At 43.5% G+C, this 288358-nt stretch overlaps 1 protein-coding gene across 1 annotated transcript; it reads left to right on the top strand.

Annotated features, from left to right (window-relative positions):
* Positions 1-98590: 98590 nt before the first annotated feature.
* Positions 98591-249294, top strand: AR (androgen receptor). Its single transcript, XM_063313731.1, has 8 exons — positions 98591-100555; positions 157215-157366; positions 193865-193981; positions 224450-224737; positions 237410-237554; positions 241361-241491; positions 241785-241942; positions 244024-249294. The coding sequence occupies exons 1-8, from the start codon at positions 99336-99338 to the stop codon at positions 244177-244179; spliced, it is 2367 nt and encodes a 788-aa protein (XP_063169801.1). The 5' UTR covers positions 98591-99335; the 3' UTR covers positions 244180-249294.
* The last annotated feature ends 39064 nt before the right edge of the window (positions 249295-288358 follow it).

The following is a 288358-nucleotide window of genomic DNA, read 5'->3' as shown; positions in this document are numbered from 1 at the left end:
AGCAAGACTTTCCCCAGCACAATCTGAAGGCAGCTCCTTGTGAAATAAAATAAACTATCAAATATCAAACATGGGCATATGTTAACTGGCAAGTCAGATATGTATGGGCAAACTCTTCTGCAAGAAGGGTCTTTGATCCAATGATGGAGAGAGATTTGGGGACATACTGGATTACATGATGCTGAGAACATAATCTTCTTTGGATGATGCTATTAGGCACCTAGAGGCAGGCTTTTCTTTCTAAATTATGAAGACTCATCCTAGAAAACTCTGGACACCAACAGCTTTGCAAGATATCTTCTTGGAGGAAACCTGCCCACTTCATGGTTCTGTCTTAATTTCTGTGACAGTTCTACCTGTCTAGCAACCCAAAAGCAGCCTTAGGTTCATTTAATACAGAGGCCCTTTTTAATATATCTCATGAGCCCAAAAGAAATAAATTACCTAATTCTCTGCTGAAATCAGTCTTCCAACTTCCCAAGTTCACTTCTTCTGCAGCAGCTGTTCTTCTGCTCTGTTGTCATGCTTTTGTCTGCCTCTCCCCCATTTTTTGTTATGTCTTATTATTTTGTTACAGAACACTGAAGGAATATGACATACAGGTAGAGCTCAGGTTATGACAGCAATTGGAACTGGAATTTCCATCGCTAAGCAATGCAGTCATAAAGGGTGACATCACATGACTGCATCACTTAGTGATGGCAATCCTGGCAGTCCCTGTTGCCATCATTAAGCAAGGATCACCGGTTGTTAAGCAAGAACCTCACATGACTGTGACTTGTGACTTCCTACCAGTTTCTCACAAGCAAAGTCAGTGGGGAAGCTGGCAGGAAGTCACAAGTCCCAGGTGACTTGCAAGCAGGCCAACAGGTGGAAAAGGGCTATAAAGTGTGGGCAGGCAGGGGAAGAGGTGCTGTGGTATCACATGAACATGGCTGTGTATGTGTGTGTGTGTGCGTGCTACAGAGTGCAGATGGGGGGAGTGCTGTGGCTGGGCATGCACTACAGAGTACTACAGATCCTTGGACTCTTATACTCCTTGGGAGAAAAAGCAGCGGGAATGACTTACAAGACCAACTCTCAACCTTTCCTGCCAGCTTCCCCACTGAATTTGCTTGTGGGAAGCTGGCAGGGAAGGTCACAAATGGTGATTATGTGACAGCAGCACGCTGCAGCTATCATAGGTACAAGCCAGTTGCCAAGCACCAGATTCCAATCACAGGACTGTGGGGACACCACTACAGCCAGAACTTCAAGGACTGATCATAAGCCCCCCTCATTCAGCACCATTGCAACTTTGGTCACTGAACAAGAGGACTAGCTGTATTTTATTTCAACTTTTTCTGTTGCACGTTATTCTACCATTCTGCAACCTCTCTACCTCTTGATCTAAGAAAAAATGCCAAGGGAGGATTTTTACATGGGAGTTGCCCTTTTCCCTTAGGATTTAATGAAAGAACATTAAGATGGGAAGGTGAAATTATTACATTAAAATTAAATCATTGCATCAAGGTCAAGATAGAAAGTGAAATCAAGAAACCGATCAGCCCTACTGTCCTTGTTTAGAAAAGAATGAAAGCAATTTCTTTTTCATCAAATGAAATGAGGAGGAGGAGGAGGAGGTTCATCATAGTAGGGGAAAAGATAGACACAGATTAGTTTAGCTGTCAGAATTGGTTCAGTTTTTAAGCCTTTGAATGACTGATCTGGCTACCGATAACTGTTCTGTGTAAGTTCTTTTTTTATTATAGTTTTATTAAAGTGTACATATACAGAGATAAAGAACTAATACAAACTAAGAAAATATTAAAAGTAAAGAAAAAAAGAAATACAAAGAAATACAGAAAAAAAGAAAAAATACAGAAAAAAGAAGATATATAAAAGATGACCTCCCTCTGCTCCAGACAAGTATAAACAATTTCAGTAAGTTTATAAACAATTTTCTTACCTTCTCTAGTAAGAAAAAAAAGAAAAAATATCAATCTCTTCTTCCCATATCACGTCCCTTCTTGATAATCAAAATATAAGAAATCATTTAATCCTAATTAGCAAAGATAGATTAAAAACCACCAGAGTTAACAATCTGTCCTGTTTAGTCAATAGACTCTGAATTAATTTACAACAATTCTTTATTAAGCTAATTTTACATCAGTGGAAGGTGTAATAATAATTAACAGAATTTTATTATTTAATTTTTGAAACTGAATTCAGTATGGAATTCTGAATAGGAAAAGAGTGGATTCTATGTACAAGGTATTTAACTCTGAGGAAAACTGATTCTTAAAATTAAGGTATAAACAAAGTCATAGGCAACAGATAGAATACAAATGAGGAGTAAATGGATTGTTTGCACTATGCTATTTTACCAATTGGTTGAAGATTGTAGAAGCCATTGACTCTGAGGTGTTAAACAGGGTGGTTCCGAGGGAGTAGAATTGACACAGAAGCTGAGGTCGAGGAATCTGGTGATCTGAGTATTTAACAAGATGAATTGATGGTTGTTGTTGTTTATTCATTTAGTCGCTTCTGACTCTTCGTGACTTCATGGACCAGCCCACGACAGAGCTTCCTGTCGATCGTCAACACCCCCAGCTCCCCCAGGGATGAGTCCGTCACCTCTAGAATATCATCCATCCATCTTGCCCTTGGTCGGCCCCTCTTCCTTTTGCCCTCCACTCTCCCTAGCATCAGCATCTTCTCCAGGATGTCCTGTCTTCTCATTATGTGGCCAAAGTATTTCAGTTTTGCCTTTAATATCATTCCCTCAAGTGAGCAGTCTGGCTTTATTTCCTGGAGGATGGACTGGTTTGATCTTCTTGCAGTCCAAGGCACTCTCAGAATTTTCCTCCAACACCACAGTTCAAAAGCATCGATCTTCCTTCTTTCAGCCTTCCTTATGGTCCAGCTCTCGCAACCATATGTTACTACGGGGAACACCATTGCTTTAACTATGTGGGCCTTTATTGTCAGTGTGATGTCTCTGCTCTTAACTATTTTATCAAGATTTGTCATTGCTCTTCTCCCAAGGATTAAGCGTCTTCTGATTTCCTGACTGCAGTCAGCATCTGCAGTAATCTTTGCACCTAGGAATACAAAGTCTTTCACTGCCTCTACGTTTTCTCCCTCTATTTGCCAGTTATCAATCAAGCTGGTTGCCATAATCTTGGTTTTTTTGAGGTTTAGCTGCAAGCCAGCTTTTGCACTTTCTTCTTTCACTTTCATCATAAGGCTCCTCAGTTCCTCTTCACTTTCAGCCATCAAAGTTGTATCATCTGCATATGGTAGGACTGGAGAACTGGGACAGACTAATGTGAGGTGGTGACAGTGGCTTTTTGAAGGAATCAAAGGTAAGTAAACCACCCAGAATCCCCTGACAGGAGGAGATGGGTGGGGATAAATTAGATAAATAAATAAAGTATACAATCCTGGGGCAAAAGGTGTAGATATAATTACAAGAGAGCTGAATTCAGGAGTTGATAGATGATGTCAGAGGCGGGCAGTTGCAGCTCCACTGTATGAAGTGGTCTGAGGCAGAGAAATGGCAATGACTGCTGAGGCAATTAAGTCCTTAAGGAAATGCAGAATTAGGAGCCGAGACAATGGGAGAAGCAGGCAGGAGAATGACAGGCTGTATAGGAAGATCAGGGTTATCAAGATCAAGGGCGCTTCCCAAATTCAAAGATGGCTCTGGACACACTGAGGAGAATTCGTGAGGCTGTATAGAGGAATGGTTGTCTCCAGCACCCTTCTGTGTCTTCTTATGCCTTTTATAGGCTGCGCCATTGCACCATTGCTGATCAGGAGCCAATCAGGCTTCTTGTTGCTCAGCCCTCCTCACCACATGCTGCTCTCAAGTGCTGATTGGTGGAGGTGAACCTGATTCACTTCCTGGTTCCTTCAGCTGTTCTTCTTCTTCCCACTTGAGGCTTTTCTTTAATTGTAAGTCTTCAGTTTTTTCCTTGGCTTGGCTTAGTGGTTTTTCCTGGCTGTCCCCTTCATCATCCAACTCAGTCTCTATACTAACACTATCTCCCCCTCAGGACCCCCGTTCCTCCTTAGTAGAGGTCCAGGTTTGAGTGGGTAGCATAGGTGAAACTGTCAGATTTTTATGGGTGCATGTACATAAGATGAATCTTCCCACGAGTTTTCCTCCAGTCCATAACCTTTCCAAGCAATTAGATACTGTAGTTTTCTGCAATGAAAATATGAATCAAGGATACTCGCAACTTCGTATTCCTTTTCGCCTTGCACTATGACCGAAGGTAGTGGTGATTTAATAGGCCTCAGTGGACTGTCAGGAGCCACAGGGATCAGCAGGGAATGGTGAAAAACTGGGTGTATTTGCATATTGTTTGGAAGAGTTAGATGAAATGCTACTGGGTTAATAATAGCCTCAATCGGAAAAGGTCCTATGTAACGATGATCTAATTTTTTTTATGGATGTGATGATACCATATGTTTAGTGGATAGTCAAACCAAATCCCCAACTGATAACTGTGAACCTTCCTTTCAATGAAGGTCAGCATAATGCTTATAATCTTCTTTGGCCTTATCTAATTGCTCACAAAGAACATGGTGACAGGCTTGGAGGTCTTGTATAAAGTGATCTGAGGCAGGAACCATGGAGTTGGGTGCATCCATTGGAAATGCTCTGGGATTGAATCTGTAATTGGCCATAAATGGTGTCATTTTGATCAAGGCATGCTGTGAGTTGTCGTAAGCAAACTCTGCTACCGCGAGCTGATGCGCCCAACTGTCCTGTTGAAAATTGACATAACACAAATATTGCTCTAAGATTGCGTTAACTCTTTCTGTCTTGCCATCTGACTGTGGATGATGCGATGATGATAATTGACCTTGAATCGTTAAATTCTTCAGTATCACCCTCCAGAACCTGGTGGTGAATTGAGAACCCCAATCCAAAATCACTCTTGGCTAATCCATGTATCCAAAAAATGTTCTTGATATATAGTCTCGCTGTTTCTTGTGAGGTAGGTAATCCAGAGCAAGCAATAAAATGTGCCATTTTAGTGAATGTGTCTACAACCACTAATATAGTTGTGGCTCCATTGGATCTAGGAAGTTCTGTGATGAAGTCCATCAATATGGCTTCCCAAGGACATTCTGGAGTCGGTAATGGCAATAATAGTCCTGCATGTTTCTCAGTTTGACTTTTTGCTCTGTGACACTGCACAAGAGGCCACATATTGTTTGGTGTCATTAAAGATGTGTGGCCACCAGAATTCTCAGGATATCAGGTTAAGGGTTTTAAAAAATCCAAAATGCCCTGCTGCTGGATTGTCATGACACAACTTCAAAGTTCTTTCTCTCAATTCACCTTGTGGTACTTAATAACAGTCTCTAAAACATATGTCATGATTACAACTCCATTGTTTTGCTTGATTTGCAGGCATATGAGCCATTTCGTCTTTTTGATTGCAAAAGGATCTAATTGTTGTTCATTTTGCAATTGTTGCATTATATTTCCTGTCTGTTGTATGGCCACAAAATGTTCCAAGGGAATTACAGATTTAAACATGGAAGTAGTTGCCAATTTATCATACTCTGGTTTCCTTGAGAGGGTGTCCACCTGTTGATTTTGGCCCCTTGGAATATGTGTTACTCAAAAATCTAAATGAGAGAAGAACAAGGACCATTGGATTTGTCCTTGATTTAGATTTCACACTGTTTTCAGATGTTCTAAATTGTGATGGTCCATTCTAACTTCAATGATATGTTGGGCTCCTTCTAGATGGTGTCTCCATACTTAAAAGGCTACTTTAATAGCCAACAGCTCCTTACCCCATATGGTATATGCTTGTTCTGCTACCGTCAATTTCCTAGAATAATATGCACATGGACACAATTGATTAGTATAAAGTTCTTTTTGAAGCAGCACTGCACCAACAGCTACATCTGAAGCATCTGTCTCAACTACAAATGGTTGCATGAGGTTCGGATGTTTCAAGATGGATTTGGACATGAAGGCTTCTTTTAGTGTCTCGAATGCATGACTTTCTACTTTTCCCCAATGGAAAGTTGACCGTTTCTTTAATAAATTGGTCAATGGGTTTATAATTTCTGCAAATCGTGGTATGAAATTTCTATAATAGTTCACAAATCCCAGTAGATGTTAAATATCCTTTGTTCTGTGTGGTGGTTGCTAAGACTGGATTGTTTGTACTTTGTCTGGTCCCATCTCTATACTGCTGGCAGAAATTCAGTGTCCTAAAAATTGTATAATCATTTGACCAAATTGGCATTCTTCCAATTTGGCATAAAGTTGATTTTCACGAAGCTGTTGTAATACTATACACACATGCTGAATATGTTCTTTCAAAGAGGTAGAATAAATCAGAATATTGTCTAGGTAAACGATCAAATATTGATCTAAAAGGTCTTGGAATATCTCATGCATGAATTGCATGAATACTGCAGGGGCATTAGTCAGACCGAATGGCATCACACTGAACTTGTAATGACCATAACATGTGCGAAATGCTGTCTTCCACTCATCTCCTCGTCTAATTTGAATCAGATTATAAGCTCCTCTCAGGTCCAGTTTAGTAAATATCTGAGCACCCTAAACTTTTTCCAGCAACTCCGAAATTAATGGTAGGGGATACCGGTCCTTGATGGTAATATCGTTATGTTTACAATAGTCACAACAGAGTCATCATTCTCCTGTTTTCTTTTTTATGAAGAGCACAGGGGCTGCAACAGGCAAAGTGGAAGATCTGATCAATCCTTTCTCTCAATTAGTGTCCAGGAACATCTGAAGCGCCAAGCTTTCAGGTTCAGAGAGTGTATAGATCCATCCCACAGGAAGTTTAGTGCCAGGTATTAGCTCAATGGGACAATCATATCTTCGATGGGGAGGAAGCCATTCTGCTTCTTTCTTGTTGAAGACATCCATGTATTCCTGGTAGTGTATAGGAATGTTGGACTCCATCGTAGTTACCTCACTGGCAGACAAACTTCCAGTTACATGCTGACAACACTGTGGGCCAGGAAATTCTATTTCTCCACTGGACCACACTATGCAAAGTTCATGAATTCTCATCCAATCTAATCCCAGGACCAACAGGAAGCGAGGCGTATCCACCACAAATAATTCAATCCACTTGAAATGATCTCCAATTCTCATAGCTAAGTGTTCAGTGACCATGGACACCAGTCCAGAGCATAGTGGTCTCCTGTCAATTGTCTCCACCATCATAGGAGGCTCAACTGTATTTTGGGGGATTTTCCACCTACTAGCAAATTTTGAATCCATGAAGCTCATGGAAGCCCCCAAGTCTTCCATCGCCTGGACTGTAATCGAAGAAGACTGTTTAATTTGAAGGGTCACTGGTACTGCAAAATGCTCAGGAGATACTAGATGAGGCATCGAATTTGGGCTTGTCACCAGTTTTACCCAACCTAAATGGGTAGGTTGGGCAAATCCCATTTCCCAATGCTTTCTTTGATCAAGATTTAACAGGACAATTGAAGGCCATGTGTCCCAGACCAGCACAATATAAACATAAGCCTTCCCGCCGTCCATGTTCTTTCTCTTCCAGTGTAAGGTGGGACCAAGTGCCCTCTAATTGCATGGGTTGTTCTGATGACTTCCAATTGCCTGGTGTGGTGCTGAGCCCTGAATTAACAGGACATCTGGTATGTCCTTGTTGCAGGCGCCCATCTATTTTCAAACAGAGGTGCATCAGTGCTTGCAACGTCTGGGGGCATTCTGTCAACTTGTCTAGTATTTCATCTGACAAACCTTCTTGGAATTGGTCAACTAAAGCCTCTTCTCCCCAGTTTAGGACTTGGGCATATACACGAAAAGTGCTAATGTAATCAGCCAATGGTCATTGTCCTTGCCACAAGGCATGAAGCTGTCCACTGGCAGATTGAGTCTTCACTGGATCCTCATTCATAAATTTTAACTGACTACACAACCTATCAAAATCATCCAGCAGGGGACTCTGCGGGGTGATTAGTGGAGAGGCCCATCAGGCTACAGTACCAGAAAGGAGGCTAATAATAAAACCCACCTTGTGGTGATCAGAGGGAAAATCTCCCACTCTAAGGTTCATATACAGCTGGCATTGTGACATGAAGGCTGGAAATTGTGCCAATGTTCCATCAAATTTTTCAGGTACAGATACCAGACATTTGGGCCAGGGTGCAGTAATTACTACTGTTGCTTGTAATTGGGCTAATTGCACACTTAATACTGTGACCTGTTGGGAAAGTTGGACATTCTCTAATGCAAGTTGTTCCATTGTCACGTTTACTTCTCTTGATGAAGCAGTGTTTACTGCCCAGAGACAGGGTAGAGACAACTGGGAAAACATAATGCTGCTAGGTATCTTCCCCTTTAAATGCTCTCTGGTTCCCTTTAGTTAAGCTTCAAATCCCACTCTATTCATGTTCATTTTTCATCAGCAAGACTTTCCCAGGACAGAGTTCTCACAGTTAATTTCAACATCTTAAAATATGTTTTGTATAAAATTGTAAACAATCCATAAAAAGTTGCTATAAATCCTTCCAGCACTATATTGTAGCTATTCAAAGCCAATTCTAAACTTCCTTTGCTTTTTCAAAAATCAAAGTTATTAAAAATGTTTAAACTTACAAAAATCTTCTTACATCAAGGATCGAAGGAAATTCTCCCAGTGTTCTGAAACTTGCCCTTCAGAAGGTTCCTAATTTCCAAGGCAACTTTAATAGATAGTATCCAATGGTGATTAAGAGAAGAAGTGAAAGTGGATCTAGTGTCCTTTTAAAGGCTCTGAGCCACGGCATTGGCAAGATGTTTCTTCCCTCAACTTCCAGAGCACTCAACCTGCTGGAGATTGCAATTCAGTGGTTTCTACACAGGGATCCTCTGTGTGAAGTATGTGTGGGTGATCCAGTCCTCTACTTGATCTGGAGAGGGTTCCGAAGACTTCTTACTTACACAGCTTGGGATGTTGACACTCAAATCTTGCCTTCTTCTGTATCAACCTTTCCATTCCTTCATCATCCCCAAAGGCCATTTTTCCAAGTATTTCACACTGCAGAAATCAGAAAGATATCCAAGAGGAAGCAGATTATTATGTATTTTCTATCCCACCTTTATTATTTTTTTAATAAATAACTCAAGGCAGTGAACATACCTAACACTCCTTCCTCCTACTATTTTCCCCACAACAACAACCCTGTGAGGTGAGTTGGGATGAGAGAGAGGGACTGGCTCAAGGTCACCCAGCCAGCTTTCATGCCTAAGGCAGGACTAGAACTCCTGGTTTCTAGCCCAGCACCTTAACCACTATATTCCCAGCCTGGGAATATAGTGAGTTCGTATAATGAAGGTGGGGGTTCTCTGAATTATTGGAAATGCTTTTTCCTGGGTTTCTTGACACCTGGGTTCAGTTACCATTTAGGAGATGATCTATCAATGGACTCTTCTTCTGCCTCTTGATTGTTTAGGTCTACTTTCCTTTCCTTTAATTTGAAAATTCCTGTGGGTAATTTCCAGTTTTGTTTGCACCCAGCACACTCCCAGATAATCCCTAGATCCAGATCAGAACAAGCACATCTGCCACTTAATTTAGCTAGGGGGAAAAAAACCCAGAAACCCACACAGCCTTGTTTTATTCATTAAACATCAGCAAACACTAAAACATTTAATTGGCAATAATGCTTTGGCAGACCAAAGCAGAGAATAACAGATAAGAATTTACAGTAGCCATATCTCTATATCTCCCTAAAGACCTTTTCAGAGCCAATCCCAAAAGGAGAAGCCTGTGGTTATTCCAGCTTTAATCCTTTAATGTACTGTACATAACAGCAGCAGAATAGAGATGGAAAGTAGGATAACAGGAGATCCTTCTTCTATTCTGGACCATGAAGGAAACAATTTGGTGGGTGACATATTCAACATTCCCCTCCTCATCAGCTCCAGGCATGGACAAAGTCTCAGTGCTTCTCTCCCTAGGCAGTGGCTTGGTAAGTGCATCTGCTACCATATCATCAGTGGGGCAATACTGGGTGTTACTTGTACCTTTTCTTGTCTGTCTTTCACCAAAGTGTAGTCTGTGTCTCATTTTGGGTCCCAACTGCTTTGTGTCTGCAGTTCTTATACATCCTTTGTTGTCCTCAAATAACTTGATTGGGACTAGTTCTTCATTCTGAAGTCTGGTAGTAATTTTTGCAGCCATGCAAGGTCCCTGCAAGGTCCCTGCATGTTTGTTCTGCAGCGCAGGATTCAGCCTCTGTAGATGACAGAGCTACAATGCTGTGCTTCTTGCTGCACCAGGTAAATAGGTGTTCTGTAAACTTGATTTCCTGTCCAGTCCAGTCTGAAACTATGTATCCAACCATTGGTTATAGTTTAAAGCCCATACAGGTAGTCCTCAGTTAACAACCACAATTGGGACTGGAATTTCAGTTGCTAAGTGAAGCAGTCATTAAGCAAATCTGACCCAATTTTACGACCTTTTTGCAGTGGTCATTAAGTGAATCACATGATTTCCCCATTGATTTTGCTTGCCAGAAGCCAGCCAGGAAGGTTGAAAATGGCTATCTCATGACCATGGGATGCTACGACTGTCAAAAATGCGAACCAGTTGGCAAGCACCCAAATCATGGTCCCATGACCTCAGGGATGCTACAACAGTCGTAAGTGTGAGGACTGGTCATAAGTCATTTTTTTCAGCGCCATTGTAAATCTGAACCATCACTAAATGAATGGTCATTAAGTGAGGACTACCTGTAGTTCCTTTTAAATATCAGCTTAATTTTTTTATTGCTGTTTAGTCCTCTTGTGTTAGCTCAGTGGCCTTGCTACTTAGTAGTCCAACCACATTGGCTATGTCAGATTCACAGCTGTAGTGAATATTAGCTTTCTCACAGCTGCCCTACACTGCCAGCCTGTTTTGGTTTCTATTCTCTTTTGTTTTTCCTTGAACAAGTACCCTTCATTTTTCCTTTTTAATTTCAGTTCCAAGATAGTGGCTAATATCCCCAAGATGTTTTACTTCCTCTTCTTTATTTAAATTGTTCACTATCCTCAAGATTTTGTCTCCTGTACATGGAATTAAATAATCAAAATAAGAGGGAGTGTAGTGGTTGGGGGACCATGTGAATAGCTGGGGCACTGTCTGTCCCAGGAATTGGGGAGGGTGGTTGGGGGAGGTTTGAGGGTGAGTCAATACATTACTATAACAATGAGTGGTGGGAGATATGACAGGAGATGGGGATGGGCCACTCATGGGGAATGCACCCAAGGTATGTTGTTCCTGTTATGCATTTCAGCCCCCTGAACTCAACTTGGGATCCCGGTCAATAGACTTCCAAGATGGCTTTCATCTGCTGCTACTGAATGCCAGTTTGGTCTGTAATAAGGTCTGTAATGATTTGATCATGGATGAGGTTGATCTGGCATGTATTACTGAGACCTGGCTGAGCTTGGACGGTGTGTGCTCCTCTAAGAGATCTGTCCAGCCAGGCTTCAGGTGTGGCATCAGCCAAGATCCCAGGGTAGGGGTGGAAGCATAGTGGCTGGGAAATTCTGGGAGTTGAAGTTCCCACATCTTAAAGTTCAAAGGTTGAGAAACACTATCTAAAGTATGCAAAACAAAAATGTAGTATTTTTCTTTGGGCAGTTTTCATTCAGTTTGATAAAAAGAGAAATTGTTCTTCAAATTTCTTTCAGAGAAGATAATTTGGTTGAAATTCCCAAGAGACATCTTTTCACTAAATAAGTGTAAAAACATCCTACTTCATCAGTAAGAATTTTACCAAAATTCTCTTTTCCTTTGAAAGATGTTTGAAAGGCAAAATCTCTTTAAGCAAATTGAATGAACACCTGTAGAAAAATGGAGGATAATTTCCTTGCCCAGCACCAGCTGGTATAGTTCCTGTTGATGTAACTTGGATTCTGCCCCCTCTAGTTTTAATTTTTACAACCTAAGGTTGCAGGTAGGATTCCTGGAGAGTGCTTAACATTCTACCTTTCTTATTCACAGTACTGGCTGTGGGCTCATCATTATATCTAGTAATCACAGCCCGATGACACTCCTTTAATTGTTTTAGGAAATATGTTCTCATGACGTAGTCTTTGTCTTATCCTGAGATCATTGTAGAGTGGCCTAAATTCATCCTTAGATGTTCCAGTTTTAAAATAGTGTTTTCTGCTGTCTTCTCCCAACACAGGTCCTGATAGAATAAAGATCTATGATGCCTCATTCACAGTCTTGGTGATAATACAGCCACAGGCAGGCATCTGAAAAGCTCTGATTTACCAGCTTCTCTCCTACAATAACTGGACACTGACCAATTTGCTTTGGGCCGCAGGGGAAGCTGGACATCTGGTTTCCATGGAGGCCTCTACCTATGTAATACCTGATGCACATGCATTTGATGGAACAGAGAGAGAAAGAAAGAGTTTTATTATGGCCATAGAGAAGCAGAGAAACAATATAAAACAAAATTGACAACCAATCCAATAATGACAATCTTAGATGTTAAAAAGGGCTAAACAAAACATTTGTAATGGTATGTGGGAATGACTTTGGGAGACAGGGAAAAGAGACACAGCCAAGGGAGTGGTCAGATAAAAAGCAACTAAGCTCACAGCAGGGATGTGTTGGGGCAAGCGGCTCAGATGGGACAATCCCTACTTTCTTGGGTTGTAAAGGGGACTAGGGTGGGGGTGGGGATATACTTTCAGATTTGCAAGATTCTGTTAATGTAACTTTACGATAAAGTATAATTAGCTCATCTGGCCATTCTCCTCTGGACTACCTTGCAAGGCTTGACAACATTATATAACTAACATCATCCCGACAACCAGTAAAAACATAAAGGTAAAGTCTTAAAAAAGCTTTAAAACCTAAGGTACATAAGTTATCAAAAGTATAGAATATAAAAAAGCAAGGAATTTAGAAAACCACAAAATTAATCAAATAGAGATAAGAAAAAAGAAAAACAATTAAAAAACAATAACATCAATTAGCTGATAATAGTAATGCTTATCAATCTGCCCTTTTCAGGTTCTGCAGGCAACATAACAAGACTTAAAAACCTTTAAAGAAAATAGATTACTCTGATATGGGCTGTCAGGTCCCCCTGATCAAACGTTTCACAGAAACCCTTATCACAGCATCTCCCATCATTTCCTTCTCCTAGGTTGCCAGATGGGAGGGGGTGTGAAGTTAGAGTGTGAAGTGGTTTATTATGGCTATGGAGCACATCAAGGACATGGGGTTGAGATATGCTAGGAATACCATCTGGATGGGAGTGTAAGGAATGCCTAAGACTAAATAAAAGACTCAGACTCTAAAGCAAGTTTAAGTTCTGGCTTTTATTTAGAATAGAATGCACACCAGTAGAAAGCTGAGAGTGAGGGAAGTGCGCCAAAAGTTGAATTAAATAGTCTCGCGCCAAACAGCGCTCCACCCCCACACTCCCCGGGTGTGCCCCACGAGTTCCACGGAGTGACAGGCCATCAATAGGTGAGAGGTCGTCCAGCCCCATTCGCCTCGGGCATTTCCCCGTTTATCCTTTTGTGGAGTAATGTTCCATTACTGGGCGATTAGGCTTCGGTATTCCTCGAAAGTGCCTGGATGCACCCTTCCGAACCTCACCCTGATCATTTCCTTGATAATGGTGTCAATGGTCAATTACCGGGTGATGAGAGCTTGTAGATCTCCCAAACTCATTATCTTCTTTGTCCTGTTTATCACCAGTCCCTCTCCAGTCCTTGACAAGCCTCTGCACTTTGTCATGCGAGCCGTTGCGATGTCGCAAACATCGCAACGGCGATCATGACAGGGAGGGGGAGTGACATGGTTTCATGGGAAAGGGGACTAAGGGAATGTAGTTTTAAGTTAGGTTTGAGCAGGAAATCTTTATTCACAGCTTGCCTTCTGTACCATTTAATGCTTCATTAAAACAGTTAAAGGAATCCCAGCCTCCTGACCGTGATTGTGTGAATGCTCGAATGATCAGATGCTGACATTAAGCTGTGAATCCATATTTTCGAAAACTCTTCCTGAGCAAGTAATCAGCTGAGAGTTGACAAACCATGCCTAAACATGGAAAAGCCTGGGCTAAGCAGCCATCGCCTCTACGGTCATCAGAGAGGACCGTGCTGTATGCCAAAGTGGAAAAAGAAAAAATTGAGATGGAGGAGAACTCAGGGAGTGGAGATAGCAAGTGCGAGGTGGAACCCTGGCTCAACACTATGGAGTTGGAAAGTGCCCTCCACTCCCTCAATTTTGTAAGAGAGCCTCAGATGCCAAGCATTATTATCAAAGAACCACAGATAGGTCCTTCCCAGATTGGTGCCAGAGAAGAAGAGGGAAGGGCCCCTCCACCCGTGGAGGCACAAGTAAGGGTGCAGAGTCCGGGGTTGCATGAGACCATTCCAGACCCCAATGGAACTCCACAAGTAATGTGGAATTTGGAGGCGAGGATGTCTGCCATGGAAGTGGTGTTGCAGCAGGTATCGAGAACCCTGGAGACCATGGTGTACCCCTTGGCAGAGATCTCAGCTATCCAGAGTGGCATCATCGGACTCACAAGGAAGACAGCGTACGCTAACCCCAACCCAGGATTTCATATTCCCAGTGAGGCACTGGCAGAGTGGAGGCCACCAAGAGAGCCAAGGCGACTGGGGGAAAGCTATGCCCAGTGGGGCGACACAGGTTGCAACTCCAAAGGACATACAAGTTAAGTTCAATGGAGACCCATGACAGTTGGCGTTCTTCTTGACAAAAGTGTCCATATACATGAAGGAATATAGCTCTTGCTTCCCCACTGAGTACAAGAAAGTGAACCAGGTGGGCACCAGACTCTGGGGACCTGCAGCTGAGTGGTTTGTGCAACTGCACGATGCCATGGCCCCAGAACTGAGCAGCCTGCATGAATTCATGAGGGCACTGAGAGACCAGTTTGAGGACCCACTTGACAAGATGAGAGCAAAGACAGGTATCCAGCAACTTAGGCAAGGGGGAAGAACCATGGCAGAATATGCCATGGAGTTCAAGGCTCTTGCTGGAAAAGTTATGGACTGGTCAGAAACCACTAAGATTGATTACTTCAAAGGGGGCTTGCAGCCAGAAATCCTGAGATGGGCGCTCTGCCGCGGAGACCCCCCCACTTTGAAGGACTGGATCTGCCTAGCAGGAGAGGTAGAGAATACCCAATACCAATTCTGTCAGCAACTCCAAGTGCAAATGATGTGAAGAAATACCATAGCCCCAGGTCAATTTCCCTTCACCCAGCAAAAACTCTTCTGTGACAAGGATGATCAGAAAGAACGGCCAGGGAAGAGAGGTAGCTGTTTTAAAAGCGGGAATGACACCCACAGAGGAGCAGAATGCCCAGATGTACTGAAAGGAGCAACCAAATTGACTAAACCCCCACCGACCCAACACAAGGCAGCAGCTGCATTGGCATTGGCTGCATCCAGACGTGAAGTCTCTGATTGATTCAGGCAAAGACTCCAAACAAGAGGAACTGAAGCTGGTGGGAAACGAATTTCACCTGTTCTAAATTGTGCCCGCCAGCAGGTGGAAATTCCAGGGTGCAGTATGCCTACTTCAGAGATAGACGACAAAGAAGACCCTTTGGTGAGTGATGATTGCCCCACCTTGCTAGTGAAAGTAGAACTAAAAAACTTAAGAACCCGGCACAAAGCCAATTTGACAGCTTTGTTAGACTCGGGGTGCACAAAATGCTTGATACACCCTGCTCTAATTGACACACTGAGCCTTAAAACCAAGAGACTTAAAAATCCCATTATTTTCATTCAGATGGATGGTTCAGTCCCATGGAATTCTGGACTGAGATTTTGGCCATGAGGTTGGTGGGGCATAAAGAAACCTTGCAATTTGTTGTAGCCCCTATTGCCAACTATTCTATTATCCTGGGACTCCCATGGCTAAAGAGTAGAAGGCCACAAATCAACTGGGACTCAGGTGCTTTATTGTTTAAAAATGGGGCTGGCAGCCTCTTCACTATACCACAACCGGGGCAAAATGTAGCCGGCACCCTCCTCAACCACAACCCTGCAGTGGAACCTACGGCACAGCCTGACATTCCACCCGAGTATATATACTTCCTTGATGTGTTCGATGAGAAGGAGTGTGACCAATTGCCTCTTCACAGAAAAACTGACTGTGCCATTGAAATTGACCCAAAGGCTAAACTACCTAAGCCGAAGATGTATGCTATGTCAGAAACTGAGAAACAAGTTCTCAGGGAATTTATTGACAAACACTTAGAGAGGGGGTTCATTGAACCTGCCAATTCACCTTTGGCAGCCCCGGTGCTCTTCCAGGTGAAGAAAGATGGTTGTGAGGATTGCCTACCCTAATAGACTCAGACTTACAAGCAGGAACTTAATGATATCTGATTTATTAAAGAATAGTATGCAAATACAGAGAAAGCTGAGAATGAGCAAAAGCGCACCAAATACAAACTAAAAACCCTCGGCACAAATGTAATCCCTCCCCTCACCCGGCCATTTCAAACTCCCCCCCCCCCCCCAGGTGCTGGTAACCGTTTCTGCTGATGTCCTGGGAAAGAAACCTTGAACACACGAGATAACACAAACACATTCCAATCCAGCTGCAAACAGATAACAATCCCATGAGACAGAATCCTCCTCCCCTCCCAAATGAAACACGCATCAGCCAAATGACATGCAAAACGTTACGATGCAGCGGTAACACTGGAACGATGAACATGACAATGGTTCTCTGAGACTCTGCATGGATTACCATGGAATAAATGCCATCTCAATAAACTATCAGTACCTTCTCCCTTTAATGAAAGACATGCTATCACACCTATCAAAGGGAAAAGTATTTACCAAACTTGACCTCAGAGAAGCCTAATTTAGAATTCAAATTCAGGAGGGGGATGAATGGAAAACAGCGTTTAACTGCCCTCTCGGTTCCTATCAGTACAAAGTCCTCCCATTTGGGTTAGCGGGGGCCCCTGGAGTGTTTATGCAATATATCAATGAGGTCCTCCATGAGCATTTGTACAAAGGGGTCCTGGTTTACTTAGATGACATTTTAATTTATTCTGACAACTTTAAAGACCATGTTCAGCTTGTCAAGAAAGTCTTGTGCAAACTGAGAGATGCTAAGCTATATGCCAAGCTCTCTAAATGTGAATTCCACAAGTCTCAGCTGGACTAGTTGGGCTATCATAATTCTTCTAAGGGGGTCAAAATGGATCCTGCCAAAGTACAAGACATCATGGGGTGGGAACCCCCTCGCACCAGGTGCCAACTTCAAAGTTTTCTTGGCTTTGCGAATTTCTACAGAAATTTTATACCCCAATATGCTCAAATTGCTTTGCCTCTAACTGACTTGTTGAAAACTAGAGGGAGGGGGGAAACCCAGAAAGTTACCTCCCCAGGGGCTAGACTTGTCTGGACTTCTAAATGTCAAGCAGCTTTTGACTGTTTTTTTTTTATTAGGGAACCCATTCCAGCCCACCCAGACCCAACTTGCCCCTTTATTGTGCAAGCAGATGCTTCTGACTCAGCTATTGGGGCAGTTTTGGTTCAAAAAGATGAAACAGGTTTCCCCCACCCCTGCACTTACCTCTCACACAAATTTTCTGACTCTGAGCACAACTGGCCCATTTGGGGAAAAGAAGCTTTTGCTGTAAAAACTGTTCTCACACACTGGATGCATTTACTAGAGGGTGCTCTTTATCCCTTTGAGGTTTGGACTGATCACAAAAACCTCCAAGCTTTACAAACCCCCAGGAAATTGAATGGCAAACAAATTTGTTGGGCTCAATTTTTTAGCCATTTTAATTTTACCCTCAATTTCCTTCCGGGCAAGAGGAACTTTCTTGCTGATGCACTTTCTCGCCTCCCGCAGTATCACACTGCCCAAACTCAAATTGTTGACACAGTTTTCTCTTGGAATGGCTTGCGTAATGTGCAAACAAGCAGTAGCTGGGAAAGTGAAAGTGCAGGCTGATCTAAAAGAGGAACTGCTTCAGACGCTCCCTAACGATCCCTGGCTACAATGTAACAAAGCTCAATTAACTGAAATTGACAACATCTGGTATTGTAACGGCAAACACTACGTGCCTGAGTCTCTTCACCAGACAATTTTGCACCATTCCCATGATATTAAATCTGCAGGTCATTTTGCCTTTACAAAAACTCTCCACTTGGTGAGGCACCAATTTTGGTGGCCCTCCCTTCATGCTGATGTACAGTCCTACGTCACATCATGCCACATCTGAGAGAAAGGGGGGGAAACTGCAAGGATTTTACAACCCGTAGCCTCCCCCAAGGCTCCATGGAAGGAAATAGCCATGGATTTCATTGTGGCTTTATCTGAGAGTAAAAACAAGACTGTGATTTGGACTGTCATTGATTTGTTTTCAAAGCAAGCTCATTTTATACCTTGTACTAAAATCCCAACTGCTCAGCAATTAGCCAAACTGTTTCTCATGCATATCTATAACATTCACGGGTGTCCCACACATGTAATTTCTGACGGAGGCGTCCAATTTTCTTCCAAATTTTGGTGTGCATTTTTGAAATTACTTGGTGTCCAGCAATCCCTCAGCTTGTCAAGCCATCCGGCAATGGATAGAGCGACTGAATGAGCTCAGTCTACTCTAGAACAATTCTTATGCTGCTACATTAGCTTCCAACAGGATAACTGGGTGGACCTCCTGCCTTTTGCTGAGGTTGCTTATAATAATGCAGTTCACCAAAGCACTGGGTTTTCCCCTTTTCATATTGTTTATGGCCAAGACTTCGTTCCAATACCTGAACTTCAATTGCAATCCTTGCCTGACTTCTCCATGGCTGACTGGGTTGCACAAATTGCCACTAATTGGCCAGTCATCTGCCAAGCGTTAGATCACACCCATGAAACTCAGAAAAAATTTGCTGACTGTCACAGGGATATAGCATTCTTGAATATCATTATACAGTGCATAGTACAGAATAATGAGAGAAGGTCTCAATATGACCCATTTCTCAGTCTTCATAGGGACTTTTTGAATACTTTCTTTCTAATACAACTGTTGGTAATGCATTAAAATGTATTGATGTCAATGCTCTTCTATATTTTGAGGTTTCTATAGGTGCACCAGAGCTAGCAGAGTAATTGCCTACAAATATTCTTCCAAGCAAGCAGCTCTTCTTTAGTAGAAAGCCTGTAGAACTGGTGTTGATCTCTGTGCATTTTGCCTCTTCTAAATGAGCACAGTGTCTGCCAGAGGAAAAAGACTGCATTGAAAGGTTTTCCCTATTCCAGTTCATACCCATTCAATTGCTTTTGGGGTAACTGTTTTACTCGTATTGTAATTTATATCTAGGCCTTTCTCTTTGTGAGTTGCTGTGAGAGCAGATAAGGTTCACTTAAGACCAACCAGAATCAGTGACAATAAAACTGCATAAAGGAGTAGAACTTATGTTTGTGTGCCAACTTGGGGGGTAGTAACTAAGATGTTTATATAAAAGTTAAACAATAAAGGTGCCAGTATAAACCCTAAATAGCTCTCTGAGTCAGTATTTCCTTAATGCTATGACTCTAAGCTGTGCTATGGACTTTTACGCATGAATTCTTCCATCGTTTGTACAGAAATAGGAGCAGAGAACTGTCAGTGGATGATTTCTTCAACTTACATCACAACTTTGTTCTTAAGATGGAATCCAAGGCACTGTGAAAAGCTGCTCCAGGATTGTTTGTATATTTTTCAACCGAATGTTGTCAGATCAAGGCTTGGTCTATAGGAGACTGCCCAGCTCTACAGCCAGTTAGCACTTCTGCCAGAATGTGTTCTGACTCAAGCCAGTCCATGAGTTTATCATACAGTTACAGTATTTTGTGTACAGCTTAGGAATTATATTCAGCAGGCTGATAAGCCAATGATGAGCAAGGGTATTACTTTTACCTTTTTTATAAGTGGGTGTTGTTATGGCCAGACTTCCTTCCCATGGGGTTTTGTAGCTTGATCAATGAACACATAAAGATGATTGATAGATAGATAAATATTGATTAGATATAGATGAAATAGTTATAGCTATAGATAGATTTATACATATATATAGTACATACCATTTGTATGGCCATACACAAAATATGACTTTAGTCATGTAACATAGGATTAAAAGTAAAACAAGATAATAAACATAAAACCACAACAAGGCAATATAAAAACAGCACAAACCAAGGCCCAAACTACAACACATTCAAAATCCCAAGCCATTTTCCAGATGGATTAAACAAACATCTTAATCCAATGCTCAGGGGAAAAGTCAAGTTTCTACAATCCTGCAGAAGGCCAACAAGTTGGGGCATGGAGCTGCTGTTCTAATAGGCAAGCTCACTTCCTGGGTCCCATTAATTTTGGAGTCTACCAATCCAAATTACATAACTTCCAATTCCAGGTAACTTCCATAGTCAAAAAGTTATAGTCCAGAGCATGACTAGCTTTAAGCTGTCTCAGTAAGGAGGCAATCTTAGCACAAGACGTTGGATGCCATTCTGAATTGAATCACTTCAGGCACAGAATCAATCAGAGCCATGGCTTCTTGCTCAGAAAAAGCCCACAAGGACTCTATAAGGATCGCTGTACTCAGATCCCAAATATTGTAGTCTGTAGTCTTTCTATTGTAGAAAAGGGAAGCTCTTTATTTGAAGATTGAAGTAAGCATTCCAAGAGAAAGCTGCAACTGTCAAAATTGGTGCCCAAATCCTAATTTTTTAAAAAAATCCAAGATGGTGGCCGGGAGGAGACACTGATGCTGATGCTCCTTCCCTCCCAGCACTGCAGAATTTTGGGGGCTTTTGGCTCTTTTGGCCCATTTGGCCAACCCCCCACCTTGCTACTGATGGGGCTGAGGCGGATGAGAATTGCCTGGGCTTAAATTAAATAACCTGGGCTTAAATTCTTCAGTCTCCCAGCCTGGACTTTAATACATGGACTGATGGTGAGTGGGGAGCTGCGGCGGGTGGCGGGAGGTCCCGGTGGGTCTGACAGGTTTGGCAGTGGACTCTGCAGCCTGTGGGCTGGATCTGGGTGGTGCAGCGAGCTGAATGGGCTGGAACTGGGTGACACGATGGCCTCGACGGCGTGGAGATGTGGCCTGAGCATCTCAGTGGTCCCGGACGAGGCTTGGTGGCTTGGCAACTGTGCCTGGAAAGGAGGCTTAGGGGGTCATGATGACTTGTGTCTTGCGGCGAGGAGCAGTGGGCCTGATGTTTTTTCTGGCCCCTGGCCCCTGGGCCCCAGCAGCAAGGCTGGCCCGGCAGTGGCTGGTGGAGTGGTGGTCTGGCAGAGTGACGAGCCCTGGATGGGATAGCCAGGCCTTGGTGGTCATGGTGACTCTGCGGGTTGTGGTGAGGAGCAGCGGGCCTGGGACTTTTTTGGGCCCTGGTCCCAGGCAGCAAGGCTGGGCCCCAGCAGTGGCTGGTGGAGTGGCGGGCTGGCAGAGCGATAAGCCCTGGATGGGACAGCCAGGCCTTGGTGGAGCAGCAGTCTCCAGGACAGTGGATTCTGCACCAGAGCCTCCTGGTGGAAGACTTTGGGGGGATGCTAGGGTGTGGGTGCGAGTCATCCCCTAACCTGCCCAGAGATGGCAGGCAGTTAAGAGGGTCCTTCCTGTGTGGGTGTGGCACTCCCCTCCGAGGGTGATTTGGGAGGGGGGTCCAGAGTGTGTGCTTGTGTATGAGAGTGTGAGAGAGTGTCTACCCCCTGTGTGAGAGACAGGGGGGACAGGAATGGGTGGGTGCTCCCCATCAACCAGTGAGAGAGGCTGAGGGGGGCACAGGGTAGGTGTGCAGAGCTCTGGCTAGACTCCCGCAGTGCCGAGACCATGAGCTGGTGCACTGTGGGGCTGGCCATTGCCTGGTTGTTGATTGATTGTGGAGGATGTGTGAGTGGAGGAGGAGACCCTTATTTCCACCCAGGGTTTCTGGAGGTCTGGGAGTGGAGGCAACTGGGCCTGGAAATCCTGGGGGCTATAGAGCGGGGTGTACCATTGAGGTGGTGATGGGTCAGGGATGTTATGATGGGAACCGGAGGCCGGGCCATCTTTGGGGAAGACACCCCCGGTGTTTGTTACCGGTGGAATGTTCTGGCCTTCTGAGTTCAGACCCAGGCCCTAAACAGCAGATCCTTGAGGGCCCTGATCTCCGGCTGCTGCTGCTTAACACCAGGTCAGTTAACAACAAAGCCCCCATATGCAATTTGATCACAGAGGAGGGGGCAGACCTGGTGTGTATCACTGAAACCTGGCTGGGCTCAGAAGGGGAGGTAGCCCTCTCAGAAATGTGCCCAGCTGGGTTTTGGGTGTGGCACCAGCCGAGATACCAGGGTAGGGGAGAGGGGTGGCTGTTGTCATCCGAGAGACTCTGGTGGCCTTCAGGGGCCCTGCCCCACAAGTTGCTGGGTGTGAGACCCTGTTCTTTAAGTTGGGTTCCTGAGAACAGTTGGGAGTATTGCTACTGTACCAGCCCCCCTGCAACCTCCCTGCCTGAGCTGCTGGAGTCTGTCTCAGGTTTGGCGGTGGAGTTCTGCAAACTTATGGTTCTGAGGGACTTCAATCTGCCTTCCCTGGGGTGTGCCTTGGAGGCAGCTTGGGAGTTCATGGCTACCATGGCAGCCATGGGCCTGTCCCAGATCATCTGGGACCCGACTCGAGACAGTGGTCTCACTCCGGACTTGGTCTTCTTGTCGGAGCAGTGGCAACGTAATCTGAGGGGAGAGCCGCATCTATCCCCATTGTCATGGTCAGATCATGCCCTGATGGCCCTGAGATTCTCCTATGCTGCTCCCCTCCGCAGGGAGGCAGGACCCATTTGGTTGGTCCGCCCCCGGTGACTGATGGACCCAGTGAGGTTTCAAAGGGAGCTGAGGGTGGTGCCCAGGGATCTGCTGCACAGTCCAGCGGAGGCCCTGGCTGCTGCCTGAAATAGGGAAGTGGCCGGGGCCTTGGACAGGATCGTCCCTGTGCGGCCTCTCTTGCCTCATCCAACCTGACACTCCCCATGGTTCACAGAGGAGCGGAGGGTTTTGAAGAGGCGTAAGAGATGCCTAGAGTGCTGCTGGAGGAAGATGAAGTCCGAATCTGACTGAACACAAGCTAGAGCCGCTATGAAGGCCTACCTTGTGGCAGTAAGAGTGGCGAAATGGCAGTATTTCTCCGCTCTTATTACATCCACAGATTGCCATCCGACAGCCCTGTTTAAGATCACATGTACCCTTTTGGGGAAGGTGGGCCCAGTGACCCACCTACAGGGCCATGCAGAAGAGTTTTCTGAGCATCTGAAGGATAAAATCACTCAGATCTGGTCTAAGTTGGACTCCATGCGTGAAGCAGGGTCTGTGGAGATACCGAGGGAACGTTTTAGCCTTTTTATCTGGGAGCAGTTTGATCCGGTTGGACCCGAGGAAGTGGACAGGATCCTCCAGATTGTGAATGCCACCACCTGTCATTTAGATCCATTCCCCTCCTGGCTGGTGAAGGCAGCTCAGGAGGTGACGTGTGGTTGGGTCCAATCGATGGTAAATACATCCTTGAGTGAGGGGGTGTTCCTGGTTGCCTTTAAGGAGGCACTGGTGCACCCCCTCCTCAAGAAGCCATCACTGGACTCAACTGTGCTAGACAATTTTCGTCCAGTCTCCCACCTCCCCTTTTTAGGGAAGGTGGTTGAGAAGGTGGTGGCATTGCAACTCCAGAGGGTCCTGGATGAAATGGATTATCTGGACCCCTTTCAGTCAGGTTTCAGGCCAGGATATGGGACAGAAACTGCATTGGTCGCACTTATGGATGATCTCTGGCAGGAGCGGGATGGAGGCAGTGCATCCATCCTTGCTCTCCTTGACCTCTCAGTGGCTTTCGATACCATGGTATCCTTTTGGGATGGCTCAGGGAGTTGGGGGTGGGCGGCATAGTTCTGTGCTGGTTCACCTCCTTCCTCCAGGGCCAGTCCCAGTTGGTGGTGATAGGAGAGGAGAGATCTGACCCTTGACTCCTCCATTGTGGGGTGCTGCAGGGTTTGGTTCTCTCTCCTCTCTTGTTTAACATCTACATGAAACCACTGGGTGAGATCATCCGTCACCACGGGTTGAGGTATCATTAGTATGCTGATGATACCCAATTATACATCTCTATCCCGGGTGAGGTAAGTGATGCAGTGACTGCCCTTTCTCAGTGCCTGGGGGCTGTGGGGGTCTGGATGGGGAACAACAGGCTTCAACTAAACCCTGGTAAGATGGAGTGGTGGTGGATTGATGTGCTTCATTTTCTGGGATATTGCCATCCTTAGTTCTGGATGGGGTTGCACTGCCCCAGACAGACTCAGTGTGTAATCTGGGGGTTCTCCTGGACTCACGACTCCTGCTTGAAGAGCAGGTGGCAGTCGTGGCCAGGAGGGCCTTTGCGCAACTTTGGGTTGAGTGCCAGTTATGCCCGTTCCTGGATCGAGAAGCCCTCTGAACAGTCACTCACGCCCTGGTTATCTCCCATATAGACTGCTGCAATGAGCTCTACATGGGGCTACCCGTGAAGAATATCCAGAAGCTTCAGCTGGTCCAGAATGCAGCCGCACAGGCTATTTTTGGTGCCCCTAAGTCTGCACATATAACATTGTTGCTGCGCAAGCTGCACTGGATGCCACTTTGCTTCTGGGTCCAATTCAAGGTGTTGGTTATTACCTTTAAAGCCCTACATGGCATGGGGCCAGGTTACCTGAGGGACCGTCTCATCCCCATTACATGGGCCAGCCCCACCAGATCATCCAGAGAGGGCATGTTGAGGACCCCGTCCATAACATAAGTGTTATGCAAGTGATGTAAAGCAACGAGTGTACAAGACAGAAAATGAAGTGCCTATTGCAATTTGTTAGGGTAATCCTGGCGGAACGTCTTCATGAGATCAGGTACGAGGATTTGACAACTTGCGACCCATTCATTTGATGACTTGGGGAAGTGTTTCCACTGGATTAGATATTGCAGGGTTCTGTGGACCCATCTTAAGTCTAAAATTTCTTGGACTTTGAAATGCTTAATCATCATTGGATTAGGAGAGGCTTTTCAGGGCACCATTGGTCATATGGTTTTAATGGCTTGAGTGGACTGCAATGGAATATGGGATGGATACTGGACAGTAATTGTACTGTCACTGGGTTTATTACTTACTGATGGGGAATGGCCCAACAAATTTGGGGCCCAACTTTTTAGATGGTTGCACTGCTTTTAAAAATCTGGTAGACAGGTATACCTTTTCACCCACTTTCAGTGACCATTCTGGGGATCTTTTGCGATCCATGTATTTTTGTAAGTCTCCTTTGCCTCCTCCAAGGCTTTTTGTATTACTGGCCACATTTTGTTCATGTGTTTAACCCATTCATCAAGTAAGCTCACATTGTTGGGCTCTTGAGGCAATTCTGGGATTGGTACAAACTCCTAGCCAGTAGCTACATGGAATGGTGAATACCTGGTATTTTGGTGAACAGCATTATTATACACAACTTTGGCATAAGGTAAGAGGTCTACCCATTCATCTTGTTGGTAATTTACATAACATCTAATATACTGTTCAAGTACAGAGTTCAAATGTTCAGTGGCTCCATCCGTTTCCAGATGATGACTCGAACTCAGAGCCTGCCCTGCTCCAATGAGTTTTAAAAATGCTTTCCAGAAGGTTGAGATGAACTGCATGTCTCGATCGCTGATTACACATTCAGGGATATCTTGTAACCTATACACATATTGAATAAAAAGCTTGGTGAGCTTTCCAGCTGTCGCAACACTGGCTATTGGCACAAAGTGGGCTTGCTTCAAGAATAGGTCTGTTACCACCCAAATTACTGTCGTCTTCTTACTCTCTCGCAGTTCTACAATAAAATCCATGGCAATCTGTTTCCATGGCTGTGTAGGGCTCACCAAATTTTGCAGACCATGAGGCTTTCCTCCTCCCCTCTTGGCCGTGGTGCAGATAGGACAGCCTTGTCAGGGCCAGCCTCGTTCCGAATAAGACACGGACTCACTTAATAGGGATTAAGGATTTCCGGTTTATTGAAATGGTACTGACAGAGAGAAAAACGGGAATGGGGCTGTGGTGGTGAGGTGTCCTGTTTATACCCCTCTTGCGGGGTCCCGTGCTTCTCCACCCTCCATTGTCCCCATTCCCCTTAATGGGTTTCTTGATGGCTGTGTGGGTGTTTTCCCGGTTGCTGTCCTTGTCCTCTTGGTTCAGGTGTGTCCTCCAGGGCACCAGGTGCGGGTTATCGCTGCTTATCTGAAGTCCTTCTATTCATCTGCATATGAGTCCATGGGTGTGGGTGCTTGGTTTAAGCATTGATTTATCTGCTTCCTCTCTTTCTTAATGATCATGATCCACATTGTGAGGCTCTTTGTGCCTTGCAACGGGGTCATGACAAGCCTGCTATGTAGTCCTCTATGTCTTTCCAGAGTGACAACCACCAGAACTGCCTCCTTACTAAATGTAAAGCTTTAACAAAGCCAAAATGTCCCACCAGTTTAACGTTGTGGCTTCCTTCTAGAATTCTTTTCCATAAAGTTTCTGGAACATACAGCTCAGTTCCATTACACCATAGCCCTCCCTTTTCCACTAAAGAATCCTTGTCAGAATGGAACCATTCATCTGCTTTTAAGGCTTTCTGAAATTCCTGCAACAAATCAGCTTCTAACCCTGACACTAAGGCAGTTTTTTGGCTTTTAGTCACAGCTCCCAAACCCAGCTGATGTGCTGGAATCACGGTGTTTATGACTTCTTCCCTCTCGCTATTGTGCTGAGGAAGTCTGGCGAAGCATCTGCTAGGAAGTTTTCCCTCCCAGCAGATACTTAAGGGAGAAATTGAATCTGCTGAAGAATTGCACCCATCTGATTTGCTTTGGGCTTAGCTTGTGGGGTGTTTTTAGGGCCTCCAGGTTTTTGTGGTCAGTCCACACTTCAAACAGATGAGTTGCCCCTTCCAGCAGATGCCTCCATGTTTGGAGAGCCCAGCAAATTGCAAAATCTTCCTTCTCCCACACCAGCCATCTGCGCTCTGCTTCAGTGAACTTTTGAGATAAATAGGCACATGCATGTAGAACCTCTTTTTCATCTTTCTGTAGCAAAACAGCCCCCAAAGCAACATCTGAGGCATCAACCTGGACCACCAGGGGTCTTTCGGGGTCTGGGTGTTTCAAGATGGGTTCAGCTATAAACAGCTCTTTTAACTGCTCAAATGCCTCCTGGCATTCAGCAGTCCACTTGAGCACCACCCTGGGATTTTTCACCTTCTTTGTGTCTCCCTGTCCTTTGGTTTTTTAGCAAATCCATCAAAGGCAAAGCCGGGCAAAGTTTGGGATGAACTGGTGATAGAAATTGGTGAACCTCAAGAAGCTTTGTAGTTGCGTTTGGGTTCTTGGGGGTTCCCAGGCTAACACATCCTGTACCTTTGCGGGATCCATCTCAATTCCTTTGCTGGAAACCCTATATCCCGAATAATCCAATTGCTCCTTATGGAATTCACACTTTGAAAGCTTGACAAACTGTGCATCCAAGAGCCTTTTTAACACCCTGTGCACCAGTTTGATATGCTCTTCCAGCTTTTCTGAGTAAATTAAAATGTCATCCAAATACACAAGCACTCCTTTGTACAGAAACTCATGGAGAACCTCATTTATGAGATGCATAAACACTCCCACCACCCCTTTCAATCTAAGTGGAATAACAAGAAATTCAAAACAGCCCAAGTGACAATTAAAAGCTGTCTCCTACTCATCTCCTTCCTGAATTCTCACTCAGTAGTATACTTCTCTCAAATCCAATTTGGTAAAAATCTTTCCCTTTGATAGATGGGCTAGCATATCCTTCATCAGGGGAAGGGGGTACTTATTGTCAGTGCAGATTGCATTCAAGCCCCAGTAATCAGTTCACAATCTCAGCGAACCATCTTTCTTTGGCCAGAAAAGCACAGGGGCTGCCATCGGTGAAATGGCTGGTCTTATGAAACCACGTTTCAGATTATATGATCCTGACAGACATTTCCACTTGCCTAGAATGTGGCATGTCAACCAAGAAGAAATCTTGCCCAAACTTCGATCCAAGACCAGATTATTATCAAATGGCCTTAACTGCAATCACTATTCAAATGAGTAGCAATTAAAAATATATCCAAACTTGGAATTAAATTAAATTTCTAGAAACAACAATATATTCAATCAATGAAGGTCTCTCCTCAGCCCATTCTGCAACCTCCTGGTAATCATCAGTCATTTAAGAGCAAAAAATCTAATTAATCCTAAATTTGCATCAGAGGCAGTCTCTGGGAATTACAAACTAGATCTTCTGACTAATAGATAAAAAAGGGGAAGAGAAATTTCTTCCTTATCAAAGGGATAAAAATTAAAATTTGTACAGAGCATATAGTTGTTTGCACCAATTCTTGTGTTAGCATCCCTTGCCATGAGTATACATAGTCTGAAACACAAATGCATATAATTCCCTAATTTTTGCTGGATGTTATTTACCTGGGCATAGGCAAAGCTATGGATATCTAATCATTAATTTGTATCAAGGTGATACCACTGAATTTAAATAATACCGCTACTGTATATTACTCAAGCGATTTCACATACAGTACTTCAGCCTGTAATGATACAGAGATAAGAAGACTGAGACTTCCACACAATCTGCCACCCCCAGAACCTAAAGGTGCTTGATATGGACTTCAAGCAGGCTGAGAAAGGTCTTCAGCAAGCCTTGTTTCATGTAAGAGCACAATATATTTAGCAATATAATTTTAAAAGTCACACTCTGCTACAGTATCTTGGAATTCCAATCTGTAACATTCCAGACAGTGAGCCAGTGAGTGAGGAAAATCAGAGGGCCAGTCCAGACATAGAATGGAAGGTGGACCCCTTTGAGGCTCCTGCTGGTCAGTGGTTTTTCACAAACCCAGTACACTCTCTGTCAGACAAAGGTAGCCTTTCAGTTTGAACTAGGAAAGAGATGTATTGCTAACTTTGCATGATGGCGGTTTCTGTTGGTCTATTACTTTGGAAGAGAGCAAGGCCATCTTGTATATTCAAGGGATAATTCTGGGTGCTTTGGCCTGGCAGCACTTTCTAATCTTAAATATTCCAGACCTGGCAGGAAATTGAAAGGAGTTATGCCAGTTTTTCCTTCTACCCCGAGTGATAGAAAGACTGGTGAAATAGCCAAGTGGACAGGTCAGTGGAGCAGAGGACAAGCCCAGGATAAAGCAGCAGGGCACTCTTGCAATGTGCTGTGTGATCTTCTTCTGGGGTTATGGTGCTCAGAAATAGCCTGGGACAAGAGCACCTCTACCTTAACAACCTGCCACTTGTGCACATGGCTAAAACATCTGTCCCTGGCACCTGCCCACGTTCAATCAATCCTGCCCCACACAGAAAGCAACTGGTGGTGGTTTTCATGGCACTAATTGGGAGGAGATGGGCAGGGACAAATTAGATAGATAGATAAATAAATAAATAAATAAATTGATATTGGTGGGAAGAACGAAGCCAGGGGAATTGACCAATCGAATGGCAGGGAGACTCACAACCCTCCCTAGAGAGGCAGAATAAAGCTTGGCTGTTAGGCCAACATAAATTCTGCTGGCATACCTTTCTGCCCACTCCTGAATGCAGATTCACATTCAGAGCACATGGCAGAGTGCTCTGAAATTGGGGGAGATCTCGGTTACTCCCCTGTCATGATCAGATCACTGCCTGGTGAGCCTCCAGTTCTCTGGTGCCACCCCCCTCCACAGGGAGGCTGGGCCTATTAGATCAGCCCACCCCAGGTGACTGATGGACCCAATTGGGTTTCAGAGGGAGCTTGGAAGTTCCAGAAAGTCTGCTGCATGGTCCGACTGAGGCCTTGGTGGCCACATGGAATGAGGGAGTGGCCAGGGCCTTGGATCTGATTGTGCCTGAGCAGCCTCTCTGTGCCCATGGCTCCTGCAGTTTCCTGTGGTTCACGGAGGAGGTGAGGAGGCATAAGAGGGCTAAGAGACGCCTGGAATGCTGCCAGCAGAAGACGGGGAGTGAAGATGACCGAACACAAGCTAGAGCCTCTATTAGAGCCTACCTTGTGGCAGTAAGGGTAGCAAAACATGGTTATTTCTCTGCCCTTATTGCATCTGCAGATAGCCGTCCAGTGGCCCTATTTTGGGTGACTTGGTCCCTCCTCAGAGGGAGTAATACTGAGCTCCACCTGCAGGGTCACTGTGAGGAATATGCTGTGCATCTGGCGGATAAATTCACTCGCATTTGCTCTACGTTGGACTCCAGCTTTAAGGCAGAGCCAGTGAAGGATACAGGGCAAAGTCTGGCATGGTTATCTGGGAGAGTTTGATCCAGTTGCTGTCATGTTCACTGATTCAATGTAGTTTATACATCGTAACGTTTCACATGCTATGGCACTGATGTGTGTTTCTGTTTGGGAGGGAGCTGCTGTGAGACCTTGTACCAAGCTCTGTATGTGAAATCAGTACAATGGAATGTGTTTGGGTTATGTTCTCTGTTCAAGGACTTTTCCCCTCAGACCATCAGAAACCGTTAGGAGCACCTGGGATTGTGAACTTGAAAAGATTCTATGGGGGGAGGGATTTCATTTGCACCAAGGGTTTTTAGTTTGAATTTGGCGCGCTTTCAACATTCTCAGCTTTCTCTGTGATCCTGCATACTATTCTTTAATAAATCAGATATCTTTGAATTCATACTCATGAGTCTGATGGTGTTTTAGAATAGGCAACCATTACATAAAGCTGAGAATCCCCAAAGTTGTACCGTTAGCTCCTACCAAGATCAGTCTCTTGTGAGGGAAAATAGTTAACGATGGCTGAGTCAAAATCAATGACCAGGGGACTCGAGGAGATGGCTAGCTTGATGCCTGAGTCAGCAGTCAAGAGTGGAGAACTGAATCTCACCACAGAACCTTCAGAATCCCGAGACCTGTCAAGGGATGAACTGCATTCCAATTCTGATGCAGAGGGAAGACAACAGGGAAGAGCCAAAGCAACCGGCACCCAGCAAATTGCTCACAGAGTTGATCAACTTGGATGAAGTGGGGGAACCCCAACCAGGGACATCGGGGACGTCCTGGAAGTATCGGTTCCCGCTAACCCCAGACAAAGAATCTACTATGGTGTCAACTGAGAGGAAACGGGGCATGCGAAGGAGAGGGGACTCTCGAACCCCTGAGAGACTAAGAGTGGTGGAAGCCAAAATAGAATCAATGGAGTACATGTTGAAAAACCAGTCTTTGTCACTGGAGGGGCAGGGGAGGCGCAGAGGAGATCCCAGCTTCCCGCAACCAGACCGCTGGTGGAGCGGGGCTGGAGATGGCTCTGGGATGAATCTCCACCCCGCAGAGCCCAGCCATCAATATCCCCACCCCAAAAAGGGAAAGCTACTGTAACCTGGGCCCAACCACTCAAGCGCCAGCTGGTTCCACTCCAACCAGAGGTGGAGTGAGAGACTTTTCTGTCAAATTTGATGGGGATCCAACAAAGTTATCTTTCTTTTTAACTAATGCTAAAAGTTATATGAGGCAGTTTGGGGCATGCTTCCCTTCCAAAGAGGCTAAAATAACTGCCATTGCCACCAAGTTGAAGGGCCGAGCAGCTGACTGGTATGTTCAATTAAGTGATGCTGACTCCCCTGCACTTGATTATTTCGATGATTTCATGTGGGCGTTAAAGCTGCATTTTGAAGATCCTCTGGCCAAGGCAAGAGCTAAGAAGGTGCTGAAGGATCTTACCCAGGGCCAAATGTCAGTAGCTGATTACGCCCTGGAGTTTAAAGCTCTGGCTGGGAAAATCACTGACTGGTCTGAGTCAACTCTAATAGAGCGTTTTAAAGAGGGGCTCAACCGGGAGGTCCTGCGTTGGGCGTTGTGTAGAGACGACCCCAAGTCATGGTATGACTGGATCTGTCTGGCAGGAAAGGCTGAGCATGCTGAGCATACCTTCATGCAAACTAGAAAACCTGACAAACCACCCGCCACCATGAGAGGACCCTGAAGTGCTGCAACTGCTGCCCAGCCAAGTTATAGAGCCTGGGATGAGGAGAGAGATCGGCGCTACATGAGGGGTCAGTGTCTCTGATGCAGAAAGGAGGGCCATTGAGCAGCAGTCCTCAATGCTCAATTGCCCAAGCCAAAAATCTATCCGATGACTCAGAAGGAGCTTGAGGCATTATGGGACTTCATTGACAAAAATCTGTCAAGGGGGTTTATTGAACTTCCTAATTCCCCAGTTGGGGCTCCTGTGTTATTCCGGGAAAAGAAAGATGGCACGCTTCGACTCTGTACGGACTATTGAGGGTTAAATTCCATCTCTATTGTCAACAAGTACCCTCTGCCCCTCATGAAGGACATGTTAGCTCATTTGTCAAAGGGCAAGATTTTCTCCAAGCTCGATCTTCGCGAAGCCTATTTCTGCATTCTCATAAAAGCTGGGGATGAGTGGAAAACTGCTTTTAATTGCCCACTAGGATTGTTTCAGTACAAAGTCCTCCCTTTTGGGTTGGCAGGGGCACCTGGAGTCTTCATGCAATTGATTAATGAAGTATTACATGATCATTTGTTTAAAGGGGTCCTGGTTTATTTAGATGATGTTCTCATTTACACTGAAACTGAGGAGGAACACAAATGCCTCCTCAGACAGGTGTTATGCAAACTTAGAGATGCCAAACTCTATGCCAAACTTTCCAAATGTGAGTTTCACAAAACCCAACTTGACTATATGGGCTATCAAGTGTCTGACCGGGCTATAGAAATGGACCCTGCAAAAATTCAGGTGATTCTAAGTTGGGAACATCCCCACACCCAGAGGCAATTACAAAGTTTCCTAGGGTTCAGTAATTACTATCAGCAATTTATCCAGGGGTTTGCTGAGATTGGTCTGCCCCTCACTGATTTGCTCCATACCAAGGGCTTGGGGAGACATGCAAAGTAAAAAACCCTGGGGCAGTGCCGAATTGGACGCCTGAATGCCAGGCAGCATTTGAGAAATTAAAAACCCTTTTCACTGCTGAGCCTATTCTACAGCACCCTGATCCTGAACGCCCCTTTGTGGTCCAAGTTAATGCTTCTGACTCCTCTATTGGGGCTATTTTGTTACAAAGGGATTCAGAAAATCACTTAAAACCCTGCACTTATCTATCCAGGAAATTTTCTGAAACAGAACGCCATTGGCATGTTTGGGAAAAGGAGGCGTTTGCTGTAAAAGCAGCTTTAGAAACCTGGCGCCATCTCCTTGAAAGCGCTAAATGCCCTTTCAAGGTTTGGACCAATCACAGGAATTTGGAAGCCCTCTGCACCCCATGATGTCTCAGCCCTAAACAGATTCGCTGGGCTCAGTTTTTCAGTCGCTTTAACTTCTAGTTAAAATTTATTCCGGGAAAGAAAAACTTTCTGGCCCATGCTTTGTCACGGTTACTTCAAGACCTTGACCAGGTGGCAAATGTGGTTGGGACTGTTCTCACTGAACCACAACTGGGCTTGGTTGCTGTCACTCGGAGCCAGACCCGTGCGCAGGCAACCCCACCCCCAGCCCAGTCTGGGAAGCGGAAAGTGCAAGTTCCTTGCCAGTTACAGAAAGACTTTCTCCAGGCGCTGAAATCTGACACTTGGTTGCTAGCTAATAAACACACTGTTTCTTTTGAAAACGGTCTGGCATGGGTGCAACCACTGCCTTTATGTACCTGAAACTTTAAGACCTGACATTTTACAGCATTCCCATGATGATAAACTTGCTGGGCATTTTGGTTTTGTTAAAACATTGCATTTGGTTCAATTCTGGTGGCCTTCCTTGAGACGCGATGTAAAAGACTATGTGGCTTCCTGTCCTGTTTGTGCAATGTCAAAACGTAAGGGGGGAAAACCACAGGGGCTTCTGCAGCCTGTGGCCAGCCCATCCCATCCCTGGGATGAGATTTCTATGGATTTTATTGTGGATCTTCCTCCCAGTCAGAAGAAAACTGTCATTTGGGTTGTAAAATATTTTTTTTCCAAACAGGCCCATTTCATTCCATGTGCACCCATCCCGTCAGCCCCGCAACTGGAGCACCTATTTCTCACCCACATCTACCATCTCCACGGTAACCCCTCCCATTTGTTCAGCAACCGTGGGACACAGTTTACTTCCCAGTTTTGGAAATCATTTTTAAAATTGATTGGCACCAAACAGGCGCTGTCCACCTCGTCCCATCCTGAGACTGACGGATCTACTGAGATTTTAAACTCCACCCTTGAACAATTTCATAGAGCATACATTAACTACCATCAGGACGATTGGGTGGAGTTACTGCCTTTTGCTGAAGTGGCTTACAACAATGCTGTCCATCAAAGTACTGGGCAAACCCCTGTCAAGCTCTGCCTGCTACCCAGTAAAAACACAGACGCTAGTGTAGGCTTAGGTTCTGGTTTTATTTGAGTAACGGTATGCGTGCCCTTTAAGAAAGCTGAGAGTGAGTGGAGCGCACCAGAACAGGATTTAAATAGCCCACGCCGGTCAGCGCTCCACCCCTTCTTACTCTGGGTGTGCCCCCGAGCCCCGTCGGTTCCATCTTCGGTAGGTGAGGGGTCGTGGAGCCCCTCCTGTGCTCCGGGCGTTTCCTTGATTGCTTCCCTGGCCGGTGATGGTTCATTGCCGGGCGATCAGGTTCGTAATCTCTTTGACAGCTCGGGCGTGCCTTGTGGTCTGGTCTTGTCAATTGCTTTCTTTGCAACATTGTATCTTTCTCTTCCGTGCCTCCAGCTAGAGTTGATACTTTGTTGCCAGCACCTGTTGCTCTCTTTTGTTACCTTTTTGTTGCCTTTTCCCTTAATCCACCCGGGACCCATTTCCCTGCATTGTCATGCGAGCCGTTGTGATGTCACCAGCATCGCAACGGTGATCATGACAACCCCTTTTCATGTGGTTTCTGGTCACAACTTTGTTCCCATCCCTGAACTGCCACAACCCCCTTCCCAAACATGTTCTGCCTCTGACTGGGCTGTTAAGCTGGCTGATTCCTGGCCGGTGATTCAACAGGCTTTGGCTGATGCCCAGGCTGCTTACAAGTTTCAAGCCGATAAGCATCGTTCCTTGCAACACGACTTCAAGATTGGGGATCAGGTGTATCTATCTACCAAATTTATCAAGTCACCACAACCCTCTAAAAAGCTTGCTCCCAAGTTCATTGGTCCTTTCCTTATTGTTGGTCTTATCAATCCAGTTACTGTTAAATTGGACCTGCCTCACAATTTGAAACGCTTGCACCCTGTTTTCCATTGCAGCTTGCTCAAGCCTGTCCACCACTCCTCCTGCTGGCACCCCCAACCTCCTCCTCCTGCTCCAATCATGATTGATGGCCAACAGCACTTTGAAGTCAAGGAGGTCGTTGATTCGAGGCACACTTCAGTATCTGGTCCGATGGAAACACTTTCCTCATCCTAAATGGGTGTCTGCTCGCCACATTAATGCTCCTGATTTATTTTGCTGTTTCCACTTGGCTTACCCTTTGAAGCCTGCTGCTTAGTGTTTTCTTTCTTTTGGGGGGCAGTATGTCATGTTCACTGTTTCGATGTGCACTGTACATCGTAACGTTTCACATGCCATGGTGCTGACGCACGTTTCTGTTTGGGAGGGAGCTGCTGTGAAACCTTGTACCAAGCTCTGTATCTATGTTCATTACAATGGAATGTGTTTGGGTTATGTGCTCTGTTCAAGGACTTTTCCCGCAGACTATCAGAAACCGTTAGGAACACCTGGGATTGTGAATTTGGGAAGATTCTACGGGGGGAGGGATCTCATTTGCACCGAGAGTTTTTAGTTTGCGTTTGGTGCACTTTTATCATTCTCAGCTTTCTTTGTGACCCTGCATACTATTCTTTAATAAATCAGATATCTTTGAATTCTTGCTCATGAGTCTGAGAGTGTTTTAGAATAGGCAATCATTACATATAGACAGGCATATTGATTGTGACAGATGATCACTAACTGAAATTTGTATAAAGTTAATAACAATGATGCACCCTGCAGTCTGAAACTCAACAGATATTAAACATTTTTTGGGGAGTGGGGAAAGAAATTAAATCTTTTTTTTTTTTGGAAAGATGGGAGGAGGGAAATGAATTAAATGTGCTTTTGGGTTGGATTATGCAAATACAGTGCTGTAGGGGACTTTCATAAAGTCCAGAATGCTGTCCTGATACTGCCAACTTTATCCAAAATGCCACCCAGAACCATTACCAAATGAGGGAGGGTGTCCTAACAGTCAGAAATCACGCTGAGACGAGGAGTAGGTCTCTAGTGTTTATTACTGCTACATTAAACAGAATCCTAACAAACTGAAGAAGTGTGGGAAAAACCCAGACAGATAAACCCTGAAAGTTAAGGCGGGTCTGATCGGTGTCTCTTTGAATGGCTGCTTAATTCAAACTACGCATGCGTTTTCCCCCCTGGATAGAGGCCTCCTCCTGCTCACCATCAGTACTCATGACATCGGGAAGTGAAAGATATGCTGAAATAAACCTTTTATTTTTTCAGAGGAATTTATCTGAAAATTTTTTCAGAAAAATAGTAAAGGCAGTGATGGGTATGTCTTGTATGCTCTTGTAACACCTCTGCTTTGCAAGCTGCACTGGTTGCTGGTTTGCTTCTGGGTGTGATTCAAGATGCTGGTTGCTACCTATAAAGCCCTACATGGCATAGGGATGGCTGGTTGAGGGACCACCCATCTCCCATAGGTTGGCATGCTCTGGGTTCCTTCAATTCAACAGTGCCATCTATCGGGACCCCAGAATCACATCTTCTCTGTAGCAATGCCTGCCCTCTGGAATGAGGTACCCCCAAGATCTGGATAGCCCCCACCCTGCTTGTGTTTTGAAGGGCCCTGAAAACATAGCTCTTTGCCTAGGCCATTGGTGAGGGTGAATGAAGCCCCCTTAGATTCTTTTTTCAGTCTGGTTTCTGTCATCTTGCTATTTTTTATTCCTCATTTTTGTTTCTGATTGTATCTTTTTAAACAATGTTTAAGAATCTTTATTTTTTATTTATTTATTCATCATATTTATATAGCCACCCATCTCACAAGACATGACTCTGGGCAGCATACAATAAAAAACAAAAACTGTAAAATAAGCAATATTAAAAAAAATCTACAATTAAAAACATCCATCAGGTTTTTTTTAACCCGTTCAATCATGTCTGACTCTCAGAAACTGCCTGGGCAAGTCCCTGCAGTTTTCTTGGCAATGTTTTTTGGAAGTGGCTTGCCATTGCCTCCTTCCCAGGGCTGAGAGAGAGGGACTGGCCCAAGGTCACCCAGCTGGCTTTGTGCCTTAGGCAGGACTAGAACTCACAATCTCCCAGTTTCTACCCTGATGCCTTAACCACTACACCAAACTGGCTCTCCCATCAGTATTTACTATTAACAGATTAGCAGAGGATTTCATGTTATAGTCAAAGCAGGCACCTCACCAATTCACCATTACCTTGAGATCCCCAAGCGTGTTGACACAAACGTGTTTTAAGGGACTTCCAGACGAATGACAAGGTTGGGGCCAGTCTCACCTCAGGAAGAATGATGTTCCACAGGGTGGGTGCCATGGCAGAAAAGGCCCATCTCCTGGGTCTGCCAGATGTAGCTCCTTAGCAGACCCACAACATGCGTCTCCTGCTGGACCTGATGAGATGGGCACATGTAATCAGGCAGAGGTGGTCCCTCAAGTAACCCAGCCCCATGCCATGAAGGGCTTTAAAGGTCAAAAACAGCACCTTGAATTGCACCCAGAAGCAGACTGGCAACCAATGCAGCTCACAGAGCAGAGGTGCAATGTGTGCCATTCTAGTGCCCATGTCACTGCATTTTGTACCAGCTGAAGCTTCCAGAAACATAGAGTCACTTTTATGTGAGATGGGTAGCTATATAAATACAATAAATACATAAACAAATAATACTTCAAAGTCAGCTCCATATAGAGTGCATTACAGTAGTCCACCCAGCAAGTGATCAGGGCATGAGTGACTATGAGGAGAGCCTCCCAATTCAGGAATGGGTGCAGCTGGTGAACAGCACGAAGTTGTGCAAAGGCCCTCCTAGCCACAAGTGCCACCTGCTCTTTGAGTGGGAGTCACAAGTCCAGGACGACCCACGGGTTGTTCACCCAGTCTGTTTGGGGCAGTACAACCCCACCCAGGACCAAAGATGGCATGGTCCCTGAACTGGAGGGCCCCAAAACCCAGAGCCACTCAGTCTTGTCAATATTCAGCTGAAGTCTGTTGTTCCCCATCCAGGCCCCCACGGCCTCCAGGCACTGGGGTAGTACACCAACAGCATCACTTAGTTCACCAGGAGCAGAGAGGTATAATTGGGTATTATCAGCATACTGATGATACCTCACCCCATGGTGATGGATGATCTCACCCTGTGGCTTCAGGAAAACGTTAAATAGGAGTGGAAAGAGCACCAAACCCTGCAGCACCCCACGTAGGAGGGGCTGTGGGCAGGACCTCTCCCCCACAATCACCACTGACCGGTATCCACCCAGAAGAAAGTGGGAGAACCAGCAAAACAGACTGCCACCCACCCCAATCCTTGGAGCTGGTCCAGAAGGATACTGTGGTTGATGGTGTCAAAGGCCACTGAGAAGCCAAGCAGAGCAAGGATGCTCTTTGATCTTTTCCAGCAGAAGGTTCTAATTAAGGTTGTCCCTTGGTCCCTGGAAGCTTTATTTCAACAGACTGATAAATGAAATTGGGAAAATTTCTCTAAATAGGAAGTTTACATCTGAGAACATTATTATTCATGTTTATAAAAGCAAGTCCTCATTTTTACTTGCCTCCAATAAAGACTTCAAGACAATGCTTGCTAAAATCTCAGAAGCCAGAAGGAGGCCGAGCAGGGTATCAACTACCCCATGTATATGGTTCCTTCCATCTCCTACAGCTGACTAACATGGAAATTACTCAATAAAAGTATGCATAGTCATATTGCCATACTTTACATAATTGTAGCAAATTGGGGGCTCCAGCTAACCTAGTGGGGCTTTTTATTGTTTTACCCAGAACAGCTGCAGCCTTGTGCATGAGAAAAAATCATCCAGATGAATCAGGTCACCAGGAACATCTGAAAGTGGCCACCTATAGAGAGTAAGGGGCTGAAGCATTTTTAAAGTCTAGAACAACAAGGTAATATTCAGAAATGGCTCCGACAGGTGCTAATCCACTGGACGGAGGAGGAGGAGGAGGCACAACACGGTCAGACTTACAAGAATCTGTTATAATAGCCTATCTCAATCAAAGTAGTTTTAGCCCTCCTGTGGAGTTGATTTCCTGGTCTAGCCTACTTGGTGGGGCTGACATCACCTGAGCAAGGTGTGTGCTCAGCACCTCTGAGACAGGAGTGCTCTTGCCTGAAGACAAATGGCAATGTATCTTTATTTCATAGTTTTCATAAAATTGGAGGACAGAAATGCCATGGTTCACCAGCAGATACCTATTTGAGTATTTGGTCTCTAGAATGTTTCTAGAGAGTTCCAGCCACATATCTGCTCAGAGATAAGAGGGGGAGACAAAGAAGGCCCACCATGGTGCCTCTCTAGTGTTTCCCCAGTATTACCAACTGTTGAGTCTCCAGAGGTTGTCAGATACTTATTGCCCGAAGTGTTCCTTTCTCACTTGCTTGCTGTTTTCACTCTACTTTCAACTACTACAAGCACAGTCCAAGTTATGTGAAAAGGAAGGAAGCGGTTTGCTTTATACCTCACCAAAGATCCTGCAACTACTGTCAGCTAGCTTAATTTTCCAAATGCATGATCTTCATATATGGCCTCAAGATCAATTCTGTGTTGCTGGAGAAACTGTCTGACACCTCAAGGAACACCCCCATCCCGCACATCATTTTTGTTGTTCTAAGTGAACAAATCATTTTAAATTACATTTTAATTTTTTACATTTTTAATCATTTTAAATTTCCTGGAAAAGGGTTTCTATTTTCATACTGTACAATGGGTTTGCAGCTCCACCACTGGCATCTCCCATGTGACAGCTGAGAACAGCAGATATAGCCATCAATGGCCAGCCCCCAGGAGCAGTCAGAAATTAGAGGGTCTCTGAGAATATGCAGAGGGCTTTTCCTTTACCACTGAATAGATGCAGACTCTTAGCGCACCCAATTAAGAAACAGAGCTTATCAGGCAATGTGAAATCTTCCACGGATTAAAGTCATAGTGGAACTCCTTTGAGAATGTAACCCTTGACCCCCACTTACTCCATCAGCAGCTAGGACAATGAGAGAGGTAAAGCCTGTTCCATTTCATACAATGATCCATTCCTAGGGCCTTACATCCTCCAGTAGTGGTTTATCAGAATGGTCTCCCTTTCCTGCCCATCCTTCTCCATTGCCCAGACCATCGCCCAAAGAGTTTGCTTTAAGTACTAGATCTGAGTTATGAAAACTGAGGCAAACATTACTCTGAGCAACTTTTCTCTTACTGCCAAACAACTGCAGTTACATGATCTTTCCTGACCCTCCATCCCTCTGCTACAGATGATATTTCAGCATATGAAAAAGCAACATGCTTTTCTATCCCTTTCTGTTTATTCTTCTGTCACGTGTATCTATGCATGTTTAAATGTCTTGGTACTTTTAGATTTCCTTATACTTTTCTTTGAATCTCTACTGCTTTTAATTTTATATTAAGACTATCCTGGTCCTTGGTTGCTGTGATGGAGAGAATAGAAAGTAAAAGCTAGGTCCAGCTAATGGGACCTAGATGGGTGATTCAAGGTGAGATTTGGAAAAGGATATCAGAAATGGAAGACAGGAGGCTTGGTCTGTACAACATAACAACTGACCAACTAGCTTAACTTTTGGCCTAGTGTGAGTGCAAGCGGTATAGCTATCATAGTTTATTGCACAAATCAGAAAATTGGGTTAACTGAGCAAACCATGGCTAAGTTGCATGTTGCTTGAATTCAGCCCATATGCTGCTACGTTTACTCATCACCTCTTTTATGATTTGATATTTCTACTGGGTGGGATCTCAGCTTAGGTCTTAGTGACATCAAAGGGAAAAGTTAGTCATACCTTAAGTGCCATTAGTTTCACTGGGAACTAAATACCACCAACTTAGGATCCAACTCACAGTTTTAACTTTGAATATCTTACTTGTACTTTAAATCTACTTTTATGGGTCAAACTGAACACTCAAGCAACAGTTTTTAATTAAAAACAGTGTAACCCGCTGCATGGTTCCATGCTGTTCCTTTCTGAGCCAGAAACAGCAGGTGGGACTGAAAAACACATGGAGCCAGTCCTGCAGAAGAATCCAGGGAGAGCTGCACCCTAGGGATCCCTGTGTGGGGTAAGAGATAGAGGGAGTATTTCTTTCATGTGCCAGAAGAAAAAAAATAAAATATCATCACACTATATCTGGAAGTCTTGTCAGGGCAACTTCCTTTAGCCTCTTATCTTCCACTTCTCCCCTTCTGCTACACCACCAATACCACCTTCCTGGTTCTTCTAGTAAAATACCATCCCCATTTGCTTTTGGGGAAGATCTGGAATACCTTTTTGCAATTCTGGTTTGTTAGTCAACACCTTTGTATTGAGAAGATAAATCTCTGAGCATGTGGAGGATGTCTCTTCACCGTTGTTTCCATCCTGACTTTCCTCCAGGAGTTCAAAGGATTATTCAAAGTACTCCCTCCACTTTTTCCCCATACAATATTAATTCTGTGAAGTCATCCCAACTCACCCAGTGAGCTTCTGTGGCTGAGGGTGGACTTGAACCAGGATTTCCCCAGTTCTAGTCTGACACAGTCACCACACACTGTCCTGCCTTTAACCCTTTGAACCTGCCTGTCCAAACAGTTAATATCACTAAGTTTTGGTTTCACCTCTTCTGTACTATAGTCAGAACACATTGTGGTCTCCCAAGTCATGCTTACTTGGAAGGCTCCGTCTGTTTAATAAAGTTTGCTTGCAGGTAAGCACATAAACGTAGCCTTAGAATGTCATGGTCAACTTGCTCAACCACAAGTGGCTGAAAAATAATGTAAAAGATGTATAGAAGAAGGCAACAGCAAACCACTTCTTTATTGTTGCCAAACTCCTTCCATACAAGGCAAACTAAGTTATGGGAGTATGCTCAGTGTCAAATTTAACTTCATATTTGAAAACAAATCTAGTACAATGTAGAAACCATTCTGGATTATAATTTTAAGGAAGGGTATTTATCATATGCAAAGTCTGGGTTTTCCCTGATTATAATACTCAATTTTTAAATTGTTAAATTGGCCAAATTTCCTAGATTTCCCAGAATTTCTTCTCCCAATTTATAATTGATATTTTGAGTTATTCTGGTTATATTAATTAATAATTGCATAATAGCCTGATTTTAATATTTTAATATTTTATTTTAATACTGAATAAAATTTCAAATTATATAAGATCTTCTAATATGAGGGTTTATATTAATGTCAGTTTGAAACTTTTAAAGCTAATTTTATAATGTTTGTAAATCTCTTGTTCTTGGGGAAGACATTTTATCTCCTTTTTGTTCTTTATTCTTTCCTTGTTTTTTTAAAATTGTACTTGTAGATTTAATAAACTAAGAAATTGGTTGGGTAACACATACAGAGAGATACAGATACAGATACATTTGCTAGAAAACAATATAAAATCGCCAGTAGTTGAGTTCAACTTGAATGAGACTTTAGCTTTAGAGTGAGGCAGAGACACTCTGCTAAGATGTAGTGTAAGTTTGTTTACTTTTGGTTTAGCATGTTATGTGAAACCATTCAATTGTGGCTTATTCAAAAACAGCTTAGTGCCCAATGTTAATCAAGGCAATATCTGATTTTACATGTAACATTAAAAATAAGGTTTATTTATTTAATCAATTTGCATGGCTGCCTATCTCCCAAATGTGACTCAGGGTGGCTGACAACATGTTAGAACAATAAGAATAACAACAACAACAACATTAGCAAAGGGGGGAAATCTACAATGGTCACCAAGGATAAACCCAAACAAAAAATCAACAAAGACCTCTTAATGGGCCATCTAGCCTCCCAACCCACCAGCCCCCAGAGCTAGAGGAGGTACAGTATCCTACCCTCATCCTTTATTTAGAACACTACATCACCAGAGGTTTTGTAGGACATTCCATAGACCATGGGGTTATTTCAAGAAAGAATACCAAAATCTGGTGAGGCAACAGCCATATACTTATTCAACATTACTTAGTTAAACATCAATATAAAGGTGCTCGATCTCATCCTTACACTTGTACCTGCAGAACAGAGGGCATGTGTGTAAACCCAAGACTTGTGCTCTGCTTAGGGCCATGCTCTTTGGAGTATGGGGTTTAGTGTGAGAAATGTCACATTGTCATTATTTCTAAAATGCTGTCAGTATGGCCTTTTACAGGGTACTGACAGTGTAGCCAGCATGCCTCCAAAGGCACAAGCAAAATCTAGGATGCACAAAAAAGTGACTAATGGCCAATCCTGTGACAAATAAATTGGGAGACCAACTACAAGAGGCAAGGAACAAGATTGGTTTGCAAGCTGAACAGCTCTACCATTTGACCTTTCTCCAGGGATTCTTGAAAGAGCTGGGTGAGGTGTCAGTACTACTCTCTGGAAATGTTGCCTCAGGTTGGGGTTTTTGGGAAGGTGGAGTGAGGTCTGGTAACTACAAGCATTTTCATTTTGTAGAATTCTAAGCACTATTTTTTAAATAGTAAATTTATGATTTTATACAGATGCAGCTCAAAATAGTCTTCCCTGATCTGTCATTCAGGATTGTAACTCCTTGAGTTCCCAGGTTTTGTTGGCTGAGAATTTGGTCTGTTGCAGCCTAAACTTATTTCAAAGGTGTCCATTTGGGAAGCTAACTCAAAGATTCCTCATAGGCATCCTGTAGACACTGGAAAATTGAAGGGTTACAACGACCCTTAATCCCTAGTAGAGAATATGTGACTCTCAAATCCAGCTGAGGGAAAGGAAAACTGGTCCTATGATACAGTAATCTTTACTTATAACAATAGTTACAATATAACAATATAATAGTAACAATATAACAATAACAATATTCCAAAATGGGCCAAGACTTTTTAAAAATCAGAAATGGATACTTTCAACAGATAGTCTTGTTGACTGAGTGAACTGGAAGTAACACAATGCTAAATATGTTTCAATGCAAATTAGATACTTTGTTGTAATTTGTTTGTACTTTGCTTTACTGATAACACTGCTTTTATATATTTACAGGTAGCCCTTGAGTTATGACAGCAGTTGGGACCAGGATTGCCATCACTAAGTGATGCGGTCATAAAGTGCAATATCACATGATCACATTGCTTAGCTATGGCAGTCCTGGTTGTCATCCTGACCCCAAGACACAGAGGTTGTTAAGCAGGAAGTGGAGGGAGTCCCAAGTAAGGAGCACAGGGGTGCCACAGGTGGGTGGGGGAAGCCCTGCCCAGGCCGCGCGTGAGTTGGGTGGGGCTGCAGTGTGGCATGAACAGCACAACCTTGGGAAGGCTGGGGAAAGAGGGCATGGTGTGTGTGGGAATGCAGGGAGGCCGAGGAAGGAGGGTACTGGTGGTTGCATGTGTGTGTACAAGTGCAGGGAGGCTGGGGGAAGAGGGCACTTTGGGTGCCTGCCTGTGTGTGAGTGAAGGGAGACCCAGGGAAGGGGAGTGCTGGTGGGTGCATGCTGCAAGTGAAAGGGGGAAGGAGGGCACAGTGCATGCATACAGGTGAAGAAAAGCTGGGGGTGGGATGGGGGAGGATTACTTGAGCAACTTGCAATCTTCTCTGACAGCTTTCCCATTGACTTTGCTTGTAGGAAGTTGGCGGAGAAGGTCACAAATGGTGATCACATGACCGTGGGATGCTACAACTGGTCATAAGTGTGAACTAGTTGCCAAGTGCCTGAATTTTGTTCATGTGACTGCAAGGGTGCTGCAATGGCCAGAACCTGAAGGACCGGTCATAAGTCCCTTTGTTCAGCACCACTATAACTTTGAACAGCCACTGAATGAATGGTCGTAACTCAAGGACTTCCTCTATTTGCTTTTACTTGTAAATCTTTCCCTCATAAGACTTGAAACATCAAACAAGAAACATCAAAGCCTAATGCTAATCGTAACCCTAAAACCTGTCATGACCTCGTTGCAAGGCACAAAGAGCCTCACAACGTTGATCATGATCATTAAGGAAAAGGGGAAGAAGATAATCAAACCAGGGATTAACACAAGCACCCAAAGGCACCCACACCCATGGACCCATAAACAACTGAAAGGAGAGACGTCAGAGGAGTGAAGATAAGAAGCACATGGTGCCCCGGAGGACACAACCGTCACAGGGAGACAAAGAGGACACCGGGGAAAACGCCCAAGCAGCCATCAAGGGTCCCATCAAGAGGGATCGGGGCATTGAGGGGTGGGGAAGCCCGGGGCAATACAGGAGGGTATAAAAGGGGCGCCCCCACACTACCTACCCCGTTCCCGTTTTTCATTCTGTCAGCTATCATTCCAATAAACCAGAAATCCTTAATACCCATTAAGTGAGTCTGTGTCTTATTGCGAAGCGAGGCTGGCCTTGACAAAACCCCATAATAACAATGATGGCTAGCCCTAATCATCTAAGGTACTGCATATTTGAATGTGATGGTCTCCAAGGCCTTGCAAATATATCCTCTGGGGGAGAATATTCCAAAGTATCGGGGTTACAACTGAAAAGGTATGCTTTCTGGCCTGGACCTTACAGATTTTGAGGTGGCAGGACCTTCAGCAGGCCTTCTTTTGATGTTCAGACCAGATGAGCGAAATAACATTTGGCAAGGCAATTCCTCACTGAGTCAGGTGGACATTCAATTGTTATAGTTAGATAATATTAACTTGCTGAAAGCACTTCTGCTGTTCCAGGAATTATTAGATTCTATTCAATTATTGCAAGTTGGAAAAGCTCCTGGCTCAGATGTCTTTTCAGTGGAATGTTATGAGGCATTTACAGGTCTGCTGGCTCCTATAATTTAGGAGGTGTATAGTGAGTCTTCTAAGGATGGTAAACTGCCATCACCATTCTGAGACATATATGATTTTAAAACCAGGTAAGCATCCTAAAATTTGTGCCAGTTATAGACCTATTTTATTAGTTAATGTGGATACCAAGATTTTAACTACCATACTGGCTAGATGTTTGCAGAAGTTCTTACCAGATACAATTCATCCCTCCCAGACTAGGTTTATCAAAAATTGTTTGGCATCAGATAATTTATGGCTATTAATTGATATAATAGATTTAGCCAAGGATAGAATAGACTCTGCAGTATTAGTATCTTTAGATGCAGAAAAGGCCTTTGATTTGATTTGGATTAAATTTTTAAAGCAAGTAATGATTAGATATGGTTTACCACTGGAGTTTGTCCAGTAGATTAAGATTTATTACCTGCAACCTTGTGCCAGAGTTATAACAAATCAAATTATTTCAGATTCTTTCCAGTTACAATGTGGTACATGGCAAGACTGCCCACTTTCTCCCTTGCTATTAAATGTGTTTCTTGAACCTTGGCTACCATGGTAAGGCAATCTTTAAATATTAAGGGTATTACGTTGGCAGGGTGTCAGTATAAATTATTTCTGTATGCTGATGAAATGTTGGCAATCTTGGATCAGAATTCTATTTCTTTGCCTAAAAAAGTTGTGCAGTATTTTGGAAAGTATTATGGTTGTAAGATAAATTGGGATAAAACTTGTTTACTTCCCTTGGGCTGTAATTAATATATCAATACAGCTATGTAAAGAGATTTTGTGATTAAATATTTGGGGCTTTATATACCCAAAATATTTCTAAATATGTGAAAATAAATATGCTGAAACTTTTAGAAATGTTTGAACTGGATGTTGTTAGATAGCTTAAAATTTCTTTAAGCTTGTGGGGCAAAATTAAATTATCTCTTATGGGCTAAGCTGGAAAGTTATTATCTATTTCCTTTGTGATCATGGCAAGTCCTTGGAACAACATATAGCAGAAAATATGTTTTATTTCCTGCAGTACAAGCGGTGAGAAATTTTTGGGTTATATTGGGATGTAAATTGAGTTTTGATAATGAGACTAATGAATATTTAACTCTTTGGAAAAAATCTATTTTGAAAATTGGTGGTAAATCATTTTATTGGAAAGCTTGGGTGGAAGCTGAGATCATGACTTTAAATCAACTACCATTAATTTTAAGGATTTTTCCCAACTTCAAATTGAATTTGGTCTTCCCAATTCACAACAGTGGAAGTATTTTCAGCTTAGGCATGTTCTAACAGATCAATATGGACCAGATGCTTTGGCTCCCTCAAAGGTACCTGAGTTGCTTTTTTACTTGATGGAATCCATGGCAGAATTAAAACCTATAAAATATCTTGGACAATTTATTCAGCAGAACAATAAATTGAACAAAAAAAAGAAAAAATATGCAAGAGATTCTTAATGATATAAAGATAAAAGAGGATGAACTAATAAGATCTTTTGGGGGAGATGGGTGGTGGCTAAATTTGAATAATAAATAAAATAAAATAAAATCTCTGGGGAGAGAAAATATCTCACAGCAGATTAAACTCCTACAGCATCAACTTTCTATGTTAATGGTGAGAGAGATGGAAATAAAATTGAATTTTGTTAAACAGAGGAACTTTGATCAGGAAATAAACCAGGGAAATGGCTGGCTTATAGACTGGGAAAGGAGAGGAAAAAGAAAATAATATTAAAATTACAAAATGAGAAAACTATGGTGACTGATAATGTAAATATTCAAAGAAAATTTTATCAGTAGTACACAAGAGAGAAGAAATTTCATCAGCAAAGGGAGATGAATATTTAAAGAAACAAACTTACCAAAGTTAACTGATGCCCAAAAATGAACGATGAATGGACCAATAACAATAATGATATGTGATTTTATAAAGATGAATAAAGGTAGAGCCCCTGGTCCAGATGGATTATTGGCTTCTTATTATAAATATTTTGAAGATGAGCTTTGATTATCTTTGCAAAAAACAATGAACTCCATTTTAGAAAATAGAAGGATACTGGATAGTTGGACAGGGGCATATATAGCACTGATTCCTAAAGAAGGGTAGGATTTGACTTTGCCAAAAAATTATAGGCCAATATCATTACTGAATAATGATGATAAGATATCCATGATGATGTTAGCTGAAAGGCTTAAAAATGTTTTACAAGATCTTATCCACGAAGACCAATGTGGTTCTTTACCTAAGAGACAATTAAGGGATAATATTAGAAATATTCTTAATGTATTAGAGTACTTGGAGCAATACTTAAAAACAAACTGCCTTAATATTTCTTGATGCAGAGAAAGCTTTTGACAATTTAAACTGGACTTTTCTGTTTAAAATTTTGTAAGATAAGGATTTGGGAGAGAACTTTAATACATGGGTGAAATCAATATATACTTCACAAAAAAGTATATATCGATTTCACAATAATTGAAATAGATAAATACTTTTCAATCACAAATAATTGTGAAAGGGGAAATAATCAAGCTCTCTAAAATACAGAAAGGAATGAGGCAGTGATGCCTACTTTTCCTTTGTTATTCATTCTGGTTCTTGAAGTTTTGAATAGAGACATAAGAAAAAAATGAGAGAATCACTGGATTGAAAGTTTAAAAAGAAGTATATAAATTAACAGCATTCACCAATGATTTGGTTCTAATTTTGGAGAACCCTTTAGGAGGGATAGATGTATTAATGGAAAAACTAAGAGGATTTGGTGCTTTGGCTGGATTTAAAATTAATAAGGAAAAAACAAAGATACTGACAATGAAGATGGAAGATCAAAAAGAATTTTCTGTGAAAACTGGTTTTCAGATTGAGAAAAAAGTGAAATATTTTGGTATCATTTTAACTAACATGAATTGTGTATTCCAAAATAATTATGTTAAAGTATGAAATAAAATTAAGAAGGATTTATTAAGATGGGGAAAATTACAATTATCATTGTTGGGAAAAATTTCTGTGGTAAAAATGAATGTGTTACCTAGAATGTTAATTCTTATTTCAGACAATACCTGTTTTGAGAACTGATGCACCATTTAAACAGTGGCCAAAAAGACACATCCAGATTTATATGGCAGGGGAAAAATCCAAGTATTAAATATAAGATCCTCCAAGATGCAAAGGAAAAAGGAGGACTGGGATTACCTGGTTTAAATTGTATTTTGTTGCCTGCTGTTTGGTTTGGATGAAGGAGTGGCTGTTGTTAAGAAATAAGAGAATTTTAGATTTAGAAGATCATGGCCTGAAGTCTGGGTGGCATGATTACTAATGGTATGATAAAGTCAAAGTAAATGTAGATTTTAAAAATCATTATATTAGGAATGCCACACTACAAATATGGAATGGAAACAAACCCAGGCTATGCCCGAAAATACCTTTGTTGGCCTCAGCTCAAGAAACATTTTATAGAAAAGAAACAGTAGGCAAATATAAAGACTTGGTGTTGTTGTTTATTCGTTTAGTCGCTTCCGACTCTTCGTGACTTCATGGACCAGCCCACGCCAGAGCTTCCTGTCGGTCGTCAACACCCCCAGCTCCCCCAGGGACGAGTCCGTCACCTCTAGAATATCATCCATCCATCTTGCCCTTGGTCGGCCCCTCTTCCTTTTGCCTTCCACTCTCCCTAGCATCAGCATCTTCTCCAGGGTGTCCTGTCTTCTCATTATGTGGCCAAAGTATTTCAGTTTTGCCTTTAATATCATTCCCTCAAGTGAGCAGTCTGGCTTGATTTCCTGGAGGATGGACTGGTTGGATCTTCTTGCAGTCCAAGGCACTCTCAGAATTTTCCTCCAACACCACAGTTCAAAAGCATCGATCTTCCTTCGCTCAGCCTTCCTCATGGTCCAGCTCTTGCAGCCATATGTTACTACAGGGAACACCATTGCTTTAACTATGCGGGCCTTTGTTGTCAGTGTGATGTCTCTGCTCTTAACTATTTTATCGAGATTTGTCATTGCTCTTCTTCCAAGGATTAAGCGTCTTCTGATTTCCTGACTGCAGTCAGCATCTGCAGTAATCTTTGCACCTAGGAATACAAAGTCTTTCACTGCTTCTACATTTTCTCCCTCTATTTGCCAGTTATCAATCAAGCTGGTTGCCATAATCTTGGTTTTTTTGAGGTTTAGCTGCAAACCAGCTTTTGCACTTTCTTCTTTCACCTTCATCATAAGGCTCCTCAGTTCCTCTTCACTTTCAGCCATCAAAGTGGTATCATCTGCATATCTGAGATTGTTAATGTTTCTTCCAGAGATTTTAACTCCAGCCTTGGATTCCTCAAGCCCAGCTTGTCGCATGATGTGTTCTGCGTACAAGTTGAATAGGTAGGGTGAGAGTATACAGCCCTGCCGTACTCCTTTCCCAATCTTAAACCAGTCTGTTGTTCCGTGGTCTGTTCTTACTGTTGCTACTTGGTCGTTATACAGATTCTTCAGGAAGCATACAAGATGACTTGGTATCCCCATACCACTAAGAACTTGCCACAATTTGTTGTGGTCCACACAGTCAAAGGCTTTAGAATAGTCGATAAAACAGAAATAGATGTTTTCCTGAAACTCCCTGGCTTTTTCCATTATCCAGCGGATATTGGCAATTTGGTCCCTAGTTCCTCTGCCTTTTCTAAACCCAGCTTGTACATCTGGCAATTCTCGCTCCATGAACTGCTGAAGTCTCCCTTGCAGGATCTTGAGCATTACCTTACTGGCATGTGAAATGAGTGCCACTGTTCGATAGTTTGAACATTCTTTAGTGTTTCCCTTTTTTGGTATGGGGATATAAGTTGATTTTTTCCAGTCTGATGGCCATTCTTGTGTTTTCAAAATTTGCTGGCATATAGCATGCATTACCTTGACAGCATCATCTTGCAAGATTTTGAACAGTTCAGCTGGGATGCCGTCGTCTCCTGTTGCCTTGTTATTAGCAATGCTTCTTAAGGCCCACTCAACCTCACTCTTCAGGATGTCTGGCTCTAGCTCACCAACCACACCGTCAAAGCTATCCCCGATATTGTTATCCTTCCTATACAGGTCTTCTGTATATTCTTGCCACCTTTTCTTGATCTCTTCTTCTTCTGTTAGGTCCTTGCCATCTTTGTTTTTGATCATACCCATTTTTGCCTGGAATTTACCTCCAATATTTCTAATTTTCTGGAAGAGGTCTCTTGTCCTTCCTATTCTATTGTCTTCTTCCACTTCCGCGCATTGCTTGTTTAAAAATAATTCCTTATCTCTTCTGGCTAACCTCTGGAATTTTGCATTTAATTGGGCATATCTCCCCCTATCACTGTTGCCTTTTGCTTTCCTTCTTTCTTGGGCTACTTCTAGTGTCTCAGCAGACAGCCATTTTGCCTTCTTGGTTTTGTCTTTCTTTCGGATGTATTTTGTTGCCGCCTCCTGAACAATGCTGCCAACTTCTGTCCAGAGTTCTTCCGGGACCCTATCTACTAAGTCCAGTCCCTTAAATCTATTCTTCACCTCCACTGCATATTCCTTAGGAATATTAGTGAGCTCATATCTAGCTGATCTGTGGGTCTTCCCTAATCTCTTTAGTCTGATCCTAAATTGTGCAAGAAGAAGTTCGTGATCTGAACTACAGTCAGCTCCAGGTCTTGTTTTTACCGACTGTATAGATGTCCGCCACCTTTGGCTGCAAAGGATGTAATCAATCTGATTTCGGTGTTGTCCATCTGGTGAAGTCCATGTATAAAGTCGTCTCTTAGGTTGTTGGAAGAGAGTGTTTGTTATGCAGAGTGAATTGTCTTGGCAAAATTCTATCAGCCTGTGTCCTGCTTCGTTTTGTTCTCCCAGGCCATACTTACCTGTAATTCGAGGTGTCATTTGACTGCCCACCTTAGCATTCCAGTCTCCTGTGATGAAAATAACATCTCTTTTAGGCGTGTTGTCCAGTAGGTGCTGCAGATCCTCATAGAACTGCTCTACTTCAGCTTCTTCAGCATTTGTGGTTGGGGCGTATATTTGGATCACTGTGATGTTAGATGGCTTGCCCTGAATTCGAATTGAGATCATTCTGTCGTTTTTTGGGTTGTATCCAAGCACTGCTTTAGCCACTTTACTATTAATTATGAAGGCTACTCCATTTCTTCTGTGGTCCTCTTGTCCACAGTAGTAGATCTGGTGGTCATTTGATGTGAAGTGGCCCATTCCAGTCCATTTCAGTTCACTGACGCCCAGAATGTCTATCTTTAATCTTGACATCTCACCAATAACCACATCCAATTTGCCCTGGCTCATAGATCTTACATTCCAGGTTCCGATGGTGTGTTGATCCTTAGAACATCGGATTCGCCGTTCACCACCAGCACCGTCGGCCGCTAGCCGTCCTTTCGGCTTTGAGCTAGCTGCGTCATCACGTCTGGGGCTAGTTGAGCTCATCCTCTGTTCCTCCCCAGTAGCATTTTGACCATCTTCCGACCTGGGGGTCTCATCTTCCGATGGTATACCGACATATCTCTGGTTGTACTGATCCATTTAGTTTTCACGGCAAGAATACTGAGGTGGGTTGCCATTACCTTCCCCAGGGATCGCATTTAGTCTGACCTCTCTGTCATGACCTTCCCGTCTTGGGTGGCCCTTCACGGTTTAGCTCATGGCATCACTGAGGTGCTCAAGCTCCAGCACCACGACAAGGTAACGATCCTTTGCTGAAGAAAGACTTGGTAGAACAGGAAAATGGGGAGCTTAAGATGAAATCAGGAGAACAATTGACTGCAGAGGGATTTAGTTTTCAATGGTTTTCATATGCACAGTTAAGAGAAAGATTTATTAGAGATAAAAAAAAGTACCAGGAATAAAATGTGATAACATGGAATTTGAAAACAAATGATGTACAAATGATGAACATGTGACTGCTAAAATGTATAAACTTTTGCTGAGAATTGAAATGAAGACCAAGTTAAAGAATGTATGTTAAAATGGGCCAAGAATTTTGGTTAAAATATTCAAATGGATCAGTGGGAGACAACATGGTTAAAAGGTCTGAAATTCACATTGCCTTACAATTTAAAAGAAAACATTTTTAAAATGATGTACTGTTGGTATATAACACCAGTGAAATTGTCTAGGATGTATAAAGGTATCTCTAATCACATCTGGAAATGTGAAAAACATGAAGGGACATTTTATCATGCATGGTGGACTTGTGAAAAAGCAAAAAGATACTGGATACGAATACATATGGTGATGCAGAGAGTTTTAAAATTATCATTAAGATGAAACTGGAACTTTTCTCATTAGAATGTATGGACACTCAACTAGAAAAGTCTCATGGACGACTGGTTTTATATATGGTGACTGCAGCAAGGCTATTATATGCACAAAGATTGAAGACTACAGAAACACCAATAATGGAGAAATGGATTGTGAAGATGGCTGAATTTGCAGAAATGGCTAAACTGATTTATTTGATCAAGGAGAGAACTACAACTACTTTTATAAAAGACTGGAAACCCTTTATGGACTTTTTGCTGAAAATGATCATCCACTCCAGCATCTTCCTATATCTCTGGTGCCCAATGTAAATGCCTGCTGGGCAGCTGGGATGATCTTTGCACCTTGGGTGACCCTGCTGGGAATATACAGTATACTCCAGTCATTCTTTGCTCATCCCTTCCTGGGACACCCCACCTCCACAAGGAAGCAGTACAGCAGGACTTGGGGTGGGGGAGGGGTGAGCATCAGATTGTAGCAGCAATTTCCTAGGGAGAACGAACTGTCCAGAGGTATTGTCCCAGGTCAGTTTCTGAACCCTCAGCCACTTTCTCTTGCCAGAGTTGAGTCTCAAAATGTTTCTCCCCATTTAGACCCTTACAGATCAAAGGTACTGAGGAGAGATTTCCACCACATCATTGGGACACCCTGCAGTAAATATGTATACCTGAGTATCATCAGCATAAATATGATACCAGACCACAAACTACTGCATGGCCTTCCCCAGTGGCTTCATGGAAATGTTGAATAAAATGAGACAGAGGGTCAAGAGCCAAGGAACCATACAGGAGTGTCTGAGAGCTCAACCTCTCCTCCCACGTGCATATCAATTGGAACCACTTACTCAGGGAGAAAGTCACTCACTGATGAACACTGCCCCCAGTTTGCAACTTTCACAGGCAGTCCAGAAGAATACCATGGTATTGAAGGGCAGGGAATGAAACCTGAAACAGAAATGTCAGTGGAGATAAAATACATGAAATTCCTGAATTATTGAAAAGTATTAATGCAGTACCGGTCAATCAGGACATCTCAGATTTGAGGATTATTAGAAAAGGCATAATTTCTGCAGAATTCTGGCTGCTCCATCAGAGGATTTTCAGATTGGGAAAGGAGATATAAGAGTGAGTCTAAAATTATTTGTGGTTTATGGCCAGAAAGAGAAAATGTGTCTGCTTTCCTAATGTAGCCAAACATTGAGAAAGACTGGATCACTGGAATGCCAGATCTCCAGTAAAATTGTTCCCAGTTATTTAAAAATTGTCAAAGGAATTCACTGATGCTGGAGGCAGTGAGAGGCAGTAGCACTGAAAGCTTTTGAAAAGAGTTAGACACTGTGATGGAGAAAGAGGAATGTTGAATGGCAGTGAGCCAGGACAGCTTCCGATGTCCAAAGTATCACACCCAATTCAGGGTGGGAGATATTTGGCTGACCACTGTTGGAAACAGAATAGTGGGCAAAACAGCCCCTCTGTTCTAATACAACAGTCTGCTTTCTTTAATGTCCTGAAACCTCAAGTTACCTAACATTTTTTTGCACCTGCTGCAGTTGCAATCAACAACTGGTATGACTAAAGACCAAAATCTGTAAGTGAAAGAAATTAGTTAGGAGAACTAGAGACTCTTTTCTTGTCTCTATGGTCACACCTGTTCCCTTAAATGGAGCCCTTCCAGCAAAGCTCTTAGGCACATGCTTAAGTTTCAGCCTGTGAGGAGACCCACTGGCTTTAAAATGGGAAAGAGATTTTTCTGGGAAGTCCTGAGGTTTTGTGATGTCTCAGAAGAATGAAATGTCTGTCTCTGACTTACAAGCCTGACTGGACACCTCTCCTGAAGGGTACAATGGATGACCACTGTGGGCTTGATGGAGAAACATCCCACCTGAAGGACCCTGAGCAGCATCCTAGTTGCAACAGTGAGTGATTTTCAGAATGTGACACTTTTTAAAAAAAAAAATATTATTCAAATTTCTATTACCGCCCATCTCCCCCCAAAGAGGGGGATTTTTGATTTTGATTGTGCCTTATCTTCATGATAACACCAAAACTGGTGACAGGTGCTGGATAAAAGACTCTAATAAATGAAATACATAAAAACAGCAGAGAATGGCATAGATAGTGATTGGCAGTGGCATATTTAGGGACATGAGTGTCAGTATTTCTTTTGCATTATGTGTTGTGCATCCAAGATCTTTAATTTTGGGTGGGGGGGGGAAATCAATAGAAGAGAATATATGTAGCTCAGGTTGAACTGTGGAGTCCTTGGTGCTCTCTGAGCTTGGTTGTTTGCTTGCAGACATTTCATTACCCAGCTAGGTAACATAATCAGTGTGAGGGAGAGTGGGGTTTGCTCCCTGTAGTGGGGTTTGCTCCCTTCCAAGCTATATACTTGCTTGCCCTGCCAGTGTTGGTGGGGGTGTTGTTCTCTCCTTGGTAGTTCCTTGATTAGGGTACTGTTTTCTGCTTGAGTCTGGTGTTAATTCCTGCCTGTCTGGTTAAGATGCTGGGCTAGAAACCAGGAGTCTGTGAGTTCTAGTCCCACCTTAGGCATGAAAGCTGGCTGGGTGACCTTGGGCCTGTCACTTTGTCTCAGCCCAACTCAGTGCAATGTAGACCAGCCTCCTCGTGGGGCACCCCGGGCAACATGACTTGTCACAGCTAAATAGTCTACACATCTGGCTGCTGGACCTCACAAGGATTTCCCAGCAAGGAAAAGCAGCATAAACACAGAACTGCTATGCCATATGATTAAAAAAAAAAAAAATCTCTGCCTATCTGAGTGTTGGCAGCTGGAGAGGATGCATTCTGGTCTTTTTGTTTCCTTCTTAGCTTTTTTATTGTCTGTTTTGAATTTGTAAGTATGGTTTATTTCTATGTGTCTATTGATGGCTGATATCAATATGATATCAGCCATCAATAGATCAGTATGATCTCAATGTCTCAGAAGGGACCCTCTCTTGTTTTGAAGAGAGTAAAAGTAAGGAATGGGAGGGGTACTTTCAGAAAGATGCTGTTAATGAAAGCTTACAATAAAGATAGTGCTAGTACTCCTGGTTGTGATTGTTGTCTGGACTACCTTACAAGGCTAACAGTAGCAGAGATGCATACACATACTGCAACACACTCATCACTGCCCATGCTGTTGCATTCTGGACCAACCATAGCTTCCAACTGGTCTTCAAGGCAGCCCCATGTAGAGCATATTACAGTAATCAAACCAAGAGGTAACCAGAATGTGAGTGACTGACTGAAGCCCCCCCTGGTTCTGGAATGAGTGCAACTGGTATATAAGGTGAAGGTACAAAAAGGCCCTTATAGGGTCTTCACCCAGCAGCTTCATGTAGGTGTTAAATAGCAGTGGAGAGAATACCAAACCCTGTGGAACCCACATAATAAGGGTCAAAGGTGGGACCTCTCACTCCCAATTAACACCAACTGGTACTGACCCTGCAGAAAGGAGATGAACCAGAACAATACTGTGCTGCCCACTTCCAGCCCATGGAGCCAATTCAGAAATATACCATGGTCAATGGTACTGAAGGCCAACAAGAGTCAATGTCAGGCCCAGCCCAAGTACAACCGAGAACCAATCTAGTCAAACTTCGGTTCTTTATTTGCTCACACTGTATAGACAGAATCTTGCCAGACTCAAGCTACTCTACCTAACCTATGGGGAAATAACCTGGGTGACTCAAGGGTGGGGCTATCCTGAGCGTCTTCATTTTCTGACCATTGCCTCCCAGACTGTGCCTCCGCTTATCTCCTCCACCTCCTTGGAATGTGCTCCCTCCTTCCTGAGAACCAGCAGCACTGCTGAAATCTAACACATCACCTCTCCCTTCAGAGACACATTCCATAACAGTCAAGAAGAGCAAGGACTACCCCTGTCCTACTCCTGTCAGAGATCAACTAAAAGTGTGACCAATGCCATCTCCATTCCATGTCCGGGCCTGAATCCTGACTGAAAGGGGTCCAGTCCAATCCACTTCATCCAGGGCCCACTGAAGCTGCTGAGCAACCACCTTCTTCACAACCTGGGGAGGTTTGATACTGGATAAAATTGTCCAGAATGGCAGGATCCAGCAATGGCTTCTTGAGGAGGGGGTGAACTAATACATCCTTAAGAGGGGGTAGAACAACCCCCTCTCTCAAAGAATTAACTACTGCTAGGATCCAACCGCACAACACCCCCTGGGTGGTCTTAACTAGCCAGGAGGGGAATGGATCTAAGGAGCAGGTGCTGAGCTGTCATAAGGACCCTGTCCAATTCCTCAGGCCCAACAGTATCAAACTGTTCCCAGATAACTAGGCAAGTCTGTACCCATCATCTCCCCTGGACCTGTACCAAAGCTGGCATCCAACTTGGAACAAATGAGAGCAATTTTGTCTGACAGATGCTCTGCAAATTCCTCTGCCCTGCCTTGTAGGTAGACCTCTGAGTCCCCCTGCCCCAGGAGGACTCATGTCACTTTAAGGCCACTGGTGGTTGGCTTCAGCTCCAGAGGACCTTGGAGGAAGTGACCCATATCAGTCGGGTTTCAGGCCAGGGTTCAGTAAAGAGATAATATTGGTCACACTAGTTATTGACTTGTGGTGAAGCCAGGATGGGTGTGGTGCATCCATCCTGGTGCTCTGTGATCTCTAAGCAGCTTTCAGTACCATTGACCACAATATCCTACTAGGCCAGCTTCAAGGATTAGAAGTGGGAGGCACTGTTTTGCAGTGGTTGTCCTCCTTTCTCTGTGGCTAGTTACAATTGGTGATGATGGGGGCAGTGGTCATAGCCATGACCCCTCATGTGGAGTGCTACAGGGCTCAACACTCATTTTCTCCTTTTGTTTAACATCTACATAAAATCACTGGGTGAGGTCGTCCATTATTTTGGGGTCATGTATCATCAATATGCTGATGATACCCAATTATGTATCTCAACCCTAGGCTGACCAAGTGATGCTATTGAAGTCCTAACCCAGTACCTGAAGGCTTTGCAGATCTGAATGGTGAGGAACAGACTCAGGTTCAATTCTGACAAGACTGAGTGGCTTTGTTTGTTTGAGCCCTCTGGTTCCAGTAACCCTCCATCTTTAGTCTTCAATGGGGTTGCACTTCCCCATGTGAGACTGGTGTACAATCTGGGGGTCTCTTGGATTCAGCTCCTGCTTGAGGAGCAGGTGGCAGTCGTGGCTAGGAGGGCCTTTGCACAGCTTCATGTTGTGCACCAGTTGTGCCCCCTTCTGGACCAGGAAGTTCTACTCACAGTTACCCACAGCTGGTCACCTCCAGAATGGATTACTGCAACATGCTCTACATGGGGCTGCCCTTGAAAAGCATCCAGAAGCTTCAGCTGGTGCAGAATGCAGCTGCATGGACAGTTATGTGTGCCCCCAGGAGGGCACATGTTATACCTCTGTTCTGTGAGTTGCCAGTTTGCTTCTGGGTGCAATTCAAGGTGCTGATTTTTACCTTTAAAGCCCTACATGGCATGGGAACAGGTTATCTGAGGGACCACCTCTTCCTGATTACATCTACCCATCCCACCAGGTCAGGCAGGAGAGGTATGCTGTGGGTCCTGTCTCCAAAGGAGCTCCATCTGGCAGGACCCAGGCAGTGTGCCTTTTCTGCTATTGTCCTCGCCCTCTGGAACATGATTCCCCCTGAGGTGAGGTCAGCCCCATCTCTGTTAGCTTTCTGGAAGGCTCTTAAAACAGGCTTTTTTTCCCATCAGCCTTGGTGATTTCAGGGACAGCCTGCAAGGTTGCTATATGAGATGAAGTGATGTTTGTTCTCCTGCTTTCTTGGGTTTTATCTGTTTATTTTATTTGTTTACTCTATATGTTTATTTTATTTATTTTTGATTGTTTTTAGATTGTTATGGAGTTTTTAACTGTTGTGTTGTATGCTGCCAGAGTCACATGTTTGTGAGATAGGCACCTATATAAATATGCTAAATTAAATAAATCTACATTCCAGCACCAGAAAAAGGAGACTTAAGAGAGTGTGCCTTCAGCAAAGGATCGTTACCTTGTCATGGTGCTGGAGCTTGAGCACCTCAATGATGCCATGAGCTAAACCGTGAAGGGCCACCCAAGACGGGAAGGTCATGACAGAGAGGTCAGACTAAATGCGATCCCTGGGGAAGGTAATGGCAACCCACCTCAGTATTCTTGCCGTGAAAACTAAATGGATCAGTACAACCAGAGATATGTTGGTATACCATCAGAAGATGAGACCCCCAGGTCGGAAGATGGTCAAAATGCTACTGGGGAGGAACAGAGGATGAGTTCAACTAGCCCCAGATGTGATGACGCAGCTAGCTCAAAGCCGAAAGGACGGCTAGCGGCCGACGGTGCTGGTGGTGAACGGCGAATCTGATGTTCTAAGGATCAACACACCATTGGAACCTGGAATGTAAGATCTATGAGCCAGTGGTTATTGGTGAGATGTCAAGATTAAAGATAGACATTTTGGGCATCAGTGAACTGAAATGGACTGGAATGGGCCACTTCACATCAAATGACCACCAGATCTATTACTGTGGACAAGAGGACCACAAAAGAAATGGAGTAGCCTTCATAATTAATAGTAAAGTGGCTAAGCAGTGCTTGGATACAATCCAAAAAATGATAGAATGATCTCAATTCAAATTCAGGGTAAGCCATCTAGCATCACAGTGATCCAAGTATATGCCCCAACCACAGATGCTGAAGAAGGTGAAGTAGAGCAGTTCTATGAGGATCTGCAGCACCTACTGGACAACACACCTAAAAGAGATGTTATTTTCATCACAGGAGACTGGAATGCTAAGGTGGACAGTCAAATGACACCTGGAATTACAGGTAAGCATGGCCTGGGAGAACAAAACGAAGCAGGACATAGGCTGATAGAATTTTGCCAAGACAACTCACTCTGCATAATAAACACTCTCTTCCAACAACCTAAGAGACAGCTTTATACATGGACTTCACCAGATGGACAACACCAAAATCAGATTGATTACATCCTTTGCAGCCAAAGGTGGTGGACATCTATACGGTCAGTAAAAACAAGACCTGGAGCTGACTGTAGTTCAGATCACAAACTTCTTAGTGCACAATTTAGGATCAGACTAGAGAGATTAGGGAAGACCCACAGATCAGCTAGATATGAGCTCACTAATATTCCTAAGGAATATGCAGTGGAGGTGAAGAATAGATTTAAGGGACTGGACTTAGTAGATAGGGTCCCGGAAGAACTCTGGACAGAAGTTGGCAGCATTGTTCAGGAGGCAGCAACAAAATACATCCCAAAGAAAGAGAAAACCAAGAAGGCAAAATGGCTGTCTGCTGAGACACTAGAAGTAGCCCAAGAAAGAAGGAAAGCAAAAGGCAACAGCGATAGGGGGAGATATGCCCAATTAAATGCAAAATTCCAGAGGTTAGCCAGAAGAGATAAGGAATTATTTTTAAACAAGCAATGCGCGGAAGTGAAAGAAGACAATAGAATAGGAAGGACAAGAGACCTCTTCCAGAAAATTAGAAACATTGGAGGTAAATTCCAGGCAAAAATGGGTATGATCAAAAACAAAGATGGCAAGGACCTAACAGAAGAAGAAGAGATCAAGAAAAGGTGGCAAGAATATACAGAAGACCTGTATAGGAAGGATAACAATATCGGGGATAGCTTTGACGGTGTGGTCAGTGAGCTAGAGCCAGACATCCTGAAGAGTGAGGTTGAGTGGGCCTTAAGAAGCATTGCTAATAACAAGGCAGCAGGAGAAGACGGCATCCCAGCTGAACTGTTCAAAATCTTGCAAGATGATGCTGTCAAGGTAATGCATGCTATATGCCAGCAAATTTGGAAAACACAAGAATGGCCATCAGATTGGAAAAAATCAACTTATATCCCCATACCAAAAAAGGGAAACACTAAAGAATGTTCAAACTATCGAACAGTGGCACTCATTTCACATGCCAGTAAGGTAATGCTCAAGATCCTGCAAGGTAGACTTCAGCAGTTCATGGAGCGAGAATTGCCAGATGTACAGGCTGGGTTTAGAAAAGGCAGAGGAACTAGAGACCAAATTGCCAATATCCGCTGGATAATGGAAAAAGCCAGGGAGTTTCAGAAAAACATCTATTTCTGTTTTATTGACTATTCTAAAGCCTTTGACTGTGTGGACCATAACAAATTGTGGCAAGTTCTTAGTGGTATGGGGATACCAAGTCATCTTGTCTGCCTCCTGAAGAATCTGTATAACGACCAAGTAGCAACAGTAAGAACAGACCACGGAACAACGGACTGGTTTAAGATTGGGAAAGGAGTACGGCAGGGCTGTATACTCTCACCCTACCTATTCAACTTGTATGCAGAACACATCATGCGACAAGCTGGGCTTGAGGAATCCAAGGCTGGAGTTAAAATCTCTGGAAGAAACATTAACAATCTCAGATATGCAGATGATACCACTTTGATGGCTGAAAGTGAAGAGGAACTGAGGAGCCTTATGATGAAGGTGAAAGAAGAAAGTGCAAAAGCTGGCTTGCAGCTAAACCTCAAAAAAACCAAGATTATGGCAACCAGCTTGATTGATAACTGGCAAATAGAGGGAGAAAATGTAGAAGCAGTGAAAGACTTTGTATTCCTAGGTGCAAAGATTACTGCAGATGCTGACTGCAGTCAGGAAATCAGAAGACGCTTAATCCTTGGGAGAAGAGCAATGACAAATCTCGATAAAATAGTTAAGAGCAGAGACATCACACTGACAACAAAGGCCCGCATAGTTAAAGCAATGGTGTTCCCTGTAGTAACATATGGCTGCGAGAGCTGGACCATAAGGAAGGCTGAGCGAAGGAAGATCGATGCTTTTGAACTGTGGTGTTGGAGGAAAATTCTGAGAGTGCCTTGGACTGCAAGAAGATCAAACCAGTCCATCCTCCAGGAAATCAAGCCAGACTGCTCACTTGAGGGAATGATATTAACGGCAAAACTGAAATACTTTGGCCACATAATGAGAAGACAGGACACCCTGGAGAAGATGCTGATGCTAGGGAGAGTGGAAGGCAAAAGGAAGAGGGGCCGACCAGGGCAAGATGGATAGATGATATTCTAGAGGTGACGGACTCGTCCCTGGGGGAGCTGGGGGTGTTGACGACTGACAGGAAGCTCTGGCGTGGGCTGGTCCATGAAGTCACGAAGAGTCCGAAGCGACTAAATGAATAAACAACAAGAGAGTGTGCAAACTATCATACAATATCCTTAATTTCACATTCTAGGAAAATAATGCTTAGATCATGCAATGTAGTTTAGAGATGCCAGATGTTCAAGCTGGCTTTAGAAAAGGCTGAGGAACATGAGCTGTTACTGCTGATGCATGCTGGATAATTGAGAAAACCAAACAATACCAAAAAGAAGTTAATATATTCTTCACTGATTATAGAAAACCCTTCAATTGTGTCACACTGTGTAATGTGCTCAGAAAAATGGAAATCCCAGAACATCTCATTGTCCTGTGAGAAACTTATACAAAGGTCAGGAAGCCACAATACAGACAGAACATGTTTTAAGAAAGTGGCTCCAGGTTGGTGAAGGAGTGAGACAAGACTGTACAGTTTTCCCCTACTTATTCAACCTTTATGTTGAATATAGTATATATTAAGGGAAGCTGGACTGTGTCTTTGGTGACAGCTTCATCAGTGAGGCTGGTTTTCAGCAAAATCTGGGCTCACTGTTGCATAGTCCATTGCAGGTTGCTCTTCGTTCTCTTCAAATGTCATGTTCCCTGAGCAAAAAATAGATGGAAACCCAACTTCCCCATCCTGCTGCCTTCCAAATGCATTGGGATTGCAGCTCCCAGATTTCAGAAGCCTCTGCCAGATGGGGAGAATTCTAGGAGTTGCCATCCCCATTCCACTGGTAGGCACCAGGGAGGGGAAGACTGGTGGTCTAAACTTTGCAGAAAGATCTGTTGGGTCCTTCTCAGAATGATGCCCAAGGGAGTTCCCAGAAGGTTTCAGTGGGAAAGGCAGACAGAAATGAACAGTTTCAGAAGCTTTCCATGTGGGGAAAATGTCATATTAGAATGACTCTGCAATTCCACCTTGCATGATTATGTGCAGTAAAGTTTACTGTCTGTGGTAAAACTGTAAAAAGGCAAAGGAAATATTCTAATTTTCTATGTCATTTGCATTCAGGAGGGGAAAAATAATCTTGAATTTATTGTGAAATACATTTACAGCCAGACAAAACTTTTTTTCTGTCTGCCTTTAGTTCTTATAGGGGATGCGGTGGCGCTGCGGGTTAAACCGCTGAGCTGTCGATCGGAAGGTCGGCGGTTCGAAACCGCGCGGCGGGGTGAGCTCCCGTTGCTCGTCCCAGCTCCTGCACACTAAGCAGTTCGAAAACATGCAAATGTGAGTAGATTAATTGGTACCGCTTCGGCGGGAAGGTAACGGCGTTCCGTGAGTCATGCTGGCCACATGACCCGGAAGTGTCCTATGGACGCCGGCTCCAAGGCTTTGAAACGGAGATGAGCACCGCCCCCTAGAGTCGGACACGACTGGACTTTACGTCAAGGGAAACCTTTACCTTTACCTTAGTTCTTATATAGAACTTATTAGAATCCACTCTTGCAAGACAGAAATCCCTAGAGGTATAAACTGGAAAGTCTAGTATAAATTTTCAGCTCAGGGAAATGACATGTTTTGGATTCTCTACATTTTGATCATCAAAATCTGGTTGTTTTGTTGATAATTTATTTAAGTAATTAAATTTCTATAGGCCTTTTGCAATGTTTTTAAAAGCCATGCTAAAAGGAACTTATTGAGTGGAAAACAAGAACAAGGAAATTTAAATCAAAGAGATATATAGCATAGTTTTCCATTGTGTTTCCTGTGAACATCGTAACCAGTTCCCATGCCATGTCGGTGCTGATACGTGTTACTGTTCGGGAGGGCACTGCTCTTGTTCTTTTGTACACCAGGCACTGATGTAGAGGCTTTGGAATGTCTATTTGGGTTCTCTCGCCTGTTCAAGGACACTTTCCCGAAGACCGGCAGGAACCATTAGGAACCCCTGCAGGCTGCAGGGAGTGGAATCTTACTGACTCTGCGGGGAGGGATTGGAGCTGTCTAAGCTTTTATTGTTTGGAAGACCCGCACTTTTGCTATTCTTAGCTTTGCTTTTGAACTTGCATACTATCCAGTAATAAATCAGATATCCATAAGCTTCTTATGTGAGTCTGGTTGGAAACATGGGTAGGCATTCATCACATAAAGCTGAGAATCTCTAATTTTGTTAACTCCTACCAAGAGAATATTCTTGCGAGGAATTTTAGTTGATGATGGTTATGGCAACCCGAACCATGGAAGTGCCAGAGGAGCCCTCCAGCTCTGCCCCTGAAACTGAGGAGCAAGGCAAAGGGCAAGAAGTCCCGGTCGAACCATCCCAGCCACCAGCCATTCAGTGCACCTCCCCAGATGAAGGAATGGAATCGGACTCGGGGGAAGCAGAGAACACTGGGGTGCTAGTGGGGGGACCGGGCCCATTGGAGTCCCTCAGCAAGATGATCATCCTAGACGACAATGAGGCACAGCCAGGAACATCTTGGAAATACCGGGTGCCACTGACGCCGGAAGGAGAATCCACCAAACTGGCCAGACCCCTGGGACGTCAGGTGAGAGGGGACTCACCAACTCCCAAGAGACTGCAGGTGCTAGAAGCAAAAATGGAATTTATAGAGAACTTGTTAAAAAACCTCTCCATGTTGATGGATAGCTTAGTGAAGTGGGGGGAAGACAGCTACCAACAACCCTCACCTGTACCAGCTAGCAGACCAACGGGGCAGGGACAGGCTGTGATGGGGGGGGGGGATCCCCACCACATAGAACTCGACCCTCCATGACCCGGAGTGATAGGGCGTCCACTGCTGCAGCTCCAGCTCCTGCAGCCCATTTCCATGGCACCTGGCCCCAGCAGGGGTTTTAGAGAGCTGTCAGTTAAATTCGATGTGGACCCAATGAAACTCATTTTTCCTCACCAACACCAAGAACTATATGAGGGATTTCAGGATGTATTTTCCGCACAAAAGATCCAAGGTCGATGCAATTGCAGCCCGGTTCGAGGGGCGGGCGGCAGACTGGTACATCCTGCTGTGCAATGCTGATGCGCCTGCTCTGGACACCATTGATGATTTTATGATTTTGGGGCATTGAAGATGCATTTTGAAGATCCCCTGGCAAAAGAACAGGCTAAGAAAGCCCTGAAAGAGCTCTCCCAGGGCCAGATGTCAGTAGCTGACTAGACCTTAGAGTTTAAAGCTCTAGCCAATAAAATTACCGATTGGTCAGAGTCCACCCTAGTTGAGTATTTTAAAGAAGGTCTTTCCAGTGACATATTTCATTGGGCTTTAGGCTGAGATGATCCCACTTCTCTTTATGATTGGATCTGCCTGGCCGGAAAAGCTGAAACTGCCAAATTTACCTATTTACAAGCCCGAAAGGCTGAGCAGTCCTGAGTACCCGAACTCTCAGAGGAGACCAGCTCGCTGCCAAGGGAGCCTCAAAGCTTTGGGAGGAAGAGAGGGGTTGCCGCTATGCAAAGGGGCAGTGCCTACATTGTGGGAAGGAGGGACACTGGGTGGCCGATTGTCTGAAGCCTAAACCTGATCCCAAACATGGAAGGGTGCCTACAAAATCACTACTGGCAGTACGCAGGGCCACAGTGGCCAGAGGTGATGTCAACAATGAGGATTTTGTGTATTTCACTGGGGAGTCTGAGCCCAAACCCAAGTTGCTGGCAGGAAACTCCAGCCGCCTGCTGTGAAAGGCGCCAGCAAGCAGGTGGCAGAGGATGGGCGCAAAGACTCCATGGTGAGTGATGACTGTCCCACTTTGATGTTAAAAGTCAGACTGAAGTCCCAAATGAAAAATGCTGAAGTTTGGGCACTAGTGGATTCTGGCTGCTCATGTTGTTTGATCCACCCTAAATTGGTGGCAGCCTTGGACCTACCAACATTTCCCCTTAAGAGCCCTCTGATTTTTACGAAACTTGATGGTTCAGAGGCTAGAAGGGGCCCAGCCACCCACTTTACTGGGACCATAACAATGCAAGTGGGGAGCCATATAGAGACATTAAAGTTTGTGGTGGCTCCTGCAGGCAGTCCTTGCGTCATCTTGGGCATGCCTTGGCTAAAATACCAGAACCCTTATATCAACTGGGAGTACAGAACTGTGACATTTAGAGATGGATTTTATAACAGCCCCGTTGAGGCAGTGTCTATTACAACTTGAGTCTGCAAGATGGGGGTTGGTCAAGCAATGCCTGTGCCAGCACAGCTTGAGGGATTGCCTCCCCAGTATGCGGATTTTGCAGAAAGACTTGGAGAAGTGGAGGCAGACCAGCTTCCTCCCCACCGCAAACTGATTGTGCCATTGAACTAGACTCAGAGGCAAAGCTACCCAAGCCCAGAATCTATCCCATGACCCAAAAGGAGCTGGCAGTTTTGTGTGAGTTTATTGACAAGAATTTGGCACGTGGCTTCATTGAGCCTGCCAATTCCCCTGTGGGAGCTCCGGTTTTATTCCATGAGAAAAAGGATGGGACTCTTAGACTGCACTGACTACCGAGGCTTGAATGCCATTACCACCGTTTCCAAGTACCCGCTACCATGAATGAAGGACATGCTAGCTCATTTGGCTAAGGGGAAATTTTTTTCCAAACTGGACTTAAGGGAGGCATATTTCCATGTTCACAACAAGGAGGGAGATGAATGGAAGACTGCTTTCAATTGTCCTTTGGGATCCTTCCAATATAAGGTTCTCCCGTTCGGACTCTCAGGGGCTCCTGGAGTCTTTATGCAACTCATTAATGAGGTTCTCCATGACCATCTATTTAAAGGAGTATTGGTCTATTTAGATGATGTATTAATATACACAGAGACAGAAAAGGAACATGAAGCCTTGCTCAAGCAAGTGCTTGCTAAGCTTAGAGCAGCAAAACTGTATGCCAAGCTCTCTAAGTGTGAATTCCACAAATCCCAGTTTATTTGGGATACCAGGTCAGTGCTGGGCATTGAAATGGACCCAGCCAAAGTGCAAGCCGTGGTGAATTGGGGTCAACCTCGCACCCACAAGCAGCTCCAAAGTTTTCTGGGGTTCACCAATTTCTATAGGCAGTTTATCGAGAGGTTTGGGGAGATTGCCCTACCACTCACTGACTTGTTGAAAACCAAAGGCCAAGGGGAAACTTGCAATGTTAAAGCCCCTGGTGCCTTGTTTAATTGGATCCCAGACTGCCAGGCTGCATTTGACAAGCTCAAAGCTTTGTTTATTGCAGAGCCTGTATTGCAACATCCAGACCCCGATAGTCCCTTGGTTGTGCAAGTAGATGCCTCAGATACTTCTATTGGGGCTATTCTTCTTTGAAAGGACCCCTCAGGCAAACTGAGACCTTGTGCCTATTTATCCCAAAAGTTTTCTGACACTGCCATTGGCATGTCTGGGAGAAAGAAGCGTTTGCTGTTAAAGCTGCATTAGAGAACTGGCGCCATCTACTGGAAGGTACCAAATTTCCTTTTGACGTTTGGACTGACCATAGAAATTTGGAAGCTCTTCGCACCCCACGGCGGCTTAGCCCCAAGCAAGTTTGCTGGGCTCAGTTTTTTAGTCGTTTTAGTTTTCAACTTAAATATTTTCCTGGAAAACATAACTTTTTAGCTGATGCGTTTTCTCGTTTGCCTCAAAATAATAGTCAGCAACCTGACATTGTTGACACTGTACTAACAAAATCACAACTGGGTTTGGCAGCTGTCAGTAGAAGCCAAATGTGGCACCAGCAACCCAAGCCCTGCAGGCAAAAAGCGAAAGTACCTGCTCAATTGCAGGCTGACTTTCTTCGCACTTTGAAATCTGATACTTGGTTGCAAGCTAACAGAGACAAAGTGTCAACTTCTGATAGTTTCTGCTGGACAGACTCTAAGCTGTATGTCTCTGAGACTTTACGTTCTGAAATCTTACAGTGTTTGCATGACCATAAGACGGCAGGTCACTTCAGCTTTGTAAAAACCTTACACCTTGTATGAAGGCAATTTTGGTGGCCCACTTTGCGAACTGATGTAAAAGAATATGTGGCCACCTGCCCAGTTTGTGCTATGTCCAAGTGCAAAGGGGGAAAACCACAGGGTCTCCTCCAACCCATAGCAAACCCTACCAAACCCTGAGAGCAAATTTCAATGGACTTTATTGTGGATTTACCTCCCAGCCAGAAAAAGACAGTTATTTGGGTGATAAAGGATTTCTTTTCAAAGCAAGCCCACTTTGTTCCTTGTGCTTCTTTACCTACCGCTCAACAGTTAGCCAAACTGTTTTTACACATTTACTGTTTACATGGCTGTCCTACACATGTGATCACAGATCGTGGAATCCAGTTTACTTCTCACTTTTGGAAATCTTTTATTGGGCACCAAACAGGGCTCATCTACAGCCTCGCACCCTGGGACTGATGGGTATGCTGAGATTCTTAACTCTGTTTTAGAACAATTCCTTAGAGCTTACATTAACTACCACCAGGATGATTGGGTTGATCTCCTTCCCTTTGCTGAAGTTGTTTATAATAATGCTGTTCATCAAAGCACTGGCAAAACTCCTTTTCAGGTTGTCAGTGGACTGGACTTTGTTCCCATTCCCGAGTTGCCACAACCCCCTTCTCAGGTGGGTTCCACTGCTGACTGGGCAGCCTGCATTTCTGCCTCCTGGCCAGTTATTCAACAAGCTCTTGCTGATGCTCAAACCACCTATAAAAAATACGCAGACCAAAACTGTTCTCCACAGCTAGACTTTCAAATTGGTGACAAAGTCTACCTCTCCACAAAGTACATCAGATCTTCCCAACCTTCTAAGAAACTAGCACCTAAATTCATTGGTCCTTTTCCCATTATTGACATTATCAATCCTGTGACTGTTAAACGTCAATTGCCTCACAATTTGAAATGCCTTCACCCTGTTTTTCATTGCAGTTTGTTGAAGCCGTTTCGCGCTCCTGACCGCTGGCACCCTTCTCCACCCCCACCACCTCCAATCATGATTGATGGACACCAACACTTTGAATTGAAAGAGATCCTTGACTGCTGATTTCAGTGCTCCCTGCAATATCTTGTTCGCTGGAAGCATTTCCCCCATCCTGAATGGGTGCTTGCTCAACATGTTAGCGCTCCTGATTTACTTCACCAATTTCATCTTGCTTATCCTGCTAAACCCCATCCCTGATTTCCTTTGTGATTCACTGCTTTGTAGTTTATTTTTTTTTCTAGAGGGGCAGAATGTCATGGTTCCTGTTCCAATGTTCCTGTGAACATCGTAACTAATTCCCATGCCATGCTGGTGCTGACACATGTTACTGTTCGGGAGGGTGCTGCTCTTGTTCTTTTGTACCAGGCACTGATGTAGATGCTTTGTAGTGTCTATTTGGGTTATCTCGCCTGTTCAAGAACACTTTCCTGAAGACCAGCAGGAACCGTTAGGAACACCTACAGGCTGCGGGGAGTGGACTCTTACTGACTCCAGGGGGAGGGATTGGAACTGTCTAAGCTTTTATTGTTTGAAAGACCTGCGTTTCTGCCATTCAAATTCTTATTGTAATTTTTATTCTATGTGTATGTGTTCTTGAGGAGCCCTCAAACAAGGCCTTTGTCTGAAATATGATGGACTTATGAAATACATAGAGTGTATGAAAAAACCCAACTACTCCTATTTTTCAGTGCTTTTGAAGAACTTTCAAAGCAGAGCTAGTCAGGCTGTGCCACAGCAGGATCTCTTGAACTTTCTAGCTGCTGTGTCTTCTTTTGCAGGGTAGATTGAATATAGGTTTCTCACCCTGGTGCAAGGATGCCCCAGCAACTCTTTTCAGAGGATGTGGCTGTAACCCTCACCTGTACCTTGAGAAAGACCAGAACCTGAGGAAGCCCAAGGATGGATTTAGGAGCTTGCCATTCAGTTGTTTTCCATCTTATTGCATCCTACTGCCAATCAATGCCATCTCAGTCCCATATCCCGGCCTGAATCCTGACTGAACGGGGTCCAGATAATCTGCTTCATCCAGAGCCTTTTGAAGCTGCTGTGCAACCACTTCTCAACAACCTTCCCTAGAAAGGGGAGGTTGGAGACTGGACAAAAACTATCCAGATTGGTTAGGTCAAGTGATGGCCCCTTCAGGAGGGGTTGCACCACCACCTCCTTAAGAGCTGGCAGGACCACCCCCTCCCTCAAAGAGGAATAAACCACTGCCCAGACCCAATCATGTGCCCTCTCCCGGGCAGCCACGATCTAACACAGATCTAACACAGAGGTGGCCAAACTAACAGCTACAAGAACCCTGTCCACTTCCTCAGGTTCAACAGGCTCAAACTCCTCCCAGATAACCATGCAAGACTCAGCCTTCCTCAGGTTCAACAGGCTCCCCACTCCTCTCCTAGCCAGGTCTTCGTAATACAAGCCAGGTCAGCTTTCTCATCCACAATCAAATCATGGTTGAGGGTGGCCTTATTACAAACTGACCTGGCATTCAGTAGCAGCAGCCGACAGCCCAAGGCCTTGAAAGTCTGCCAACTGGGGCCCAGGAGTGAACTCAAGGAGCTGGAACATGCCACAGGAACAATACACCTCTGGCCCCTTCCCCGCGTGTGGCCCGCTCCTCGTCTCCCGTATCTTCCCATGCCTATCACTACTGGGATGTTACAGCCTGCCCCCACTCCTCCAAAACCTCCATCTTCCCCATGGCTAAATCGATCCATGTCCAAGCCTGTAGCCCACCCACCCCCCACCATGCTCACACTTCCAGTCACAGCCTCCTTCTGGGCCATCAGCCCAGGGTGCTTCTGCTTCTTTTAGTACTCAGCACCTCCAAGAGATGGCCTGCTCCACCCTATACTCTCATCCCCCCCACCAATCCACTCTCACTTGATTGGCAGGGGCTCGCACAACCAGCACCAAACAACTCTGAGGGTGATCAATCAGTCCCCCTCCCCCCCGGCTCTCACCCAGAGGCAGGGAACAGACTCTATTCAGGGAAAGAAACACCCTCTCCTACCCCCAACCCCAGTCCATCTGTCCATGGATTTGCCAATCCCTCCTCTCAGTACTTTGACCTGCGGAGAAGGCAAAATGGCTGCACAGGCAGGCAGGGGGAGCAGAGCCACAGCTGCAAGGGTAGAGCTGAAAACATCTCAGCCCAACCTCGTGTCCGCTGCAGCCCATTTCCTACCCCCCAAAATCCCTTGATCTTAGTTCCAAATTGCCTTGTTGTCTCTCTTGTCACTGTGCTGGAGGTCCACTTCCACACCAGCCAGCTGAGAGTCTCCTCTGTCACAGACAGTGCTGTTTCCTCCCTCGCCACACCATCGGGTGATGCTCAGTGCACCATAGCTGCTCCTGATGCTGCAGCTGCTCCACACACCCCGCAGTCCACTTTTCCAACTGCCTGTCCAGGGGGAAGTAGCACCCCAGCCAACAGTCCAGCCAGCAGCCGCCCAACCAAGGAGGTGAGCCCTCAGCACTGCATGCAGTTCTATCCCAAATGGCAGCCCAGCTAATGGGGGAAACAAATCGCATGGGCTTGAAAAAAGTAGCATCCGCCAGGTCCAATGGGTTAAAAGCCCAATTCCACAGACTCCACCACCTCTTCATCCAACTTTCCTAGCTTTTTAAATAATAGACAGTTTATAATTTTTAATCATATTACTGCACTGAAATAATAAAATGTATCAAGATTTATAACATTACAATAAAAGGAAAAAGAGAAGAAGAATGCACTCACTGTGAATGCACAGTATGGGGTGCACTGCAGGCAAGTTGGGTTTCTGCTGGCTTTGACCCAGGACCACGGCAGACTCAGTGGCTGAGTGGACTCAATGACAGTTGCAGGTGCCTCTTCAGAGGTGAAAGAGGACATGAACCCACAGCCTCCCTGCAGTGAAATTCAACCCCCTCCCTCTTTAAATCACCTGTGTGTGTCATACAGCCACCCTTTCTGCCTTGGGAATTGAAAGGCTTATACTAGCTGTTTCTAACCCGCTTTCCTCCAGAAAAGTTTTAACAGACCTAGAGTGGGTTATGATCACATACCAGCAATTAGACTTTCAGGCTGATTAACCTGGTCATGAAAAAGATGGAAACTGGTCCAGGCAGCATCCTGCAAATTAGGACTATTTCACGCTTAGTTTATTTCCATGTATTCAATATGTTAGTACCATTTAGATTGCAGCACATACCATAAAACATACTGTCATGGCCCTGATCCCTTGCCAATAATCAGCACTTCTGACCCAGACTGGTTAGGAATAGATAGAAGGATTTTATTGAGCAGTGATCCCAAGCAAACTAAAGATCCGAATGATCACAGTTTCTAATTGCCAGCATAAATACATTCGTTTCCCCCCTCCTCCCAAAGGTTCCTTTCATCCGGTGGTGCCTCTCGTCTCGCACCTCTCCTGTTTGGCTTCACTCGCCAGTGTGCCGTTGGTCCAAGGTGCTGAATCACCATCAGCTCCTCTCCATCTGCACATCCACTGGCTATTGCTGTTTATGGGTTGTTTAACAATCATTCTCCACTGGTGCCATGTCAGAATAGCACCTGGCCAGGGGCTATTCATGAGATTCTGCCGCCCTGAAGAGCAGCCCCCCCTCTATTTTGGTTTTGATGGAAACTTTATGTGGAATTCTTTTACCAACTGAGGCGCTCAAATGTCTCAGCTGTACACCCACTCATTATATGTGATTTGGGGAAATGGCTCCATTGCACTAGGTATTGCAGTTTCCCCCCATGGTGTCTGGAGTCTAATATTTCCTGTGCTTCAAAGTAACTTTCTCCATCTATAATGATTGGTACCGGCACCTTCCGCTCTGGGTACCAGCAGTCTGATTCCTTGAGTGGCTTTAAGAGGCTGCAATGAAAAATGGGGTGGATTTTCTCAAGGTTTTTTGGTAATTGTAGCTGCACAGCCACATTGTTGATTACTTTGGTGATTTGGAAGGGCCCTATGAATTTTGGTCCTAGCTTTTTGGAGGGTTGTGAGGATTTAAAAAAAATTGTGGATAAGTGTATTTATCCAGTTTCCATTCAGAAGCTCTCTTACGGTCAGCGTGTTTTTTGTATGTCTCTTTTGCATGTTCTAGCGCCCTCTGTATTATCGGCCACCCTTCAGCTATGTGATTTACCCATTCTTTCAGTGGAACTACTGCATGATCAGGTATAGGCAATTCTGGGAATGCTAAGAAATCCTGGCCATTTACTACCTTAAACGGGGTAGATCCTGTACTTTGATGTACCGAATTATTAAAAGCTACTTCAGCAAAAGACAGCAGGTCCACCCAGTTGTCCTGCTGGTGGTTTATGTAGCACTTAAAGTACTGTTCTAGTACTTGGTTAGATCATTCACAGCCACCATTTGTGGCTGCGTGGAAACTCAAACTCAGACCCTGTTCTACCCCAATCATTGTCAAGAATGCCCTCCAAAATTTGGAGGTGAACTGGACCCATCAGTTTGTGATCATACACTCAGGAGTGCCGTGGAGCCTATAGACATGTTGTATGAATAATCTGGCTAGCTGCCCTGCTGTTGGGATGCTGGCGCAGGGTACAAAGTGAGCCCGCTTAGAAAATAGATCAGTTACCACCCAGATCACTGTCTTTTTGTGGTTCTCTGGTAAATCTACAATAAAATGCATGGAGATCTGCTTCCAGAGTTGCAAGGGGTTAGCCACCTCTTGTAGTAGCCCCCTCGGTTTTCCCCCTACCCTCTTGGCCACATGGCATGTTGGGCCGCTGGCCATGTAGCTTTCAATGTCCTTGTGGAGCACTGGCCACCAGAACTGCCTGCTCAATAGGTGCATGGTTTTTCAGAATCCAAAATGGCCAGCCAATTTTGCATCGTGGCACCTTCCTAAAGTTTTCTTCTTTGTGGAGTCTGGGATGTACAGCCACCAAAGTCCTTGCTTTTCCACTAAATTGTCTTTGTTGGCTTGTAGCCACGTATCGGCTTTCTGCGCCTCACTGAGTTCCCCCTGCAAGCCCTCTGCTGCATCTAAGTTAGGCTTGTTCTTCTGCCTCTGGGTTAACACCCCCCCCCCTGCTTGTTGGGGACACCTCCTCCCTCTGGCTATTGTGTTGCGGGACACACAACAATGCATCTGCCAGGAAGTTTTCCCCCCGGTAAGTATTTTAGTGTGAAATTGAAACGGCTGAAAAATTGAGCCCACCTGACCTGTTTAGGGTTTGGTTTTCTCAGGGTTTGCAATGCTTCTAGATTTTTGTGATCAGTCCACACCTCAAATGGCTGTTGTGCCCCTTCCAAGAGGTGCCTCCAATTTTCTAATGCCCATTGAACGGCATATGCCTCCTTTTCCCAAATGTGCCATCTGCGCTCTGTTTCACTAAATTTCTGAGAAAAATAGGCGCAGGGTCTAAGTTTCCCCTCTGGGTCGCACTGCAATAATATCCCCCCCCCCCCCGATTGCTACTTCTGATGTATCCACCTGTATGATCAGGGGATTGGCAGGAACTGGGTGCTTTAACACTGGCTCTGAAGCGAATAGAGCCTTAAGCTGTTTGAAAGCCTCTTGGCACTCTGCTGACCATTTTATGGGAGCGCTTGGTTTCCTTGCTTTCCCCGTCTCCCCCTTTCCTTTCGTCTTGAGTAAGTCAGTGAGAGGCAGAACTACTTAGGCAAAGTGGGAGATGAACTGGCGGTAAAAATTAGCGAACCCCAAAAAGCTTTGGAGCTGACTCCTGTTCTTGGGTGGCTCCCATGCTCCACATCCTGTACCTTCCCCGGGTCTATTTCAATCCCTCTGGCTGAGATTCAGTATCCTAAATAGTCTAACTGTTCCCTGTGAAACTCACATTTTGATAACTTAGCATACAATTGGTTTTGTGACAGCCTTTTCAGTACCTCCCTTACCAAACCCACATGTTCCTCCATTGTCTCTGTGAATATTAAAATATCATTGAGGTACATGAGTACTCTCTTGTATAATAAATCATGTAAAATCTCATTAATTAATTGCATGAACACTCCAGGCCCACCCCTTAATCCAAAAGGCATTACCAAAAATTTAAAACAGCCTAGTTGACAGTTAAATGCTGTTTTCCATTCATCCCCCTCCCGGATGTGCACTCTGAAGTATGCTTCCCTTAAATCCACCTTGGTAAATATCCTTCCTTTCGATAGGTGTGCCAACATGTCTTTTACTAATGGCAATGGGTATTTATTCGCCATGCATTTAACCCTCTATAGTCAGTGCACATTCTCAGGGAGACTTCTTGGCTCTGAAGAGTACTGGTGCTGCCATTGGGGAGGTGGATGGGCAAATAAATCTGTGTGCTAGGTTTTTGTCAATGAATTCATGTAGCGCCTGCAGCTCTTTTTGTGTGGTTCCAGTTCAATGGCACAGTCCATTTTTCGATGTTGGGGAAGCTGGTTTGATTCTCCCTCCCCGAATACTTCCTTCAGGTCTCTGTATTGTTCAGGGATTTTGTCACTCTCTGATTCCCCCCACGTTTTGTCCTTTATATCTGAGCTGCACCTGCTAGTCCTTGCCTAGCTGGTTGCTCTGTGGCCTGTGCTCCCTCGCACTTCCCATCCCCAAACCTCAAGTTGCTGTGTATCCAGTCCACTTGGGGGTTCCAGGCTTGCAGCCACAACCCCAAGACTACCAGTGGATCCAACACAGGGGCCACTATAAACTATAGCACTTCCTCATGCCCCCCTATTTTCATTCGGACTAATTCAGGACAGTACTTAGCTGGTCCACCCTTCATCTCAGTCCCAACAAGTTGAACAAAGTCAATGGGATCTTTTAGTTTTTCCAGTTTTAATCCCAATTTGTTTACAAAAGTAGGGTGCATGAGGCACCGAGTGCACCCTGAGTCCAGGAGCCCCATGAGGCTTTCTCTGCTCCTGCCTCCAATTGCTTCTATCTGCATTTTTACCAGCATTGCTGGGCAGTCCCCATTTATCATCCAGTTTGCACACCCATTGTGCTCAGCTTGTTCACAAGCACTCAGAACAGACTTTTGTCATTTCCCACCTTTTGGTACTCCTCTTCAGTGGAGTCCCCCTCATCCGACAGGGTGCCATGGGGTCTCCCCCCTTTTGCCACAGCTGTGGGTCCCTTGGGCTTTGCTGCTGGGGTCTTGACACCACCTCTCCCCACCTTGCTCCCTGCAAGGGCTGCATTCTGAGGCAGTCTGTGATGTGGTGTCCCTCCCCTCCACACTTAAAGCAAAGTCTCTTCCTTACCCGGTGCTCTTTCTCCTCCCTCATTTTACAAAATCTGTGGTTCTCAGATTGGGGGTTGGGTGCCACCAAACACTTGCCTCTCACCTCATTTTGCTGTTGCTCTTTGGTGCGTGCTTGCAGAATTTCTATTTCTCCAGCCAAGCAAATCCACTCTCTTACAGCCTTTGGGTCGCCCCACATCAGTGCCCATTGTAGTATTTCTGACTGTAGCCCCCTTGAAAACACTGTACTTTCAGTGATTCAGGCCAGTCTGTCAGCCTCCCCGCTAGTTTCCTGAAGTCCAGCGAGTATTCAGAGACTGATTTGCTCCCCTGCTTAAGGCGCTGCAGGTTCACTTGAGCCTTCACTTTGATCAGAGGGTACTCAAACCTCTTACAGAGCTCATGAATTCATCAAAGTTCCTCAGTTCTAGGGCTCCTGCATTGTGGAGCCCCACCAACCATTCAGCTGCCTCCCCCTCCAAGCAAGTCGACATACAGTTTATCTTTGACTCCTTGGAGAAAAAGGACCCCCCATACTCCCTCATAAAACCACTGTGGGTCAGGAAGCAGGCTAGCATTTTTGGGTCCCCAGCGAATTTTGCCTTCAGTTCCTTAGGACTGAGGGGCCTGTTGGTCCCTTGTGCAGGGTTCCTTGTCCCTGCCAAGCCCCCCAGGGCAGGAGGGTTAGTGGATGCACCCTTGTCAGCCTCATGGGGTAAACCAGATAGGAATCACAACCAGATGAGCTAATTGTAAAGCTACATTGACAAAATCTTACGAGTCTTGCTGAGCTCCCCCTCCTTCCACTCAAAGTCAGACTGAATTCTGACAGGTTCACAGGAACTTTCAAATTTTTAAGGTTTTAAGGTTTAAGGTTTTTAAGAAAACGGGACAAAATGGACATTTATATTAAAATGACAGGACGGTCTGGAAATGTTAAAAAAACGGGACTGTCCCGTTCAAAACGGGACATACGGTCAGCCTAATTTGGCTAAAAGGAACAAATACATGGGTGGGGAAAACTCAATGTACAACTATGTGCCCCCCCCCAAAATTAACTCCACTGACAGGTTGTTATAGCAGTTCAAATATGTGATTGTAGAATGAAAAATGAAAAAGTGCCTACACCAGGGAACAGTTTCTCTATCATACTATCTTAACTGCTTTAGCTAGGCAGGAACAATAACAATTCTGATATTCATATAATTCTTGAGTTGGAAGGAGTCACTGAGGTCATTCAGTCCCACCCCTGCTCAGTGCAGGAATTCAGACTTAAGCATCTGTGATGGGTAATTGTCTAGTCTCTTCTTGAACATACCCAGTGAAGGGAGACCTACCATTTCTCTGGATGACTGGCTGCACTGTCCAACTGCTTTTACTGTCAGGAAGTTTTTTTCTAACATTCAGTTGTCCTATGTTTTCTTGTTAACTTAAATCAGTTTTTCCATATTCTGCCTTCTAGAATGAAAGAGAACAGCTTTTGACTTTCTTTATTTGATATTCTTTCAAGTATTTGATGAGTGCTATCCTGTGTCTTTTTGACATTTATCTAAAGGCTACAGATGCCCAACTCCTTCAGTCTGTCATCAGTACTGATGGTGAGCAGGAGGGGGCCTCTATCCAGGGGGGAAAACGCATGCGTAGTACTGAGGAGTTAAGCAGCCATTCAAAGAGACACAGATCAGACCCCTTAACCTTTGGGGTTTATCTGTCTGGGTTTTTCCCACGCTTCTTCAGTTTGTTAGGATTTTCTGTCTAATGTAGCAGTAATAAAGCACTAGAGACCTATTCCTTGTCTCAGCATGGTTCCTGGCTGTTAGGACACAGTCTTTCTTCAAAGGACTTAGCCTAATCCCTTGATCACCCTTATTGCCCTTCTTTGAACCTGTTCCAATTGGTCTGAATTCTTTTGAAGATGTGGTGCCCAAAACTGGACACAGTGTTGGGGTGGGGCTGATCAAAAGAGAATGTGATAGAACAATTACTTCCCAATTGGAAATTATACTTTTGTTGATGCAGCCTAAAACTGTATTTGCTTTTTTGCAGCCAATCACACTCATACTCAGTTTGTAGTCAATTACTATTCCAAGATTTCTTTTCATAAACACCATTACCAAGGCAGGTATGTTCCAGCCTAAACCTGTATTTGATTTTTGTTTCCTAAGTGCAGGACATCTTACTTGCCTTTGTTAAATCTCATTCTGATATTTTCAACCTATTTCTCTAACCTGTGAAAATCATTTCAAATATTTCTATCTTCTAGGTTATTAGCTATTCCACCCAAATCTAGGTCATCCACAGATTCAATAAGCATTCCCTTTACTTCTACATCCAAGTCATTAATACAAATACTGAAGAGTAGAGGACTCAATACTGATAGTTTCACACCCCATTCATTACTTCTCTTCAATTTGATGAGGAATTTTTATGAGTATCTTGAAAATGTTTTGCTGAGGTTAAGAAGTAACATGTCTTCAGTATTTGTACAGTCTACTAAGGAAGTTATCTTATCAAAAATGAAATCAGCTAAGTCAAATTCTAAATCTAACTCTCCATCTCAAGCTTCTATCTTGCCTTTTTTTATCCTGCTCTTCAAAGGTGCCTGGTGGAACACAAGTTCTCTTCTGCAAGAAGCTGAGCCAAAAGTTGAGTAGCTCTGCCTTTCTGTTGTTACCTGATAGCATTCTGGACATATTTAAATAAGCTGTTTTTGTGGTTCTTAGCATATTTTCTTTTTTGTCATGTAGGCTCTACAGTTCCAGAGTACTTGTCCCTACTCTCCCTGGGTGACCAGGCCTCAGGGCACATACTGGAGCTTGGGGAAATGATCAGGAAAAGGAAGGAAGGCAATAACTGGCATTACAGTTCTGCTAGATCCTAAACAAATGCTTTATGCCACAACAAAGAGAAATTGAAATATTAACGTATTTGTTGAGAGCAAGGTTTTTTTGTTAGAAGTGTAGTATTTAAAGACATACAGATAGTAAAAACATACATATTTCAGCAATAGCTCTAATTTAAATAACCTTATCAAAATACCAGAAATTGCAGTTTAACATTATGTAATGGTATCAATTCAATAAAACTAGATACTATATAACTGGTACTGAAAAGGTAATTTCCCTGTGTACTTCATATTCAGAAAATATTACAAAAATGTTTCCATTAAAAAAAATTACCAAACAGTTCCACACTATGGTAAGAGCACAGCAGAGCGGCTCTGTCCCTCTCTCTTCTCCACTGCCTGTTGTATAGACCAGGATGAAAAAAGGGGCTACCTGTATCCTTCCTGTAGCTGCCACAGCATCCCTAGAATTTTAGCTCCCTCTTTTATTGCACTTTTTTAAGTATTTTGGGGCTGATAAATTGCAAACTGGATGCCCAAAGGAGGATAAGACCCTTACTTTACCCATTAAAATGCTGCAATTTTCCCCCAAAAGGTGTCCTGGCTATACTGACTTCTGGAGTGCAGTGCAACATGTCTTGCAAGGCCTGTTGTGTCTCTTAAGCTGATAGAAGGTTTAGATTGTCAGGATAGAAGTATATAGGACCCCTTGGGAGAAAACTGTCCCAGAGGCAGGATGATAAAAGAGGGGGACAATGGGGAAGGGGAATCCCAGTTCTTATCTTGCCATCTTTATTGTCTGCTTCCCTCACCACTGGAAGAGTGGAAAAAGAGTTGGGAAAGTCTTTGCCTTGTCAAGGCAGGTAAGAACTTCCAGGCTAGTAGAGCCTATCTGGATGAATGGATAGATGGATGGATGGATGGATGGATAGATAGATAGATAGATAAATAAATAAATAAATAAATAGTCCCCCAAACTCCTGAGAGCTTGGCTGTGGAGCTCTTCCTGGCATTTCCTTGTCACCGGGTTCAGTGCTCATGCTGCTTACCTCTGAATAGCAACCTGGAGGAGCAAATGGAGAGAACAGCTCCTGAAGGGATTGCCTTACCACAGGGCCGGAGGTATTCATCACTTTGTCATTCAAAGTGATGAATACCTGCACTCTAGTGCAAGTTCCTCAGAGGTCTTCTACAGAACTGATTTCTTTAAAAATGTCTCTCCATGGACCAGATCAGTTATTTCCTGAGAACATTAAGAAGTTTCTTCTCCAATATCTTGAGAATTAAAGGCTGGTCCGAATGTAAAAGTCTTACATTTGTTTGTTTCATAAATAACCATAAACCATGACTTTCTAAAGTTCTCTAACATTTAGAAAAGAATTATTACTCTAACAACACAAATAATATAAATACATTTTAAAAACGTATTGACATGGAAATGTCATCAAAATTAGTTTTAACATGTATACATTGATCAATGAAGACAGAAATGAAAAGTTGACCTGATGTGTTCTCACTGAGACAGAAACTACAATGGTGAGACCAGCTGTCCCTTTGGCTTGGTGCTGGGTCTACTAGAACAACCCATCCCAACTCCCAATGTAGCCCAACGAGGTATGTTGTCAGGGAAGTTGTGTTTCTTTTGCTAGAGTTTCGGCTGATGCTTTGGCCATTTGATGTGGAATGCAGTAGTTATTTTTTTCAATATACATTTTATTAAAAGTTTTAAAGAGAAGATAAAAACTAAAATACAGAATAAAGAAAACAGAAAGAAAAAGGTGAAGAAAAAGACAAAAATGCAGAGAGAAAAGATAAAAATAGAAAGAAGCTTCCAATTTTCTCTGCAGCAAATATGATTATAAAGTTATCTCTTGTGCTATGATAACAAAAAAAAACACCTCACATTTTTCTATTATTATTTTTTTCTAACCATCAAAACCACAAGTCATAAGTGCATTTTTTCTGTTTCATGGAAAAAGTCTATTTCCATTCAGCCATAAATGTAAATTTGATGTGGGATGCAGTAGGGACAAGAATGTAGAGGTGACCAAAGCAGTAGGTCCAATGGCATTTAAGCATCCTCTCTTATGCTGTACAGGTTGTCCTTGATTTACAACCACAATTGGGACTGGAATTTTGGTTGCTAAGTGATGCGGTAGTAAAGCAAGATACCATGTGACCGCATTGCTTAGTGATGGCAATCCCAGCACTCCCCGTTGCCATCGTTAACTGCACCCCATCAGTCGTTAGTCAAGGACCCACCCCAATCCAAGCCATTCTGGGGCATGGTCCCTCTCAGTAAGGCATGGAGGCAGTCCTTTCCCTCTCAGTAAAGTAAGGGGCTGCCTCCAACTCCTCCCCCCGCCTATCTCCCCCCAGGTCTGCCCTTTTGGCCGCCCTGCACCCTGCCTTGTGGGGCAGCAAGCAGCCCCAGAACTGAGCGGCTCCGGGGCTGCTTGCCACACCCCAGGAAGTCGCAGCCACCCCAGCCCAGTCCCGCCTGCCACTGCCCGCCCCACCCTGCACTCTGAGACTCCTGCCGCCCCAGCTAATCTCTGCTGTCTTCTTGCCCCTGAAGCCAATTCAGTGGCCTGCTAGAACCACTGAAATGGAGCAGAGCTTATAACACAGCTGAGAAGCTGGCACAGAAAAAGAAAAGTATCTTAGATAGCTTCAATGAGCATGCCAGAGAAACACAGGTTATGGATCTTACACACTCAGCCCTCCCAAGCATAAAGAATCACACACTTAGACAGATTAGGTTAAGAAGTAAAAGGAATTTCTTACTGACTTTAATGTTGCTTCTGCTACATCCATCTTGGTGGAAAAGATGAAGTTCCTTTGTTCTTCTTTTCTTTCTGAATTCTTAGTTTTGCCCTAAACTCTCAGCCCTACAGCTGCCAAGAGCTACGTGGAAGAAAGGGGAATTCCAGGCCCACCATATGGTGCCCAGAATGGAGGAGAGCAGCACACATCCTGTGCTTGCTTCTGGTAGAGAAGAAGGAAGAGGGAAAGAGGAAGTGAGTGTGGCAACAAACAGTTGCATTGTGAGACAACTCAATTTACACGTTAATGAGGCATGCTGGATTTGCCAGGACTTCTAACACTCCTTCTCAAGTCCTGCATGAATCACACCTACATAAGATTTAACTCACTTCCTCTGCCTTGATAGACACCCTTCGCAAGTGGCTTTGTCAGGATGTCAGCAATCATGTTCTCCGAGGGACAATACTCCAAATTTATTAGTCCTGTCTCCTGTGCCTCTCTACTCACGTGGTAATGAACATCCATGTGCTTGGTCTGCCCTCCCACCTTCTTTGATAGAGAGAGTCTTATACAACTTTGGCTGTCCTCAAAGACTCTGATTGGAGCAGGAACACTAACCCTGAGATCCTCAAGTAAATACTTGAGATATTGTACTTCTGCACGTCTCAGCCACTGAGACATACTCCACTTCAGTAGTTGAGTGTGCCTATATAGTCTGTTTGCAACTAGCCCAGCTCACAGCCTCTCCCACAAACAAAAACACATCCCCACTAGTGGATTTGTGATCAGTTCCATCTTCTGCCCAATCTGCGTGTACCTCACTAGTTCAGGAGAATCAGTTGCTGGCAGCTTAAGCTTCAGGCCTGCAGTCCCCTTCAGGTATCTTGCCACCCGCTTAACGTCTGTCCAGTCCCTCTGAGTGGGTGCGCTCGTTTTTCTGCAGAGGATCCCCACTGTAGCTGAAATAGCCTTGTGTTTGACAGATACAACAGCTTCCCAATGGTCTCTCTGTAGCCATTGTTCTGAGGCAACAGTTCACTAGTGTCCTTGACTTTGTGAAAGTCTGGTTCCATTGGAGTTGGCACTGTGTTTGCATCTTCCAGCCCCAAGCTCTCCAATAACTCTAGAATCTTTTGCCTCTGACTAAGGAGAAAACTTCCATCCTCCTCTCTGTCAATTTGTATCCCCAAGTAGTAGCTTGCCTTCCCAAGGCGTTTCACCTCTACTTCTTTGTTCAGATTGGATACAATTTCATCAATGTCCCTTTGATCCTAACAGAGAATCAAATCATCCACAAATGTCAGAATGAACACGTCTCTGCCATTCTTGTGTCATGTGTAAAGGCAGGGATCAGCTTTGCCTTAAGTGAAACCTTGCTTTATTAGCATCTGGTTTAATTTCACATTCCAGGCCCTTGCTGCTTGTTTCAGCCCATAGATCCCCTTCTGAATCTTACACACTAAATGCCTTTTCTTTGGATCAGTGAATCCTTCAGGCTGTTGCATATACAACTCCTCCTGAATTTCCCCATGCAAGAATGCTGTTTTTATATCTATATGTTCCACTTGCATGTTTCTGCTTGCTGCTAGACTTAAAAGAAGTTGAATTGTCATGTGGGTCACAACAGGAGCAGAAGTTTGGTCATAATCTTCCCCATACTTTTGTGAATAGCCCTTGGCTACCAGTCTAGCTTTCTATCTTTGGACTTTTCCCTTCTCATTCTGTTTGGCCTATTTGCAACCAACTGCCTTTTTGCCAACAGGTAACTTTGTGAGTGTCCAAATGTTGTTGTGTTGCACAGCCTCAAACTCTTCTTGAGCTGCTTTCCTCCACTTACTAGCTTCAGCTGGCAGGAGCTGTTGCACTTCCTTCCACGATGCAGGATCTTTCAGCAATGCCACCCCTGTGAGGTAGGACAGTCACTTGGCTGGAACTTCCTTGTTGGGTCATGATGAGCACCTCAGGTCCAGAACAGGACTCACATGGCACTTGATGGCTTTGTCTTTGAAGCACTTTTCTGCTTCTGACCACCATCTTTGCCCTGTGGCTTTGAAAAATAGCTTGCCTCTTGATGGGTCTGTTTTGTGTTTGAATAGAAATCCTGCGTACAATGCTCAGATTTCAATTCTTGAATTAAATTCAACAAAGGTTGCCTTGAGGCTCTGTAACTTGCAGCAAAGCTTGAATAGCTCTCAGGGAGAGTTCCTAACAAAAATCCAACTTGAATTCTATTATCCAAAATCACATCATTACAAGCAAGCTTGTGCAATAATGACTGTACTCTGGAAATATGCTTATCAGTATCTCCATCTGGTTGCAGCTTTATGTTGAATAACTCTCTCACCAAATTAACAACTTAGGAGTCTCCTCCTTCCCCAAAGAGTTTAAACAATTACTCCATCATTCCTTTTGCAGTTTCTCTGTGCTGGATCTGCACCAACATTGATCCATCCAAGGAACTCATAATTAGTCCTTGCAGTTTCAGGTCACTGGCCACCCAGTTTGCAGAGTTTTCTGAATCTAGACTAGGAGGATCTTCCTTTAAAATATTATACAGATTCAGAATCTTTGCCTGCCTCTCCACCCGAATTCTCCAAGGATAAAACTCTCCTGGTTTGAGTTTAAAAATCACTGGATTGTAAGGCCATCTTGTCTAAGCAAAAGGATTTAAAAATCACTTCAAAAAATAAAAAAAAATCTTCACTTTATGCTTAAGGTTTTTTCTTTTTGTAGCTAGACTAAGTAGCTAGACTGAGTATTCTCTCAAAAACAACAATGCTCATGCAAAAATAAAACAAGCCCCAAAAGAAAGTTTCTCTTTCTGAAAAAAGCCTGGGCCCATAACCTGATGAAGCCAATTCAGTGGCCTGCTAGAACCACTGAAATGGAGCAGAGCTTATAACACAGCTGAGAAGCTGGCACAGAAAAAGAAAAGTATCTTAGATAGCTTCAATGAGCATGCCAGAGAAACACAGGTTATGGATCTTACACACTCAGCCCTCCCAAGCATAAAGAATCACACACTTAGACAGATTAGGTTAAGAAGTAAAAGGAATTTCTTACTGACTTTAATGTTGCTTCTGCTACATCCATCTTGGTAGAAAAGATGAAGTTCCTTTGTTCTTCTCTTTCTTTCTGAATTCTTAGTTTTGCCCTAAACTCTCAGCCCTACAGCTGCCAAGAGCTGCGTGGAAGAAAGGGGAATTCCAGGCCCATCACATGGTGCCCAGAATGGAGGAGAGCAGCACACATCCTGTGCTTGCTTCTTGTGGAGAAGAAGGAAGAGGGAAAGAGGAAGTGGGAGTGGCAACAAATAGCTTCCTCCGAGTTGCATTGTGAGACAACTCAATTTACATGTTAATGAGGTATGCTGGATTTGCCACGACTTCCAACAGTTCCCACTCTGACGAGGTGTGCCTGGTCAGGCTTCACACTGCACTGTGGCTCTGGGGCTGATTTTTGCTTTTTTTCCCAGTGCAAATGGCAAGCCCCAGCCCAGCCCAGCAGCCAGGCCAGGCACGCCTCATCAGCCACAGGGAAAAGAAGATGGCAGAGGTCAGCTGGGGTGGCAGCGCACAAGGCCACAGAGGCCCTAAAGGTCAGTGGTGGGAGTAGACAGGGGGGCGTTGAATGCCCCTGTGGTCATCAGTGTGGGCAGGCTGCCAAGTGCCCAAGTTTTGATCACGTGATCGCGGGGCTGCTGCGACGGCCATAACTTCGGACAGTCACTGAATGAATGGTTGAAGTCGAGGACTGTAGGTTGGCTCCTTAGTTTACTGGAAAATGAAGGACAATGCAACAATCCGGGAGCTGACTAAAGTATAAACGATGTGAAGAACTCAAAACCAAATTTTCAATATATAACATAAAGACACCAACAAAAAAGTGCCCATCTCTATTAATATGTAGCTTCCACAATCAGCACGCTTACTGAACTGCCTGTGGGAGGATGTCAAATCATTTTAGGAAGAACAACTGGTAGAGGAAACTGCCTAGAGAGCAACTATGCACATTATGAGGGTTGAATAAGGTAAAAGAACTTCCCAAATACTTCCTTTGAACTATAAATAGGATGTGAAATTGCAGATATCTAGAAGGAAGGTGCTCTTGTAGAAAGTTTCCTTGTATTATAATATTTATTGGGCTGTTATAAATATCCTTTGCTTGGGGTGTAGTGAATGTTTTCTGGCCAAATCCAAGCAGCACTGTAATGATTGCCTAAACCCAAATACTCAGTCTCACAAGCTCGGGCTTAAAGATAACTGATTTATTAAAGGAATAGTATGCAAATACAGAGAAAGCTGAGAATGAGCAAAAGCGCGCCAAATACAAACTTAAAAGCCTTGCTTGTGGGCAGGTCCCGCCCGGTCGCCCGTCAGGACGCTCCCCCTCCCAGGTGCTGAATGCCGTTAGATGCGCCTGGGAAAGTAACCTTGAACAGGAGCGCAAACCCAAACATGCATTCCAAGCCCTCAAAACAAGGGAGGGCAACAGAATGGAAAAACCCCGGGTGAAGAGATACGGAACAGAGAATGACATGTGAAATGTTACAATGTTAACCAGACATTAGAATGTGAACATGACATATTGCCCCTCCAAAAGAAATTAGGGAGCCGGTTTGTCAGGATAGGCAGAGTGAAATTGGGCGACGAGACGAGGAGAATGCACGTCTGGAGCAGCAACCCATTCAGGATGAGGGAAATGTTTCCAGCGGACGAGGTATTGTAGAGTAGAGCGCTGGCGTCTGGAATCGAGAATAGATGCCACCTCGAAGTGTTGCTGGTTGTCGATCATAAGGGGAGGTGGAGGAGTGGGTTGCGGGTGCCAACGGTCCGATGACAGGCAGGGTTTGAGTAAGCTGCAATGGAAAACAGGATGTAAACGTTTAAGGTTGTGAGGTAAATCGAGTTTAAATGTAACAGGGTTGAGCTGAGCAATAATTGAAAAAGGACCGACAAATTTAGGACCAAGTTTCTTAGAGGGTTGTGGGGACTTGATAAACTTAGTTGATAAGTAGACTTTATCCCCGACTGCAAAGGATGGTTCTGGGGAACGCTTTGCATCAGCATGGCGTTTATAGGCAGCTTGGGCATGTTGGAGGGCAAGTAGAATATTAGACCATGAGTCTTTGAGAGAGTCCGCCCAGCCAGCGAGGGTGGCGGGGAGCGGTTGAGGATGAGGAAGTTCAGGAATGGGAACAAAGTCGCGTCCAAAAACTGTTTTAAAAGGAACTTGACCAGTGGTTTGATGAATGGAATTGTTGTAAGCGACCTCAGCAAATGGGAGTAGATCGACCCAGTTGTCTTGCTGGTAGTTAACAAAAGCTCTGAGGTATTGCTCTAAGGTAGAATTAACAGCCTCTGTAGATCCGTCCGTTTCTGGATGCCAAGCAGTAGAAAGTGATTGTTTCGTACCCAGAAGTTTCAAAAATGTGCGCCAAAATTGTGACGTAAATTGTGTGCCTCTGTCACTCACCAAACGGGCGGGGATACCGTGGAGACGGTACACGTGGATGAGGAAGAGGCGTGCCAGCTGTTGCGCGGTAGGGATAGAAGCGCAGGGGATAAAGTGGGCTTGTTTGGAGAAAAAGTCTTTGACGACCCAAATGACAGTTTTGCGTTGACTAGGGGGTAGATCAACGATAAAATCCATGGAGATATCTTGCCAAGGAACCGACGGAGTGGCTACGGGTTGAAGGAGACCCTGGGGTTTGCCCGGTTTGCGCTTTATCGCTGCACATACAGGGCACGCAGTGACATATTCTTTTAAGTCTTTGAGTAAAGTTGGCCACCAGAATTGCCGACGAACGAGGTGCAAAGTTTTCACGTAGCCGAAATGCCCAGCTAGCTTGTCATCGTGGCAGCGCTGGAGTATGGTTTTTCGCATAGCTGCGGGTACATAGAGACGATCGTTGCGCCAGGCAAGACCATCGGTGAAAGTTAACATGTGTTTGTTGGCTTGCAACCAAGTATCCGTTTTTAGGTGGGAGAGCAACTGTTGTTGCAATTCGGAGGGAATTGACAAGGGAGGTGAGCTGCTAGAAGGCGGAGCGGCCGGAGGCGGAGTCGAGTGTGCTCGAGTCTGGCTGCGAGTCACTGCTGCCAGACTTAATTGTTTGTCGGTCCAGACGGTGCCTTGGACCGTTGGCCCTGGGCCATCATCCTGGGGTCTGCGCGAGAGTGCATCAGCCAAAAAGTTTTTCTTGCCTGGTATAAATTTAAGCGTGAAGTCAAAGCGGCTGAAGAACTCAGCCCAGCGCAGCTGTTTTGGACTGAGCTTTCGGCTGGTGCTTAGAGCTTCCAGGTTTTTATGGTCAGTCCAGACTTCAAAAGGGTTGGAAGTACCTTCCAATAGGTGTCGCCACGTCTCTAAAGCTGTTTTTACAGCAAAAGCCTCCTTTTCCCAAACGTGCCAACGTCTCTCTGTTTCAGTGAATTTGCGAGAGAGGTAGGCACAGGGTTTTAAAGCGCCAGATTGGTCAGATTGTAACAAAATTGCGCCTATGGAAAAATCAGAAGCATCGACTTGTACCACGAAGGGTTGAGAGGGGTTTGGATGCTGTAAAATTGGTTCTGTGGTAAAAAGTTGTTTGAGCGTTTGAAACGCTTGCTGACAGGCTGGAGTCCATTTTAGGAGCGCGCCTGGGTTCTTTGAACGTCGCGTATCCCCCTGTCCTTTGGTTTTTAATAGTTCAGTAAGGGGGAGGGCGATTTCTGCAAAATTTTGGGCGAACGCCCGATAGAAATTAGAGAATCCAAGGAAACTTTGTAATTGTCTCCTGGTACGCGGAGGCTCCCATGCTACAATAGCTTCTACTTTTGCAGGGTCGATTTCAATGCCCTGAGCTGAAATTCGGTAGCCTAGGTAATCAATTTGTGACTGATGAAACGCACATTTTGACAGTTTTGCGTACAACTCTGCTTTTTCCAATTTAGCCAGTACCTGACGCACCAAGTGGATATGTTCTGACATGGTTTCTGTATAAATCAATACATCATCCAAATAGACTAGTACCCCCTTAAATAGGTGGTCATGCAAGACCTCATTGATTAACTGCATAAAAACCCCGGGTGCCCCAGATAAACCGAATGGTAAAACTTTATATTGGAAAGCCCCAAGAGGACAGTTGAACGCTGTTTTCCACTCATCCCCCTCTCTTATGCGAATGCGAAAGTAAGCTTCTCTCAAATCCAGTTTTGAGAAGATTTTACCTCTGGCCAGATGTGATAACATATCTTTGATCAGGGGCAAAGGATATTTATTTAATATTGAGACCGCATTGAGCCCGCGGAAATCGGTACAAAGCCTTAATGACCCATCCTTTTTTGGCCTGAATAGGACAGGCGCTCCTACCGGGGAATTAGCAGGCTCAATGAAACCCCTAGCCAGATTTTTGTCAATGAACTCCCTTAGCGTGGTAAGCTCTTTGGGAGACATGGGGTATATTTTTGGGTGAGGCAATTTTACATTTGGTAAAAACTCAATGGCACAGTCCGTTTTTCGGTGGGGTGGCAAGCGATCTGCTTCCTTTTCCCCAAATACTTCAGCAAAATCTTGGTACTGATTGGGTAGCCCCTCAAGAGGTTGAAGCGTTTGTACAGTGGTATACGCTACCCCTCCACCCTCCATGTCCTCCAATAGGTCCTTTTCGGGTACTTTGTAAAATCCATCCGCAAACGTCACAGTTCTATGCAGCCAGTTGATGAAAGGGTTTTGTTGCACAAACCAAGGCATCCCCAAAATCACCAGAGGACCCCCCACTGGAGCTACCACAAATGGCAGCTTTTCCTGATGGGAGCCCATCTGCAAGGCGACCAGTCCCGTGGAAAGATTAACTGCTTTCCCTCCCGCCATAGTTCCATCCAACTGGGTGAAAATCATGGGTCTTGGCAAAGGGAACGTGGGCAGTTCTAGAGCCGCTACGACATCAGGGTGCATTAGAGAACGGGAGCAACCCGAGTCTAGCATGGCCCACACTTCCACGGTTTTGGTTTGTGAGCCCAGCTTAAGTTTAACAGTCAGTGTGGGAAAGTTTCCACTCACCGAATCATGGTTACGCCCGGTTTCTTCCACCTGCCCTAGGGCGCCCTTCAGGGCAGGTGGTAGGCTTTTCCCGCCGGCTGCTCGAATTGCAACTCTTCCTCCTCTTCTCCGAAGGGTAGGTCGGGGGGGTCCAGTTCCGCGAGGGCTGCCTTCAGTTTTCGCGGTGGAGCAGGAGCAGGCGTCTTTATCGCGGGTTTCGTCTGTCGTTCCTCTGGACGGCGTCTCGGGCACGACGTGGCTCGATGCCCTTCTTTCCCACATCGGAGGCACTGACCCTTGGAGAACCGTTGCTCCCTCTCTTCTTCCCAGGTTTTCGGTTTGGGGCGGCTGGCAAGTCCAGATGCGCGCGCTCCTCTAGCGAGACGTGTTTGTCTAAGCTCTTTGGTATGGGCATAGGTTCGTAGGGCATTTTCTGCGCTTCCCGCCAACTGGATCCACCCATATAGCGTTTTGGGATCATCTCTGCCCAGAGCCCATCGAAGGATTTCGGGTTCAAGCCCCTGCTTGAACAATTCGATGATTGTTGGCTCAGACCAGTCTTCCACTTTTCCTGCCAAAGCTTTAAACTCCAACGCATATTTGGCAACTGAGAGGGACCCTTGGTAAAGTTTCCGCAGGTCATTTTTAGCCGTTTCTTGAGCTAGGGGGTCTTCGAAATGCTCTTTAAGTGCCCACAAAAATTCATCGAAGTCCTCTAACTCGGTTGCCTCAGCTTGGCATAGTTGCACATACCAATCCGCTGCCCTTCCTCTCAGCTTGTTGGCAATGAAATTGACCTTGCCGTGTTCAGACCGAAAGTTCCGACCCCAATCTTCCATATAATGCTTGGCATTCGTAATAAAGAAGGAGAGCGTTGCGGGATCCCCATCAAACTTCACTCCAAATGGTGGGAAGGTTCTTGCCGGCTCAGCTGGCTGTGGCGGTGCCGCGAATGACAGCGTGCGCCGAGCCCCCACAAGTGGTCGATCCCTAGGAGGTCTTGCCTCTCGCTCTCCCCTTTGAGGGGCTGATCGAGTCTTACTTCTCCCCCGGGTGGACAGGGTGCTGTGCCTGGGGTACTGTGACGGCTCTTCCTCCCAATCCTCCGGGGTGGGCTCTGCCTCTCTGGGCTGATCCTCTCTGGGTAGATCCTTGAGGATCGTCACTATTAAATCCATTTTATCTTCCAATGCCCTCATACGGGCCGGAGTGACCGGCTCCTCCGGGGGTTGGTTGGTTATCACCACCTTCGGTGACAGAGGGACTTCGTGCTCCCAGGCCAATTGGGGAGACCCCCTCCCCGTGGTTCTTTCCATAACAGATCTCTGTTCACTCCTGAGACTCTCCTGTATGGATGTCAACAGCTCGTCCAATTGGGTATCTCGCAACTCCCGACGTGCTGCTCTTTGCGCTCTCGAGGTTAGCGCTGGCCGGCTTTTGACCACCTCCCGCTCTTCTTCGCCTCCCTCACTTACGCGAAGTTGAGGTTCTGTCATCGCTAGCGTTCCCTCTTATCCAAGGATTGGATGGGGCCAGCGGAAAATGGAAAAAATGATTCTCAGCTTTATGTAATGATTGCCTAAACCCAAATACTCAGTCTCACAAGCTCGGGCTTAAAGATAACTGATTTATTAAAGGAATAGTATGCAAATACAGAGAAAGCTGAGAATGAGCAAAAGCGCGCCAAATACAAACTTAAAAGCCTTGCTTGTGGGCAGGTCCCGCCCGGTCGCCCGTCAGGACGCTCCCCCTCCCAGGTGCTGAATGCCGTTAGATGCGCCTGGGAAAGTAACCTTGAACAGGAGCGCAAACCCAAACATGCATTCCAAGCCCTCAAAACAAGGGAGGGCAACAGAATGGAAAAACCCCGGGTGAAGAGATACGGAACAGAGAATGACATGTGAAATGTTACAATGTTAACCAGACATTAGAATGTGAACATGACAAGCACTGGCTGAAACACTGCCTGGTTCTGTTTCAGTTTGGATTCTGGCCTGGTTTAGAACCGAAAAGCCTTCACAGAACATTTCTAGCAAAAGATCCAATTTTATTGGATCTCTCAGTGGTATTAAGATCTCCATCACATATGCAGTTTTGGAATTTCATTAGATCCTCCTTTTATCATTTGACTGTTAAGCACCTTGGTGACATCGAACACTGTGTAAGCCAATGGCAGCCCCTTCTTGACAGAAACAATTGGCCAGAGTCATCTATGTCCTGGTAAATTCTAGACTGTGTTACTGAATTTTTTTTCATTTGTGATTACCTCAAAAGGCTGCATGGAAACCAAGGCACCCAAAACTCTGTTCCTTGATTATCAAAGAGCATGAAAGACATCACTGACTTGCAGTAAGCCCCAAGACCAAGAAGAACTGGTCTGGATCCATAAGGCTTAGAGGTAAAATACCTATGTGGCCTTTTCCCACATTCCCTGAGATGGTTGATATTTTTTTCTGGGTCTGTTTATTGCCATTCTGAAGTGTATCACGTGGCAAAGACTTGAGAGGCAAATCCGCACAACTGCCTTGCCCAAGGATAAGCATGACATTGTTTCTAGTGGAGTTTTCCCTCTTATCCTGCCTCCAGGTGCTGCATGTGGACAACGTAGGGTGCCTTGATGCACATGGGGGAGATGGTCTCAAATGGTATGTTTCATATCTGCAAACCTCTAGCTCAGATTTTTTTGCCTGTTTCCTTTTATAGTAATTTTGTTAAAGATTATAATTACAACAGTAAAAACTAATACAAACTGAAAAAATAGAAGAGTAAAAAGAGTAGAAGGTGCAGAAAAGAAAGAAAAAATAATATAGTAAGGAAAAAGAAAGGAAATATATAGAGGTGACTTCCCACCTTCATCACATTCTTTCTGTTCAAGCTGCTACTCTTTGACCTGTCCTTAAAGCCCAGACCTCCCTTTTGTCCATCTGTCTTTGCCACGTTGCTGCTGTATTTGGACACCCCCTTTCTTCCGAGTGGTGCTTGCTCTTCGGACCTGTTTGACTAACTGCCTTAAGAGCTGTTTTCCTTTGATGCAGTGGTGGTTACAGATCCAGTAATAAAGAGTATTATTCTTGAACAACAGAGAGGAACATGCATGTCGGAAGGATTCCCATGGAAATAAATGAAGACGGGACTTCCATGGGTGCCCTAAGTAACATGTCAGGGAGAATGCTTGATAGATAGCCTAGGCACAGTCTAGCTCTTTATAGGAGGAGCCATAAAAGCAGGTAATATTACCCGCAGGCTAAAATGATACAGCCCAGGAAAGCTGTACTGCTTGATTTCAAGTGGGAAAAGAAAGATTGCTACAAGCCGGATAAGAATCTTGAGCTTGGAAATCAACTCTGGCACTTACGCTTTGATGAGATTCCATCACATCTCCTCTCTCCTTTGTAGGCTTTCCAAAGACATTGTGTGGGCAAGATGTTTATTTAGGAGTTTCACCCCAGCAGTCCAGATTTCTTTTTTTTTATAGTAATCTTATTAGAAACTACAATTAAAAAGATAAAAACTAATACAAACTAAAAGAAAAAAAAGAATAAAAAGAAAAAATAGAAAGTGCAGAAAAGAAAAAATAAGAAAATAGTAAAGAGATAGAGATAGAGATACTGTATACGACTTCCCCCTTCATCACAAGTATAAACAATTTTAGTAACTTATCACCTTCTCTTAAAATACAACAAATGATCCCTTCTTCCCATATCCCATCTCTTATCTATAAACAAATCCTAAAAGCCTCGTTGCTCAGCCCTGATGTCAGCAAAAGTCCATTAAGGGTTACCAGAGATAACAATGTATCTATTTTAACCTTGATCAGATAAACCAATTTTATATTCTAACAATCTTGATCTTTTGTCCCTTCAAATAAAGTCTTAGAACTTGATTTCTTTTCATTTTTTCTTCTCACAGAATTCTTCAAAGCTTTAACAAGCCTGTTTTGCAAATCCGGTATAGGAAAATTATCCAGGTGACTCTCTTGGTTTGTTATTTGTATATCCCTTTTAATTATTAAGATATCAGCTGGCTTCTTTTGTATGTCCACTGTAGCATCTTTTTCCATATCATTTTTGAAACCTGTCATTTTTAAATCCACTTTCAGATTGTCAGATATAACCTGTTCCTGTTTCATAACATATTTTTAAGTTTATCTATAGAGGGAGACCCTCTACTTTTGAGTCCATTATTCAAAAATATCCTTCAATATGTCCAATGTTAAAAAATTCTGCCTCATTCTGTAATTGAAAATTGAGTTTAAATGTTCTTCTCCTTTAAGTGTAATCTAGGGTCCAATTTTTAAAATCTTATGATTTTTTTAAAAATTCAAAACAAAAGCATTTTCCCATGGAAAAGATTCTTTATCATTAACTCCAAAATCGTATTTCAAATTTATCTGGACCCTTAGTCTGTTTGTAACTTTCTAAAATCAAAGTTTTAATCACTCTTTTGCTGTTTATTCCCAAATTCTTAAACTTGTAGTTAAATCTTTCAGTAGGGATTGAAGGAAACTCATCTGGTGCTGTCAAACTTGTCTATCCAAAGGTTCCTAATAGCTGAAAAGTAGTGAACAAGCAATTTCTGAAAGTGATTAGAAAAGGAAGTATGTGAACCCGGGGTCCTTTCGAAGGAGCCGACCGTAGTTTGTGCAAGATGGCTAATCCCTCTTCTCCCAGAGCTGTAAACCCACCAGGTATGGCTGTCTGGAGCACTTGTGGGCAATCTAAAGTCCTTTCCTTGTCCGGAGAGGAAATATAAAGATCCGGTCCACTCACCGGCTCTTCATTCTGCCACAGTTGTCAGCCATTCCTTCCCTGGAAGTCTGGTTCTGCCTGCTTCCTGTGGATGCCCCCAGTCCTTGACTTCTCCCACACCTCAATCATTTTTGGGCTTTGAGGGAGACCAGACCACAGCCACTTTACCTGCCAGAGCCATTTTTTTTTTAATGAGCTGACTGACTAGCAGACAACCCTGAAATTGACTAGCCTATTCCTGGCTTAAGGCCTGTTACTGAAAGTGTAATTGAAAGGATTTGTCCTTTCTATTTCTGTAAGCCGCCTGGGGGCAAGTTCCCTTCCCAATGGCCACAGCTTTCAGGAGTGATTTCTCATTTCCTCTCTTCATATAATGCTCTTAGCATGGTTTATAGTTCCCACAATGATGCACCCCCTCTTTGAAACTCCAGCTCTTCAACAGCAGTCAAGCAGTAGCTGCACAAATGGGGATAATCAGTAGGTGGCAGCCAAGAGACACAAAAACTCTTTGCTCTACTGGTTGTTAAGTCAAACAGTCAACTAGCTGAGTACAGTTTCAGGAAATAGAAAAAAAAGTTCAGTTTGACAGGAAAACAACTACCTAATTGCTGTTCATGGAGTAACCAGTGCATTATGCAGACCAACTGGAGGAGACTTTTCACACAGTGGAGTACACTGCTTGGAGCTTAAATTTCAGCCAAGGGAGCCATCAATCCCTTAGCATGTTGTATGTTGTATGGACAGCAGAGCAGCTTATTCCGGGTGCAGGGTAAGGGCACCCTGTGAAGCCATTGTTTGGGACAGCATGCGGTGCTTTGGAGCAGAGCAAAACGGCCAAGTGGATCTGCTCACCATCTTTTCAGTGGCGCGGCCTCCCTTGGAATGCCTCTGGGTCTGTGTGCCTGAGACCCTCATTTAGGGAGCAAGGTCAGTTTTCCCACTCTTTAAAAAACTGCATTTTGAACTTAGATCAGTTTTCATTTTACTGCCTATTGCAACAGACTGCAGTACAGTTAGCTTGGTTTGGTCATCAGCAGCTTTTATTTTATCATATTTTTTTTTAGCTATAAATTTATCAACCTCTCCTTTCGCAGGTTGGAAATGGGAATGTATCTTTATGTAGGAAGAGTGCAATAAAAATGATGGGGATATCCAGCCCACTTAATAGGTTCTTTAGGAACCAGCAATGGTGAAATCTCTCCAGTCGCCTTGGCGCTCTGCTATTTGGCACAGGTCTGAATCTACTCTCCTTCTCTTGTCCCTACCCTTTTCTATACCATCCTTCACCATCTGTAAAATGCCTTCTCAACATCCATTTGGGTAAAAGGTGACTCAAGACTTTTTACCTGACTCTTGGGGCTGACCAGTTTCTAATCCAGCCTTCATGGAACTGCTGCCCACAAATAAGTTGGGACTACAACTTCTATAATTATTAGCTGATTACATTTATATAAACAGGAAAAAGAAAGTTTCTTTTCACATTGATCATGAACTGTGGTTTCATAACTGAGCTTGCATTGTTTGTTTTGAACATAAACTTTTAGAGAAAAAAAATGGCAAAACATATCCAGAACATCTATTTTACACTCTATTACAGTATTAGAGTGAGAATGCAGTTTAGTAAACATGGATGGCCACTCCTTGATAGAAAGAAATCCTATTAATGCTTTTCATTTTACATGCTCAAACCAAAGCGCTATCAAAAACCATTTTCATATGAACTTAGCTTCTGTGACTAAAATTGAATCCCACAGGTTAACCAGCTATTGTTCGATTAGTTCAATGATTCAAACCAGTTCAAGGTTGCAGACCTCAGTTTGCTTGGGACTGATGTAGAGGACAAAAGGCAGCACCACAAAATGGATACAAATACAGCAAGTACAGACAATATTTATTAAGCCCAAATTACAAACATCTTGATATTCCAAACCCTAACCCTAACTCTCAAGCCTTCACCAGGAGACTGGGAAAACTAGATAGCCACGCTTCTTTACAGAGGAAGAGCTACTTTTTCCAGAAAAATGAAGCCGCAAAAGAGCCCAGCCACCTGGTTGTTTCTCTTGGGAGTAGGACTACCTTCCACATCCTATGACCTGGCTGCCTCAGCTGGCACCTTGGGTGTGTGTGTGTGTGTGTGTGTGTGTGTGTGTGTGTGAGAGAGAGAGAGAGAGAGAGAGGCTGAGAAAAACAAGGAAGGGTTGTCTGCATGGTACAGAAGTACATAAATCAGCTCAGAACAAAACAGTCCCACTCAAAATATTCTTCTGGCACATTTCTGAAAGTTGTGTTTCAAGGGAGCCCAACTCAATAGTTCTCTGTTTCTGAACAAATGTTTCACTGGTCCTCTTGGACTTCCTCCCCACAACTAGCCAGTGCAATCCAAGTTTCATGGCTTGGAGGAATTACAGGGGAAAAAAGAAGGCAGCAGGAACTCGAAACACTCAACTTATGGAATGAAATGCCTCAAACTGTCCTGAGTACAGGACACAATTTCAGATCCCGGAGGCATTCTGTACATGGACCCGAATGGCTATTTTGAGTTGCAACATTTTGCGCTTTAGATAATATGCACTGTTACCCAAGGGGCTGTATTAAAAGCCGACCCCAAACAAGAACAGCACCATATAGGCTCTGCCTCTGAGATGGTTATTGCACTAGCTATGCACACTCACCCTTCTGAGACATCTGGCAATCCAGCAGTCTGCCTAGGTAAATTCTGGGCAGCCCCTGGGGACTTCCAGCCTGGCTGCCCCACCCACCTGCTCTCCAGTCACAGCAGGCCCTCCTGGCCAGGGGCCCCCAGGCACTGATGGTTTCTGTTTGGGAAAAACCCAAGTTAAGAAGAGAGCAACCAGCTCAGGTTCTGCTTAGGTGGCTCTCCAGCTGCAGCAGGTGTGCTGTAGCCAGACTAGGAATGCCACCTGCGGGCATCCAGGGACCCAGAGCAGTAGCCTCGCCCCCTAGGAAGGCAGGCATTGCCCATCTTTCCAAAAAGACCCCCAGGGTCTCGGTCTCCAGTCTCGAATGCTGCCCTGAGAAAGGGAGGGAAGGCCCAGCTTTCACGGTTGGCGGAGGCAGGAGCGACGCGCGGGACTTGCCAAGCGGCTGGAGCGGGATGGCGAAGCCTCCTGCTCCCTGCGAGGACTTCGCGACACCCTCCGAGGCCGGGAGGACAGTCCTCGGGCTCAGCCTCCCTGTGCCAGCCGCCCTTTGGGCTCGGCCACCGGTGGCTCGGCGTCGCGACCGGGCCGGCGTTTGTAGAGCCCGCGCTGCCTCGTGGGCACACTTCAGCAGGACCTGCCTTCGGGCACGTGGAGTTGGGCGTGCGTATGCAGAGTAGCGGCGCTGGGCCGCCAGAGCGCGGCTACATAAAGCCGAGGCGCTTCCCAACGCCGCGAGCCTTCCAGCAAGGCCGGCGGGAGTTGTGCGTGCACGCCCCAGCCAAGCTTCCCCGAACAGCAGTGTCGGAAGAGGGAAGCCGCGCCGGCGGAGCGGAGCGAGCGGCTTCGGACGAGGGGCGCCTCCGACTGTCGGGGGCGGAGGGCGCGGCCAACGGGCAGGGGCGCGCAGGAGGAGGAGCGGGGCGCCTCCTCCCCAGCCGAACGGCCGCGGCGGGCTTGCCCGCGCGGCGGCTTCGCTTCGCCCACTTGTTGCTCGGCTCTGCTCGGCCCAGCTGATAGGGCTGCCCGGCGCCCCGCTCGGCTCTGCTCCTCCCGGCCGGCCGGAGCGCGACCTCTCGCTCCCCAGCGCCAGGCGGGGGCAAAAGGAGCGGTCGGCCCAGCCGCCTCCGAAGCGGCCCGTTCGTGCGCCGGAGAAGCTTCGCTTCGCTTCTGTCCGGGTGAGCGGAGCCGAGAAAACGGCCAGCGCTCGCCCTCTTCGCGCGCCCGCCCGCTCAGCTTTAACCTCGGCTCGCCCGGCGCCGGGCCCCTAAAGGAGCGTCGCGTTGCAGCTGGAGCGGCGACGAAGCCGGCCTGCCCGCCTGCTGCCTGTGCGCCTTTACCGCCGAGAAAGTTAATCGTTGCAACAGGCCCGGCGGAGGCAGCGTGGCACCCGCCGCTTCTCGGCCCCCGCCGCTCCGCCTAGGCAGGCGCTCGCTCTTCTAGGCCGCGCTCTTCGGCACTTCCGGATCGGTGCCGCGAAACCCGCAAGCCGCCTCTCCGGCCCGCTTGCGCGGCACCTGCTGGACCTCGGCGCCTCGCGTGCGCTCCTACGGCTCTTCGCCCTGGAAGGGATGGTCCCCCGCTGCGGTCGCCGCCCCTGTCGCCGCCACTTTTGGTAAAAGTGCCCGTCGCCCGCGGCGTCCCCACCGCCGAGAACTCTTCCCCCGCGTGCCGAAGCCGCCCTTTCCAGCGAGGACGCACCGCGCCGGCTGATCCCGCGCCTCTCCAGCAGCGGGGCATGGAAGTCCACGTCGGGCTGGGCAGGGTCTACGCCCGGCCGCCGGGAAAAACTTTCCGCGGAGCTTTCCAGAGCCTCTTTCAGAGCGTCCGCGAGGCTTTCCAGAGTCCCGGGCCCAGCGGAGCGCGAGAGGAGGCCGGCCCCAGCGGCCAAGCCGCGGGCTCCCCTTCCTCCGTCCAGTGTCCGCCTGGCGCCCGCCTGCAGCAACCGAGCTCGCGACAGCAGCTGCCGCAGCCGCCCGACTCGCCTTCTTACCTGCCCCTGGAGGAGCCTTCCCCGGGCAGCAAAGGGCTCCAGCCGGCCGACCGCGAGCCCCATCCGCCGGGCGCCACCTCCTCCTCGGCCGCCGCCTCGTCCTTGGCCTTGCTGGCTCCCTCGTTCCAAAACTGTCCCGGGGACCTGAAAGACCTCTTGGCCGAGAGCAGCCTCTTGCCGCCGCCGGAAGGGGAGCCGCGCGGTGCCGGCGGGGCTGCAAGCGGCGGCGGGGGCGAAGCCGCGGCGGCCAAGGAAGACTACTTGGGCGAGAGCGCCAAGGAGCTGTGCAAAGCCGTCTCTGCCTCCATGGGCCTGGCGGTGGAAGCGCTCGAAGGGCCCGGCGGTGGCGAGGCGGCGGCGAGCCGCGGCGACTGCATGTTCGCCCTGCCGGGCGCGAAAGCTCGGCCCGTGGCGATGGGCGGCTGCAAAATCGTCGAGGCCGGGCAGGAGGGCGGCGGCGAGGGCGCGCTGGCCATGGACGTGCCCGGCCACCTGAACCTCTACAAGGGCTCGCCGGAGCTGGACGAGCCGCCGGCGGGCACCTTCCAGAGCCGCGACTATTACAACTTCCAGCTGGCGCTCGCCTCGCACGGCCGCATCAAGCTGGAGAGCCCGCTGGAGTACGCGGCGGGCAGCATCTGGGGCGCGCAGTACCGACGCGCCGGGGAAATGCCCGCCTTGGCGCCCCACTACGGCGCCCCTCCGGGCCCGGGCTGGCATCCCTTCTTCGCGGAGGAAGCGCAGGTCTACGGCCCGTGCGCGTCGGCCGAGGGCGCCGCCTCGACTCCCTTCGGTTACGGCAGGGGCCAAGGGCCGGCCGGCCAGGAAGGAGGCGACCTGCCCTCCGAGGTGTGGTACCCCGGAGGCGTGATGAGCAGGATGCCCTTCGCTTCGGCCACTGGCTGCATCAAGACGGAGCTCGGACCTTGGATGGAGGGCTACGCGAGCGCCTACGGAGACGTGAGGTAAAGAGTCGGGGCGAGTCGCGGTGGGCATCGCGGCCGGGGATGAGAAGGGATGGCCCTTGAGACCCCATCCTTCCACCTGCCCCTGTCCCCCCCCCCCCCCGAGCATCTCAGCGCCACCTGAAGCCCCGTCCCCAGCCTGCGCGCTCTGAAGGAAGGAAAGCTTCGATCCAACCGGGCTGCCCTCCCGATTGCACGCGGTTGGGGCTTTGTTTCCTCTGGGTGAGAAGAAAGCCAACACGCCTGGGTGGGTGCCTTGCCCCAGCCCTGACTTTTTCTCAAATGGATCGCAAAACTGGACGATTGGGCCTATGGGGCCTATTTTGCTGGGGTGGACAGTAATGGTGGTTGGGGTCCAAGGTGCACCTCTGCTAAAACAGACCAGTCATTTATTTTCCTGAGTTTTATTGAAGGGTCTGGCTAACTGTGTGGAGTGGCTTCTCATAACTTATCAAGGAAAGAGATTTCATCAGAAGTTTTTAACTGAAATTTCAGATTCAGAAAGGAGGTCAAGCAGCCCATTAGTGAAATGAAGCTGCAGAGATTCATAATCCAGATGGATCAGCCTCTTTTTGTATATGAAAGAGCAGATCACAGTCCCTTGAGGATGATCTAGAGTGTTTCACAATTAAAATATTTTTTTATTTGGTGCTTATAGAAGTTACTGCAATAGCCAACAGGTAGTAGTTAAATACTGTAAATTTGTGTGCATAATATACATTTCATAGATCGAATTAAGGAAGCATAAACTGTATATATGTACACTTTTTAAAGCATGCTCTGTAAAACAAATAAAAACAACCTGTCCCTGACAAAATTAATTATTAATATATTTTTTCTTTTAAAAGGAGAATAATTAACTATGCAGTATTACCATGATCATGACAGTCTGGGTGCAATTTTGGGGAGTAACTAAATTCTACTGGATTAAAATAAGACTTATTTTACACGGATACACTACATAGGTTTATGTAATTAAAGTGATGTGCTGTGTCTGTGTGTGGGAATGTGTAACTGTGAAAAAAGCTGCCTTCCTTGAGATCAAAGGATGCAGTTGCTCTGATCTGTGGACTTATCTACAGCTTCCTTGCTAGTGTATCTTAATCTTAAGGGGCTTGTAGACATCAACTCTTCTCTTCCCTCAACATTTTGGATGTTTATTTTCTTCACAAATTACTCTTCCTGCTGGCAGTACAGACTGCAGTAGGTTATATTTTCCATAGGTACCTTTTAAAATGCTGTAGCCGGCTGTTAACTCAGCCTGCAACATGATTTTGGTTATTCTCCGCAAACAGTTTAGTCAGCCAGCCTTTCTGGCGCCTGCAGTAACATTCTGCTTGGCAAGGCCGTATGTTAAAATGGAGGCCAGGATAGGCCCTGTCCTAGAATCCAGGCTTAAGGAAGTTGATTGCTCTCCAAGAGCCGGACTCTCCCATGTTGTTTTGTTCAGGCAATGCAGCTTTTCACAAGGGGTTAATTTTGCTACTGCTACTACTTATTATTATTACTAACATGAAAAGAATGAAACTTTCTTACCTAACCTTTGAGTTGTCCATTTGCGAAATGCAGAATGTATTTAGATGTCATCTCAATTTTTGTTTCAGTGACCCAGGAGTATAAGACTCATTTGGTTTACTTTTGTTTTGAATAAACTTGGTTGGACTTATATTCTGGCCCATAAGGCCAGGACTTGAGGTTCTAGGAGCCAAGTCAGCAAATACAACTGGTAGAATGATCCTCAAAGAGATTATATGGGAGAAAATCCCATCAACTTTATTTATTCCTGGTAAATATGAATGTTTTAGATTGTGGTCTAAAATTACTTAAAATTCTAGCCTGTGAGCATAACTGAGATGTGGTGTTAGAGTCAGCATATAATTGTCCTTATTCTTCATTTAATTTGAACATTTCTCAGATCCAGAAGCTGCGGGTGAGCAGACCACAAATAAATACATAAATGAAAGAAAGGAAAAAGAATAAAAAGAAATAAAAATACAAATTGATCTCAGCCCTGAAGAAAAACTAGAGGTGTCTTCAATTTGCACAGTGATATAGCTGTGGTAATGCATAATATTTATTCAGTAATCTAACCAAAATCCTGTGGGATAATCTGGCCAAGCTGGTGATCCTACTGTAAAGAGTGGACATCCCAGTTCCCTGTGACTGACTTTGCAATCCATGCTTGGTATCAGGCAGAATGCCTTTGAGGAAGACAATTTCCATCATAGCAAGGCAGTTAAATGTACAGGTTACTGGACAGGCAAAATTAGCAGTCCATTGGTGTGCATTTACACGTACGTGGGCAAGGCTTGCTACAGATTCTTCTCAGTTTGAACACTTAGAGTGTCCACCATTTTCTTCTGGCTCCTTTAAGTGCTTCTCGGACAGGAGGAGGAGAAGGCAGCCTCACCCACTTCTTGTGGTTCGGGCTTTAGTTCTAGGCCCTTTGATCTAATCCTCCTTTGCCTAGTTGGGGCTGCTATCCACAGCCTCGTTAAACTATTGCTAAGAATTGCAAATCGTAGTTGTTCAGTGTAAGCAAAGTTCTACGGAAAGTATCTTTAGCCATGTGTTGTGTCTGGAAGTTAGCCACTAGCATCTGCCGAATCGTAACGTAACCTAAGTTTCTGGTTAATGCATACATTAATGTATATTAAGGCTTTTGTCAGTCAGTTAACGTGTACATCTGTTGCAGGAGTCAGACCTGCCCAGACTCTGTAGGAAAGATTATACAGCATGAAAATTATTGCACTGTTGTATCTGAACAAAAATGGCTATTAGTTGCTTCTTTTGTGCAAGAAGTAGTTTTGAATACCCAAAGTACTAAAATTGCCCATGTAACATAATGTTTGAATATTTCCCAGTTAAACTCATAATGCTCATATATAAAGTATTCTACAGCACTGGGAACCAGACTGTCAGAAATCTGATAGGCTAGTACTGAAAATAATATTTCAGGCTGCCCATTTGTGATAATAATAAAAAAGGTATGTTGTAAGCGCTTTGAGTATCCTTTCCCTTCTTAGCATTTATCTTGAGCCTAATCCAGTTCTCTATGGAATTTAATGGAAAGTTCCCCATTGACGTCAATGGACCTGGATCGACTCTTTACGTTTTATGACTGTAGGTCCTGTTGAAATGCTAAGAGTATGGTGATCCAAACTTATTTATGATGTGGTTCTTGCAAGAGGCCCCTTTGCCTCTTGTTGGAATGGAGCAGCCGATCCGGCTGGTGTGTTCGGTTGCCTTTGGTGCAATATATCCACAACTGTGATTTATAGCAAAACTCCTTTGCTTTCACTGGAATTGGACCTCAGCTCTGTGTTAGCAGATGGCATACAACTTCTCCCTCCGTTGCCTTTCTGTCCCAGCTATGATGGATCCAGTATGAGTTCTCCAGCAGCAGGTTGGTAGTGGTGCTTATGGTGTGAAATACCTGTATAAAATGCAAGTAGCATATTAGGTTGAAGGAAATCTATCTGATTTGTGTCTGGATCATGCCTTGTGCCTGTGTATTTTGCCACAGTACAGGAAATTGTGAACATGGTTATATCCCTGCAGGCTTTTCCTTCTGAGGAGTTTGTTGCAAACCAGCAGCTTAGGTAGTCACGTTCCGGCCAAAGCATAGCGCTGCTGCACCCCTTCCTTTCACTGGGAATGTTAAGCCAATGGTTAAACATTTCGCATTAAATTTTGCACCTTAAAAGTGATCAACTCTGGCTGAGTTGTTCTTATAATTAGCCCTGTATTATACAATCAAAAGCTGCGGAGTTCAAGCGAAGGCGTTTTACATGCTTAATTTGTGTATTATACTTGCAGAAGCTTGCTTGCTTGCTTATTTATTTACTTTACTTCTTAGAGGCACCATGTGAGATTGGTGAGGCTCTTACGTGAGCCCACAGGGTAAATTGTACACCTTCAAAGCTGGAGGTCTCTGTGGCTGCCCTCTCCCCACAACTCCTGTTGGCTGAATCAGTTTAGGCTGCAGCCCTAAGCCCGCTGACTGGGAAGTCGATGGAGCCTGTAAGATTGCTGCAGAGGAACACAGTGTAACACCGGGGTGCCTATTTTACAGCGTCCTCTGAGTCAGGCTTATAGCTTTTACTGGTATTCTCCCCTACATTTACTCTAATGTTTTCTTACTTCCGAGACAAAGGTAATGAGAACACCTGCTGCAGACATTATAGGGTTCAAGGAGCTTTGATCTTGTAATGTATAAATTTGAGAGCAAGTGCCTGTAAGGGCAGATTCATTTTTAGATTATTCACCACTCTCATCTCCTTTCTTCCTACAGTTAAGAGATAATTCCTGCAGGTTATGTGAGGCTCTTTGCTTGTAGCTGCTATCAGATTCATTTGGCTGTGAGCAGCTTTCAGTTTACTCCTTATAGAAAGAAATAGTGCTGAATGAATTGTGGGTGCCGAGAGTTACGATTTGTTCATGCGGTGGCCTCTCTTCTAACAAAATATTGAGACTGTGGATCCTTGCATTGGTTCTCCTCTGCCCAGATTCTCAGTCAAATGATGCAGTTCAACAGCAGTATTCCCTGACTGAAACACAGTTCCGTAGAAAACAGCGTGCCAAATACATGGCCTGTTTTATGCATAGAACAGTAGGACAGGTTTTGCAGGGAGGACACTGCTGGAGTTCCCTGAATATTCGCAATCTAAGCTTGTGCTTCCTAGCCGATGAGGTTTCTTCGCCTCCAGTTCTTGGCGTTCATTTGATTCTTCTCTTGAATGTCTTCAGCTTCAGTTGATCCAGTTAGGCTGGATTAAGCTAGGTTCGGGCACTGCTTTCATCCCCTTTTCCGTATTGCTTACCAGTGGTGGAGCTTGGTTGCAGGTGTGGCCCTCACCCTCCGACCCATGAAGTAAGGCTGGTGTTGAAAGCTCTGCTGGGATTTTCTTGCCCCTTTTTTTCTGTATTATATTTAATGGATGTAGAGTCCCAGTAATGATAAATGAGTAATCTCAGTGCTGATGAACGGGTAATATTTGAATCCAGTCTGCCTAATTTGGAGGATGCTGCTGGCCAGGGTAGCAGCAGCTTCGTTCCCTGTCTTCTGATTCATGTGGTCTCTTCCTGGTAGAGCTATTTCCCAGCACCTATCCTTTTGAAAAAAGAGCCAGGCTGTGGCGGTTTTTTCTTACCCTTTCACCCCTTCGGGTCTTCTGTTCCTTCTTTTAATTTACCAAATGAAAACTGGATCTCCAATTCCACTTTTACAAATGGCTGTGCTTGCATTCTCCAGGCTGCTTAAACCTGAAACCAGTTCCTCACTCGACTTCCTCACTTCCATTTCAACTCCTGCTGAGCTCCATAGGAGCAGTTGCTTTACTGCACCGATCCAAAGGGAAGGCCGTTAGTGCAGTTTCAGTGTTACGGTGGAGGGTGGGACTGGTTGGCTGTCTCCTGACTAGTTCTCTGTGTTTCCACCTGAAGGTCCTTGGCCCGGGTGGGGAGGGCATTTGCTGCAAAGTGCCCTTGGTGAGTCTCTGCCTGCAGTGTTTCAGAAGACGCTTGCATCATTGGCTGGAGAAGGAATGGAAGAGTCCTCCGCTCTCTTGTGAAAGAGTGCCTCACAGTCCAATGCAATTCCAGAGCTTTTAAATTTTTTATTGTTATTTTAAAGACAAGAAGGGTTAGTGATCAAAAGGCAAGAAAGAAGCCAGTCCTGCGAGTGGGATCCCCTTAAATTTTTGGTTTGCATAGAAGTTGGCTTGCACAGTTTTGCACCCTGAGCTTTAGAGGAATTTGCTTTGCAAGACTAAAGTCCTGCTCATTTCACTCAGTTGAATAAAGGAATAGTAAAGGGAAGGTAAAAGCGAAATGTTTCTGAATTGCTTCAGATCTTCTGAGATAATGCATTATTCTTTCAGAAATACTTTAACTTAATATTGTTGCTTTTTGGGGTGGGGGTATTATTATTCACAATTATATTACTATATGTTTGTAGGACTATGATAAACTGCGTTTTGATATATTCATTATTAAAAATATTTAAAATCCACAAATGAGACGATTCCCAAGAAACAATATGCATTTATAAAAAAAAAATCCAGGGCATTTGTTCATACTGGTTTCAAGTGTATGTTGCCTTAATAGAATAAGCCACCTACTCAATTAAGTACACTTCAGAAGATCTCTTTGTAAACATCTTTGCAGGCAACGCAGCTGATCTTACATATTGCTAATTCTATTATTTTACCCTACTTCTCTTTTTTCATTTAATAGCTAATTATCCTTCATTATTTAATAAAATTGTTCATAATCTTTTCAGAGTGGGTGTACTTCTCAGTGTACTTTGATCAACACAGAGGTTTTGGAGTTCGATCATGCAACTGAAGTACTTTAGATATCTGAATACTTAAGACAAATAAATAATAAATACGATAGATAGATAGATAGATAGATAGATAGATAGATAGATAGATAGATAGATAAAGCAGCTAAGTGAAGCAAGGTCATTGCCCAGGGCACTGGGCTGAGCAAAACCTACCCCCACTCTACCCTTCACAAATGTTTGACCACAGTGTGTGATCAGCCTGTCTGGTTCAAGGGCTGATGGAGGTTATAGTCCTGGAGGTCATTAGATTGCAGCAGGCAGCCCAGTTGTCTCGTTCTACCCAACTGCTTAACATTGGTTGTGTCAAAGGCCTTGAACCCCAGTTCTATTCCATTAAATATAAGTGCTCACTATTAGCCAAACTTAAGAAATGTAATAGTTCTACTGCAATGGGGTTAAGGAGGTCTGATTTTCTTGCTGGGTTGGGGCCTTCAGATGTTCCATAATAATATGGTTTTAGTGTTCTTTTTTACCTTGTAAATTCAAAGGTTATCTGATCAAAAGAGTGATCTGAACACAAAGTGCAGGACTTAAATTTGAGGATGACCTATTTGGATTAATTACCCTTGCTTCATCGTTTTTTCACATCTGCTAGCTGGAACAAAGTTCTCCCTACAACTAATTTATATATTAAAACCATGTTTTCTGGGGATTTGGTAATGTTTTATTCCTCTATAACTGCTGTGAATAAGGTAAATTAAAACTCAAGTTTTGGATTCCTGTTTTTTTTTTCCCCAGAGATTTAATGTAGGCTTCTGTGCAGCAGAACAAAAGGTATGTGTAAAATCAGATCATTTGGTGTTCTGGAGAGTGGGAATTGAAATGACCCTTTTAAACATGGCTTTTTGGCTTCTGCAAAAGCAGGGTTGGGCCACTGTTGGCTAGTAGGTGCCTCTGACCTTTCTACTTCCATTTAATGGTGGTAGTGTGTAGATACTTCCTTTGAAGGCAACTGTGCATGGAAGAATGCTGTTTCTGAAACCTGCCCTTCCTGCTGGCTTTCTTGTACCTTCTCAAAAGTCCAGAATCTCTAGAACTGATTTTATGTGCTGTGAAAGTCAAGTAATTTATCACTGATGCCCGATGTTGAAAACATTAAAGAGGTCATTTTTCCCTGCTTCTCCTTCCCGGTTTTTCCCCTTCAACATTGCCGCCTTGTTTAGGCCAAGTGTAGAAGCACTGACTCTGGGTCACGCTGGCTCCCTGACTCCAATTAACTCATCCCTCTTTTTGCACCAGCAGGTCTTGGCATCTTGAATTTTGCTGTCTGAGGCAGAGAACAGCTGCAAATATACAAATGAGCTGGGAAGGAGACTCTCTGCATAAATCTCTCTGCTCCCCCCACAACATTACTTCCTGTGCGGTGCTGGAGGGCAGTTTGGAAGTTTTGCCATTTACAATGTGCTGCAGCTGTTTGGGGTGGGACATCCACAGGATCTTGCCACAGTGCTGCTTCAGGATTCAGTGGAAGGAACTGGGAATGCCCATTCAAGCCCAATATAAGTCTCCATCCGTCACAGCAGACTATGGTCTCGGTGCCAGATCAGGTCTGCAGGAGAAGCGTTTTTGGGTCTGCCCTCCAGTCTGGGATTTTTTTGTACTGGGGAGTCATCAGTCCTTGGCCCATGATCCTCCCCAAATAACTGGAGGACATTCCTGTTCACACTGGCTTGGGTACTCTGTAGGGAGGAGGTGCAAAAAACTTGGGAAACCAAGCCATGAAATAAACACTCCTCATTTTACAGCAATTTTCACAGGCACGTTAACACTCTGTGTTAAGGACTGCTCTATAAGCAGGAAAGATAAATTCGTTATTGTCAAGAATAAATGCACAAGGATATTCACTTGTGCATTCTTTGCTCAGAGAAGCAAAGAATATAATTCTCTTTTTGAAAAGGCACTGTTTATGAAATACAAGAACAAACATCATTAATGAAGTGTAGTCATTTCATCTAACCAGGGAGAATAAAATTAATGTTCCAGAATATAAAATGAAGTGCAGTTTAACCACTGGTGGGCCAAATGCTCTTTTCCTTTTTAAACCCAAGTTGTTCAAAAGTCCAGTATTAGGGGAAAAACTTCACTTGGTGCTGAACAGGTCTTCTAGAAGGCATCTGGAGAGGCTGTTTCAAACCATGGTCTCACTGAGATGACCCTCCTGCTGTTCGCAAACAGTATCCCAAACAAACTCACACTGCCTTTGGCTCTTGGGTCCACAGGAGTTCCCTTTTTCCATTTCAAAATTGCTGCTTGAGATTTCTGAATGGGATGAAAACCCTCTGCATTTAGGGTCTGTCTCTCCCCAGTATTTCAGTGTGGTTTTGGGGGGTGTACTGTTCATTTTATATGCATGCAGCTGTTCGAAAAGACTGCAGGGCAAAAGGAATGTATCAGTTCCAAATGTGTATGTTTACGGCCTTGCAGATAGGGAACTGAATGTCAAGGAGAATGTCTTTTGCTACTTTGCTCCCCCACATTGTTCATGTGAAAAGTTTTCATATGAGTTGAACTCCAAGAATTTTATTGCATGTTCTTGCAAATCTGTTTGCTGCACAGATGTGAAATGTAAAAAGCAGACAAGCTTCATCAGAGGGGAAAAATGCAACATTGGCTCCGATGAAAAGGATCACATTCATCCTTGATATTTTCATGTGCTGCGGAGTGTGTTGCTTACAATTGCCTGTCAGCAATGTCTTGTACATCCCTGTGTTCCAGGTGTAGGTCCGAGCTTCTATTTTAAAAAAACTGCTATTTTATTCTGCTTATCGCTTTTCAAGAGGGGGGTTGATTTCGAGCAGAAAAGTGGCCCAGGGAAAGGGGTTAGGAAACTCACCTTCTCCTCTCTGGTTCCCCAGCGAAATCCAGCCTCGTGGCTGATGGTATATAAAAGGAAATCTGCCCCTGAGAAGGAGTCAGAAGGCTTTACGGAACACACAAGGCCTCCCTTGGCGAGTCCGTGGCTGGGGCAGACGAGGGTCTCTCCCCTCCCCGCTTCACGGTCCTTCCTTCCAGAGCTGGCAAACTTTGTCCATCTGTTGCCAGCTGAACACTTTGTTCATCCTTCTAATATTGCAGCCATAAAGGCTGAACTTGTAGAGATGTTGATCTGCTCAGAATCCCTGATCAGCTTTCCATGCACACCGGGAAGCTTAAAAGAAGAAAAAGAAGGGCCTGGGTGAGAAATCCCAGCACATTTCAGATGAAGGGGCTGGGCTGCAGGGACCTTTCCTCCTCTGGGTCATGCCATCCCAAGACCCTTAGTGGCAAACAGGCTAGATGTATTCCCTGCAGAATTCTTTAAGCCCAGCGAGGGACATTGTCCATCTTCTTAAAAAAATGCATACAAATAACCTCTTGGGTTGCCTTGGAATTTTAGGTTACAGCATGGAAATCTTATTTTGGAAAGGCGGTGCACTATTTGGGAAGGAATGTTGTTTATAAGTGCTGTTTCTTAAAAAAAAATTCTCTCTCTACCACTTTGCCTTCTTTTGGGGTGATATCTGAGCAATCCCTGCCCCCCCCCTCTGCTGCAGTTCTTCCATCTGGCAACTGATGCCTTTCTATGTTTTGAACTACACTTCTCGTAGTTCCTTACTGTGAACCACGATGGCATGATCAGAGCTGAAGTCCAAAGCACCATGGAGGCGCTAGGTCGCTGTCGTCGTAAGTGATCGTGAGTGGAGTTTAGGGAATTGTTACAAATAAATGTATCTTTGCTTTTGTTCTCCTAAATGCTTTTCAGTGGATGCTTCCTAGTAATCATTTTCCATCTTCTGAGTAATCTGCAGTGTTAGTTTCTCATGATCTTCTTGATTTTTGTTTATTTAGTTAAATTTTAAGGGCTGCTCAACTCCAGACAAATCTGAGCAGGTTACAGTTAAAAATAAGAAAGGAACATAAAAACCAAGTTTAAAAAGCCCATGTATGTCTGGAAAAGTTGCAATATAATGGACAAAAACAATTGACAGGGGTTTAACACTCACCCCAGCTCCAGGTCTAGGAGAACAGTCAGGTCTTCAAGGACTTTTGGGACATCCTTGGGGCAGAGCTGTATGGAACTCTGGGGGATGCTACTCCAACAGAGTGATGGAGTTTTTAAACGGTTAATAAAAGAACTTCAAGCAGCTTACAGCAATCTTGCAGAGCAGAAGCGTGAACCAAAAAAGAGAACTTGCACATTAAGCTTAATTATGTTCAGAAATAAATCCAGTCTTCACACAGTAGTTAGTTGAAGAAGAATAGAGATAGCTTACTTTTATTCAGTAGATCTGGATACAGGTAGGTTCATAGTAGAAAGCGTTCAATCATCACTGGTTCTTTTTAGACACTTTCTATGTGGAATAGAAAGGGCGAGGAGCTGTATTCTGCAGCCCCCCTGCTTGCATGTCTGCCCACGAGGTAATGGAGACTGTTAATCCCCAAGAAGGAGGAGGAAGAGGAAGTCAGGTGACCCATGTGACATCCCACAAGCACAATAGAGATGCGACTTGCTAGAGCAACCCCCTTATGCTCATGAGACAATGCTGAGTTGATCCCTGATAATTCCAAGACAGAGAAGGCCTGCTTCCGATAGGGGACACTTCCTATGGGTGACCCTGTATAATTGAAGGGACCTGGGGGGCACCCGCTCTGCCCAGCGTCACTGGATGGGCCTGTTCCTATTCTCCCTCCAGGACCAAACGGCCTCCAGGCATTGGGGCAGAACATTGACAGCTATGGCCTGGAGCTGAGTGGTATAATGAAACTCCAGACCAATGGATGACCTCATTCGGTTTCATGTAGATATGGAAGGGGTGTGGGTGAGTTGAGACCTGAGGCACCCTGCAAATGAGGTGCCACGGCTGTGAGCTCCTCCCCCTGCCCCCAGCACTGACTGGCACTAACCACAAAGCATAGAGAGAAGCAGTGCTTCCCACATCCAACCCCTGGAACCTGTCCAGCGAGATACCATGGTTGACGGTATCAAACACCGCTGAGAGATCAAGGAGCACTGTCCTGTCAGCCCTTCGAGGTAGTCCATACAAAAAAACCAAGACCATGAGCACTGATGTTACCTTTATTGTAACGTTCTGTACTGTGACAGCATCTTGCAAGTCTGAAAGCCCTTCTCCCTTCCCTTGCTTTTACTTCCCAGGGAACTAGGGAGGGTCCCTTCAGAGACATTTTCTCCATCCCTGTTCCTTCCATGGGCTGAGATGTCCCTTGGCTGACTGGTCTTGGCTGTGGCTCCTCCTGTCCCCCAAGGTCATTCTCACAGCCCATTACGCATCCCCAGCCTGGCTTGTCCAAAGATCTTCAGCAAGCGTGACCGACGCAGTCTTTGCACTGCACTGCGCTCAGACTGCAGCATCTCCTTCCCATCCAGTGGGGTGTTTAATGTTTCACTGTTTTGTATTTTATTTCATTGACATTTCAGTTGATCATTTAAGTGTTTAGACGGATACTTGAATGTACTTAGATAAGATCTGGCTAACGCAGATGTGTAAATGGTTGAGAAGTCTTCAGCATGTGTGTATGAATTTCAAAAGTAGAGGCAACTAAAACTGCAATCCAAGGAACAAGTGTGGTTGGCCCAGAAGGGTTAGCATCCTGGGAAGAAAGGGCTTCACCGCCCAGAGGAACCAGATCTCTGGATCCCCTTAGAAAGAGTGCCAAAAGAAAAGTGCCAAATTCATACCCTGAAGAGATGAATGCTCTAGGTGGTTTAAAAAAAAATACTGATTTAGGCTAAGGAGTATGTGAACTAAAGAAAAGTGTCCCACTGTGTTTTCATAGTACTTTGTTCTATGAAAGCACTTTGGCCTGGCATAAGAGAAATATCTGCTTTAGATGTTTACAGTGGCCCAGATTTCTATACTTGTATTTCATCTGTTCCCACAGGCTGATGTAGCACAATGTGTTTCTATTATAGTGCATGTTTAATAAGCCAAGGAGTTCCATGGGGCTGCCCCAGGTCAAGGGCCCGTCCAGGCCTGACTTCTGTATCACACAGCAGCCAACCAGAGGCATTTGGAAAGCTCCCAGGCATATCCTGGTGGGTTACAGCCTTCTCCCAGAGCTGTTCCCCAACAGCTGGTATTTAAGATACGCTGCCTGTGATTTAGGAGGCAGCAATCACTCTCCACTAAAAAGCCCCGGATTCTGTAGTCTTCCTCATGGGGATCTAGGCTAGCCCTCCTTGTTCAGTCTTTGCACCATTTCCAGCCCTTCAGCAGTTTCCCAAGGCAGTCTTAGCATGAAGTTATCTACTGCAGTGACAATCTTGTTTTAACTTGTCTGTCTGTCTGTCTGTCTGTCTATCATATTTATATAGCTGCCCATCTCACATAAAAGTGACCCTGGATGGCGTATAACAACTTACCTTCCCAATGATCCCAAAGAGGGAGTTTGCACTTTTGCAAACAGCCACACTCTGGGCTGATATTTTTATTGAACTGTCCAGGACCCTTTTCCTATTCTGCCCCTGTCGTTGCAGTTAATGTTTCTAAGTTTGCTAGTAAAGAAAACGGCATTTTAAATTCAGTCATTCAGTTCCCTTGGCCATGCTAACTTCTGGTTGCAGCACTTTCAGAGGGCAACAGGTTGAGAAAGACTGTGATCTGTTCATTGGGGCTCTCATATTCTTCTTCAGTGTTCCCTTCTTAAGACTGAGCATCCAATTCCATAGCTTCTAGTCCCCTGACAGCAGTATCAGGGGACAAGAAACCCCACTCCTTGATACGAATGTGTGATGTTGACACATATACAAAAGTGGCAAGACATCAGTTTGTCTGCTTTGACACCCCTCCCCTCCCTGGAGACTGCTGCCCCTTGATCATCCTTGTTGCTCTGCTCTTTCCCAAAACTCTTCCACTTTTCTCCATCAAGAATCAGTTGATCAGAGGTTCAGTGCACTTCTTCCAAGTTATGGAAGCATGGACAGACATCGCTTGTAGTACCCTGCAATGCTTCCTCTTTGTGCTCTCACCTTCCATGTGAGAGATTGTGGGTAGGCTGGGAAAGGAAGGGGAGGAACAGCTGGGAGATAAGAGGAGGAGCTTATCTTACAGGCAGCAGCTCAGTCCAGGCTGCAAAAAGCCCAGGAAGGATAGAGTCAAATTGTTCAGAGACTCCACCTTAATGAACTTGCTAATAAATGAGGGCTTACAGAAGTCTATGTAATTCTTGCTTCCCTGTTTGTTCCTCTCTGTAAGGTGCTTGACATTCCCCAGTGGTCAGGTGTTGTGGTGATGGACGACTAGAGAAGTTCATGCATTTGTTACCATTCCAAAAAGTTTATGCATTAACATAGCATAGAAGACGATCTTCAGTCTACCCCTGTGGCATGTTCTTGGTGCCAGATGTGCCCATCAGAAAGGTCCCATGGATTTCCTTCCAGGTTAACGTTGATTTTCTGTGCATATGAAGATGTTCTATAGTGTTGGCTCTGTACCTTTATTTTATCCTCTTTTCAATACATCTTGGTAAAGAAGCCAGAAGAATCTTGCATTCTATGGAGCTGAGACAGCCAAGAACTTGTCACCACACCAGGCCAAGCTGAAGTTGCTGTAGAAGTCCTGAAGCAGCATTTGGAGTCTATTGGGGAGTGGATGGGGAGAAACCAGCTTAGACAAAATCCACCCAAGATGGAACTGATGATATTGCCTGTCAGGGTGATTTGATAACGTCAGACCAAGGAGTTTCCCTAGACGGGGTGGTTGGTGACTTGGGGCCACTCTGGACAGAACAGCAGGTAGTAGTTGTGTCTAAGCAATTACAGCCCTACCCCCTATCCAGACAAGTATGCCTTGGCAACACCCTGCTCACTACTCAACTGGATTACTGCAGTGCACTCTACATGGAGCTGCCTTATGTAGAGGAAGGCAGAGATAACATTGTCAAAGGAATGCAAAACTATTATCAGGTAAAAGCAAATATCTTCTGAGCCCTGGGAAATGTGGGAGTGTGAGAAAGAGGCTAATCTTCTCACACTCTGCCTTGATTCTGTATGGCATAAGAGGGGCAGAAGGAAACTCTAGTAGGCTTTCAGGAGTTCCAGAAATTCTTTGGGGTCTGTTTCCTCACCTGTCCTATTTCAAACAGCTGACACATTATCTTGTCTAAACATCCAGAGAGGACTTGCTGAAGGTCCCACACCCTTCAGAGGTCTGAGGGTATGAGACCCAGGTAAGGCCTTTTCAGTGGTAGACCCCACACTTTGGAATCCATTCCTCCCAGGTTACTTGAGGGACTGTCTAGCTCCTGTGGTATCAGCCTGGCCAATTCAATCCAAGAGAGTTGGTGCATTCCGGGTCTCCTTAATTAAAATATGTCAAGCGTACTTTCTCTGTTGTACTGCCTGCCCTCTGGAAGGAGATTCCCTGTGATATCCATGTGGCTCCCACCCTGCCACCATTCTGGAAAGCCATCCTGCCTTGCTGTTCTCCCAGGCCTTGGGTTAGGGTGATTGGATTGTGTGTGGATGTGGTTGACCAGATCTACCATTGGTTCTTGTTGTTTATTCTTTTATAATTATTGTATTCTGTTTTTATGCTGTCACTTTTTTGTACACTGCCCAGAGACAGTTGAGGTTGGGCATTGCCTAAATTAACTAAATTAAATTAAATTAAATTTGGCTCCAACCCTCCTTGCATTTCCCAAGCCTTGAAGACTGAACTATTTAACATGCCTTTGACCTTGAATTCTTTAGTCTGTTCTGTTATTATTTGATGTTACTTATATTGTTTCTTGTACTGTTTATATTTTTTCTTTATTGTACCCTACCAAGAGTTAGTGTGATTGAGGCAGTTTATAAATACTATCAATAACAATAAGATAAATAGTACCCCAGAACAAAAACAACCTTTGATTGGCTCCAAGCCACCCAGTTTCTGTGGCTGAAGGTAGATTTGAACCTGAGTGTCTTAACTATTTATAGTTACCAATTAAAATATCTATACAATAACTAGTAACTATGCAGGATTCCACATTAGGAAAGTTCTAAGCAAAAAATTTCTTTTTCAAAATTTTAGTAGCTGAAAATATCTTTGTTTGCAGATGAGACTATGCAAGCAACACAATGTGTTTCCTCAAAATAGAAATACAGAAGTCTGGTTTGGGGGAAGTATGAAACCAACATATCCCATTCTTATCTATTTATCTTAAAATATTTAGTTTTGTATTGCTTTTCTGAATCTTTGCTTAGTGCTTTTACCTCTTTTTTTCTACCTAGAAAAGCTCAGCTGCCTGTCTGAAGAGGCAGTTCAGTGGAAAGCCAAGAGCTTCAGGGCTGCTGGATGTTCAGCTTTGTGTTATGGCCTGTTCTTCCCAGGTGTCTGCAGGAGAGAAAATCTGCAGAAACTGTGCCTCCTATTTGGCTGTATAGCCGCCAAATAGGAGGCACAGTACAATGAGACCACTTGAAGTGGAAGGAACCAGGACATGGACTTAGAGGTTGCCTCTGCCAGGGACTTCTAATGATTCTTGGAAGAGGCCTCTCTTTTTAGCTTTATGTTTTGTATAATACTGATCTACCCAACAAGGTTGTTGTAAAACTCGTGCTAGGTCAGGAATGGAAAATGGGCTGTGAATCGACTAAGTGTAGGTCAGGAATAATGGGCTGCTATAATTGTCAGTTACGTTGGACATTATCCAGCCTGCTGATGGAGGTTTCGTGGGGCTGCATTTGCCGTGAGGAGAGGTGAGTGGCTACCAGCGAGTGCAGCCTTGAAGAACAAGTCTCCTTTCATCTAAAGGTGACCTTGGAGCAATAAGGGTTGCATCAGAACAGAAGGGGCTGTGTTTGCCACCTTTTTTTCCTCCAAGGTGGTAGGTCCTTTTACAGTTTTATAAGCAACTGTTTGGATTTTTATGAGAGTCTTAAAGGAGGATAAAAGGAAGAAGGGCCTGCTCCACAAACCTTTCTAGATATTGCCATTTTGCTCTGCTCTCTTCTGGCGTCATGCCACGAATATATTCTTAACAGACATCCAAAGAAAGGTAGCCCACTCTCCTGTCACTATGGGACTTGCTCTGTTGGCTGAAACTAATTTCTTCCTGGGAATTAAATATTCAGTGTAGCTTAGTTTAACCTTTTCAATTCAGCCTTAGTCAGGCCACTGATGTTATCGCCAGGGTCAGTAAGACATGTACTTGATAAGAGTTATGTTCTAATAGAGCAACTTGATTTGGGGCTTTTTTAAACAGGAGACTGTAGCTACTTACACATGAAGCTTACAGCATTATGCCTTTCCTTTCCTATCTGTAAAATGGAATTGATTATTTCTTTCCTTTGCTGCAAAGGTTATAAGGAGATCTGGATTATAATTGTGTTGATATAAAGTTGATGAAATCCATTATAAAACATTGACATAATGAACAAATTCAGTGCAACATTTAGGAGCTGCTGGAAAGACTGAAGGTTTGCATCACAGCTGTAAGCAAATATTTGATTTTGTACAAAGTGTAACTCTGGGCCAAACTTTGTATATTAGTAATGGGATACAAAGTTGTTTTATTTAGAACACACAAGCAACATAGAAGGAAACATTCATGGCTTGTCATCTTGGGATACAACAAAAGGCAGTACTTGGCTCTTAATAATTTAATGAAAGCAGTCATTGTGTTGGAGACAAACCAGTGCTCTCAGTTGCCTTTTGTCAAATTGCAGGTTTGCCTATAGCCAGGCTCAGATTAGACAACCGTTGTTAAACTTGCTTCAGGGAATATTCCTTGTACATTTGAAGTGCAAGGAAGAAGGTTCAGTTTAGTTTGGTTGAGGTAATTCTGGTCTGTGATCGTAATAAAACATTGATTGATGAGTGAGTTTGGTTAAGGATTCAGTTGGACAACGGGTGCTGATTACCTGATTTTTTTTTTTAAGGTAGCAGTTTTTCTTGCATTTCAGAAACAATCTTACGTGGATGAGGATGCAACCCCTGAGTGGGATAGAGCACCTCTGAAAGTTCAGAATGCTGGTTGCAATCAGAGCAGTAACTCTGTAATCAGTATTATCATCCCCCATCCTGCAGGCTTGGAGTGGCCTGAAGCCATGCGATGAATTTGTGGCACTAAGAGTTCTGTCAGTTGGCCCCTCAATGGAAATGGAGGCTGGTTAATTGAGGCTCACTATCACTTAGACTCTCAGTTAGAACGAGCATAAAACTGAAGGAGAAAGTGCTTTTCTGTCTCACTTCAACCTTCTGGTGGAAATGCACAGTATAAATCTTATAACAGGAAGAGATAATTTCTTTATTGGTGCCTTGAGATCTCCCAACTGGAGCTGAGTGCAAAATCATATAGTTAGAATTAAAAGATTCTCAGCCTAGGATTTCATTTTAAATGTCTAGGTTAAATGGAGGCTACTATTCCTGTACACAGAGATCCAATCCTATTTACTCTTGAAAAACTAGGAGTCAGAAATCTTCCCTGATTGAGTGGCAATCCCCAGTGGTGACCTTCTGACCATCTGGGCATGGATGGCCCAAGTTTTGCATTTAGTAACCCACAGCATTTGTTCCCCTTCAGTTGTTGGGAGTTGGGCGGCATGTAAGTTTAATACAACAACAACAATAATTCATTGTACCATCCTCTAATTTGCCTCCTTTCCTCTTTAGCCTCCCCTAACTGCTAGCATTTGGGATAAAAGGGGGTGAGGGGATCCTTTGGAGAATCTTCCACCTACACCTGTGTCAACAGTTACACTAACAAATATCACCAGGGATTGGGAAGTGTCTAAGGGGAAAAAGTAGTCAAAGTCCTTAGATTAACACATGTGCATTTCTGTATAATAATAGCAGCCACAGCAGCAAAGTGAACACTGTAGAATTGGCAGGGAAAGTATAGACAGAAATATCAGAAATATTCATTTCTTTTCAGTGCTGCTCCATTTATGTAGCAGTTCTCTGTTATGTACGTTTTCAGACCACCATTTCTTTGTTTGTTAAACTGATTAATAATTTTTATATATAGATCTAGGCCTAGAAATTGATATTATTCTTACTGTGTTCTATGTATTTAAAAAAGTGTTTAGTAAAATAGCAATCCATTGTTCATTATTAGTCCGGCATGGGGTTAGTCCTTGCAGCTCACCTCCCAGACCCACTTGGTCTGGTCACCCTGGTTAAAGTGGGAAGCAGCAACCAGTTTCTGATTTCCTCAGGGGAAGGGGGATCTCTCCCCATCAAGATTTCAGGGGAAAATGGGAAAAGGGCCATTTCTCTTCCAAGGAGTAGGTGGTAGCAATTTAACTCTCTGGCCTACGTGGAGATGGAGACGTTTTATGTGAGATCTTCATGTGAGGAAGCAGCTGTACTCAGACACCCTGGGAGAAAGGACCTGGCAGGCTTTTATTATGTGTTTGTGACAGACCTTTGCTAAAGTGACACTCATAGTCAAGACACATTGTCAGGCAGTGGGAAATGGCCCATCTTTTTCCATAAGTTCGTACTTGTCAGAAGGCAGCAGGTTTTATCTGACCTGGTAGCAAGTGACAGTTCTTATGGCCTTTCCGGGGATCTTCCTATTCCCAGATGCCCAACTTCTCTTTAGACTTTAGTCTAACCTTCTTGCGCTTTGGTGTGGGCATAGGAGTGGTAGGCTGTGTCTTGGAAACCAACTAACTCTAAAAAGAGAGGCAGATGTTGAAAATGGCAAAGGTACAGGAAGCAGGTGCCTAATGGAATAGCTGACAGAAATTTAACATCTTTGAATTTCAGTTCATCCGGGAATTTATGACTTATTCATTAAGGATCAGCTGTCATCCTTATTTATGCCCTCCATAAACATTCTGCACTTCATGATCTTTCTTCCAATGTATATGGTTTGGCAGAGTTTACAGCCTGAGGTAGTAAAATAAGTAATGGAACTGTTAGATGTAAAAGGTGAAGAATGTCTTTTTCTTTTTACATCAATTTGTTTGCTTTGTTGTATAAATCTGTGAGACTTTGCCCACCTAATGCATGATTTAGAAAGTAGAATCTTTACAAGACTTTACAAAAGCTTTCAAACTTCGTCAAAATTGTTACGTTCCTCTTGTGTTCATTCACTCAGGCAGGTATCTTTTTTTGGAAACTTTGGAGGAATTAGCTTGATATTAATGAGATTATTTGAGATTCATGTGGGAGTCTAGGCAGTGGCTGAGCTAATATTCAGGAAGCCCCGAGTTCAAATCTTAGACCCCCACCCATTTCTTCAGTGCAAAGAATGATCATACAAGCATTCACCTATCTAAAGTTCTTTAGTTTAATTTTTGAGAGGATTAGGAAAAGCAGGAAGTGTTTTTTAGGGATATGCAGGTTGCCCAACTAACTGACCTATAATAAACAAGGATATTTCTCAAAAGCTGTAGTAAAATTAAAGCAGTCTTTGCCTGACAGCAAAAGAACAGCAGTGCCAAAGATTGTGGGCAAGGAATTGTACCACCCTTGAGAAGGTGTGCTCTTTCTCACTCACTCTTAGAGTGAGGGATGGACAGGAGATGCAGGTAGCCTTCCAAGATCTTCCGTGAAGCCCATGGCAGGTAGCCACAACCCCTTTCTCTTCTCTACTGCTCTGTCCTAACCCATAAAGGTTATAAATTACGTTCAGAAATGGACCACAAGATCAATTCTTCCCAGTCAGAGACCCTGGGAGCTTTGGGGAAATTTCCAAATAATCTTCAGCGGCAGCCTCAAATGTAACCCGTTGCGGTAGTCCATCTCTGATGCGTCTAGATGTGGATGAATGCAGCGAGACAGACTCCCTGCTGAGGCACTGTCGCCAGTGCATAATACAAGCCTGAGTCACGGCTCTGGCCTCCCATGATGAACCTGGATGTAGGAGCACCGTCAAATTACAGCGTTATTCCCTAACTGGGAGGGCATTTCATGGCCGTCTCTGAAGAGGCAACCAACCTTTCCATAGAGCTTTCCTTCTGAGACTCTATCCCTGAATTTCAGCTTACTGGGTATCATCCACCCTGTTCCTGATTCTAAGCACAGAACAGCAGCCAGTTGCTGATGCCCAGGAGAGCATTTTTATTTATTTATATTTCAAATTTCCATCACCGCCCGTCTCCCCCGAAAAGGGGATTCTGGGTGGTTTACAATCAAAATTAAAAACACATAAATTACAATATAAATACTCTGTAAAAATAAAATAAATATAGAGTAAAAAATATAAAATCCAGCAGCGTAGATCTTGTTTGTTGGGATCTATAATCGCCACCCCCAAGATGAACTGGTGCCCCGCCCTTGCTTCAATTTCAGTGACTTCTCACTGGTACTGCATGGCACACAGGGATCTCCAGTAAGGACAAGGTGTGCTGCTTCCATGCACCCTGTCTTTGCTGCTCACACCTCTATTTTGCTTTTTTCTCCCTAGCTTAAAACTCATAGGTCATCCTATTTTGTCAGAAACCCCATGGGAGCACCGAGCATACATTGGGATTCTCCTTTGTGGGTGATGAATCCTTGTGCTAAGCTTTGTGTTTCGGTTACAAATCCCAGTTCCTCCTCCTCCCCACCAGTCCCATTCAGTCTTGTCTACCTGATTAAAGAATTAGCAGTCTCGGTTGAAAATAGAAAGTGTTTTATTTTGTTCGCTTCCTTCCTTCCCACTTTTATTCAAAGACACGTCATCGCAAACTTAAAAGTCAAGTATGTAGTTTATTTTGGCATGATTCTTTACTAGCTCACTAAGCAATTTAATTGCTGCTTACTAGTTCTTGCTGTGACACGAGTAAGGCCATTGGAGTAGAAGGAATCTTTTGAAGTTGTCATGGCAAAATGAGAGCAGTTTCTAGAAATGAGGAATACCCCGCCCACCAGTTCACCACCTGTAAGCTCTGATCTCACCTCAGATATAAATTCACCGGCAGCTCACAGCCCACTTTTTAACACTGTGTCACTTCCTCAGAGAAATCCACCATGAATGTGGTTTCCAAATAAATGATTCGATGCATTGAGTGAAAGCCACTGCAGTGTGCAGGGGGTACTTCACCAAATCCATAGCCCCAAAATATTTCAGAAATAAGATTAAGATTTTGCATATATTTCACAGAATCAAAGAGTTGGAAGAGACCTTAGAGTCATCTGGTTTATCCCTCTGTGCAGGACAGGATCCACTAGGGCACCTCTGACAGATCACCTTCAAGCCTCTGTTTGAAGACTTTGAGAGAATGAGAATTATCACTTCATTTGGCAGGTCATAGAGTCCGGAAGTTCCTTCTGGTGGCCATACTGAACCTCCTCCTTTGCAAATTTAACCCACTGATTCTAGTCCTTCCCACTGTGCAATAGAGAACAAGTCTACTCCTCCTTGTGTGATAATCCTTCAGATATTTGAAGACTACTATCATACTTCACCTCAGTCATTTCTTCTGTAGTTAAACATACCCAGGTCCTTTAACTGGGAAACTGTGAGCATGCTAGTCCAAACTAAATCCAAAAAATGCTAGGGAACTCCTGGAAGGTTGGCATTCAGACAAATCAGCCAACAATAGACACATAAGAGATAAACCACATTTTCACAGCATTCAAAAGAGACAATAAAAAAGCTAGTAAGGAAAAAAAAGACCAGAAAGACCTCTCGATCTGCCAACACCCAGATAGGCAGGGATTGATACCAGACAATCAGTCAAGCAGAAAACAGAACCCTAATCAAGGAACTGCCAAGGAGGAAACTACACCCCACCAACACTGCAGGGCAAGCAACTGTATCCAACAGGGAGCGGGCCCCACCCTCCCTCGCACTGATGATGTTACCTAGTCGGGCAATGAAACGTCTGCAAGCAAACCGCCAAGCTCAGGGAGCACCAGGGACTCCACAATATCAGCAGCTTCCTAGCAGATAATTATTTACTCCTGGCAAATTCCCACTAGTGTTTATCCATTTTTTTGATTCTATTCTTTCTCAACTTTAAGCTAATCACAAATTCCTGACATTCTGAGAACAGCTCTGGTGCTTAAACAAGTTTGAAAATGGTTCCAGTTGTGTTACAGTTCACAACTTTATCTGGAAGTCTTCTAGTGTCAGTAAGATTGTTGCACTTCATTGGATAAGGAGTCTGAGAAGTGTGAGGAAGAGTAAGGAAGAGAGATGGTAGTGAGCTTGGGGATGGAGCATCAACCTTTATACATCTTCAAAAAAGGGCTTGGCAGAGTAGTGCTATTCAGAGGTGTTGTACTACAACTCCTACCATTCTTGCCCATTGGGCATGCTGACCAATGCTGATGGGAATTCTCATCCAACTTACGTGGAGCTCCAGTTAAGTGCTATTGTAGACTTTGGTATATAAGCCAGTTCCAACATGCTGGGTTGGCTTGACAACCATCATATATGTGAATCAATGTGTTTCCTCAGCTGTTCAAAATGTGTAACAGCTGCCAATGCTACTTTAATGCAGTGCTGTTGAGAAGTGGAAAGTAAGTTTGCAAAGAAATGGTTCTTAGAGGAGTTATTTCATGGTACATCCCCCACTCCATTTCCCACCCCACTTCCCACATATGAAATGATAGCCAAAAAAATGTGTACTATCCTGGTTTGTCAGTGTGAGAAGTTACACCAGAACCCACTGCTGAGCTGCTTCCAGACTCTGATGCACTTTCCTTGCCAGGTTCCACAATAGCCTCTGGGCTCCCATTGGGCCACCGGTCAGGGACTTCTCTGTGTACTGATAGAATATTTCTGGTTGCAAATTCAGCTTTTAATTTATTTTTGTCTGGGGATCCTCTGTCTAACGTTAGTTCCAGTTTGGTGCAGCCACAATTTGAGATGAAATGCATTTTGCAGCATTATCATGTGGAGTTCATTGCCACTAAGCATAAAGTACCATAAAGATCCCTAAAAAAAAAAGGAGAAATATTGACATAGAATAAATTTCTTTTTTTATAATAACTTTATTAAATTTTAAAACAAAGAGATAAAATCTAACAGAAACTAATAAAGAAAGAGAAAGAGAACAGAAGAGCAGAAAAAAGGAAAAGAGAACAGAAATAAAGGAATAACTCCCAACTTCTTTTACAAACAGATATAAGTAAAACTTACATTAAACTCTTTACTCTGTTACAACATCTATTTTTTCCATTGTCAATTAGTATTATTAATCATCAAATCCATATATCATAATTTCATTCTTTTCTGTTTCACACAAAAGGTCCCAAAGGGGCTTCCAATTCCTCATAAAATTAGTCAATGTCCTTTTCTCTAATCAAAGCTGTCAATTTCGCCATCTCAGCCAACTCCATCAACTTTACCATCCATTCTTCCACTGTAGGTGAGATCGAGTCTTTCTACCTTTGAGCATATAAAAGTCTTGCTGCAGTTATCATATATGAAAACAGAGTTCCATATGATTTTTCCAATTGTTTATCTGTCCCAGAAGAAATGTCTCTGGTTTTAACTATATATTAATCTTTAAAATCTTCTGGATTAATATTGAGTCCAAATTTTTTTAGCTTTTTTGATATGTCCACCAAAGATGATAAAAAGTCCCTTCTTGTTCACATTTCCAGCAAATATTTGAAGTCCCATTATGCATTTTTGACAATCTTTCCAGTGATGTTTACCATTGATACATCATTTTATAAAAATTCTGTTTAAGGTTATAACATAATGTAAAGTTCAACCATTGCATCCACATGTTTTCCCATTGTTCCATTTGTATATTGCACCCAACATTTTTAGCCCACTTTATCATACAATCTTTAACTTGTTCGTCCGCAGTTTCACGTCTCAATAAAAGCTTATACGTTTTAGCAATAAGATGTTCATCGGTTTTATTGCATTCAAACCAAAACCCCTTTTATCAACTTGAAACCTAACCACCCAGAGTCCCCCTCTCTTGGGGGAGATGGGCGGTAATAGAAATTTGATAAATAAATATTTCTGTTAATTGCACATGTGAAAACCATTGGCAGATATATCCTTACACAGAATACTTTTCTTAATGTCTGTTATCAAGGGCAAGGAATGAAACCTCCCTGTGTATTCCCACTAGCAAAAGATGGTTTACAATTTCTGTCTTAGAGTCTCCCCCCTTTCCCCCATGAAAGCAATTACTGGAAGATAGTAGCCAAGCCAGGCTTGCTAGTTCACAGGGAAAATTGAAGTAAATTCTGATTTTGGTTCTTCTCCTAATTGCCTTATTTGGTGAGAAAAGGGCACAGGTAGAAACTAGGCATAAAAAGGTCATTGCCAGCTGTTTTCTCTCATCCAAGAGAGGCATCACTCCAGGCTGTCCTGGCCTTACCATGCCAGGTTCCTGCAAATTGGTGTCAAGAGAAACATTGCACATAGCCATCGGCTTTTATCAAAGGTGACTCTAACAACAGACATAAGTAGCGGGCAGGTGATTTTGTTGTCCTTGAAGCCTGCAGCATTATCTGGAACCATAGGCTCTCTAGTTTTCTTGGGCTCTGGGAGCCAAGTTATCGTGGGCTTTGCAGTAGCACCTTAATCAACTGAAACAAGATGCACTCTTGAGAGTATATGATAACAGCCTTTGCTTTGAAGGCAACAGTTTCACTGGCCTAGAAAAGTTGATGTTGATTGGTTCACCATTGGCTTGATACTATGGTTTATTTAACAGTGATTAGTTGAATAAGGACCCCAGAAGCGCACCTTCTGTAAGTGGCTGGCCACTCCTGTAGAATGAGGTTCCCCTGAGACCCAGGTGGCTCCTTCCCTATTGGTGTTTTGGAGGGCTGCAAAGGCCTGGCCTTTCACCTAGGCCTTTGGCTAGAAGGGGTGCAGCCCCTGCTGAGGAGTGGGTGAGTGTTTTGTTGCTGCCAGGTTGTGCCATCTTTGCTTCCTGCGGTATCTTCTTTTATTGCTGCACTGTTTTATCATTTCTTAGTTCTCCTGTTTCCTTGTAAACTGCCCAGAGTCATTGGGAGATGGATGGTGTAGAAATTAAAAAAAGAACAACCCCCTTGATCTGATCTGGGGCACGTTAATCATACACACACACACACACACTTACACACACACGAAATTTATAGGCCGCCTGACTCCCAACAATTTGGGGCAGCATACAACAAAGTTTAAAAAGGCAAAACACAAAAAAGAATCATGAACACCCTCCAGAACAAAAGATAACCAAAGAAAAGCCATCCATCAGGGCTCAACCTTCCCTCTTCAGTAAGTCTAATAGCTTCCTGAAGGTCATCTCTGGGGGAGATCTCATCTCATTCTAGAGGGCAGGTGGTTAGTTGGTGGGATCCAGCACACACCCATTCTGCCCAGTCACGCTCTCTTCCTCTCTGCTTCTTTGCACCTACTTGGTGGCCTAGTGCTAGTGTGGTGAGACTGGAAGTGCCAGCTCAAACTTTGGGACTCTGTGCCAGCTGTCCTCTACATTGTCAAGGAGGCATAACCATCAAAGAGAAAGCAGCCCACTAGCTATGCATGGGGGGTACTGGATTTCTCTCCTTTAGTTTTTACAATTCTCTCTCTATTAAAATAATGAACATGCCTATGAAATTTGAAAAGGAAATCTGACAATAAGTTCAGAGACCCTTTCCCCAGAACACTCTATTCCCTTTCATGTCAAAATGTCCAGACTAGAAGATTCGTTTATCTTTTTGCCTCCTCTTTCTCTTTTATACAAAAGCCAAAACTTCGAAACCAAGAAAAGAAAATGGACTGCTGTTTACTCTCTTGCCATAAAATTGGCTGGAGCAGGCTTTGCTCATTTCTTACACAGAGAAAAGTGTAAGAGATTATCGTGATTAAGCAGCTGGCTTGACTGCTTGTGTTTGATGTTACTGTGGAATGCCCCCATGAGGCAGGCAGAAAAAATTTGATCTTCAAAGTGACTGCTTTGCTAGCTTGAGGCAAGATTAAAAATACCCAAGGACCAGGCCTCGTGAAGCCAAAACAGTTGATGCCGGAGCAGTATGGAGAGGGGTCCCCTCCCTTACCCCTCCAGGACTAAAACTTTGGCTTCCTCAGAGCTGCTTGGCTACACTGAGGGGGGCAGTGTGCAGAAGCAGAGACGGGCTTGGCCTCTGAGGTTCTGGCCCCTTCCCAGGGCCAGCAGGTTTTGGGGAAGGCTGGTGTCGGCATCCCAGCATAAGCTCCCCATCCCTGCAGTTATGGCAGCTGAAACAGGGGGAATCAGTGTCCAGCCTCTCTGACTCTGGTGCCTGGAAACTCTTTTCAAACTGATCCATCCAAAACCTGTATCCATGATATGCCTCTCTCAGTGATCCATAATTGCAGTCCAATTTTATTGAAATGTAGAAGTGATTTAAAGGAGTGATGAATTTGTTCCTCCAGTATTGTGAAATTGGTGAAAATCATTGTTGCAGTTGTTAAAGGTGCAGAAAGATAAGCCTTACTGAGGAAGAATGCATCTTCTCCCAGTATTCCTATACAGGTAGTCCTCGCTTAGTAACTACAATTGGGACCAACAACTCCGTCACTAAGTGCCACCGTCATTAAGCAAAACACCACATGACCGCGACTTAGGATTTCACTTCCTCCTCCTCTCTTAACTCTGCTTGTTGCAAGCCGGTTGGGAACACACAAATGGTGACCATGTGACTGCAGGACACTGTGACAGTCGTAAGTGCGAGGATTGGTCACAAAGCTTTTTTTTACACTGTTGTAACTTCAGATGGTTGCTCAACAAGGCAGTTGGTAAGCAAGGACTACCTGTAATCAGAAGAGTCAACATAATTGATCTTAAGGATCTTGCTTGGCCAGCTTTCTTAAATCATCAGCAGGGTGGAGTGGCTGGTGGATATTCTGGGATTCTTTCAGGGTAGGATGCCTTTTGAAAGGCTGCAGCTGAGCACCTCATCTCACCTGATGGTTTTCCAGTTCAGCCTGTAACAGTCCTTTATCATTTTCACTGAACAAAATGAGGCCTCTGAGAAAAGGATTCATTGCTCTGAAAATAGCAGAGTGTTAACACCAAGCAGTCACATTGGAAGGGGCCCTCGAGGCCATCCAGTCCCTTCCATGCTCACTGCAGGAACTCACATTAAAGCATCCCCAGCAGGTGGCTGTGTAGCCTCTGCCTGAACACCCCCAGCGAAGGTGAGGCCACCACCTCCCTGGGATGTTGAATTGCTCTGGGGATGTTTTTTCTGATGTTCAGTTGGCATCTGCCTTCCTGTCACGTAGATCCATCTTCCATGTCCTGCATTTGGAGTGAAAGAGAACAGGTCTTGACCTTCCTCTGCCAGGTATCCTCTTGGCTATTTGATGAATGCCACCATACCTCTTCCGCCTTCTCATTTCAAGGATAAGGATACCCAGTCTCCCCTCAGAGAACTTGGCTTCCAGTTCCCTGATCCTCCTTTTTGCTCTTCTCTGAACCTGTCCCAATTTCCTGAATACTTTTTAATGTTTTAATGATTTTTGTATTCCTGCTGCCAAGAGTCTGGTGGAATGGCAGCAGTGTATAAGTGCAATAAATGGATGGACGGAGTGGTGCCTGGAACTGGACATGGCGCTCGAGGTGGAGTCTGATCAAAACAGAACAAATGGAAAATTAACCCTGTGATTTGGGAATGATGCTTCAGTAGGCTAAAAATGTATTTGCCTTTTTTGCAGCCCAGACCTGGTTGCCCTAGCCTACACCCACATAATGCTTTTGCCCTGGGCATGGCTGCCAGGGATTGCATGGTACTGTGTTTATCCATAAGAAGAAGAGTTTTTCTCCCAGGAGCCTGGAATATGTATTTGCTGATCAGATAGAAGAAGTTGTTAAGGCAAAGGACTGAGAAAGAGGTGCAAATTGCTGTGCAACTGGTGGCTAAAAAGAGGAGGATGTGGTCAAAGCTGATGTTTGGGAGCAGCTGTTTGCCCAGTGCATTTAACATTTTGTGTTATCTTCCTTGATCTGTTCCCTTTGCCTTGTTTCTGTCCTAGGTTGTTTTTTTTCCTGCTTTTTTTGCTATTTCTGCTGAGAAGGAAGGGAGTATATGTGTCTGTAATGGTTTTGTGCATATCTGTATATTTCGGGGCGGGGGGGGTGAGAGAGAGAATGGTTGGCATATGCAAATGGGGAAGTCTAATCATTTTATAAATAGGGCATTTTAATTTACAGAAAATTAATATAAATTAGTAATAATAATTTATTGTAGCTCTGTTGTTTTTGGGAATGTGACTTCTGACAGACAGACACACATACACACACACATACACAAACACACACACACACACACACCCCTATATGCAGATATATGATACATGCTGATAGTTATTGGGGATGGGAGAAATTTCCAGAATTGGTTGGAGCTGGGGCTGATAACCTGGGATTGAAAAGACAGGATAGCATAGGATTTTTGTTTGTCTTTAATATTTTTTCCCTATTTACTCTTCCTCTGGAGCATGGGTTGTTAGGGCTCACTTCCTTTTGACTAACTAACAGTCCTGAGCAAAACTTCGAAAACACAAATTCATATAATGAATGAAATTGTGGCTGATACAGTTCTACCAGGCGCTACCAGATCTGAGCTGCACAACTCCAGGTGATCAGTAGATGTTTATCTAGTGGCCGTTCTGAGGTTTGCGGCCCAGATCTGCTATCCCAGTTCTGACTGAAACTTTTTGGACGCAGTGGCAGCAAATAATCTGCTTCCAGCTGGGATAGACAATCTACTGCCTCACAAAGCAGCCTTTTTCAATTCTTCAAAAATTGTCACTGAATGTAATTTTATAAAGTGATCAAGTGTTATATTAAATTAAACAAAATTTAGCATTTGTCCTAGCCTTTTCTGTTTATTTGCCTTGGCCTGTACCTTTGGGTTGTGCAGTTCCCAGAACTCATTTAAACTGCTTGTCCTAAAAAAGATTGGAAATGCGGACATATAAAATACTAATAATACTACACGCTGGTATATATTCAGGTTAAGCATTTGTAATTCATTTTATTTGGTCCAGATGCTCTTGCTGCTTTTGAAGTTTCACAGCAGTTGGAGGTTTTGGAGAAATTAACTGTGATTTGTAAGCCTTTATTTATAAGAAGATGTAAAAGTTGCTGAAATTGGTGCTAGTTATTTACATGCTTTTCAAAATAACAAGTGCGCATGTCCTATTCTTAGAAACTAAAAGGGAGTCACTTTAAAGTATATGAAATGTGTTTCCTGTGATCTTAAAATAAGGTTGATATAACAAAAAAATGTTCTACGTATGCTGGAGATCTCAGACAATGTATCATAAAAGTTGGTTCCAAACACCCACTGTTGAGGATGTAGCTCAGGAGTTAAAATGGAACAGAAACTCATATGATCTACTACGGTCACATTTTGAGCTGACATCAGTAGGATTGTTAATACAATTCAGCACCAATCAAAGATGCATATTGTCTTAACTGAAATATCCTTAGTATTTGTAACTGATCAAGACATCAAGGACTATGGATTTTGCAGGAATCAGGAACTAGCTAGGAGAAGCTAACTAGAAGGAAAAATCTTTGCCAGATTTGAAACAATGGATGGTGATATTTGTGGTTTGAAAATTTGTTTTGTTTTACAAAGGGACAATGAAGACAACGTGTGAGCAATGTGATACGTTTTTGAGGACTGCTCTAACAGAATTTTCCCAGCTTCTTTCTCCCTGTGTTTAATCTTATCATTATTACTAACTTTGAAAAACTGTTAACACTGTTTTATGTCTCTATACTTTCTTCTTTTGTAATCCATTTAGCATAGCAGAATTAATTTTTTGAAAAAGGTACTAAAGAGCAGGAAGTGGGATGTCCTCTCTTCCTCTTGCATGTTTTAAGAAGGTCTGTAACATTTCGTCTAATAGGTTTCTAGGAAATAAAAAGGTAAAAAACTTAAAGCCTTTGTTCAGGAAAAGTGAGAAATGGACTTAAGAGTTGCTGGTTAAAATGTTCTTTGAATTTATTACTTCCCTGCTCCAGTTCCGGAATTTTGCCATCGTATTCAGAAACCAAGAAGTAATGGTTCTTTAATAGTATTTTCCTGAGTGATGCTGCAGATGTGGGAGAACTAGAATTGCATCTCTACTAAAAAAAAAACCCTCAAAATGGAGCATGCTGTTGGTATCATGTTATTAATGCTGTGGAGTGTGTGTTAAGTGCTGTTTTTCTTTGATTTCTTGAAAACACTAAGGTAAGTATTTTTCCCATGTAGTGGAAAGTGGGGAAATTGTAGATGCGACAACCAGCTTGTGGAAAATACTTGTACTTACTAAAATTTGTGTCGGGGGAGAGGGGAGAGAGAAGCATCAGAAAGCTTTGTGGCTTCAGAGAAAAACTGTGGGGTGTTGAACAGTGTCAGCTGATTGGAGGTGTCTATTAAGTCTTGTAAATACATTCATGCATACGTACATACCCTCATTATGGTAGCCTATAGTGAGTGATCCTGGGCAAATCTAGCTGTAATGTTATCCTAATGACAGGCTGTTCTTCTCAGATTAAATACAGACGATTGCTATACAAAAATTTATTTATACATTTCGGGGAATTGCAACATTCAGAATATATGCCAACCTTTTTTATGGATTTAAATTTTTCTTAATACCAGCAACTGAAAGTAGGAATCTGGGTGGGAATAATTTTCTTACACAGGTAAAACAACAATCTTATGATCCATGTTTCTTTTATTAACTTTTGCCAGATAAAAATGTGTAGAAACTCTCAGCTCTTTCATTTAAATAGCCCTTTCTCCTTTGTCTGTCATGCTTGCACACCCATCCCTCTGACTCACACCTTTTCACTAACTAACTACCAGCCAGCATCAGTGAAAGAGTTCCAAAGTGCCACATCCCCTGTGTCACCCCAGGCCCATCTGTTCCGGCATCAATGGGCCCTTAAGGCACATGTGCTTACAGATGCCACAGAAAGGACCAAGGACGCATAATAATATGCTGTCAGTCCTAACCCTGGTTCTGCAACTGTTTTTTATGAGTAAGGCCTGAATAGTTTTTTAACCTCTTTGTACTTTCTCCTCTTGTTCCTTTGGAGAACAGCCATTTGCCTGAGGACGTCCAGTTCCCACTCAGAGGTAATTACGGAGTTAAGAGCATTTAATTGTAACTAAAGACTTTCTCCAACAAAAACACCATGTATAGCCTTCCCTTTTCTCTCTTTTTCGCCTCTGATCCGACATGCGTATGTGCCTGAGAGTTCAGTTATGCATTGTCGGGACCTCTGTTTCTCTCTTCATTGCAGGCCCTTCGGCCAACCAGGAGGAACCTCTAAATTTGCCCCTTAATTCCTCTGGGGCAGAGGGGTCATTCTCCGTCCTCCTGAGCTGGAGTTGTCCATCTGGAGGGTTTCCACAAATGTTTCTCTGTGTGATTCTGCTTCCAGATAGGCAGTTTTGGAAAAAAGGGGAAAAGGAAACATTAATCCTATGGCAATTATACAAATCCACCCTCATTTCCTGCCTAGTTTAACCATTCGATTCTCTACAAATGTTGCCATTGCTTATGTGGCCTCCTTCTTTCTTCTAATAGCGCCATCTTTTTAACATTTTGGCACTAATTGAAAAAGGGCAAATATGAAAAATAGCCTCCTGCCCGTTCCCTCCTCCCCTTTCCTGTTTGCGTCAATTCTCCCATGAAAAGGTGCCAGCACTCCTGATCTAGCAGGCAAGCCAAAGGCAAGCCATTGTACAAGCCAAGGCTGTATACAGGCAATTATTTCAATTAACGTAAATAAGTCGTCAAATGAATGAAATCAGGCGGCTGGGGGTGTTGTGCTCCCATGGAACATCGACAGTAAGAGGGACGCAGGAAACGACCCTTTCAGCCTGCAGTGTCCTGCTGTTCCCTTGGAGGAAGGCCTCAGGGCTTCCAAAGCCAAGTCAGGCTAGGCAACCCCTGATCCATGCAGAACATCCCAGAACCCTTCTCAATGGGCAGGGTGGAAACCTTCAGACCCGTTTTTTAAAATGTTTGGATATGGGGGGGGGGGGGTTAGGGAGTGAAATGGGTGCCATTGGTCCCATGAAGATACTCCAACTCCTCACTTGGGCTGATTTTCTGCAGGACAGGTGGTCATGGTGCATCCTCCGGGCTCAAAAAGGTTTCTCATCCCTGCTGTAAGGTAGAGGGGCCCACAGAGTAGCCAAGCACAGCAGCCGTGACTGTGTGCCGGGTGCCAGAGCCAGGTGGGCCGGTCTGTTGCAGCAGCAGGGCTGGGACTGTGAAGTGACCTCTCCCAGAGGACTCACTTTGGCCCCTGGGCAAGTAGCCTGAACAGTTCACTTTTTCATGCTGCTGCTGCTGCTGACAGCTTTTAAGGTCGCTTTAGTTGGTATCATTTATGGTTCTTGTTTATACTGATGTTTAATCTAAGTTGCCTGCTGCTTTGGAGGTTGTTGTAAATAAAGGGTGGGAGGTGTCTGTCTGTCTGTCTCTCTAGGAAGGCGCACAATTGTGCAAAATCAGCTTAAGTACGTAGCTTGGTGTGAGATTTGTTATTGGGTTCAGGCTAGGGTGGTTTAGATGCTTTTTTTATTTCAAGCTAAAAGGCATAGAAATTAGTTATGTGAATAAACTTACATAAAGGATGACTGAGCCTGTTTGTTTCACCAGTTTTACTTGATTTGTAGTAAATGAGGTCAGTTTTTTCTCTCCCACTTTTGAATATACCAGTTGTGGGTTGATATAAAATGTTTCAAATTGGTTGCAAAAAGTGTGAAGATTATTGATTTAGTGGTGAAGTATTGACAAGTAAAGTGAATTCTTTTTTAAAAAATGGCGATTATAAGAACCACAAAGAAGATGGGTTTGAGACTGTGCTAAGTCTAAAATACTAAACCAGACTTTGGTGAGACAGCTGTTGGGAGACAGAGATGTTAATTCAAATAATCCATTGCATTTTCAACCCTTCATTCCATCTTTGTTCCCTGTGACACCCATGGAATTTGGTCAGGTGTCAACTCCCTCCTGAGGTGTGCTACACTGAAAGATGTGGTAGGCACAATGCTGTCTGAGGAATTTATAGAGGATTTGAAGTTGCTTTCCTTGTGCCAGCCCTAAACAGTGTCCTCCCCCAGTCCACAAGAGAAGTTTTTCTTCCTCCCTCCTGCTGCTGCTGGGTTTGCTCCCTGACCTCTACAGGAGAGAAAGCAACCTGTCCTCACTCCTCCCTTTGCAAACAAAAAATGACCCAAGCAGAAATTTGGCAAGGCAAGCTCCCCTCAGAATAACGATGTTACTGGAATATTCAGACATATCTGATCACAGTCACCTAAGACGCGATGACTAAGAACTTATTGATCACGTAGCGGTAGTTAGGATTGCCAGCTCTTACATAAACAGTCTTGCCAAGGGATCAATAATGTCTCTGATCCAAATGTTGGCTGCCTGTCACCCAAGCACTAGAATTCTTTCCAGAGTTATCACTTAATGAGGCAAGCATCCATTTCACCCAAGTTGTGTTTTCAGAGACAATAATTTGTCTTACTCTGTGTTGGTTAAGGTTACTGTAAACCACCACATTATGAAAACCTTTTCCCACATAATGCCATCCTAGAATGGTAATTCAGTATGGTGTGGTGTAGTGAGCTTTGTGGCAAGCTAGTTCAGGATCCAAGCCACTTATTGTGGTGTAACTAACTGATGCCACAGTTGATAACACAGTTAAAATAAATTAGTTTTGCCTATTAATGTTGTGGATACCACTTGTAAAAGGCAGATAGGCCAATGACCTCTTGGCGGTTCTTAGAGTTTGGTCTTGAAGGTTGAAGGCTGCCAAGCATCTGAGGCTTAGGGGGATTTCCAAATGGTGAGTCAAGATCCTGCCACTGGCCTTGGGAGATGGGCAGGATACTGGGCATGAGGGGCAAGGATTACTAAGCTGAAATATGGTAGGATAGCAGGATAGTTGCAAAGAAAACATTGCAGCAGGAGAGTTTCAGGTGCTAAGGAAGAATAACTAAAGGAATGGAAGGCGTCTGATGCCCATTCATAAGGAAAGTATAAGTGGAGTGGAATTCACTCTATTCTACCCTGGTCAGTCCCCATTTGGAGACCTGTGTCCAGTTCTGGGACCTCAGTTCAAAAGGAACAGTGACAAATTAGAGCAAATTCAGAGGACAGCTACCAAGATGGGGGCTGTGAAGAACAGTTAAAGGACCTGAGTATGTTTAGCCTATAGGAAAAATAACTGAGGGGAAAGATGAAAGCAGTTTTTCCTCACCTAGAAGAGTGAATGGGCTTATTTTTTACTGCAGCAGAGGGCAGGACCTCAAGCAGTAGGTGGCAAGGAAGCAGCGGATTGTCCTGACTGTACAAATGGTTAGTCAGGGATGAGCTCTGCTTCTTTGGAGGCCTTTGAACAGAGGCTGAATCATCATCTGTCAAAGATGCTCCAGCAATGCCCTGAGCAGTGGGTTTGACTGCATGACCTCTAAGGTACCTTCCAGCACTGTGAGTCTATGATCCTGGGGCCCTCATTCACACTTCCAGTTCTCCCTGAACCACAGCAGAAGGCCTGGCATGGATGGTACTTTGCTGATCCCAGGCTCAGCTGGGCAGAATCCACAGGCCACTCCACATGTCGGCTGAATTTTCCAGGCAGGCCACTGAGCTGGGAGCTGCGGCTTCATTCGACCTTCTGAGAAGAGGGCGACACACAAAGGAGCAGCTGCCAGATTTGTTTTTGCTCTTACATATGCACAAAGCATAGCTGAGTCGGTCAGATGGAAGCAGCCCCAGTCCGTGCACTTCCCTGTGTGTGGACCGCTCCTGCGTGAGTTCCAATGGTCTGCTGGATGTTCCCTTCCTTCCCAGTGGTGTTTGTTTGGACGTCTTTGACAGGTCAGCGTTTCATGTTGCCGGCAGCTCAGGTGAAGCCCAGGCAGTCACAAGGGTTCTCATAGAAGTTGTGCTGCTTGTCTTCCCTCCTGATCTTTCAGTGCACAAGGGCCTTCTCTTCCCAGTGAGGGTGCTTTTATAGTGGTTTGGATTTTTCTGCTCATGCAGAAGGCAGCTGTGTCTGCCAGGATTGTTGGGGTTTTGTTTGCATGGTTCTGTTTACTTGAGTAAATCACAGAAACAGCAGCAACCCTTCCCCACTGGCTTTACTGGAACAGTTGACTTCCTGTCTCTAAAGTAGCCCCAGCTACCTGCCGCAGGCCCAGACAACCTCAGTGTAGGCAACCGTTTATTTGGCACACACACACACACCATTTTTTGTTTGTTTGTTGCTTAAAGGACACAGAATAATGTCTGGTTCTTTCCTTGAGCTCTGCTGAGCCACCAGCAGTTCACAGCACAGAAATACAACTCTTTCTGTTCAAGCTGCTACTCTTTGACCTGTCCTTAAAGCCCAGACCTCCCTTTTGTCCATCTGTCTTTGCCACGTTGCTGCTGTATTTGGACACCCCCTTTCTTCCGAGTGGTGCTTGCTCTTCGGACCTGTTTGACTAACTGCCTTAAGAGCTGTTTTCCTTTGATGGAGTGGTGGTTACAGATCCAGTAACAAAGAGTATTATTCTTGAACAACAGAGAGGAACATGCATGTCGGAAGGATTCCCATGGAAATAAATGAAGACGGGACTTCCATGGGTGCCCTAAGTAACATGTCAGGGAGAATGCTTGATAGATAGCCTAGGCACAGTCTAGCTCTTTATAGGAGGAGCCATAAAAGCAGGTAATATTACCCGCAGGCTAAAATGATACAGCCCAGGAAAGCTGTACTGCTTGATTTCAAGTGGGAAAAAAGATTGCTACAAGCCGGATAAGAATCTTGAGCTTGGAAATCAACTCTGGCACTTACGCTTTGATGAGATTCCATCACATCTCCTCTCTCCTTTGTAGGCTTTCCAAAGACATTGTGTGGGCAAGATGTTTATTTAGGAGTTTCACCCCAGCAGTCCAGATTTCTTTTTTTTTTATAGTAATCTTATTAGAAACTACAATTAAAAAGATAAAAACTAATACAAACTAAAAGAATAAAAAGAAAAAATAGAAAGTGCAGAAAAGAAAAAATAAGAAAATAGTAAAGAGATAGAGATAGAGATACTGTATATGACTTCCCCCTTCATCACAAGTATAAACAATTTTAGTAACTTATCACCTTCTCTTAAAATACAACAAATGATCCCTTCTTCCCATATCCCATCTCTTATCTATAAACAAATCCTAAAAGCCTCGTTGCTCAGCCCTGATGTCAGCAAAAGTCCATTAAGGGTTACCAGAGATAACAATGTATCTATTTTTTTAAAAAAAATCCATTCAGTTGTGTCCCATTCTTGGAGACTGCCTGGACAAGTCCTTGCAGTTTTCTTGGCAATGTTTTTTGGAAGTGGCTTGCCATTGCCTTCTTCCTGGTGCTGAGAAAGATGAGTGGCCCAAGGTCACCCAGCTGGCTTTGTGCCTAAGGTGGGACTAGAACTCACAGTCTCCCAGTTTCTAGCCTGATGCCTTGACCACTACACCAAACTGGCTCTCGATATCTGTTTTAACCTTGATCAAATAAACTATATTCATTCCTTTTACTTTTAACAACCTTGATCTTTAGTCCCTTCAAATAATGTCCTAGAACTTGATTTCTTTTCATTTTTTTCTTTGTCCCTCTCACAAAATTCTTCAACACTTTAACAAGTCTCTTTTGTAAATCCAATATAGGAAAGTTACCTAAGTCATTCTTTTGGCTTATTATTTGTATACTTATTTATTTTATTTATTTATCATATTTTTATCACCGCCCATCTCCCCCACACAGGGGACCCTGGTCAGTTCACAATAAAAACAATTTAAAATTCAATAAAATTATAAATAATACCAATAATCAATAAATATAAAATACAATAAAATCCAAGTAAGGGCAGATCAAATTCAGCCCATAAAGGGGTAAGCAGGGCTAGGGAACCAACCAGCCCCAAGAATGGTTCTTCCTCTCCCCACTCCAAGCCAGGTTACACAACCAGATCTTCAACTGTTTTCTGAAGTCCAGGAGAGAGGAGGCTAACCTCACTTCCGGGGGAAGGATATTCCATAGGGCGGGAGCTGCTGCAGAGAAGGCCCGCTTCCTGGACCCCGCCAGATGGAATTCTCTTACAGACAGGGATTGTAGCATGCCCTCTCTGCATGACCGGGTGGGATGGGTTGATGCAATGGGGATGAGATGGTCCCTCAGGTACTCTGGACCCATGCCATGAAGGTAAGCTTTAAAGGTAATAACCAACTGCTTGAACTGCACCTGGAAGCAGACTGCTACCCAATGTAGCTTGCGAAGCAGTGGTGTAACATGTGCCAATATAGGGGCACCAAGAACTGCCTGCGTGGCCGCATTTTGGACTAGCTGTAGCTTCCGGATACTCTTCAAGGGTAGCCCCATGTAGAGCGCATTGCAGTAGTCTATATGGGAGATGACCAGGGCATGAATGACTGTGCAAAGGGCCTCCTGATCCAGAAAAGGGCATAACTGGCACACAACATGAAATTGTGCAAAGGCCCTCCTGGTCATGACTGCCACCTGCTCTTCGAGCAGGACTTGTGAGTCCAGAAGGACCCCCAGATTCTGCACCAGCTCTGTCTGGGGCAGTGCAACCCCATCCAGCACTAAAGATGTTAAATTCCCAGATACCGAGGAGCCCACCACCAACGGCCATTCTGTCTTACCAGGGTTCAGCTGAAGCCTGTTGTTCCCCATCCAGACCCCCACAGCCCCCAGGCAGCAAGAGAGGGCAGTCACAGCATCACTTACTTCACCCGGGACGGAGATGTATAATTGAGTATCATCGGCATATTGATGATACCTCATCCTGTGATGATGGATGATCTCGCCCAGCGGTTTCATGTAGATGTTAAAAGGAAGCAGAGAAAGTACCGAGCCCTGCGGCACCCCACAAAGGAGGGGCCGCGGGCTGGATCTCTCGCTCCCTATCAACACCTATTGGGACTGGCCCTGGAGGAAGGAAGTGAACCAGCGCAGAACCACGCTGCCCACCCCCAGCTCCCTGAGCCGACCCAAAAGGATACCATGGTCGATGGTATCGAAAGCCGCTGAGAGGTCAAGAAGAGCAAGGATGGATGCACTGCCTCCATCCTGCTCCCGCCAGAGATCATCCATAAGTGCGACCAATGCAGTTTCTGTCCCATAACCGGGCCTGAAAACTGACTGAAAGGAGTCTAGATAATCTGTTTCATCCAGAAGCCTCTGGAGCTGCAGCGCCACCACTTCCTCAACCACCTTCCCCAAAAAGGGGAGGTGGGAGACTGGGTGAAAATTGTCCAGAATAGTAGGGTCCAGCAATGGTTTTTTGAGGAGGGGGCGCACCAGCGCTTCCTTAAAGGCCGCTGGAAACACCCCCTCTCTCAAGGATGCATTTACCATTGCTTGGACCCAACTGCATGTCATCTCCTGAGCTGCTTTCACCAGCCAGGAGAGGCAAGGGTGTAGTTGACAGGTGGTGGTATTTACAGTCCAGGGGATCCTGTCCAGGGCTGCAACTGGGGGGGGGGGGCAAGTGGGTCATGTGCCCCGGGTGCCACGCTGGGGGGGGGGCGCCAAAATGAGCGCAGAATCTATGTTTGCTCCAGGTGACACAGACCCTAGTTGTGGGCGTGATCCTGTCCACTTCCTCGGGCCCAACAGGATCAAACTGCTCCCAGATAACAGGGCAAGTCCATCCCCTCAGCATCTCCACAGACCCTGCCTCACGCTTGGAGTCCAACTTGGAACAAATCTGAGCGATTTTATCCTGCTGATGCTCAGAAAACCCCTCAGCACGGTCCTGAAGATAGGTCACCGGGCCCCCCTTTTCCAGAAGGGATCGAGTGACCTTAAACAGGGCCGCTGGGCGACGTTCTGCGGATGCAATAAGAGCTGAGAAATATTGATGTTTTGCTGCTCTTACCACCACAAGGCAGGCCTTAATAGCGGCTGTAGCTTGTGTTCGGTCGGGTTCGGTCTGTCTTCCTCCAGCAGCACAAAGATGTAGCCTGTTGCTGAAGTTAATAGCAGAAAGTTAATCGTGGTGCAATTAATTAAGCTTTTTTAAATTAAAGCTTTATTTTTTTTTCAACGAATACATACAAACAAGAAATGAAACAAACTACAAGAAAAAAATCTAAAAAGTGTGAGAATATAAAAAAGAACTATTACATACTACATACATACTGACTTCCAGCTTTCTACAGCAACTGATAATATCAATCTCTCATTCTAATTTAAACTGGAATAAACATTACTTCTATGAAGCATTTCCATTTCAATATAACATTTCCTCTAAAACGAACTATTTTTCCCTTGGGATGAATATATAAAAGAAACATTTTTATAACATGATTTTATTTTTCCTCCAACAGGCAGATAATCAAATACTATCCTCCTTCATTGCGGTTCTCCTCCTAACCAAAGCATTTATGTAGTTGAACATTATATCTCCACCACTACATATTTAAACAATAATCTTACAATTATATCCTTTTACTCAAAACAAATTCATTGTTCCAAAAACAAAAAACATCTGTCTAAACCTTTAAAGGCTGACCTAATAAACACAATGAAACAGTTAACCTGCTTCAGAATAAACTAAGGCATTTACATATCTCAATGCTACACGCAGGGCTTTCTCCTTGCAAACCTCGACCTGCCTTGTAAAGTCCAACCCGTCTTCAGGGACCTTCCATCCCTTGAGGCTTAAATCTTGTCTTCAGTCTCGATATTCCAAAAGTGCAGCCATATCTGTCCCCTTTAACCCAAAGCTTTTCCTTCTTCAAAATTGATATTCCAGAGGCGAATCTTCTTCCCTTCACTTTTTGGCTTTGGGACATTACTTCTCATTTTCTTCTTTGAAACAGGAAGATTATTCTTGAAATAACTTTCACTCTTGTCGTTCTCATCCTTTAATTAAGCTTTGATTATTCAGGATATGCTAAGAATATTGTGAATGTCCAGCAGGGATATGTGCATTGTTTATATTTTCTAGTTTTAAAAATGCATATTCCTTTCATATCTGCAATCAATTTGTATTTTCTTTGCAATTACCCTATTTGAGAGCTAGATTGAACAGTATTTTCTTTAGCAAAGCAACATGGTATAATCTGTCAGAGAATTTTCCCCATTTTGGAATCTGGGATAACAGAAAGGGTCTGCAGAGACAAAATAAATGGAGAAGGTCCTTTTGGTGAGAAAGGTCCTGAAATATTAATTGCACATGTTTTAGATTTTCTATTTGTAGGGACCTTTTAAAACAGGCAGATGTCTTCTGTCTCTTGGTGGGGGGAATTAGAGAACAGCTTTTCTCCTCTCCCAATCCCATTTCCAGAATTCAATAACACTTCTGCTCTCCTGCCCAGTTCCCTTCACCTAAACATTCCTGAAAGCCTCTGTCCTGTCTGATTCCTAAAACACTGAAACGGCAGTGCCTTGGGAATTACGGATGCAGGGAGGTGTAGCTTATCCTGATGCCTCCTTGGGGATTTTCAAGCACCTAAGGAAGAAAAACCAACACAGGAACATCTGAGCCACAGCAGAGGAGCCTTTGGGCAAGTTTGAGAAGCTATAAGATTCGCATTGGATTATATGTACTGGATCTTGCAAAAGTTAATAGCCAAGTTCTGCAAAATCTCAAGCAATTGGGTGATCTTATGTTTTAGGCATATTTTGGGGGTAGAAAATATTGACAACCCTGCACTAATTAATGAAGAAGTTATTCCAAGCTCCCGTAATTCCCAGCCATCTGGAGGACATCTGCTTGAGAAGTCTGCTCAAAGAAGTTTGAAATGGGGCAAACACTACAGGTAAATGTCACCAAAGTTCACTATTTTGACATCCCAAAGGACTACTGACAGAGAGAGAGAGAGAGAACATATTTTTGTGAAAAATCAGGGAAGGTGCCAAGCATGTCTCCAGAAGCAAAGGAATTTTCAACCCTGTGGTGTGGGTTTTTGTCATATCCTTGCTACTTTTCTCAACTTAGTGGAAAAAGAAAAGCTTTAAAGGTTCAGTTGGTTGAGATGTAAGAAAAGTCACTGTTCAAGGCTACCTTTCAGTTGTGGAACCCTGCTTCTTTGTTTCTAAGCTTACCCATTTTCAGGGTTCACACAATACATTAAACCATTAACTAACCACAGGGGTTCAATTTGCACAACATTGAGTCATAAAATTCCTGATCAAAACTAACTCTAACAAAGTTAGCATGTTGTGTGAATGCAGCTGCTAAGGGCATAACTAACTTGCAATGTGGATTAATCTTCTTCCCCTCTGACAGGTCTTAATGTATGGGTAGATTTGTACAAGAGGAGGCAGTCCTGTAGGTAACCTGCTCGTAAGCTACCTGTAACACTGAACTTCAACAAGTTGAAATTTCAAACTTCAACTTTGAATTGGTTCAAGAAATTAATGGGAAGCTAGCAGACCTGCTGCAGAGACTTGACTGTGGATTCATCTTTATTTTCCTCAAACTGCAGCATGAAGGTGCCTCAGGAACCATTTTTAGAGGACATGTCCCCGTTGTACACACTTGGTCTCATTGCCTAGATTTGTGCTTAACTAGTTCCAGTTTTAAAGTAGTTTTCTGTTTTCTCCAACGCAAGTCTTGGTATATGAAAGATCTGTGAGTCCTCATTTATGATCTTGGTGATGATGTGGTATTTTCCCAAGTCCTGTTGGCATTCCCCTCCCCTCCAATCACTAGGTACTGCCCTTCATGGCTATTTTGGATTAGACTGCTGGAAAAATCAAGCCCCTGGTTTCCACAGAGGCATTTGCTTGTCTAATGACTGACAATTCACATATTCAGTGGGCTGCTTATTTATGCTGGAATACTGGTCCTCTGAACACCACTAGCCTGCTGTTAAACATGTGTTCAGTGGTCTTTCAAGAAAAAAAAGTAGACCTTTTTTTTTAAGTGTGAGAGCTCTCCACAGTTAAAAATAAACAGCTTGATTTCAGATCTGTCTGTTACCAAAATAAGAGACAGATGGAAACCAGACCTTCCACCCAAAAGAAAGGAGTATCTAGCTCATTGTATTACTTGGATGGAAGAAAGAAGCAAAAGAATGTTGAACCTTCATTTTAGTATTTATTTATTTATTTATTTGTCAAATTTATCACCGCCCATCTCCCCGAGAGACTCTGGGCAGTTTACAGTAAAAAAACAATTAACCACAATGTAATAAATACTATACAATAATATAATATAAATAAACAATAAAATATAAATATACTAAAATGTAATTCTACTATAAATAAGGTGGGCTCACATTTGATACAGCAATCACTGGGAGTCTTTTGTCTTTGCTTCTAACTTTTTAAAATAAACCTACTGATTTGGGCTTTTGAATCCTTGGAAATCTGGTCTCGAAATTCTTTTGCATTGCCAGCTGAGGAGAACTTGATAAAAGGGGATGCTGGTCAATTTAGACTGGGAAAGGGAAGCATTGCTAGTTCTGTCCCAAATGAATACATTTAAGTGTTTATGCTGCTGATAAGGTGTTTTGCATAGCTGTGCTTTCTACTACTTTTAGTACTTTGTAGGGTGGCAGCGCCATTTTGCTATTCCAAGGGATACCTCTGGGGCTGTCAGCTGTGTTATTTGCCACCAGCATTGCCATTTCTTTGCAGCACTTACTGATTTGAGATTTTGGGGAGCTGGGATGAAATTGACAAGAGGTCAACCTGTTCCCTCTTGTAGCTCAAGTAATTGGAAGGCCAATAAAACTGCCTATGATCTTTTGGAAGACCGATAAACTTCTGTCCAAAAGTAGTCCCTCTGACAGTCAGTGGAGTGAAGGTCAGGCCAGGATGAAGTGGGAGGGAGCTACCTCAATTTCTCCCCTCACCCCTCCTTTGCCCTACCATTCTATCCACTGGGCTATTTTTGGATGCAGGTTTGCTGGTCTTTTGGAAGACCTGTAGATCTGTTTCCAAAAGTAAAAGTCTACCAGTCTTCCAGAAGGCCAGTAGACCTGTGTTGTAACCCTGCTCCCCAGGCAATGTATGATTTTTGTTGCTCATAAATTGTCTTGCAGAAAAGCTATGCAGTATGAATAAGGGCATGGACAAACCTGAGGCAGATTGGGTCTTGGCTGTCTGGGCAGCCCAAATTATTCAAGCATATTTTTCTGTTGACTCAAAGTCTGGAAGACTGCATATAAACATGGCTGTAAGAAGAGCCCAAATGACAATATTTTGGGCTCTCCTACAAAAAATTTGTCACACCTTATTCCGTCTTTGGCCACCTTAAGACAAGAATCTCACACAGGCATGTGGCACATCTCATCTCCCAGGATCTCATTCACATCCTTGAGCATCACAAATTGAAAGATATCCAGGATGCAGAAGGATTGCAAACGCTTTGTTTATGTCTGTGTTACCTGTGGAATCCAAGTAAGCAGAGAAGCAAGTGACCCTCCTTGTTGACAATTTAAAAAAGGATAATGTAGAGATAGAAAAAAAGGGGGGGCAGCATAAATGATACAGGATTGCAGGGTTGACTTGCACATCCTGCCATTAACAATTTAAGCTCTCCATAGTTCAGAATGGCAACCAGCTTGATTGATAACTGGCAAATAGAGGGAGAAAATGTAGAAGCAGTGAAAGACTTTGTATTTCTAGGTGCGAAGATTACTGCAGATGCTGACTGCAGTCAGGAAATCGGAAGACGTTTAATCCTTGGAAGAAGAGCAATGACAATTCTCGATAAAATAGTTAAGAGCAGAGACATCACACTGACAACAAAGGTCTGCATAGTTAAAGCAATAGTATTCCCAGTAGTAACATATGGCTGCGAGAGCTGGACCATAAGGAAGGCTGGGCGAAGGAAGATCGATGCTTTTGAACTGTGGTGTTGGAGGAAAATTCTGAGAGTGCCTTGGACTGCAAGAAGATCAAACCAGTCCATCCTCCAGGAAATAAAGCCAGACGGCTCACTTGAGGGAATGATATTAAAGGCAAAACTGAAATACTCTGGCCACATAATGAGAAGACAGGACACCCTGGAGAAGATGCTGATGCTAGGGAGAGTGGAAGGCAAAAGGAAGAGGGGCCGACCAAGGGCAAGATGGATGGATGATATTCTAGAGGTGACGGACTCATCCCTGGGGGAGCTGGGGGTGTTGACGACCGACAGGAAGCTCTGGCATGGGCTGGCCCATGAAGTCACAAAGAGTTGGAAGCGACTGAACGAATAAACAACAACATAGTTCAGAAGTGACCGTTATAAACGGAGTGCGTACACCCTTCAAAATTCTGGCATAATTCATCCTGGACTTGATTTCTTGCCCAACCTTCCTCTGACCAAGCTGGAACTGGGAGTTAATTTCTCATTCAAAGTGCCCTAGTATCTTTAACCTTCAGAGTATTACTGATGGAAGTTGTAGTTTGTATAAATTTTGGCAACTGCTAAACTGAGTCTTCCCCAGCCTGTGGTCCAAAAATTATGTCAGTCTTTGCCCTGCTGATTGGGGATGGTAGGAATTAAAATCTTTTACATCTGGCAAACACTAGTCTGGGACAGTTTTGGACAAGCAGATATTCTATAGTAATAGTAATAAAAATCAACAAATATATGTTATATCTTTATCTCTCAGCCATGTTCTTTACAGTCCATGACTGGTCCACACATTGAACAATCAACACACTGTGGTGTGTTGATTAAAACTTCATGACCAGGTTCACAGATATCCTGTGGCTAAATTTTCATATATAGCATTAAGCTGTAAGCAGATAAATTATATTGTGGCTTTAAGTGCAGGATTTGGCCATTGATAGTTTAGTTGATTAACCTAATGCTGAAATCTTGCAGCTCTGCCATGGTGCAATCCAACTGAAAAAAGCCTTTTCATGCATTAGGCTGACTAAACCTGTAATTATCCCATCTGGAGTTACAAATTCTGTACATCAGAGGTAAATCCTTTATGTCAAGCACCTTTATCACATTTGTATTGTTATGGCTGGCCATAATAGAGAAGGTGTGATGACAGTATTGTGGTCATTTATGGATGAAGCTTTCACACACACACACGCTTGACATATAGGCAATAATATTGGCAAGAAACAAGCAAGCTCTGAGTGCATCTTTCATGCAAGGTGTAGTTGACTGGAGCACATAATTCCATCCTTCAAAGGGGTCACTAAGGAGTATGTTCCCACACTTTCCAAAATGAACAGGTAGGAAATAATTGCAAAGCATTTATGTGGAAAGATGATTTCTTATGTAAATTGTAGATGCCTAACATTTGGGAATCTAGTGTGTGATATCTTCCCTTCTCCATTTCTAGTGCAGTCACCTCCATAAAGGAAACTTCTGGATGTTTCCTCTATTCAGAGGGAGTTTGGTCAACAGCTTGTGTTACTACCTCCATTGCTTTGCACTGTAGGCATTCCAGCAGAGACGTCAACACTGGAAAAGGATTCCTGAGAAAGAAGGTCTTGAGGGCTTCTGCTAAGATAGTTGAGGGAAATCTCTGTTCACTGCAATTTATTGGTTTTTCAATTTATGTGTCGTGGCAGCTAAGCAAACAGTGTCAACAGCAGGAGGCGACACCCAGCTGACCTTGGCTGATCTGATTACACGTAGTACACAGTTGAGAGATTTACAGGAAATACCAAGCCTAGATTGGGAATTTTAAAAAGATCCTGGAAGAAGGCAATAGTAAACCATTTTGGAATTGTTGCCATGCAAACACAATGGACTTGCCCATGAAGTCATCAGGAGTCAAACTTGATTCATAGCAAAGTCAGGTGGACAGAATCTTCCTGGAGCAGCTTTTCCACAAAAAGTCTGTGTCAGGGACAGAATTCTCCAAACCCCTAGGACAGCAGCTCCATGCTCTGCTGAGAATAAGATTCTTTGGCAGTATGGACACATCTGCTGAATTGTTCCTTGGGTGACTCCCATAAAGCAAATCTCTTTCTGTTGCTACTCTCAGGCTGCTCTTTGTCAGCTTCTAATCATTCACTAAATGTTAGCAGGCCTGGTGATTTAATAGGAGGAGAGCAACTCTATTCTCTCCTGTAAGAATAGCATGCTATTAGCTAATAATGTAACTCTGTTTTGCAGCGTGTGGAAAAACATGCTAATGGTTTTGTCTGAGCTCTCGCAACTGCTCTTTCTGACTTCCGCAGGGCCTAGGATACTGGGATTAAAACGGTCTTGTTGCTAGTCAGCTCGCATTCGGTCACACATCCTTTTCATTGCCGGCAGGGAAGATTGCAAACAGAGTTAAATAAAAGTTTCAAAAAATGCATTGAATGGCTTGTTTCCTTGGGAAAAGCTTTGGGCTCTGGGTGGCAGTTCCAAGGCCTTCACCTTGCAGAGTCCAGGTGACTCTTAGGTCGCTAGACAACAGTCGCCTTGGTGAAGGCTGCTTTTCTGCTCATCCTCCCCTTTCTGACTTGCTTTGCTCTCATGCAGCTTATGGTGCTGTTTTGTTTTTCAAGTCAGAATCAGGGTCAGATATTTATGGACAATTTGATAAGGGAAATGTTGAATTGTGGCTTTTAAACTCTGAGATGTACAGGTTATTTAGCCTCCCTTAAGCTCTTAAAAGGTGCTTTGGGAAGCCATGATGTGTTAGAAAAGTCCTAGATGTGTTGTACACAAAGTGAAACCTTTCCAGAATAACCCTAAATATTCACAAGAAAAGTTCAGTGAGATTTATTCCCAGGCTGGTCTGCATAGGATTGCAGGGGTTTTTTTAAATCTCTTGGGAGACAAATTCTATTTATCAGTCTGAAAGGGATGAAGTAGTATATTTTATTTGTTCAGATTCTGTGGGACTGAAGATTAGCCATAGATCTGGTTCAAACATTGTGCATTGGATATACTTAGATTATTTTAAAATGAGTAATGCTTAACTTTCAAGAAATAAAGACTTTATTTCAGAGATTTCCACACAGAAATCTATACATTTTACAAGAAAATTCAAGCTGTAGCTTTATGGCAATAACCCTAACCAGCAGTCTTGGCAGCCCTGCATAACAACTGAAGACTCTGCATCAAAGGTTTCCCTGGGAGGAGATAGGGGTTCTCGCAAGCCTGTTTATTTAGCCAGAGGAGTTGCTTTAGAGATCAGGAGTGTTCTGCCATTTTGAGTGTCCTATTCAGTGTCATTCTCAGGAAGGTCTACTTTGCTGTGGAGTATGATATTTTTTTTCCAGCCCTGCATTGTTTGTATGTTCAAAAATTCAAGAGAAATAAAATTAACTGGGCAGCTTCTTCCTTTTTTTAAGTTCTTTTGATAGTGTAAATCAGGTGGAAACTGAATTCTACAGTACCTTGACTGCAGCCTCAGAGCCTACCCAAAATGTGTATGGCCAACATTGGGAAATGTTTTAAAAGCTAAAATGAGGGGTTTAGTCTTGCAGAAGGAGAGAGCCAGTTTGGTGTAGTGGTTAAGGCATCAGGGTAGAACCACTGGTAGACTGTGAGTTCTAGTCTTGCTCAGGCATGAAGCCAGCAGGGTGATCTTCGGCCAGTCATACCCTCTCAGCCCCAGGAAGAAGGCAAGGGTAAACCACTTCTGAAAACTACAGGGACTAGTCCAGACCAGGAGTCAACACTGACTTAAAATGTGTGCACACACACATACACACAGTCTTGCAGAAACTAGAAACATCCCTTAAAAATCATGAAAACTGCTAAACTGTCAGGCTCATTTCTCTTATTTTAAGAGAGAAATGTTGGGCTCAGAGAATGAATTCTGGCTGTTTAAGTTTCCCAATGCTTTACACCAACCACAAAGATTCAGAGAGCAAAGAAACACTAATTTCAGGGTAAACAAAAGTGAAAAGAAGCTTTAAAAACCACAGTGATATTCTCTGAAACTGCCTCTGCTCCTTTGGTAACATAGAATTATAATTATTCAAAATCTGCTGAAACACTCTTCTTGTGCCAAGCCCCATACCCAGCAACCTTTTCGATATCTATAAGGCTCATAATGAGAGTTTCTGTCAATGAGTTGATCAGTCTTCATCAATTTCTCTCACCTTGGGATTCATCTTCTGCCTCTGCAGTTCCTCCCTGCGAGCTAGAGATGGTCAGCTTGGAAATTTGCTCAAGGCTGTTTCAGGAAAGAAACAAAATTCAGCAAACCATCTGGAAGAATAGAAATGACTTTTCTGTCTAAAGCGAGTACAGTTGATTGGAGCTGACATGTACTCCCCAACACCTCAGACTTGCAACCATTCCAGATTGTGTAGTATGAAGGAGCAGAGATTAATGTTCTGGACTGGCCATGTTTTCATTCTGAGTGAGCTAGAAACTCAATAAATAAACAGGTTTTGTAGTCTGTTTCAGGGAGCAGTGAAAAAATATGTGTATATGAGAAATGAAGCCAGTCACTGAACTGAAATGAATTACTTGCCTTTGAATGAATTCCACTGGGGTAGCTTGAATCATCCATCCAATTGCTGCAGAATATTTTTTCCCGTGTCAGGTGCAGATGTTCGGTGAAATGTTCAGTAAAGTATGTAATAAATTGTTCATCAGCATGAATTCATAGTCCTATGTCGTCAGAATACTAACATCTTCCCACAATGCTTTTCTGCTATGCAGTAGTTGCTACAGCTTCTGCTTTCATGCTAGGTTGTGTAATTGGGAAGACTGTTTTCCTTGTGGTTCTGCAGCTAGGCTCCTACAGTTCATGGAAAGGATTTAATATGATTGGAGGGCCAATGACCACTGAGCGTATTCCACAGTACTGCGTGGAATCTTGTGATTGTCCTGGAATGGAAAGGAAGTGTGATTTGAAGAGTCCACCGCAGCAGCCCATCTGTCTGGGTATAAATAATCAAATCCATGCCCAGTGTATTTTGCTAGCTTGTAACATCTAATAAACTTGCAGTCTAGATCAATATAAAATAGAACACCTGCCACCCTTACGAAAAAATTAAAATAAAAACAGATGTGAATTCAGGCATATAAAATGAAAATATGCCACCATCTCACTTTCATTGAAGGTACTCTTATTTTGTTTTTAAAGTCCAGTAGAGCTAATCCCTGTTTTTGCCATAGAAATGTGGCAGCTCAGGCCAATGTGTCATTAAGGAAGTGGTATTTAGTTCCCCATAGAAATAAGATATGAAAAGAAACAAACATGAATGGTTTCTTGGCTAAATTGTCTTTAGTTTTCATCTGTAATCTTCATGGTGTTTGTTGAATCTTTAGCAGAGAATTATCAGGAAGCATTAAAAAACTATGCAGAAATTGGTAACTATTTTCATGCTTCTTCAAAATGGTGGCCAACAACTGGATTATTGGGAAGAATTACTTTATTTTCCAAAAAAAAAATGGTTACAGAGTTTGAGCTTATTCTGCTGCACAAAGTGATCCTTTCTTCTATGAGTCGTAAGCTACAACCATAAAGCAGGTGTTTCACAGGTATTGATGGACCATTATGAAGAACATTTGGGTTTCTCCAGATGTGTTGCCCTGAATTTCCCAAACTGCCTGTTCAGCATTGCCTTTGCAGGACAGATGACAGTGGGATCTAGAAATAGGTTGAAATGTCTTTCTTCAAGGATCACAGAGACTTGAAACTATAGAGATAATTACTAGCACCTCCAGGGCAACTAGATTTGTGGTTTGAGATATGTCAATATCACAATAAGAGGATTTTCCCCTTCTTTTAAATTAAATAATAAGATATCTCCCTCCTCTTCCTCCTCTGCTATTATATATTCTAGATTGGTGTTTGGTCATGTAGTGGTGGTGGGATTAATGTGGCTTTAGGCCTACAGGGTTCCAGTCAGTTACCCCTAACTTAGTAGGATGCCATTCTGAATACCTGCTGTTCTTTTGGGAGCATTTCTTCTGGGAGAATGTTGCAGAACCAGGCCTTGAATGCCTCATTACAATAAGAGGGAAATAGAGCTGTTACCCGCACTTTAAATAAAGCTCAGCAAAGAAAATTTATCTGTTTGTTGTAGTACCTGACCAGCCAGCCTGCATACTCGTGTCTTCAACAGCAAAGTACTTTTGAAATACATAAAATCTAACTAGGCAAACTCTAACCATTGAAAAAGATAAAATCAATGTTAATTGTATTCCTTAAGCCCCTTTGGGAAGGTTTGTTCCTGATTGGCAAGTCAGAAGTATTTAAAATAGATAAATAATCCTTCTTAGGGAAGAAAGCTATTTTTTGGAACTTTGAAACTCCATCTGTGAATAAATGAATTACAGATTTCTGTGACTTGGCTCTACTTGAAAAGGATGTACTGCACCTCTCTCTCTCATGGCTCAGATGGAAAGTTTTTGCACAAGCAGTGGCAGGATGGAGGAGGGGAAGGGAGAGGTTGAAATCTTACTCACGGTGGCCCTTGGGCCACCAAAGCGTGCAGTGAAAACCAGGATGCTTGCTGGAAGGAATGGTTGATACACACCCACGGACACCCACGTGGACATCCTGTGATCACCTGGCCAGCAGAGCACTCCTTTGTTGTGAGAAAGTGCCCGTATTTAGCTCAGCAGTTTTGCTTCCAGAGAGAGCACCAGGGAGCATTGCAATCATTCTCTCCCATCTTGTACCAAGGAGAAAGAGGGTGAAAGTTTGTTTCTTTCTCTTTGTCCCAAACCACGTGGACACTTTTGGCCTTAACCTTAACTCGTGAACTCAGTGGAATCTCTAGCCCACGTCATTCCTGCACAAGTTGTGTCTGCTTCTCTCTGCCTTATCTTGGTTTTCTAAGTTTCCAATCTTTGCTCTGACACTTGGCTTGCATTTTTAAAGGTTTTTTTTGGTAGTCTTGCATTGCAGAAATATGCTGCAAAGAGTGAGCTGTTAGGGCTGTTCCACAGAGCTGCATGTGGGAACCCCTTTTTCCTCACTCAACCCCCAATTTTGCAAGGTTCTCTCTCTGCCTTGGCTTGGGGTATGTGCTGTGTTTCTCAGCTTAGACATGTTTTTTATCTGAACTTAAAACAACAAAATTTTAGTTCCTTTTTGAGATTCTGAAAGTTTCAGCAGAAGAAAGGCTTTCTTAAGTGGATGACCTGGGTTCAAGTTTCTTCTGTGCCAGAAGCCCACTGTGTGGCTATATCATCTGATGGAAATTTTAATAAGTTGCGGAATGACACCATGGATGGGTTTAAGGCACAGGAGAAGTCAGTGCAGACGAGTGAGCGCAGAGAGGAGGCAAGCAAGAAGCCAGTTTACTGCGGAGCTTGGCTAGTTAGCCTTCCTGCAGAGAGGCAGGAGGCTTCATGAAATGCAAGCGCAGCAGGGGTCAGCGGGAGGGAGGGAGGAAGCGTTTGCTGGACGGACGAGCCACCCAACCAGCGGCAGCTAGGGGGAAAGGGGCTGGGCTTACCACAGAGCATAAAGCAGGACAAGGATGCTGGAGCAGCTGCTGTGTTCTTGCTTTCAAAGCCCACCTCTCATGTCAGGTGATTTTTAAAAAAAGAGAAATAACAGCATTAATTGACCGTCAGGGCAGCAGTGGCAGCTGGGAGGAAGACTTTTGCCTCTTCTTGCTGCAACTGCTGCTGCAGTGGAGATTACTGAGTACTTTGCCTTTTCCATCATCAGAAAAAGGGAGCTGCGGCTGCACCTCCTCGCGCCTGTGTTTGCAATCATTTCATTCCCCAACTCTGACCGGCACATGGGACCATATCTGAATTTGACCTGAAGCAATTTGAAGCTGGAGCATTCAGACTATTTTGGGGGCAAGTACAAATTGTGAAAAATGGTATCTGCTGGAATTGCAGTAGAGATAGCACTCTTTATCAGGGTGTGTGTGAGAGATGGAGATGCAGATCCCCCACAGCTCCCATATTTCTTGCTTGCCAATTTACTGAATTCATAGTTCAGAAGGACAAGGACTCCATGTCTGCTCTGATCACCAGGGTCTGCCTGGCACTTGAGTCACTTGCCTGCTTTCCCCAGAGTGGTTAACACCATTCCGGAAGCTTCCAAAGTTGGAAGATGTGATTGGAACTAATTGTTTTGGGGTCCTTGTTAGGGCTGAAAAGAGGCTAGGATGCTTTTGTGAGCAAGGCCTACTGCAGGTGGGATTAGGAACAGCTTCCAGGCAAGCACTTGTGCTTAGAAGTCAAGCCCAGCTTCTGTACGCAGCCTAATGAGAGCCTAGCCCAGCTGCTAAAAGCAGCTTCTCCATGTTGGGGTACCTTGCGTCTCTCTCCACTGCCTGGCCTGGTTGTTCACCAGGTGCAACTAAGAAGTAACTGGCCATGCGAGTGATTAAACTTGCCAATTGATTCACTTCCTTGCTGGTTGTACAAATCAGTCCAGCAGAGGTCCTTCTTTTGACATCACCAGTCTTATCGCGCTTGTGCCTTCTTTTACCTTTGCAAAAAGAAGGAATTATAGGCAATAATGAGCAGCTTGCTGCTGCCTTCTCAGCCAAAGATGGCCAGCTTTTGAGCCTTTTGACTCAATGTGTGTTTAGCAGCCATTTTCTGGACATTATAGAAGAACAGACATTATATGAATGTCGAAGTTATACTTGAAAAGGAACAGTTATCCCTTTTTTTTAAAGAGAAGTTCCAGAGTAATATTGTGGGAATAAATGTAAATATTCTGTAAATGATATAAAAATTGTTAATGTTGTTCTCTGCTTGCACTTACACTTTTGTTGGAGTAAATGTCTTGTGGGCACTTTAAAGAATAAGAAATATAATATAGTGCAAGTCCTTGGAGAGGAGACCTGGTGATACTTTTTTGACACTTTTTCAGAAGTTCTGGTAATGTAATTATAAATTAGCTGGTGTGTACAGGTGTGTATAAATTTGGACAGTGTGAAACAATGATTGCTGTGTTGATCTAAGATTGAGTGTGGTCCTAGGTTCAATTCCCTATTTAGCTATGAAACTTACAGAGGGCCCTTTTCCAGCCATTGTATCTTAGCTTAATCTACTTCACAGGGTTGTGATGAGGTAGCCAGAGAATGTGTGTGAATGTCTTGCCTTTCTACAGTCCTCTCTCCGGATGATGCCCCAACTCCACGTATATCAATTAAATCCCAAGGGAAAACATCCATCCACAAAGCTTCTTTCTTCCTTGCAAGAAATTTTCAGGTGACTTGAGAACATGAAGCATGACCACTCCCCTTGCTTAATGGATACTGCTCATGAACTCAAGGGTCAAATAAAAGCAGTGTCCCTCTAGTTCACTCAAGAAGACCTTAGACAACAGTAAAGCTTCTGAAATGCAGGAGAAACACTAGGTTCTGTTGGAGTGTTTCATTCCATAACATTTTATCTTTACAGCTACAGACATCTGAAGTACTGCAGACCATACTGATGGTTTGCAATCTTTACCCTACTTTATTTTAGCTTAGTTTTTACAATGACTTTTATGCTATTTCAGCCTGGTTGATTCTAAATTGCTTATAAAATCAACAGCGTAATGGCAACAGCAAATACACACACACATACAGTCAGTATAAATGCATCACTACGACTCATAGCATTGCAGGGCACCCAGGCCCAAAACACTGGTCTCTCTTTAGTTCCTGAAGGCTCGCTTATTTATTTATTTGTTTATTTAGTCAATTTATATGGCCTCCCATCTCTCAGACTGTGACTTTGGTGGCTAGCATAGGCTTTGACAGAAGATTACTGGGAACCAGTACAGCTCACAAAGTAGCGGCATTATGCCGGTGTACTGTGGTGTGCTCAGAGCTGCCTGTGCCACTGTACTCTGGACTAGCTGCAGCTTCTAGATGGACATGACAGGTCTTTCAAGCTTTTGGAAAATCTTGAGGGAAGGGGCCACTCTTGCCTCTGTGAGCAGCCTTTCCTGGGTGGGAAGCCCCCAAACAGAATCCCTGTTTCTTAGCCCCCTCCTGTAGAGAACTACATATAGAGATGATTTGAAGAAGGAATGTGATAGTTGGCAAAACATGATTTAAGCCCAGGAAGGGAAGAGAACATTAGAAGAAAACCTGAACTGGCTCTGCCTTGACTCTCTTTAGTATAAGACGGAGGAGGAAAACACTGTCAGGCTTTCAAAATGATGTTACTGTAGCCTGAATCCACAGAGTTCCAGTGTTTCTTACAGAGTCTGTTTTATGACCTGTCCTACATCGAAGGGCAAGCTGGCAGCCAGTGCCTCTCCTGTAACAACAGTGTAATGTGGCAGTAATAGGTCTGTCCCATCATTGAATAGGCAGCTGGTTCTGTACCAGCTGAAGTTTCTGAGTGATCTTCCAGTGCAGACCCATGCAGAGCAAACCACAGTATTTGGACCTGCATGTGGTTGCCTCACTAAGCCCGTTCAAACCCCAAAGGCAAGCTTCATCCACTGCCGTAGTCATCTAAACAGGGAAGATGCCCAAACAAGTTAAAGGGAGCCAGTCTTTTGTACATTTCTGCAGAATCACTCCTTTAAATCCAGACCTGAGTAGGACACAATTGAAGATACACCTTTAGCAAAATAAAAAAATTCAGCCTAAGACAGTTCCTTTGAATAAATGGGTCACTTGCGTTTCCTTTAATTACTCATTTAATCTCAAGATCCTGTCCTCTCCACTTTATGGTCATCTCTATAGGTTATGGTGGGTTCTCCTAGCATACAGGAGTAAACAACATGGGATTAGGATGGGGAAGGAACCCAGTCATTTGATTTATCAGGCTGTCAGGATCAGGACATTGCATTTAGCCATGATGAAATTAATTTGTTTACTATGTTATATGTATGAATCAGTTGTATTTACTTAACTGAGTTTAGGATTTAGCATTGTCTTGTATGACCTATGCATTTGAAGAATTAAGGAACAGCTTGCTTCTTGAATGTTATATATAGTATGTGGCCAGTCCCAGGCTTTCAGTGAAATGGGATACCAGTTACTGTTTGGCATGGAGATTTCTGCATGCTGATTGGACCTCTCCAGTCGGCCATTTTAGAAGATAGCATTTTATGTCAGTGAATATTAATGCCCTGTTTGGCTTCTGACACAGATGATGTCTGCATTGATGCACATGTTTGGTTTGGTTAATTACTTTTTTTAGGAAAAGACAGACAGTTCCTCTCATAATTTGAGAACAGTATCTGAAGGAAGACACAGGTTGGCATGACTCCTTGACTCTCTTTTACAGGGCTTGGTTTCACTTGGCTAGAAAAGTTACAAGAAGAGTTTCCCCCAGAAGGAAAGAGGAGCCCCCCCCCCCAATTTCCTGTTAAACTGCATCTGGTCCACTTCTCCATCACTTAAGATTGTTTCGAATAATACAGAAATGAGGTAGACATTTTATTAAAAAAATGAAGTTGTTCAGTCATCCAAACCAGAAATTCATACCTAGAGTTTTTTACCTCTGTCTTCTGCTTTCACATACTTTTCTCAGAAAAATGAAGTAAGTATTGCTTGGGTGATGCTTGAATTTGTCTAAAGATATTTTAAGCACATGCAGGCTTCCACTGGCGTAAGGAACTGGCGTTCCTCTGACTGATAATGGGGTGGAATTTAACTTTTGGTAATTAGCAAACTGAAGTATTTCACTATGTAAATTTGAGGGTTACGGTGGACACCCATCTTTTTTTATTAATATAATTTTTATGGAAGAAAAATTTAACAAGATAAAAACAGTACAAATATTTGAAAAGAAAGGAGGGAGGGAGGAAAAATAGTGAATAAGTAAGAAATAAAATAGAAAAAGAAAAAAGAAAAAAAGTTTACAGAGAAGTGGCTTCCAGTCTTTTTGGCAGCAGTTGTAAATGCATTTATATTTTATCCTCTCTCTCCAAGGTTTATTTTTTTAATATATTTTTAATGAAGAATTTTTAACAATACAAATATTAGAAAAGAAACAAAGAAAATGAAGTATAGTGAATAAGTAAGAAAGAAAAAAGAAAAGAAAGGTGAACACTCTTCTTTCTTGATAGCCACTATACTGTTGAAAAGTTGGTCATATTTATGTTATTAATATTGAAGAACCAATATTTGGCTGTACTAAAAATGGTAAAATTGTATTTGTGACCTGTGGTTCTTCTCTGGCAATGCTGGTACATCTCCAGTGGCTTCTTGATAGGCAGAAGCTCCATATGTTAAGAGGAAGGGAACCTTGCCACAGAAGAAAAATGATAAACAGTGAAGGCAAGTTGAAGCTTTGTACCCAGAAGAAAAGAGAAAGTAGTTGTACTTTTCTGTCTTAGGGAGCTTGTTACTGGCCCTCAAAAGGTGTTGGTAGGAAATGGGAGATTCTCTAAAATCCTTTTTCTAAGTGATCAGGAGAATCAGAGGACTTGAAAGAGCAATACTTGTTAGAAGCCCTGGACCAGCATGATGCCTTCAGAATCACATAGGAGAAGAGCCTCCTCTGTTTCAATCTCTGACTGTATTCTTGTGAAGCCCTTAGAAAAGTATGATATGCAGCTATGGTTCCTAGTAACTTTCAAGCATGTGGACTCATGGTGAACGCTGGCTCCGCCCAAACCGCCACCCTTTCTTACACACATGCAACATCTGCTAATTTTTTTTTCTGTTTTTCTCTTTTGCCTCCAAAGACTGGAATCTGGAAGGGACCATGTTCTGCCTATTGACTATTACTTCCCACCACAAAAGACGTGCTTGATATGTGGGGATGAAGCTTCGGGATGCCACTATGGAGCTCTGACCTGTGGGAGCTGCAAAGTCTTTTTCAAAAGGGCAGCTGAAGGTAATTCATCCTTAATTTATTTGTTCACTGGAGAATGAGAACACTGGCTCTCATGGGGTCTGTATTACTGGAAAGATCATATCAGACAATGTTGTTTATTAAAGTATTGCAGTATTTGCCTTGCTTGGGTTAAGGGCTGACCATCACAAATCGGCCATCATGAACAAAAATCCTCTGCCTAATTGAGAAACACAGTATTTCGAATTAGTCAGACCCAATATAGCTTTCCCTTGATTTTTTTTTTTTTGTCCCACAGATCTCCCAGGGCAGAATGCTACTGAGAAAGGGAGGAAAGGAGCAACTTTCTTCTCTGCCAGATTTACACACACACACACACACACACACTTTCCCCTCCCTTTTGTTCTTGTGGTGGTGGTAGTGGGGCGCTAGGAGAAAACAGAATTAGATGGGGTTGGGGAAAGAACTGGAACTGTTCTTTCATTATATCCCCCCTATGAAACAGGATGATACTTTTGCTAGTAAATTATGAATTCACTGTGCTTAAAACCAGGACAAATCCTTCTCTGTTCTTCTGCAAACCACAAAGGTGATTTTACCTCATGGGTAGCTCTTCTTAATTCTGGGGTTGGTGTGGTTTTTATTCCTCATTAAGCTGAATGGAAAGAAAGCATCTTGAACTTTAAATTGTCAAGGAAGAGAAAGGGCCCAACAGTTCTACGCCAGTATATTTGGTCATATAAGTACTGCTGTAAATCAAAGCAATACGGCTGCAATTTTTAGAGGGCATCTAACTAGCACCAGTCGTAATTTTTCTCTTAACATGAACATGTACTAAAGTGCTGGCTTCTGGCAATAATAAGTCATCTGCTGTTTTTTATGATGTCATTTAGCAAAGAAGCACTTCTTGACCAACCAGCCAATGCACTTGTGTTTGGGAGTCAGCTGTGTTCTCTCTGAGAAATTTTCCTTTCAGTCGTTAGGGAGGTTTCTGTGCTCCAGTTCTGGCACAACATTTGCAGTTGTATCTGAGACACTCACCTGCTGGAACCATTCAGATGGGTTGGAATTTGGATGGAATGGAATCAGATGGTTCCATCTGAACCACTCCAATGGATTTGCTGAATGCTTTTTGAGCTGCTGTACTTCTGGACACATTGCAGATCGTGTGCATAGTATATCCATGGCCTCTCATTTTAAAAATCTGGGAGGACTGTACCAGACTTGCCTCCTTGACTATGCCATTGCTGTCAGGGAGTTAATTCCTTGGAGAAAGCACTCAGAGTCTGCGTCTCCCCACTGAGGTGGCAGAGGCCAGAAGTGGACCCTTCAGCCCAGCCATACCCTTCCGTGAGATTTGTGGAATGGCACTTGGAGGGAGCTGTGTGGCCCTGGAGTGGAACAGGCACCATCTCAAGTAGTGGATGAGAGGGGAGAGCCAGGCTGGCCGTTGTTTTTTGCTTGTCTACCTTGGAGACTAAAAATAGTAACACAATTAGTTACAGCCATTTAAAGAACACCCCAAACCTGATCTAAGTCCAGTCCCTTAATGGGACATGAGAGTTATTCTCTTCATTAGCTGAAAACAAGACCTCTTCGGTCTCCCATGATTGCTGCTCCCAGTGGGTCTTCCTTCTTTTTTGCTCCTGTATCTTCTTTTGTTTCCTCAGAGGTCTCCTTGCTGGGATCTTGTCTTTCTTTGCTTATCTCATCATATGAGTAGCACAACAAGAAATCCTGCTTGAAAACCAGGCCTCTGCTGTCTTGTTCTTAGCAACCTTAGTCCCTTCTCTGGGAACATGAATTTGATGCTGGTGATCATTCCACCTTTTGGCCTCAAGGCTGCACTGTGCCTGATTTGGCCCTGATATTACAGCGGATGTGGGTCAGATCCAGAGATTCTCCAAGCACGACATACAATCTCGCTGGAAAAGTTGCCGGGAATCTCCAGTTCTCCGGAATGCCTTTTATTCTGTATTAGCATAAAGCAGAATAAGCATCATTTATTGTAAAAATAGGGGGAGAGGGGGAAATAGATTCTGTAACCTTGGAAATGCTTTCTTCTTATGACATCTTTGGAGGGAAAACCAAATGGGATTTATAAACCATCTCCAAACTCTTCTTCCTTCTCTTCACCTCCTATGCAATGAACAAATACTTGTACTGTTAAACCCGCAGTGCTCTTGCTTTGCAAAACTCCTGTCTAATTTTTTCAGCACTTTTGTTGTCAGGCTCAAAAAAAAAAAGATATAACAGCAGGTATCCATAACTGGTTCAGAAATGTCACATGGAAGGACCTCAGAAGAGAATTAAGAGTGAGCAGGGAAGGTTAGACAGAAGAGCCTCTGGCTGATTGGCAGAGGGAAGGAAGAGCTTCCTTTGGGTGTATGTATCAGGACTACAGACGTTGAACAAGACTTGGAAGGAGCGCTTCGTGCCTCAGATGACCACAGCGCTACCTCTCTTTCAGGCTGGCTTCCTGAAAGATCTACGAAAGGACAGGCTGCTTTAACGTGGGCTGTACTCACCTGAGACCTGAAACATCTCCTCCAAGCCATTTTCAAGCTCTGCACAGGCCTAGACATCCACGTCTTCAGAAGCCTGGCCAGATGGGTGCATGACTTGTCAGGCAAGGTGAATAGGCAAATTAAATGCCATTTGGGACTGAAAGGGCATGGACAAAATGCTTTCTCTCCAAGGGGTGGATTCACTGAAATTGATTTGGTGGGCAGTGGTAGCACTTTCAGGGCTGCTGGTACAACCAGCTGCATTCCATTTTTCAAATGGCACTAATAGAAACACATGTGCAAGGACTGAGTGCGGGCTTTCCGGCTTCTGCTTGTGTCCTTTCCAAATCAATACCACCACCTCCACCCCTGCTTGCCTCAAATGCATAGAATTGCAAACTGTGGTTGTCAAAGCATTTTATAAGCTTAGTTTGGGTCTCTTACAGAGTTCCGGAGGGAACTTGGCAGTTTTCCTGGGGATCTGGTGAGGTCTTAATTACCACCTGGAATAGGTGGGTCTCACCTATTCCTTGGGCCTTGGATTGGATTGTTCCTATGCAGCCTCTGCCTATTTGTCAGTCCCTGGGGCTGCCTGGTTCCAGGAAATGAAATGGTACAAGAGACCATCTAGAGTGCTTGAAGCCCTGGCTCTTTCTCCGGGCACTGGGTGAGGGAAGTATGTGCCTCCCATGGGAACTTTGTTCATGGGCTGGGTGTACAAGTTAACACTTTTCTCTTTTTCTTGTACTGGATGTGCTTTTAACTTCTGCACTGCCACAGTCGTTATGACTAGGGCAATCTTACGCACTTGAGAGAGAGTTTGCTTGCAATTTCTCTCTGTCCTCCTTTGAAAGAATTGTCACACTGAGCCAGGAGTCACCAGGCAGTGGAATAGCAACTGGAAGTTGGAAGACCTTTTAGACCTGCTATTTTCAGCATCCAGCTGAATGTAGACCTGCCTATATTTAGTTGCTGAGGAGATAACTTTAATCTTCCTGAATATATCCTTGGATTCTTGTGCATTTTGTTTTTCAAGACTTCAGAAGTGATTCTGTAGTCATGAGGAAAACTCTTTTCTATCTTGTAACTGGGAGGAAAAGCTGTGTGGATTTTCACTGAGATACAAAGTAGTAACAGTTGTTGTATTGGACAAGAGAACAGACTGTGGAGGTTCACAGGAGCCTATCTTGGGACTCATAAGAGCTGTGAGTTGTAAATCTTTTTTCCATGCTTCTGGTGTGCCTTATGCAGCCTTGCCAAAATGGACATCCCCCGGTGTGTCCCATTGTACAGGTCCCTGAAATAGTGCAGAAAAGACTCAAGTAGCTTAAAACAGAATCAGAAAAAAATCCTGTACCTCACAGATACAGTGGCAGGATTCTTCTACTTTCACAAGAGAAGGGGTACCTAGCAAGCACACTGGGGTTTGATTATAGACTGTAGCTTCAACTCTTAGGGAGGCCAACTCCCCCCATATCCAAGGCAGAGCTTAGCTTTGTATGGAGACACTCCCAGATGTGATCCTTGCCATCTCCAGGTGGGCTTGGAAAGAGCCCGACCCCACATCCTGCCAGCCAACATAGACAACCTTGAGCTTGGAGGGACCAAGGTCTGACTTGGTAGAAAGTAGCTTCCTACGCAGGGCCGCAACTAGAGGGTGGGGGGCGACCGGGGCATGTGCCCTGGGCGCCGTGCTGGGGGGGGCGCCAAAATGAGTGCTGGGGGGCGCCAAAATGGGTGCGGAATCCATGTTTGCCCCGGGTGACACAGACCCTAGTTGCAGCCCTGTTCCTACATACCTATTCTGGAAACCTTTTCCTGAGAGATCGTGTTAAGTTGTTAAAGTTAAGAAACGGATCTTGCCAGTAAGTGCAGGTGAGTACCTATAGCATATGGGATAGAAGACTTTTTCATACGGGAAGGGATATAAGGCAGTGTTAAGCAGCTGTTTGTTATGCAAAAGTCTCCCATTCAATTCCCAGCATCTCTTCCTCACCATTATTGCTCAACTGTGTTATTTGCTGGCTTTACAAATGCTCGTAGTATTTTTCTGCGTGTCTGTCTTTGATCATTTCTTGACTGTGGATCATTTTCATGATCTTCTTTGGCAGAGACTGAAAACACTTTAAGGTGAAATGAGGTAACCAGCAGCCCTCAAAGTAGTGTTAGAGGACACCCTGTCCTAGTGCTTAGGCTAATGCATATATGGAAGGAGAGAACTGCACTGGTTTCCCTTAAACCATACCCATGTCTGCTGTGTTGCACTGATTTCCATGGGACTTCCATTCAGAGCCTTGGGTGTGGCCTCCACTTTTTAGGCAAAAGAACTGAGCCAGACCTCTATCTGTAGCCTGATTTGGATGGCAGATGGAAGCACCCAGGTTCAATTTCTGGCATTCCAGTTTACTGCCACAGCTTTTAGAGGATCCAGCACCAACCATGGCTAGTCATATTTAACATAATGTGTGGGAGCAGAGGTTTTCTGCAGAGGCACAATTGGGATCCTAGCAGCTGAGCTGAAGAGGCATCAGTCTCTTCTCAAATTCCTGCTCCCAGGATCTTTTTACAGGATGGTTGGACCAGGGGAGTTGAAATACAGGTTCAGCCAGGCTGAATAACTGCCAGATGATCAAAGTGTAGAACAGGAGCAACACTACTACTAAGCTAAAGGGAATAGTAAAAATCATGGATTTATTCTTTCCATTCCTTGCACGTTCTATCAATTTCAAGCTGAACGTGATCATAGAAGTCATCAACCTCCTCTTCTCCTGCATGGTGGTTGGAGCATAAACTTGAATGATTGTCATACAGGGCTGTCCATGAAATCTAATTAATATTATTCAGTCATTGATTGCTTTGTAGCCAAGCATTGTTCTTGCTATACCCTTCCCAGTTATGAAAACAACACTGTTTCTCCTTTGTGTTTCATGTCCCAAGTAATAAACAGTGTGATCTTATGTCTGAAATTGTCCAATCCTTTTTCTAATATAATTTTTATTGAAGAAATTTTTAAAAAGATAGAAGCAATACAAATATTGGAAAAGAAAACAAGGAAGAATAGTGAATAAGTAAGAAAGAAAGTGGAAAGGAAAGGAAAGATTATAAAGAAGCGGCTTCCAATCTTTTTGACAGAGTTTATAAATGCATTTATATTTTACCCTCTCTCGCTAAGGTTACATAATAATTTCCTTCTTTCCATAAGCTACCCTTTCTAATCTTCAAACCCATAAACCACAAGTTCCTAACCCTAACACTAAATGTAGTTGTTGATCTTTCTCTAATCATCTCTGATTGATTTTGCCAGATAGTTCTGTCATCTTCACCACCATTCCTCTGCTGTATTTCAGAATCTTTCCATTTTTGCACATATATTAGTCTTGCAGCAGTGATCATGTATAAGAATAAACTTCCATGGCTGTTTTCTAATTGACTGTCCATTAATCCCAGCAAGAAAAGTTCTGGTTTCAGTTGATCTTTGTTGTTGTTGTTGTTTATTCGTTTAGTCGCTTCCAACTCTTCGTGACTTCATGGACCAGCCCACGCCAGAGCTTCCTGTCGGTCGTCAACACCCCCAGCTCCCCCAGGGACGAGTCCGTCACCTCTAGAATATCATCCATCCATCTTGCCCTTGGTCGGCCCCTCTTCCTTTTGCCTTCCACTCTCCCTACCATCAGCATCTTCTCCAGGGTGTCCTGTCTTCTCATTATGTGGCCAAAGTATTTCAGTTTTGCCTTTAATATCATTCCCTCAAGTGAGCAGTCTGGCTTTATTTCCTGGAGGATGGACTGGTTGGATCTTCTTGCAGTCCAAGGCACTCTCAGAATTTTCCTCCAACACCACAGTTCAAAAGCATCAATCTTCCTTCGCTCAGCCTTCCTTATGGTCCAGCTCTCGCAGCCATATGTTACTACAGGGAACACCATTGCTTTAACTATGCGGGCCTTTGTTGTCAGTGTGATGTCTCTGCTCTTAACTATTTTATCGAGATTTGTCATTGCTCTTCTTCCAAGGATTAAGCGTCTTCTGATTTCCTGACTGCAGTCAGCATCTGCAGTAATCTTTGCACCTAGGAATACAAAGTCTTTCACTGCTTCTACATTTTCTCCCTCTATTTGCCAGTTATCAATCAAGCTGGTTGCCATAATCTTGGTTTTTTTGAGGTTTAGCTGCAAACCAGCTTTTGCACTTTCTTCTTTCACCTTCATCATAAGGCTCCTCAGTTCCTCTTCACTTTCAGCCATCAAGGTGGTATCATCTGCATATCTGAGATTGTTAATGTTTCTTCCAGAGATTTTAACTCCAGCCTTGGATTCCTCAAGGCCAGCTTGTCGCATGATGTGTTCTGCATACAAGTTGAATAGGTAGGGTGAGAGTATACAGCCCTGCCGTACTCCTTTCCCAATCTTAAACCAGTCTGTTGTTCCATGGTCTGTTCTTACTGTTGCTACTTGGTCATTATACAGATTCTTCAGGAGGCATACAAGATGACTTGGTATCCCCATACCACTAAGAACTTGCCACAATTTGTTATGGTCCACACAGTCAAAGGCTTTAGAATAGTCAATAAAACAGAAATAGATGTTTTTCTGAAACTCCCTGGTTTTTCCCATTATCCAGCGGATATTGGCAATTTGGTCTCTAGTTCCTCTGCCTTTTCTAAAGCCAGCTTGTACATCTGGCAATTCTCGCTCCATGAACTGCTGAAGTCTACCTTGCAGGATCTTGAGCATTACCTTACTGGCATGTGAAATGAGTGCCACTGTTCGATAGTTTGAACATTCTTTAGTGTTTCCCTTTTTTGGTATGGGGATATAAGTTGATTTTTTCCAGTCTGATGGCCATTCTTGTGTTTTCCAAATTTGCTGGCATATAGCATGCATTACCTTGACAGCATCATCTTGTAAGATTTTGAACAGTTCAGCTGAGATGCCATCGTCTCCTGTTGCCTTGTTATTAGCAATGCTTCTTAAGGCCCACTCAACCTCACTCTTCAGGATGTCTGGCTCTAGCTCACCGACCACACCGTCAAAGCTATCCCCGATATTGTTATCCTTCCTATACAGGTCTTCCGTATATTCTTGCCACCTTTTCTTGATCTCTTCTTCTTCTGTTAGGTCCTTGCCATCTTTGTTTTTGATCATACCCATTTTTGCCTGGAATTTACCTCCAATGTTTCTAATTTTCTGGAAGAGGTCTCTTGTCCTTCCTATTCTATTGTCTTCTTCCACTTCCGCGCATTGCTTGTTTAAAAATAATTCCTTATCTCTTCTGGCTAACCTCTGGAATTTTGCATTTAATTGGGCATATCTCCCCCTATCACTGTTGCCTTTTGCTTTCCTTCTTTCTTGGGCTACTTCTAGTGTCTCAGCAGACAGCCATTTTGCCTTCTTGGTTTTCTCTTTCTTTGGGATGTATTTTGTTGCCGCCTCCTGAACAATGCTGCCAACTTCTGTCCAGAGTTCTTCCGGGACCCTATCTACTAAGTCCAGTCCCTTAAATCTATTCTTCACCTCCACTGCATATTCCTTAGGAATATTAGTGAGCTCATATCTAGCTGATCTGTGGGTCTTCCCTAATCTCTTTAGTCTGATCCTAAATTGTGCAAGAAGAAGTTCGTGATCTGAACTACAGTCAGCTCCAGGCCTTGTTTTTACCGACTGTACAGATGTCCGCCACCTTTGGCTGCAAAGGATGTAATCAATCTGATTTCGGTGTTGTCCATCTGGTGAAGTCCATGTATAAAGCCGTCTCTTAGGTTGTTGGAAGAGAGTGTTTGTTATGCAGAGTGAGTTGTCTTGGCAAAATTCTATCAGCCTGTGTCCTGCTTCGTTTTGTTCTCCCAGGCCATACTTACCTGTAATTCGAGGTGTCATTTGACTGCCCACCTTAGCATTCCAGTCTCCTGTGATGAAAATAACATCTCTTTTAGGCGTGTTGTCCAGTAGGTGCTGCAGATCCTCATAGAACTGCTCTACTTCAGCTTCTTCAGCATTTGTGGTTGGGGCGTATATTTGGATCACTGTGATGTTAGATGGCTTGCCCTGAATTCGAATTGAGATCATTCTGTCGTTTTTTGGGTTGTATCCAAGCACTGCTTTAGCCACTTTACTATTAATTATGAAGGCTACTCCATTTCTTCTGTGGTCCTCTTGTCCGCAGTAGTAGATCTGGTGGTCATTTGATGTGAAGTGGCCCATTCCAGTCCATTTCAGTTCACTGATGCCCAGAATGTCTATCTTTAATCTTGACATCTCACCAATAACCACATCCAATTTGCCCTGGCTCATAGATCTTACATTCCAGGTTCCGATGGTGTGTTGATCCTTAGAACATCGGATTCGCCGTTCACTACCAGCACCGTCGGCCACTAGCCGTCCTTCCGGCTTTGAGCTAGCTGCGTCATCACGTCTGGGGCTAGTTGAGCTCATCCTCTGTTCCTCCCCAGTAGCATTTTGACCATCTTCCGACCTGGGGGTCTCATCCTCCGATGGTATACCAACATATCTCTGGTTGTACTGATCCATTTAGTTTTCACGGCAAGAATACTGAGGTGGGTTGCCATTACCTTCCCCAGGGATCGCATTTAGTCTGACCTCTCTGTCATGACCTTCCCGTCTTGGGTGGCCCTTCACGGTTTAGCTCATGGCATCATTGAGGTGCTCAAGCTCCAGCACCACGACAAGGTAACGATCCTTTGCTGAAGATGTTGATCTTTAAAATTCTTTATATCATTACATGTATTTGAACCCAGAAATTTCTGGCTTTTTTTACAATTCCACCAGGCATGATAAAATGACCCTTCATACTGTCCACATTTCCAACATAAATTTGAAGTACCTTCAAATTCTAGACAATTTTTCTGGTGTCATATACCAATGGTACATCATTCTATAAAAATTCTCTTTTAAGTTATAACATAATGTAAATTTCAATCCTTTTAACCACATACTTTCCCACTGTTCCATCAGTATATTGTGTCCAAAGTTCCTAGCCCATTTTATCATACAGTCTTTCACTTGTCCTTATTCCGTTTCAAATTTCAATAGAAGTTTATACATTTTAGCGATTACATGTTCATCATTTGTACATAGTTCAACTTCAAATTCTGTCTTCTGCTGCTCAATTCCAAATGTCCTATTATCTGTCTTAAATCTTTTTTCTTAACTGTGCATGTGAGAACCATTGAAAACTAAATTGTTCTACAGTCAATTGCTCTGAAATTGTCCAATCCTGATCCATCTCAATTCACTGATGCCTAAGATGTCAATTTGTAGTTGTTTCATTTCATCTTTCACTGTGTTGAGCTTTCTTGTATTCACGCTTCTTATGTTCCATGTTCCTACTGTAATTCTGCCTTTGCAGCTTTGTGTTACCTTTTTTCTGTATGGCAACTTCAGCGACCAGATGTCCCAAAATGAACTGATACCTTTGCCATTGTCCCTAAAGCGATCATCTGCCTCCGGCATCTTCCTATATCACTGGTGCCCAGTGTAAGTGCCTGCTTGCTTTAGGTGGGCAGCTGGGATGATCTTCATGCCTTGGGGGACCCTGCTGGGAATATATACTCCTGGCACACACTGCTGACATTCTTCATTCATCCCTCCCTGGAACACCCCCCTGCCATGATGAGGCAGCACATCAGAATTTGTGGGGTTGAGAAAATTAAAAAATGTCAAACATAGGGTAGCTTTGCATGCATTTCCCAAGCTTCTTCAAAGACCCATTGTCCCCCCCCCTTCTTTTTTCCTATCCCCTGCATTATTCAACTGTGACATTATAAATGAGGTCTATGCATCTCCTGATGTTTTCCAGCCCACTTTCCCTTATTACCACCACTACCTTTTGTCAGGACAAATTTGGGAAGGGGAGCAATAACTAAGAAATCTGCCTACTGAACTGAGCCACCATGAGCAAAGGTCATACTTGGGGATGGGTTGGATGAGGCTCAGGCCATTCAGTTGGATTTGTTCGTTTTATACCCCTCCCGCTTCCTTTTCCAGCTTTGAACATTGGTGCCATCATTAGCAGAAGAAGTCACATGCTGCACCAGATACATAGAAACTGTGCTTTATTTTCCTGCTTATCTTAATATGTGAAATCACTTTCAATCCTGCAGCCATGTTTGCTTCAAACTTATGTCCTGTCCCCCCTCTCCTCTCTAGTAACTTTGCTTTTTGCACAGAAACAAGGCATTCTGCCTTGTTTAAACCAAGCCCTGGACCAAAGAACCCCTTCAGTTCATAATACTGCAGGAATATTTTTGATAAATGGTTTCTGGGATAAAGAGATTCAGGGTATTTGAGAGACCGATCCCTATAAAGACATAAGCTTTTGTGGATTTCAATCTGGAATCCTAGCTGGATTCCCAAGCACAGTGTTTGGACTGATTTTCACAACTTTTTTGATCTGTCTGCATATATTTGGATGCCATCTTACATCTCACAGATCCAGGTAGGGAGAATATTTGTAAATACGCCACAATTTTCACATAGAGATTCACTCTCTGATGCTGTACATGCAGATCCTAGCCATTCTGGGCCCTTATCCTTTCGATACTCTTTCCTCAGCTAGTTCATTTGTGTGGTGGTGCTTGTGAGCTGAGCTATCCCTTTCCTGTCATTTTTGTGCAGACAGATCCTTGGACTATTTTGCTTACAGATTTCCAGAGAATCAAGTGGTGCTAGTGGACAATCCAAATCATTAGAAGCCCATTGTTTCCAGACTTTCTCCTGAAGTCTACAATTGTAGAGGTGTAGAGTATTTATTTGTTTGATTGCTTATCATAGGTTACCCAACAGCATTTTTCTTTGGGCAGTTCAGACTCAAAATGCTTTTTAAAAACTTATCTATTGGTATACAAAGGAAATAAATAAAATTACATACTGCAGCCTGAAGCATACCAGATGACTAAAAAGACATACCTAAACAGGGGCATTAAAGTACAGGTGTTTGATCCTTTTTAAAGCCTTCCTGGGCTCGTGGAAGGACAGTCAAGATACCCAGTAGGCCTTTGTGGGAAGGGCATTCCACAGCCAGAGGAGAACCGTCTTGACTTGTTGTCTGCCGCACTTTCCTAGAACATGGCCTGCAAGGAAGCCAGATTCACGAAGGTATATGTGAGACCTAGCCACATGGACAGAAAAGCATGCAGAAAAAATTAAGGGATATAAAAATTAACATTCTGATTAAAACGTCTGTACCTTTCGATCAGTTAAACATGTGGTGGTTGGGATTGTTCTGTTGGATTAAAGCTGACTTATTTGCCTCAAATTGCTTTTTCTTTCAAAGGCATGGAATGGAGTTAGAAGAAGAAAAGCCAGGAGCTAGGGTCATGTGAAATAACATCTGGGTTCTCACAACATACTTAAAAGTGGTTAGTGAACTGACACTGAACCATAAGTTAACAAAAAAAATTGGTTTGTGCAGTTCATTAAGCCACCAAAAATACCTAGTATCTGTGGGATTAGACCAGACTTCCCATGCTCTGCTTGGAAACCAGCATCCCCTACCTTCTACTGCTGCCCTAAGCAACTGTCCCATCATTCATTCATTCATTCATTCATTCATTCATTCATCCTTCAAATTTCTATCACCGCCCATCGGTGATTCATCATCTCTTTGAATCCTTCTTCCAAAAGCTTTCTGTCATACTTACTATATCATGACTTGGATTCAAACAATGAGCTGAGCAAAACGAGCCCTTCAAGCTGATCTGTAGATATCTGTGCCAGAAGTTGCATAATAGTGTTGTCAGCCAACTTGGCAATGGCTCTCTTGCTTCTTCTTGCTTAGACTTTCACAGACATGGTTTTAGACTCAGATTCTCTTCAGTCACACAAAACTTGCCTAGAAGAGATGCCATGGTGCTTTCTGAAAGGGAGATGCCTTCCACAGACAGTACCTAATGTCATCTTGGGATCTCACCATACTCTAAAGTCCATGATGGAAAATGACTAAACGTTCCTGAATGGCATGCCTATCAAGTCTTTAGAAGCTAACCATGCACAGTGCTGCAAACTCATTTCAGGTGTCCAGCTGACTATGTGCTTCAAATATTTTCCCAGCTCTGCCTTTCATTACCTTGAAATTAAATGGTAGCTTAAGAATGGACATTGAGCAATACAAGACTTATTTCCTTTCTTCATGAGATGCAATACTGATGCCAACCCACTCTTATGTAAACAGTATGGAATAGAGTTTGGCATCTGTCTTAGAAAAATACCAATTCTTTTTTTGGAAGATGTGGATCTCAAACAGAAATTGTGGCAGGACCAGGAGGCACTTTTGTGTTGAATGTGGGTGTATAAACCACTAGCCATGTTTGTCATGGATACATGTTGCTCAGAATCTGACCAACTATGGAAGCGTTTGGCTTAATTCTCAGGGCTGCTATCATCCTATCACAGGTCACCAAGGACATGGACTGGCCTTTAGGTCCCTTTCATATGGAAAAATTCAAGTGCCTCCCCGCTTTGATCCCCAGGACACTCTTTGTCAACTGCTGATCTCTTCCTGCTGAAGTCTTTCTGAACAAACCAATAAACCACAATACATAGCTATTGCATGTGAAGAGCAGGCAAGAGTCATTTGTTTGCCACTCTCTTCTAAATTACATTCCCTTAAGTGTGCCATTTATTCTCACTAACACAGCTGTTGCCAGGCCTTTAGTGTCTGTCTGAAATGAAAGTGAGTTTTCCCAAGTAAGAATCTTAAATGTTCTCTTTAGCAAGATGGATTAAGATGTAAGTGGTAGTGATACAAGGATTCCTGCAAGAGAACTGTTTTCAATTTAGGGCCAGTGTACATTCAGGAGTACATTCAGTGTACATTCAAATGTGAGTAGATCAATAGGTACCGCTTCGGTGGGAAGGTAACGGCGTTCCGTGAGTCATGCTGGCCACATGACCCGGAAGTGTCTATGACAACGCCGGCTCCAAGGCTTAGAAACGGAGATGAGCACCGCCCCCTAGAGTCGGATTCGACTGGACTTTACGTCAAGGGAAACCTTTACCTTTACCTACATTCAGGAGGGGAGTTTCTGAGTCTTCTCACAGCCTTATGATGGACCAGAAAGGAGGGGGTTTCTTTTCTGATTCTGGGGAAGTCTGCAGCTACAGGTTATTTAGACAATGATGGGCTGAATCCTATCAGTCTGAGAACTAACCCACATTAGCTCTACATAAAGATTTTCTTCCCTTACTTTGCTATGCCATACTAATGCTTTGCTCATATGCAGTTGACTGAAAATGCAGTGCAATCTTAGGCATATTTACTCAGAAGTAAATCCAACAGTGCAGTGAACTTTCTTTAAATAAATAGGTAGCGGCCACTGCCCTTTGGAACTGAGATCCAGCAGCCCCCTACCCTTTAAGCTTTCTGGAAAGCCTCCTGGCTTTTCCCACAGGCATTGGGGTGAGTCTGGAGCCCAGTAAAGTTGTTGTTGATGTGAGTATGTGGGGGTGCGGTTTTGGGGGGGGCACCAGGAGTTTTTGTGATAGGGTTTTTATTGCTGTTTGTAAGCCATGGGTGCATAAGATGGGTGACTATATGTGGGATGGATGGATGGATGGATGGATTTGCAGCCTGACAGTACAGCTATATGAAAACCTTTTCATAAGTAAAGGTCTGAAAACAGTAGAAGGTCTTCTCAGATAAAAAGCATAAGAGTACAATTTAAATTAGGAAAGTTGCACCTGTGTTTTAAAGTTGAGCAATTACATTTTGATTTTGTTTTGAATTGTAGATTCCTTTGATGGTTTCACATCTTAGGTTCTTAACACATTAACCAAGACAGATTTTTCTCATGTTTGGGGGAAGGTGGTTCAGATGAATTTCAATAAGGAATTAGTAGTCATTTTAGCAAGGATTGATATATTTGACTAGGACCACAAATTCAGGTCTATCATCAGCCATTTGGTGTCCTAACAGCCAGGAACCACGCTGAGACAAGGAGTAGGTCTCTAGTGTTTTATTACTGCTACATAACAGAGAATCCTAACAAACTGAAGAAGCGTGGGAAAACCCAGACATATAAACCCCAAAGACTAAGGCGGGCCCGATCTGTGTCTCTTTGAATGGCTGCCCAATTCCTCAGTACTACGCATGCGCTTTACAGCCTGGATGGGAGCCCCCTGCTCGCCATCCTCACTCATGACATTTGGTGACTTTAGGCCAATCGTTGACTCTAAATCCATCTTACCTCACAGGGTGGTTATGCTGTGGAGGTAAAATTAGGAAAGCTACTTTTTGCTGCTATAGAAAAGGTAGGATACAAATCTAGCAAAATCACCATCATCATCATCATCATCTCACCTTTACCCAATATCTGGCAGTGCCTGGGCCAGCTTCCTCCTTGGATGTAGTATTTGAAACTCTTCCACCCTAAGCCATACTTATTAGTGCTTAAAGTTATTACAGATTTCATGTCAGAGCAGTTTGCTGGGTGGAGGATGTTACTGTGCCAAATTCATTGATAAACTGTAGCAGCAACGTCAATTGGATAATAGCTCCTGTTGGTTCTCTGCTGCACTGAATGTTCATCTTTGTTCTCAGCGGAGACTGAAGCTTGCTCTCAGTTCCGCTTTCATTTATTCCTGAGTTTAATTGTGATGTCACTAACGAGCCATGACTGAGATAATACATTACATTTGCTTTCTCTCTTTTTCATACATTGTGCCGAGGCACGCGGTAGGGAACCAGCATCTTCTAGGATTTTCAGAAACACCTTTCACCAGCACAAGATGCAGCTGAACTGAATGTGTGTGAATGTGAGACAAGAGGATTTTTTAAAAATTTGCAGATGTTTTATTGCAGCATCTCTAAGCTTAACTTCCCAAGCATTTCTAAAATACAGTAAACATACTGCATTTGGCAAAAGCAGGGCCTTAAAAATCATCAACAAGCATTTGAAATCACGAAGTTTAAATTTATAAATTCTGGAATTGAAAGGAGGGAAATCTGAATTCTAACATTTAGGCAAAAATACTTGTTTAAATGAGATACATAGTTATTTTGTATTTATTTTACATTTTAATTGTTTTAACTGTTTTACAGTTTTATTGTCGTAAGCCGCCCAGAGTCACTTGCTGCTATAGAAATCAAATAAACAAACAAACAAACAAACAGTTCTGAATTTAAAAAAGGGGGTTGTATCAATACAAATGGGGCTCCAGAGACCAACCTCACAGGCAGTTAATGGCAATCAGAGAGTTCCTTTGGTGAAGGCAGGGCCTTCTCTGGACTTCCAGGCCTGCTTTCTAGTTATGGGTGTCCTGAGGCTGTTAGCTTTTCATACAAATCTCTGGAATTCCCTTCCAATCAGTTTTGTAGTAGTCAAACTGCTGAAAATTGGCAGCCCAATTTCCTGTCACAGAAAATACCTTTGTGGAAGTGGAGGCTCAGAAGCTTCAGTGGGGGCACCTGAATTTTGGAATAGCATCTCTTCCCCACCAGAATTCCATCTGCCCCTACATTGTAGGCTTTTGGTAAGCAATTGAAAAATGGAGCTTTTCCAGAAAGCTGTTAATGTATGAGTTGACATCATCTGTTACAGCCCTATGCATGTTAGTTTTCATCTTTTCTGTTATAGTATTTTCTTGTTTGTACAGTGCACATTTTATTAGTTGTTTTGATGGATGTTATAAATTGTTGAGCTCCTGCAGCAGGGATAAATCCAATACATACACACACACACATAGTTAAACTTTGATTTACCAGACCTCAGTGCAACACATCAAATTCCACTGCAGTTTGTGTTATTTGTGGGATTATGTCTTTACACAAATGATATAATTTGTGCCATTATACAAATGATGCAGATTATGCCATTTGCATCAATTTACATCATTTGTATGAATCACTGGAGTGACATAATCTTCAGTTTACTGGCTTTGGAGAATAATGGATGCCCCTTTCCCCCAATTTGTCCATTAAAACAAGGTTTCCATCTACACACTTACTTCTGAAAACACAGAGCCACTCGGCCTTGCTTGGGTTGAGTGAAGCCTGTTGCACCCCATCCAGGCCACCACAGCCTCCAGGCATTGAGACAGACCCTCCACGGCATCACTCGGGTGGCCTGGGTAGAGATAGAAAGCTGGGTATCATCAGCATACCCGTGATGCCTCACCCCAAAACTTTGGGTGACCTCACCCAGCAGCCTCATGTAGATGTTAAACAGGAGGGGAGAGAGCCCTGAGCCCTGAGATTTTTGTATCGGAGGTCAAACTTTGAGTGGCCTTCTAGTGGCTGTTCTTGGAAAAGTAAGCAGGAACAGGAGAAAAATGTGGAAATGACACAGTGATTTAGTTAAATCACACTATTTGATTTAATTTACTTAAATTTAAGTAAAATTGAATGTAATTTAATTGAATATGATTGATAAGATCTTTACCATATATATATATATATGTAGTAAGATGGGCAATAAATATGTAAGAAAGGATTTATGCTATGGGCTACTTTATTTTCAGCTGAAAAAGAATAAAAATTCAAATTGGCTCAGTCTACATTATGTAAGTCAGGAGTTTCTTCAGATGGGAGCTGCAGTATTTTATTCATTTATTTATCTATTAAATTTATACACCGCCCATCTCACTATAAAAGTGATTCTGGATGGCTTACAAATAAAATTTATATGATTTATAAAAAAATAAGTGTGACTTTCTGCCCTGCCTAAGGGCCACAGAGGACACGACGTGTGCTGTGGTGATGTCATTGGAGCAAATGGAGTGCATCTCGTTGTTTTTTGTGCTAGAGGTTGGAGGGTAAAAAAGGGCGAACGGTACCTTCTTGAAATCTGCTTCAGTATTACAGCTTAACTACAGGATGGTTACTGTGGTCATGAAATAAATCTCTGCTGCTTGGGAGAAAGACTATAACAAAATAGTAAAGGACATCACACAGACAACAAGGAAACATATTGTCAAGGCCATGGTTTTTCCAATAGTAACATATGACTATGAAAGCTGGATCATCAGAAAGAAAATTTAATTTTTTTTAATTAAAAAAAATTGATGCATAGGGTCATGGGAAAAGCTTTCACCAAGAGAGCCAGCATTGTTTTGTTTGAATCAGTGTTCTCAATCTGTTTTTTTCAGATCTGTGATGTTCAAGGGGAACAGTGACATCACATACAGTATGTAGTGATATTGAACACTTGCATAATTTGTATCATTTGCACAATAGCATCACAGTGTGTGTGACATCACTGTTGCTTTAATGGACACCTATGGTCATGTTGCCTGCAGATGATATCAACCTTCAGTAACCAGAAGGTTGCGATTTACTTCATTTTGTTGACTTTAGAAATCAATATGCTACTTATTTAATCTGATATCTGTGAAAATCCTTTTGGGTCTGACACTGAAAGACACAAGTCATTTTTTTCATTTGGAATGTCCAAATTAATAGTATTCTGCAGGTTGCCTGTAAAAGAGTTTGCATTCTCTTTATTATTTAATATAAACATTAAACTGGTTTATATTATATAATATACCTCTTCTTGTATAATTTGTACTTGATTTAGAATCCTGTTTATTTTTGTGCAACTAATTTGAATACTCATAATTTTACATTTCTTTTAGGTTTATTTATAAATATTTAATCTATCGATTTACTAATTTTAGTATAATTGTCATCTTCAGTAGACTTCCAATAAAAATACTATGAGTCCATTTACTGTCTTTACATTTTTTAGCAAGCATTTTTATAGCTGATAAAATGGAAATGAATAATAATTTGGTCCAGTTGATATATATGGCCTTTCCTTCTCTGCATCTTTGTGTGGAATATACCATGCCTTTCCATAATTTTAATGTTTTGTGGATATGGATAAGAATACCTTGTATACTGTGATACACCTGTGCATACCCAACAAAAGAAGGGAGGGAAGGAACAAAGGCAGGTGGACAGGCTTCACTGCTTCCTCTTGCCCCCCTTCACATAAGTTTGTTTTCCTTAGATTTGCATTTGTTGTGACAAAAGGAACAGCAATAAAACACCGCCCCTGTTGTCCTCTAATGCAATTCCAACCATTTAGCATTGCCAGCTGCATTTGTGAAATGTTAAGGCATATACTTGCTTTGTATATCTGGGAATCATGCAGAAGCTGGGATGACATATGATACCTAAAGAATGGCAGTTTAGACAACTCACACACACCCCTCATTTTAAAAGGTGTTTTCCAAAGCCACAAACTCAGGAGGGACCGGACAGGGAATGTTATAGCTGAGCTGTTTGGGCTGGGGTTTTCATTACTTCCAACCAGTTGCACTACAGTATCAGCGCAAGGCTCTTTCATGCTGAAATGAGCCTCGACTGGACAAGCAAGAGTGGTTTGCGACCATAATCCCCATCCAGACCCCTACAGCCCCCAGGTGAGGTAAGTGATGCTGTGACTGCCCTCTCTCGGTGCCTGGGGGCTGTAGGGGTCTGGATGGGGAACAACAGGCTTCGGCTGAACCCTGCTAAGACACAGTGGCTGTGGGTTAAGGGTTCCTCCGTATCCTGGGCTTTGTCATCTTTAGTTCTGGACGGGGTTGCACTGCCCCAGACAGACCCAGTGCATAACCTGGGGGTCCTCATGGACTCACGGCTCCTGCTGGAAGAGCAGGTGGCAGCCGTGGCCGGAAGGGCCTTTGAACAGCTTCGTGTTGTGCACCAGTTGTGCCCTTTCCTGGATCGGGAAGCCCTTCAGACGGTCACTCATGCCCTTGTTATCTCCCATATAGACTACTGCAATGCGCTCTACATGGGGCTACCCTTGAAGAGAATCCGGAAGCTTCAGCTGGTCCAGAATGCGGCCATGCAAGCTATTTTTGGCGCCCCTAGAAGGGCGCACATAACACCTTTGCTATGTGAGCTGCATTGGATACCAGTTTGCTTCCGGGTCCAATTCAAGGTGTTGGTTATCACCTTTAAAGCCCTACATGGTATGGGACCGGGTTACCTGAGGGTCCACCTCTTCCCTGTATCATCAGCCCGTCCCACCTGCTCATGCAGAGAGGGCATGCTGCGGACCCCATCAATAAGAGAATTCCATCTGGTGGGATCCAGGAGGTAGGACTTCTCGGCAGTAGCGCCCACCCTTTGGAACATCTTGCCCCTGGAGGTAAGGTTAGCCCCATCGCTTTTAGCCTTCCAGAGGAACTTGAAGACCTGGCTCTGCCACCGGGCTTGGGGCAGGGAGAAGAATCGACATACTTGGGGTTGGCTGGTGCCTTGGAGTGCCCCTCCTACATGATGGTTGAAGAGATCATAGCCATCTGGATTTTATGAGCTGGGGTAGTTAAGAAATTGTTTTGGTTTTAATGGGATTTTATTGGAATTTTATTGTTTATTTATTTGAGTTTTTATTGTATATTTATTCTGTGTTGTAAACTGCCCAGAGTCCCTCCGGTCGGAGGAGATGGGTGGTGACAAATTTGATAGATAGATAGATAGATAGATAGATAGATAGATAGATAGATAGATAGATAGATAGATAGATAGAGTAGACTCTGGAAACTGCCAGCTTCCTTCCAGGACTCAAACAGAGTTTAATCGCATCCTTAGAAATGCTTATGAGTGGTGTCCAGTTACAAGCATGATCCAACAGTGGGGCTTTTCTTCCTAACACAGTGCTGTTAGGAGTCAAAATACTGTAAATCTAAACAGATCAGGATAGTTGTAGGCCTGGATCCATTTGGATTAGGTGAATTAAAGGCATTCTGGAAAAAGTGTCCACTTGCATTATTAGGTCCCTCTTCTAAATCCTTGCTTAGAAAAATGGGGAATCCATCCATAGCAATATGATCCACAAGAATGACAAGCAATTCTAGATTTCCAACTGGTGGGTCACAGGCTTAGTTTGCTGGCTGCCTTCATCACAGCCAGAACTTTTTGTCACATTGCATCACTTGCTGGAGTATAGAATCATACAGTCAGGAGGAATCTTGGAGGTCTTCTAGTCCAACCCCCAGCCCAGGGCAGGAATCTACAGACCATCCCAAACAAATGGCTATCCAACCTTGACATGAAACCCTTCAGTGATGGAGCCCCCATGACTCTGGGAGACAGGCTGTGTTGGTATTTGGTTGTTTGTAAGGAGCAAGCCACTAAGTTACTATGGTAACAAATCACTTTGGCAGGGTGAACAGGTCAAAGGTAAGTATCCTCAGGTTGGGGTGTAAAAAGATTACCATATAAGGTAAAGCTGCTGATTTGCCTGGGGAAGGAAGCTTGCCTGGACTTGTTTAGTTTCCTTTTTGCTGCCTCTGTTTCCAGTCCTACTCAGAGCACGTGTGTGTGTGTTATTGAGCTTGTAAATATGTTTATGTAAGAAGCTTTTTGAGCCTATCCACCTATGGATATGAAAACTGCTTATGTTTTATGCTTTCTGTAAATAATTTATTTTTATAGAAATGCCTGGTGTGTGTTTTTTCTGATCTCTCTGGCCAAAAGCTTTCAAGCACTCTGCCACAGGCTGTTCCACTGCTTGACAGCTTTCACAGTCAAGAAATTTTATTTATTTCTCACATTTATAGGGCCATCCATCCCACACAAGGCAACTCTGGGCAGTGTACAGAAATTCCTCTTATGTCAGAATGTGGAGTCCTGTCAGCGGATGGATGGGGCATGTAGTAGTTAGGCAGCCAGCATGCTTGGGTTAGAAATAGATAGCTGAGATGACCGTGCTTGTGCTTCAAGGCCAACTAACCTATGTTATCAGAGCCGTTAGAAAGAATGCACAGCTGCCAGTGGGTAATGTAGAAAGCTTCTAGAAATAAGGAGGGGCAATGGGGCTTTTTGCATCTTTATTGGCTGGCTTTTGGCCAGACTGGTCTTTGAACTGGGAACTGATCACTTTGTATTAATAAAGATTTTTTTCATATGCTACAGTGCCTTGTGTTTGAGAAGTTCTGGATTAATAACAAGGATTAGGAACCTTACATCTTATTTCAAGTTTGGAACTCTGTCTTTTCATCTTGCCCTCAGGCACTAGAGAGAATAAATCCACATCATCTTCTCTGTGACAGTTCTTCAAGTATTGCTATCCTTTACCGCCTTTCTTTAGGCTTAATATACCTATGCCAATCACCATTGTCATTTATAAAAATGTTGAAAAGCACTGAACCCAGGACTCAGACACTCCCCTGGTTACCCTTTCCATACTGACATAGATCCATTAAGGACCATATCATGTATTCTTGTTCTACCAACTGCAAATCCATCTGGGAGTGAGACGATCCATCCCATGTTATTCTATGTTATCCAGAAGGAAAGCTATGATCTACTTTATCAAATGCCTTACTGAAGTCTAGGAATCCACAGCATTCCTTTCACCTAGTTATCTAGTCTCTCGGTGGTCCACACACTTGACTGCATTGCTGTAAGGTGTTGCCCACGTGGGGAATCAGGGCAGTTTTGTTTTTAATATTCTGAGAAATTCTGTTCATGTCATTTACAAACTTGACTCTTCAGAAATAAGAGCAAAGCTTCTAGTTTGCCCCAGATGGAACCTGTGCTAGGGCCTGCACTATGTACCCAATTATGGGAGTACCATGTCCCTGAAAAGCCCTGCCTTCTCTCTGTTCTTTCAATACCTGATTCTGCTTCTTCTGTAGAAGCAGAGTCAAGACCTAACTCCAGATCTGGAAAATGAGGATCCCCTCTGGCCTGCCATGGGACCACATCCATTTATTCTCACATCCATTTATTCTGTGGCCCCAGGTTCCTGCAACTTTGCTTCAGAAACAGAGTTATGCTCCCAAGCTTTTCTACTAGGTTATTATTCTGTTTCTCATACAGTGTGTGGTCTTCACACAGAAGCCTCTGTGCCATTCAGAACATCTCTGCTTTGGCACAAGAGAAATTGATTGTCCTCCAGGGGAAACAGAACTGGCAAAGACAGGTCCATTCAGTTTCTTCCTGGGTAGCTCCACATTCTTTGCTTTCTTGTATATCAATAACAATAAATAGGGGAAAAATTGACCCTCATCTCTAGATGTTCTGATAATAGTTATTTACCCTTTTAAAAAAACTTTGATTAACAAACAGCACTGACAAGGGGCATAAATAAAGCTTTGTACTTGTTATGGCTGTTGATGTAGAGAAGACTGCAATAATGAGTTGCTCGCCAAGTGGAAAGGCACTAAATCATTCAGAAATAAATCCATATGGAGAACATTTTCCAAAGACACAGGCCAAGGTAGGGGAGGACACTCCAGATGAAATAAAAGCTTCTCACAGTTTGTATATTTTAAGGAATAGTCAGAGACTTCATCAGTTTAATTCAAAGTGCTTGGAATGAGTCATCCCTGAAAATAGTAAGTAATCACTGAAGAAGACGGGGAAGTATTTTTTCCCCCATAAATGTAAACTTTCACTTAATCCTTTTCAGCCATCTTGTGATTTTCTTGCATGCCCACAAGGACACCATGCAGCGCCCATGTGAAAATCCTGATAATTGATTCTGGCGCTCTGCTCTCTGTGGATAAACCATAGTCACAATCAATGATTTCTGTTGATTTTGCTGCTAAAGATTATCTGTTACTTTTTTTTTTCTTACTCATTTTTTGCTTTAATTCAAAACCCCTTGGAGGTAATAATAGTAGCAATCATACAATATTATACACTAAATATTATCATTTTTAAAAATACCTTGTTTCAGTTCTATCATTAAATGAGTGGTGAAGTGTGTGTTTTGCCATGCTGGGATCATATGGGAACCACCCAGCACCTTATCTTACTCACCTCACTCTTTGGTTCCTGCCCTCTTTATTGGAAATTGAATCTGTCTCCAGTACCCTCTTGACGATGCCCTCAAAGTGAAATGCACACGGAGAGGAAGTGGGATTAAAACCCCCACAAGTGATCAGTATCTTTAGTATAGAAAAATATATGGAATACAGATCAGTGCCAACAAGCCAGAGAACCTCCTTTCCACAGAGCAAAGTTGAGAAAAGGTAGTATCGGCAGACTAAATTGAGAATAGCGTTAAGTGAAGATGGAATGGGGGGTGGGGAGGAAAGAGTGTTTCAAAAGAAATAAAGGGAAAAGACATCTTCTAAAACTGATCAGACTGTTTCCAGAGTTTTAAGGATCCTTTTAGTCTTGCAAAAGCTTTTTCTTGTGTGCTGGGTTCTGCCAGGTTTTATCCTCCCGACTTGGGAGAGATGGCTGGTGGGTTTCCAGGTGTATGTGTGGTAAAACAAAAAGAGACATTGATGTGTGCATGAATGTGATCTGAAAACAGAAAGCAGGGGACTGGGGAAAAGAATGTTAAAATACTTTGGTCATATAGAAAAAATGAAGGAGGATCGAATCTCAGCACAAATATATGAATAAAGAGGAAATGGGATAGGAGGAAGTTGTGGTTGGATAGAGTTGATGTGAGTCTCAGAAAGAGGAGAAGGCATTGTGTATATATAGTGGAAGCAAGGATGGTTTGCAAGGAAAGAAAGCTGTGTGGAGTGAATTACATTGGTATGAACTACTTTAATGATAAAAAAGTAGTTCCCTTTTCTCTTATTTCATGCCTTTAATTTCTTTTGCTTAAACTGTCCTATACCTTTTCTGTGCTTTGCATAATGTTGCTTTACAGTGAAAGCGAATACCTTACATAAAGTAAGGCCTTGATTTAATGGAGTAATGGTGGTAAAGGGTATCTGGCAAATGGGATTTTATGCTGGCATATTTTATTGGTTTTATGCATATGCGACATGACAGATGGGACTTTACACATATGCAGAACTATATTGTGTATGGCAAATTTTGTCTGTTGCAAACAAGGTCTGCTAAACTCTGGCTGGCTGAATGGAGGGTTTATTGCTGGTAATAAGAGGGGAAAATGGTGATTCGTTTTAGATTAGCTTCAGGAGCAATTTTGGAATTAAAACTGAAAATAGTGCAGTGGGATCCCCTCTGGCCTTGTAATAGCTTTCTATAGTGTTCCCCACGGATAGGCCATCTCAACTGAGTATTTGGGATACAGATGTAACAGGCAACAAAAGCTTATGTTGTAAGGAATTTGTTAGTTTTTAAGGCTCTGTGAGAGGCTTAACTGTTGATTTTGCAATGATTTTTCTACATTTGGATAATTCTGAAAGGGGGAAGGCTATTTCCTTCCTTGTGGAATCCCACACAGTTATTCTGTGTGGGATTCCACCAGGATGTGTCCTCTTCGGTTGTCTATGCTACTTAACATGAAAAGCTGGGAGAGGTTATCCAAATGAGTAAGATGGAAGTTTCTTTCCTTACCAGGTTCACGTGGGAGAATAACCAAATTCCAGTATGGAATATATGTGGAAGATAGATGAAATTAAAAGGCAGACACACACACACACACACACACCCCACATCTCCATCCTTGAGCACTCTCTTGGAAATGGGACTCCATGGGTATTAGGCAGAGCACACTAACGTTCTTCCACATAAGCAGAAACCAGTCTGATTGCAAAGATTCCTCAGTGCATTGGTTGAACTTCTTGGAGACCTCCCCGTTGGATCTTTGCAGATGCAGTAGTCAGAAGAACAAGCCAAGGTGCAGATGCTGTAGGGACGGTGCTTAGTTAAACAACTTGGGTAACTTTTAGGCTTTGCATGTTCAGGCAAACAGCTTCAGAAGATTCTGAATCACTGTCTGATGTTGTTTCAGGGGCTGCTTTTTTTTTGCACAAGACAAGGTACAAGTGTTCACATTTCTCTTAAAACAAGATGGCCATTTTTCCCCCAATAGCAGCTGGATTTTATTTTATTTTGGCCTCCGAGGTCCACTCACTGATACCTGATGATATCTCCTAATCATTCTCAGGTCTGGTGTTATTACTGATTGGGATTTTATTTTATTTTTTCTGATTTAGTTTTCATTGCTTTTTACAGTTTTAGTTTTATTACAGACTCCCAGATAAATTTGATTACTGGGTGCTGTAGAAACAATGTAAATATTTTATGAATTTATAATACATAACTAAAAGTAGTATCTTACAGATAGTAGAAATATAATGAACACTGGTGCCCATTGATCCATTATGGTTTTATTAAATGGGGTGCTATAAAATCTCCCCCAGGAGACTTCCCAGGTTGGGCTATTAATTTAGCAGTTTCCAAAGAAGTAATAACGGCGTTCCGTGAGTCATGCTGGCCACATGACCCGGAAGTGTCCTATGGACAACGCCGGCTCCAAGGCTTTGAAACGGAGATGAGCACCGCCTCCTAGAGTCGGACACGACTGGACTTTACGTCAAGGGAAACCTTTACCTTTACCTAAAGAAGTAATAATGAGGGAATCAAAAGTGGGTAATAACACAAACAGCATACAATATTTTAACATGAGTCCTCCAATCTTCTAGCAAAATATTATACCTAAAATGTAGGAAGCCCTCATAAAGAAACATCTTTTTCACTAGAGTACTGCAGGATCTGGAGGCCTTTTTATCTTTTAGGATTACTGTAGTTTTTCATGAGCATTCTTAGCCATGCAAGTCCTATAGATGTAAACAATGTTTTGCCGCAATACCCTCTTTGTCAAATCATCTTTCTGAGTTATAGATTCAAAAATGATTCCTCTCTGGGCTTGAGTTGACAAGGATCCGCTCCATGGCTTGTATCAACCTATAATCAAGTCTGTCCAGCTGCCAACTCTCAGTCCAAAACTTTGATCCCTACTTGGGCACCCCAGGGGCCTATCTGGTTCTGATCATTCAGTTAGCCACCAACAGCATGGGCTGGTAGTTGTCCTCACTATTAGATCCCCATCAGAGGGTATATTTCAATGCCAATACCAGCAGCATGTGGTCACTGTCTAAAGGATAATGAATTACTGTATTAAACAATCACATTAAGTAGATGATGTGAGACAGTGAAAAGTCTGAGACACTTGCTCTCTGCTCTGACCAGTGAGTAAATTCCCTCTCTATTAAGGACAGAACTCTCCAACCTGTTTGTCGGTGAGGCTAGACAAACCAGCAGCTTGCATGTCATATCCTTAGAGGTCTATATCTGTGACAAGTAGTTATATCAGGTGTCAGCTCTTAAATGAAATAAACTCATCAGTATCAATATTAATTGTAACCTGTGTCTCCTGAAACAGGGGAATATCAAATTTAGAAATATAATCAATAAAAACTATGTCCATTTTTTAGAGTTCCAACCCAAAATATTCCATGAAAGGAAAGAAACATTGCATTGAGTAGTATAATACCAATCGGTATGGCCAGTCTTCAGCACTGTGCCTGCAAAGGTAAAGCAAATGAAGGAATTGAGTGGATAGATGTGAAAAATGCTGAGGGACTGAGAAGGCTGAAATTGAGACAGACAAAAGAAACATATAGGAAAGGGAGGAAGTGGAAGGAATATGGAGGTTCAAGGCAGAAATCAATCAAAGTGGGAATGATTTTGATATAATCATAGGCAGGAGCAGAGGTAGGGACTGCAGTTTTGCTGGCAGCTTTGATCATGGACAAAGAGTTGAAACACAGCTGTATGGTCAGTACCATGGAGATCTGTGATCAGGAGGCAGCTGGATGAGATTGGAGACATGGCAATGGCATAGCTGGAGATGGAGATGGTGGTTGGTGGAACACTGCCAGACTGCTGCACAGAGATGATTGCAAGGTAGAGCAACCAATAAAAGACATTTTATTTTATTTATTTATATTAAATTTATACACTGCCCATCTCACTATAAAAGTGATTCTGGGTGGCTTACAAATAAAAATTACAAAACCATTATAAAAATAGAAAAAGTACAAAAAATAGAAGATAAAAAAGGGAAACTAAACGGTGGAGAGAGCATCTTAAACCACCAAGCACCCCCAGGGCTGCCCATCACTCCTGGACCCCTAAACTATTTGGCAGAGCCAGGTCTTAACGTTTTTCCTGAAGGCCAGAAGAGCAGGGACCAACCTCACCTTAGGGGTAAGGATGTTCCACAGGGCAGGGGCAATGGCAGAAAAGGCTCTTCTCCTCAACCCCACCAGTTGGAATTCTTTAGCCGACGGGGTCTGCAACATGCCCTTCCTGTTGGACTGGGTGGGATTGGTTGGTATAATTTGGACGAGAAAGTTCCTCAGGTGACCTGGGCCCATGCCATGAAGGGCTTTAAAGGTTATAAGCAACACCTTGAATTGGACCTGGAAGCACACCAGCACCCAGTGCAGCTCACGCAGCAGAGGTGTTACATGTGCAGCCCTAGAGGTGTCCATAACTGCCCACGCTGCTCCATTCTGCACCAGATGACTATCAGAATAGTTTTCAGTTTGGTCTGTGCAAGTTCACATAGAATATTGTTTTAGATGAAAGTGTTGTGCACTCAAATTCTTGGTCAACTTGCACTGATTGCTTATGTCCAGTTGACCCAGAGAACTGAGGGGCACATTAGTGACTGTAGAAAGTACCTTCAAGCTGTAAGAGAATGGGCTGCCAACTAAACCTGAAACATTTATCAAACTTGTCCAACTCCTATCTTATCATCATTAGATGATGGGGGTTAGGGTTAGGGCCCAGGCAGGAGATCACTTCAGTTGATTTTTGAGGAATTAAACACAACAGTGCTTTCCAAGATGGGCTTTCATCTGTGGTGTAGCTTAGATAGGAAGCAACTTTTCATGGAATCGTAGGGTTGGACCTTGGATGTCTGATAGGAAGCAGTGGAAAACTCTTTGAGGAGCTTTGTGATCTTGACCTGCAGACTGAGAAAGAAACAGATGCATGGCAAGAGAGCCAGATAGTGAAAGGGCTGTCCAAATATGTGGAATCAGTGGCTTGTCCACTGGAGTTCCCACTTTTCGCTGTCTGCCTACAGATCAAGTATAACTTATTCACCTAAGGAGGCAAATGTCTTCTTAACCTTGGGCAGCTTGTTTCTCAAGAGCCTGCAGGAGTCTTTTCCAAGATGATACCCTTCAATGTGGTGGAATATAGCTTTAATTTTCCATAGGTGGAGGATGATGGGATTACTAGTCCAACACCTCTGCAGAGCACCATTTGGGCACCTGTAACATAATACCAAATTATTTAGAATGTGCTTCTTAAGTCTGTTCAAACATTCTTACTCCAGTGAGGAAGTTCAGAGTTTTCACCTGGCGGGGACTTCTCCCCTTCCTCCTCTACAATCTCATCCAGAAAAGCAGCTTGACAGCTGATAATGGGAGTGAGGGAAATCATGGGGATGAAGGGGGAGAGAGGTGCCATTGAGAGCTAGTTGTGTTAAAAGAACTTGGTGAAATAACACAAGAGGACACTTAAGCCCCATTATGTCTTTGTTTTCCCCTTGGCAGCAAAGGGTCTTGGGTATTACAACACGTTCTAATAATGTAAATTACAAGGTTGGGGGTTGTTCTGTGTTTATTTTTTTTAAAAATGCGGTTGTTTTTCAGCCCTGTGCCCCAACATCATGCCAGGCATCCTGAGAGAGGGAGAGCGTTATTATGAGAGAAAAGACTCCTAATTATTTTTATTCAAGGCCTTGATTACAGGTTGTTGATGTGATTTTGCTAAGGAGGGTCCATAGTGTCAAGCAAATAGCACAGTTGTGTAATGCCTGGATGGTCCTGGAGGGGGGACCTTTCTTACTGTGGACTCAATGGCTGCCTAGGAGACAGCTGGTTGTAATTGTTTGCAGTGACCTCTCCTGAAAAGCTGGGATGTGAACTTTGGAAGCAGAGGTGCCCCCATTGTAGCTTGCCTACCTGAAGCTCTGGGTTTAGTGGAAGCCATGCCCTTTGACTCAAGCCATCTGTCTGCCAAAGCAGGCTGTGGCAGTAATAGCAGACTATTAAGGGAGACAGCCATGTGGTTTGGGGGCCACCAACCATCCCATCTCTTGTCTTGCTTATTAGCCATTGTAAGAGGAAATCCATATTAGTCCACGGTAGCAAATCCAAAGCAAGTCATACAAAGCTCATGAAAGTGTATGCCTTTTACTAAAATTGGTTAGTCAAAAAAGGTGCTGTCAAACTCCTTCTTATTTGTGGCTTATCAGAGATGATGAAGGAGTTCAACCAATTAAATGGTTAAATTTATTTTGTGAAAGAATTGTTTTAAGCATTAACTTTAAGGCCTGAATGTACCCAGGCATTTTGGTATCCAGTCTATGCCTATCAGCTCAATTCATTGATTCAGGAGGGACCAGAAGATTCTAATCCCCTTGTGTTGGGAGGAGTTCCTGCTTAGGAAGAACATCTGAGGACTTTAAAGAGCAAAGGTAGTGACCATAAAAAAACAGAAAAAAACAAAAATGCATGTTTGGGCAATCAACTCAAAATTTTCAAGAGTCTTGTGTTGTTGCTGCTTTCTTCAACAGTCTCTTCCTGATGCTGATTCCTTCTGTACACAAAAGGAGAAGAGTTCTTTGGCCAGGGTTAGCTGGCAAGGAAGATTCATGGAGTCGGGACAGCGGCAGGGGGGTGGGATGTTGAAAAAACTGGAGCTTTTCCCAGAAATTCTTGGAGAAAGCTTCAAAAACACTGAATTTGTTATGAAGTTAATTTGGGAAAACTTGTCAATTATCAAACAATGTTGGGGAAAAGAGCTAAAAATGCAAAGGGCATTTGGATATAACAGAGTGCCATAGCAAAAATTCAATAGAATAATAATATTCTGCTTTGTTGGGTTTCTCACCTCAGAGGATGTCTGGCCTAAGAAGTCAGGTCATCTTGATCCTCATAGTAATTGGATGAGAGACCATGAGGAAGCTCAGGGCTGCAGGCCAGTCTGGGAAATCACAAAACAAAACAGAACAAATGACCTCCATATTGTTGCCAAGAAAGCTGCCCGGTTGTGTGCATATTGTCTCCAGGCATTGAGCTCAACTCCATGTCCATTTGCTAAAGCTTTTTACAAATACCTTTTACTGGTGTGTTGGATGCAACTGTATATGAGAACGCCATGAATGGGAGTAACCAGAGAGGTTTCAGCAAAGAGATTGTAGATTAATTTTTGGTGGTTACAGTACATCTGGATGTGGTAAAGTTGATTCCGCCAGCTTGAAAGTGGCCACTTGCCAAGAAGAATTTACTCTGGGGCAATCTGGTATCTGGGAGTTTGGGTGAGAATGTTTTTTTTCCCATGCCACCAAAGTCAGTGTGCTAATATTTATGGGCTATTTAAAAATAATGCTGTAATTGCTAGCTTACTGAAAAGGTTGTGGTACAATTTTGGCTGAGAAAGGTAGTCAGTTAAGTCAGACCTCTCCAGTCCTGTCTCTCAAAATGACTATTGCAGATGAAAACTTCTAGTCTGCTTCTTGTAGCTTGCACTATTATTAGCTGGCTCCCCTCATTTCTGTTTTGGCCTCTTTTTCTTTCACTCCATTATTTGCTCTCCTGACCCACTTTCTTGCTAGACTTCTTCCAATTTTGCTTCCTTGCTGCAGGTCTTTAATTTTTTTCTTTTTCCTCTCATTTATTTCCTTCCTGCAGTCTGCCTTTATCTCAGTCCTTTTTCCTGGCTAGTTACTCAGGATATAGAGAATATGTCAACCTAGGAAAGGACAATTTGGGAAAACTTAATATTCTGGTGAAATAGGCCTGTTTCAGGACAAGGTTGGTTTTACTGTAGTTGAGAGGACTTCCATGGCATGGTCCAGTAGCCAGCAGAACAGTCTAGGGTGGTCTGTTCCCAGTTGGACAAATTTTGCACATCCTTGCTAATTAAAATCCCCTCTTTTCTTTCCTTTTTTAAAAACATTGTATTTAAAGATTATGTTTCTTTTTGTTCATAATGTAAACTTTTAAGGGACTTAAAAATAATGCATAGAATATCATTCATCACAATAAAAAGAGTTAAAATCAATGTTAAGTAAAGGGCAACCTAAAATAATTCAGTATAAAAAATGGGTGGTGATGTTGGGATGGTACAGCTGAATTCAAGCTTGCCTTGTGGTGACTGCAAGGACACAACAAGGCAGTTTCTTGGCAATAGTGTGGAAGTGGTTCACCTTTGCCCACTTTCCCAGTGCAGGCTACAGCTGGAAATGGTTCCTCATCCACCTAGTGACCAATCCTAATGTGCTTAACTTTGGATCCCTTATGAGGTCAGGCAGGTGCTGCTACCTTCCAAGAAAAAAGTCAGGAAGTTGAACTTTAGCCCCCAAACCATGTTCAAAGGAAAGGATACCAGTTGTTCACCTGCAGTGTAATCCTTGACTGTGCTCTCCTTTGTCAAGCCATGAAATTCTTCAATAATAATATCATCTGATTTCTTTCCAGGCTTCATTCTTTTATCGGTTCATTCAATTAAAGCTTCTCCAACCTGCTTTGCAGAGCTAACTTTCTGTATTATTTCTCCTGGCCCCTCTCCATCACCACCCCAGGCCTCGGCCTTTGAGGTGGAGCTCCTTCCTTTCTCCAGGAGTTTCAGGCTCAGAATTAATGAGTCATGCTGGCAACTTTTTTCCCACTCTTTCCAAGTCCCCAGATTCCACCTTAGCTGTTCCCCCTTTTGGATCCTTCCCACCAGCTGTCTTCCTCATTCTTTCCCCCCTGACGATTTTTGCTCTCTTTGTTCAACCTCCTTCTGTCTCCTAAGATTGCAGTGCTTTTCCTGCTATTTCCTCCTGAGTGACTCCATGTTTCTTCAGAGCAACTCCTGATGAAACAGAAATCCTCCTCCTCCTCCTCCTCTTCCTCCTCCTCCTCCTCTCTCTCTCTCTCTCACTCTCCTTTAATGCCACACTTCTGCGTGACTTCAGTCTTTTGAACTTGTGGCCAGTTGCAGTTTTTTTATTCTTCTCCTTTCCAATTATTAAATCTTCTTATCTCATCTTCGTAAGTTACACATGGAGATAAGAATATGTGCACTCTTGCTCTTTTTTTTTGTCAAAGCAACCAAATTTCTTGCCTCCTCAGTCTCTCCTGATCGTTCCCATTGTCTTGGGCTGGACCTTCCCTCCTTCCTCTTTCCCCAGACACCTTCCTTGGCAGAGAATCTTTCGCCAGTCTCACCTCTTCCACTTTTCTCCCCAAGGAATCATGTTAGTCTCCAAGGAGAAGAGAAGACCTGGGTTAGGGTGGGGGTACCAAGCAGTACAAGTTCCCTTGCTTGACTTGTGTAACTGCTGCAACCTCAAAGCAGCTAAGACTCCCATCCAAGGAAAGGGAAACAAAGAAGCAGCCAGCAGAGGACTTTTGTAGACCACGTGTCCAGCAACAAATGAGATGCAGAGCTTTTCTCCTTTCCTTTCCCTATGGCCCATTTGTTTCCTCCAAATAAAAAGTCACTTGAAGAGGCTTACAAAGATAATGAAGCATCTTTTTGGCATCTTAAAAAGCAACACATTAATTTCAGTATAAACCCTTGCAGACAAAGGCCATTGGCTATTCTCCAAAAGTAGCTTGATAATTACACAGATCTCCTTCAGTGAGGTAACTGAATAACAAACTATTTAATTTCTCAAAAAAATACTTTGTCCTAACCTTAGCACAGGAACAAAGTTGAAGGTTTTGCACTTAATTTTGGGGTGACAGCATTATTCTCTACCACCAGCATAGACAGATAAATGTTGCTGATGGTTTGGTCAGATCTTTTTAGTTGTTTGTGAGCTTTGGAAGCTGTTTGTCCCAACTGATCTGGGAGGACCAGAGTCTTTGGTGGCCTTTTGGAAGGTCCTGAACAGACATTTTAACTGACTTTTAACTGACACTGTAATCAGTTTTAATTATTTTGGATTGTTCTTATTGTTTAATTTGTTTTTGGATTCTGTAATTTGGATTTTGCTTTGTTTACCAACCAAGATAAACAAGTGATAAGAAGTGTAGAAACATAACAAGCAACATAAATATTAAAAAAATAACTCTAGAGAGATTTTCAAGAGAGTGATTGTCAACTGTTTTTCATCAAGTTTGCACCATAGACCTTGAGCTGCCATAAGATTCTGTAATTTGTCTGATACAGACTAACACAGCTATGTGGAAATTGTTACAAAATATAAAAAGCAAAATGGCAACCAAAATCAGTGTTTTACCAAAAATGTAAAAGTTGCAATAAGAACACAAAAGACTCAAGACCAACAATCAAATTGCATTTCTTCTATTTCCTTTTTATATAAAAATTATGTCCCACCCTTCAGATGGTAATATGCAGCCGGACCAGTTAACGATGATTAAAAACAGTCCAAAAGAGCTCTGAACAAAACAGCAAATCAAGAAGACTTCAGCTGCTGATCTTTGGAGTTGGTCCTCCAAACTGTCTAGTCCAAAAGCTTTGAGGGCTTTAAAGTGATAATTGCCATCTTGAGTCCAATACTGGAATCAATTTGGAACTGGGACAGAGTATACTGCAAATGTGTTGCCTTTTTCCACCATTTTGACCCAGTCAGAATTGTAGCAGTAACATTTTGTTCTGGTTGAGATGTCCAAGTGATTTGTAGAGCTGCAATTTGTTGCAGAGAGCTGGAAAGCATTTTGCCTGAGAGATCAGAAAAAACACACCAGCATTTCTATAAAAATAAGTGTATTTAAAGAAAGCATAAAACATAAACAGTTTCCATATCCAGAGCCCTGGATAGGCACAAAAGCTTCTTACATATACATATTTACAAGCTCATGCACACGCACACGTGCAGAGCAAAACAAGCTGCTGGGCTGGAAGAGAGGCTGCAAAACAGAAACTGAAACTTCTTGTAGCAAGTCCAGGCAAGTTCCTCCAGGCAAGCAAGCTTTTCCTTATTTGGTCATCCTTTTCCACACCCCAAACTGAGGACAGTTAAGTCTGACCTTCTCACCCTGCCAAGTGATTTGTTACCATGGTAACTGTTCCTCTGCAGCTAAATTTCCTGGCAAAAAAAAAAATACCAACACAATTTAATAGATCACTAGAACGCCACCACCTGGTATATCTTTAATTCAGTTAAGTATAAAAGGTCTGCCATGATACACTTACTTTATTTTTACTTATTTACTTATTTATTTATTTATTATTAAATTTATACACCACCCATCTCACTATAAAAGTGGCTCTAGGCGGCTTACAAGTATAAGTTATAAAACCATTATAAAAATAGAAAAAGCACAAAAATAGAAGATAAAAGAGGGAAACTAAAAGGCAGAGAGAGCCTCTTTAAGCCACCAACTACCCCCAGGGCTGCCCATCACTCTTGGGTCCCCAAGCTAGTTGGCAGAGACAGGTCTTGATGCTCTTCCTGAAGGCCAGAAGAGTTGGGGCCAACCTCACCTCAGGGGGCAAGGATGTTCCACAGGGCACGATGGAATGAGTTTGAGTGGTCTGGATGATCCATTGCCATTTGGCAAATAACCCCAAAAATATTCATTGAAGGCAGTGGATCAACGTGGGAAGAGTTCTCAAGTATTGTGCCTCACAAGGGGGTAGCTAGGGCAGAAGTGAATCAGAAAATGAAGTCTCATGAGAAACAGTTGAAAAGGTAAAGTATGTTTAACCTGGAGAAGAGAAGATTAAGAGGACTATGCATATGATATTTCAAGGGCTGTTGCACAGAATGTGTAGCAGGAATATCATCTCTGAGCAGGAATCACAGAAAAGCAGATTTTGGCTAAACATTAATCTTAACAGTGCAAACCATCAGTAGTAAACCGGACTGCCCTGAAAGGGTGTGGGCTGTCCTTTGCTGCAGAGATTGAATCAATGGCTGCACCCGAGTACCCAAGATGGGTTGCTCATTGCTGAGTAGTTTTCTTTCTTGTTCCCTAAATTGGTTCCTTTGTCTTCCTCATATCCTGTTTGAACTTCTACCCATATAGGAATGCTCTTATTGCCTGGTTCCCACTTAAAGATTCTATTTTTGTCCAAGTTTCTCTGTGCTTACTTTCTCTTCTAGCCCTCCATAACCTAAAATAATCAATTTTTAAAAAATCCTCCACTTCCATACATACGTTCCTTTTATATCCCAAGGCCACCCTGAATTTTCTGAGAGGCAGGTTATGAGTATGGATATAATTACGGGTACATTAGCAAGGCAGTTTCAGAGTTGTGCTTTTCTGAAGCAGTCAAGGGTGAGGACAATCAGTGTCGCTAATAAACAGACTGAATGCATCCTTGTGATTTGTCTCTCACATCGTGATGTCAGTAGGATTACAGGAGAGGATCACAGAGTTGATACAGGGAATTGTAATGCCCAGCCCAGCCCAAGTGCTCTCTTTTGTGCTGGCATTGTAAGCTGAGAGTTAAAGGAGAAAGAGATCTGAAGCAATCTGGTGTTGGGGGAAGTGTCCGAAATTCAAGATCTCAATTTTTTTTTACTGCCTCTGTGACCGGGTATGCTAATGTAGCCTTACCAAAGCTGGTGATACATGTGCTCATGCTGAACACGGTGCTTCCAGTGCCACCCAAATGTTTATGAATATTCTCTGTCACCAACCCAGCCAGACACTGAGATAGTCTCACCACAATTGGCAATGATAAGCAGACAATGATAGGATGGTGGCAGTTAATATCACAGTTAAAGTCTTCCCCCAAATAAGGGTGACCCTAAATTTTGATTTCTTGTATCCTGGATTTCAGCGTGAGAGTACTGTATATCAAGCCCTTCAACACAGCAGTGCGTTGGGTTGGCAGTCTGCTCTGGATGGAAACGAGCGGTGCCTGCTGAGCTTCTTCCTTGATTTCCCTCTTTCCAGTCCCTGGCCTGGGAAGGCAGGAGGCTCGGCGATAAGCCAGGCTGCTCCACCAGCAGCTGAGGCATGGCAGCCTCAAAAATCTATTTCCAGCATTTGCTCAGCAATTGGAATTGGGCTCTGCTTCTGACATGCTTCTGCTGGAGCTGCCTTCCAGGGCAAAGACACGTTTTTGCCCATAGATAATGAGTTGTCCATAGATTTGTGCAACTCATTATGAAGGTGTACACTCTGAAGTATTCAGGTACATGTTCAAAATTGTGGGTAGGCACATAATTCAGCGCTCCAATCATTTTTGCTTTCTTTGATTAAAAAACCCCCCTCAAAATCTGATATGATTTGTATATTTATTTATTTATTTGTGTGTGTGTGTGTGTGTTTAATTACAGCAGCCACTCCATCCCCAACTGTTCCAGCTTGTACCTCTGTTATTGACAATTAAATTTCATTGTAACTTTTTTAAGGTAAACAAAAGTACCTCTGTGCCAGCCGAAATGACTGCACCATTGATAAATTCCGAAGGAAAAACTGTCCCTCCTGTCGCCTGAGAAAATGCTACGAAGCAGGGATGACTCTTGGAGGTAAGTCCTGCCATGTTTAGGGACTCGGGGATCACCAGGACTGTGTTCTGCTCTTTGGATGTCACAGAACCAATGAAACTGAAACTCCTCTATGGAATTACAGGATTCAGTCTCTTTCCTTTTAGCAGAAAAGATAAAACTTTAAGCGAAGTATATATTAGATTAGTGCCATTCATTGATGAGCTTTTGAGAAATTCACAACCCTTATTCGGTGAGACAGTTAAATGGATCTTCTATACCTTAGACCTGATGGGATCTAAGCCATCCCATCAGATTAAACTCAAATTCATAAATAGATGGACCTGAGCCTATTACAAAGGCAGGTGTCCGTATTCCCCAGCCAAGGGCCAAAAGATAGCTGGAAGAAACATGGTATTGAGAAATCACGGGAAAAGGCACTGCCTTTAACAGTCAATTTTCAGAACAGGTAAGAAATGGTGAAGAAAGACTGGGCAAAATATGTCACCACTGCAAGAAAGAATTTCATGCAAAGACCTAAGCATGCCTACCTGTCTATCTGTCTACTCCAGTCGTATCTCCTTGTAAGTTTGTTTTCTATGATAAGCAGCCTCAACTGCTATATCCCATTTTCAAGCCCCTGACTTACCTTGGTTGCCCCTTTTTGCACCTTCTCCAAGCTCTGTGATATCCTTCTTGATGTGTGGTGACCAGAACATATGAAGCTGCCTTGGATGGGGTCAGATCAGAGGATTGAGCCATCAAGATAGTGCTACCCACAGTATTGCGACAGCAGAGCTTTTCCAGACTCAGAGACATAACTCAGGTCTACACTATACACTGCAGTTTGCCTCCACTTCACTGCCCAGCTGAAGAAACACTGGGCCTCCCAAACTCATCTGTAGGCAATTCTAGATTTCCAACTTGACTCAGTGACACCTGGAGGTTAAGGTAAAAACATGGAGTGATGCGACTTTATTTACTTCTTTTAATTTAATTAATACCACCTTGTACTTCTGAACCTTCCTCTTGTGGGGTTTCAAGGCAGTTGACCTCCCTGCCCCACATTCTGTTCCCAGTTCCCCTCTGTTCCTTCAGCATTTACTCTGCTCCTAAGTAACTCTAGGCTCTGTCTGGAAATGCATATGGTCTATTGTAGGAGGCTGTTGGTTGATATAATCTGAGACATATTGCTAATTCTGTCCCAAATTAGTGCATTTATTTATTTGTTTGTTTTATTAATTAAATTTATATCACCGCCCATCTCCCCCAGTGGGGGACTCTGGGCGGTTTAGGTTTCTGCAGCAATTAATAACTTAGGATATTGGGTGCTGGAGTAAAATTGACAAGAGTTCTGCCAATTTCACTTTGTAGCCCAAGTATTTATTTTATCTATTTATTTTACTATGTGCCACTCCAGTCATGCCTGACTTGCAGCAGTTTACTGACCTCTTAAAACAAAACAGTATAAATATAACAATATAATAGAAATAACAGTGTTAACAATAATGTAATCAGTAGCATTCCATTCTCCAAGGAACAACCATAACACCATCCACTTGTAAAGATTGCCTATTCTAAAACACCATCAGACTCACAAGCAGGATCACAAAGATATCTGATTTATTAAAGGATAGTGTGCAGGATCACAAAGAAAGCTGAGAATGGAAAAAGCGCGCCAAATGCAAACTAAAAACAAATGAGATCCCTCCCCCCGTAGAATCTTCCCAAGCTCACAATCCCAGGTGCTCCTAACGGCTTCTGATGGTCCACGGGAAAAGTCCTTGAACAAAGCACATAACCCAAACACATTCCATTGAAAGGAACATAGATACAGAGCTTGGCACAAGGTTTCACAGCAGCTCCCTCCCAAACAGAAACGCGTGTCAGCGCCATGGCATGTGAAACGTTACGATGTACAGTGCACATTGAAACAGTGAACATGACACCACTCAGGAGAGATTAAAATGATTCCTTCAGCCCAAAGTCTTGTTGAAATAGCCAGGTCTTAATGGAATTGCAAAAAGCTAACAGGGTTGGTGCCAACCTGATATTAGGAGCAACATTCTTCCAGTGCAGGGGGACAATGACTGAGAGGGCTCAACCCCAGCATCCCTGCAGAAGATTTCCCCAAAGGTATGGGATCTAGAGGGAGCCTTCTCTTCCAGATCTCAACAGATGGGCAGAGACTGTTGGGAGAATGTGGTCCCACAGATACCAAGGTTCAACAGGAAGACCTTCCCTTCACTAAGCGAAGGTCCATCTAACTAATCTGTTAGAGTTTTTTGAGGGTGTTAATAAACATATGGATAAGAGCAAGCCAGTAGACAGCATCTTCGTAGATTTTCAAAAAGCCTTTGATAAAGTTCCTCATCAAAGACTTCTCAGTAAGCTGAACAGCCATGGAATAAAGGCAGGTCCTCTTGCAAATAAACAACTTGCCAAAGAATAGAAAACAAAGAGTGGGAGTAAATGGACATTTCTCAAAATGGAGGGATATAACTAGTGGGATCCCCTGGGGTTCTGTCCTAGGAACTTTTTAACATATCTATAAATGACCTGGAATCAGGCATGACTAGAGGAATAGCCAAGTATGCTAATGACACTAAACTGTTCAGAGTGGTAAAAACAATAAGGGATTTTGAAGACCTCCAAAGGAATCTCTGCATATTAGGGGAGTGGGCATCAAAATGGCAGATGCCATTCATTGTGAGCAAGTGTAAAGTGATGCACATTGGTACCCAAATCCTAACCACTCATACAAATTAATGGGATCAGAGCCAACAGTGATGAACAAAGAAAGAGATCTTGGAGTAATGGTAAACAGTGCAATAAAGTGCACATCTGCTGTAAAAAAGGCCAACAGTATGTTAGGGACAATAAGAAATGGTATTGAAAATAGAGATGCTAATATAATGAGCCAGTTTAGTCTAGTGGTTAAGGTACTGGGCTAGAAACTAGGAGGCTGAGAGTTTTAGTCCCACCTCAGGCATGAAAGCTGGCTGGGTGACCTTGGGCCAGTTCCTCTCTCTCAGCCCAAGAGCCAATCAGGTGTGGTATGAGAGTTCTAGTCCTGCCTTAGGCATGCAAGCCGGCTGGGTGACCTTGGGCCAGTCACTTTATCTCAGCCCAACACGGTGCAATGGAGACTAGACTCCTTGTGGGGCACCCTGGGCAATGTGACTTGTCATGGCTAAATAGTCTACACATCTGGCTGCTGGACCTCACAAGGATTTCCCAGCAAGAAAAAGCAGCATGAACACCAAACCGCTATGCCATACGATTAAAGAAAAAAAACCCTTCTCTCCCCTACCCAATGGGCTGGACTGTTTTTGAACACATGTATAGCAGTTTTCTGGAAGACTGGTAAACCTGTTTCAAAAACAGAAGTCTACTAATCTTCCAAAATAGCCCAAGTGACATGTTCATAGTGTGCAGCACACACCCACTGGCAACCTGTCAGTCAGGCTACTTGATTGTTGATGACGGTTTTTCCTACTGCCTGGTGACATTGGGTGGAGGGGAATCTACCAACTGCTGTCCTTAAATTGTCTTGCAGTAAAGCTGAAAGGACAGGACCACTTGCAAACCTCGTTACTGAGACAGTTTAAAGTTCATCCATTGGACTAGTGCAAATTAGTTGAGATGTTTTACTGCCCACTCAAGGACTGGAGAAGTGCATATTAACTTGGCTATAAAAAAGAGCCCCAACTATGCAATATAGTCTTTAATTAAAATCAAAATAACATCTCAGAAGCCCAGTAAAAAGTCTCAGTTGGTATAGTTTTGCCCTCTAATACAAATCTCCTACTTACTTTTGGATGAGATCCATAAAGATATTATTTAAACAAAATTAATTGTTTAAGGAATTAGTAAGGTGAGAAGGGACAATCTTCCTCTCCTCTCTGGCTGTAAAGTCATGGGTGGCTCATCCCAGAGCAGTGATACTGAGGCAGGCAGGAGGAATGCGGGAGAGAGAGAGAGTGTGTGTGTGTGTTTAGGTTTGTTAACTGTGTAGCCGTTGGCTGTGACACAAATTTACCCAGAGCAAAATGTGAGCAATCTTCACTTCAGTAAATGCAGCCTATTCACCATGTCAAGGAAGGGAATCCCCTTTCTAGTTGATCGTCATGGCCCTTGAGTAGGGTTACACATGGTAAGTTGTGGGAATCCTTTCCTTCTTTGTAAATCAAGGAAATAAAAGCTTCTTTCCATGATGAGGGAAGTTCTTCACATACTCAAATCTCATTCATTACTTGAATTAAGGGTTCAGTCAGGATTTCTTGATGAGTCTTGTAATATCTTGCAGAAATACCATTGGGTCCTGGAGTTCTATTCATTTTAAACTTTTAATTGCTTCTTTACTTTTGTCTTCTGATATGGGTCAACTAAGAGCCTCTTTTTGCATAGAATAGTAGATTGTGACATAATCATTTTAACACATTAGCTTCAGCCCCTTCTCTTTCCTTTAAGAGATACATTTACCTCTGCATCTCTCAAATAAAATTAGCTCCTCATTTTCTACCTAGGCTCTAAAAGTATGATAGTGGTATTACATCAAAGAAGGGATGTGTTTTTTAAAATTTGTTTGTTTGTGGTGGTGGTGGTGGTGAAGCAGACATTTAAACTTGCACCATAGGGCAAGAGTTCTGAAAAAAAAATGAGCAACTTTGGTTGATCTACCCCCTTCACAAAAAAATAATGCTTTATCCCAGAAACAATCCATTTCAAGATAAGTGAAATGCTTACAGCATTTGCTTCTAGAGCTGTGGAGAGCTTTGAAGGGAGTGCTTTGCTTCAACAAAGATTCACATTAAGCACCCTTACCCAGATGCTTGGCAATGCAAGAACAGTTCCCTTGCCTCTAAAACTGAAGCAACAAGATCCGTTCTTTTTTCTCTGCTTCAGAACCCTTCCAAGCTTTCTGTTGCACAGTTCATGCTATAAAAGAAGGCTACAGCTGAGGTATCTCCCAGGGAGGGTCGACCAAGGGGCGATTTGGCAGGTTACTGGAGGCAGCCAGCCAAAAGCTACCTTGGAGCCCTTTGCCTTGGCCAGGAGAAGGACATTCACAAGCCCTGACCTGCCTGCTGCCCCCCTGAACTGCTGGCCAAAGCTCCTAACTATGATCTATCCCAAGGGGGCCTGCTGGCAGGGAGGAGAGCAGGCAAGGCCTCACTAGGTGCCCAAATGTCTCTGGACCGGCTGTCTTTGGTGCCTTCTGTGGGCATTTCCAAAGCTGCCTGAAAGCTTTTTGTCCATGCTGGGACAATAGGCTGAAAGGATCATTTTCCTGCATCAGTGGCTGGCCTTCATTGACTAGATCCCCTTGTGGAAGTGAATTTGCTTCCCCCTGCCCTTCCTCTTTCCTATGTCTCTGTGTATTCCTGAGCTCCCAACAACCAAAGCTGCTGAGCTGAGCGGATCCAGCTAGAATCAGTGCAGTCTTTCCCACCACGTTTCTCCTCATCTGCCATTTGCCACTTCTCAAAACTGTCCCTAAAACTTCCTTCATGAGAAGGCAGAAAGTTCCTCTGTAATGAAGCCAAACCAAGCTCCCTTCTCCCTTTCTGAAAGGGCTTGTAAAGGCACTTTTAAAAGAGGTTAATTATTTAACTCATTAATCATGATGCATTTGGCCAGGAGCAGAAAGATCTGCTGTCCCCTTTGAAGTTGGACTCCTGAGGAATGGGAAGTATGGCTTTCATTTACTGTATCTAAAATTGTGGTTTCATAATTTTTGTCACTTATTAAAATATTAAATAAGGGCATCTGGCCACAGATAAGCCCCTCCCCTGTCTAGTAATTCTCCTTTTCTCTTTGAGCATGACACAGAAGGCGATGGCAATTTCTGTAGGTAAAGGTGGTCAGCTGGGTGAGGAGAAAGGGTGGGTGTTTGGAAGGGTCTCCAAGACATGTTTAGATTGGTTTGGACTCCCTAAGCTAACATTCGAAATGGGAAGTAAGCCTGTGGGTATAGTTATAGGGAACAGTTCCTTCTCTCTCGGCTGTGGATCCTTCATTGATACTGTGATGGAACATGAGGGTGACCTTGGCAGATGGGGTGTGGGGGGAGGGATGCCGCCTAGGGAATGATCAGATAAAAGAGGAAGGAGCCCGCAACAGAGTAATGGCAGAGAAAGAAGCTTAGGAAGGGCCTGCCCTAACTACTCAGGCAGTAAACAGGGAAGGCAGGAGATTTGTACTTTCAGACTTGCAAGATTGATGTCAGCCCTTCCAGGTAAACCAGACAGGAAACATGATCAGATGAGCTAATTCTACTTTATTGTAAGGCTAGATTAACAGAATCTTGCAAGTGATAATCCTGTCTAAATGCATTCTTCCCTTGCGTGGATGTGGACTCTCAAAGACATGTAACACAGAAAGTACACTGATCCTTATCAGATAAAAAGCCAAATCCAAATGACAGGTAGGTTCGCTGCTGTCCCTGCTTTCTAGTTGCATTGACTTGACATGCTGCTTTCCTTCTTTTGGTGTCTTTCATAATCACCAAGCTGCCAAAATCCTTTTCAGAATGTTCTACTCAGGAGGGGTCCATAGCACAGCTCCATATTTTCCCCATCCTGTTGTGCTTTTGAACCCAGCACTTCCACAAATTCTGTTAAAAGTGGGCTTCAGACTACAAGCATCTTGAGAACATGCAGGTTGCCTTTCCTTTTCCCAGTCCTTCTTCTCCCCCTCTGCCCTGGCTGCCCTCCCCGGTGTTCCTTTTAGAGTGTTGCTCTTCCATTATCCTACAAATGCTTTAGAGACAGACAGTCTGTGGGGCAGGATGTCTCCTGTTTCATCAGATATTTGAGCGAGAAGCCAAGCATTCCTATAATTGCCTGGAATTAACTGATAAATGCACCCAAATTGCTGAAATGTGTGCTCCTGCAAGGCCAGCATAAACACCATTTGAAACATTGCAGGTGAGATGGTTTGAGCTGGTGGGAAAGGAAAGACTGGCAGCAGCTAAAACATTGGCAACAGGTCTTCAGATCCACAAGGGTTGGTGTTACACCTGCTGAGTTTGGTTTATGCCATTTCCAGGTCACCGTGCCCCTCCTGTAATTCATTCACAAGCACTTATTGTTTGTGCAGGTTGTAGTGCGCTACTGCAGCTGTCTGTAAACATACGCTTGCAAACCCACAAGAGCAGAAGATCCAACATTTTGTCCTCCTGGGCTGGATTGTCTGGTGGGGCTCTTCACTGTAAGCCAAAAAGATTTAATACAGCCAAGAACAAATCTATCTGGCTGTACCATACTCTGAAGCAGATTGTGGAATCACATTCCCCCTTGGCATGTTTGAATTCATTCCGGAGACCTCCTCATTACTCACTTGCCTTTCCCAAAGCTCCAGGTGGTTTTTGGAGTGGACCCAGACAGCAGCATCCTCAAAGCCTGTTCTGTTAAGTCAAGACTGGTTCCAGCCCCAGTTCTGGGAAGGAAGCATCCCCGTTCCTTCCATCCATTTTCCTCCATTTCTTTACCTCTAAGTGAAAGTGTTGTGCAGCTTGATCTCCTCAATTTCACTGGAAAGCTTGTATCAAACTGGAGAGGAAATCAGACAATCTTTGTCCTTGGGAGGAGGGTCACTGTTAAGTTCTTCCAACAGACTGTTTTGCATGTTCTCCTAGAAGGTGATAGAAGACCAGACATGCATTAAGTTTATATCACCTTGAAGCAGACTGGTGATAAACAACCCAACAATCCCCATACCTGAAATACCAGGTTAGGGACAGATCATCATGGAGAATATCTGTCTATGTGGTTATAAGAGTCAACAATGACTTGATGGTCCATCATCAACAATCCTCATCCTGCTCTCTGAGGAAAAACCAACCAGTCCACCCCAACAAGCCTGCACAGCCTCTAGCCCAGCCTTTCTCAACTTTTTGACTTGGAGGAACCCTGGAAATATTTTTCAGGCCCCGGGGAACCCTTGCACATTCAGGCTCAAATATAGGCCAGAAGTTACACGATTATTGTATGCGTTTCATGGGTAGGTCTGTATATATGCATTAACAGTGTTCTTAAGCTAAAAATAAAGAATGAAACCTACCTCTTTAATGTGAAGTTGCCCAAATTTGAAATAATTTTTAAATAAATTGGGATCTCCCAGGGAACCCCTAGGGACCTCTTGCAGAACCCAAGGGTGCCACGGAACCCTGGTGGAGACACCCTGCTCTAGCCTCTAGCTTCATATCCTCAAGCCAAGAATGCTCTCAAACTAAATCCCTTGTAATAGGGATAAGGAGACATATCCAGCAGGGCCATAATAACGTGCCAGAGTACCATGACTTTGGAATGTATGGAATGCACAAATAAATGTTCTTTAGAGTTTTTAGCCCTTATGGCTGCAATGCTAGCTTAAAATATGCAGACAATGCCTTACTACAAAAATTACAAGTGAGAGTGGGCTTCAGTAGCCTCATGACTAATAAAGACATAATAGCAACCATGCTTTGTTCTGCAGCCTTGCATCTGTGTGGCTTGACCTCAGCACTGAGATAAGGGCACACTTACCCATGGTTAACTAATAGTTTACTCAGTTCACTCAATTTTCTGCGTTTCTATGACATGCTGAATCACAAACTCATTACATAGGCTGCGTTCACACAATATGCCAAGCTCAAGTGGAGCTAGAACACAGGCCATGTGAGTCTACTTTCTTTAGCACATAAGTTAAAGGGTTAAATGAACAGCATGCACCATCATGGTTTCAGCTTGATCCTTCACAACAGTTTTGGGACACACTCATTTTGGAAGGACTTCCACATCAAAATGTGCTATTGTGGTAGAGGGATTTTTAGAGTTTTTAACTTGGTGGAGTTTTTATGCTTTTAATTTTGTGGAGTTTTAAATTCAGTGCCTTGAATGTTGGAAACGAAGATCCTAAAATGCAGCCACAGACTGCATTTGTCGCCCTTTCTAAAAAGGGTTGATTTCTATGCAGTTTAAAATCACTCCCTTGAATGCAGGAAAAAAGAACTTTTTAAACCACAGCAGCTCCAGAGTGATTAACCTAACCCTAACCCCCAGCCCATATCCTAAGTGCTTTGCCACAGACAGCTTTGCCTTTTGTAAAAACTAAAGCAACACTGGACATGTCAGTGCCATAATTCTGGGTATGCGTTGTTATGTCAGCTAGTAAAATGGTGTAGGACTGGGGCGGGGGTGTCCAGGCATGTCCAGCCATGTCAGAAGCATGTTTCTGAGCATGCACATAAGTCAATCACATGTCAGCTAGTAAAAAGGGGGTGTGGGTGTTGGGGCAGGGGAGGTATGTCCAGTCATACCTGAGCAGTTGCCACAGTGAAGTTCACCAGTTCAAATCCCTGCGTGGTTTTGAAAATAATATGGTAGCTTCAGATTCCAATGAACTGTTTAATAAAGGTTCTGCAAGCCTTTTTGCATTGTTAGAGACCCCCACCAACAAACACATGGGGCAGCTCAAGGCAGCTACTGACAGAATGCAACAAAAGCTGTTGTCAGGGTTTTGATAAAGAAGATGGTATCTCCAGACTGGTTTTGTATGGATGTTGTAAGCTGTGTTGTAATTTTAGTCAAAATTTTAGTGATGAGGAACAGAGGAGAACAGAGGACATATTCTGTAATACGTACCAGGCAGCCTGTGAAGTGGTGAATGGACCGTCTTTAGCCCTATCCATGGACATGGAGCAGGTAAGTAACTGGTTTTATTTATTGTTCAGTAAATGCTGGTGGAGCAAGCAGCACACTAACAGGATATGTTTTATATTTTACAGTCTCTGAATTAACGCCGCCTAGACAGTGATCAGTTCAGAGCACCCTGCTTTTGTGTTCTTGTGGTAATTGCTGCTGTCACCAATCTTCTGAAGATTTTTCTGGTCTGGAGTATGGCTGTGATTCCGTTCTATCAGAGAAGCCATGCTATTTGCACTGTGAGTTAAAGGGCTGCAATTCAAGTGAAGACCGGCTTGCTTGTGACTGTGGGCATGATTTGCGGGATACAGACTGTCCAGAAAGGGTGACATACCATAAAATAACAAGTTATGAAGGGGAGGAGGAGGTTTCCGATGGCATAGGCATGCCCCTCTGAACTCTGTATTACCAATAAAATCACGTGTTAAAGGCAATGTGTGATCATTTGTCAGAGGTCTTTCAGTATAATGAAGTATGAAAAGTTTCTAAGGGGCATTTATTATACACCTGCTTGTGTAGGGAGTTATGGAGGTGTGAATTCCCTTTTTCTGGAGGAAAGAAGACATAAGGACCTGTCCATGAAGCAAGTCAAGACATGGCTTTCAGGACAAGATGCTTATACCCTTCATAAACCTGCAAGAATTAATTTTCCTAAAAATAAAAAAAGTGTCTGGCTGAGATCAGCAATCACAGGCTGATTTCATAGATGTCTCAAAATTTTCTAAGGAAAACCATGGAAAGAAGTTCACCTTAACAGTTATCAACTGGGCCTTCCCTTCATCGGATAAGTCTGGAAGTGGGGTAGTTGCTGCCGTCAGGAATACCTTCCAAACAAGATGTGCACCACAAAAAATACCAACAGATGCTGGTAAAGAATTCTTAAATATTCCTCTGAAAGAACTTTTAGCATGTTATGGCATTCATCATTCTGTCACCTATAGTGAGACTAAAGCAGCCATTATAGAGAGGTTTAACCATACCCTGAAGAATAAACTCTGGAGATATTTAACAGCTAGAAATGCCATTGGTATGTGGACATTTTGCCTGCTATTCTTCAGGGATACAATAGCACTTACCATCATAGCATCCAGGCTGCCCCTAATACGATAAATTTGTCTTAACAAAGGCGAGGTGTGGGTAACTCTATGGAAAAGTTTTAAAAAGGAAAAGAAAGAAAAAATCCCTAAGGTGGGCGACCATGTCGGAGTATCCAAACTGAAGGGGACGTTTGAAAAGGGCTATCGGCAAACCTATACAGGTGAAATATTCATCATCAGAGAATGCGACAAGGAGAGAGAGTGGTGTATAGATTAAAAGATGATGCAGATGAGCCTGTAAAGGGGTCTTTTTACTCTAAAGAGCTCCAAAAGATTCCTTCTGACCAACAGTGCGCATGCAGAAGAATAGAAAGGAAAAGTCACACAATAATCACTTTTCAGAGACTATCCCAAAGGCTCTAAGAGAGCTTTGTCTACTTACAGGTTCCACAGTCGTGGCCATTTTTGTTTCCCTAAATGACATCCAATCTAAACTTGATAAGCTTATTCGAGCTCTAACAACACTTAGTCCTAGTAGTTGCCATGTCACAACACCTAACGGTGCAAGGTCTTCTACTAAAAAGCAATCTGAGGATATACCTAGAGTGCTTCAAAAGAACCAGGGTTTGCTGTCTATCCCTTTAAATACCTGGCTTGCAAGGAATCTTACACATTGGAAAGTAGTAATCTGTTAAGCAAGCTCCTAGACTGTCATCGCAAGCATATAGATCTGGATACATATCACTTTTTGCCTAATTTTTTAGGGTTTAAAAGAATCTGTCTTCTTTTTCATAAGCCTCATAATGTACAGAAAATGTTAAGGATTATTTAAAAATTTTACAGTTAATTTTTTTTAATTAATTTTTTAATTTTTAATTTAATTTGTGTCTTTAATTTTTAAAGACACCTGAGTCATCACTCCTCTCACTAGCTTAAGGCTACAGCCTTCCAAGAACAGAGGATAATTACTGCAGAAATCAGAGCTTCATTTCAGAAAGAATGCAACCATCCTTCTTTCTCCCTCCATGACTCATTTTATGCAGGCCCGCAACTAGAGTCTGTGTCACCCGGGACATGGATTCTGCACCCATTTATTTGTTTTGTTTGTTTGTTTGTTTATTTGTCTATCAATCAAATTTATCACTGCCCATCTCCCAAAAGGGACTCTGGGCGGTTTACAATAAAGCATAAATAAAAATATAAAACTGTAAAACACTGTAATACATAATACAATAAATATAATAAAAGCCTCGATGGCTGGAAGTTCTTTATGATTTGCAGGCAGAGCTGGGTCCTTCTAAGAAACTAACCATCCCCAGGAATGGCTACTCTCTCTCCCGCTGCAGGCATAATTACAGAACCAGGTCTTCAGCTGTTTCCTAAAATCCAGGAGGGAGGGAGCCAATCTCACTTCCGGGGGAAGGCTATTCCAAAGGGCAGGGGCTATTGCAGAGAAGGCCCGCCTCCTGGACCCTGCCAGATGGAATTCTCTTGCAGACGGGGTCCATAGCATGCCCCCTCTGCATGACCGGGTGGGATGGGTTGATGTGATGGGGAGGAGACGGTCCCTCAGGTAACCTGGACCCATGCCATGTAGGGCTTTAAAGGTAATAACCAACACCTTGAATTGGACCCGGAAGCATACTGGCAACCAATGCAGCTCGCAAAGCAAAGGGATGACGTGTGCTGATCTTAGGAAACCCAAGATCGCCTGGGCGGCTGCATTTTGCACCAGCTATTTCCAGATACTCTTCAAGGGTGGCCCCATGCATTGCAGTAGTCTATATGGGAGATAACCAGGACATGAGTGACTGTTTGAAGGGCCTCTCGCTCCAGGAAGGGGTGTAACTGGCGCACAACACGAAGTTGCACAGAGGTCCTTCTAGCCACAGCTGCCACCTGCTCTTCGAGCAGGAGCCGTGAGTCCAGGAGGACCCCCAATTATGTACCGGGTCTGTCTGGGGCAGTGTAACCCCATCCAGAACTAAAGATGACAATTTCTCAGAAATCGAGGAGCCATTAATCCACAGCCACTCTGTCTTCCCTGGGTTCAGCCGCAACCTGTTGTCCCCCATCCAGGCCCCCACAGCCCCCAGGCACTCAGGGTGGCCACAGCATCACTTACTTCCCCTGGGATGGAGATGTATAATTGGGTATCATCTGCATATTGATGATACCTCATCCCGTGGAGACGGATGATCTCGCCCAGTGGTTTCATGTAGATGTTAAAAAGGAGCGGAGAAAGTACCGAACCCTGCGGCACCCCACAAAGGATTTCTCGCTCCCTATCAACACCGACTGGGACCGACCCTGGAGGAAGGTGGTGAACCAGCGCAGAACCACGCCGCCCACCCCCAACTCCCTAAGTCTGTCCAGAAGGATACCATGGTCGATGGTATCACACGCCGCTGAGAGGTCAAGAAGAGCAAGGATGGATGCACTGCCTCCATCTCGGTCCCACCAGAGGTCATCCATAAGTGCGACCAATGCCGTTTCCGTCCCATAACCGGGCCTGAAACCTGACTGAAAGGGGTCTAGATAATCCGTTTCATCCAGAATCCTCTGGAGCTGCAAAGCCACCACTTTCTCAACCATCTTCCCCAAAACGGGGAGGTGGGAGACTGGGCGAAAATTGTCCAGTATAGTAGGGTCCAGCGATGGTTTCTTGAGGAGGGGGCGCACCAGCACTTCCTTAAAGGCTGCTGGGAACACCCCCTCTCTCAAGGTTGTGTTTACCATCGCCTGGACCCAGCTGGATGTTACCTTGGGAGATCACCTTATCACACAGAACCACCATTGCTGTTCTCATCGGGCCATCATTGAACTGATTCTGAACTTTGGTGGTGTTGCACTGGGAGCCCAATTTACAGCTAGCGGGTTTTACAAAGATGACTCAGCACTCAGAGAGAGTACCCTGCTGACACCTGCAGGCAACTTAGGCTTCAGAGCAAGAGCAAGGCACACAGTTGGTAGTCCTAAATGGGACCTGCATGGGCCTTTGCATAGTGATCTGTTTTTTCAAGTCAAGCTACTAAGTAATGGGGTTGATGTGAAATCAGACTCCCAAGAAGCAGAAATGAATTTTGCCTGATGAAAGATGGCAATGAGAATTACAAAGTGCAACCCCTGTCGGCTTCTCTCTTTGTAAAACGTGTAAAAGAAGCCCCAGGAGTACGCCTGGGTAACACAGAAGCTTTGCTGACCTCCAATGCCAAATATCCCATTGATCGAGTGGGATTGAAGGTTTACAGCATTCCAGCAGGCAGCCTTGTGTGTAATCAGGAAAACCTATTTCTGGGCCAGCTACCTAAACAATTAGTGATTGGGTTTGTGGACAATGCAGCCTTTAGTGGAGATTATGAAAGAAACCCTTTCCATTTTCAACACTGCAGTGCTAATTTCTTTTTTGCCCTGTATTGTGATGGTGAACAGATCCCTACAAAGCCTCTTCAGCCTGATTATGAGCACCACCTTTCTGTGAGAGAGTACATGCAGATGGTGCCAGTGTCAGGCAAAGATATGAAAGACAGATCACTGTTAGTCGTCAGGAAGAGCTTAGCCATGGCTGTACTTTGTACTGCTTTGACTTGAGCCTGATCAGGGTGGTCTGAATGCTATTCTTTGATCAGAAATGGTAACCTCAGAGCAGAAATTAGATTTGCACAGCCCCTCCCCAATACCGTCAACATAATTCTCTATGCAGTCTTTGAAAACCTTATTGAAATAAGTCACACAAGGAATGTGCTTTTTGATTATATGTGAGAATGGACACCCTATAGCTCCTCCATTTGTTCTCTGGAAATACTGGCTTTCTAGGGGTCTACCTCTGTGATGAAGAGATAAATCTCCAAAAGACCTTTCAGTTAATTGTAAATCCTCAAACTCTGTCTGGTGAACACTGGCTGGCCCATCTGCTGGTTATGGTGATTTTTTTATTCTTATGGAAGACAGACAGCTAGCTCTGACTTTCCTGGATCCATAGTTAAGTTTTTAGAGCTGCAAGCTGAGAAGTACACATTTCACCAACTTCAACTAAAGCACCCCTGCACGGTGACCTGCGGACAGCGCTGTGTGTTTTTTCTACTGAATCAATCTAAAGGTGTGGATTATGAAAATATTTTAAAGCTGTACTCTGAGGACAGTATTAAAAATGACCAAATGGTAAAGCAGTTTATAAAAAGTATGAAGCCAGGGAGGGGGCATGTACCCATTATCAGTGTATGCAGGCCTTACTATAAAATAAAGACACACTTTTTTCATTTGTTTCACAGTGTTTCTTATTCATCTTACAAGCTGAGCCAATCGTCATACCTGAGCCTGCTTCTAGGATTTAGCGCCCACGGACTAGATCGGCAAACAAAGGCTTCTGAGTCCCCAAAGGGGCAGCCATAACAGAGTCAGGGCTAGTAAGTTGCATCCTTAAGAGCCACAGACTCTTTCAGCTTTTCTAGTTGGTCTTTAACGGATTTAGATCCCAGCACAGATGTTGGGACATTTACTTCAGCCACAGCATTCATAAATTTATCCCATCCTTTAGGTTTCCGCTTCTCAGTAAGTGCTCGGTGTTGTGAGGCCCCTTTCACCAAGTCTAAAATATTAGTACCGGGAATGGGTACACCTTTGTATAAAAAGGTACCATGATCATCCCAGGTTGAAATGTCCTGATGCTGTTTCATTTGGTTCAGCAAAAGTTCAGCCTTTTTCCTGTAACACGTACTCATACCCCTTAGGATCTCACGCATTGCTGTTTCCTGTAGAGATGGCTGCGGAGTCCCTGGTGCTCCCTGAGCTTGGCGGTTTGCTTGCAGACGTTTCATTACCCGACTAGGTAACATCATCAATGCGAGGGAGGGTGGGGCCCGCTCCCTGTTGGATACAGTTGCTTGCCCTGCAGTGTTGGTGGGGTGTGGTTTCCTCCTTGGCGGTTCCTTGATTAGGGTTCTGTTTTCTGCTTGACTGATTGTCTGGTATTAATCCCTGCCTATCTGGGGGTGTAGGCTGCTGGAGAAGATGCGTTCCGGCCTTTTTGCTTCCTTCTTAGCTTTTTTAGTTTTCTTAGCTGTCTGTGGTTTTCACTTCACTTAGGATCTGGGCTGGGGGTTAGGGTTAGGTTAATCACTCTGGAGCTGCTGTGGTTTAAAAAGTTCTTTTGTCCTGCATTCGAGGAAGTGATTTTAAACTGCATAGAAATCAACCCTTTTTAGAAAGGGGGACAAATGCAGTCTGTGGCTGCATTTTAGGATCTCCGTTTCCAGCATTCAAGGCGCTAATTTTAAACCTCCACAAAATTAAAAGCATCTTTATTTATTTCACTGTTATTTATTTCACAATGCACAAATAGGGTTTGCTTCCCAAATACAGCGCAGCCTGGATTCAGCTAATCGTACAATTCCACTCGTGGGGCTAGGATGGGTTAGCTAATTACGCCATCCAGGGCTACCTGTCATCCATTTCTTGCTGGGATTAGGTTGGCCACGCCATGTCCAGTAGGGGTCATGACCTTGTGACTCCAGCATCCTGTGGGGAGGTCATATCCAGTCAGGGTCGTGACCTGGCGATGTCTGTATCACGTGTGGAGGGATATGCACCTCGTATCTTGTTAGGGTCATGACCTGGTGACATCAGCACCATGTGGGTTTTGTTTACTTTGATGATGTTATTGATTAGACAAACAGATATGCCACTTGTCGAACTTAGTGCGCACTGTGACTGCTCCCATAGATCTTCCCTTACGAGAGCAGACGTTTGTTTCTGCCCTGAGAGTTGCCTCATTGACAAGAATGGTGAAGCTGTTTGTTTATGCATTTACGAATCTTGATGTATCTTGATGTATGTTGACTTTTTGGCTTCCTCCATCTGGCACTGACCAGAAATGCTCCCTAGACCAACTTTGATTCAGTTTAGCATTGGCAGCATTTCTTGGGTACTTTTCTTCTCCAGCCCTTTATCACTAGTCACAATGTCAGACTAAAGGCAATATCCAGGGACTTTCAGGATAGGCATGGCTGGTAGAACTCTGAGATTGTGCAGACCCATAAGCCACTTAACCCCAAGGATTTATGGGTGTGTGTGAATGTATAATGGTTTCTAACTGAACCTTGTTAATACAGCAAGATTAATAAAACATTATTTTCTCCATTCCCCAAATTGAGGTGGATATGGTATGAGCAAGAATGTTCCATCTTGAAAATGTATTTGTGCAAGAGTTTAGATTTTTTACATTTATTACCTATTTTTAAAAAATCTTGCCTTCCTGAAATTGCTTTGGGGCTGTTGCTTATCTTCAGTGGATAATCATTGTTTAGTCTTGATAGGCCTAAAAAGAGCTCTTTTCTGCTTGTTATATTCAGAGTAACTCCTGATTAATCATCCACAACAGCTCTGTCTTTTCCATTTGATGTGCCATGGGAATATATCTTTTTTTATACATAAATTTTATTAAAAGTTTTACAAAGAACATAAAAACTAACACAAACTAATAAAGAATAGAAAGAACAAAGAGAGAAAAAGAAAGAAAAAAGAAAAAGTGCAAAAAGAAGGAACAAAAAGAAAGAGAAAGAAGCAGCTTCCAATTTCTTCTGCAGCAAATAAAAGCACAATTAGAAAATTAACTATGATTACACAAAAAGCTCACTTTTTTCTATTATCCAGGGTTTTTTTCCTAATCGTCAAAACCACAAATCATACCTGCCTTTTGTTCTGTTTCATGCAAAAAGTCTGTAAGTGATTTCCAGTCAATCATAAACGTACGTAGATATTGTTTTTTCTCTAATCAAAGAAGTTAATTTGGCCATCTTCGCAAGTTCCATCATCCTTCACCAGCCATTCCTCCATTGTGGGTAGCACTGAAGCTTTTCATTACTGAGCATATAATAGTCTTTTGAGCATATAAAAACAAAGTTCCATGACTTTTTTTTAACTGCCTGTCCATTCATCCCAAAAGGAAAGTCTATGGTTTCAATTGTAAAGGTTGTACTTTAACCTTTAAAATCTTCTGGATTAACATATGTATTTGTATCCAAAAAATTTTAGCCTTTTTACATGTCCACCAAACATGGTAAAATGTTGTTCATATTTCCAACAAAGTTCCGAAGTACCTTTATGCATCCTAGGCAATTTCTCTGGTGACAGATACCAACAATACATCATTTTATAATGCCATGGGAATATATCTCAGGGGGACTGAAGGTGCCCATAGTGAGAGGTGCTGGTGAAGGTGAGTTGCCAGTTTGACAATTGGTCATGCAGTGGCAGTGAACTCAGCCTGCAACAAGTCGCAGGAGCCAGTTGACATACTGCTAGTGCAAACTTTCACATGCTCTTCATTGCGCAGCTAGAAAATACTAGAGGTTGGTGGAGCTCCTTGATATATTTCAAGGAGCTAGAGAATAAAAAATAAATCTACTGGGCTGGCTTTGAGTTGAGAAGGATTACTTGGTTCCTTAGCCTGTAAGTCTGTCTTCCTCATGCTTGCCAAGCCTGGTAGAGCAGTTGCTCCATAGCTCAGCTGCATTGTTTCTCTAACAAAGCGGCGATGCCTTTTACAAAGCCTGGTAGTGGAGAAGAAGTTATTCTCACATAGGGCATCTGAAAAATAAAGAAGGAAAGGAAAGGCTGGTCAGAGCAATAGAGGTACTTGGCATTCCCAGCCCACTCCTGGATAGACTCACAAGGTCAGCTGTGCAATTTGACTACCCTGTCTGCCAGGTGAGAGCCTGCCTGCACAGGTGACATCCCGGCCCCAACAGATGGTTCTGTACATGTCAAGCATGTTAAGGTGGAAAACATCATCAGGTGTTCAAATTAATGGGCTATGTAGAACAATCAACTGTTTTGAATTGCAAGTAAATAGCACTACAAAGTGAACATAAAACAGTGTTGGAGACTGTGATGTTATTGTCTCTGTTAGATATTTAATCAAACTAGATGCATTTACAAAGCAGAAATATTCCCCTCTAGTTCAGAGTTGGCAGAGGGCACTGCTAAAGGGGAGCATCTTTGGCCAGCAAGCAGAAGCAGGCAGACACATAGCAGAGTGAAAAAAATGGGCATCTCAATTTGCACACGTCTTTGAGATTCAGCACTGGGTTGTCAGAAATGGGATGGGTGGATTTGTATTCTTTGACTCTCTAAAGTAGCTCATACAATATTCATAAAATTTGATACCTTTATTCAGACATGCACATTATACTTACATGTCTGCACACATGAACAAAATAATATATATACACACACAGTATGTATGTATGTATGTATGGATGTATGTATGGATGGAGAGAGAGAATTCATGCATGCACCAGTTGGTCTAGTGGTTAAGGCACTGAGCTAGAAACCAGGATGCCGTGAGTTCTAGTCCCTCCTTAGGCACAAAGCCAGCTGGGTGACCTGGGCCAGTCACTGTTTCTCAGCCCTAGGAAGCAGGCAATGGCAAACCACTTCTGAAATCTTGCCAAGAAAACTGCAAGACTTGTCCAAGCAATCACCAAGGATTGGACACTATTGAACGGCTAGCTATATAAAAAAAAATTCCCTTCTCACCCATATGGGTGGTATGTGTCTTTCTCAAGTTCAGGTCCTCTACCAGAGACGAGGGAGTTTGAGGGTTCTGCGAATATCTTAGCTATTCCTAGCACTGCACTCTTCTGGGCAGAGAGCTCTGGTGTTGTTCCTGGGATCTGTTGGAGCCCCTCTCTCAGCTTGGGGGTCACAGCCCCAAGTGCCCCTACCACCACCGGGACCCCTTTGGCCTTCACTTTCCACTCCTCTCTAGTTCCTCCTTCAGGCCCTGGGACTTCCCCAGCTTCTCCTCCTCCTCCTCCCTGATGTTGCTGTCACTTGGCACTGCTACATCTATCACCACACTGTCTTCTGGTCCTTGTCTACTTCCACGATATCCGGTTGATTAGCCAGTGCCTGCCTGCCTGTCTGGACCTGGAAGTCCCACAGGATCTTAGCCCTGTCATTCTCCACAACCTTCTGTGGAATCTCCCAACTGGACTTGGGAGGGTCCAGCCCATACACTGTGCAGATGTTCCTGTACACAGTGCCAGCTACTTGGTTGTGCCGTTCAGTGTCTGCTGTTCTTGCCTGCATCTATGTGTTGGACTGTCTCTGAGGTCTCTCTGCACCTTGGTCCTGCCTAGCGTGGTGGACCCCTGCTTCTGTGGATCGGGTGCTTAGTGCCTGTTCTGACGCGGACCTTGTTAATTTGGGCGACATCCGAGCCGGCATGACTCTTAGTTCATGTCACTCTCATATTTGAGGTAGGCAGGTGAAGCGTTAGGGGGTCTTTGCCCAAGGACCCCTACTGATAAGGTAGGTACAGCCGGGATTTGAACCCCAGTCTCCTGCTCCAAAGGCGGCCTTCTAACCACTACGCTATCCAGCCGCTACTAGTGAGTGAGTAGTGAGTGAGTGAGTGAGTGAGTGTGTACGTGTACACACACACACACACACACGTACACATGTACATTTTAATTACAATAGTAAAAGCAAATACAATGGCTTCTTCTAGGCTTTAGCAAACCTCTTTTGTAAATCCAGTGAAAAGTCACTATGCAGGTCATTCTCTTGGTTTATCATTTGTGTTTCCACTTTGATTTTCAAAGCCTTAACCAGCTTCTTTTGTATATCCAGTAGAAAATCCTTATTTGGGTCATTCTCTTGGCTTGTCATTTGTGTTTCCACTTTAGCTGCCTTCTCTGTTTAATAATCCACTTTTTTTTATTATCCAGTATTTCTGGATAGTAGAATTTCTACATCATGCAAAATTTGTTCCGCATCTGTCATTCCTTCATTCACATCTTTTGCACATCGCCTATCCATAGAAGCAGACATCATTGCTGGCATTGCAGCTACTAATTTCTGGCCCCATTCTTGGAAAATTTCCTGGAGTATTTCAAACCTTACGAATGACACGTTTTGTGTCATTTTGTAAGTCCCTGTCCTAACCAGTAACCAAAGGCAAGTTTACACTTCGTTTTTTTCTTTTCCTTTTCTGCCTGGATTCTTAATTTGTTTATAAATTTCTTAGATTAACGTCTTATTTAGCTTTTTGCCATTTATTTCCAATTCTTTAAATTCTTAAACCTATGGTTAATTTTTGTTCAAGAACGAAGGTAAACTCACCAGGTAGCTTTTCAAACTTGTCATTCCAAAGGTCTCTGATAGCCTTAAGATAGTTAAATCGGCAGTTTCTGAAAGTGATTAGAAAGTGAGTGAGTGAACCCAGTGTCCTTTAAAAGGCTCTGCCACAGTTATGAGTATAATGGCTTGTTCCCTTCGTCTCCTGGTGCTCAAATCCCTGGGAGGCCACTGTCCTGTGCTCTCCTTGTGAGGAGCAGTCACCTGGAGCACACGTGGGTAATCCCATCCTCTCCTTGTCCAGAGGGGTTCTGAAGAATTGGTCTACTCTCTGGTTCTTCAGTCTTTGCCACGGTCATCGTCTCTGCTCTTTTAAAGATGTGCTTAGTTCACCATGCCTCCCCTGGAAATCTGAATTATCTGACTTGCAGAAACTAGCAATAGTAAAAAAAAAAATTAAAAATATCCCCCCCCCCAAAAAAAAAATTGCTGGGGAAAAACTCAGGAGAAACTTTGTGTGTATTTTAAGGAGAGCTTCATTCTGTTTCTGTCACAAACTGCTGGGTTGAGTATACAGTATGTCCAGAGGTGTGTTTTTTTTAATTCTTAGCCTGTAGCTTAAGCCTCCTTTTAAAAAACAAGGCAGAATTGTCAAGGCTTAAGGTTGCCTGCTTTTTGATGCAGAAAACATTTGGCTTTCTCAAGCACGGAACAGCAACCAGGTGATGCACCTCACATCCCACCTCCTCACCCTGAAGAGAGGCAGCAGAGAGTACAAGCGTGGCACAGTCTCGGGCTCATGGTTGGGCTCTGTTGGGCTTAGTTTCACAGCCAAGCTCCATGTGCTCCCAAAGAGGGCAGCAGCAGCAGCAATACTGGGAGCCAGGCTCAGCTTTGATGGTGTTGATAAAGCACTGGTCAAGTCATAACTCCCTAGTTTAGCCTGCTTTGGAAAGAAATGAAGGATGTATATACCTTTCTGAATAGGGTAAATAAAACCATTGCAGCCTTTCCCACCTGTTGCCTTCCAAATGTGCAGAAAGTACCTATTGCAAATTTTGAGAGTTATAATCCCAACCCAGCTGGGGGCACCTGGATCCCTCTCTTTCTACAAACAGCTGAGTAGGCCACCACTTCATCTTCACAAGATGTGCCAAGCTATTCTTCCAACTAAAATAGTGAGCCCCCAGGTTAGAGGAGCTGTGGGGAAACAAAGGATCTGCAAGGTTGCTTCCCAGGGTCTGTCCTGTAAGACAAAGTGCTAAAGTGAGTCCTGTTGAGCTCAGTGGATCTTGCTGATGAGAAGACAGATGCAAGGTTGGACTGCATGTAGATTTTTGCTCTGAACCTGTATGGCAAACTATAGGATGGGAATGACGAACAAGAATCCCTAATTGCTTCAGAATGTTCACGAGTCTCCTTAAGCAAGACTGTGATCACCCACAAAGCCTCTTAATGTTGCTTTCACAATATTGACAAGAAAGCTATGAGCTGCAGAATAAGACTTTTCTGTGCCAAGTGCAACACAGGGGAAGGAAATTCATGCAGTCCTTAGGTCACTGCCCTGAAAAAATGCCCAAATAACTCTTTGGCCCAGTCCAAAGGTTCTATATAAGCCGGCTCCTTTGCATTTACATCTTTTTTAAAAGACCGAGCCCTGGAGATCCCAGCTGTACTGTTGATGCCTATTCAACTCTGTAACATATGAACAGAGGCACACTGGAACCAAGGCCACAAACTCCCAAGAGCAGCCTGTGCCAAGTTTGGAATAGGGTGGGCCATGCCGATGGGTGTCAGATCAGAGAGGCTGATGGTTTCCCTGAGAGTTTAACTGCCAAACAGATCTCCTGCTTGGCTATGTTTTGACCAAGCTGAAAGGGTTCCCTTTTAGAAAGAAAATCTGTTTAGCTGAATGTTACAAGTAAAACTCAGTCCTTCCCAAGGTCACGTGCTTACTTGGGTCAAGCAAATAAATGCTCTATGTGTATGTGTGTCCATTCTAGGTCACTTTAACCTTTTCTGCCTGGCCTGTTTTATCTTTCCTTTTAATGTTAGCTTAAAAGTAATTGTGAAAATGTGTGCTGTGAATTAGTGCCCACCATCCTCCCCTATTGAATCCCTCCCCAAGCTGTTTCTGTCTTGACCCCACAGAAAGATGCAAAAATGTTAAGTGGTTGGATATTTACTATTAACTCTTCACTAACACCAGGCACTTGTAGTGCCCCATTTGATAAGAAAAGGGGAGTCTACTTAAGTGGGGGAGAAGGAAAAGACCGGTTTGGTGTTCTGACCAGCACAGTATCTTTTATTGTTGATGCAGTTCATTATTGATCTGATCCACTAGTTGTCAAGAGCTGTACTCCGCTAAAAACCAGAGGAATAAAACCTTGACCTTAGACTTGCATCATTCAAACCTGGTGGGTGGGCCAGCCATGCAATCAAGCAATAATGGTTAATGCTGGTAAACTCTGGGCTAAAATCAGCACAGCCAACTCTTTGGTCCTGACTTTGTGGTCATAGCTCTTTCTTTCTCTGAAGCCTCTTGTGAAGCCTCAACACAAACACGAGGCTATTGTCAAAGAAATGCCCCACCTAGAGCAAGGAAACTGCAGAGATTAGTCCAGGCAGTCACCAGGAGTCAAAAACTGATTCAAAGACATGCACACACACAAAAGCCCAAGAGTCCTCTGCCCCACCAACATCCCACCAAACCAACCCCAAAGCTCTCATACTCAGGGATAAGGGATCTTACATAAAAAGTATTTCAGAAGCAACCAACTTTGTTTTAAGTTTTGTATCCCACCTTTTTTTACTTTACCATGTAATAAAGGTTGTCAAAGTTGCCAACATATTAAATGGAAAAATAACTAGCTGAAAAGCAGAGTATGGTGAAATGACAAAATCTACAACTAGAAGACAGATGGCAGAAAATGTGCAAGAAATACAACCAACAAATGCTGTTCTTCATACCTAACTCTGGCAGGGAACACAGCAAATAATTTTACTTCTCTGCCACCCTTGCATTTGCTTAATCCAAACCCATTGAGGTCTTCTGATTGGTTCCAGTGCTGCTTAATATTGGTCCAGTAGAGATCCCTCCAAGGCCAGTTTGGAGTTTGTGAATGAATTTACTTGGACCTAGAGGCCCTGGCTTTCTCAGCATCAGAAAGAAATGTCCGGCCTTGTGGAGTCTTTTTAGCTAGTATTCACCAAGGATGCTGGTGATCTACTTGGAGGTATGAAACCACCCTTGTTCTTCTTCTGTTGCCCTTCTTGTCCATTAAGTTTTTCAGGTGCTGGATTTTGTGGTGCCATTGGAGCTAAAAGTCAGAACTCATAGGCTAGATAGGGGGCAGGCAATAACAGGAGGTCAATTGTCATGGGCAGGTACTATCAACAAGGAGAAGAAAAGGGTTTGCTAACTGCCAAGGAGAGCACCAGAAGGCAGATGGGGCGGGTTGTCCAGGGCAACAAGACTTGGGATGCCAGATGGCAACATACTCAGGTCCTCCCAAAACCTGAGCTTGATTTCATAGGTGGAAAGTGTTCCTTTGTGAAGAAACCCTGAAGGAAGCAGTGGTAGGTCTCTGTTAAGGAAGCCAATAGTTGGCTCAGCAAATATGATCAACCTGTCTCAAGTTTCCCATCCTTCAGCCCAGTTCTAAAGATGCAGTAGCTCACCAGCAATAGCCCAGCTCAAAGAATCTGATTGTTTTAGCCACTTTTCAGCCTGGAGTTAGAGTGATGAAGAATACCTGCTAAACCGCAGCAGCAGCTTTCAGCAGCCGTGTCATTTCCTAGGCTAGAAGCTGTTTGCTAAGCCTTCCCCTCCAATTTCTTTGATCCTGAGGTGGCATACTGGGCCTGGCAGGTCTCCTGAGCCTTTCATGGCTGTTTCTGGACAAATAAAAATTCTGGGCACTGCAGTTTCTCGCCAGAAGGGAAAAGGAGAAAACCATCCTTCCCCCTAACGCAGCTGTTCAAAAATGTTCTATCACCCAAATAACTGCAATTATTGGCAAGGGTAGGCTCTAAATAAATAAATTATAAACAGGGGAGAGCTGACATTTTTGGATGAGGTTAGGGTATGCTTTTCATCTTTCCCAACATCCAAGCCATTTGAATTCCTGGCTGCATCCCTGGAAGTTGTAAGTTCAAATATTCCTCAGTTGAACACTGAGCATCTGTTTATAGGCCATCCAGGCATCCAGGGAAAGGGCAGGGGGACTGTTCAGAAATGTCCATTCTGATCTGGTTCCATTCTGTTTCCCTTGGATATTTCTTGTTTATGTGACTTCCGTCGTGGGGTTCCAGGGGTGTCTCTGTGAAACTGGCCAGCCATGATGGGCTGACATTCTCAGTTTGTCCAGTTGAACAGTATAGGCATAATGCTGTAAACACTGCCGTTTTGAATGGAGCTGTGTGTTCTCAGCCACCTCAAAGCTGCCCTTCATTTCAGACATGGGTGCCAGGCCCAGCAGCCTTCACAATGGTCATCAGAGGATCCTCTGGTATTTAGCATGCCAGTTCAAAATCAAGGATGCTCTTTTGTGGGTCTGCCCATCCCTGCCTTTGGTGTTGTGATTTAAAAGACACTCAGCATGAACGAGGGCCTTCTCCCTTTCCGCAGGAGCAGCGTTCCATTTTTATGGCCGTTGTGCCCGCCTATTTACTGGGCTTCAGCCTCAGCCTAAGAAGCTGTCTTCCAGCTGGTCTTAGATGCCAACAAGAGCTTTTGCAAGTGTTCTTCATTCCTGACCTGCCATACTCCCCTGCCCAGGGTGCTGATGACCCAGTTTCAAGCTGCATTGGGCAATATGCTGGATGGCTATTCCTGCAGGACAAATGTGAACGTATCCAACTACCATTGTTTTTCAGCCTGTAGCACGTTTTGTATTTCCACAGGCAGATGGGGGGGCAGCATGTGAATTGTGCCAATAGTCACTCCCCGCCCCATTGTTTCTAACAATAACCCAAGCATTCAATACCCCTTACTTCAGCCCACCACCACACACAAAGACACTTACTTGCATAACCATTTTGTTGTTAAGCTGATCTCTCACTTTCAGCATAACAGCATTCTCCTCTTGGGGAAACAAGGTGCGTCTTGTCTTTTCCCATCCATAATCCAAGCTACGATAGTTACCAGCAGGAATCCAGGACTTGTTTCAAAAAAGTGGAATCCCTCACTTGGGAGCAGCTGGGCTGATGGGAGGGGCAGGGGCTATGGTGGGTATCGCGACCTGTTTGTCCAAACCCTGGACTGTTTTGTCTTGTGTTCCACTAACGACCTCTTGGGTGTTGAGAGGAAACACAAGCTGGACCTGCACAGCGGCTCCTCAAGCTTGTAGCAAAGCACTTTTAGGAATGCTTTAAAACTGTTTTTACCCACATGCAGCCTGGAGAAAACCTTTTTTTCATATTTGAGGGTGAAGCAGAATTTTGCCATGAATTCTGCTATAAGCAAATGTGGTTTTTCTGTTTCTGTTGGGTTTTGCAGCAGTACAGACATTGGCGTCAATGTCCACTAGTATTTCTCTTGCTCCAGGCTGTCCCCCCCCCACACCCCCAAAAAGTATGTGAGCTTAAGGTACACAACTGAAAGTTGAATGCTTTTCAAAGTATTTGAAGTATAAAGCCTGCAAGCTAATTTTTTTTTTTTTAAATCTTGGACAATTAACAGTTGTTATGCAGGTGTTATAACTACAACAATTTAGGAGAAGATGTGTAGAAAGCTTTCAGAAAGATTACCAGAAAGCTTGCCATTTTTAAAATAACACATTAGGAAGAAGATGGTGCTATGCAACCATGCTAGTGTGAATAGTATAGCAGAGAGAAAATTATTGAATTGCACATTTCGAACCAAATGGAATAAGTGTTTGAGCAATAAAATTAAAATTCTCAAAAGGTCTGGGAGAGTAGAAAAATATTAATTCCTCTAATTGTGGTTAGAGATGATTACACAAACCTGCATATTCTGATTATGAATGGAAACAAAGTATGGCGTGAGATACCATTAGCAATGCATGTTTCCTACATATAGTATCTAAGGCAGCTTTTGCCAAACGGGAGCTCTCAAGGTGTGATGTATCAGTAACTCCCAGCATTTCCAGCAGTCCCGTTAGCTGGGAATTCCTGAAGTTGCAGTTGCCAGACATTTAGGTCACCAGAACTGGGCTGGACTGCCATAAGGTTTAAAATTTGTATCTTTTTTCCCCCTTTTTTCTTATTATTAATTGTTCAAGATATAATTAAGACACGCAATTGACTTCTGTGTGTTTACTGAAGTCGTAGCTTCTCTCAGAAAAGGCCGTGCATGGCAGCGTCTGGAATGTTAGAGCTTTCCGAACACTTGGCTTCATTGCTCCCTGCCTGCCTCCTGGCCACCGCTCCGTTTAGTCAAAACAGGCGACTGTTGCGTCTCCGAGCACAGATAGGCCATGTTATGCTGACGGTGGAGCTTGAAGCAGAACTGTCTGGAGGTTAAGGAAGAGGCGCAGCAATGTTCTTGGGAAACCACCAGTGCACTTATCAGAACGTTGCGGGATCATGTCCAGCCATCTCCCTTTCACCATCCCAACCTGCATAAATAATGCGCTGAATGTCCAACTGCGCTTTGCTCTTGTTTTTCGAAGGTTACTCACTTTTATTTTTTATTGCCATGTTCCCATTTTTACAGAGCAGCCTCCCTTAATTGCTCTTACTGTAGATCATCCAAAGCATATTATTTAAAGATCAGCTTTTGAATTGATTTATTGAGATGCTCTTTGATTTGACATTTTTATGTTTGGAGGCTTATTTTTTAAATTATGGCCAAAGGAAGTTTCAGATAAGTATCATTTAATGTAGGGAGCCAGAACCCCCAAGGACAACGGATACTGTTTTATTTTTCTCTTGCTGAAGTCAAGCGATCAGGATTCTTCTCTATCTCTTCCCCATTATTTCTAATTAAATATTTTATTTTCTTCCAAGCTGGCTTTTGAGAAGGAGGTGGTGTTGTTTCAGGGAGATATAAAAACATTTTATTGTCTAGAATAACAAAACCTGGCCCTGCAGAATTTATGGTTGTGAGCAAGCCAATTATTAAAGCAGACACCCGGGAGTGGAAAATAAATAAATAAATGCTGGAAACAGTCCGTTTCAGAGAATTAGAAGAGTCGTAATCACAGACTTCCCAGGGTTTTATTCATAGTCTGTGTAACATGATGCAAGGTCTGTACGTGAAGGTTGCTGGAACAGGATCGGCTTAGATCTCCCTGGAAATGGAGCTCTTCAGCTCCGTAGAACATCCAGGACTCAGCAACCTGTCCAGTCGCAGAGCTTAGACAAGGCACAGGGTTGACAGACAGGGCTCCCTCTTGTGTATCTCCAGCCACCCATTTCTAGCTGGATTTAACCAGCAAAATTGCTACAAGGACATAGACAGATGTCTTTCTTAATTCTCTAGGGCGGGGTTTTTCAAACTGTGACACACGTGCACACTCACCCATCCCCTGGGTCACCTGGACAAGCCAGTAGGCCTCTTGTCTAAGCAAAGCCCGGAACGTGCAAAGCTGGATGGAAGTTGCTCCTCCTTAGCCTGGACAAGCTGACCAAAGTTGAGGTTTCCCACCGTTTCTGTTATGAAGAGGAAATGTCAGTCCAGAACAAATGTGGAATGAGAACTGAGAGAGGGTCTCTCAGAAGTAGGACCTAGCTTTCAGGAATTTTGCAAAACTAAGCCGGCTCATTCTTCCCATTAAAAATATGGCTCTGGTTGTTTAATTGTTAATTTCCAATGGACAGTTTTTATTTTATAAAATTACAAGGTTCTATCATTAGGTTTGTTTGTTTGACGTGTTTAATGATGAAAAGTGGTCTGTTTATTTCTTTCCACCCTGTAGCCCAAGTATAATCATTAGCTTCATTCATGGGCCAGACAAATTCATTTATCATTTAGGGAGTCATGGCATTGCAGAATTTGGAACCCCCGCAGAACCCTGAGAATGCAGTACTTCTGTGGAAGCAGTGTCTGTTGGTCTGACCCACAGCCAGCTCCGCAGCCACCATTCGGGTCCCACAGCCAGTCACCGTCCTAAGAGAAACCAGACACACAACAGCAAGCAATTCCAGTGAAGTGACAAAATAGAAGCCAACCCACAAAGCCAGTATAGCATCCAGGTTGCCTAGGGAGATAGGATATATTTTTTTTAAAAAAAGGCTGCCTCCATTTGAATAGTAGGAATAAAATTACTAAACTGTACACAATAACTCAATGTGCAGTGTGATCAGAAAAAAGTGGATCGATTCAGACAAACTGGAACAGGATTGAAGAAGGGCAACAAGGGTAATCAGGGGACCAGAAAGTCAGCCTCCAAAAAGAAATTAAAAGAAATGGAAGTGTTTAGCCTTGAAAAGAATAGAATGTCACACTCAGAGGCAGGAATAATGGATTTAGTTACATGAACACTGACTCTCTGCTTGAATATTAGGAAAGAACTACTAAACTTTAGGACGGTTCCCTTCACTGGGCGTGTTCAAGCAGAGCTGGCCTATACGGAGTGGGGGTGGGGTGGAGGGGGGGACTTGATGTCCCGTCCTTGATTCTATGATGGTTTATCCTACTCTCTCTTTCCCCAGTTTTTTATTATTTCCATTAGGACAGAGAACAGCAATAGAACTGACAATGCCTCCAAATGGCTTCCATGGAACCTCCAAATTGAACTTTTAAAAGTAGATCACCTGATTTGAAAAAGTGACAAACATTGCCAGAATTCAAAATCTTGGTCATCAAAATCTTGCAAGGTTTTAGCTGTTTCTGTTTTGTGCCGTTTAGCATAGTGGCCCCTGCCCCATGAAAAGATTGCCACCCCTTACATTTAGAGCTACGTAGACTGTACCTTGAATCAGACTGGAGATTTATCCAGTACACTCTTCTGCTTGCAAGAACAGTGGTCAGAAATCCAGTTGTTCAGAAACATAAAAGCATAAGGATGGAAGAACCTCCGTTATGTACCTGCAGCATCAGATTCAGGGCTAGACTGCTGCTCTGGGAATCTGGGGAAACTCCATATAATTTTAATTGTGAACATCAGCAGTCAGTACCGAATATCAAGAAGCATCAGGATGAACTTAATTCCATCTTGTCATACCTAGTGCAACAGGAAGAAGAGCATTCGTTTTAGGGGCATCCACAGGCACCATGGTGTCTGTCATCCCCAAATGGTTTGCTCAAATCCTAACACATTAATTTTTGTAAAAATTAAAAATATTTCTTACAAGGTTTGAGCAATCCTGCACAATATTCCATTGTGAAATCTTGCATGGGAGGATTGAACTCTCAGTGTTCCCATACAAAGTCTGGGTGAGATTGTAAAAATCTTACAAAGTTATTCCCTTTCTCCAGTATTATTTACATGGCTGCTTTGGTGAATGGCAGCCGCACTAAAATTCTGCCCGTGCTGCCTCTCAGCCTTGGACTGGCCATAGGAGTCCATAGTGCACTGCACTGAAGTTATATGTCACTGCCCATCTTGCTCACTAAACAGCTCTGGTGGCTTGACCCAGAGTAGAATCAGTAAGTGATAGCAACAGATTCATATGGCTTAATAGTATGAAATAGGCTTCAGTAAGTTTTTCCTCCTTGGATGACGTGCCCGCTAATCATATAAACTGTCAACCTGTAAGTGGAAAGTTTTCTTAGAAACCTTTTTTTCTTTCAGCCCGCAAATTAAAGAAATTGGGTAACCTGAAGATGCAAGAAGAAGGGGAGGCAGCTGGGCCATCCAGCCCCACTGAGGAGCAAACCACAAAAATGCCCATAGCACATATTGATGGCCTGGAATGTCAGCCCATCTTCCTCAATGTCCTGGAAGCCATTGAGCCTGGTGTGGTTTGTGCAGGGCATGACAATAACCAGCCTGACTCCTTTGGCTCTCTTCTGACCAGTTTGAATGAACTTGGAGAGAGGCACCTGGTACATGTGGTGAAATGGGCAAAAGCTTTGCCAGGTAAGAAGCTTTTCTATGTACTCCCAGCTCCATTCAGCCCTATCAGAATCAGGGAATGTCTCAGGTGGTGGCAGCACTTGGTTGAGGTCAGGTTAGTACTTGGAAGAGGAGACTTCCAGGGAATCTTAGTGCTGAAGGCTAGACTGGGAAATGGAAAAAGCTTCTCAGAAAAAGTTGGTGGCCAACTACTTTGCATTATTTCTGAAAAGACTGCTTGGAAGTGTCCTTGAAGTCATCAGGAGTTGAACTTACCTCAAGGAAACTTGACTGAAGAAGCATGGCAGGGATACATTCCTTGGTGTCCATCAGGCTCCTGCCGACATTAGACTTAGCATTTTTAAGGCATACTGCAAACAAAGTACCAGTCTCCAATAAGATATCTATTGCCTACTTATATTCCTGGGCTCCACATTGGTCCTGTAGGTATTTCAAAGGCTCTTAAAAATCAAAATGTTTCCTTGAGTCCAAAAATATTGTCTTCCTGCAAGCAACCATACAGAATCTGTCTCCCTTTAGCATTACATATTTTCTAGGATTGTGCTCAGAAATTCAGGCTGTGCTCAGCAAGCCTGCTGAGATGCTAGAGGCCATCTGTGTCTTCTTTCATTGCCTGCTGTAGCTTGCCTCCCTCTCTTTTGGCCAGAGAAGTTCCACCTTTTCCGGCTTCTTTGCTGCACAGTATTTCTTGCTCAGGGACTATTTGAGGCTTATTTTAATTCAATTGATTGGTTTGGTTTTGTACCCAGCTTCAGTTTATTATGCAAAATAAGAAAAGGGCTTCTGTTCAAATATTACACTCAGTTCCTTCTTCCATTATTTGTGCATATTATTTGAAATTAAATTGTGATGTTTTTTTCCATTATCTGCTGTCAAAATAATGGGTAAAAAGCCAGTTGGAGGGACAAATCATACATAAGAAATCCATCAGTGTAAAAACAGCGCAGAAGAAAAATCCCATGGAAACATTCTGTAGAACAAATGAAAGAATCCAGTATTTCGAAATATAGAAGGGTCCTACAGAACAAGATGCTCCTTGAGAAAATATATTTCAGACAACTCCATTAAGAGGTTAGCCTTCTGATCCTTTCCAAACGGCTTTTTCCTTACACACCACATGCAAGTAAATAAAAACTTAATAGGTGCAGCAGATAGTTCTATTCCAGTCATTGTCCAAAAGACTCAGATGATGCACATGAAACAGTTCAGGCTGCATAAAGCACACAAGGTTACCCTGTCCCAGGAAGCTTCAAGGACCTGCATGTCGCACAAAACTCCACACACCACCATGACACTTGCTCTTAACTGTCTTGAATACAAGGCAGCCAGGGCAGGACCACAGACCCTCCTCACTCGGTGTCCTTCAGACTTGCTGCCCCACCTGAGTTCCGCATTTTCACATACCACGTTCAGCCATTAAATGGAAACCTGGCCAGCTGTGAAAGAAAACATCGGCCACTAAGCTGCACCTTTATCCTCTCAGGTAGCCCCCACAGGTATTCCCAGGGGAAAAGGGCTGTGCTTTGAGGAAGACAGATATTAACGGACTCTGAAAAAAGGCATCAGCATACATGGCTCAACTTCTAAAGGATAAACAGAACTCAGAGGGAAGGGAGAACCTGAAAACCCAGGTTCAGACAGTCCCCAGGAGAGGAAAAACAGGGAAAGCTTTAAGAGGCCTGCCTAGATGAAGGGGATGCTCAGTGACAAGCCAAGAAGGAACATGGAAGCACATAGGAAATGGCCTGATAATTAAATAGTAGGACCCAGTCCCTGGACCAGCAGGGAGGAGGTCAGGGAGGCTCAGGCTCTGCATGAAAGGAGGCTGGTGGTGATGGAGGGAGAGTCAGCCTAGAGCCGTGATAGACCCAACCCGACTGGATGCTTTCAAACAGGGGCCTACCTGACCAGGATGGTGGAGTGGATCCCAGTGCTGAGCAGATCAGAGGTTGGACTAGATTACATTTGTTTGTGTGTGTTTGTGAGCCATTCTGGTGTAGTGGTTAAGGCATCAGGCTAGAAACCAGGAGACCGTGAGTTCTAGTCATGCCTTAAGCACGAAGCCAGCTGGCTGACCTTGGGCCAGTGTGTTAGTAGATTTCCATGGACGCCCATCTCAAGTACATGACTCTGGGCAGCTAACATAAAACATAAAATCTATAAAGAAAAAACATAAGACATACAGCAACCAGGGAAAAATTTCAAAACGTCAGTCCAGCCTTCAACATGGCCAGGAGGTGGGCTCCATCATGCATCTGGAGCCCAGGCTCAGGCACAAAGCCAAGCCTTCAAGGCCATACGGAAGGCCAACAGGGATGGGGCCAATCTAATCTAATCTCCAGAGGAATTATATCACTACGATAGAAAAGGCTCACCTCCTGGGCCCTGCCAGCTGACACTCCTTAGCAACGGAGACCTGGAGCATGTCTCTTCTGCAGCATCTAACAGGATGGGTAGATACCACCGGGGGGAGATGGCCCCATAAATAGCCCAGCCTCGAGTCATGAAGGGCTTTAAAGGGAGCCACCAGCACCTTGAATTGTACCCAAAAGCAGACTGGCAGCCAGTGTAGCTGGTGGAGCAGAGGTGTCACATGTAGCGAACAACAGGCACCCATAACTGCCCACCCCGCCACATTTTGCACCAGTTGAAGCTTCAGAATATACTCTTCAAGGGCAGCCCCATGTAGAGCATGTTGCGGTAATACAAGCAGGATTTAGGGTACCTTTCGACCCATACATTTTATGATTCTCTCTATTAAAAAAAAAAACAACAGGATTGGCCAGACCACACTCTGGGCTTTCTTTCCTGGTTTACATGAATAAACAGGTCATTGGTTTGACCAGGCAAATTGGGAAAATATTAGTTTTTGAGTTGGCTGTAACTGTATTGAAAAATTGGGACTTAATAATCTAATGAAGCGTTCAATTTTTATTAATTCCGATTTAACAGAATTTGATGTGCATAACTGTGGTTTATGAATGAAAATTTATCCCAACATTTAATGAATAAAATTGTACCATAGCATTCCAGTTCTAAGCAGAAGTATAGCCAGCAAGTCCAGGACTGCAGCTGATGCCTCTGAACTTCAAAAGCCCTTAATACTGTTTTAATTATTCAGCTATATGCCATATCAGCAATATTAAAGAGGGGGAGTGAAAAAATAACTCTTAAGCACACCTACTTCATCATCCACACTCAAACAGGGTGTGGATCATGCAGTTTCTCGTTATGTCTTCAATGCTCTGAAGAAAGTGACTAGGACCAATTTTTCTAATCTCGTTGCCTAATTTAGAATGAAATATCCTAGGCTTTGAGTGTTCTGCTTTACTTTGCCTGGAAAGAGGCAGGAAAAGTCCTGAGCCAGTTGGACTGATTTCACCAGAGGTTCTGCCACCGACCCACCCCACCCCCGTCACCTTGGCCCATCCCCCAGCCCGGCCCCCCTTCTTCTCTTGTGTCGCTGCCAGGCCGTACAGTGAGGCTAGAATGGCAGGCAACAGAAAAGGGGGCAGGGAAGGGGCTCTTTTGCAGCTCCTCCTCTTGTCTTTGCCTTTGTCTTCCCTTCATAAGTCATGAGAAAGTGCAAATGGAAACAGAAACAGAAAGTGACTTCCACCGTTCTCCAGTACAGATATAGATAAATTTACAAATATTACCATTAGTTAAACCATTGTAACATTATTTCTATCAAAACAAGCCATTTAATCACTAAAACCCAAAATAAAAGCTTCATTTTTTTCCAACACAAGCAAGTAGTCTAAAAGTGGTTGCCAAGTAGAAATAAATCCAGCAACAGTATTTTCTCTTATCAATGCTGTTAACTTAGCCATTTGAGCCAAGTCCATTAATTTAATAGTCCAGTCTTCCACTGTAGGTATTTCTGAATCTTTCCATCCTTGTGCATATAAAAGTCTTGCAGCTGTAATCATGTATAAAAGCGAAGTCCCATGTTGTTTCTCTAGCTCCTTCTCCATCAACCCAAGAGGAACTGTTCTGGTTTTTTTGGTATGTTCAGTTTGAGAATCTTTTGAATAGTAATACATACTTGGTCCCAAAGCTTTTTAGCCTTCTCACAGATGGTGATAAAAAGTTCCTTCACCCTGTAAACATTTCCAACAAACATTTGTTACACCATTATACATTTTTGACAACTTATCAGGGGTTAAATACCAATGAAACATCATTTTATAAAAATTCTCTTTTAAATTATAATTCAAAGTAAATTTCAAACCTTTGGTCCACATATTTACCTATTGCTCCAGCATAATATATCCAAAGTTCTTAGCCCATTTAATCATGCATTCTTTGACATGTTCATCTTCCAGATTCATCTGTAACAACATTTTATACATCTTAGTAATGACATGTTCATCATTTCTGCAGAGTTCCATTTCAAACTGAGTTGTTTCATTAACAAATTTATAGTTCTTTTTATCCATTTGAACAAGTTATCACCTTTAAAGCCCTACATGGCATGGGACCAGGCTACCTGAGGGACCGCCTCTTCCCTGCTACATCAGCCCATCCCACCCGATCGTGCAGAGAGGGCATGCTGCGGACCCCGTCGGTAAGAGAGTTCTGTCTGGTGGGGTCCAGGAGGCGGACCTTCTCTGCAGTAGTGGGGTGAGGAACAAAAAAGTCAAAGCGGTGACCATGATTCTATGACAAAAACTGGGGCTTCCATCACATGGTTGCATCTTACTTATTTATTTGTTTATTTATTTTATCAAATTTATACACTACCCATCTCACTATGCAAGTGACTCTGGGCAGCTTCACTTTTTTGACACCTGCCCTGGAGACCCCCCTGCTTTTAACTGTAATTATACCTGATGATTCTTACCTTATCCTAGTTCTCACTGGTACTTCTGCTGTTACACTGCTTTTATTATTTTTAATTTAATTATTCATAGGTTTTGAAACTTATTTTAATCCATTTAATCCATTTACCTTTGGATTTTTACCACAGAAATGTGAGGTATGTGCTGGTTAGAGAGATGAATTAATTAATACACTCGTAACCATGTCATTTTCACAATCTCTTAATCCCTTATAAGTGAGCAAAGCCCAGAACAATTTTAAAAATTAAAGAGCTAATGATATGCCTGAAAGATGGACGCTGTTGTTTGCAAATAGTTATCTCAGTGGTCTCACTGATACCTGGTTTTCTCCTTTCCATGTAATTAGTACTTCAGGGATTCCCCCATTGGAAGAGAACTGTGGCTGCTTTTGGAGAGTCTAACAATGGATTCGCTCCCTACCTCATCAAATCTCAAAGCACTACCTGATATTTTTTTTGTATTTTGATTGGCCTGCTTGAAGGTGACCAGTTTGATTCTTTCAGTAGCATTCCTCTTGCAGATTCCTAGGCTTGGCAACATCTCCACTTCTTAAACACTGCCCTTGTCAAGGGAACTGAGAAGATACCTTTTGCAGAGAGCCAAAGAGAACATTTAAAAATGTAGTTATTTATTTATTCATTCATCCATCCATCCATCCATCCATCCATCCATCCATCCATTCAAGGGCTGCCCAACTCCCATACGATTGTGAGCACAAGAGAGGTAGTATTATAGTCGCTAACTAGAAGTTGAGAACCCAGGCCCTGAATCTTCTGGGGAGCAGGTAATCAAAAAAAATGGCCCAGGTTCTTCAATCCCATGGTGATAGTTCATTTCCCACGGGGGCTGGGAAAAAGAGGGAGAGAGTGAGTCACCAACACAGCAAATACAACTCTTGCATTATGGAAGGAGAGGGAAGGATGTGCAAGATCCTTATACTTTCCCCCCATTTCAGAGTGTCACCCTCCATCTTGGTCTTAAAATGTGGCTCCTAGCTTAGGAGCAAAACAGCACTAACATCCAGTGGAGCCACAGCAGTCAAGTCCTGCAAGCCAGTTTGAGTCGGGCATTGAATCAACTCCAGAATAAGTGGTTCATGGGAAAGAAAGGTCCTCAGATAATTTTTAGCAGAGATTTTCATTGAGAGAGAAGAAACCACTTGTCCTTGCTCTGCAAGAAGAATAATTAAGTTTTTGATGTGGCACAAGGAAAGATAACCACTTTTGGCTTGACTAGCAAGGGCAGCAAGATAGGAAACATGATTGAGTAGTATGGCTGTGCTTCAAAGGGAAAAGGGGGGTTGAAGTATATTTTGGTTCACATGTCACACCTGTTAGAGGTTGCTTAAAGAAGCTACAGTAAATCTTTTTTTAATATAATTTTTATTAAGAATTTTTATTACAATAGTAAAAACCGATATAAACTAAACTTAGAGATAGAGAAGAGAAGAGAAAAAAAGAAGAAAAAGTGTAGAAAGAAGAAAAAGAAGAAAAAGAAAAGAAAGAATATAATAAAGAAAAAGAAAAGAAATATATAAAGAAGTGACTTCCAACCTTCATCACAAGAAGTATAAACAAATTTAGTAACTCTTCACCCTATATAAGGTTAAACAGACATCTCTTCATCCCATATCCCATCCCTTATCTATAAGCAAATCCATAAAACATCAACTTTTCAATCCTGGTGTCAGCAAAAAGTACATAATGGGTTGCCAGAACACTGCAAAAAAAAAAAGTCTTCTTTTAACCTTGATCAAATAAACCAACTTTATATTCCTTCCTTTTACTTCTAAGAGTCTTAATCTTTAATTCAATCAAATATTGCCATAGGATTTGATTTCTCTTCAATTCTTCTTTATCCCATCACACAGATTTCTTCAAGGCTTTAACAAGTCTCTTTTGTAGAAAACATTTTTAAGGTCATTCTCTTGGTTTATCATTTGTATTTCCCTTTTAATTTTTAAAACTTCTGTCTTGTCAAATAAAAATTGTTCCGCATCTCTCATTTCTTCATTAACATCTTTGGGCATAGTCTGTGCATAGAAGCAGACATCATTACTGACAGTGTTGATATTGTAGTTTCTGGCTCCATTCTTCAAAGATCTCCTTTAATGTTTCCAAAGTTACAATGTTTTATGTCATGTTGTAAGTTCTAGTGTTAACTGAGATCAAGAACAGGCTTGTATTTTTTTCCTTCTGCTGAGAATCTTTAGTCCCCTTAATGTCCATTTTCTAAAGTCATAAAGTAACTTATTTTTGTTATGATTTGCAATAGCCAGGATAGCCAAAATAAGTCTGTTTCCCACAAGAAGCTATTTTTTATAGTTAATTCCAAAATCTTATAGTAAAAGTCAATATTCCAAATTTATCTGGACCCTTAATCCATTTATCAAAATCTTATTTAGCTTTTTGCTGTTTATTTCAAATTCTTTCTTAAGAATTTAAGTTAATTATAACTCGTTATAATTAATTTTTCTTTTGTTCAGAGTTGAAGATAAAACTCACCCAGTGACTTTTCAGACTTGTCATTCCAAAAGCCACTAGTAGCTTTAAGATGGTTAACAGGCAATTTCTGAAAGCAATTAGAAAGTGAGGTTTGCGAACTTAGCATCCTTTGAAAGGCTCCACCATGGTTGGAAGCAAGATGGCTTATCCCTTCGTCTCCCAGTGCTCAAACCCATGAAAAACCGCTGTCCTGCAGTCTCCTCACAAGGAGCAGCCACCAGGAACACATGTGGGCGATCTCGCGTCCTCTCCTTATCCAGAGAGGTTCCAAGGAACTGGTCTACTTGCCAGTTCCTTGGTCTTTGCCACAGTCATTGGCTCTGCTTTCACAGAGACGGCTTCAGTTCGCCATGCCTCCCCCAGAAGTGTAAGAAGCTGCGTGTTCTCATGGCTTGTGCAGCTCCTGCCACACAGTCCCAGGGAAAGGCACATTGGATTTAAGGAGAGGCCAGCAGGCACAGGCTCTAAATCACATTTTCCCCTTCAATAAGTGCCCAGTGCTTATTGAATTGGTGTTTTGTTTTGTTTTCCTGTTGAGGCCTGTTTTGTAGAACCTTCTCTGCAGTTACATCTTTTTAGTATCCTGTCTGTTCCTTCCCAAGCTAGACTTACCCTCGAGGGTGTTGGATGGAAGTTATAGCAATAGCCCATTTTCAGAGTGTTTGTGTCTGTGTGCAGATGAAGCTGTTGAAACAGTTGCTTGTGTGTTGTTGTACTGCCTTTTTTGTGCCCTCTTGCACCCTGAGCTGCTAACCTCCCTTCTCGTTAAGTTCTTGGGCTGGCCAGTGGAAGATGCCCCGTGTTGTCTGTTGGCAGGTCAGATCACTGATATTTGCATGTTAGTAGCCAAACTATTCCGTTGGGATTGCCCTCAAGAAGCTTTAGGGTTGAATATAGCCTTAGGGGGTGGTGGGGGTGTCCCCATTTTCATTAGGAGTCTCCTTTTAACTGCTATTTCTCTCTTCTTTTAATTCTGTGTTATTTCATTACTGTGCTCAACTTGCATTTTTTGGTCTTTGACTATAAATATGATGTTGTTTTTCTGTCAGTTGCCTTAAATGCCCTTTAAACTGAAATAATGGATGCAAATTGAAATCTGCCCCATAGGTAGCACCAGGAGTGTTACAGCCCCTTTTCAACTGCTGTCATTATTTTTAAATAACTGTTTAGTTCTGATTTAACATATGACTTGGTAAGTTGCCTTGAGCATTACAAAGGCATGCATCTTTATCTTCATTATCCACTTCCTTAGAAGCAGTCCTGAAAGGCTAGCTGGGAGGTTGTAGGAAGTGATGGATGGCTTCTGCATGGGGAAAGACGGAGGGACTTGTCCATGGTGATCATCCATGCTGGCAGATGAAAGTTCTACAACCTTGGTATGGTTGCCCTGGCAGGAGAGTTTGCTGGCAGTGAAGCTAAACCTCATGTGCTTTGGAGGTAGCCAGGGACCCATGGAATTCTAGGACAGACCCATAGAATTCTGGACCTGCTTGTTCCTGGTATATGCTTCAGAAGGGTCCAGATCTACTCCTGTATAAGAGTAGCCATAAATAAAAATCTCATTGGAAAGAAAAGGGTAACGAAGAGATTGAACTCTGAATGTAATGATTGTATAACCATGGATCTCTGTGACTCTGGGATGTTGAACTGCTCTCTTCACACCTATTTCCTGGCTGTAGACAAACTCAGCAGGGACCTGCCTCTTTTTCCTTCCCATTTATGATGTCATCACAATCACATTGGTAGCAGACACTAAAAGCTGCACATTTTTCCAGAAAGCAACCTTTTGCTTTTTGATCAGTAAAACTGGTTCATCAGATGTCTTTGAACACTTTCACATAATGTATGCCCATGAACTTTTTCAACGACAGCCTATCTTGGGCTGGTTTTGTCCCTCCTAATTATATTTGGTAGAGTGGTTTATTGGGGGGTCAACTTGATGCTGGGAGTGAGTTCAAGAGTTAGTGGATCAGACATAGGAATTGCAAGTAAAAGGAGGTGCAGGGTAGAAAGCTACATGGTGTGAACAACTTGGAGGGCAAATTTCTAAAACTCTGTGAATGTTATACAGGGAACAGAGACATAGCCAGTTGAGGCTGGTAAAGATGGTTAAGTTCAGATTCAAGAAGTGTCACTTAGAGAAGTGAGAAGAAAGTGAACAACACTTTTGGCCAACCCATTGGGAGCATCACTTGCATGAGGAAGTAGAATTGTTCAGAATTGTTCCAAAAGTCAGGGCAAGAAACAAGGTGTTTAAATGAAAAGAAAATAGAAGTCAGTTGAACCTCAGCAAGCATATCTTAATGGGAAGAGAGTGGAACAGAGTCACAGTTCTTCTGCAAGGAGATTTATGGCTGTTGGTTTGTAGGAACAAGTTGGTACCTTCCCTATTTCAAAAAATGACACACCCAGAAAGTACTATTGGCTCTGTGGCCTCCATGAAGCCAAAAGCACCCATTTAGTCCATATATATATATTATGAGCTGGTTGCAAAATCTTGTCATGAAAGCACAGCTGTTCCCAATGGTGATGCTAGTTGATTGCTCTTCTTAATGGGTCTTCAAAGAGAAAGATTGCCATGCAGATACACCTATGGGGAAACTTGTGCCTGCATAGAGCACCAGACAGTAGGGTATTGGGGGGATGGGGATGCTGCCACCAAGGAAATCTATATTTGAACTCTAGAATAATCCAAAGAATATCTATGTAAATTTTGGGTTGCCCATGTGAGTAGCTGTGTACCCATCTTTTTAATAACAATTATTTTGTCAAAAAAAGAATTTTTTCCAGATGCTTTGTCTTGTGATTGCTCCTGTCATCTCTCACAAAGTAACTCTGGAAGACACATAGCAGCCTAATGCTACCATATCTGGGCTACAAAAGGCTCTTTGCTGCCATTTACTGGTCATCCATATTTTGTCAGCTGCAATATGATTGTTTCATACAGATACCTACCACCTTAGTTGATGTAGTTCCATCTTTACAACACTGGTACCGAATGAAAATTCACATGCATACAGTATTTGTCTTGGCAGTGCTGAGGGTGAACAAGAATAAAGGAAGTAGTTCAATTTCTGTTTTTTGTTTTGTTTTTTAAGTCAAGTGATGGATAGAAAAAACATTTAGCCATGCAGTCTTTGCAAGTTTATTTATCTCACTGAATTCAGTAGGATTTATTTCCAATTTATTTTTCTAACTCTGGAAAGGTTTCTGTCATCTTGGATATTCTTGTTATGCCCAAAAGGAAGCAGGCAAGCATTATCTGTGGCTCCCAAATGGGGGGGGGGGCACTGTGGCTCGCAGGAGGAGTTTCCTTCCCTGAACAAAAAAGGAGAGGGAGAATAACTCAGTGTATCTGAAAAGTCATTTGGCTTGACAGGGACCCTATGGATTTCCTACACACCCAGTCTGCTGAATATTTGCATGTTCAAAATGAATCAACCAAATGAATATTTGCTGTCTTCTTGCCATCTATTTATTTAATACCTTTATACACTTCTCTCATGAATTTCTTTTGATAAAAAAAAACCCACATGCATTTGAATACATAGATTTTAATGCCAAAATTTCACCAATCTTCCTAAACCTCTGAATCTTGGCACCTGTATTTCATATAATGTTTGATATAATGTATTCATCTGGCAGTTTGGAGCCAGCTTGAGCCACCTGATTCAAAAATTATAATTCAGAAGCCCCTAAAATTGCAAGTTCTGTTTGTGAATTCAGTACATTTAAGTCTGAACTGGCAAATACTCATTTGATGTAGCTCTTCACTGATAGAAGCAGGTTCTTATTTAAGGAAGAAAGATTAAACTGACAGAGAAATTCTGTAGCACATCAGCCTCGTTGGAGGAATCCAGAGAGCTTTTCTATCGACATTTCCTTGTTCCAAATAGCATTTTGCACCTTTTCCAACATAAACACCTACCATGGAGCTGCAGCTGATATTCTAAAGGTTTCTATATTTTTAATACATTAGACCTGTTACGTTCTGGGATTGCAAGAAAAAGTTTTTCAGCCTTTTTAACACACTACTAGATCTGGAGAAATGTATTTGGAGCTTTCAGTAAACTGCAATTTCTAACAAAATTTATACAGGCTCACAAAAACTGAACATCTACAGTTATGACCATGTGATATTTAAACATGAGATTTAGAAAGTTCAACACCCCCACCACCCATCTCTTACATTTTACTTGGGCATTTGGACTTGTTTCCTTGGAAAATGAAAACAATGAAACATGATGCTTTAGCGAGTCGGAGGTTGGATTAGATTATCTCTGTAAACTACCTTCCCTTTCTATGATTTTATGATCCTATGATGCATAGAGTTGGATTTTATTTTAATTGGTTTATTTTAAATTCTTTTTCTCATGTGATATTAAATGTTTTATATTATAAATCACTTTGGAAAGATGTATAAAGTAAGAATAAGACATAAATAATTTCCAATTGTAGTTTCGTTGAGAGTTCTAGTAATACTCAAATGTTCTGTTTCTCTGTGATCACTTATTTCAGCACATTCACCAAATGCCAAGAAGATGAAAAGGAGACAAGGGCATGTCTTGACAATTGGCAACAAAACTGCTTGGTTTCCTCTCAGTCTGAAAATCAGACAAAGTGATGAGAAGTAGATGCTTAAATGCAGCGAATATAATTATGGATTAAACACTGTAGGCCATGCAGTATGTTTTTAATAATTGTAAAGACATAAGAGATGCTTTCAGAATGTAGAGGGAAATACCAGTGAGATTACAAATGTAGCTTTAAAATATAATCTGTTTGGGAAACTGGAGTGCAACCCAGGACTGTGTGGCTTCCAATTAGGTGACCTTGCATTACACGAACTTCTTCCCATAATTCTGCTTGATCAAATCCAGGGTCTTTGACTTAATGCCTTCTCTCCTGACATGGAGGCATACATACAGTCCAGGCTGCATGAAACCAGGAATCAAAACAGCAGATGGTATGAATTTTTATTTCTTCTCTTTTTAAAACTTGATTCATCCCTAGTTTTGTTTTCTTTTGTTTTTTGCTGACTCTTGCAGTATAAAGAGAAAAATAACTTGTGCACTAATAATGACAGACCTTCAGTAAGAAAATGCTGTGTTTTGTATGTGTATATGACTTTTCTTTCCCTCTCTCAGCTACCAGATTTAAAGTGCCGCAGGCACTAATGGTTTTGCAGAAGGGCTTCTGTAAGCTGAAGGGTTGGTCTCAAGGTACCAGCAGCCTGGAGCCCAGGCTAAAAACCCAACCACTCGCTGACCTGAAGAAAGGAAGAGCTTTGCCTCTGGCTGCCTCAACCTTTCTGCTTTTCCTCCTAGGGTTCCGTAACCTGCATGTAGATGACCAGATGGCCATCATTCAGTACTCCTGGATGGGTCTGATGATTTTTGCCATGGGATGGAGGTCCTTCACCAATGTGAATTCCCGGATGCTTTACTTTGCTCCAGATTTGGTCTTCAATGAGTATGTTCTCTCTCTTTCATGTTAGACTTGATCAGTGCACAAAGCTGAAGAAAGTGGGTAGGGTGTTGCCCTGTCATTTGCTTTAAATGAAAGCCAGAGGAAACACTGTCTCTCCTTCCATCAGGCACAGTGAGGCAAGTGAGTCACAAGACCAAGAAGCTGCTTTTGGTGAAATGAAGGCTTGTTACATGAGGCCAGACTCAAACTTTTTGATCTCGAATTGTGTCTGCTCGACCTCTTTCAGACAAATGCTTAAGGTCCCCATTCCGTGAATGAGATTGGGTGAGGTTACGTTTACACAGGAGTCAAAAAGAAAAAAAGTAGTGCCACACACTATGAATTCTAGGTAACATTTGCTTTGTTTCTCATACTCTGTTGCTTTGAGATGCAAATGTAGAAATGGAAATTTCTGGAAAGTAGATGACTTGTAGCAGAATTCTAACCCTAAATGTGAGATACCTCCTAGTAAGAGGTGTTGGACAGTAGACTAAACTGCCTTGAGGAATAGTAGTCTCTTCTTCAGTAAAGATATTTAAGTATAAGCTATTTTCCAGAGGTATGCTATTTTTTCTCATGTGGCCAAGGATATGCTGGTCCTCCCCACATGTATGTGCATCCTTTGAAGTATCCCACATTTTCTTGATCTCTAGCATAAAGTCTAAGTGCTGATGCTTCAGTTGTCTTGACTCAACTGTAGCCACTGTTTTCTGCCAAAAGTGCAGAAACCAGTGGCTACAATTGGGTCACAACAGCTGCATGTGAGGTGGTGGCTGTGCCTTCATTGCATTCCTTCATAGAACTCTGATCCTCCAGGGCAGCAAATGAAGCATTATGGAAATTAGCACAAGAATGTAGGTAGGTAATAAATACTTTGGGAGAACTGTTTCCACGTTTTGTTAGTCATTAAGGCAGCCACATTTTCTTTCAAGCAACTATGCAAGTCTGAAAAAAGATGTGGTAACTTTAATGAGAGGACTCATTAAGACAGCCATGCCCTTAATGTGACTCCTAAAGTAGCCATATATTTTTAGGGTTATACAGAAGCTTGGAAAAAACATGGCTGCTTTAATGAGCAACAGAGAAGCTGTGATCCTCAAAGTTCCAAAGCACTTCTTCTGACTCCTGTTAGTCCATCGTCTAATAAAAAGGATGTTAGACACTGACTGACTGCACACTGTGATAGCAAAAGAAGAGAAGAAGACATACTTGCTGGTACAACATGTCTATTCCTCTCACTTTAGTTAGATGTTAAGGGCCTAAATTCAAAATAGCACTTTGTTACACACAGGGTTTCTTTTGAAGAATGCTTCATAACATGGTGATAATTCTGTCAACTCCAGCCCTGTAGCTTCCCTGGATCCTTCCTGGCTTCTTGACATCTACATGTTTAGAATACTCTCTTGTGTGAAATCTTCCAGCAGCTGCAAGTGCAGTAATGGCATGGGTCTTACCCTTTCAGGAATCCATAGTTAGAATAAGAGATCTGCAAAGCCTCCCATGAAAGAGGATGGAGATGTGCTTCGCATAGAGAAGAGTGCACACACTAGACCTGGATGAGTGGTGATCTTGTAATGCTATAAGTTCATTTGACAGACAATTAATCCTGATTCCACCGAGTGTTGACAGCTGCAGGAACTTTGCCAGAAGGTGCTCTGGAACACAACACTCTCCATGGGTCTTAGCTATGCCTGCTGATTTTTCAGGATTATTTTTATGCACATAAAAACCCACTTCCCCAAATTCCAGTACACAAAACTGATTATCACTGGTAGAGAGATGCTGTGGACTCGCCAAAGGGATTTTTGGCTTTCACCTGCGGAAGGGAATTGTGTTGCACATTTTTATGTTTTTCTGTTGAACGGGCACTTAATCTATCTACCAAATAATGTTCAAAGCCCCTAACAATAAATACAAACATTACAAAATATAACTGTATCCTAACGTAATGTATGCAAAGTGAAACACACAAAAACAAGTAAAACTGGGATCAGATTGACCAATCAGCTTCTGGGCCCAGGACCTAGCAGCTTTTCAAGAGCAGCTGTTTCTTATCTCTTCCTCTTTGGTCCATATTCAGAAGGGTAGCCAACGTACTGATCTGTTACTCAAATAGTGAATTTTTCAAAGTTTTTGAAAAGGGGGGGAAAGGTGCTGTCACTTCCTAATGCTCTTAAGTAAGCAAGCCCACCTACATGCCTGCCTGCCTGCCCCCTCCCATCTCTGATGATAACTCTTCCCGCCCAGCCTCAGCCAATATGTTACAATGTTCCTTCTCAGCACAGCAGCCCACACCCCTAGCCCCCACATAATGCCACCACATGCGTTCATCTTCCGTGCCGACTTCTCCCACAGGGGCCTCCCTCTGATTGCAGCCAGAGAATGGATTCACGTGGCCCTTACGATTGAAGTGAAAAGCTGTCAGTGAGCGCAGAATTCCCCTCTCGTGCATCACCCCTTCTCTGGTCAGGCAGAGGAAGGAAGTGAGGGCTTCAACCCATGTTGCTTATGACAAAAGGTGGAGGTTAATAGCTTTCCATGGCTTTCCAACAGCTTTCTGTTGGCAGAAATAACATTAATTCTGCAAAATCAGTTGGATTCTCACTATTTTTTCCCATTTGCCAATATTAAGTGCAGATTGCAGAATTCTGTGTTCTATCTTTCTCGAGGGATGTTTTTCATTTTCTCTGTTGTTCATAAATATGGACATAGTTTTCTTGCCAAAATTATGGGTCTGTCTTGAACCTTTTTAAAAAGTGGCAGTAGCCCTATCTTGGGAAAGAGTGCCCTGCTTGCCTCTCTTCTCCTGACATCAGGCAATCTTGGAACCGTTTGCTCCTTCCTTGGTCAATGGCTCCTCCCAGAACTTCCTGCCCTTACGTGCTTGAAGAAGACATGCAGCCTTCATATCAGGGACTTTTCTTCTCGGCTCATATCTGGCGGCAGCAGCGTATGACGACAACTTCCCCAAGCCTGCTCTGTGACGGTTGCCCATCAAGTGACTTGGTGTCTCTTGAGATGAGTTCCGACCTGTTTCAGATCTGAGAGGAAGCATAGATGAAACTTGTTTGGAACCTTAGACCTCCGAGCGTGCACGCAGATAGAAAGATGGAAGACTGAGCGTTCTTCAGGCTTCCTGGGGTATCTGAGGTTGACAGATTCCACATCTCCTCATCTGACTTTCCATTCCTCCAGAGACATACGCATATCTATAACCTGGACACTCTCTTTTCATTTATCTCCTTCCTCAGCCTGTGAACAAAGTTGATAGAAAAGATGCAACACGGCTCAGTGAATAGTAAGGCCAGCAGGGATAAGCTGTAGTTTGAACAAGAGAAGCTCCTTGGTGCTGGCAAAACAACAGGGGGAACTGCTATTTTGGTATTAATTTTCCAGTGTGGGGCATTAGCAGAGCAGCATCAATGTTCCCTTACTATAGCTTTCTCATATGAAGTGAAACTTGTCATAGAATCAGATAGTAATCCCAGGAAGGGGTTTGGGGGACTTTCCAGAGTCACTGAGGGGGGCTGAACTGGGGTCAGAACTTAGCAATTATCTTTGGGGGGGGTCAACCTCTTGCATCATCATGTGATGCATTGATGACTTGCATTGAACAGTCTCATGGTCTCTTTTGTCCCGAATTATGGGGATTGTGTTTCCATCAAGACTGAAACAGTAACATTTAGAAATTTCTCCGGTAGCATATAGTAATGAAGTATGTGGAACCTTTCTTGCAAGAAAGGCAAAGTTGTATCATTGTAAGCTGATTCTCTACTATTCATGTCTTTCTTCTTCCTTCCTTCTCCTAGGTACCGGATGCACAAATCCAGAATGTATAGCCAATGTGTCAGGATGAGGCATCTCTCTCAAGAATTTGGATGGCTTCAGATTACTCCTCAAGAATTTCTCTGTATGAAGGCTCTGCTCCTCTTCAGTATTAGTAAGCTGTACAATTTTCATCTGCTTGTCTTTCTCTCTAAATGATTCACAGTAGAGGAGGACCACTCTGCTAATGGGCATGACTGAGCTTTCTTTAAGGAACTACAGCCTCAAAATAAGCTTTGTCATGTGCCGGCTGCCACTGCTGCTGGTTGTTCTTTTGTAAGTGAGGAGACTCTTCCATCACCAACTGAAAAGGTGGGGGAGGCGGGGGACACAGCCCAATGTTCCTCAGACTCTTCTTTCCTTTGTCTGCTTCTATACCTTCTATTTCCTCTTTTTATTTTGTATCAGTTCCAGTGGATGGCCTGAAGAATCAGAAGTTCTTTGATGAACTTCGGATGAACTATATCAAGGAGCTTGACCGTATCATTGCTTGCAAAAGGAAGAACCCCACATCTTGCTCACGACGCTTCTATCAGCTCACAAAGCTCCTGGACTCTGTGCAGCCTGTAAGTATGTAGAAAGAGGGTGACCACACAAGTAGAGAGTTGGCCAAGGACCTTGGTGGAACAGGGCAATATCTGCTCAGACCAACAAGGGGCTCAGGAAAGGGGAACACACAAATCCCCATAAGTCATAGAACCCTCTTGGAGTCAGTTTTGGAAAAGATCGAGGTGACATTGTAGTTTTTTCTAACACGAGGGATTATACCACAAAGGGATGAATAATTACAGTATATAATATCATTTCATCTTTTATAGGAAGTTTCCCAGCTGGGAAAGTCCAGATTTGTGGACTTCAGTTAATGCAGCAGAGGTGAACAACCTCAAGTTCCAGAACTTCAAGCAGCCTCAAAATCCTTGGGCTCAGCCCCCTGAGAGCTCCAACAGTGTGTGTGTGTGTGTGCGCGCGCGCGCGCACGCGTGCGTGTCTGTGTGTGTGTGTGTGTGTGTGTATATACACGTCTGTGCCACTTTAATCATGTAGACAAAGTTGTTGCTGCATTAGCATTTTGAATGTGACAAAAGTGGGGAAGTTATTAAACACAGAACTGGATGTTAATAATTCTATTAACTAAATTAAATTTAAATTTAAATCTAAATGAAAGTTTAGTTATTGTTCTTTTTTTCTAAACTGTGGCTTCCGGCACACTACTCATTAGCCATAAGCAGCTTGGAAAAAGTTGTACTCCCTCCCGGTACTGCTCAGTTCGTGTTGGTTCTTTGGACCAGAGCCAAGCAGCCACCACCATGTTCCAAATGCCCCTGCCAGGGACCTTTCCTGAAGAAACACCATCTGTTGATTTTCTATGGGACTGGAACAGGGCATGCTGTTGGATCCCTAGCCACAGTTATATTTAGAAGGGGGCATGTGGAGCATGTCCAGATGCTCCACATGCCCCACAAACACAGGACACTATGGTGCCTCCATGAAGTAGAAAGGAAGAGAGTACTGAGGTGAAAAAGAAATGGTATATCAGTGGTACATCAAACTGCGGCTTGTTTAAAAAAACAAGTGTGAGCAAAAGGAAGGAGTAGGGGAAGTGGCTGAGCTCTTAAAACACTGAACTGTTGCTTGAAAAGCCAAAAATGATTCAGATTAGGGATTTGTGGCTAATTGGATCTGAAGCAGAAAAGGTGCTTCAGATCTGGAGTGGCTGTGTTTGCCACACCTGTCAGCGCCTCCTTAATGAAGCTACATGCCAGTCGGATGGTGAGTGCACTTTTCTGCTCCAGATCCATAGATCACATTAGATGATGGTCACTGCTGCCAGGGTTCTGCAAAGGCTTGCTGCTCTTACAAAAGGGTGTAGGAACATTCAGCCTCAATGTAAGATCCCTGGGATTACTCTACTTTAATATTGCAGAAAGTGGCATGTGGAAAGGGTGGTGAAAAAAAAGGAAGAAGATGTTTATGCAGTCCCATCACAAACCTAGTGGCTTCCCAGAGTTTCAAAGAAGAAAAGAAAATTCAGTCTGAATTTGACACTGGGAATGGTGAAGTGGGGTGGGAGGGATGCTGAGTATAAGCAGATGCAAGTAGAGGCTCTTTAGCTTTGAGAGGGGCCAGAACGGGCATCAGGCAGTGTCTCTTCCTCCGTGGACATCACCACGTTAGGCCACATTCCAATGCAGCCCTTGGCCGCAGAGAAAAATGACCTGACCCATTCCAAGGTAATCACAACTGTCTAAAGACGAGCTCTGTGCCTCAATTGTGGGGCTCAGACTGTGAGGAAAAAGTTACGTTGAGTACTGCTTGCCATCAAGCTCCAGAGGCTCCATCGAAACAAAAAAAAAGAAAGCTACACTCTGCAGAATGTTGTGCTTTGCTGGGAGAATAGAATGCCCTTACAACACAAGCCCAGCCAGGACATCTAAGGAATAACTAGGTATTCTTCTCCCTCCCCTTTGAAGCAACAGCAAACATTTCTCTTCTGGAACTGCCAGTGGCCCCCAGTCCTCCTCAGTGCCAGTTAGCAGTCCTCACGGGCAGAAGGTCCCTATGAGTGTGCTGTCTCCAGTCCCTGGAAAGACTTGCCAGGCAAGATAAGGGGACCATCTATGTGACAACCTCTCTTTTCCTCCTCCAGATCGCCAGAGAACTGCACCAGTTTACATTTGACCTCTTGGTGAAGTCGCACATGGTGAGTGTCGACTATCCTGAAATGATGGCCGAGATCATCTCAGTGCAGGTCCCCAAGATCCTTTCTGGGAAAGTGAAGCCCATCTACTTCCACACCCAGTAACAGCAAGCAGCAGAAGGCCTCCTTTCCTGGGGTCTCCGGACTCCTGCATTGCAGTGCCTTGGAACACTGTGTCTTCGAGGACGCACAGCAACCCTGAAGAACTCTTCGCTGGGCCCCCTTTGAGGTTTTTGCTCTCTGCCCTTCAAACCGGGAGATCTGCCAGCGTCAGTGGCTCCTTGTGCATGTGAACTTCAGTCCTCCTCCTTTCAGCCTTGTGGCATAGTGCCTGGTGGCCCTGGTTGACATTCTTGTGCTTGTGCATTCCCTACCATTGCTTTGGTGGCCCTGGCCAACCAGGAGAAGCATCAGTTCCAACAAACATGTACCACTGCTTTTCTGGTGGTTGTCCCTGCTGCTGTCCATTTTACTCTTTCCCCTTCTTTCTAACCAATGGCAAGCAGGTTATTAAATGTTGGGATAAGGGAAGAATTTCATATAGGGGGCTGTGTGTGTGTGTGTGTGTGTGTGTGTAGATATAGATATAGATCTATAGGTTCTTTGTTTTTTACCAGTTCTTGCATCATCTTTTTCAGCTGGGCTACTCATCTCTCTTTGAAAAGGTCTGAAGTATGTCTGAAAATAGTAAGTGAGAGACATAAACCTGGTGCCTCAAAGCAGACAGACAGAATGTAGTTGATACAAATGATTGTAAGACAAGACAGGAAAACAAGGGGAAGCATGCTGACACAGCTCTGTGGCATCTGATAGACTTTGGTTTCGGACAGGGCTTTATTTGCACATGCAGTCAGGCTCAAGATGCCCCATCGTTGCTCCAACTATGCACCGACAGCCACCGTGTTCCACCACTCAGACATTCAGCTTCATGAAGGTCTCTCTTAAACAGACCTCAGCATCTGGGCATTGCCCTTTTGCAGTGGCTACTGTAGAAGGCCAACCTCTCTACACACTCTGAAGATGCTTGCAGCAGCAGTTCCCTAACACAAAGTGCCCAATTCATGCAGTGGTTCTTGTGCCCATGAGAATGGCATGGAGGAGTAAGAAGGGCTGGAAGTTCTGTAACTTTCCCAATGCCCAGAAACGATGGGGACTGTTTTTCAGCTACTACTTCTTCATCTTTCTTCTTCTGTGGACCATGAGCCAGAAGTAACACTTGCCCAGTGAATGTGAACACATTCCAGTTGTGAGCTTTTTCATCTTTTCATGAACTGTCTCTCTTGAGGATACAAACCTTAGTTCTCAGTAGGATTCATTCCTGCCCCTACTCCCACCCTATTCCCAGTCTCTGTTAGCCTCATCTTAGCTCTGCCTCTCATTGCATGTCATCCATTTAACTTTCTAGAGACTTCCTTGGATTACTTGCCTTTTCACTGTATAGCAGGGGACTGTCAGAAATCATGCAAATCAGCAAGCCCTCATGGGAATATCCATCACATGTCCTAGCTCATCCCAGGACAATTTTTTAAAAATAATTAACATTGGTTCCTTGTAACATTGGTTCCTTTTTCTGCACTGCAAGAAAAACATAGATGGAACGCTTTTCCCTTTCTGTAATTTCTGTTAAACTGTAGGAGAGACTGCATTTTCCAAGAAGATAACGGAACCATCATCCCAAAATTAAAGCTCTTTTTTATGGAAAAAGAAGTCCATTTTTCTAATCCAGCTGTACTATTGTATCATTTACCATGAAATCCCATGAGATGGTACGTAAAGATTCAAAGAAGCCATCTTGGTGGGTTAGGTTTTTTCCAGAAAGAAATACATATGGGCATTTTTGCTGAAGGGGAATTTCAGATAATGTCCTTGGATACTACAAGTGAATGTGTGAAAAGTCCATCGGCTGTAATGAGAATGTTATCTTGATTTATTCTCCTGTTAGGTACCTCTTTTTAGCACAAAGTGACATCTGAAAATAACAAAGATGGAATTAGGATCAAGCATTTGGAAAGCTGTATGGGCATTGTGATGCCATGCTCCGTTCGTCATCTGCTATGACTTCAAGATGTCATGCTCTGAGTTTAAAGCTTGCCCACCTTGGGTCATTTTGATCTGACGCTTATGTTCATTAATAGCCTGGCCACTTTTGTGTCTCTGGTGGATCCTGCACACCCCAGGCTTCAGCTAAAGCAAAAACCAACGTTACAGGTCTAGCGATGCAGAGTTAAGATGACCAATGTTTGGTTTCATCTCCTGAGAAACAAGAACAATGAAACAGCAATACACTGAATTAGCTGATGCTTTTGAGTGATGCTGTCCATTGCATTGCTAAAATAAATCTAATATTTTGGCTGCTTTTTCGTTTTTGGACTGTTCAGGAACAGTAATTGGAAGGAACTGTTGAGTCAGAAATACGTTCCTGTTTCCTGCATGTGGTTTCCCCCTCTCCCTCTCATTCCTTACAGCAATGTTGACAATGCTATGAATGTTTGGGCTTGCCTGAATCTTGTTCATGCTACCTCAAGAGATTTTTTAAAGTCACAATGAAGCTCTTTTTAAAACGAGAATCTACATTTTGGATGCTTAGTTTGAAAACGTCCTCCTCCCACATACAGCAAAGCTGATGAATTGCCCTCTTAATTATCCCTCCCTTTAGACTCAATATAGGTTCATTATTCATTTTAGAAGTATTGTATCAGGAGCCCCTATGAATGAAAGAGTGAGAATAACACCATCAAAAGTTGTGCAGAAATCCTGAAAGCAGTTCTGTAGTTCAAACACCCAAACCGTTCAGAAAAATCCACTTGTGATCAGTTAGAAGTACAGTCTGTTGACTCAGGTTCCCTCACTGCATTGTCCTTGTGATGTACCTTCCACAGAGCTGGCTGTGGGGAATTGTGTCTGTGGCGTTCCAGTATAAATGCCTGTGTTTCTATAGCTTGGCTTCAAGATATTTTTCTCCCCACATTCAAATCTTCTGAAGATCTTCTTGGCATTCAAGAGCAATGTGCATCCTTCATGCCAAGCTTCTGCAAAATGGCAGAGCATTCCTCCTCTGACATCTTCAAGATCCACCTGCAACCAAAGTGCCACCTGGTATGCCTCTGTGATCTAGAATGGCCGCTTCATGTTTTTGGTATCACGGTGAACTTGCTAGTCCTTCAGGCTCCCCAGGAGTACTCATTTGCTGTTGCTGTGACCTGTCACCCAGCAGCTCCTTCATGATTTCTCATCCGTCTCATCAACGTCAAGCAGTGCCGCCTGGTGACCTCTTGCCTTGAGCCTGAGCAGCCATCTTTCTATGTGCATCAGAGCCCAGGAGAAGCTTTGTCTTCTGACTGTTTCTGGAAAATCCCTTCAAAACTTTTTTAATGAATGCCGTGTAAATATTGGAGAGTGGATTAGTGGGGGCTGGGAGTTAAATATTTACTTTCTTCAGTTTATTTACGGTGGACTACTGCTGCAGCAGTAAAAGGGAAAGGGGGAAAAGAAGCTTGTGAATTACGAAAAGCATTTACAAAATCATAGCCATCAGTCAATATTTTTAGTATGTGTTTTATGCATTAAAATTATTATGCATTTTTTAAAGCGTACTTACTGCTTGAGTACGTTCTGTTCTGCCATATGAAAATTGCCTTTTGTGACGCAAGAAGTCATTTGCCAGACCCAAATCACTCTAAAAACTGCACAGGATTGTAAACGGCCTGACAAAAGTGGGGGAATGCAGGGCCTTCAGCCCCTTCCGTCTCTGGTCCCCAGTCAGCAGCTGCTGCATCCTGCTCCTCCACGCTTGATGGTGTCCACTGGGGCATATTGGCCTTGTTCATTTGGCATTTGGGAAAAAAGAGGGAGGCCATTAATTGAAAGAAATGCCCAGTCCCATTTTGCAACAAAGGGTCTTGTGTGTTTGGCTCTAGAGAACATCACAATTCTGATGACAATATCAGATTTGGGATTTATTGTATTTTATTTTTGATGTGGGATGTATGTGCTTAAGAATCCTAGACTTTCTGTACTTAAAGATGCCTTATATGTATGTTTTCCTGTTTTCTTTTAGAAAAACATTTTCCGATTCTCTCCCTTAGTTATTACTGGAATTCTGAGAGTTATCTTTTGTCTGGAGCACCTTGTAAAAGCTTAAGCTATTTCTGTGTTCACTTGCTGCAATTTTGACCGAAAGAATGTGTTGGTAGTGTAATTACCAAAGAATGTTATTTAAAATGGAAAAAAGAGATTTCTGATCAGTTTGACAAGTCACCCTCTTGCTCTGGGGGAAATGGACCCTTCTCTGCACCCTGGTAAGCATTTTCTGCCATGCTGTTGGGATGGAGGGCCTGTGAGATTATCTGAGAAAGATGTTTGAAAAGCATTGAAATCTGATTGTATAATTGTATTTACTGACATGCTGATCTGAGCAGCCAGTTACAATCTAGGACAGAGGGTCTCTCTTGTGGGTGGGTAGCACATTGGTTACATTATTTGCACTGGGGGGAGCAATGTCCTAATTCTGCTCCCATTTGGTAGCACTGAAAGTTCTCTGTGGACACAGCTCCTCAGAGGGTGGAAGGAAAATGTTTTACTGGAGAGCACAGCCTCAATTTGAGGTGTGTACAAGGGTTGGAAGGATAAAGAGTGTGTGCTATTTCAATAGCAAGCTACGGAACATCTGTTTCCCTTCACTCTGCAGCCTGCCCCTCTACCTGTGAGGATACTGTGCCTTGCAAGTAAAACACAGGTGTCTTGAACAGGTGGAGGGAGAAGGGTCGTATCTATAGCCAGGAGAGGCCATTGGCTTTGCCTCTCTTGCTGGAAAGGAGCCAGCAGTCCAGGGCCTTGGAGTTCACCAGAGGGGACGCAAGGGAGGACCTTCAAGAGTCAGGAAAGAGACAAGTGCACACCTTTCTGTATTATATGGCTTTCATTTTTAGCAGAGGTATACCGTTTTTCCCTCACCCCTTGCATTTAATGTGTAGGAAGGGGAGGGGGCTCAAGGGATTGGACTGCTGTCCTTGTTTGGAGAGCCCGGGGGAGGGGGGATATTCTTTTTCTTCAAGCCTAGGTGAAGCCAGAAATAATTCTATAAAGATTGTGGCACTTTTTAAAAAATGTTATATTTGTTAATCTGCTTGTGTATTTTTTTAAATTAAAACTTTGCATATGTAGAATGTTATTGTTAGATGAGATCATCCGAATGGCTGTACATTAGAGTTGTGTGTGTGTGTGTGGGAGGGAGGGAGGGAGTTCTCTGTGAAAGAAGTTAGTGGACTTGTACAGGCTTAACTGCAGCCAAATAAGCTTGTGATGCTATAAAATATCAATACCAGCCAAGCAGCTGAAATTTTGCCCTCAGCTCTCCAGATGTGTTAGAATTCCAGGGCCCAGAACTGCCCATTGGTGTGGGCAAAGGACTACTGTGAGATGCGTCATGAGGCACCAGGTTGAGGAATGCTTCAGTTGGGATTTTAAGAATTCATTGCAGAAAGAATGATGAGGTAGGATAGATATAGATGATAGATAGATAGATAGATGATAGATAGATAGATAGATAGATAGATAGATAGATAGATAGATAGATAGATAGATAGATAGATAGAGATTTATTCTTTGTTATGGTCAATGACCAATCTATAAAACACATTGCATACATAAAGCTAATATTGATCGTTGATTGATTGATTGATTGATTGGGCAAGCAAATCAATCAAACTGCTGTGTATTTTGCATATTACATGACAAAATTTGGCCACATTTAAAGAGAACAATGACTTTATCCAGGTAGTGGCCTTTAACTAATGGTGCAAAAACAGATACAACTAGCTGTTTATTTACTGACACTGGTGGGAGAACTTGGCTTTGTTTTTGTTAGTTAGAATTAGACACACAAGTGTAATTCAGCGTTGCACACTTGGGTGGAGATACTGGGTATAACCCACAGAAACAAATGCAGTACATGTCTTGGAATGACTGAGGTGAGACCAGGGCAAGCAATGTTTTCTGGTGGGTTGTATCCATCATTAGATAAGCAACCCAGAGCCAGTTTGGTCTAGTGGTTAAGGTGCTGGGCTAGAAACTAGGAGTCTGTGAGTTCTAGTCCCGCCTTGGGCATGAAAGCCAGCTGGGTGACCTTGGGCCAGTCACTCTCTCTCAGCCCAACTCACTTCACAGGGTTGTTTTTGTGGGGAAAATAGGAGGAGGAAGGAGTAGTAGGTATGTTCGTCACCTTGAGTTATTTATAAAAATAATGAAGGCTGGATAAAAATAAAATAAATATAAATAAATAAATAAATAAATCCATCCTTAGTTGCAAAGGCTAACCCCTGAGAGTTCATGAACACCAAGCTTCACAGACAGAAGTGAGCTGGGAATTGTTGACGAGAGTATGTTACAAGACAAAACATAGAACTTTTGTTTTTTATTTCATTTGTTTATTGTTGGTCTTAAGAGACAGTAATAGCTGTCATCAGACAGAGGGCAAATTTCATGCTGTAATTCAGTTCTGTTTTTTGTAACCTTGGATTCTGTTGTTCCTCCAAATACAATTTTAAAAAGCAAATTTTGGTTGTCTGAATACATGTGTACATTTCCTTTCCTGGCTTTTTTTCTGCAACATGCATATGGAAAATTATCTACTTTTTGATATAGTTTGGTGGTTATTCATTAATGAGTGTGAGAGAAACTTATATAGAGGAAGCATTTTAAGAGAAAGCATTTTCAAACTATTTATCAACACAAAATGCTGTTGTGGGAAATCAATCTCTCTTGCTTATTGGAGAAAAAAATTGGCTTACATATATTATTTAAGAATATATTTTACAGTATCTGGGTGATAAGTAGATAATTCAGGAGCTAAACAGCAGCTTAGATGTGGAGGGCACCTGAAAGCAACTTTGCTTGAGGAGAGGAGGGCATCAAGCTTCTGAAGGGGTGAGAGGACAGCATGCATGGGGCCCTGCTCAGATAGAGCATGTCAAGGTGATGATGTGTGCACAACAGAGCCAGTGAACCTTTGGCAAAGTTGGATAAAGCCAACTTCCTACCCACTGTTGCTGTCAAGTCCCCAGTTTTGTATATTAAGGGTAAAAATCTCCAAAAGCATTCAGACAGAGATGAAAACAAAACATTATATGGTGTTTCCACTGTATGCTGAAGAGGCAAGGTACATCTTGGGCCATATTGTCCAGTTTCCTTTCTTATTACTATTAAGAATTTTATTAAGTTTAAAGAGAAAGATAAAAGCTACCAAAAAATACATATCCCCACAATGTGCACAGAGCTTTCTCTTGAAAAAAATCAAACAGCCCAACTGACCCCCTCAAAAATTCCAACTTCTCTTCAGAAAACCTCCCATACATAAAGACCCCTTCTTTTTCATAACATTTCACCAAAAAGTCAATTTTACTTTTGCTTGCAGATCCCTCTCTCAGATAGGGGTGGTGCATCTGTCCTTGTGCTCCTTGACCACTCAGTGGCTTTTGATGCCATTGACCATGGCATCCTTCTGGACCAGCTATGGGGGTTGGGAGTGGCAGGCACTGTGCTGCAGTGGTTCACCTCCTTCCTCAGTGGTCGGTGACAGGAGGGGAGAGATTGCACCCCAGCCCCTCACTTGTGGGGCACTTCAGGGCTTGACACTCTCCCCCTCCTTTTAACATCTACATGAAACTGCTGTGTGAGGTCATCTTGTCAGTTTGGGGTTCAGTACCAGTACGCTCAACCCTGGGCTGCAAGGTGATGCTGTCAATGTACGGACCCAGGTCTGGAGGCTGCTGGGGTCTGGATGGGGAGGAACAGGCTTCTGCTCAGTTCTGACAAGATTGGCTGTGGCTGTTTAGTCCCCTTGGGTTGGAGATATTTTCATCGTTGGTCTTGGATGGGGTCATACTTGGGGATCCTCCTGGATTCACAACTACTGCTCGAAAAGCTGGCAGTAGCTGTGGCAAGGAGGCCTTTTGCACAGGTTCATCTTGTGTGTCAGTTGCACCCTTTCTTCATCCAGGAGGCCCTTCAGAGAGTCACTCAGGCCTGGACTTCTGCAAAGCACTGTACCTGAGCTGTTCTTGAAGACCATCTGGAATCTAAAGCTGCTTCAAAATACAGCAGCACAAGCAGTAACGGGCACTTCTCATTATTCCCGCGTGTCTCTGCTGCTGTGCAAATTGCAATGGTTGCTAGTTGGTTTCTAAGTGCAATTCAAGGTGCTGGTTATCTATAAAACCCTTCATGGCACAGGGCCTAGTTACCAAGGGGCCACCTATCTCCATTTTTTTCTGCCCACATAGTAGATTTGGGCAGAGCGGGTGTGCTCCAGGTCCCTTCAATTAATCATCATCGTCTGGATCCGAGGAAGCCCACTTGTCACAGCTCTTGCCCTCTGGAATAGCATCCCCCCCAGAGATGTGTATGGCACCCACTCTCTTAGGGTTCTGGAAGGCCCCTAAGACCTGGCTCTGCTCCCAGGCCTGGAATTAGTGTGTCAGTGGAGCCCCTGTCGTGTTCTTTTGACTATTATGGTTGCTTTTTAGTCCAGTCGTGTTTTGTTTTACGTTTTTAACTGTTTTAACTTTGTACTTGGATTTTGTAAGCTGCCCAAAGTCTGTGCAGCCGCCATCATCATCATCATCCCATTTCTACTTAACCATGGCTGACATTCCTTGTCAAGAGGATTTCCCCTGTTTGTCTCTGTCATGTGGCCTTCATCTCATCCTCTGTCCATGAGCAAGATGATGTTAAGTTATCATTTGCTGTTCTGGTTTAAAGAAATATTTCCCTCCTTGCTCTGACCCTGTCCAACAACAATCTCAGGGTGTATAAAATCAGTTATACTTCACCACCTGTATTTACTTCTACTCTACACAGTCCATGTTTTACAGTGTTTACAACGAGCAAAGCAGCAGGTAAGCACCTGAGTCACAGTGCATAAAAATTCCCACTATTGCAAGTGCTAGCATTGCACAGTGCATGACGTTCAAAAAGCAATGGTTTTTTTTCTTTTTTCAATTACAATCTCTTGCAGAATCCCAATTGAGAAGGCTGCACTCCACTCTTCTTTCCTTTAATAAGTAGGCGTTTGATGTCAACAAAACCACTTGCCATGTCTAGTTGCCAGGCAAAGTATATGTGGTCTTCCATGTGGTCACCAGGATTTGAGCTTAACTCAAAGGAGACTTTGCACTCCTTTTTAAGGTTGGAGAAGGGGCCACCACTGACTTGGTCAATTGGATTAGCAGAAAAGGACAGACCCACCCCACGCCTGTGGCAGTGCTGTGATTTGTGGATGTCTTTCCAGTTTTGCTAACCAGGGAGGCCAGCAAAGACAAAGGATGACACCAATCACTTTGCCTGTCATGAGCAACACAATCAACAATCAAGACACCATTGGCAGTGACTCAAGACAGACAACAGAGTTGGGAAGAGAAAATCTCAAGCTATATTATTTCCTGCCAACTGAAGGATTAATAGCACTTCAGTTTAGATTTTCAAACATTGTTCTGTACATGTAATTGAAACTGGAACAAACTGAAATCCTTCAGCCGTGACTGTAACTTGCTATGACTGGAATACAATTCCAACATGCAGCAAATCTACTCGGCAGTTTGTTACCCATAAAGGCAGGATCCCTTCCCAGTCAGTCCTGAGGAAACCTCTTAATCACTATGCAAATGATTCTAAGCAGTTACCCCAAGGGGCTGTTTCTTGCAGAGCTGCAGCCAGTACTGGGTAAGGAGTAAACTAGTGGGACACACACTTTCTGAACTCATCATTGAGTAACATTGGGCTAAGTACAACCATGCTCATTTCTTCAGAAACAAGTGCATCTGGAGCACACATTTTTGAGATAAAACTGGCTTTCCAGCTGCGGAGCTGAATGAGTATGGAGGATGGAACCCAAGAATTGACTCAAGTGTCATTCCTGACCCTCTCTTATTTACTTGCTTTTTGGAGCAAATGTTATTTTCTTCTGACACTTCTGTCTAATAAGAAATCTCGTGAGTTTGCACAGATATTTCTCTTGGAGGTTTCATCTGGACAGGACAGAATAGGCTTCTGCTGTAATCATGCACACAGTCCTTGAAATCATTTGTCCAAAGCACTTCAGATATATGATAGAAGCTCCTACTTATGCATGAAACAGCAGTTCTCCCATTATGAAGTCTGGTGGCAAAGTCTGAGACCCCCAAAGGAGCCACCAATCCCAGAACAACCTCCCAGAGGGGCCTTTGGGGTTCATGCCCTACCAGCAGGGCCACAAAGGGCCATTCAAATCTTCACCAAATTTGTAAGCAGGAAAGTCGGTTGGGTGGATGATTTTTCTAGGGTAAGAATTTCCCCAGGTATTTCTCCAAGCAGGAATCCCTTTAACACCTCTATTGCAAATGCTCAACTGAACAAATTTTCACATGGTGTCTTCGTTTGGGATTTAATGGAAGCATGAAGTTGCAGACTAAAGAGACTAAACTATAAGAAAATATTCATATGCAGACCTTGGTTATCTTGTCACTTAGCAAGTGCAAAAAGAACACACACTACTGTGGTGAGAATTGTTGTAAAATGTTCCTCTTTGAAAGAAATTTTGAAGGAAGGTTCTCTCAGCTTGAATGCTGATTGGTAGAAAAAATACTGAACATCTCAAGCTGGCACTTTCCGAGCCCACCCCATAACAAGAGTTCTTATTTATTAACTGAACTTGTGTGGATGCAGCCCTCTGAGGAACCCAAATGTCCAGGGAGAGAGAGAGACAGAGAGACGGTGTTCAAGGCCTCTGTTTTGATCTTTCTCTGGGCCTGCTGCAATGAGCTGCCTGTAATCCTCCACCTTGATCTCATCAGCACCATGACAGAGCTGTTGCCAGAGTGTACTTGCAAAGCAGCCGACTTAATCAAAAGTACACATTTTCTGGTACAGGATAACCTTTCCATGGAGCTTCCTTGAGTGATCCGTTCCCATTTATCAGCTGGTTTTTCAGCCTACATCCACACAGCAGTACCTTCCAGTTTATGTGTTAGCCTTCATGAAATGCAAAGAACTTCTTTAGCATACTGAAAAAGATTTGAAGAAGGGGGGGATGGGAGAGAGAATGGGAAATTGCCCGTGAGCATTCAAGCTCTTCTGCTTCTGTTCCACCATTCATTCTGGAAATGAACACGCAAACAAAACTGTTTTTCTTAAATTATGCAACCAGTGACTATTTTCCCTCTGAATTCCAGTGCTTGTACTCTCAAGAGTGCTAGGGTTGCAAAGGGGGGGGGGGTGCATGTGTTTGCTCCTGTGCAAGCTGTGGCTGAGTGAGTTCACATTTTCCTTAACTGTTCAACTTGCTCCACAGCTTTGCAACCTTAGGCTTCATTTCCACCCCCACCTATTAATTTGCTCTGCTAGATGGGAGAGTAGTCTTCTGCTTCCTCCCACCTCCTATGTCCCCACTTTTTAAAGATCAGCTGTAAAACACTGAAGGAGGTTCCAAGTGCTCCATTCTGGGACTGCTACAAGCTTGTGATATGTTTATGGCAAACAAACAAAAGGATAGGGAGGGGGGCAGGGAGAGGAAGAAGACTATGTCCCAGGTTTTTTGGAAATGACTTCCATTGCAAATGCTTTGCTCTTCAGGCATCCAACCTCACTCTTCTCAGATAACCTGGGGAAGGACAGAATTCCATGGATGGTCAAGTTCTGAATCAGCCAAGAGCTAACCTTTACTGGTATGTTTCCTCTGGCGCAGACAAACCAAAGGCAGATCCTGCTCAGGATGATATGGTCCAGCTGGACCTCCAAAGGGTTTACCTCTCTAAATAACCAGGGTGGTAGAAGGGCCCTATATATTATTGTTCCTAATCTTTCAGCAGATGACGGCAAATAGCAACCTTGGCTAATCTGAGAGCAGCAGGACCTGGTTAATCCTTGGATGGAGACCAGCAGGAATTCCAAGGCTGAGGTCTAGGCTGGGAATTCCAAGAAACCTCTGAGAAAATAGCAATGGCAAACCACTGCCATAGGGCTACCAAGGAAGCTACCTGTAATGATTGCCTATTCTGACATACTCAGCCTCACAAGCAGGTTCTTAATGAAAACTGATTTATTGAAAGAATAGTGTGCAAATACAAAGAAAGCTGAGAATGACCAAAAGCGCGCCAAATACAAACTAAAAACCCTCGCTTCAAACCCGATCCCGCCCCTCGCCCCAGCATAGCAACCACCCCCTCCCAGGTGTTGGCAACCGTTACACATCGGCCTGGGAAAGTAACCTTGAACACATGCAATAACCCAAACATACATTCCTCAGTAACAGTAAGGAGATTACAGCCCGGCAGGGCTGAAATTCCCCTCCCCGCAAATGACAGACACGGATCAGGAAAATTGACATGCGAAACGTTACGATGGACCCAGCCCATTGGAACGATGAACATGACATACCGCCCCCCTTAAACAAACTAAACTAAGGAGCAGGCTTAGCAGGATAGGTAGTATGAAAACGGGTAATTAAAACAGGGGAGTGAACATCGCGGGCAGCAACCCACTCAGGATGAGGGAAACGTTTCCAACGGACAAGGTATTGCAGGGTAGAACGAAGTCGCCTAGAATCAAGAATCTCCTTCACTTCAAAGTGCTGCTGACCATCAATCATAATGGTGCAGGGGGTGACGGCTGTGGGTGCCAGCGATCCGATTGGTGGAAAGGCTTGAGCAGGCTGCAATGAAAAACAGGGTGCAAACGTTTAAGATTATGAGGTAAATCCAACTTAAATGTAACAGGATTAATTTGGCCCACAATAGGAAAAGGGCCCACGAACTTGGGTGCCAACTTCTTAGAGGGTTGAGGGGATTTGATAAACTTGGTGGAGAGATAGACTTTATCCCCGACTTTGAAAGCTGGCTGTGGCGCCCGCTTGGTGTCAGCGTGGCGTTTGTAAGCAGCCTGGGCATCTGCAAGAGCCTGTTGGATTTTGGGCCAGGAGTCCCCCAGATGTGTTGCCCAATCCGTAGGGGACGAGGGGGGAGATGCTGGTTGAGGCAGCTCAGGAATGGGAACAAAATCCCGGCCAAAGACGGTACGGAAAGGGACTTGCCCGGTGCTTTGATGCACTGCGTTGTTGTAGGCGACCTCAGCAAAGGGAAGGAGATTGACCCAATTGTCCTGCTGATAATTAACAAAAGCACGCAAATACTGCTCCAGTGTGGAATTAAGTGCCTCTGTAGATCCGTCAGTCTCAGGATGCGACGCAGTGGACAATGCCTGTTTAGTGCCCACCAATTTCATAAAAGCCCGCCAAAACTGGGAAGTAAATTGTGTGCCTCTGTCAGTCACCAAACGGGTGGGGCTCCCGTGGAGCCTGTACACGTGGACAAGGAAGAGGTGGGCCAGCTGTTGAGCAGAGGGAATAGAAGTGCACGGAATGAAATGGGCTTGTTTCGAGAAATAGTCTTTTATAACCCAAATCACAGTTTTCCTCTGGCTCGGAGGTAAATCCACGATAAAATCCATAGAAATTTCCTCCCAGGGGTGAGAGGGACTGGCCACTGGTTGCAATAACCCTTGGGGCTTACCAACCTTCCTTTTGGACTGGGCAGGAGGCAACGTAGCTTTTGACATCACGCCTCAGCGTGGGCCACCAGAACTGGTGCCGAACCAAGTGGAGAGCTTTCACAAACCCAAAGTGACCAGCCACTTTATCATCATGGGAACGGAGCAAAATGTCTTTGCGCAAATCGTCAGGGACAGAGACGGTCGTGCTTCCAAGCAAAGCCCCGGTCAAAAGTAACATTGTTCATATTCACTTGCAACCAAGTGTCAGATTTCAATTTGGAGAGAAACTGTTGTTGCAAGTTAGGGGGAATTGGCAACCTTCCTGCACGGGGTGAAAGTGAAACGTCGGGCTGCTGTGCATGAGTCTGGCTGCCAGTCACAGCTGCCATGCCCAATTGGGGTTCAGTCCACAATGTACCCACCAGGTCAGGAACAGAGCTTGAATCCTGGGGCAAGCGGGAAAGGGCATCGGCTAGAAAGTTTTTCTTTCCCGGAATAAACTTTAACTTGAAATCAAAATGGCTGAAGAATTGAGCCCATCTGATTTGCTTTGGGCTGAGCTTCCGAGGCGCACTGAGCGCTTCAAGGTTCTTGTGATCAGTCCAAACCTCGAAAGGGTAGGTAGCCCCCTCCAGTAAGTGCCACCAAGTGTCTAAAGCAGCTTTAACTGCAAAAGCCTCTTTTTCCCAAACGTGCCACCGCCTTTCTGTCTCAGAAAATTTATGGGATAGGTAAGCACAGGGCTTTAGACACCCCGACTCATCTGCCTGCAGCAGGAGTGCTCCAATGGAAAAGTCAGAGGCATCCACTTGAACCACAAAAGGTTTGGTTGGATCGGGATGTTGCAGAATGGGTTCAGCAGTGAATAGCTGTTTAAGTTTGTCAAAAGCCACCTGGCATGCAGGCGTCCATTTAAGCAACGCCCCAGGGTTCTTTACCCTTCGGGTATCCCCCAACCCTTTTGTTTTGAGTAACTCAGTGAGGGGCAATGCTATCTCAGCGAACCCCTGGATAAATTGCCGATAATAGTTAGCGAACCCCAGGAAACTCTGGAGCTGCCTACGCGTACGTGGCCGCTCCCATTCCAGGATGGCTTGAATCTTAGCTGGATCCATCTCAATGCCCTTGTCCGAAATTCTGTAGCCCAGATAGTCAATTTGAGATTTATGAAATGAACATTTAGATAGTTTAGCATACAGTTCAGCCTTTCTCAGCTTGCTGAGCACTTGCCTCACCAGTTTTTCATGTTCCTCCATTGTTTCAGTATAAATCAACACATCATTCAAATACACCAAGACCCCTTTGAATAAATGGTCATGCAAGACCTCATTGATCAATTGCATAAAGACCCCAGGCACTCCCGCCAACCCAAAAGGTAACACTTTATACTGGAAAGAGCCCAGAGGGCAATTGAAAGCAGTTTTCCATTCATCCCCCTCCCGTATGCGAACGCGGAAATATGCCTCCCGCAGATCTAACTTGGAGAATATTTTCCCCTTCGCCAGATGTGTTAACATGTCTTTGATTAACGGTACGGGATATTTATTTAATATTGATACTGCATTTAATCCCTGGAAATCTGTACATAGTCGCAAAGTTCCATCTTTCTTTGGTCTGAAGAGAACAGGACCACCTACCGGGGAATTGGCGGGTTCAATAAAACCCCTAGCCAGATTTTTGTCGACAAACTCTCGTAGCGTTGCCAGTTCCTTCTGGGTCATAGCATAAATTTTTGGCTTAGGCAATTGTGCATTAGGGATAAACTCTATGGCACAGTCAGTTTTGCGATGCGGCGGCAGCTGATCCTCCTCCTTTTCGCCAAACACATCTGCACAGTCTTGGTATTGTTCCGGCAACCTGTCTAGCGGACCGGTGAGGAAATGCGGAGTTGCTGCTGCCGCCCTCCTCACAGCGCCATTGTCCACGTCATCCCCCTCAGAGGCTTTGTAGAACCCATCCGCAAAAGTCACAGTCCTGTGCACCCAATTTATCTGTGGGTTCTGTTGGACGAACCAAGGCATCCCCAAAATGACAAACGGACCCCCCACAGGTGCCACCATGAAAGGCAGTTTCTCCCAGTGGCTGCCCATTTGCAATACCACCATCCCTGTGGAGTGAGTCACCAGTTTCCCCCCCCCCCCGCTGTAGATCCATCCAATTGGGTGAAGATCATGGGCCGTTTCAATGGGAACGTGGGTAGCTCTAACGCAGCCACCACATCAGGGTGCATTAAACACCACGAGCACCCCGAATCGACCATTGCCCATACTTCAACAGTTCGTGTACGGGACCCCAATTTCACCTTCACTGTCAGGGTAGGGAACTTTCCACTCACCGAAGCGTGGTCGTGCCCTTCCTCTACCACCTGCCCAGCGGCGCCTCTTAGAGCAGGTGGCTGGCGTTTTCCGCTGGCTGAGACAGCTCAGGCTCCCCTTCGTCCCCATAGAAAGGGGCGTTCTCAGCCTCGGTTTCAGCCATCGCTGCCTTCATCTTCCTGGGCATGGAGGGGGATTTCCCTGATGGCTTTGCCTGATGTTCCTCAGTCTTCCTCTGCGGGCACACTGCTGCTCGGTGCCCCTCCTTCCCACATCAGAGGCATTGCCCTTTCGCAAAACGGCTCTCCTTCTCCTCCTGCCAGGCCGTACGTCCCGCTCTGCCAGTGGTGCCCGGTGGCTTGGCCGTCCTCGTCATGGCCATTTGCTTGGGGCCCTTCCTGGTTTGTGCGAACTTAGCCTGGGCTTGCTCGACATTCCCCGCTAGTTGAATCCAGTCATATAGGGTGATCGGATCTGCTCTTCCTAACGCCCATCTCAGTAACTCGAGTCTCAGTCCGTCTTCGAACATCTCTATTAGGGTAGTTGGCGACCAATTGTCGACCTTTGCCGCTAGGGCTTGGAATTCTAGGGCATAATCAGCCATGGACTTTGATCCTTGGATCAGTTCCCTCAGAGCCACCTTGGCTTTCTCCTTTGCTAACAGGTCAGCAAAATGCATTTTTAGCACCCACAGAAAGTCTCTGAAATCATCCAACTCAATGGCGTCCATCTTGGTTAATTGGACAAACCAATCAGCTGCCCTCCCCTCCAGTTGAGTAGCTACCGCGTTTATCTTTGCCCTTTCCGAAGGAAACAGCCTCCCAAACTGCTCCATATAGCTTTTTGCATTAGTCAGGAAGAATGACAGCTTCGTGGGATCCCCATCAAACTTGACAGTGAAATCCCTATACCTGGCCCTTTGTGGGCTGCTCTTCCTCTCCTTCCGCCCAGCCCTCCTCCTGGGCTCTGGAGACCTCTTCTCTCAAGGGGGAGGGGGACTCGCAACTCCGACTTTGGGACTTCTCTTCCGATCAATGCTTCGTCCCCTCCCTCCATCCTCAGCCCGCCGCTGGGGCGATGGAGATGCCCGCCAGGGACTGCACGGCAGCGATCCCCCCCAGTACCTCCTCCGGTCTTTCCTCCTCACACTCGGGGGGGGGGGAGGGAGAAACAGATGGGGATGACCGTCTGTAATGATGTTCCCTTCTTCCTCTGTCCTGGCTGCCCCTCGCAAATGACATCCTTGCCATCATGTCTTCTAAAGACTTTACCCTGGCTTCCAACCTCTGTGATTTCTCAGTGGCCTCGGAGACATCCGACCCACTCTTCTCCATTATGGCCACACCTGGGGACAGCGGATACCTTGGCTTCACAGGGGCCGGGGGCGTTCCGGACAGGGTTCCCTCTGCCTTCCTGACCACCTTGGACTTTACCGCTTTTGCAGTAGCTGAGCTGGTGTCCGAGGTCTCCAACATTTCCTCCGATTCCGGAGTGAGGGTCCTTTCCCTTCTTTGCCCCATGGAATCCATTTCCCCCATGCTGGAATCCTCACTCTCTCCCGAGCGGGAAGTAGGTTCAGCCATCACTAACTTTATTTCCTCACAGCAACCCTGGTAGGATGTTAGTGGTAAGAGTTTTAAGAATTCTCAGCTTTATGTAATGATTGCCTATTCTGACATACTCAGCCTCACAAGCAGGTTCTTAATGAAAACTGATTTATTGAAAGAATAGTGTGCAAATACAAAGAAAGCTGAGAATGACCAAAAGCGCGCCAAATACAAACTAAAAACCCTCGCTTCACTCCTGATCCCGCCCCTTGCCCCAGCATAGCAACCACCCCCTCCCAGGTGTTGGCAACCGTTACACATCGGCCTGGGAAAGTAACCTTGAACACCTGCAATAACCCAAACATACATTCCACAGTTACAGTAAGGAGATTACAGCCCGGCAGGGCTGAAATTCCCCTCCCCGCAAATGACAGACACGGATCAGGAAAATTGACATGCGAAACATTACGATGGACCCAGCCCATTGGAACGATGAACATGACACTACCTAGATGTGTCCATGTGGTCACCAGAAGCTGAATTTGACTCCAAGGTGCCTTTTAGCTTTTTCTAAAGATGTCCTAGAATAAAATGCTGGGCACCACTTCAGCCTTTGGCCTATGGGAAATGAGAGGACATGCTTCTGCCTCCCCATCCCACAAGCATTTCGTGCTAAATAGCACCTCCAGTCAAAGTTGTCTGATGTAGGATTCATAGGCAATATGTGCACTGGCAGCCTAACCCAGCCCTCTCTCTGTCAGCCAATGCACGCATTAGCCTGTCCACGTGGAGGTCAGACCTGGGCAGTAGGACATGCAGTAGGTGTTTATTTGAACTCTGTCTGCAGAGCCACTCTGTACTCACTCTCCTTAGAAACCTTTGCCTGTTTGACCTTCAGGGCCAAAAAGGATTCAGAAGCAGGTTCAGCTGAACATTACTTACAGTCTTCTGTTAGGAGCCTTTTCAGAAATCCCATTTTTGAGAATTTGGTAAAGGCTTATAGCTTAGGCCAATGTGAGCTGGCTGCGCTTTGACTCTCCACCTCATCAATCAAAAGGCTGCAGTTTGCATCACTTCTGGCACATCCAGTACTTACTGGAAGAACTTAGAAGTGGCATAAAGCAATGCAGTGCAATGATTTCTCTTTGCTTTTTAGATTTCTCAGGGTCATGGTTATGGTATATGCACTGTTTGGTAGAACAGCTTTGAAGGGGTGTTATGTTTAAGATTTCATTGAATTGAAGCATTACCTATTCTGTTATAATCCCAGAAAGTGACCGAGTTTCTGAGTCTGGAATCAAAAATGGAAATTATGATGGCGAATGAATGTAAACTTCATAGGGGAAACATCACATAGGTGCATCCCATAGGTAGCAACACTGATCAAAGAACTGGAATTAGTCTGCTTTGGATAAGTTTTCATTCCTCTTGAAAAATCAGGTCCATCAGATTCATTCTGAGATGTTCATGCTTGGGTTGGTGTGCAACTGAGGCCGATACACAGTTCCTGGCCATCACAGTTCTCCCTCAGCAACATGTTTCCTGTGGTGCTTTTCAAGAATTGGATCCTCTAATTGCCAAGCCAGATGGGTGGGCAGGACACCTAGCAGAGTCTACAGACCCAGCCCCTGAGCTGTTTCAGGCCAGTGACCAAAAGGAATTTGCTTAGGTACTGTGATCTCCTGGGGAATCCACTGTGTCTTGCCCCCCCCCCCCTCCACCCTCTGAAGCCATTAGCTAGGACCACTGAATGGAGCAGAGCTTAATACAGCGAAAAAGCACACACAGAAAAAGAATATTATCTAAAATAGTATTAATGAGCATGTTAGAGAAATATAGGTTATTGTCCTAACAGTCAGGAACCACGCCAAGACAGGGAATAAGTCTCTAGTGTTTTGTTACTGCTACATTAGACAGAAAATCCCAACAAACTGAAGAAGTGTGAGAAAACCCATACAGATAAATGCCAAAAGTCAAGGCGGGTCTGTTCTGTGTCTCTTTGAATGACTGCTCAACTCCTCACTACTACGCATGTGTTTTCCCCCCTGGATAGGGGCCCCCTCCTGCTCACCATCAGTGCTCATGACAGTTATTGATCTTACATGCTTTGCCCACCCAAGCATAAAGAATTGCACACTTAGACAAAGTAGGTTCAAAAGTAAGTAAAAAAGAGTCTTAGTTATTTATTTGGTCCAGTTACATCCATTCAGAAAAGATGATACTTGTTCTTCTTCTTTCCCTAATTCTTCTGAATTAACTCTTAGCCTTCATTGCTGCTAAGAACTGCATGCACAAAGGTGGAAACTCCTGACTTTAAGCCCATGCATGGCACCCAGAGGTGGAAGGAGCTTCTGCCACATGGTGCTTCATCCCTGATGATGGAAGAAGGAGGAAGAGGACAAAGGAATGTGGGAGGGGCAACAAACAGCTTCCTCCAGAAGCACATAGAGAATTTGCATCCTAGAACAAACTCATCCACGTGCTAATGAGGCATGCTGATTTGCTGATACCTCTAACACTATCACAGGGTGAGAACTTGAGAAAAAACCCTTCTGGGCTCAGGACCTTCCAACGGAAGGAGCTCTTGGCCATATCCTTGCAACTTATTGCTTTAAAAAATGGCATGAAAAATGGATTTGCTTTCTCTGCCAATCTTGCTTTTTATCTGCATGGTAATTAACATATCAACTGGTTGCCTGTTAGATGTTTTCCTATTGTTGGTTGAAGGATTTTGTTCTTTGGGCCTGTCAGCCATGAAAAAAATGTGCTATAACTGTAAATACAATGACATAAATAAAAGGAAAAACAAATTGTTGTAGAAAAGGCCAGATCCCTTTTAGCCGTCATTCTGATGCACCAACCTTCTGTATAATGGGCAACGTTTGTCTATATTTTCTGTGAAGCTGAAACAGATCACTGATGTCAATCAACCCTTTTTTTTAACTGGCAGAAGAAGCTGTGGGAAAAAAATCACAGCAAGGAGCAAGACCAAGCATGCTTTTTAAAAGTATTTCTAAAGAAGCTGAAATTGTTTTGTAGGAAAGTAGTGTGTGGAAACTGAAATTGCAGTCTAGGCTAATCCAGAGGTGCAATTACTCATAGACAGTGCATTAGTAATCTCATTTCCAGGCCCTCAGTTAATAGCTAAAATAAAGCAGTGTTCAAAGCATCATAAATTGGCATGGCCACTGACTGGTAGCATGATAAACATCCTCTCCTGCTCCCTCTCCTATACCTGCTTGCAACAAGCACTGACATAATTGAGGTTTTATGCCCATCAGCACCATTCTTCCAATGCCCATTTGCCTGGATTGGCCTGGACAAAGCTCTCCAATGGCACAGTGAATCTACTGGGAAGCGCAAGCTCTGCCAGTCTTAAAGAATGGGAATGTGAAGAAGCAGGAAGTCTTAGGTCCCATCAGGATTAGAGCTATGATGGAAGATCGAGCCATGTCAGAACAGAGATCTCGGTTTTTCAGGTCATTTTCATATAATGGGCTATCATATGAACTTTCCCAAGGGATGTGGGTTTTTCAAACACCCAGTGGCCCTGGAAGTGGAGTAACAAGGAGGCCTCTACACCAATTGCCCGCCTACCTCTATCGCAAGCAAGGCTGGGGGCACATGAGGTGCACATGACCTTTTCAATAGCTTTTTTAAAATAAATGTTTGTTGAAAGTTTTAAAAACAAAAGTAAAACTAATACAAACTAATATAAAGTAAGGAAGAAAAGAAAGAAAGAAATTAAAGAGACAGCTAAAAGTGCAAGAAAGAAAGAAGAAAATAGAAAAGAAAGAAGAAAGATACAAAGAAGTGGCTTCTGATCTTCTTTACAGTAGTTATACATTCAATTATAACTTTACCTCTTTCTCTAAAGTTACATCATGACTCTCTTCTTTCTATAATCTATCCTGTCTAATTGTCATGAGCACTGATGGTGAGCAGGAGGCGGCCCCTATCCAGGGGGGAAAACGCATGCGTAGTAGTGAGGAGTTGAGCAGCCATTCAAAGAGACACAGAACAGACCCGCCTTGACTTTTGGGGTTTATCTGTCTGGGGTTTTTCCCACGCTACTTCAGTTTGTTAGGATTTTCTGTCTAATGTAGCAGTAATAAACACTAGAGACCTATTCCTCATCTCAGCGTGGTTCCTGACTGTTAGGACACTAATAATTGAAACCATAAATCATTGTAGTGGCAACGCAGAAGACCATTTTATTTCGAGGAGTTTAAGTGACATATTTTGATTTTTCTCCTTCACACAAAGAAGCCTACAGTTTATTTTGAATTATACTAATGTTTAGCTGCCTTGACTTTATCGTACCACAAATCTCAAGTTGTGTCCTAATTCCAAAAGGCTTCTATTTCTCAGCAGCACCCAAACCAAACAGCAAGCTGCAAAATACAGTTTCAAATCAGGTTTTACCTAAACACAATCCTACTCTTTTCTCTGCATCTTGTACCACCTTATATTTAACTCTGATTTTTCCCCTTGCCACACAAACTTAGACATATCCTTTTGCCACTGTTTAAATGGTGCATCAGTTGTCAAATCAGGTATCATCTGAAACAAAAATATCATTCTAGGCAAGACATTCATTTTTATCACAGAAATTCTACCCAACAATGGCAGTTGTAGTTTCTCCCATCTTAACATGTCTTTTTTAACTTCATTCCATGATTTAACATAATTATTTTGAAATAATATGCAATTCATATTTGTCATGGTGATACCCAGATGTTTTACTTTCTTCTCAATCTTAAAACCTGTTTTATTTATCAATTCTGTTTGACCCTCTATTTTCATATTTTTTGTTAACATCTTTGTCTTCTGTTTGTTGATCTTAAAACCTAATGTGCCAAATTCATTTAGTTTTCCCATTAATGTTTCAATTCCCTTTAAAGGATCTTCACAACTAACACCAAGTCATCTGCAAAAGCCCTTAACTAATAAGTTTCTTTGTTAATCTTTACTCCCACAATCCTCTCATCTTGTCTTATATCTCTATACAATATTTCAGGGACTAAAATAAACAAGAGAGGAGACAGTGGACATCCCTGTCTTGTTCCTTTTTTTATCTCACAAGGCTTTGTTAGATCTCTCTTAAAAATTATTTGTGCTTTCTGTGAAGTATAAATCAATCTTACCCATTTTATAAAGTTCTCTCCAAAATTCATATCTTTCAAAACTTTGAACAAGAAAGCCCAGTTCAAATTGTCAAAGACCTTCTCTGTGTCTAAGACAATCAATGCAGCTTGTTTTTCATTATATTGTTCCAAATATTTCAAAATGCCCAACATATTTCTATATTGTTTTTTAACTGTCTTTTAGGTAATAACCCACAGTGATCCTCATGAACAAATTCTTGCAAAATTATTTTTAACCTATCAGCCAAAATCATTGCAAACAACTTGTAGTCATTATTCAATAATGATATCAGTCTATAGTTTCCTGTTAAAGTCAAACCTTGTCCCTCTTTAGGTATTAATGCTATATTGGCCTCTTTCCAGCCCTCTAGCATCTTTCCTCCCTGTAAAATAGAATTCATCATATTTTCTAGAGGTTGTAAAAGTTCATCCTCAAAACATTTATAATAAGAAGCTGGTAATCTGTCTGGTCCAGGCGCATTTCCTGTTTTAATATTTTTTTAATAGCTTCACCAACTTCCCTTATTATTGTCCAGTCATAATCTGTCTCTGTTTCTATTACTTTGCAATCCTTGGTAAATTTTGTTTCTTTAGGTATTCATTTATTTTCTCCAGAGAAATATCTTGTCCTTTATACAAATTGGAGTAGTATTGATGAAATGCTTTTTTTATCGTCACATTATCAGTTAATACAGCATCTCCCTCTTGTAGTTTAAATATAATTTTCTTTTTCTTTTCATAATTTATATACCAACCATTTCCCTGGTTTGTTTGCAAACACAAAGTTTTTTTGCTTTACATAGTTCATTTTTATTTCCATTTCTCTTACTGTTAACATAGATAGCTGTTGCTGTAAAAGCTTAATTTGTTAAAAATACTTATCATCTGGAAATTCTTCTCCTCCTCCTTCTCCTTCTCTTTTTATCTCATCCTCCACTATTGCTTCTTTCTGTAGCAACATTTTGTTTATTCTCCATCTAAAAGAACTAGATTTCCTTTTATAAACCAGACTCACAGGATTATGATCCGAAAAAGGCTTTAGTAATAACCTTGATAGCCAAATTCTTTGAAATCCAAATAATACCTGTTCTTGAACAGGATCTATGTCTTTCAGAAAAATATGTATACTCTCTTGAATTCCTGTTTTTCAACAAGCCCTACACTGTCCATCAAATCAAAGAAAACTTCTGGAAATTTGCCTTGAGTAATCTTAATATTTTTCTCAGAACTTCTGTCTAGTTGTGGGGAGATAATTCTATTCCAATCCCTCATCAAACACCAATTTTCATAAGAAAAGTCCTTTAGTCTCTCCCTAAGTCCTTTACAGAACAATACTTTGTCCTCATCTGGGGAATAACTTCCCAATATCAGAGTCTTAGCCCCATGCAAACTAACTGCCAACCCAACAAATCTACCATGCTTATCAGTCAGTACAAGTTCTGGGTTTAGTTGAGGGTTTATATACAAAACAGCTCCATTTTTTTTTTAGTTGCTCTGGAATAAATTCATCACCCACATTTTTATAAATCAAATATTTTATGTCTTTTTTTCTAATATGTGTCTCTTAAATTATGTTTTAATTTTTTCAAATAATTTTTTTTCTCTTTTGAGGAGCATTTGCTCCATTTATAGTCCACAATAAAAATGTGTAATTCATAATCAAGCCAAAAGTTTAGAAAAATCAATACCTGTAGCTCCTAATTCAGTATCCTCCATTTCAGTTTCCTGTTGCACCTGCTGAGGTTTTTGTGTAGTCTCGTCTAGCACCTCCATTTGAGTCTCCTCCAGCTCTTTGAACTTTTCTAGAGATTCTCTCACCTTCTGGACAGAATTCAGTCAGAACCTCTGCTGTTTAAAAGTAAAAATCACACCTTCCAATTTGCCCAATCAAAATGGAATCTTTCTGTTTAAGTCTATCAGTCAAAAAGAAGTACTCTTTTCTCTTATGTAATATTCTAATAGGAATTTCTTTAAGCACAATTACATCTGTATTATCAGTCTTCAGTCTTGTATTAAAATGCTGCTGCAAAACTTGATCTTCCTGACAAAATGCACCACGACATCCGTTGGAACATTTCTTATCCTTGCAAATCTTGAATTTATTCTATATACTTTATCAATTTCTGCCTCTGTATCCTCCTCATCTCATTCTAAAAAATTTGCTAAAGCTTTAATTACCTTTTCTCTAATACCCATACTGAAATCCTCTGGAATTGCTCTGTATCTCAAACAAAATGATTTTTCTCTCAATTCCAGTAGTGCCAGACTATCTAAATCTCTTTCCAACTCGCTGTTTTATAACTTCTGTCTTACTCTCCAGAATTTCCACTTTGTCGTTAATTTGTTTTTACATCTCCAGACACTTGATTTACAGAGCATTCCATCTTCTTAACACCTTCTTTCATCTCCTCTTTCATCTTTACAAGTCTTTTGGCCATTCTCTCTTTAAAAGCTGTCAATTTAGTATCAAGTGATTCAGATAAATTATTGCCTAATTCCTCATTTTCTGAAACAAATCTGGTATAATTCCTCTCTCTGCAGGTTGCTATAGCGATCCTGTCCTCCCCCTGTTTTTACCACTTTTCTGGTGGTTGCCATTATGATATTGTAATCCAAAAATGGAAGTGTCTCAATTACACAGGAAAGAGTAAAAGGCAGGCTTCCCTTTTTTTTCTGTTTTGCTTTCCTGTGCCCTTCATCTCAAAGGGCACTCCTTAGTTTCAGTCAGCATCACAGTCTGGCTCCTATTACCTTTATCTTTTGTTTTGTAAAATGCACAATTGTCTGCACTCTTTAATAGTAAACAAATAACATTCCCGCAAAGGTCCAGTCTGTTTATCTGTTTTAATTCCAATTTGTTCAAAAGCACTTTCACCAAAAATTGATATTTCAAAATTATTGCTATATTTATCCATTTTAAACTTTCTTACATCCAATCCTTGTTAAGCTTTTTTGCTAAAAGTTTTTAAATCTTTGAAGCCCCCTCTCTTTTTGCCATTTTTTAATCCAGAAAGAATGTTGATACACCAAGTGGAATTCTCTTATCCTGCTGATCAGAAAATCTCTCTTTAACTGTAAATCGCTTACATTCGAAGGTGTTAAGAAAGTGAGGCTTTGCAAACCTTGTGTCCATATAGGCTGCATTACAACTGTGAGCTTGATTGAAATCCCTCAACTCTCAGCTGCTCAACTCACAAACTGACCACAAAAACCTCAGTCCCTGCAGTCTACTCATGAGGAGCAGCTGTCCAGAGTGCAAGTGGATGATGTCATGATCTCTCCTTTATCCAGAAAAATAGCTCTGGCCAGAATTTGCTGTCTGGCTGCTGATGTCTTCTGCAATACCATCCCCATTCCTTCACAGACATCTAGTTTGCCATAGGTCCTCACCTGAAAGCCCATGACCTTTTCAATTACAGTTAGGACCAGAATTTAGGTCACTAACTGATGCAGTCATTAAGCAAGACCACTTAGGACATTCTCAACTGCCTTTGTTAAGTGTCAGAGGCTTGTCCCAGAAACCACCTTTCTGGTTCTTCTCCTCTGTCATGAAATGAGCAAGAGGGAGGGGGGTGGATTGCCTGCTACTTGGATTGATGGTTGCTTGAAAACAGAGATGATGCTAGCAGAGACAGTGGAGATGGGACTCAACTGTTTTGGCTATCGCCTTATCTACAACCTGAGGAATGCAGCCTGAGAACTAAGCCATAAACTGAAAGCAGTTACAGGGATTCAATTCCAAAAGAAAGGCAGGAAGATGTGATGAGTTTAAGGGAGGGATCCAGGGAATCTCATTCACTTGTGTCTTTGAATGGCAAGGGACTATATCTTAATAAAATTTCCTTCCTAAAACCTAAATGGCTTATAGCGAGGATTATTGCTATTGAGATATCTGACCCCACGATCCTTACAGAAAGACACAAGTCTACCATGGCAACTTCACCAGCCGATCAACTGATTGATGAGGAAAGTTCCACCAGAGCAGTGGCTCCGATCCCCAAAGCCCTTTGCAGTCCAAGCCAATGCATCTGACATGGCGATCAGCGCCATTTTGCTGCAGAAAGATGATGACAGCATGCTGAAGCATATTTATCACAAGAGGCAGTGGCATGTCTAGGAGAAGGTAAAATGGGCACTAGCTACGTGGCACCACTTGTTAGAGGGAGTGCCTCATCCGTTTGAAGTCTGGACTGATCACAAAAATTTGGTAGCACTAAACTCCCCCCACAAGTTGAACCAAAAAGAAATCAGAAGGGCCCATTTCTTCAGAAGGTTTAACTTCACCTTAACGTATTTGCTGGGGGGAAAGAATTTCCTTGCAGACGCATTGTCCCGCCTACTGCAGCACAACAGCCAACTAGAGTAGGCCCTTGACTCAGTCATCCCTTCCTCACAGAATGGCATGGCAGTGATGATGCACAGTCAGAAAGCCCACCTTAGCACCCCACTAGAGATCGAGGGAGGGCTATTGAAACAGCTGCATGAAGCCCTACAGGCATACGCTTTGCTAGCGGAGAATAAAACCTCCCTAAAGGAGCAACAAGGACTGTAGTGGAAGGGAGATAGACTTTATGTGCCTGAAACACTTAAAAAGAAAATATTAGAGCGCTGTCATGATGCAGAGCTTGCTGGTCATTTCGGGTTTGTAAAAACCTTGCATTTAGTACACAGACAGTTCTGGTGGCCCACACCATGCAAAGATGTGGAAAGTTACATAACCAGCTGCCACACCTGCACTGCAGCAAAATGCATGGGGGGAAAGCCAAAAGGGTCACTTCAGCAAGTAGCCACCCCCAATCACCCATGGAAACAAATAGCAATGGACTTTATAGTAGAACTCCCTGAAAGCAAGAAAAAGACTGTAATTTGGGCAGCCACTGATCTCAAAACAAACACATTTCATCGCTTGCAGCATGCTACCCTCAGCTACCCAGCTCACTAAGCTCTTCATTCAACACATGTATCATTTACACGGATGTCCTGAAAGAGTAATTTTGGACCGCAGCACCCAATTCACTTCAAAATTTTGGTGAGCTTTTTTGAAACTTATTGGGGTGGAGCAAGCATTAAGCTCCATCCACCATCCCCAAATGGACAGGGTGAGTGAACGACAGAACCAAATATTGGAGCAGTACCTGAGGTGTTATGTAAATTGGGTTGAATATAGAAGTAGCCTATAACAACACAGTGAGCCAAAGTACGGCTTCACTTCTTTTTGAGCCACAACAGGCCAAGACTTTGTGGAAATTCCAGAACTTCCAACAGAACTACCCACAGAACTTTCCCTGGAAGGCTGGATTAGACAACTGTCCAATAGTTGGAGCACCATTCAAAAGGCCTTGCAGGAAGCCAGAGAAGACTACAAAAAATATGCTGATCGCAAACAGGACCCAGAGTGGAAGATGAACGTGGGAGATAAAATTTATTTGTCTACAAAGTATTTGAAATCAACCCAAACTTCCAAAAAATTAGGACCTGAATATATAGGTCCATTCCCAATCATCCAGGTGACCAATCCTGTAACAGTGCAGTTGGACTTGCCAAAGAACCTAAAGCAAATTCACCCCGTATTTCATTGTAGTCTTCTGAAGCCTTTTTGAGGTTCAGAACAGTGGCACCCCAAACCTAAACCACTACCTCCTATAATGGTAGATGGAGAGCAACATTTTGAAGTGCATTGCATCTTAGACTCCAGAATCCACAAAGGACAACTACAGTACTTAGTTAGATGGAAGCATTTTCCTCCTGCCCAATCAGAGTGGGTGAACAGTAGAGATGTAAGAGCCAAAAAGCTTACAAGAGACTTCCACAATACTTATCCTGACAACCTATGTAGAACAGTGGACTGAATGTAATCATGTTTTTCACTGTATAACCTATCTCTTTTCTTTTCCAGATAAATCTTTCCTTAAGGGGGAAGTCATTCTTTGGGCAGGCATGTTGAGGTTTTCCTACTAATAGATTAAGACTGCTATTGTGCCTAATCATTTTGGCCGGGTTAAAAGGTTGTATTAGATTGTCTCCTCTCACGTGCTTCATGCAAAATAGCCTGGGGGAAGGAAACCTGCCCGGACTTGTTCTTACTTCCTCTTTTTTCTCTGCCGGCAATGTAGGCAAGCAAGGCTTGCTCCAAAGGGAGCTAAGTCCTTTAAATATGTTTTGTTTTTGTTTTGCTTTCTGTAAATAAATTATTTTTATAGAAATGCTTGGTGTGTGACTTTTTTGACCTCTCCTGGGCTAAAGGCTTTCCCAGCATCTGCCAACAGGTTATGTGCCCAGTAAAACCCAGAGAGAAAAGAGAGATCAACTCCACACCTCATGCACAATTTAAAGGCAGGTAGCAAAGACCTGTGAAGATTTTCTTTGGAGCCACCTGGAGATTTTCCAGCAACTGCCAGTCTACAGGACAAAGAAGCCAGCTGAGGTGACTTGCAAAAGAAGGAAGAAGCCATGGCTACCTCCCAGCCCTCAGCGATGCCTCTGGAGCGCCTATCAGAGACCAACTATTTGAATTGGGCCCTGAAGATGGAGATGTATCTTCGCAGAGAGAAGATCAGCTAGTCCACGTGCGAGGCATGCAGTCTGCAAAGCAACTTTGGGACGCTTTGAGAGACTTATATGTAAAGGCAACAGCAGGGAGTAAAGTTACTCTGACGAAAAAGCTGTACAGAGCCTACCTTGCAGAAGGAGATAGCCTTCCTGAGCACCTGCATTATATTCAGCAGCTGTTTGTTGAGTTGCAGGAGAGAGGAATGGAATTTACACCTCTCACAAAATCATATATCCTCCTGTCCTCACTAAATGAAACGTGGGACACGCTGATTTGTACCCTGGAGGCTATGCCTGAAGCAGACCTCACCCCATCGTATGTTACACAGCGCTTACTCGCTGAATGGGAGAAGAGAGAGGAAAGATCCCCCCCCCATCTCTTCTGGAAAGCTGCAAGACCAGAAAATGAGGGAAAAGAAGGGAAAGGAACCTGAGGCCACAGCGCTAGCCAGCCAGCGATGCTTCACTTGTGGTTCAGCTGGACATTTGCAAAGAGACTGTGCCATGAGACCCAAGAGTAGAAAGACAGAGCAGAAGAACACAAGGGTCACACAGAAGAAGGCTCTTCAGACAACCCAAATTGCACAGGTTGCTGAGAAGGGTAATTCTGATGTATGGGTGTTAGATTCTGGGGCCAGTTGTCATTTATGTAATTGTAAAAGCTCTTTTGTGTCACTGTCTAAAACTGAAAGACAAAGTGTATCTTTGGCTGATGGGTCTGTCACCAAAATTATGGGACAAGGTGACTTGTATTTATCCTGCTTAGGAGAAACTGTAAAAGGTGTGTTGTATGTGCCAAATTTACAATCAAACCTTTTATCTGTGGCACAATTGGCTGCAACAGGGTATATCATAACATTTAAGAAAAATGGTTGTGAGATACGAAAAAATGGGAAATTGTGTGCTACTGGTATGTTAAAAGACTCCTTGTACATTGTGCAAAATGCAAGGAAGCCAAGCTGCAAGGCTGCAGTTGGCAACACACCATATCATGACCAATGTGTACACCTGATGCACAGGAGATTTGGTCATGCTAATTTCAAGTATATAGCACAAATGCCACAGCTGTGTGCTGACCTAAAGATAAAACCCTGTGATAAATACTTAGACTGTGTAGTTTGCAAAGAATGCAAAACACTAAAAGCTCCTGTGAGTAAGCACAGTGACAGAGTTACAACTAGACCTTTGGAAATTGTACACTCTGACATTATTGGTCCTTTTGCTCCAAGTCTTGGACAAGCAAGGTATGCAATGACCATCATTGATGATTTCTCAAGATACACATTTATCTACATCTTAAAACATAAAGATGAGGCATTTGAGAAATTTAAAAGTTTTGTGACATGGGCAAATGGAAAATTCCCTAGGCCTGTATCTGCACTCCAATGTGATAGAGGAGGAGAATACCTTTCTCACAAATTCAGAAGGTTCCTAGTGGAAAAAGGGATAGAACAAATTCTTTCTAACCCGTACACCCCTCAGCAAAATGGTGTTGCTGAAAGAAAGGGCAGAACCTTGCAAAACGCGATGGAATGCATGTTAAAAGATTCACGATTATGTTTTAAGTACTGGGGAGAAGCTTTATCGACTGCTTGTTATGTTCAGAACAGGTTGTATAACTCTATGATTCAGGACACTCCATTCCATTTGTTTTATGGTGTGAAACCAAAGGTAAGCCATCTTAGAGTGTTTGGTAGCACTGCATGGGTTCACATTTCAAAACAGCAGAGAAGGAAAGGAGGCCCCACAACAAAGAAACCCATCTTTGTTGGCTATGAACAAAGCCAGAGGATCTACAGGTTCATAATGGGAGAGAAATTAATAATTAGCAAAAGCGCTTCTTTTGCTGAACAAAACTGGGGGAGATTAAATTCTAGCTCTCCAGTTGAACTGACCACCACAAGAGAACAGCAAGGACTTGCTGATGGTGATCTTTTGCCTGATGAGGACATTAAACCAGAAAAGCAAACTGAAGATCTGTCTGATGAGACAGATGCTTCTCAGGAAAGTGATAGGAGTCAAAATTTAAGCCCTGTATTACCTCGCAGATCTCAGAGGAGTAATAAAGGCGTTCCTCCATCACGTTTTCAGGCTGAAACAGTAAAGGCTTTTCACATATTCACAGAACCTGAGTCTCTAGAACAAGTGAATGCTTTACCACCTGAGATTGCACAAAATTGGCATTCTGCCATGCAACAGGAATTAGCATCCTTGAAAGAAAATAAAACATGGAAACTGGTAAATCTACCTCCCAATGAACGCTGTCTGGGTTGTAGGTGGGTTTTCAAACTGAAAAGGGATGCTGATGGCAAAATGCAAAAATATAAAGCAAGGTTAGTTGCCAAAGGGTTCACTCAAAGGAAAGATTTAGACTTTGACAAGACTTTTGCACCAGTTACTAAAGGTGAATCAATTAGATTACTGTTAAAAGTTGCTGCACTCAAGGGAATGTCAGTTAACCACTATGACATTCAAACTGCATTTCTCTATGGTGATTTAGACCACAGATTATACATGCAGCAACCCCCTGGCTATGAAAAAGGGGAGAATCTAGTCTGTGAACTGCAGAAGTCAATCTATGGGTTAAAACAAGCTGCTAGATCCTGGAACCAAAAAGTAGATGAAAAAAAAAAAAACTGCAGAATTTTGGTTTTGAAAAAGGAAAAGCAGATCCCTGTGTATATATGAAGAAGGACAAACAAGGCTGTATGTATCTGTGCATTTATGTTGATGATTTGCTGCTGTTCACATCAACAAAAAAACAAAGGCTTGATTTTGAAGCCTGCATGAAAAGGCATTTCACATTAAAAAGCCTTGGAATTATAACAACCTAGGTTTGGAAAAACACAGGAAGAAGAATGGTAGCTTTCTGTTAAACCAAAGGGGAGATAATGGTAAAGTAATGTGAATGGAAAGACATATAAAGTTGTCAGAGAAGATTGGTTATGCATCTTAATCTGTAGTGTAAAAAGGGGAGTGTTGAGGTTTTCCTACTAATAGATTAAGACTGCTATTGTGCCTAATCATTTTGGCTGGGTTAAAAGGTTGTATTAGATTGTCTCCTCTCAGGTGCTTCATGCAAAATAGCCTGGGGGAAGGAAACCTGCCCAGACTTGTTCTTACTTCCTCTTTTTTCTCTGCCGGCAATGTAGGCAAGCAAGGCTTGCTCCAAAGGGAGCTAAGTCCTTTAAATATGTTTTGTTTTTGTTTTGCTTTCTGTAAATAAATTATTTTTATAGAAATGCTTGGTGTGTGACTTTTTTGACCTTTCCTGGGCTAAAGGCTTTCCCAGCATCTGCCAACAAGGCAGTATGTCAGAGGCTTGTCCCAGAAACCACAACATGTTTCTGGTTCTTCTCCTCTGTCATGAAATGAGCAAGAGGGAGGGGGGTGGATTGCTTGCTATTTGGATTGATGGTTGCTTGGAAACAGAGACGGTGCCAGCAGAGACAGCAGAGATGGGACTCGACTGTTTTGGCTAATGCCTTATCTACAATCAACACCAACCTGAGGAATGCAGCCTAAGAACTAAGCCATAGTTGCAGGGGTTCAGTTTCAAAAGAAAGGTGGGAAGATGTGATGAGTTTAAGGGAGGGATCCAGGGAATCTCATTCATTTGTGTCTTTGAATGGCAAGGGACTTTCCATCTTAATAAAATTTCCTTCCTAAAACCTAAATGGCTTATAGTGAGGATTATTGCTATCGAGATATCTGACCCCACATTCCTCACATTAAGTGAGAATCTTGGGTCATTAAGCAGGTGGAGTCCCAGGCAAGGAGCACGGGGGTGCTTCAGGGGGTCAGGGAGGCCCTGGGAGGTCCAGCACAGGCCACATGTGAGTTGGGGGGTGGTGCTGCAGTGAGGCGCAAAGCCACAGCCACCCCTGGAAGCCTCAGCCACCCCAGCCTGGCCCAGCAGCACTTATGACTGCAAGGACACTACAACTCCCCCATAGATGGGGGGGGATCTATGCCCCTTTGGCCACCCTGCACAGTGGCACTGATTGGTGCCAGCGCCAGGGCTGGGGCTGAAGCAGAGGCCTAAGGCCTTCAGCAGTCTGAGCCAGCCGCCATGCCCCCAGGCCTCCACTTCAGCCCCAGGACATCCACCACTGCCACCAAGAAATGTCGCCTCAAGCTCAACATTGTGGCCTTTGCCACCTTTGACCAAACACAGGTTAGAGCCGCTATTAAGGCCTACCTTGTGGTGATAAAAACGGCAAAGCATCAATACTTCTCTGCTCTTATTGCGTCCGCAGAATGCCGCCCGATGGCCCTGTTTAAGATCACTCAATCCCTTCTGGGGAAGGTGGGCTCAGTGACCCACCTACAGGGCCATGCAGAGCAATTTTCTGAGCAACTGCAGGACAAAATTGCTTGGATCCACTCCAAGTTAGACTCCAGGTGTGAGGCTTGGTCTGGAGAGATACCAGGGGAACAGGCTTACCCAGTTATCTGGGAACAGTTTGATCCTGTTGGATCTGAGGAAATGGACAGGATCCTATAGACAGTAAATGCTACCACATGTTATCTAGACCCTTGCCCCTCCTGGCTGGTAAAAGCAGTCTGGGAGGTGACAAGTGGTTAGGTCCAGGTCCAGGTTAATACATCCTTGGGAGAGGGGGCATTCCCAGCTGCCTTTAAAGAGGCGGTGCACCCCCTCCTCAAGAAGCCATTGCTGGACCCTACTGCTCTGGACAATTTTTGTCCAGTTTCCCACATTCCCTTTTTGGGAAAAGTGGTTGAGAAACTGGTGGCTTTGCAGCTCCAGAGGGTCCTGGAGGAAATGGATTATCTAGACCCCTTTCAGTCAGGTTTCAGGCCCAGTTATGGGATAGAAACAGCATTGGTCGCATCTATGGCGGGAGCAGGATAGTGGCAGTGCATCCATCCTGGCTCTCCTTGACCTCTCAGCGGCTTTCGATACCATGGTATCCTTTTTGGGTTGGCTCAGGGAGTTGGGGGGTGGGCAGCATGGTTTTATGCTGGTTCACCTCCTTCCTCCACAGCCGGTTCCAATTGGTGGTGATTGGGAGTGAGAGTTCCAACCCTCAGCCCCTTCTTTGTGGGGTGCCGCAGGGCCCGGTACTCTCCACTCCTTTTCAACATCTACATGAAACCACTGGGTGAGATCATCCGTCACCATGGGATGAGGTATCATCAATATGCTGATGTTACTCAATTGTACATCTCCATCCCGGGTGAAGTAAATGATGCTGTGACTGCCCTCTGCAGGTGCCTGGAGGCTGTGGGGGCCTGGATGGGGAACAACAGGCTTCGGCTGAACCCTGGGGCTGTTAATGGCTGTTCCGTATCTGGGACTTTGTCATCTTTGGTTCTGGATGGGGTTGCACTGCCCCAGACAGACCCAGTAGATAACTTGGGGGTCCTCTTGGACTCACGGCTCCTGCTCGAAGAGCAGGTGGCAGCCGTGGCCAGAAGGGCCTTTGCACAGCTCCATGTTGTGCACCAGTTACTCCCTTTCCTAGATCAGGAAGCCCTTCGAACGGTCACTCATGCCCTTGTTATCTCCCATATTGACTACTGCAACTTGCTCTACATGGGGCTACCCTTGAAGAGTATCCGGAAGCTTCAGCTGGTCTAGAATGCAGCCGTGCAGGCTATTTTTGGTGCCCCTAGAAGGGCGCATATAACACCTTTGCTACGTGAGCTGCATCAGGTGCCAGTCTGCTTCCGGGTCCAATTCAAGGTGTTGGTTATCACCTTTAAAGCCCTACATGGCTTGGGGCCAGGCTACCTGAGGGACCGCCTCTTCCCCATTACATCAGCCCGTCCCACCCGATCGTGCAGAGAGGGCATGCTGCGGACCCTGCCAGTAAGATAATTCTGTCTGGAAGGGTCCAGGAGGCGGACCTTCTCTGCAGTAGCTTCTGCCCTGTGGAACATGCTGCCCCCGGAGGTGAGACTGGCCCCATCGCTCCTGGCCTTCCGGGGGAGTCTGAAGGCCTGGCTCTGCCGCCTCGCTTGGGGCGGAGTGGGGAATGGATCTACATGGGGGTGGCTGCTATAGGCCACTCCTCCCACACTTGGACTGTTTTAGATTCTCCTGCCACTTAGACTTTTTTATTTTTTTTACTTTTATTTAGAGTTATTTATTAGAGTAATTTTATATTTGTATACTTTATTTTTACTGTAAGGTGGTTGTTTTAGTCAATTATTGTAAACCGCCCAGAGTCCCCCGCTGGGAGGAGATGGGCAGGGACAAATCAAATGAATAAATAAATGAATCTTTCATCTCAGGTGGCTTCTCACTTCTACTAACCCTGCTCTCAGCTCTCACGCCAGTTTTCCCATCTCACCAGCAGCCTGAACCAGGGCTTGATTTGCGCTCCTCTGAAACTTGCAAGAGCCATATCCAGCTACAGCTTAAATTTACACCCAGGACTTCCCAGTAAACATCATTGCTCTGCACTTGCTTTGGACTTGTCCCGGCACCAAAAACATGCTTTTTGCATAAACCGCAACACAACCACTGTCAAGTCACAGAGTATATTTGTGGACATGAAGAGAGCACTTACTTGCCCCTGTTTTTGAGCCACCCTTTCTGGGAATTTAAGAAGGGCGCTGCTTGCTCACAGTGGCTTGCTGCTGCTTGTTGCTCCCGTGCAACTCGAGTGAGGACAGAAGGGGAGGGAGAGGGCAGAAAATCCTCATGGGGGCTGTGACCTGGCATTGCTCCAACAACGTAAGTGCAATATTGTCATTTCTGAAATATTCTTTCTTGTTGAAAAGGATGTGAACTAAAAAAACATTGAATCTTTTTAACCTCTCTTCTCTTTTTCAGTGGTTAAATAAAACATACAAGTAAGAAAATGACAAAAAGAAAAAGATGAAAATATATGCACATCCTTAAAGGAATTTCAGAAAGACATTTAAAAATCAAAACAGACAAAAACATTGTTAAAAGGGAATTCAGGTAGCCCACCTCTCTTTCTTTCTCCCCCTTCCCCCCCCCCCACCATGAATTGCTACTTGGATATTTTTTATACCTTATTTTGGACATTATTACTCATTTCTGTTTGGATCATTTCAATTGCTGCTGTTATCATTATAGTAACTTATGGTAACCTGGTACTTTTCTCAATAGGCTGTGATCGTAAATCCTGATGGCACCTGGATTTTGTGCATGTGTTTGGGGGGTATGTCCTCTATTACCCATGCAGGATAATACAGACACCAAGAACAAGAAATCGAATCTCCTTCTATGGGACGCTGGGAAGAGAGAGGATTTGTTGCTTTGGGTACAGGAGCCAAGGCGAGAATTCCTCCAATGGAAAAATGGGTTGTCTCCAAGTTTTAAAGAGCTGTAGCAATTCAAAAGAAAATACAATTTTTGCTGTGGTTTCATGTAAACTGAAACAGACTCAGGAACAAATAGACTCATTTCCCCAAAATAGATGACGTTATGAAATCAGTCAGGTCTGGAGATGATTCCTAATCTGGGCACTGGGATGGAAGTGCCCGGAGTACACCCCAGCAAGGCAGAATCTCAGCCCAGCTTCTTTCATGTGTGACTTCCTCCAATATTTACTTGGGATCATGTCAAAACAAAATAGGAGATACTAAAAGCGCAATGTTTTAGGCAATGTTATCCAAGATTTTAGTTCCTTGTGAGGTCAACATTTATCTGTTAAACATATAATACAATTAAAATTGTATAATGTATAATACAATTAAACTTCCCAGAGTCCCTCCTTTGTGGGGAGATGGGCAGTGAAAATAAATATTTATGTATTTATTTATGTATTTATTTATTTATTCTTCAAATTTCTATCACCACCCATCTCTCCCAAAAAGGGGACTCTGGGCGGTTTACAATAAAATCAGAATTAAAAGCATATAAATTACAATATAAATAGACCAATAAATAAAGATCAAATAGATATAAAATCCAAGCAGTGAAGATCTTATTTGTTGGGGAGAAATCTACGGTGCCAGCCACCCCCAAGAAGAACTGGTGCCCTTCCCACCCCAGGCAAGGCGGCAGAACCAGGTCTTCAGATTCCTCCAGAAGGCCGGGAGCAAAGGGCCCTGCCTCACCTCCAGGGGCAGAACGTTCCAGAGGGCGGGGGCCACTGCCGAGAAGGCCCGCCTCCTGGACGCCAGGTGGAATTCCCTTACCGGCGGGGTTCATAGCATGCCCCCTCCGCATGACCGGATGGGAAGGGTCGATGTTAGGGGTATGAGGCAGTCCCTCAGGCGGTCCCATGCCATGTAGGGCTTTAAAGGCCATAACCACAATATACCTTGTGCATGTTCAAAATGTCATCCCTTTGCTCCTTTGTATTTGATGGGGTTCTTTAAAACAAATCAGCTATTTTCTTCTGCAAAATCATTTCCTAACGAAATAGTTAAGTAGTTGTCCTGGCCTCAGCCCAACTGGGTCTTCTTGTTTCTTTCTTGCTGGGGGGGGGGCACGGGGGGTGCCCTTTCCATGGCAGTTTTAGGCACATTCTGAATTCTGATCCATCTAAACAACTGAAACTCTTCTTAACAAGAAGTTGACATTCAAAAGGTCTGAAACACATTTTATCTGTGATTACATGGAAGCTGTGATCAATCTGAAGAAACAGAAGAAAAAAAACATTAAGGAGGAAAGGAAGCAGAATAATTATGGCAAGGGTGCCATGGAGATCATGAGTGAGACAGATGTCACACTGCCATGATAAAAGGTTTCTGCCGATGTGCCTCTTTCAAAATGCAAGACTTGTGGAGGCTGCTGGAAAGGGACTCTGGACTTTGGTTCCAGAATGAAGGTTCTTGTAAAATTCTTCAGACGTCTCCCTGTAGGACTTCCCTTTCTGTGCATGCGTGGTGGCGAATAATTGCATGCAGTCATCAAACTCAGGCAAAGTCTTCTAAAGGTGGAAAGAAAAATAATGACATGCAATTAGTCTTGTTTGGAAGAATTAGGACAGCATAATTTATGGAAAACAAGGACAAAGGAGTCAGACAGGGCCTTGTTTGCATCCTATCCCCAGCTTGGGATTTTGTAAGGTCACCACCTTTCTTATTTAAATAATTCCTAGAGGAAAAATTGGTTTAAAAATTTTAAATACAGGTTCTCGGTTCAAGCAGGAAAACAGCAGTTTGCAGACAGCATTTTCTTTATTCAACACAACAGCAGCTTTGAGGACACTGGAGGACTAGGGATTACTTCCACCTTTTCCCCCCTGAAATTAATATTCATCCTAATGTGTGTTTTCTCATCAAGGAGCAACTAAGAGTAATGGCACATCTCTGCAGCTGCCACACTGGTACCACAAGAGCCTTTTTTGCTGTCTACTGTCCTTAGTTCACACAACCAGCTAGGTTAGGCCATGTCAGACTTGGGAAATCTGTACTTCTATTATTAATTTAAAAGTAGACAATTTATACGTTTTTATAATTTGATTTTTATTATAGTGGACAGAAATATATATAGAATAGTGGTAGGAAGGAAATAACTAAATAAATGTTGCTTTTGGTGGGAGGGAAGTTGATTTAGAAATATACTGTGTGTGTGTATTCTTTTTTTATATAAGGAAGGAGCAGTTGCATTTGTATATGTGCTAATGGAAGGATTTATAGAAATAATGTGATCTTGGTTTGATTAGAGTAAGAGATTGATTATGGAAATTGCTGTATATTCTTGTTGAAAGTCAGAAGTCACTTCTTTATGTAATCTTCAAAATTCTTTCTTCTTTCTTCTTGTGTTTCAGACTTTTTTAGTTTTTCTTTTTTTTTCTTTCTGTAGTTTTTTTTCTTTTTTGTAGTTTTTATCTGTTTCAAACTTAATAAAAAAATTTTTTTAATCTGTGCTTCAGTGGGTTGTTGGAAATATTTCTTTGGGCAAGTTGTGCTTTCATTGTTTTTCTTACTACTAAACAGTCACTGAGGCAAAAAAGGCAAAAAAGCTGCTCCCGGCCATAGGGTGGCATCCAAGGCCACTATCGACAAGATCTGATGGCCAGAATGCACTTCAGGGTGTACCTGAAGCTCAGAGGATTGCTCAGATGTGGTGAGAAGTATCGGAACGTGAAAGGCAGGTTCATGCTTCCTACCATTTCCCTTTACTGAAGGGCTCCGTTGTAACCCTCACCATTATAATGAACTCTCAGCTGACCACAGACATCTTTTTATTCAGGCAGAAGAAAACAAACACGCAGATAACAGTTCAGATATTTATTCTGCCAAAGTGTCAATAATAGCAACCCACCACTCAATTTTTCCACTTGGTTTTCAAATCATGTCTGTTCAGGATATCTGATGAGAAAAACTTTATTATGAAACTTAGGTGGGTTTGATGCATTCTGGAGTTTCTCTCCCAATGGAATGGGTTAGGGTTTGCAAGGAAATGCAAACCCTAGTCCATATAGTTCCTCATACAATCATTTCCCTAATCCATAAATAGGAAATGATTGTATGAGGAACTATAACTTGTACAAATGTGAAGTCTAAATCATCTTGCCTCAAGAAGGCTCCTGCAAAGGATGTGGTGCGTTGCTTGGAGATGACTGGACGATTGTCATACCCAACAAGATGCTTGAAAATATATCCAACACGATAGATATGAATTTTACCTGCCACAATATTGACTGTTTGAGAGAACGTGCATTCTGCCCTGCCAAGGCAACCCTAACCAAAAAAAGGGAAGTTTTTGGCTCTCCTAAGACTGAGAGCTCCATCCTCACTCCAGGGTCCCCAGCTCTAATACTCTGGAGTTTCGGACAATTGCCAGCAGCAGAGAGCAGGGAGCCAACCTCTCATCCATGGAAGCTTTTCTAAGCCAAGTCCTTTGTCACGGCTAGAAGTGCAAGTGAACTAATATATCTCCTCTTCCTGCTCTCATCCCTTGGCTTTCTGTTAGAGTGAGATGGTATTCAGGGGCAGTCAGAAAGGCTTCTATATCAGTTTTATTACCTCTCCTGTTTCAAAATGCCCTCATGCCAACATAGGAATGTGGGGATGGGCCTAACCCCCAGCTTTCAAGAGAAAAGGGAAGGTTGCCTCCAAAACACAGTGGCAGAGAGTGAGTTGCATCGTTATGGCCATTTGGGCTGGTGTCAGAAATCTGGCCTAGCCCCAGCAACTGCTCCAACTTAAACAGACCCGGTGAAGAATGTCTTGGTGAGACGAGTTCCTCCTCTTCCAGCCATTGGCAAAAAGCTCACGAGTACCATTTCTCATTTTTGATTGGAATCGTTGCTTCATTTCCACTTCCACTTCCACTTGTGATTGATTTGCAGTCCACAGGGGAATTTGAATTTGAAGACAGATGTGTTGCAACTCTAATATGTTCACCTTTGGCAGCTTCAGCGTGGGATGGGTGGAGAAGCTTTAAAAAGGGAATTGGTAAGAAAAATGTGGGGAAATTAAAAAGATTATGCAAACCTAAAGTATCAGCTTTCAACTTCTGCTGTTTTCCTAAATATTCAGTTCTTTATTCCCAGTTACCAGCTATTTCTACTCTCATCACATATGCTTCACCCAGAGGATCTCCTTTAATTCTCATCCAAGTCCTACAGAGCATTTTATCCATGATCCACAGACATGAGCAGAATCACCCTCTTATGCCATTTTGGATAATGTTTTCATAACCTAAAATGGTACAAAGAGAACCATTTCATGCCAAAGAATTGCACTAGGAGCCCTGATCAAAATACTGTTGCTCAGTGAAGGTAACTTGATGATTGGTAGCAGCAAGAATATATTAGCTGGAGGCACAGAAGGGGCCAAGTGCATTTGCAAGGAAGCAAATGTTCCATGCGCAGTACTGGGGCTACCATAGCCAGAGTGAAGCAGCTGCCTCAAGCCATAAATTCTGAGTGTCATGAAAGGCCAGCTAATTTTTTGTTATTTGCTTTCCCATAAATTGTGGTTTTAGAGACCAGAAAAGTACTGAACTGGTAAGACTTTCTTTAGGGTATGTGAAAATATGTTGGTTTGGGGAACTACATAGGTAAAGTTGGGTGAGCCAAAATCATAGACTCATAAACCGTGAGGGTTAACAATAACCTTGGAGATCATCTACTCCAACCCCCAGCCCAGTACAAGTATCCACTACGACAGTATCTCCAACAAGTAGCTTCTGTTTAAACTCCTCTAGTGAAGAAGAATCCAACCCCTCCTGAGGGGGTCTATTCCATTGCTGAACAAGTTTTACTGTTCGGAAATGTGTCTTGATTTGCTTCCTTGTAGGTTACGCCCATTGTTTCTTATCCTGTCTTCTGGAAGAATGCTGAACAATTCTGTCCTGTCCTCTACACGGCAGCACTTCTGATACTTGAAGACAACTATATTATCTGCCTGCAGTCTTCTCTTTGCTGGGCTGCCCAATCCCCAGTCCCTCCAACCATTCCCCATATAAGTCTCCATTCAGGTTTTTGATCATCTTGGTTGCTCTCCTCTTGACATGCTGCACTTGCTCATGGTCCTTCCTAAAATCCAGTGTCTAGGATGGGATGTAGTATCCTTTTTGTGGTCTGACCAGTGCAGAATAGAGTGGAACAATGGCTTCCCTAGATTTTGACAATATTTCTGTATGTCACCAGGTTGTGGCACTGTGGCAGGAATGGGAAGCGTTTACCTGCAGGACTCATTCCTGTGATGACCCTCCTCTGTCATTGCCCAGGCTGAAAGACAAAACAGAGCCAGGAGCAGCATTGCATCAGAAGCAGCATTCTTAATAAGGATTTCTCTTCTCTTCCTTTCTCTTCCTGTCCTATCATTTTATAGGCAATAAATCCTGACTTCCAGATTCTTCCCTGTTCTGGAAAGCGGTGGGAACAAGATTGGTCCTGTCATTGTGCTGTTTCTCTATTGCTGCTTCACATTCAGTCAGGGTGGTAGAAAGAAAACATGGTCCTGCTGGGTGGAAAGTTTAGCACTGTTCTGATAGACCACAGGGGGGAGGAGGAGGGCCTTTGAGTCAGTTTCTGACTCCTGGTGAGTGCCTGGACTTGTTGTTTATTTGTTCAGTCGCTTCTGACTCTTCGTGACTTCATGGACCAGCCCACGCCAGAGCTTCCTGTCGGTTGTCAACACCCCCAGCTCCCCCAGGGACAAGTCCGTCACCTCTAGAATATCATCCATCCATCTTGCCTTTGGTCGGCCCCTCTTCCTTTTGCCCTCCACTCTCCCTAGCATCAGCATCTTCTCCAGGCTGTCCTGTCTTCTCATTATGTGGCCAAAATATTTCGGTTTTGCCTTTAATATCATTCCCTCAAGTGAGCAGTCTGGCTTTATTTCCTGGAGGATGGACTGGTTTGATCTTCTTGCAGTCCAAGGCACTCTCAGAATTTTCCTCCAACACCACAGTTCAAAAGCATCTATCTTCCTTCGCTCAGCCTTCCTTATGGTCCAGCTCTCGCAGCCATATGTTACTACGGGGAACACCATTGCTTTAACTATGCAGGCCTTTGTTGTCAGCGTGATGTCTCTGCTCTTAACTATTTTATTGAGATTGGTCATTGCTCTTCTCCCAAGGATTAAGCGTCTTCTGATTTCCTGACTGCAGTCAGCGTCTGCAGTGATCTTCGCACCTTCATGCCTGGATTAGACCCTGCATTTTCCTCAGCAAGATTTCATAAGTGGCTTGCCATTGACTCCTTCCTGGGGCTGAGAGAGAGAGATTGGCCCAAGGTCACCCAGTTGGCTTCATACCCATGGTGGGAATTCAGAGTTTCCTGGTTTGTAGCTTGGTGCCTTAACCAGTACACCAAAGTGGTTTTAGTATAGTTGAATTTTCCCATGTATTTAATTATTGTTCCCTTCTGTCCAACTAAAACTGACAAGCTGTTTTGGAGAGGCTTGGAGGCCATATCCAAGGCTTTCCCTGGGCCTAGGGACATCCTCAGGGGGTCACAAAAGTCAAAATGGCAGCCACAACCACATAAGCCCTACCTGCACAGAGGTGTCTACCAACTTAGGTTTTTTACACCACCTGCCCCCGTAATGCTTTCTCTAGCTTGATTGGTTAGACCCAGAAACAGACCCAGGGGAAGAATTCCTAAGCATGCTTTTGAAGCCATTAGAAGATCAAACTTCCCTGTGGTCTGCATTTGGAAATCACTTTCCTCTGGTTGTCCACTGACTAGAGACAGAGTGATTTCTAGTCCCCAAAAAGATCGGGCAGATGACACTTTTTACACATTTATGGCTGCAGATGCTGCAGGCTCAAAAGAACAAAAAGGACTTTGGGATTCACCTACCTCCATAAATCAGAAGTGTGGTGCTGCAAAGCGTGAGTGAGGATCTCTTTGGATGTTAGGTGGGAGGGCCTGACCTCTGTCCTAAGACATCTTTTGCCGCCGCCCCCACCCCACGTCCAGGAGCAGCATCAACTTTTCCACAAATGACTTAGATGAGGGGATAGAAGGGATGCTCATGACATTTGCAGGTGACACAAAACGGGCTAGGGGGATATGGCATTGCCAACACCTTAGAAGACTGGTTCAAGGTTCAAAAGGATCTTGATAGCCTTGAATATTGGGCTCCATCCAACAATATGTAGTTAATTGGCAAAACATGTAGGGTTCTGCCCTTAAGTAGGAAAAAACAAATGCTTATGTGCAAGATAGGTGGTACCTGGCTCAGTGGTGATACTTGTAAGAAGGATCTGGGCATCTAGACAGACCAGAGATTAATAATGAGCTATCAGTGTGCTGCAGCTGGCAAAAGAGCCAATACAATCCAGGGCTGTGTCAATGAAGGTATAGTAATGAGATCAGAGGAGGTGATCATTCCACTCTATGGTGCATGGGTCAGACCACACCTGGAATACTGTGTCCAGCTCTACTTGCCACAGTACAAGAAGGAGTTGGAGGAACTGGGAAGAATATAGAGGAGGTGATAAGGGGCTTGGACGCTAAATCTTACAAGGAACAGTTGGAATTTAATTGGATCTATTTTATTTATTTATTAATCAAATTTATCACCGCCCATCTCCCAAAAGGGACTCTATTTACCTTAAAACAGAAAGCTAAGGGGAGACATGATAGCAGTCTTCCAATTCTTGAAGGCTAGGAAGAGGCTGTGGATTTATTCTCCAAAGTCCTTGAGGGTTAGGACAAGATTCAAGAAGCTTTACAGAGAAGGATCCAAACTTGAAATAAGGAGGAATTTCCTGATCATGAGAGTTATTATGCAGTGGAACAGCTTGCATCCAGGAGGCATGGGGGTGCCACCACTAGAGGTTTTCACAGGG

This window comes from Candoia aspera, chromosome 12 (genome assembly GCF_035149785.1).
Source record: "Candoia aspera isolate rCanAsp1 chromosome 12, rCanAsp1.hap2, whole genome shotgun sequence".
Lineage (NCBI taxonomy): Eukaryota > Metazoa > Chordata > Lepidosauria > Squamata > Boidae > Candoia > Candoia aspera.
The sequence above is the reverse complement of the archived record's forward strand: the minus strand, read 5'-3'. Positions and strand labels throughout refer to the sequence as shown.

What these genes read in the sequence shown, in the direction of transcription:
- AR (XM_063313731.1), top strand. Translation starts at nt 99,336, where the DNA reads ATGGAAGTCCACGTCGGGCTGGGCAGGGTCTACGCCCGGCCGCCGGGA. An exon ending in AGCAGGGATGACTCTTGGAG is followed by an intron (nt 193,982 to 224,449) that starts GTAAGTCCTGCC and finishes TTTTTCTTTCAG; the next exon opens with CCCGCAAATTAAAGAAATTG. An exon ending in CCAGATTTGGTCTTCAATGA is followed by an intron (nt 237,555 to 241,360) that starts GTATGTTCTCTC and finishes TCCTTCTCCTAG; the next exon opens with GTACCGGATGCACAAATCCA.